Source organism: Balearica regulorum, chromosome 12 (genome assembly GCF_011004875.1).
Source record: "Balearica regulorum gibbericeps isolate bBalReg1 chromosome 12, bBalReg1.pri, whole genome shotgun sequence".
In the NCBI taxonomy this organism is placed as follows: Eukaryota; Metazoa; Chordata; class Aves; order Gruiformes; family Gruidae; genus Balearica; species Balearica regulorum.
In genome coordinates, this window is record NC_046195.1 from 21,339,155 (window position 1) to 21,577,059 (window position 237,905).

Here is a 237,905-nt window from a genome sequence, read left to right on the forward strand (position 1 = left end):
ACACGCACGGATCTGAAGCTGGAGCACCTGCCTAGCAAGGAAGAAAGGTGTTTCTAGGCATTGATCTTTTTCTGCTCTCGGGCAAAGGACATAAAGCACAGAAATACAGTATCAGTTAGAGCGGTCAGTGCTGGAACTGCCAAAGAAACTCATTTTTGACTCTTCTACCCAGTACCAAGCCACCTTAGCACCAAGTTACTTGGTACTACATCAGCTCTTGGTGAATGTGTGTCTCCGAGAGATTTAATTTACCACTTAAGCAAATTTATGAGTAACTGTAGAGTCTTTTCTTCTAGGCGTGTCACATTTGTTGACAGATTAGAGCACTGTACAGTACAAAAACTTACAGTAGTAGTGGTAAGAAATTCTCAGCTATGTCAGAAAACAGAAGAAATCTGCTTAATGGAGAACTTCTCAGAGTACAGGCCTTTTCATCTTCTGCTGGATTCAGACAATGAGAAATTAATCTTCCAAAGCAGCACAGACTTTACCAAACTTCTTTACAGATCTCAGCAGTAGAGGCAGGATTGTATTGTCACTCTGTTCAGAGAAGTCAAATACATGGAACTCCTTTTATCTTCTAAATTTTGTCATACGATTAGCACAGGAATGCCATCGTTACACTGCACATGTGCAATAGCCAGACTGGCTTTGCGGCTCCAAATGGTGTGGTTCTGACGTCCTCCAGTGTTATGTGGCAGGCTTATTTTCTGACAAATCAGTACTTCATAGGTGTGTGGAAGCAAGTTGATGTTAAGGCAGTGTTCATCTTAAATCCCAATGGGGAAGATTTTTTCAGTAGTAAAGTGACTTTTGTTTACTGCAATTTTAACTTCTTACGTACGTTGGTGTTTTTCTCCCCAAGATAATCCATACGAAAGAGGAACTGTTCCGTCCATGGGGTGGGGTCGCAGCCCTGCTGCCGAATAGTTCAGGACTTGTGTGCTTAACCTTAACTGTTCATAAAGTACAGTCCCCATATTCAACATTGATTTTTTTTTTTAATTTAATTTATACATCATACTTTTTCAGCCATGCATTCTTGCTTTTGTATGCCAAAATGTCATGGAGAGCTTCTGAAAAATAAAAATTTTGTTACATTTTTAAGTTTGCTAAAATGCCGTGATTACAAAAAACCTGGAGAACCCTGAAGTCATCACGATGTAAGTCAGAACTTCTAAGCAATGTACCCACCTAAAACCATCATCATGCTAATATGTGAAATGTACGTGACCAAATCTGGCCATTCCTAGTAGCCACAGCAGCGCTTTATCAAAAGCAGCTTGGGCATTTCATTTTCATACTCGTGGTACTATTTATAATTCACAGTTTTGTAACTGTAATCCTCAGCTTCCATTTTTAATTCAGGCATTTACTTTGGGAAAAATTTAGCAGCCCTTAGTACCCCAGCCGAGGCTTACGTTTTAATTATAAATACAGTAGTTTCCACATCGGGATGCGTTAATGATTGCATAGGAGGGAGATAAAGAAACTGCTCCACAGAACATCGTTTCCACGAGGGGGTTTCTCTTCGGAGAAACGATGTCGCCGGCTGGAAACTGCTGTTTTAATTAATCAAACAACAACAAAAACACCATCAAAACCCCCAAAAACTTGAAGATAAAGCCATCAACTGCATGAACCGGAGAGCGGCGGTGGCCGGCCCGAGCAGCATCGGTACCCGGAGGGGAGCGACCGCCCCCGCCCCGCGACGTGCGAACCCCGCAGGTGCGGGCAAAGCACAGTGAGGGCAGGGCTTCGGGACGGCTTCGCTCAGCCCCGCTGCGCATGCGCCTACCCACGGCGCTTGCGTACGGGGCGGCCCGGAGTGGTGCGCGCAGGCGCAGTCCCGAAGAAGGACACATTTTGAGCCTGGGCAATTTTCCCTGTCGGGAGCTGCCGGGAGGGAGCTCGGCGCTGCTCTGCCGGGGGAGGCCGGCGCTGGGCGGGAGGGGCGGCGCGGCGCGGCGCGGCGCAGGCCGGGCTCTGCCGGCGGCACGGGCACCTGCCTGCTGAGGAGGCTGCCTGCAGCCCGCGGGGGCACCGGCGGCGAGGGGAGCTCCCAACTTTGCTCCGCCGCAGGAAGTCCCTCGAACCTGGCCGAAGTGGGGCCGGGGCTTCTCCGTCCGGTACCCTCTGCGCCGTCTGGGGGCAAAAATGCCGAAGAAGAAGCCCGGGCCGATTCAACTCAACCCCGCTCCGGATGGCTCCGCCGTCAACGGCACCAGCTCTGCAGAGTGAGTGAAGCCGGTTGGGGGGTGGCCGAGGCTCCGGCGGGGCTGCTCGCATTCCGCAGCGGCCGCCGTCCCGCGTCCCTGAGGTGACGGGCGCGGCCGCCCCCGCTGCAGCCTTCCCGCCGCCCGGAGCGGTGCGGTGGGCTTCTGCAGACCGGCCTCCGCCGCTGCGAGCGGGGCAAAGAGCGTGTCCGAGGCGGTGAAGTGGCACCAGCGCTGCTGGGTTACTTTCTCCTTAAGCCGTCTTGCTTTAAACCGGTGCCGCCTGCTTTCCAGAAAAATCAAAATTATTGATTCCTGGGGGGGGGTGTGTGTGTGTGTGTGTGTGTGGCCCCTCTGTGGGAGCTGCTAAGAGTCTCCTCAACGGAATAAATGGATGGTTTCTTCGGCAGTAAATAAACTTCTGACAGATATGCGAGGTAAATAAGCTGGGGAAAAAATAGAGGAAAACTTGTATAACTGTTGTAGCCAATAATGGTATCTGCTAAATTCTTAGATTATATAATTATCTAGCAAGTGCCGAATTTTACACTTCCAGTAGCATATTTTGTAAATATGTGCGTGGGAGAAGTTATATTGAAAATCCCAGATTTGTAGAAAAGGTGTTTTGATTTTTATTTTTTTTTCCTCCTTGGCTTTAAACCAAACTAACGTTAGCTTTGGTAAATCTTTTTCAGTAATGAGCATGTAATGCCAGGCACGTCAGTGAGTGTGTTTGGTGAAAATGCTTCTCAGCTTTCCTGTGTGTAATTAAACATTAAACTGTATCAATGTGTGGAAGGTAGGTCTAAGGTAATCATGGATATGCTTGGGGAAAAAAAAAAGGCCTGAACATTGGATTATTGCATGTTGCTTCTGAAGTTTCTGAGCTTATGGATCTGGGTGAGTGTGGTGGCTTCAGTTACACGGGTACAGTGCCAGCACCCTAAAGTATTGAAGTGCTATAAAAGGATTTTCTTTGCAGTTAACAGGTCTGTGTTTACCACTTAATTTTTAGATTAAGGTGATGGGCTAGCTCTTAACTGAGCCTTGAAACAAAGATGGATCTTGAAAGAACAGATTCCTGTCCCTGTATGGTCAGTTCAGTCTTCTTTCGGATATGTAAACCGAACTCTGATACAATTGTGTACCACCCTGACAGAGGGTCACGACGCAGAATTGCAGTGAGATCTACAAACCTTGGGCTTTCAAGTGTTCTGCATGTATCATGGTTGCCACATTTTCTGACAGGCTTAGATCTCATTTAACCACCCAAACATCTCAAAAAAAAAAAAATCATCTAGCAGCTCTAACTGTGACATTTCTAGTAAACTCTTTTGATGGTTAACTGAGAGATGAGCTGCTTAAATACTACTCTTTGGTGGGAGTTACTGGTTATATCTAAACATTATGTTCTGAATATTATGCAGGACTTGTTCTGGATTGATGGGGGGAAAAATATTATTTTTATGTTTGTCTGTATAGCACTTGCCAGTTGATTTTCTTCAAGGTATTTGGGGATATGTTGATTATGTTGATTTAGTCTTCAGGGATCCCTACTGTGTATGAGTCTTGTTTTATAGAATAAATCTTATATACCTAACACTTGCTGGATTTAGTACCTGAAATTAATAAACAAACATGCAATATATATTTCTTCACTCAAGAAATACCATTAATTTTAAATTACTCTTACATGTCTGATACCCATTTACTTGGAAACCTTTGGAGACTCATGGGAATCTCAAGTCTTGTTTACAATGATGAACTATGTTGCTACATTTTCTGTTTTGTATGTTGATTTGTTTGTTATGTGTGTCTCTTAGACTTCTGCTCTTTGTCATACATAAGACCTTATATCCAGCTTTTGCCAGGCTTAGAGATGTTTTGAGTATTTTTAAAAGAAGTAGCTTAGTGAAAGTAAATCCAGCAACCTGTTGTCTTATAAACAGCCAGAATTAATTAATTGTGGAAATATCCCCTCATCCTGCTAATATTAAATCCTCATTGTGAAAGATTTCAAATGACAAAGAATAGTTGCATCAGAATTTGGAAATGTTTTTTAGAATTAAATTGAAAATGCTTGGGTTTTTTTGTGGGTTTTTTCTTCATCTGTAAGATGGTTTCTTTTTTCTCTCTCCTACTCTTTCCTTTTTTTCCCCACTTGGTTACTGCTTGAAATAAAGAGTAGAGGTGTTTGTCAGCCTGTATACATTGTCAAGCGTTTCAAGTATGGTATGCATCTGTGGACTACCATATTAACACTTTCTAAAGCTCTGTTCCTGTTCTAATGGAATTTTGGCTATGTGAGTCTCCAGTTACTCATCTGCTTCCACCATATACAAACCTGTCACTTTGCAAATGATCTTGGATGCTTCCCTGTTCTTTTTCAGAGAAGAGAACCTTTCAAGAGAAAGAATGAAAAGAGCTCAAATTACTTGGCTAAGTAGCATGAAGATTCAGAGCGAGGCAATATGATTGCTATCTGTAAATGCATGAAGGACCTAAACATCCAGAAGGAAGGAAGTTACTTGGGCCCAAAGAGAATGTTGGCACAAAAATCAAACGGATATGGTTTGCCCATCAGTAGTTGTATGTTGGAATTCAGAAACTTTCTAGCTGTCAGAGGTGGAAGGTTCTGTAACATATTCTGATGGGTATTTGACCCCCAGAATCTCTTGCTAACTTTAAAGTATTGAAGCTTAATACTTTTAGGAATGAGTACATGTGATACTTTGACTTCCTGGCAGAAAGGAAGGAGAAAGGGAGGAAATGAAAGAAGAAGGGGCTGGATGATTCAGGATGTCCTGCTTTCTGTTCGTGTCCTGTCATCTGTCTTCATCCTTATTTGGCCATGGGAACTCATTGCCTAGAATAAGAAAAAGCTTACAGCATGAGGTGTAGGGCTTTAAGAAGTATGCATATGAGGCCTGGCTCTCACTTGGATGACTCTTCTTTCTTTCTTTTTCTTTCTTTTTTTTCTTTTCCCTGGCAAGGTAGCATAAAGGAGAGTTAGGGTACTTGCAATTTAAATACATGTATACAGAATATTTTATTGAAAATTTCACAATTTTTTTTCTCTGACAGCAGTTTTTGTTATTTGTAGCTTGTTATTTGTAGCGATTACTTTAATTATTTGTACAGGACATTGTGGTTCTCTCTGGGGCCTTCCAAATCCCTAGCTACCCTGCTGGACAATAGAGAAAACTTAATAAAAGATTTTTCTTACGCTGCGAGCTTCACTTCTGTTTTTGACACTTCCTGCTGAGAAGCAGTTGCACAGGGAGAGTCGAACCTGTGCTGCTGTTCTTGAGCTCTGTGTTTCAGATCATCAGAATGAAACCAAGATGACATTGGCCAACGGCAGGTTTAATTTCACTCTGGTACTTTTGGAGCTGCACTGTTACACCTATGTGGAGATTTTGCAGAGAAAACAGGTGGAAAAACCCAAACAAACCTGAAAGAAAATTAATGAAAGTAATGCTTCATTTTTGATTGAATGTGCTGGGATAGTTTACTGTCTTAATAGCTATGAGAAACAAGAACAGAATCTCCACTTTGTTTCTTTCAAACTTCTTACTCCCCGTCCCTTGGAATATCTGACAGTTGTTACCTGATTTCTATGTTTCTTTAAATCCAGACTAGACCCAGAACATAAAGTGGAAGTTCTGCAAAGAAGCAGGAGTATAGGTTTCAAGATAATGCTGCTTTCTGTATTACAATATTTTTTTGTTCATGTTATTCTTTAATTGCATCTTTAAAAAAAAAAAAGGAGTAGGCAGAGGGTAGGGTCATATTTATGAGAAAGTTAATGTGATAGAAAATGCCAGTGGAGACAAGGTACAACTAGTTTTTAGCTTGCTGTGGGTAGTCCAGTGAATGCCAGGTAAGGGCATGTATGATGGTATGTACAAACCATGCTGAAACAGAAGTTTCACTGTCTTGTCTCAAATAGAATTTTATATGTTTAGGTATTTGCTTTAGGTTTTTTCTGGGTGAAAACATAATGTTAAATGGCCACCTAACTGTTCTCTCACATGGCAGAACAGAATTAGGGTACCTTACTGTTTCCCAACTTTGGTCTCTGGTTTCTTTGACACGTTAAGTCTTGTAACGGCTCATCGCTGAATCCCTAAACAGCTGATGCTATTAATATATTATAGGCATGTCAAATTCTTACTGTGTTTTAACTGCTTTGGCTTCTTAAAATTGATATTCAATGAGATCCAAATAAATGCTTGATCATTTTCTTAATTCGAAACAAATATGTGACATGATTAAGTTACTTATAGTGCTTTTGACTGAGAGAGTATAAAAATGCAAGAGTTTTATAGTTACAGCATTGTAATGTAATTTTTAAAAAAATCAGTACACTTTCTGGTATTCCTCAAAACCTATAGTCTGTAAGTTAGACTGCATAATGAATTTTGAAGTGTCCACTGATCTTGGGAAAGTGCATTAAAAGTTCAGTTAAAATGCCCATGTCCAGAAGTATGCATATAGAAAAAAAATTGATTAAACCTGTGTCTTGAGATTCTTGTCCTGGTTTTGGTTGGGATAGAGTTAATACTTTTTCTAGTAGCTGGCATAGTGCTGTGTTTAGGACTTAGTATGAGAATAATGTTGATAACTCTCTGATGTTTTCAGTTGTTGCTAGGTAGTTGTAGTGCCTTCACTAAGTCAAGGACTTTTCGGCTTCTTGGGCTCTGCCAGGTGCAGAAGAACCTGGGAGAGCACAGCCAGGACAGCTGACCCAGACAGGCGAAGGGATATTCTCTGCCGTATATAATGGGGAAGCTATCCAGGGTGGAAACAGACTGGACATCAGGGAGGGTTTCTGCAGGAGGGAGCAATTGCATTTGTGCATCACTTGTTTATTATTATTGTATTAGTAATACGTATTATTCTTCTCTTCTTTTGTTATCCTATTAAACCAGTTGGGGTTAAACCATTGCAATTCTAAATTATGTTTAATGAGATAAAATGTTTTGGAATATAATGTAGACTGTATTCACAGCCTATTTTATAGTGCTTACTTTAAAAAGTGAAATAAATAGTCGATACAATGTATTTTGTCATAGAGCACAACGATCCAGTGAGCCACCAAATGAGCATTATAAATATTTTTTTTAGTTTGTCTTTCATGTAAGATTACTGCTGCAGTTAAGGATGTATGTTAATGTTTCACTGCTTAAAACTTCCAATTACAGAAGAGGCACTTTAGGATTACTTTTTGTGTACATCAGTTATATTTGGATAGGTCTACAAAGTGTGTTGTACAAACAACTGTGGTGTTTGAACATTGAAAAGTGGTTGGGATTGAAATGTCTTTTTTTCATCTGTTCTAAAGAATTCCGAAATACATAAACTGCATTTGTGTTTTAGCAACAACTGGTATCTCCCAAATCAAACCTAAGTATGATCTCTGCTCCGGGAGGACATGGCTAAGCAAATCGCAGATTTGACATAGCAAGGTGTAACACGATATAAAATGAGCAGAGTAAGATTATATTCTTGGTGAGGAGGACTAAGAACAGTATGAAAGAACGCTTCTGTTTGTGTTTAATTAGATAAAAATGTAAACAAAAAAGTAGAATATGGGGTTTGCATCTTTCTTTAACGTGCTGTAAAGAAGTAAGTCTTCGAGAGGACTTTAGGAAGATACTGTCTGTAGGTCTTTACCACCTTAGTAACTGTATTTCTTCAAAGGACGTGGCTTGAAAGAAGGTCCAAAGGCAACTGTGAGTGAAAACAGGCCATCAGGAATGGGGCTGCTGTTACTGGTGGTGCTTACACCCATGATAAACAGGTTTGGGCTTTCTGGTTTGTAAGTCTTAACTGTATAGTACATACATGCCTTAGAACCCTTCAAACCAAAGAGTGATTTCATAGTAATGGATGACTGGCAAATTCCAGTCATAGGCTCAGAATTGCAGTCTTAATTTGTCAGCTTTTTCTTGTTGCTTCTTGCTGTTTATTCTGTTTAAATTGCATTAAGGAAGCCCCTGAATAGCTAGCATGACCTCAGAGTGCAGCTGCTTGTATTTGATAGTCAAAGAACAATTTTGGAATTATGCAAAACTGATTTGAACTTCAATTTGTATTGCAATTTGCAAAATAAATAGTTGCTTACTTACCAGGCACCTTGCGATATTCATGTTTTTCAATATCGTTCTCAAGGGAACTTCAGTTTGGGCTTTGTAGGAGTAGAAAGGCAGGTTGTCTCCCATCATCTCTAGTGTGGTGGGTTTTGGTTTGGGCTTTTTGGCCTTCAAGTTTGCATTGTAAAATGGAGTGGGACGAGGGGAGCGGCAGAACCAGTGGGCTGTGTCCCAGTAGAGCTTGTTCCAAGAGGATTTGTTCTTGGAGTAATTGTTTTTTGTCAGTTTTCTCGGATGTGAGTTTAGATGAAATGGAAGGAAGATTTTTCATGGAGTTGTTAATTTTAATGCTTTCTGGGTCACTTCTGCCTTTTGGTTTTGAGGGATTTTTTTTCTTTGATTTTAAAACCAAAAAGTCTCTGAGGAGGGGCAGCCCATCTATGGAATTTCTTCAACTCAGAGGAGCTTTGTGTGTGTGTGGTGGTCTGGAAGATTAAGTCCTGGAATTTTAACTGCTCTGGCTGGATTGCAGTTGCATTGAATGTGTATGTGGAATTACTCTAAACTTGTTTCTGAATTTTCTTCTTAAATATTTACTTTTTTTTTTTCATCTCCTACTAATGAAGGATTAACCAAGCTTACAAATACACATAGTATGACAGAATGCATTTTAGGCAGGCAATAAGAAATGCTAGATAATTCCAAGAAAGCTGTGAGCCTTTTATTACTCATTAAATCTTCCAAATTTAGATTAAAACATACTCATAGCATTCTCTTTAAATGTGCACAAGCCTGTGCATAGTCCTTCATTGAATTAGAAATAGCATTTTAATAATACTTCAGAAGCTAATAGAACACCTGATCTGTTAACATAGCAGAATGTAAGAGCCTGCATCACCTTACTTTTTATATTATTTCTGGATGTGTGTGCTGAAAAAGTGTACACCTAAGTAAGTGTACACAACTAATACAGAAATCAACACAAGTGGCAAATTGACCTATGCTGTTCTTACTTCATAGGCAGCTTTTAGCTTACAATTATGGATATATGAAATATTTCAAGACACTTAATACTGAGGTAACAGTAAATAGCAAACCTTGTTATGTATTTACACCCATATTTAAGAGTAATGACAGTCATAGAGGCATCCTTTAGTTATTATGAAGTTGTCTTTGTTCAAAAAGTATAAATAAGTTTTGGAAAGTTAAATAAAAACTGGGTGTAAAAATAAATGTTGTGTTCCAGTGAGATGAAAGGTAAGGAAAGTGCGGGCTGTAAATGTGGATCCAGCCACTTTTCCTTTTCTGTCCCATAAAGCACCAATTCTGTAGATGGTTACACAGTGATTTCACAATTAGGCATGTGCAAGAACCTGCTCCTTCTTCAGAAGTCCTCTCCTTGCTGTGCCCGCATCATCCTGATGCTTCTTTTCTTCTCCCAGCTCTTAGAGAGATGTGTATGTGATCTGACTGAGAACTTACCCACCAAAGAAGCCTACATTAGTTTTCTAGGAGAGCTATCCTCTTGCGCTTACAGCAGCGTTGACGTAGCCGCGTGGTGAACTTAATCGCAGAAATAATCTGGCTGAAAATGTGCAGGGTTTTTAGTTAACTTTTAAATGGATCTGTTATCTGAATTGGTTACTTCAGAATGAATGGCTAGGGGCAGAATGAGGCAGAGCCACCTCCTTTGGCAAGAGTCCAGGCTTTTGCAGGATTAAGTGACAGTATACTTGGAGCCTAAGAGATACTATTGAGATATATTAAAATTCAGTAATTACAACAATTTCTGAGTAGCACATCTTTTAATTGAATAGTCTCAAGTCTCTGCCTCAAGAGGATCAGATTACCTGTGAGACCTTCCAGTGTTATCTAGTAGCTGAAGATTTTTTAAAAAAAAACAAGGATTGAAAGGGACTAAGTAAACCCAGTAAACAGTTATTTTATTTGGCATAACAATGCTACTGTTGTTAATCTGGGCAAAGGGTCTTTGCTTTAGCACGGGCTTAAACAAAACATGAAAATTGTGAGGAGTTTACATGAGACAGAAAATACATCAGGAATACTCAATATTTGAGTGGATATTGACTAAATATTTCAATGTATACAGGAGGAAAGTCCTGAAATGAACTGAGGAAGGAGTTTTCTTACGTATGGTAAGCCTAGATGTTCCCTTTAAATTATTAAGTTTTAAATTTTCCAGTAAAAAAGCTTCCTCCTGCCCCTCCCCTTTCTTGCCCATGTTACGCTTTTTACAGCTGCATTTGTTCTCCCATCATTGCCCTGGGGATTGACTGGGCTTTATAAAGTGTACAGATTCCACTGCCAAAACACAAAAATGTCTCTGAGGTAGCAGTCTTAGTTGGCAACATCAGTTTCTAGCTTGCTGATTTTTGGGGGAGCGGGTTCTTCCAAATATTTTTTTAAATTTTTTTTTTAGAGGAAGGAATGGAATGTTTTTTCTCTAGAAGACTTACTAACATGTTGCTAGAAACTAGCAATCGGATGATTTCTGATTTGATACATGTTCAATATTACTTAGACAAAATCTTGATTGTACTTTGGAATGAATATGCAAGGCTTTCTGCCAGTTACTGCCCACAGGAATTGAACAACCGGGAAAGACTAATTCACTGCTCAGTATCTCTTTGCAAACATCTGTTGAGAAGCTGTTGTCATCCTGAGTCTTGTCTGAGCAAAAGGAAAGTGAATTCCTGCAAAACTTTTACCTACTCACAGCTGAGGACATGGTCTTTCACCTGGATTGAGTGGCCTCGCCAGCAGAAGGAAGTATACAGTGGTGTCTGTGACTCGGTGACACATGCAAAAGGAATAAGGATGGAAGCAGATTATTTTACTTTACAGGCCGAGAACTAGGACAGAGATATTCCAGCAGTGTGTGATCTTTGGATGAACAAGTATCTTAAAAATCTACGTACAGGTTTTTAAGACAAACTGTTGAAACTTCCTGGCAACTCTTCTTTCTTTCAGTGGTTTCTACAACTCAGCATTGTTCTGTGCTTTTCTAGAACGTCTTTCAATGTGGTGGGAAGATGAGTCAGCAGATTTATTGCAGCAAATAAAACAATCACAGAATGCATTTTTTGGGGGGGGGGGGGGAACACTCTGTCTGGATAGGGGGTGTGTGTGTGTATTTACATGTATTTCTATATACATGTACAGTCTATAGATATATTAAGTAAAAATTACTACTTTCTTCCACTAAATGGCTCTACTGGCAAATGTTCTGTGTTATGCAATCCATCCATTTCAAATATAAGGCAAAGATCTAAACCTTCCATCCATGATTCTCTCTGAATCCTGGTTATGGGTTGGGTTTTTTTTTGTTTTCATCTGCACATTCTGGCAATTTTCTTTCCCAGTCCCTGGTGTGTTAACTGCAGCTTTTGAAGAAGTTTGTGCTTCTATGCCTTGCTCAGCTCTTGCACAGACGCTGTCTCAATTCTAGTCCTGGCTTTTTCATGGGCCTTGTAAATGGATACTGTAACTTCATCTTTTTTATTATTGTAGTGTCTCTCAGTCTGTGTATCTACCACATAAGGGAGTCATGAAGATACTGTTACCATTACTATTGCACATACTTCTCCCTTGTTTTTATCATTAAATTTAACTCAAAGTTCAGAGAAATAATACAATGGAAAGGCAGGACTTGTGTAAATACATGTGTCAGCTGATGATCAGAATTTTATAACTTCTATTTATCCTCTGTGTTGTGTGTGAACCTACTACATAGGTTCCTTTTTCTGTCCATAATTAATTGTGTTAATTGCCCTCTGGCTCTTTTGTTCTGGGTGTGTGTAGTGCTGGCTAGGAAGAATCAGTGGTAGGTGCAGATACATTTATGAAAGGGAGATTGGGAACTGGAGATTTGATTCTTGAATTTCTTAATTTGAGATGGCAGAGTTTATTTGTGGCAAACTTTGAATTCAGTGCTACAGTAAGTCCCGAGGAAGTCTTTTAACTGAGAAAAAAACCCCAAAACCAAACCAGTTGTATTGTTTAGCCGCAGAGCTCACTACGTGAAAGGAGTGCCTTAGCCTTGCCACTGGATAAAGGGCTGAAACTCCAAGTGGTGGCTGGGAACAGCTGCAAAAAATCTGGTAGGAAGAGGCAGCCAGGGCATGAATCTGCACTCTGTCCATTTGTGCCACTGCTTGCATCTGTGGCTTTACTCTCTTTGGTGAACTGTCTTCAATTTAAACTTGGCGTGTTTTGGCTTATTTAAGAAAAAATAGTCCGAAATGTTTAACGGGATAGTGGTTAGGCTAAAGCAAAAGAGGGAGGAAGCTTAAAGCAAAGATTCCTACCCAACAGCTCAGCCTAAAGGAGTTTTTTGAAGTTAAGCTGTCCCATTGATTGGAGACTCAACAGGAGACTTGAAGTCATATCACATCTTTTCTTTAAAATGCGTGCCTTTCAGCTTTAGAAAAATTAGAATTCTTACATTGAATTAGTCTAGCTGGATACTTTTTTGCACAGAACAATACTTTTCTAATAGTTTTGTTTTACATACCTTTTAGTAAGAAATAGATTTTAATCAAATTGTCTGCCTCTTATTCTTACCGTTTTTTGTTTTTTTTCTTTCTGGCAGTATTAAACCTCAAAATATGCCCTGCTGTGTCTGTTGCATTGTGGAGGTGGAATGGTATTTTCAGATGTTAAAATTCATGCTAGAAATGAGCAGGTGTATTGGGTAATCATATATCCCACCTAAAGGTAAGGGTGATTTAGGAAGGACCTCTAACATGTTGCAAGAATTGAAAATAAGGAGGAATTGAAAAAAAAGTGTATTTTTTCTAAAACATGACTCTTGCACTTATAGTGAGTTGGGATCTTTGTGAGTTGTTTTAACTGCAGATTTTGAGGCTGCACTGGAGTTAGCCCAGACATAGACACACCTGTGCTGTAAGCTATGAGACTACTGTAATTACTTTTATCTTCCATGTTATTCTGTGAACTGTTCTTTGTTAAAGGAAAAGTTAAATAAAAATTTGTCTTATTGCCCAAGTTTGGCACAGTCATGCAAAATAGTAGTCTGTCTTTTCAAAACTGCAGAATGTCTTCATGTTCTTAATACTTTATTTCAGCTCACTGATTGAGGCTGTTCATGGAAATGATGTAGTGAACTGCCTACTTTCTTCTCTAAATTGACAGTTGTGTAGGCTTGAGGAAAGCATTACTGTCACTGTTCTGGAAAACAACCCCCAAGCCTGTATCCTCATGTGACAGTAGATCTGAAAGTGAATGTACTTTTTTATGCTTTCACTCATACTAATTGTTCAGCTTGCAAAACTGATAGTAATAACTTTGAACAACTATTTGACAAATTACTGTTAAAGACTGTCAGACTTTTTTCCTCTACCACAGTTTTTTCTTCTCTCCCTAAAGTAGACTTCAGGGTTGAGTACAGCTTTAATGTAGCCTTTAAGGTTGAGTATATTATTTGATTTGAGTATATGAATTACAATAAATTCTCAAGGATTTGCAGTATTATTAGTATGAACTAAGAGTAAGGATTTCTTTCTGGTTTTATTATGACATTATGTATTAGCAGCATTTCTCTTCTCATTACTGGCTCAAAGAGAGCAAGTACCCTCCAAAATGCCTAATGCATCTCTTCCAGGAGTGCTTTCTTCACTACTGGGGTGGCTGCCCCCAAAAGCATGAGCTGCTAAGTCTCTTCTTGCCTTCTGCCCTTTTTATATAGGGTGAGGGCACTCTGAAGAATCTGTTCTTCCTCCCCGCCCAATCTGTGCGGAGGAAATCAGAGCAAGGAAATACAGGGTTGCTCAGTATCCCCTAACTCACTAATATGCACCTGCAGTGCCCATTTGTGTGTGATATGCTCATGTTTACAGCAGTAATAGATCATGGGGGTTTTGACCTTTAAAAAGAAAGTTAGGTTGGAAAAAAAATTAGAACAAAACCCCACAACCAAGCCTTAAGGGAACATACTATGATAGTCTCAAAGTGATCTGGTAACCTGGTGAAGTGATGGTATTTGCAACCCATCTTGTCTGTTCAGGAGTTTGTGGATGAGACCATGTGCATCTCTGGGAAGCAGAGAACAAAACATCTAGTCCAGCAGTAACTAGAGGTGTTGCTGTCCACTTTTTTCTAAGAATCTGTTTTCGGCCGTTGTTGGGAGGTGGGATACTGGGATAGGTGAGACAATTTAAAGCCTTTAGCTGAGCTTCCATACAGTTGAGGTGTCATTGAGGCGGAAATGCTCCCACTATCCCATGCTATCAATCTCCTAAGAAAACCTTTTTTGCCAGTCCTCCACAAACTGGCTGCAGAAGGGGTGGATGTGGGTTCTCCCAAGATGTTAGATTGCAGGTGTCTTCTGGCCTCTAAAATGAGGACTTTTGCAAAGTGTAAATGGGCAGGAGTAGAGGTGAATTTTCTCTGTGTGCATCAGAGGGTCATTGGTGTTTAGGGGGTTTGGGTGTGTTTGTCTGTGTTTGGTAAGAGACTGCACTCTAAGTTCTGTTCTGCATTCTTTTTAAATTTCTGAGGTTGCAGAAGTGCTTTTGTAACTAGAAGGACACTGCACTGTCAGCATACTTCCTTGGGTACAAGAAGGAAGAAATGATGTTGATTTAATAGCAAGGATCCTACCTTACTGAGTGTGGGCAGAGATAATTCCCCCTCTTGAGCACCTTATACCTGATGCTGCACTTGGAGAGGAAAATCAAACAACCCTCCCCCCCAAAAAAAACCTTGTACTGAATGCATATTTTAACTTTCCATATGGTCTGGAAGAGAGAGATCTTGTGATAATTGTATCTGAAGTCCAGCAGTTAAGACATACACTTTTTTACAGTGGTACTGTCTGCTAGCTATACAGCATGTTTATCCATTTCTGCTAACTGATGAAGAATGTATTTATTGATAGTGTTCTGTGAAGTTACACTGTGTCTTTAACAAAAGGAGCAAACAGCACTGACCTCCCTGCAGCTCCATTCAGATGATCACATTACGAAAGCTGGATTCTTTCCCTAGTGCAGTATGTTTAGTATGTGCTTGGCTTTAAAACTGATAGCAATAAATTAAATGATAACCTGTTGCTTTAGAGTAGTGCTTGGAACAGTGAAGCACTGAGGTGGTTTGATTTCCTGCTTTGATGGAACCCTGGCAAAGGCATAGCGCTTTGACAGTGAAAAAACAACTCCAAGACTGCAGCAGGTAATGGTGATGAATTTTAATAGGAATCTTTGTCTCTGAATAAAAGTTTTATGTAAGATTAAGTAACTACTAGTGCTCCTTCTGGAGGCAGACGTTAGCACGCTAGCATGCTGCTACTTTTAGCTACCAAAGCTTCTTTAGCATGGTGTCCTAGTGATGAACTGACTTAAGTATTCCCTCTCCTCTATTTGTAAGTGTTGGTTTAGTTTCATTTGTAAAACTTCATATGCAATGATTTCTTTATCCACCTGTTTCTGTATGTGCTCTGCACTGCAACATGGCTGCGATGCTTTTATGTGATGAGGGTCCAGATAACAGTCATAGTTACTGGTCAGGGTAGTATTCTTACAGTAGTTAGCTATCGAAGTCCTGCCTCCTAGAAGTACTGAGAGTAGATTACCACCAACAATTTTAGTGACACAAATACCCTTTTTTAAAAAACGTCTCTACGTTTGAAATTGGTTAGTATTTAGTGCTTCAAGCAAAAGACCAGGATGAAAAAATAATTCAGTTCTGTCCTGTTGTCTGTCATTCAGTTATCATAAAACTAACTGGAGATGTTACTTAATCCTGAATAGTAATTCTGACAATGCGTTGTTTGGGTTAATATCTTTCACAAAAAGTCTTCAGATTAATTTACAGTTAGATAATTGGTTCTGAAAAACTCAATTGAGATCTGTCAGCTTTGTTGTTGTCATTGTCTTCCATGTCACTGCAAGTCATGAAGGTTTTACTGTAAGAGCTTAGAACGTTCTGGTGATTTTGCTGGTGGCCGCATTCTAGATAGAGGGAGAAACCTGCTGTGCTGAGATTTGAGATCAATACTTTTCCATCTGAGAGCTCTTGGAGTCTTCCTACTAGTGTTTGAGCAAGGACCCCAACAATAATTTATACTTTCAAGCACGGAAATGCCTGTATTTTAAATGAATGCCAAGTTTGAGATGAAATGAGCAATGTAAAATATAATTTTAAAAAAAGCCTTATACAGATGTATATTAGACTAACACAGATGTGATAAATGCTATCCTAGCAATTTTTTTGTTACTAAAGCATCAGCATGACAGTGTTTTGTTTGATCACACTAGCATTTTGTCTGCTCCAAGTCATGTGCTCAAGCATTTCTGTTTTGTCTCCAAACCCAGAAAACCCCTTCTGCTTGAGAGAGAAAAAATGAATAGCTGTTTTCTTCAAAACAGTAAGAAAAGCCATGTTACATCCTGTTTCTGTGTCTAGTTTCTTTATTTTTCCAAATGAGCAGCTCTGCTTTTTTCAGTAATCCCTAAAATCACAGTAAGTTCCTTTTCAAAACTTGTAAATAAAGATAAAGATTACTTCTTGCTGTGGCTTACTGGACCAGATATTTCAAAAGAAACTGAAATTTCCTGTTAAGATCAGATTTTTTGTCGGGATTTTGTTTCCATTTTCGCATGAAGTCCGTATGCAGACTTTACAGTCTGTGTTGCTTGCTGAGCTCCTCTGAAAATCTGACCCTCTATGTCAAAAGGGTATTCAACATTAAAATATTATGTTTAGGAGTTTGATATATTTGTTTTTCAGAGATGTTTAAGTTAATTCAACAAAACTCTTACTGTTATTTGGATGTTCCTTCAAATTCTTTTGTACACTCTAAATTGTTTTGGCTTCTTTTGAAAGAGAGATCCGGGTAGTGGATGCTGAGCTCATGTGGTCCTGACTTCTTTAAAGCAGTGATACAGAATAAGGGATCTGTCTCTGCAAAAGTCACATCCAACAAAACTGTCTTGATATTTGTAGGCCTTATATTCTGGTCAGTCATGATTTTGATATAAGCATAGGGTAAAAGGCACTATGAAAAAGTTTTTTAATGACAAAATATGAACTATAAAGTTGCTCTGCTTCTAATATAAAGAAATATTTGAAGGATCCTATTTTGGTAAGCGGCCCCAAAAATACTATTTCTACTAGTTCTGTAGGGTTTTGTAGAATAAAAAATAACCCGTACTTCCTAAAAATACCGATGTTTAACATACTGCTCAATAAAAAAAAAGGCAAAAAAACCCCCCAAAACCAAACTGATTTTATGTATCTGTCAAGATGGAGAGCTTGCTGCTGTTCAAGCCCACTGCAAGAGCAAACCACCTGAGCAAGCAGAGTGTTCCCTGCCTGGCCAGGCAGGCTGACGTGCAGAGTGTATCAGTGTCGTCTGTACTGGCAGGGTTTGTCAGTGTAGGTATGAGTTCTGTCTTCTCACAGCAGTTACCTTCTAGGGTAAAATCCAGAGGTTGTGTCCAGCATTCACTGTTCTGCAGTTTATTGTAGGAAAGTAAGAGGTGCTTAGGTTTGCTCCGATTTTTATCTTGCATTCGTATTGTAAGAAGAGCTAGTTCAGCTGCAGTCTAGAAAAGACATGTTACTTTGACTTCAGGCTGGGTTTTGTTTCCTTTACTGGGCACACTTGAGGGGCAAAAAAAATTCCAGTGATTAATTTGCTTTCTGGTTTACATTTTAGAAATTAGATTTCCGCACGGGGAAATTTCTCATTGTGGATACTCTAGGATGTTTGCTGTATGATTGTATTCCAGTATGGTTACACTGGTATAAAGCATGGTACGAGGACAGAAATAAGAGTATGTTTCTCTGTGTAGGATAGGCAGAAAATGAAGTATCTGCACCAGAATGAAATTTTTGTATCAAGATAAGAGACACTTATGGTAGTATAACTGCAGTAGAATAAGTACATAGGAATTTTCTATGTAAGACTGTTCTGGTTTTGAGCAGCATTGCCAAATTACGTTTACCCAGGGTGAGTGTTCTGTGAAACTTGCTCACAAGTGTTGCCTGGTAATCTTATGCTTGGGCTGTTAAAATGTCAAAATAACAGACTGAACAGAACTCACCTTTCCATCGAAGATCTCATTCCATTTCCTGTATTTAACTCTTCTAAGAATTATTGCTTCTGCAGTTAGCTTAGCAATTCCATCCTGTCTAATGTGCTTAAACTGATAAATGAAGTAGGAGTGTGTCATCACGTAAACTTTCAGAGTGATTGTGTAGTAAGGAGGAGCTGTGAATATTTATATTTTTGTTTGCCTCGATTAAACCTTACATATAGTCAAACCAAGATGATTATCCTGCCATGAAGTGCAGGCTCTCTATTGAATGAGTAGAGGGTTTCATCTTAGAATTCTATCTTTCCGTTGAGTCTGGGGATTGTTTGTTGCTTCTTGGAGAATCAACCTTGTATCTTCTCAACTAACTGACCAGCACCATGCTGGGCATTCGGAGAATGTCTTTGTACAGCATCTTTTGAAAGTGGGTATTTTAGAAGTGATTAATAGTTTTCTTGATTATTGGTGAGATCTAATCTTTTTTTTTAAATGAGAAGTGGTTTAGGCTCTGAAGTAGATCCAGTTCCTCAAACTTTTCATCCTAGCACCACTGTATTCCCTGGGAACATTGCATTAGATTTCGCTAAGCAAAACAGATATTTGCTGTTAAATATTTACTCTTGCAGCAAGTTACTATTGCAGTTGGAAGTGGGAAATTTTAAATGAGCTTTTAAGTTGTCATGTTATTGGAACTGAAGTGTTTTCATGGGATCTGAAGTTAAGCTATTAAAAAAGAATCTTCCTGGGAAACTGAACTTCTGCCTGTAGTCCCAAATTTAACCACTATTTAAAGTTTTGTATTTCTATTTTGTATTGTTTAATGATGTTAAACCTAGGTTTCTATTAGATGTGCCCCTTAAGTAAGAGAAAAAGTAAGCTTAAAATCTTTGGTCTGTTTCTTTGCCCCAGTTAAACTAAAAAATAAAAAGGCTTTTGTTTCCAGTGGCCATGTTTTTAATGCACGTTTGGTTGCACTTGCTAAGTCTACTGAGATCTAAATAAGAAGCTTCTGAATTAATTATTAGTTACATAGTTATGTGAAAATCAGTAGATAAAACATGTAGACAAACTCCATAGGAAATTACAACACAATCCTTGAAAATGCGAAACTAAAAATAGCATTGTGCTGCAATTCATGAGATCTTTGATCATAAATGCTGAGTCATTAAGCCACTCCTGTAGGTAGTGCAACTTAAATGCATGAATTTGGACAGAACCTCAAAGATGGGGAAACTGGGTATCATCTGTTTGTGTTTACGTCATTATTTTATCTGGAACAAAATACTGTGTACTTAATCAGTTCTACTAATATATGTCTTGTGGGGATAACTGTACAAGTTGGGTCCTTTTAGATAATGTATGTAGGTGCAAGAATGTAGTGCGTTTAATCTCTGACCACAACAGTCTACTGCTTTCCTCTTGCAACACTGCTGGGTAAGCTCAAACAGCTTAATAATAATAATAATAATCTATTCTTTCTCTGTCATGCAGGACAAATTTGGAAGCACTTCAGAAGAAGCTGGAAGAACTAGAGTTGGATGAACAGCAACGAAAGCGCCTTGAAGCTTTCCTTACCCAGAAACAAAAAGTTGGAGAGCTGAAGGATGATGACTTTGAGAAGATCAGTGAGCTGGGAGCAGGAAATGGTGGTGTGGTCTTCAAAGTATCTCACAAGCCTTCTGGTCTCATAATGGCAAGAAAGGTGAGTGCCTCAAAAATAGGAACTTAAGGGTGATTTTTATTAAGGAGGTTGTTTCTGATGAAAGACAGTGACTTTATTTAGAGAAGTAAGTGGTGTTGGCACAAAAAAGAGACTAATGCCAGTTTTCAGAGAAGTTGATGTCTTTCAAAAAGAAAGAAAGGTTGCATGTGCTTATCCTAAACTTCCCAGTTTTTCAGAAAGTGTCCCATGTGTTAGCAGTGATAGTCATTCATTCCCCCTTTTTTCATGTTTTGCTTTGCCCATTTTGACAAATACGATCTTTTCAGCTGGGTATATATCTTTCAAAGAAAATGTAGTGGACTTACTAGTGAGTAAAAGACCTAAAAGAAGGTACTGAAAGGTATAAATGAGGAAAAAGTGACAATATCCTGTATTCTGGGCCATAAGCTTAGAGGCATGGAAAAGATATCACCTGTCCTAAGATCTTCCTTCACAGCTGCCTCTGAGTGACACTGGAAAAAATGAGAACTCAAACTCAGAAGGAGGGAATGCGTTGGAGTACAGTGACATCTCCTGTTTTATAGTTTAATCACAGGGTGCAGGTGGCTTCTGTGCAGAAGGGTACTTGTCCTTCTGGCGAGAGTATTTATCAATGATTCAGCTTTATGCTTTACAACCGATAGCAGTTGTGACCTTGGTTGTAAGAGAACTGAGGGGGTTTTTTTAACTGAAATAGCTCAATGTTTTCATTTTGGTTTATGTGAGGAGCTTTCACTTTCTCAATGTCCCTGGGAACCAAATACAGTGAGGGAAATGTCTCTCTGATACTGCCTGATTATTTCTGTTTGGGTTTTTCATGCCTCTTTCCTCCAGGAGGGAAGTTCTTTGCACGAGTGGCACTTGTTACAAGGCAGTGTGTCAGGACATATGCTGTTGTACTGCAGTAGGTGAGATGGCAGAGAGGCTACTGAGGTTCATGGGAAACATAACCTAACCTTTGAGAAGGATAAAGCACAGGTTATGCTCAAATCCCATATCCCCTCCACTGAAAATTTCCATTTTTTTAAATTGAGAAGTTGAAAGACTTCAGGTATTTCTTTTTTTTAGCAAGAGCATGCTGTCACCTTAAGCAAAACTAAAGGAAAATGTGCATGTGCTAACTTTAATAAATAAACCATAGTCAGTACACTGACTGGAGAGAAGCAAAGAAAAAATGCCCACTTCTGAGGTGTGAGAATGACAAAATAGACAAATCACTGAGGTTTACTTGAACTAAATCAATTTAATTGATTTTTTTTTTACCTACAGTGGCTTTCACAGGAAACTTTACCCCAATTCATTAATATTGGATGCAGCTGAGATGTTTGCAATTTTTCTTTTGTATATTGACTAAAATTTCCATAGTGTCTCTCAGTCTTCTCTTTCACAAAAGAAATACACTTCTTGTATTGTATGAGATAAACAGACTAGTGGAACAAAGTATTTTATGTAATCTCCTATTTAGATTTGGTGTGGAGAGGTTTTAATTTGAAGTTCAGCTCATTCCTTCCATTAATGCTTTACAAACACCTGTGCAGATATTTTTCAGCAGCTGCTTCTGAGTCAGGATGTCTTTGACACATTTGCTTAGGGCATTTGTTCATGGCTTTTCTTCAACATAAAGAGCTTCAGTTTCTGAACTATGCATAAAAAAAACCAGATAAGTGAAGAAAATGTGCTGGAACAAAGTTTCTGATAGGGAAGTATTTTGTGAAGAGACAGAAATCCCACCTTTTCAAGGGCGCTGATGTTCTAACTTTCTCATGCTGTACTGTAGTGTTTTCCTTTTGCCACTATGAAAATAAGGATGGATTATTTTACAAGTAAGTCATAGAGTAATTCTGGTTGGAAGGGGCCTCAGCAGGTCGTGTAGTCCAACCGCCTTCTCAAAGCAGTCAGTTACAAGATCAGAGCAGGCTACTCAGGGCCTTATCCAGCTAGGTATTGAAAACCTCTCTGAACAACCTGTTCCTTCTGAATGGCGCTTTGCCACTAAGGAAATAATAAGAGTGGATTCTTTTACAGTTAATTCACCTAGAGATCAAGCCAGCTATTCGAAACCAGATCATTCGTGAGCTGCAAGTTCTACATGAGTGCAACTCTCCATACATAGTGGGCTTTTATGGAGCTTTTTACAGTGATGGAGAAATCAGCATTTGCATGGAACATATGGTAAGTACATATAAATCTGAGTACATATTAATCTGACTTGGTTTGAAGTTATTAACAGACCATTAATGCAAAACCTGCGTGTCAACGAGAGTTAAGTTAAAGTGGACGTTTCTGCACGAATAAAGAATCAAATACTGTGTTTTGGATTTACTCTGTAACTCTGAGGCTGGGATTGATATGATCCGTTTTATCCCCTTCTCTAGTACCTGCTCTTCTGTACAAGTCTAAGGTGTACAAACGTAGCTTCCCGATTGCTTCCCTTTTATCTGTGGTCCTTTTTGTTTTGTTCTATTTAAAAATATTTACCTGTTACTTAGATGCTTGTTCTCATTTGGGTTTAGTTTTGGTTTTATGCAGAATGGACCAGATCACTCGGAAACTACAGCTGTGTAGCCCTTAGTAGCTGTGATAATGAGAATCTAGTTTATTCTTCTCTAGATGAAGCCATATTTTTGTCTCTTTTTAAAAATTTTACAGAAAATGCAAACGTAAAGAATAGTGCACAGGAAGTGAACAAGCCCAGAAGAATATTATACAACTTTTTTAATGCCAAAAATATTTTTAACCGTGTTTTATTTTAATAGAAAAGTACACATTCTTCCCGACATCTGTTTGCCTTTCTCTAACCATATGGAGCCATGCACTAAAAGTAAATTTTCTGTAATTAAAAGTAAAATTTTTTGCCTCGCTTAATAGAGGATGTTTTTAACAATATGAAATACAATAAATCTGAAAACTTTCTTATTTTTTTCCCTGGAAACTTGTTTCTTTGGAGAGAAACCTTATTTTTTCTGGAAAGTACATGTGATTGTTTTAATGCTTCTCTGGTCTTCTGTTACGGAAATTTTTGGAAGAAATCGATGGTTGCTTAGGAACAAGTGATCATGATCCAGTTTTTAAGCATGTGCTAGCTGAATAGAAGGTGTGCATACCCCAAAATATAAATGACAATTGGGAATTAAAGGAGTTAGTTTCTCAAAATTGAAAACAATGAAAAATAGATGTTAAAAATTACTGTCTGAGCATTGTTTCAGAATACACTATTAAATGTCTTAAATGTCACAAATGTGCACATCTAGCATTGTGTATGTTAACACATGCCAAAAGAGAGATGGTAGTGGTACATAATTACATGTAGAAATAAAAAGCCTAAAGAATCTCAATTTATTTACCAATGTGAAAATTAACAGGAGTGATCAGGGTTTGCAAGTTCCTAAGCAGGCACTGATATATCTGACAGTAGACCTCTCTTCAGTTTAAGAGAAGGCAGTATGAAATCTGGTGTTTCAGTGCTGAATCTGGTCTAAGTCAGACTGGATACAAGATGTTACATGTAGTACAATTGATCAGTAAGATATGAAATAGAAAGATTTATTTAAATTGTAGTCTTAAGGAAGCCATTAAGCTTAAGTAAGCCATTGGCTTAATGCAGATCATCAGGTGGAAGTTTTCGGTCTCCTTTTGGATAAAATATTAGATGAGAATCTCCTTTGTCTTTTTTGTACATAAATTTCTTTCCATTACTGCCACTCAAAATTCTTATTTTTAGCAGTGAGTTACAAAACATAAGTATGAATATGAACAAAAAGTTGGAGGTGGAAAAGGCATGGAACGTGAAGATTTGACTGTTTGATATTTTTAGGTACAAAAATTCAAAATCAGTGCATAACTTTGCTTAGCAGCAGGTATTTAATGGGCAAAAGGATGAAGTTTGCTCCTGAAAGACACTGAAGGTTGCAGCCAACGCTAGGCAGCTGAATTGTGTTCAGCCTCTTCCAGGATTGGAGCTAGTCCTTGGGGGGGGAAATGCTGTTGTGTTTCTGTATGAAATCTTTGTTAATATACTGGTGTCTCAGCAGAGACAGCTGTCCAGAAATGCAGACTGGTTACACAGGAGATATATATAGACATTTGTTTATGTTGGTGTATTTTTAATCATGTGGTGTATGTAGGTGTGGTTTTTTACGAAAATACATGATCAAATAAGTATTTATGTACCTTCCTTCTCATAAGAGTTTTAGATTTTAGACCTCAAATAATAAAACTTTGCATTCTAGCTTTTTACTTGTGTAAATGGTGATGAAACCCATCCAAAGGATGGGTTAAGGCAGAAGGTAATTACCTTCTCAAGTTGGATTTTTGTCTTGACTTCTGGGAGATATCAAATGCAGATCTGGACGACAGGATATTGGTTTCTAATTTGAGATATAATCAAAGAAGAAATTAGAAAGTTATTTATTCTCTATTTTAGAGAATCTAGAACTTATGCACAAGCCTATTGTTAAATCAGTTGCTAAAAATAAACAGCATTTTCTAAGTTTCCTTCTCAAAAGCTCTTAGCAACAGTGGAATATATTTGACTTTGAGGTTGTGTGTGTGTGCATTCGATTTAACCTAACAAGGTTAAACCATGACAATTAGCAAGACTATTACTTACCATGGAACTTTAAAACATTTCTTCCTATTTTGGTTCTTTAAGACCCATGCCAAATCAACTTGGAAGTTGACAGTGACCCCGGATATGCTAGCTTCCTCTGTGTAGGATCTCATGTGGGGGATGAGGGGAACAGGGATCTGGGTTTAATTATGATCATGGGGTGCCACTAGCACACATTATATTCAGGAAGAGAATTCTGTCGTCTTTCCAACATGGTGAATTTTCATCCCCGAAATCAGCATCCCAAAATCTCCTATATTGCTTCAATCCTTCCTCATTCTGTCTTTGGAGGGGGAGAGAGTATCAGGGGATGGCTGTGAGGAGAAAACAAACATGTTACTGTGTTGATCTGAAAGTTACAGAAATCTGTAAAATTCCTAATACTTTGTTGACGGCTATTTGTGGCTGGTACTTCCTTAACAAGAGCCAAACCATGGAAACGCTAGTAAGGAAGATCATTGTGTGAAGTGTTTATTTGAGTGGATGTTGTTACTGGCCTAATAAAACTGAGTAATTCCTACAGAGAAATGATTTATTTTTTCAGATATGCACCATGACAATGTTAAATGAAACATGAAAAGCAATATTTTTTTTCTCACCAAATTTAGGCTTCAGACTACAGTCCTGTTTAAAACGTTTTAGAGTAATTTGATTAAAGCTTGACTATTCAAACATTTGTTATTAGGATGGCGGCTCCTTGGATCAAGTACTGAAAAAGGCTGGAAGAATTCCAGAGCAGATACTGGGCAAAGTTAGCATTGCGGTAAGCGTGTTCATAGCTCGCAAAGGCTGGAAGTGGGTACATTTGTGTCTGTGTGGTAATGCCAGATGCAGGAAGCTACCACTTCAGGACTGAAGGATGTGGGAGGGAGAAATATTACCAGGTTTTTAAGTCTGTTTTCTTTTAAAAAGCAGCCTTGAACATGTCATTATTTGGTAGCTGAGAGTATTGGGATGAGTAACACATTCTATTGTTTGCTTTGATTTTTCTGCTTTTGTATCAGCTGATGCTTCTGGTTAAGAACAGAATTAACACTTCATTAAAAAAATGTTGAATGTTACTGTTTCATATCTATTGTGCAACAAGCTCTGTATGCAAAACGTCCAGTAAGGGGTTGGTTGACTCTGGCTTTCTAGTCTGAGCTGGAGGTAAAATTAAAACAAAATATTGATTTGCAGTGATTACAGTTTGGGATTTCTGTGTTGCATTCAGTTGGAATTCTTGTACAGACAAAGCATGCAATTATCTCTTCTGTTTCATAAATTAATTTTTCCTTGTCTTTAGGTAATAAAAGGACTCACATATCTGAGAGAAAAGCATAAAATAATGCACAGAGGTGAGAAAATTTTACATTGTATCTTTGAGTATAATTTTTATTCAAGTTAAAACAAATGCTTTTCTGTGACTGGTTCTTTATGGTTCAATATGACTAGTTCAGAGGGTTTTTCTTGGGTAGTGTAAGGCAAACTTTTTAAAATCCAAATCCCTTAATATGGCTATCATATATCTTCAACTTCTGCTCTCTTACTGCAGTTTATCTGGGTTTATAATCCCTGCTTAAACCAGGTATGCTTGTATTACATGCGCACACAGAATTTCTGTGTTTGAAACCCCTTGCTGTCAGAGTGACTTGGCCAGTTGGGAGTATGTGCTAGAGCTGGGAATCTAACTCGAGACCAGAAGCACTCCCTTTGCAGTGAAGGTAGGAATATGTTGAAGGACCCGAGTGATTCAATCTCTGTTTTCCTTAAATACCAAATAAGTCTTCCTGCATTTTATGGGAAGAGAAGAACACTTTTTCAACACAAAGTACATGATAAACTTTTAGGTACATTCAGACACGTAGAGGCTGCAGTCTTGGGCAGTGCTATGCTCAAAGACGCTCTCACATTTCTGTCTGCGGCAGTGGCCCATGGGCCAAGTTAACCATTGCCTAGTGTAGCTGCAGCGAAGATAGTGCCCACAACTATACCAGACAGGGAATATCTTCGAAATGTCAGCACTTGAAATGAGGCAACATGCATGGAGGTGAGATCTTAATGTAGTTTCTATTCCTGTACTCAACAGAGAAAGAGAAGGCAAAGAGAGTTAAGATACCTATGAATGGAGTTTTGTAATGGTATAATTAACTCTATGAAGAAAACTCTATTAAAAAGCATTGTCCCACTGCATCTATTTCTTCATTGTAACTGCTAGTCTTTTGATAGTAACAGATCTATTAAGCGTGACAACAAAATCTTTGGAGAGATTCACAATTAAAACCTCTGATGTAAAATTAATTTGACAGTTCAACACTCATTATTGCTATTAAAACTTTTAAAAGAAAGTAGCTATTTCTACCAGGTCTCTTACATTCACATGCTATTCATAGACATCTATCATACAAAATTGCATCTCTTTTATACTTTAACTATTTTAAAAACACGGTGAAGCTATGTAAAATGAGTGCTGCTCTACACCCCTGGGGCTTTTAGTTACTTTACTGTAAAATAAGTGTCCTGCATTGGTTTCTTTAAGCTTATAGTTGCCCTTTTTATAATCCAGCTCTTTCATAAATCTGTTGCATTTTCGATTAAACAAAAATGACACTTGATCTGGTAAAGTAATAAATTCCATTATTCCTGATGTGAGTGTAAATAGAAGACTGGAGATGGAGCATTTCATGGTTTTGTTTGAATGGCACTATTCATTGCAGTGATCATGCAATATGTAAAAACTATGCCAACTGTTTGGTGAGTTTTGTACCATATGAGATCAATCTTCAGAATATAAAAATATCTTCATCAGACACTAATATATGACTGAGTTTACACTTGTTGGCCAGCCAAAAAGTAATTAACAATCCTAGTTTATGCAATCTGTGGTAGGATCACCTTACACATCAAGTAGACTGTTTATTACATGTTTCTGTTTTGGTTTTTTTCTTAATCAAATACAGCTCTCTTCTGGAGAAAGGAGTCTGGAGTTAGACTCTGTAAAGATTTCTGATGGTGCACTATTTGCACCCTTTGTGCACTATTTGTAGACTGCCATATGTAAGTTAGACCTCGTGTAAGCTGGCACGCTAGTCTGAGCTGTTACAGCTTATCTTCCTTGGGGAGGGCCTGGGTTCAGCTTCCTGCGTGTCAGATTTATGAGCAAGATGCTGTCCTGCAGTGTGAAGTTCTCTTCTGGAGGTTGGCTGATGCTCAGCGGTATACTGGCTGTACTGTTGTGTGGTACTCTGTGATTAAGGAGGGACTGGCATGTGGGAAAAATTTAATACGTGAAAAGTATGTAGAGTGGTGTTGGTAGGGTTTAGTGTTGTCAGAACATGCTTAGATAATGCATGTCTGTTAAATATGGCTTCAAAATGCAAGAATACCACTGTAAATGTACTGACTTCTCTGCTCTTTGATGTATTAGATGCTTGGCCTTTCTGTAATGAAAAAAAAAAAGCTTCTTACGTTATAATTTTATTTTCTTTCTTAGGCTTTTTTAATTTCTTGTGTGTTAAGAACTCTTGGAGTGATATGGCCCTGGGTTAAGGATGCCTCCTAGTGAAGCCAAAATGAAGCCAGGTCTGTAGTGTAAGAATGGCAATATGTTAAACTGGGAAAACCCTTGTAGTGCAGGTGAAGCTTTTTCTGGCAAAGTTACACTTTTCCAGTCTTCTTTTTTGAATCCCAGGTGAAATAAATAGCACTAGTAAAAGCACATTTCTCTTGATATAACTGGGTCAGCATTATTGTGGTGACACGGCTATAGTAACTGGAGGTTTTTGTGGTTTGCTTTCTCTAGCCCCTATAGTTTGCCCTCAGTGATTACCTAGCACAGTGCTCACATAGTGTGACCAAGATCTGACACGTACTGTTGGTTCTCACTCGTCCTGTCCCTGGGAAAATTGTGTGTAATTGATGGGCTTGGTTTAGTAATTTCTGCTGGTTTTGTGTTGTGGTGAGACTGAAAAATGAATAGATGTCCGCACTAAACATAAGTACATAGCAACATAAGGCCAAAAAATTTGTTCTTGAATCTAAACAGAGCAGGGCTTGTGACAACTCATTTTCAGGGAGGAATTTATTCCATTACTGTGTTTTATTACTTGTGCACTGCAATAGCAGCAACAGTTTGTAATATTGACCTGGCCATTGCCAGGAAAAGTAGAAGTGTGATGCTATAAAACATCATCTAATGTAAATGCAAAATGTAAGCTTAGATCTTTTTATTTAAAAAAGTAGCTGTTTCACATCAAAACAGCTATATTGCCTACTCAGCAAATAAACAGCCCATTCTCAGTAATTTTCCTTGGGGTTCGGTGGTTGGTTTTTTATGCAGTATAAGGCTACAAACTAAGACAAGGGGTGGGGAGAAATCTGTGTATGAGATCCCTCCTTTGACACTCATAGGCATCCAGCTTGTTTTTTTTGTTTCTTGGCTAGTCTTACCCATTAATGTATATTTTATAAATCAGGTATTCATATCACTGTTTTTGTTGCACTGCATATAAATCTGGGGAAGAAAAATCAGTTTAAATCAAGTTGCCAGGAGTTTCAGGTAATGCTTTATTTGTCTAGCTTTCAGTGTTTTAATGAACTGTTCAATAGACTAAGTGCATACAGAACAGTTTAAAACCTCCTATTTTTCTTGGCTATGCAACCTCATCAAACTACTAGTTTTTTAAGATAAGAGATTGAGTACTTGCTTTGGGTAGAGAGTGTTGAAGGTCTGTGTGTTGGTACAGTTTGATAGCAGTTGAGGATGGTTACTGCAACTGAGGCTTCGGCATTATTGTGGGGCAGTAAAACAAAGGACTTAAAACATCACCACAGGGCAAAAATTCACAGGAGTGTCTTTCAGGGTAAAGATACTAGAAGATGTTTGTTTTTCCATAATGATTGGTAGAAGTTAGCACGTGGCATTCTGAATGCAAGAGGCTGCTGTTAGATGAACAATAATGTTGACCTGAAAGAAAGGAATAAAAAATAAATCAGCAAAACTTGTCAGTGATGTATTTACTCAGATTGATCGAGAAGTAATGACAGACAAAGGGCTGCAAAATCTAAATGGAGCATGGTAGCTGCTCAACGTGAGGTTTAACTGCTTCCATGCACAGATGTATCCTGGACTAACTGTGACCTCTGGGGAAAAGTATTTGCTTGTCGTTACAGACACCTCAAGAAGTCATTAGGGCTTATTAAGGAAGGAATGGAAAAATACAGTCTTTTTTTATAGACTGTTACCTACCTCATCTGGAATGCCATGCTTTGTTTTGGTCCTCTCTGAAAAGACATGATAGAAATTGCAAAACTTCTGAAAGACAAACTGGTAGGATACAAAGCAGGCACAGAAAAGGAAGGGGCAAGGAGTGTGACTATGGTAGATTTTTTTTTAATATCTCCTATTCTGTTAAATAAAGATATTTATAACAGGGAATAGTATAGAAAATGCTTCTTCTATGATCCTGTTTACCTTTGTGTTAATACAAGAAGACACTAAATGACAAGGAAAGAAATGTCCTGTAACTAATTACAAAGCATATTATTGCAGGTTGTGAAGACACACAAACGTTTTCAAGGGTTTTTGCTGTGTTTTATTTCTGGATGAATAAAAATCCTTTAATCAGAACATAAATTTTAGTTCTTTCTGAGCACAGTCTGGAGTGTAATTCTCTCTGGAAGGTCTCTTGCATAGGGAGTACTCTGTAAGATTTCTGAACTCCAGTTGTAGCCAGCAGCCCCAGAGTAGGAGGTGCGACACAGCAGGGATGCTGTCAACGCTCAATTCCAGTGTGTTACTTTCTAGATTATTCTTATGAGAACCTGCCCCTGGAAATTGAAATTGATTGGAAGATACCAATAATATGCTGCAAGACAAATATGTTCTGAAGTGTCTGCATACTTGTTAACTTCTGTACAGAATAAACTCTTGCCTGATGGTGTTATGATAATGTCCAAGGCCACCTTTCTTTCAGAATGAACTAGGTTTGTGCCTGTGGGGGAGAGCAGGGCTCAGGCAGGGACGCATACCTCTTGCAGAGATTACAAGACATCCCGTAAATCCTGGAAACTTCTCTATATTAACTAGCTCCCTTTTCAGTGTCATGTATCTATCCCTCTGGACTGGCTAATGACTTCTCTGGAATTGCACAGTTCTGTTTCTGGGTTTTCTGGGATGATATATGAAATGATCTTTCACTTTCTTTAAAACTTAAATGCTTCACTAATGTAGCACACTTGATCTTCCTTTCAAGATTTGTCCATTTCTTGCAAGTTACGGCGTACATTTTGAAGGATGCCTTAGCATTCCTGTTCCATTTAGCAATACAGATCTCTGGTTTCCAGAGAAACTGCTTCAGTGCTCAGATGCTCTGGAGTTAAAATAGCATAGCGTGCTACATTTAGAGGGGTGGAAAGACAGCAGCCTTCCAAACATCGCACTCCGATCACGCTAGGTGCCTTGCAAGAAAAATGAATATGCTCAGGGAAAGGCAAGCTTTATATAAAATGCCAGTGAGGAGTAATGGCTTGCTGGGCTGCCATAAGAAAGGTACGATGGGGTATTACCAGCTAGAGAAACACTGAAGGTAAAAGTTAAGTCTTCAAAAGACCAGGTGGATTCTAGAGCATGTAAGATGCTTATAAAGAGAATGTTGTCTGGTTCACTGACAGTGAAATGCTAATGTTGTTTTTTGCCATTTAATTAGGATCATGAAGTATTCATGAGCTGTAGAGATAAGCGAGGATTTATGTCTTTGTTCTGAATTGAACTAGTAGATGTGCATAGATAAGCAGTACAAGCCTAAAGGCCGTATCTATAATTTGTTCAGGCTCTGCTGTGCTTCCAACATATTTTGCAAACATTGCTTTTTCCACCTTGCTTTTACGCAGAACTTTAGGTGAAGATTCCTGTGTAGCTGGGAATCTCTAATCTCTGCTGCCTGCTTCACTGCACCACCATCTGCTTCGTTTGGTGGTCTTCTGTTCGTTTGGGTTTGTTGTTTTTTTTCCCTGCTGGAGTTTTAAACTGATACCAGGTCAAGCTCCCAGACTGAATTCTTCCCTTTCATTGTGAACTGTACTTGTGGTGAAGTCTCTACAAGTAGTCAAAACTTGGACAAAGGAGGTAGAACTAGCAGAAGATTCAGCTGTCTGCCCAGAAAGCCTCTAAAATCTCTTTACTGAAGCCCTGCTCCGAGTTAACCAGTGTCTAACCTTCTGCCTGGTACACAGCTCCACAAACTGCCCAGTACTTCTGCTGTTCTTACAGAAGGAAAGGCTATTGAGAGCAGCAATGTTTATAAACCAGTTACTTCTCTAGGGATGGGGAATTAAAAGTAGTACACACAAAATACATGCCCATATCCTTCCCACTCCATGAGGAGGAAGACTACCTGGCAAAAGCAGCTGGGATTTTCTTTGCAGTGGAAGGATGTACATAGGCACAATTTCCTCTGTGCTAAGACCAGGGAATAGTTTGTATTAGATCACTGTGTGGATTTTCCACAGGCTGATGCTTGCTCCAAGCAAAGCGGACAAGCTGTAGGCTTGCTGTCGTGTAGCTGAGCCTAGAAGAACTTGTGTATACACAAATCATCTCAAAATGCTATTTCCAGTGTGCCTGGACAGTTTCAGTTACCTGGAAAGGTGATATCAGCATCCAGAAAATCTAGCCACAATTTCAAAAACTTTTTTTGAGCTGCGTTTTGCTCTTTAAAAGAGGGCTGGGGGAAGAAACAGCTAAAATACAGTTTTGTCTTAATTTCCAATCTCCATGGATCTTGTTCAGTGGGGCATAACCTCCAGCATGGAGATCTTTTTCCAGTGATGAGGAGGTACTTTAGTATCACCTTTCTGGTGACATCTCGTTGACATCACAAACTAAGGTCAGTTCCTCAGTCACTGAAAGGAAAGCTACCTGGAATATATTTGTGAATATATTTAAAAGTGAAAAGCAAATGAAAATATGCTACAGACTATAGACTTCTGGATCTGCTCTTGAATCTAAAGTGAAATTCTGATAAGCTGAGCTGATCTTTCTTCAAAACCAATTTATAGTACCCTTTTTTCTGGAGCATTACTTGCAAATGTGAGCTGTTGATTACTTATCTCAATAATGCGTTAGTAATGACCAGCTAAGCAGCAAGATATATTTAAAAAAAATCTTCTTACAGCTATAAAAGAAATACTGAACAATTGTTCTCTGTACCTTTGCATTCATAAATAGCTGTTATTAGTTGCTTAGCTACCAGTGACCCTTATTAAATTTCCATTTAGGAAAAGTGAGGAATTCAAAATCATAAGGGGGTTCTGTCACAAGTAAACAATCTCAAAGCATTTTAAATGCAGCTTTTCAATAATAGGATTTTTTTTCCAGAACTTTTAAAAAAACCCTGACAACAACAAACAAAAGCAAGACCACCCCAAGAACTGTTTTGCTATAGGATGATTTATGCTTACCTACATACAGAGGTGCGAAGTTAGATGATGGTGTGGCTGCCCTAGTTCATTGACCTTTGTAAAATAAATATGTAGGGCCTCTTTATTGATTATTTCTAGGCAAAAGAAGGTAATTATATTTGAAAGCATAACTCTTCTTTATCTCAAATGTTAGTTATTGCAAGGAGGATGCAGATACCCAAACTTCATATTTGAAAGCCAAGAAACAGGGTGAAATTGAAACTTAAAACTAACAGCCTTTTTGCACTTGTAGCTTAAAAAAATTCTTTTTCTTTATCTGTATTTAAATAAGGAGCCTGTGAAATGGGCCTGGGTAGGGAACCAAATCTCTTTTCTGTGTATTCCCAGAGAAGGGATAGAACTGTGTTGTAGTTAGAAGGGAAACAAAAGGATGTATGTGGTAATTCTCACCTTTCATGTTACTTTCATTGTCGAATTTCCCATTTTATCTATTATAAATATAAATCATCCATTCATTTTTTTCCAGATGTTAAACCATCTAACATTTTGGTAAACTCTAGAGGTGAAATCAAGCTTTGTGATTTTGGTGTCAGTGGACAACTGATAGATTCTATGGCAAACTCGTTTGTTGGCACACGCTCCTACATGTCTGTAAGTACAGATTTTATAGCTTTGAGTTTACGTTATAGTAGAGTTATCACAATTCCAGTAATCAAACAAGAAACCAACTATTGCTGTTACTACCGCTGTTTATAGTTTAGCGCTTCCTGCATTCCAGGAATATTCCAGTATCCTTTCAGATTGTGTGTGGAGAAGTAACTGTTGCTAGAAAAGCCAAACAACATGGAGTATTTTATAACATGACAAGAGACGCAATTGCATCTACATCGCAGAATCCAATCGGTTAACACATTTGGGTTTTGTGTACGTGCGTCTTCAGGAAAAAAACAACAGTATTAATAGTTTGCTTTCCTTATTAAGTGTAGTTCTCTTTCCACTCCAGCATTTTGTTGCAGTCACACAGGCAAGCTGCTGCCTCGCTAGTGATTCTGTTGTGACTGCTCCCAGGAACCCAGCACAGCTGCAGCAACAAGAGAAATCATGGGAGTGGCTGGTGTGGAAAAGGCCACAGCAGCTAATCTGAGACTATTTACAGTGTGTTCTTTACTCCCATGTATGAGGAATACCTTGAAACTGGCTCTTCAGAGGAACTCTTTGCATTACGTGAAAGTCACAGTTGATGAAAATAACAGATCTCTTTATTCTAATGTACTCACCTTGTTCAGCATACAACCAATTAACTTGTACAATCAGAGTGTTCGGAGATTCTGCTGTAGGATTGAAACTGTGTGGGCTTAAACTTACAGGAAAAAAGCATAATAATGCTGCTTCTGCTTAGCATTGGACCTGCATTTCAGTGTGGAAGACAGTGTTCTCTTTTTTTTTTTGTCATTTAATATTGGTAACATACTTGAAATAAAACTGTGATTTATGTTCCCACATAGATCTAGGGGCTGTTGCTAATTAGCAAAAAAATTCACAGCTGCATCTCTTCTGAGCCCTTGACATACTACTGGTTTTTCCTTTTCCTTTAGTAGAAGGAATGAGACCTCAGTGCTACTGGCCTTCAGTTTTCCTCAATGTATTGTTTCTACCAGACTGAGATTTAGCTTTACTCTGTCGCCGTATGTCACAGACGAAGCCATGGTGGTGGTTTTATTTATTCTTTTTGATAGTGTCCAAAGTACCTTTTCTTGCAGTATCTTCCTTAGAATACTTTTTCAAGTAACACCTAGAGAATTGTTACATGCCAAACAATGTCCTGTTCTGCCAAATGAAGGTGTGTACAATCAACAATGCTTAACTTGAATGTATTTTCTAGATCTTAATTGTTTTTGTATAACTACTACTGTGTGCATTGCCTGCTTTTTCTCATCCACTCACTTCTTCCTTTACACAAATCTACTGTGTATCTTCTGTGTTTGGGGCACTTTTATCCATTGTCCAGCAATTGCGTAGTTTATCCAGATGGCTTTGGAACTAGCTGAGGTGGGACACTTGAGAAATCTCAGTAAATGTGTCGAAACTAATTTAATAAAACTACCGCCCATTATGGCAGAGGGAAGAAACTTTACAGTAACACTGCATTCTTATATTCTAGGAGAATAAGGTTCAAATTACATAAATTTTTTCCAGAATACCCATATAGTCAGGCAAGAATCTGCACTATTTTTGTAATACATGAGTTTGATTTTAAAAAGAAAACAGAAAAGCAAAGCAAACATTTTCTTTGAGAAGTCTTAGTAAAAACTGATCCAAGGATGATGGAGATTCATGTATTAAAAATTGCGGAAACTATCTTCAGCGTTTAACATGGTACTGATAAATCAAGTACAAAAACTAAGCCAAAGGAGTTAGTTAAGGACTAATCTTACATTTTAGCTCTTTAAGCAGAAACAGAAGATGGGTACACTGAGCAGAACTGAGGATCTTTGGAGCAATGTAATTGGGATGTCTAGATATGGTTTTAATCATGATTCAACTGACAAAAATCCCATAGCTAAGTATCCTTCCAGTGTTCAAGTCTCCTAAAAATAATATAAAATATATTTTTAGCTGAGTCTCTTACCTTTGTACATTTTTGTAATGCTTATGTTACCATGTGTATATAATCTATCCAGAATTTGTGTTTGTGTTTGTCCTTTTCTAGTTTGTTTTTTTCCTGAGAAAAATTTCAACCTATTTCATTTTTGCCTGTCAGGCCGTAACATGCAAGTGGTGAAGCTGGCAGAACATGCCTGTCTTCCTATCTTGTATATATTTTTCAATCATTATATCTCCAGGAAAGGTCTGTGCCCTGCATAATACTTTATCATGTGATTTGTATGTTATGTTTTATTATCATTTCAGTGGATTATAGAGCTCAACAGTTTATTTAGAAATGATGTGAATATGGATCTAAACCTGCAGTCTGCATGTATATAAGAAATGCATTTCTGCTATAGGGAGCTATCAGAATAGTATCAGCTGAGAAGTGTCACAGATGACAAGATTATCACTCGAGCACCAAGTCACTTCTGGAGCCACAGAGAATCAATAAAATCCCCTTTCCTCTCTTTGCCAAAGCAGAAAACTAAGAACAGCTGCTCAGGGAAAGGAGGTGAATCTTTAGTTGCCCATGCTAGTTTTGCTTTCTTGTTCTTTAATTATCCCATCATTTTTAATAGTTGCAACATTTAGATGTTATGCTGAAGTAGTAAACCAGCAACATAATAGCATCATCTTTAAGAAGTCTCAAAGTTATTTGCAGTGGTGGTATGCAATGGTTGTGGAACTTCTGGACCTCCAGGTGATATTTTTAAAGAAAAGGTCAATAAGTCGCTCATTGGAACATGTCATACTAATAAGTTGGGGTTTCATCCCTCATTTTATCCAGGCTATTGCAGAATGCAATTTTTTTCTTTCTTGTTACAATACTGTCTCCCCTCTCTCTCTTTTTTTTGTAGCCGGAAAGACTGCAGGGAACTCATTATTCAGTGCAATCAGATATTTGGAGTATGGGGTTGTCACTGGTAGAAATGGCTATTGGCAGATACCCGATTCCTCCTCCCGACTCCAAGGAGCTTGAATTAATGTTTGGCTGCCCAGTAGAGGGAGATTCTCCAGTCACCGAGACCTCGCCCAGGCAAAGAACACCTGGTCGACCAGTGAGCTGTAAGTTATGGCAATCTCTTAAATTCTTTTCTAAGATCCTTTTCTGTCAGCTTAATGTTCTTCCTTACCTGATATTGATCTGCATAGTTTGGCTTTAAACTTTCAAAAAACCACGATTGCATTGCGCACCTTGCTCAGTCTCACTGCGAGGAGGTATCTGAGTTTGAGAATCAGAGAACTAGAGATCCTTTTGTTATAACTGAGCTATTCATGAGCACCATCAAAGATCCCGGTTTGTTGTTATGGTTCACCTCTCTGATGCAGTGCCGATCAAAGTACAGTAGGAAGATTCCCAGTGAAGTCCATAGTTTGGATCAGACCTGAAAACAGTGTCTCTTTGCATGAAAGTATTATTCTGTTGCTGTTCCACTTTTTCATATAAATCTACCTGGTGCCAGCAAGTCCACTACATAAGAACAGAGTATATGACTGTTAGCTTCTTAAATACTTCTGCCATGGGAGGAGAGTAACACTGTATTCTTCCACTTCTACGATTTCTTCTTAGCCTATGGACCAGACAGCAGACCCCCAATGGCAATCTTTGAACTTCTTGATTACATCGTCAACGAGGTAATCAACTATTTGCACATGTACTAATACAATTGTAAATGTTTAAAAGCATTCCAGAATTTGAGGAGGTGGGGGGTTAGCATTAGGATAAGCCAGGTCTTCTGATCTTTTATTGCTGCAGTATGAGACAAGTGTGTTGGCTTGATTTTAAATTGTTCCTGGGAAAACTTTCAATTCATTTCTTTTCATCCTTTAAGTAGGTTTATGGGTTTTCCAGACTGGATCATGTAACCTGTTAGGACAGTTAATAGCAAACAGTATGATCAAGCATATATAAAACTGGGGGTTTTCTTTGTTTTAGTCCTATGAACAATCTCATTTATAATACTGTATCTTTCAAATAGCTGAGCTATGAGGCTAGTTTAATAGAGATTGGTATTTTACAATTGATAGTCTGCTTCCAGTGTCTTCACAAGGACTACTGAAACTCGCATCACTCCACTGCTTGTGTCCTTCCAAACAAAAAAAAGCTTGTTAGCTGTTGTTGTAACAGCTGGATAACATAATTGTTGCAGGTGAATGAAGGATAAGAAGTGCCTGGCACACCTATTTAAAAAGCACAGTTGGTGCCTAGGTCCCTGCAAAGACTAACATTGTTCATGCTGCCGTACATGTGCTAATAAACCGTTGCAGTTCCTCGCCTGCATGCACAATTCTCCTCTCACATTACAAACCTATTTTGCATATTCTATAATACTTTAGTATGACAGCACTAACTCTTGGAATAGAGTTAGCGTTGGGTTACTCAGGATACTGTGGTGCTGCTCTTGTAGCATCCCTGAGGAGGTCAGTTTAAACTGAAAAGCTGCAGTAGTTGAGAATTTGGCAAGACTTATCTTCTGTCACCTCTGCTGCAGCGCAAGCAATCTTCAGCGTGAGCTGCTACATCCAACAAAGTCTGTACACCAGTGAATTACTGAGTGCAGGCCATGTCTCAACCCTGTGCGTACCCGTAACCCAAGTGTAAGTGCTTGCAAGACCCATGGTGCAAGAATAAAAACTTAACCCTGATCCTATAGCAAATGTTGTGGAGAACAAGACAATAATATGCAGGCTTATATAGTAAGCCTCTTCTTTCTTTAGCAGAATTCTTCTTGAATTCAGATCCTGAACAAACTCATTCCCTGGGACAGAATATTTAGATGAAAATATTTATGGAACTAATCTTCCCTTCCCCAAACTGGAGATTAGCCGTAGGGAGAATAACACAATGCTAATTCCTGCCAGCTGCTCTGAGTGTTTAATGACTGTTCAAGGCTGTGTTAACCCATTTCAGGTGTGTGTATGGGGGGGAAAAAAGGCAAAAATCCACAAACACCCCATACCATAGAAACTCTGGTCTGATTTATTACTGAAACCCCTCAAATCCAGTAGCTGTGAGAGTAATAACCAAAACTAGTCAGTAATAAACTCAGCATCTTTACTTTTATATATCATATGACAGCACACCCTTTATTCATATGCGTGGAAGCTGAAGGCTGCCTGCCTGACATTTGCTTCAGAGCTCAGCTTTGCAAGAAGGCCTGGGCAGTGCCAGGGCTGTGTTACTTGGCTTTACAGCTTTACCCAGGTGGAGGACACGGAATTGGTAGATCTCTGGGTAGATTGTGTGTCATCATGTATTAGTTATGCTAAATGACTGCTGATTATTTTTTTTTTTTTAAGCCACCTCCAAAACTGCCCAACGGTGTTTTTGGTTCTGAATTTCAAGATTTTGTTAACAAATGGTGAGTATTTTCTTTATGGCTGAGTTGCAAAGGGAGGCATTTGGGATCAGCCCTGCTGTTTTACTGTATCAATGACTTGGCAATCGGAGTCCCTGCTTGGAGGTCATGGCAAATGTAAAGTAATTTCAGTTAGCATAATCCTCTTTCCCCAACTGTTAATGTGCCTAAAGCTCATTTTACGGGCACCAGCTCAACAGCGTGTGCATCCATAGAACCCCAAAGCTGAGAGATGTTCCCCTTTTTAAGATATGATCTCTGCTTCTGTGTGCAACTTGATTAGTAATTTTTCAGTGTTGAAGACACCAGAGTACTTTGGACTTTGGACCAGAGTACCATGGACTTTGATCATACAACACACTTTTAAAGGAGGATCCTCCTTTAAATGGGTAACCTTCACAGCATTCCCAGTGACTGTTCCATATGATGCAGAAGTCTTGCGGGCTCCAGATGCTTTTTTTTTTTTCTTTCCCAGTGCTTCATTGAACTACCATCTTCACCACACTAGTCATTTTCCCATCTATTTACTCTTCCAATTGCACTTCAGTGATACCTGCACTGAACCAGTATATTCAGTGCTAAGGAAGGCAGTTCACTGCAGTTTGGAAAGTTAGTTTGTGTATTAAAAGCTGCATATGTTTATTTACTCTTTCTAGGAGGAAGAGCAGTACCACAATAGCTGTACTTGATACTGAGCTTGAAAAGACTTTGGTAAAAAACTTAAGGGATAAAGCAGCTCATACTGTTGAGTTTTTGTTTAAATGGGAATTTGATCTCTCCAGCTTGGTTATAGACACTCACTCCTGCCCCCACCAAACAGTATCAGACAACTGAGGATTTCATACCGAAAACTCTACCTGTGAAACCTGCAGGAGGGAATTCCTTCTAGACCCAGCTGTGTGTGTGAGAGGCACTATGTTACCTAATGCTTTTATCTGGAGTGATATCTTTTTGTGACCAAAGCACTGTACTAACATGCTATAACTTGACCTTTATTTTAAAAGATAAGCGTGTAACTTGTGTAACACTTTCTGTTTTCCTAGTTTAATTAAAAATCCTGCTGAGAGAGCTGATTTGAAGCAGCTGATGGTAAGTGAAAGTTCTTAACTTGAACTAAGAGTGCTCTTCCATGCAGGTTGGGTTCCTCAGCTGACCTGAGACCAGGATCGGAGCATATGGCCAAGTGTGTAGTTTGTGGCCTCGGGCACAAGCAGCTCAAACCTAGTGAGGGAGGGCTGTTTTTCTGATCCAGAGATCAAGGGGCCTCAGGCTTTCACATGCTCCTAGAACAGGGAATGTCAAGGAGACCCAGACTGGTGGGTTTTGGAGTCTGCTGTGTGATAATGACATGAGTAGATGACTTAAGGCTATTAAATTAATTAGCAAAACAATTCTATCTCTTTTTTTTGAGTTTATAAAGTATATAGATGTTTACTTTTAAGAGGACGAAAGAACAAAATTCCACACACCTTATGGACTACTTAAATACACTTTTATCTGTGGTGAAACATAAAATTTGTCTCTTACCAGCTTTGTCTTGCAAAATCTGTAGAACTACTAGACACAAACAGATCTTGCATTATTTTCTGCTTGAAATGACCGTATCAGTTTCAGTGGATCATTTCATGGCCTTAAGTGTAACGTTAGGACTTAAACTCCATTTTCTGCAGTACTGGGCACTTCTCCCTGCCCTGATCCTGCTGTACAGTAAGGGTGCAAAATGCAATCACCCTCTTACAAAAAGCCTTTCTGTGCACAGGCAGACATTTTCTAGAGTATTATCTCAAGGGGCTGAGTCACATCCTTATCGTGTACTGCGGTGTAAGTGTTGTGCAGTAGGCACTGTGGAGGCAGTATTCCTCTGGAATGCTTTGCATTGTGTACATTTCGGGTGCTGGTTATTTCAGTAATCCTGCAGAAAAGCTCTCCTGGTCACTTCCTGTTGTTTGCCAAATATTATAGCTACTTGAATACTGAAAATAAACTGGATTTATTGTAGTTGATGATGTTAAAAAGTATTAGAGACCAAGTGCTTGAATAACAATATTCTTCTCTGCTCAGATTCATGCTTTCATTAAGAGATCTGAAGCGGAGGAGGTGGATTTTGCGGGGTGGCTTTGTTCAACCATAGGCCTTAACCAACCGAGTACACCCACGCATGCTGCTGGAGTCTGAATACAGAAGAGCAAATCTCGTACTGTACATCTGTTAACAACAATGCTATTTTGGTCCTATTTCCTCAGCTTGTACCTGTTCAAACATGTATTTCACCTCTTAAGGAAGAATGTCTTTATAGCATGTGCCAAATGGTTTTAAATTTTGTCATAAACTAATTGGTATTGTATTGGATTACATTCGTTTACTGACCAAAACATTAAGATGTTTAAGTTACAGTGCTTGCTGGTTTTAAGTGATTCTGGATATTCTTTCTTAATGAAAATATCACTGGGGGCATTTGCCCCCAGCTTGTTTGAACTTTATCAAGATTCTTTGTAAATCGTTGGTACTTCAATCATGCTTACCTAATCTCCCATGCAACCAGGGTTAGGGATGCTCCAAAACTGTATCTGTCGAGCATGCTTTCGCTGCTGCCAAACTGTATCTGAAAGTTAGGCCTAATGGCTCTGATTTTGCTGTTGTTTAGAGATCTCTTTCCAGGTAAAGAAGGCAAGAGCTCTGCATTTCTTGGAATGTACAGGGCAATATTCTAATTGTAGACTTGTTCATATTTCTATATTTATTTTTAAAACATATCATACTTGGATTTAGTGATATCTGTCTTTCTAATTGATTTTTAAAAGTTAGTTCTTGGAAGTGTCCTACAGAATCAAGACAAAGATCCATGCAATTTGCTTTCTTTTAACCTAAAAAATCATGACAGCTGTGTTTAGTGTCTAAAGTGTATGAAGATCCTCTATTGTTTTATTCTCTCAGATGTTTAGCAATGAATTCTCTTAATAAATATATTATCAAGTAACTTCTTGAAGCTTTTTTTAAAACTCAGGCTTAACCAAAGCCTTAATCTGTGCCACAGAACAGGGAGAGGTGGGTACAGCTATGTGTTCTCAGAACAAAGTCTTGCTTTCTGAACAGCTGCACTATAAAAAGTTTAGCTCTTTGAAATGATGCTTGAGACACGGAAATGGCTGAAGTTCCTTCCCAAAAGGAATTCAAATCATTCTAGACATGAACTTCCACTTGGCTGACAGGGTAGAGTATCAGAGAGGGACAGAGTAGCCCTCTTCCACCCATCGGCAGAAGGAAATGACTTGCTGACATATCCAGGGCTTCCCTCAGCTTGAATGTGAGGGTTGTAGGTAATGAGGAGGCTGTGCAGAGTTTCAACTAAAATCTGTCCTGAGCTTTTTATGTGAATTATACACAATAAAACCACTGTAGTACTTCTTACTGTTTGGTAAAAGAAATATGCAGCATGTGAACAGCAACTTTTTAGAGATTTAAATTCCATTTTACTTGTTTGCTCCACAAACAGCAATAACTTAAACACTGCAAGCACAGTTCTGTGTACTAGGGCACCAGGAAAAGTACTTTATTGCAACATCCAAGAGAGCTGATCTGTTTTATCCAAAGCAAGGGACTCACAAAAGGCAGCAGGATGTACATCCATGAAAACTACTCTGATCACACTGGTGACAAACAACATTTTTCAACAGCCAAAATTACCTGTTGGAGCTGACACATGCAAAGAAAGGAGAGGCTGGCTCCAGCGCTCTGTACAGACCAGCTCTTCACACATGTACTCTCAAAGAATTATTTGCCACTTCAAGCTATAGCTTTTTTGACTTGGACTTCTGGGGTTTTATTACCTGTCAGTCTTGGGAAAGCTCTTCTGCACTCATGTTCTAAGCTCCTTCACTAAGACATCTAGGAGTCTCTAACACTAGTATCTTTAGTACAGGATGAAGCTACATTCCAAGGTTGTGTCTACTGCTACGAACCCAGCAGGAGCCAAATAATCAACCTCTCCTCAAATGGGCAGGGACTTACTGGAGGTTGAATCATGTTCTGAGCACCCCCAGGACACTTTACCAAGTTCCTTTCCTGCTCTTAATCATGAACTTCACAAGACTATTTATTCTGTTTTCTCTGAGTGATGCTAGAGAGCACAACAGCACTGTTAATACTAGTTGTGCAATGAACAACCCTGGATATAACTATTTTCCTTTTAAGACAGCTGATAAAGTGACAGTGACAAAGCTGACAAACTTACTTTTATTGTCTGTTTTGAATCAGCTTAACAGAGTTTATGTTTCTGTGCTTTAAAACAAGTCTTTAACAATAACCAGCTGCACCACATGGTGTCTGTACTCCCCAAGGAGAAAGAACATACTGTCGCTGGTAAGAGCAGCACTAGCTTGTTACTGTACCATTAGAGGAACTGTGGAGGGGACTTCACATCACTTTCTGGTTTATAACCAAGTTCTTAAACTCCTCATACTCCTCCTTGAAGCTCACTTGAAAGCAGAAGGTGGACTTGCATTGATTTGAAGTTACTGTCAGGGTTAAAAAAAAAAAAACAAAAAACCCCACTAATTTAAAAATATTAAGTCACAGGGATCAATTCTTACTGTACAATTTGTGGACAAATAAAAGGCTCAGTGGCTGCTACTCTGAAAGAACGTGAAGTATAAAATACTGTGCTGCCACAGACTGACAGTACTTTAGAAGAGCACCAGGAGGTACAAAGGGAGGCCAGCTCGTTCCCATGCCCAGGATTAGGCTGATGGTGCGGTCCCTGCTCCTCCCCATGTACCAACACCTACATCTCTTATCACATTTACAGGGAGCGTACATCCAGGTTTCCATGTAACTGAGATCACAACAATCCTGGACACATCTTTTCTCACTGTACATCTTAAAATTCCCAGCTTAAGCAGATGAGGTTGTAATATAATCATTGGTTCAGCAACCAGCCTCCAGGCCTGGTTTTATTTATTTGTCAGCATCAGGAAATAAGAACAGATGAATTATTGCTTTTAATGTACATGTTAAATTAGACTGACTTGATTAATGACTTCTCCCATCCACCTATAAAGATGTAATAAGCTACGTGGTAGGTTTTAAATACGGAACAGATTATGCTACATATTTCTGCAGCAAATTTTCATTCTTTTAACATCTGAGTCAAGATGTGCCAAGGTTGTGACATTCATGTGTTCTGGTGGAACTTCCCTAGACTAGACTCCAGGAGTCTTGCCTATCATATAGTTCATGGACAAAATGAAAATCAATTGCTGAATTTTATATGAATGAAGAAGAAATTCCTGAGTCTGTATTAAAAACCATGTCTGATTTTTTTCTCTCAAGAATCAGATTCTTCCTCCTCTTCCTCCTCCTCCTCTTCATGATCTTGAAGACTTAGGTGTAATTCAGTTTGATTGATTGCAGCCTCGTTGTCCATCTGCCCAAGAGTCTGTCACAATAAAAAAGTTTAATTTTCAAGACCAGCAGCAACACCAAAATACTTCTCAAATCACCATTAAAACTGCACAGTCACAAGTTCTTTCAGAAATCTGGTACTAGAACTGTTGGCTGTAAGAGCCCGTCCCAGTGACGAGCACCAGTTCTCGACAGAAGAGTTTCAACTAGTTCAGGCTGACCATACGTTCCGTGAAACGTTCCGAAGACCGCTGTACCGCCCTCCCCTCCGATCAGCTGGCTATACCAGCACGGCCAGTTAAGTATTAGACACAATGCTTAATGAACGGCAACCTGAAGCTACGCGAATGTAAAGCAAGTATTTCCCAACCGCCCTGGAAACAACACGCTGCTTTCAGGGATGGGAAGAGGGAAACCCTTGAAGCACAAACCAGCAACAAACCAGAGGGATTTCACAGCTGAGCTTTTTGCTTAAGGAGCAGCATAAACAAGGTTGACATTAAGAACTCCAGGTGAAAACCATGCACAGAAGCGCGTACAAGCCCCTCAAAGCAATACAGCGCTCCTCTGCCCTCCCCTCCCGGTCACTCCTGCCGGCTCACCCCATCCCAGGGGAAGCCCGCTCCCCTCTTTTCACCAGCCGAGGCCTTCCCTTACTTTGTGCGTCTCCTCCGCAGCAGGTGCCGCAGAGACCGTTCGGTTCTCCTCCCTGGCCCTGATCATAGACTGCAGCGCCAGCTCTTCCACCTGCCCACAAGGGAACACAGAAGCCTTTGCAGTAGTTATTTCTTGGACTCCATCATACAGAAATTAAGTATTTTTGAATAATCGGCAACAGGAACATCAAAGCTTTTAAAACTTGTTTCCTGACTCCTGAGGTTCAATTCCCGCCGGACACGGTCCGTGTGCGGGGACTCAAAGGCCGCACCCACCCCCCCGAGCCGCGGCCTGGCGGCAGGTTGCCGCTCGCTCACAACTCCGGAGCGTTACGTGCATTAAATCAAACCCAACCCAAATAAAAAGGCGAAGGGGAGAGGGGGAGGAAGGCCTGGCCCTGCCACCGCCCACGGCCGCTCTCCCCCCTGCTCCGTCACGCCGAGCCGCGCCCGCCTCCCAACCCCGGGGGCCGCGCCGCGGAGGGACCGGGCCGGGCCGTGCCGGGCCAGCAGCGACCGCCGCCCGCTGAGGCCCCCGCGCTCGCCCCCTCAGCGGGCCCCGGCGGCCCCGGCCCGGTGCCCGCTGACCTTGAGGCGGGTGAGCTGGTCGTGCAGCGCCGCCTTCACGCGCAGCAGCGTCTCCTCCTCCTTGCGCAGCTCCTGCAGCCGGCTCAGCATCCTCCGCAGGGCCCCGCCGCGCGCGCGGGGAGCCGGGAGCCACAGCGCCCCCTGGCGGCGCGGGGGGGGGGGGGAATGGAGCCCCGCCCCCGCCTGACGTCACGCCGCCGCCATTTGCACGTTTCCGGGCGGCAGCTGCCACCGCGCGGCCACTTCTCGTCATGGCCCCACGCGGGGCCGGTTTAAACCGGGAAAAGGTGCAGCCAGCAAAGGCCACCGCTACTTTTTACTCTTCTTTAGAGTTTCCATTTCAAAACCCGCCCACAACTGCGTGTCAGAACCCCCCCCCCCCATCAGACACCTCCGACAGCACGTCTCTGTTCCAACGCCATTTATTAACTGTCAATCCACAGTACAGTTTTCTGAGCCCACGTGGATGACATGCTGCAGGGCGCTTATGCTTCAGCCTTGGCCTTGGCAGGGGTCTTGGCTGCGGTCTCTGCCTTGGGCTCAGCCGGGACCTTGGCCGCGAGCTTGGCCTTGGCCTTCTTCTCTTCCTTGAGTTTGTGCTACAAAAGACAAAAGGCTCATCAGTACGTCATCTGGAGGACTGCACCCCATTTCATCTATTACCCGCTCCCACGCTCGCTCACGTTTTGTGCGTGGCGCAGAATGGTGTTGCGTCGCATCGTTTTGGCGTACGGGTTCAACTTGATCATGATTCTCAGATTCTTCAGAGGATTCTTCTTCAGGACTCTACGGCGAATCTTCTTCCTGCAAAGAACCAACGTGTATCACGATCTCATTTCACAAGTCAAGTTCTGCTCAATTTTCCCAGAAATTGTATTCGGGGAACCCTAATTCCTAGTATTTACACCCAGAAGCTAAAAGGAGCCCAGCCTGATCTGACATCCCAACGCAGAGATTTCTGATGTCGCTGCAAAGCCTCGCACTCAGCCACGGCTACAGAGACTGCGCTTTGCAGTCATCAGATAAAAATTCTTACTTCGGAGCACGCAGCGCCTTCTGGATTTCCTGGCTTCTCATGATTCTTCCAATGTCCGTATTGGTCATCTTATGCATCGGCAGGCTGCGAAACAAACGGTTGTTGTGTCAGTCGGACGATAAAACCGTGGCCCATTCAACAAAAACAGGCTTTAAGGAAAAGGACTGACCAGCACCCGCCGCCCACCTCCCAAGCCCCTTTTCACCCCGTTGGTGCTTACTTGTAGTCGCTCTTCAGCGTGGCAGCTTTGCGCCAGGTGCCATACAGATCATCCAGCTTGCGGAAGGCGCTTTCCGTCCAAATGCAGAAACGCCCAACGTGGCCACCGGGAGCGAGTCGGAGCAGGTTCAGCTTGTTCACATCAAGAAGAGTAATTCCTGTGCAAAAATGGACAGACCGATCCCCTTAATCTGGGATTAAAATCAAGACTAAGATATAAACAGATGAGAAAGAAAGTATGCAGAAACAGACGTGGGCTTAGTAGCTTTTACACTACAAACTTACAGCCACCTACGTATGAAAATACTTTACATTTTTAAAAATCATCAGCCTTTTCCCAGCAAACCAACTTAACAGCCCCATTTTTAACCGCTCCAAACGCAGTTTGTGGTTGGTGACAGCCACAAAACGTCATAAACATCCTCAACGTCACCAAAACGGATTCTTAGAAAGAACGTATTAGCTACTTCAGCAAGTCAGAACTTCCACACAATCATGTGTTTCAGAAACACGGACCAATGAAGTGGAATCTCATCATTCTAGGCAGTCTCCCAATAAAGAGTAAGGTTGCTCCAAGTTACGTTACCTGGGATATTCCGGAAAGCTCTAATGATACCATTGTCCTCGTTGTAGATGATGCAGGGTCCCCTGCGCTGGATGCGACGGCGATTCCTCATTTTACCCTTTCCGGCCCGCATACGCTGGGAGGCATAAACCTATATAAAAATAAAACTCGTGAATAATATTCAAAATAATCCAAACACCACTAGTAAGATGCAACAAAACTGCTTTAGTCAGAACTTCACAATCATCACTGCTTATCTGAAACACGGACCAGTGAGAAGTTCATCATTCTTAAGAGTCAAGAAAAAAATCTCCCACACCTATTAATGTTAAGCAACGCTGGAATGAAGACAAATAAGAGTAAAAGCGACACAGCACGAAATTTACTTTGCTTAAACTCTTCAGTTTCTTGTAGTGTAAGGGATTTCTAGCGGCATCAAATCAGAGCAAAACTACTTGGAATTCCTACTGCAACAGCAGCAGAGTCAAATCACCTGGGCTTTGCTCTTAAGGACATACCTGCAGCAACTCACCTTTTTGATGTCATTCCAAGCTTTAAGCTTCTTCAGAAGGAGAACAGCTTCCTTGGTTTTCTTGTAACTCTCAACTTTGTCCTCAACAACCAGAGGAAGTTCTGGAATCTCCTCGATGCGGTGGCCTAGAGAGGATTTTACAAGACACTAAGTTACCCACTGATTGTGGCTGAACACGGTTCTCAAGGTTATTGCCTTGTGTATTCAGAAATGACACAAAATGATAAACAGTGGAACTTAAATTCATCAATCTAATATTCAGGCATCGTAACTACAGGAGGGAAGCTGGAGCGGAGTCTTGCAGCTCTGGCTCAGACAGCACTTTCTGTACCTGAGTAAATATTAAGCAAATCTTTGGCTGCCATGAACAGAAATCAAACTGAACTGCTCTGTGATTCAAACCCCAGTTTCAGTTTCCATAAACCGCGTGGACAAGATTCACATCAGCAACGCACACAAAGGCACTCCAGCATCCCCCAACTTCTGACACGCGTAACTGCAAAGCACCTTCCCGAGCTGCACGTGAGAGAAACAGCCCTCCTGCTGAGGAGTGGACCGACTGCCTCTTGAACTCTTTTAAAGAGAATGTAGTTACCCACAATAAACATTTTGAGTGATCACATAGGAACTGATATGGCTCAGGCAAAACTACAGGCAAACTCTTCCAGACAGAATTCCCACCTTTGGACATGACCAGCGCTGGAAGAGCAGATGCTGCCAGAGCGGAACAGATGGCGTAACGCTTCTGAGTCGTATTCACTCTACGGTGCCAGCGCCGCCAAGTCTTGGTTGGGGCAAACATGCGGCCTCCACGACACATCTATGCATTGACTGTTAAGAACAACCTTTTTGAAGCTTCTTTTTCTAGTGCGACTCTTTAATCCTTGCTCAGTGTTAACTGTTCGTCAACCATCTGTACCAGTACACTGACAGCAGGCAACTGTCACTGAGCACAGAGTAAGACGCAAATTACGACATCATGGCAAGACTGTACGCATCGCAAGACTCAACACATCCACCACTTTTGCAGTGGTGGTGGGAATCAACGAAAGCTTCTGTTCATTAAAGCAAGTCTGAATTTGCATACAGAAGGTTCTAATCACAACTTTCTCAAACTCAGTGGTCCAGATAACTGTAGGTAGCTACTACCTCAAGAAGATTCCATTCCATGTTTAGATACTTCAAATAATATTTTTTCTGCTTGATGAGTTCAGCGTTACACTTGATGCAAGCAGCAGCAATGAAAGGATACATTTCCAAAGGCACCCTGGCCAGAGCGGTGAGTTCCACCACCTCGTACTCGAGGAATACGAGCAACAGCTCTCCCAGTACCCCAAGATTCGGCACTGGTCTGATGACCTGGAACAGAAAGATTTTAATTCAGAGTGTGTGACAACACTGCAACTTTCATAACCTTGCCGCTAGGCAGAATTCAGGACCACTAGTCAGAGCTTCCGCTGTCAGCACGTGTTTCAGAAACACGGACCAATGAAGTGGAATCTCATCATTTCAGCAAAAGAAGTCCTGATCAGGTAAATTAACTCCTACCATATTAAAGATCAGCTTAGGTCAGAATCAAGAGCGTTAACACACTGATCTCTAAGCTTGAACCTCAAGTTGGAGGTATGAATTGGCACTGCTGTTCCTATGGGAACAGGGTTACAATGCTTACGTGAAACGTCATCAGAAATATGGGAAAACGCATGTTCCTGGCACAAACTTCCTGGGAAGCAGAAGCTACCTGCACCCAGTAGCTTCTGAAGCAACTCTAACAAATGCCTGTTTGCAGAGGCTTCTTCTTGGTAAATGCCTCGGCTAAGTCTCCTTTGGTCAACACGAGCAGGGCTTATAGAGGGTGGGTTTTCATCACTTTTCTGCCTGGTAACTGTCAGACATTTTGTGTTCCTCTTGCAAAGGATGTAGATTCCACTTGAGGACCTAGGCACCACAGTGCTTTCAGAAATATACATTCCAAATAAGACACCAGAGTACTCCAACACTTTTACAACACCTTGCTGTTCTTCAGAATAATAGAAAAGTTGTGTTTCGTACAATTTAAAATCAGATTGTTAATAACCAGAACAGTCACCTTGCCTCCTATATAGAATCCCACTCAACAGTGCTTCCCTTAGTTCTAAATTTGTTTCAATTTTAGCCCACCTATAGTAAAATCCAAGGCTAATGCAAATATTTCTGTTCATTTTGTGGTCTTGCCATACCTGCAAGTTCACTGACAGCATAGGGCTGCCTGTTGTTCTTGCGCAAATTGGTGTGAACGAAGTTCACAACGTCAGGGCGAATGGGAGCCTTGAACACAGCAGGCAAGGTGACATTTTTGCCTGATGCTTCTCCCTTCTCGGAGTAGACGGATATTAACGGTCGAGCGCAAGCCTGAAAGAGGGGGGAAAAAAAATCTTAAACACATGTAAATTAAATTGCTAGCATTCAAATCCATCAAATATTGCTCAGAATGAAGTGGTCTTCAGTTCAACAGTGCCAGCACTCTGACAGCAGGCAACTGTCACTGAACACTGGATAAGACGCAAATTACATCATCATAGCAACAATTTTCACTTAACACAGTGCTCCATGGCACAATCTGCATTCAGAAAACTATTCCTGAGGTTTGAAATTCAACAGATTTCCAAGTAATCTGAGTAAAATTAATCTAGAATTGAATCTCTGAGCCCTTTAGTAACACCTTCTAAGCTACTTCCCATCTACTACTAAAAAAGCCTATCTAAAACCCACCTGTGTTTACTCAGTTTACCAAAGGCTTGTTATTTAGATTATGTTTAACAGTTGAAGTGCTGTAACCAACTTCTCTAATTCAATACAAAGACCCACAATGACTACAAGCAAGCAAACTGCGTCAGAAGGAATTTTTTGTGAAGTCTGGGCCCTCTGAACAATCCCTGGTGCCTCAAAATCTGTGAGGTGAAAATTTCAACTGCTAGTAGCACCAGCTTCCTTTCAAAAAAGGGAATAAAAATGTCAAATACTAGCTTGCCGGTCTGAAGAGCACCATTTAAAAACGAATCTTTCAGCATTAGACTGCATTTGTCATTAAATTAATAGCTCATAGCAATAATACAGGCAAAGTATCCTCCTTCCCTTTCCCATCCACAATTCATTTCAGAGGTATTAAAAACACAACAAAACCCAAAACTAGCCAGCTAACAGCAATGAAAGTACTATGCGTGTACCTAACGCTGGTTACTAGCAAAGCACTCACTCCTGGAGTAACTGCAGAGACACCAGCGCAAGCACGGAACAAACTGGATCAGGGTGAAGGAACCAGATCACAACCTGAACTGTATTAGCAAGAAAAGTTGTTCATTTGCAACCTGGCTCCAGACCAAGCCCTTTTAGAGCCTGGTTCATAATAACAACAACAAAGTTAAAAAAAAGTATTAAAAACTGAGTGTTACAGAAACTGTCCTTTTAGTTCTACTTGGGTTCAAAAGCTTCCGTGTGGCTTTGCTATGTTTTAGAGAAATATGACAAAAAAAAAATTGAATAAGCCCTGCCAGAACGCGAGGCGGGCCCCATCTCCCACACTGCCGGAGGAAACGGTGCCTTCCAGCAGACCAAGCCAAGCTCTCGGCCCCCTTTGCGGCCCGCCCCGGCCCCTCTTCAGCCCGCCCGCCCGCCCGGCCGGCCTCCCCACACGGGCTCCACGCGGCAGGCCGACGGCTGACGGCTCCAAAATGGCGGCCAGCCGGCCGCCCCACGCCTCCTGCCCGCGAGCTGCCCGGGGCACGGCTCTGTCCGCCAGACCTGGCTCCCACCAGCCTCGATTCACTACCAGCCCCGATCACCGGCGGCCCCGGCCCCTCCCGGCCCGCCGCGCTGCCGCAGCCCGCTCCTCACCATGGTGGCGGCGGCGGAGCGTCTCGTGCTACCGCCCGTCTCCGCCGCAGCCCCGACCGGAAAAGGAAGGACTTGTTACTCTTTCTTCACTATGAGCGATGTCCTTCCGCATTCTGCCCGCCGCCTTCTGCCACACCGGCCGGCCGGCTGCTGACCCCAGCCTCGACCCGAGCCTCCTTCGCGTACGCCAGGACCCACGGTACCGAGCCTTCTCCCTCCGGGTGCCTCCGTTGCTCCCGGTCGCCTCTGAAACCGGGGGACTCTTTTTCTGGCGGAGGTATTCAGCGAGACGAGTCATGAAGTCCCACAGAAATTATAAACTTTTTGAGGCATTATTTTTTTTTTTTTCATGGGGAAGCGTGCGGCGAGAATAAATCTGAATAACACCCGCTATTGGGGAGGAAAAAAATTTTATTTTTTTTGCCTTCATCGGGCACACCGCCCCGGATGTAGTGCCGGGGGGGGCGGGCGAGGCGCGCGGTTCGGTTGTGGCGGGCGGCGATGGCAGCGGAGCGGCGGCGGCGGGCGGCAGCCGAGCTGTACGGCCGCCTCCTCCGGTGAGTCACGGCCCTCCGCGGGCGCAGGGAACACCTGTATGCCTTGAGGGACCGCTCCGCTGAGGGAGGCGGCTCGGTCGGGGCGGCTGGCTGGGCCGGGGGTACCGGGTGGGGCCGTAGTTTGCGGGGAGGCTGCTGAGGCTCTGATCGTAGACCGTGTTGGTTTAGTTTATGCAGTTAGACTTACTGTTTAATGAGTAATGCGGGGGGGGGGGGGGGGGGGGGGAAGAAAAAGAACCAACTTATATACCTTGACGTTTTCTTTCAGAATATATGAAGAAGGGAGAGAAAGTATCCCTGAACATCCGTATCTCTTTGAGGTAAATACATATGAAAATACGTCTGTGTAACCTGAGTCTGTATGTTTAAAACATGCAGCCATTGATCAACAGCTGAGATAGGTGCGGGGATATCACGTAAAAAGGAAAGTTTACCTCAGCAAAACCTTTTTAGATCTGCCCCTGCCTCAGGACAGAGATGACGACCTGTGTACCAGAGAGCTGCCCTCCCGGGGCCAGCATCAGCCTTCACCTCCCTGCTCATTCCTGCCTCCCCCCTGCATTTTTTTTGCACCTGTTAACCGTTAATTTGTTTAAAAATGATTGTAAGGATCAAGTACGTGTGAGAGTGTTATGGGGTGGAGGTCATACGAAGTGCGGAAGGTGGGTGGCTGCTGGGGAGAGAGGAAAGAAAAGACCTGCTCCAGCAGCCGCCCTCCTCGGCAGCTGCGTACCTGCACTCAGTGTTTTCCGCCTTCAAACTTGCAAGTTCTGATGGCAGGCTTTTTATCTAAGTACTTTTACGGGGAATGGGGTATCCGTATGAAAATAGCAATTGCTTTTAATGGCTTTTGGAATATAGGGATGGCTGGAAAATGTAATCCTGTTTAGTTATATTAATCTTGGGGTCTATATGTTTGATAATCATTTGAAAATAAAATCAAGTCATTATTGAAAAATACAGTAATCTGAAAAGCCAACTAGATGTGAAGAATTAAGCAGTACTTCACTGTGTATGCAAAAGCCTAAATAGGGATTGATATACCTTTGTTCTCAAAAACACTTTTCCTACAGGAAAGATGGGGAGGGACTATTTGTCAGGGAGTATAGTGACAGGACAAGGGGTAATGGGTTTAAGCTAAAAGAGGGTAGATTTTTACATTAGATGTGGGAAAGAAATTCTTTCCTGTTAGAGTGCTGAGGCCCTGGCACAGGTTGCCCAGAGAAGCTGTGGCTGCCCCTGGATCCCTGGCAGTGTTCAAGGCCAGGCTGGATGGGGCTTTGGGCAACCTGGGCTAGTGGAGGGTGTCCCTGCCCATGGCAGGGGGCTTGAAACTAGATGATCTTTGAGGTCCCTTCCAACCCAAACCATTCTATGATTCTGTAACAGGCTTGAGTTACTTAATGTCTCCATGAGAATGTCATGAGACATTTGGAGAAGTGATCAACTGATATTTAATGTTGCTTTAAGTGAGTATTCTCCATCTGAACGATATCTGGTAACTGCAGTTGCTACTTGACAACAGTGATCCCTCATACCTCAGATTATCTGAAGTTTTGTTCATCAAACCAAACTTCAGTTTCTCATAGAATCCACCTGTTAGAGATTAAATTTTCTGTGTTGGCTGCTTGAAAGTTGTTGCATATTCACAGTTGATTTGATTCCACCTATGGCATGCAGTATCTGTTCTCCTGCAGTAAGAAAGAGATTCATGAATGGTTGCAATAGGGTTGGAAAACAGTTTGTGGAATTAGTTAGTTTTGCAATTTCTGGTATAAATGTTGCATTTCAGCAATTTTTTTATATGTAGTGTATTAAAACCTTTTTTTTTTTCTTTTTTTCAGACTGATGTAGAGATTTGTTTGATTGGTGGTAGTTGCAAAAGTCCCATTGAAAGATTTTGGAATGGAAGCGATATGATATATATTTTGCAGAAAGCAGTAAGTGTGTATGTTAGTTGTTAACTTTTTAAATGTAATCTAGACTTTTGAATTCCCATCAAGAATTTTCACATACCTTGCATTTTTTGACTTACCTGTTTGTTTCTTTAAAGCGACACAATGAAGAAAGTGACCCAATGGAAGAATCAAAAACAGATGATGCTTTTTATGCCTCTGAGCTTTTACCACAGGAGAGTTCTGGACCAGTGGCACTTTCTGTCCGAAGAGCAAAGTAAGTGTCAAAGGTCTGCCTCCCCTTTTGATGGAATTTTCTTTTGCAGTTTTGTCTCTCTTCCTAATATTCAGAACCCGTATTATTTTTAATTCCCCAAAATTAAATTACTCATTAGTTTAGTGAAGGGATATGACCCTTTTTCATCCTGCAAAATGGCCTTCCCTGACTACAAGTATTCCTAACACAGTGTAGCTAAAGTCAGGGTACTGGAAGAGCACTTGTGAGCTGTCCCAGTAGGTTAATGGGACTGGCTGTAGGTGAGCAAAGAAAGCTTACTAAGACTTCAATGCTTGTTTTTGTAAAGTTTCTGTTAAAAAAATATAAAAATCTGATTGGGGTCTTTGGCTGTTATTAAATACCACGGCATGGTGCCAAACCGTGGTGACTAGTTTGCTTAACTAACTTACCCTTTTAACATGCTTAAAATGTAAAATTCAATTATGATTTCAGAATTAAAATATTATCTAAATTAAAATATTATATTAAATATGTTCTCAGTAATGATATCTTCCTCCTTTGTGACTTCATTGTTCTACCTGTAAAAGGAGGATTATAACGCTTTGCTGTTTTCGTAAAATGATTTGGTGTCTGCTAATGAAGCATGGTGGGTAGGAGTTAAGTTTTATGTAAGGGATAGATTTAGCTATACTTGCTGGCATCTTTTTTTTTTTCCTCTTTTCACATTTCTAGGCAGTTGATTTCCTTATATGCAATGGTACAAAATCCAAACATGACCCACTTGAAGATAAATGAACTGGTTGCGCTTCCTCCCCTCTGGATAAGGTGTGATGGCTCCGATCCTGAACATACTTGTTGGCTTGGAGCTGAGCCTCTCAAAGCTGGAAACAAAATCACAGGCATCAATTTTTATATGGTTACACGTGATGGTAAGCTTATAATGTTACACATAAAATTAAATGAGGAAGGCTTAAAAATGTGGGAATATTGATGTAGTGATGCTGTCTTTGTCCTTGTGTGATGTTGGCTTGGTACTGCTCTATATTCCTCATTTTAAAAAACAAGAGGGGAAAAAAAAAAGAGGAGAGAAAAGAAAAGATGCTTTTAACCCATGCCATGTGGGAGAAATAACTTTTTAATGTACTTAGTGCAACAGTAGCTGTGCAGACCTACCTTCACTCAGGTGCAATAACTTAGAAAATTTAAATTGCTACCATTGAACTTCTTAAGCAAGCACCAACTCTGACTAAACATTGATAATGAATCAATAGGTCAAGTGCAAGAAGAATGCCTGCTTTCTAAAGGGCAGCACAAGTCGTACTTGAGCAAATGGAGTATTTGAGAATTAATTTTAAGTGCCAAATTTGAATTGTGCCAAATGCTTTTTTTGATTCTTACTTTTTTCATTTCCTAGGTCCTACAGCTGACAAAACCTATTTTGCAAACCTGGAAGAGCTCAAAATGGCACATAAAATGAAACATCATTCATCTATTGTAGGTTTTTATGGTCTGTCATGTTTCCAATCTAAGTTTAAAACCTCTGGTTTTGGATTTATGATACTGGTTTTGGGAAGCTTTACAGATTCTATTTAGAAACTCACTTTAGTATGATTCTATAGTATAATAGCCTCTTCTGAAGTAACATTTGAGCTCCTTATGTTGTAATGCATTTGTCAGATATTAGCCCTTTTTTTGTGTGTGTGAAATGCTTTTAAAATTATTTTGCGTGCATACAGAACAATCAATGTTGTGGTTTGTTTTGTTTTTAAAAATCTGTTTGTTCTAGGTGATGACAAAAGGATTTGCTCAGTATGAACTTATTAGAGCTGCTGCAATAGAGGACACAATTGTGGAATCTGAAAGCAATATATATGTTGATATTACATGGAATACTGTAGATAAGATTCTGGAAACACCTCCACTAATTTCAGCTGCCACACTGGTAAGTCAAGAAAGAAGCAAACAAAGTCAAGCTCTTTCCACAGCTCACATTGAGTAGTGTAAAGGATAGAAAATAAGTTTGACATCTGTGTTTATTGTTCTTTATATAAGCAACACAAGGTGCTCATAATCTGAATTATAAATTATCCTAATATGCATTTCGCTAATGAAAATTTTAGGGTGCTTGATTTCTAAAGTTTGAAACTGACTTAAACTTCCGGAACTTTCAGAATATTACACTGGAGTCTGGGGATCCCAGAAGTCCTGTATATCAGCTGTATAGAGAACTGCAGTTTCTCCTTGTAAGTATAAATGAGAAATTCCAATTTCAGATTTACATGGAATGGTGATTTTATGTGTTAATCATTTCCTTTATTTAAAACTTCATCAGAAGTTTCAAAGATAACTTTAAGCTTTTAGTTTAGAATAAACTTTGAGTTCAATTTAGAGGACAACTCATGAACACTAAAGCCAAGAAATTCAAGAAGTTTCTAAATTCTTGGTTAGCTGTACAGAGAGGTGTATGATTCTTGGAGAAGCTAACTACAATTTTAAGTATGACACATGCAGAACCTTAAACAAGAACTGATATGCGTTGTTTTGGTTTTGATGCTGCCTTTAGGCTTTGGCCGAAGGTTTGAAGACAGGCGTGACTGAGTGGCCTGAGCCATTAGAGTCTGAATCGGCTGTTGAACTGGTCCAGGAATTTCTGACTGGTAATTGCTCCTTGTTACACGGGGAGAGAGGGATGTCACGTTTTGCAGAAATAAAAGGGAATTCCACATACAATTTTTAAAGTATTAAAATCAGAGATGTTAATTTCTATGCTATAACAACTTGCACAAAGTAGTTAAATAGGTTAGTCTGTACATCCCTCATTTTTCTTTGTCCTAATACCTTGTACAAAAGTAATAATTATTTCTTTATAAAATGACATGATTATGTTTAAAAAGCAATTGAGAGAGTTCTGGATGTGTCTTCCAAGTTACCTGATGTGCATGTGAACTTCTGAACGTGCTAAGTGTCCCTTTGGTGGTGGAAAGCAGTACTTTGACAACATCTTAAAAAGGAGCATCCAAAATTACTGATTGCTTTTGAAACCTGTCGTGAATAGTATGTGTCTTGTCAGAAGTTTAAGAAATTAGAAAACAAAGCTAAAAAAAAAATCAGATGTGGGAATGAACCAAGAGATTTTTCCAATGCAACTGTAAATTTTTCACGAATGAGTCTGTAGATAAAACTTCGAGGAACAGACAAAAACTGACAAATACATGTGGAAGAAAACTAGAGACACTTGTTAGATCATCTGCTACTCCTTCCTACTTCATCACTGAAACTTAACAAGTTAATGCTTAGATAACAACATAGTAAATGTATATGGGGAAAACGTATAGCTTATGAGAAAAAATATTAAGAAATTACTTTTTTAGTCTATGTGCTTACCTAGTAAAAACAATTTTAAAACGGATAAATTTTGTCTATTAGCCATCCAGTCAGTGTATTTGTTAATTATGCTGTGCCCAGGGATTTATAGAATTGGTTTGATTGTATTTTTTTCCATAGCAGTGAAATTTATGTTTCTCTTCTACTAGATTTAAAGAAGAAGCTGGATGGATATTGTATATCTGGAAACAAGAATGAAACAGAGGTATATGCAATTTCCTACCAATTACCCTGTCATCTTGTTTGCCTTATAACTGTGGTTATTCCAAATTTTGGCTATGTCTTGTATATATGTAAATACATTAGGCGTAAAGATGTAAAGAAAGATTTCTTGCTTTCTGTTTCTGCTATGTAAAAAGAATGGAAGACGACCTTACAGGCAAAACTGGGAATTCCATAGCTATCCTCTAATAGAAAGTCCAGTCATTTTTACCTTCAGAAAACTTCCCTGTTTGGTTTTTTTTATTCTAAGTGGTCTGCTAGTTTACCAGTGTCTATTATATGTATTTTTTTTATAACTTTAGTGACGTGGAGCTATTTTGATTTGCTTCTTTCCCTTCCTTTTTTCACTATTGCTTGCAAATTGAACTGTATTATATCAACTGCAATAACACTCCCTTGTCTTAACCATTGTCGGTTATCTCCTAAAGCTATCAGTCTCATGATGTTGTAGTTTCTTTCAGGAACTCTGACCTTGCATTCTATCCGTTGCATTCTATCACTAATTTGCTTTTCTTGCCTAATTTAATTATTTGGGGCCAATTTAATAGCATCAGTTGGATATCTGTCCCGTTTATCTAGAGGTTTATGATATTCTAAAGCAATGAACAAATTCAAATTCTAAAAATGTCTTCAGTTATTTTAAGATATTTTTTCCCCATTTCAGCCTACAAGGAAAGGTTTGGGTCTTTTTCCATTTGCGAGGGAAGTGCACTTTTTTCATAACCTAAAAATATAATGATTTCTGTATCAGCTAAACCAGAAATATTTAGGCTAACAGGAAAAGAGTTCTTTGTTTCGAGAATATATGTACGTATTAATTTCGGCCTCCCAGGGCTCTGCTAGATGTACATACAGTTATTTAAGAATCTCTGAGTTCAGTGTAGTATGGGTTGTACTCTGAGTTAGTGCTTGCTGGATTGTGTTCCTCCCGTTTACCAGCACTCCGTGCATTGTGCCATTATAAGGCAAAAAGGACCATTTTGAGCTAAGCAACTGTTTTTTACTAGCCAATCCGTTTGCGCTTTACTTGGCTAGGATCAAAAGTCTTTCTGATAGTAGGCTTCCCTTGCTGGTCCAAAGCTAGCAATTACCCAGTGTAATAATTGTAGAAAGAATTAGTCTCACTTAAATAAAACTATGCTTCCAAATGACTATGCACTAGTAGTTTCTATGCAGTAGTTTTCCCTGGAAAAGTGGAAAAAATTAGTGATGCCCCCAATTTTGATTTCTGGAGAAAATTTGAATTCATAAGGTCTTTGAATCTTAGGCATGGCTTTTTACTTAAACTCTTTCAGAAAATCAAATGTGACACTGCTGCAGTGGACAGTTCAATAAAATCAATCTTCAGTGAGCGAGGAGACCTGGATTTTGCTGAGCAATTATGGTGCAAAATGAGAAGTAAGTGTATTGTGGGGTTTTTTACCCCATCTGTTTTCCATTATTACTTCTGTTCTCTGTATCTACTATAATGTATTGTTTTCTCAGTGAAATTAATACAAGTTTTTATGTGAGATTTAAGGACTAATCAGCTGTTCAGAAAATTGTTATTACCAGGCTTTTTCTAAAAGAGCTATTTTTAGGTATGTTAGATGATATGCTTTCTTACAACATATAAAGGTAGACCGACATCTAGCAGGAGATACTACATTTCATTTGATTGTAAAAGGTACTAAACAATCGGTAGTACTCAGCTGCTCTAAAACTGAAAACTCTATACTTTTTGTCTTCCTAGATCTGAAGGAAATTTTAAGTTGATAAAGCTGTGCACAAACTTTATCATTCTTGTAATACCACTTTCAGTCCTTCAGTAAAATACATTTTTATTTATCTATGACTATTTTTCCAGATTACTAATTAACTTTTGTTAAGCTGTTCTAGAGATTATAACAGCTCCTTTCTGTTTAAGGGATGGAGTGTGTAACTTTTAAATTCCTTTAATTTCTATTAGTGCAACCACTGTTGTGTTTGAATTGAAAGCAGATAGCTAAAATGTACTGATGACTGCGCTGTGTCCTGCTAAAGGGCAGCGTCAGCTACACAATGTGTGGAGGTTTGTTTCTTGCTTAGGAAGCAGTTGGTTGAATAAATAGAGACTGATAGTTCATATTCTAGATAGATGCTGTTTAGTTAAATTTATAAAATGTGTTGAGTTGCAATGTGTGTGGAGAGAGTGTAGCTGAAATGTATTATATGACAATCTGCTTCTGCCGTGTGCTGTTCTCCAACAGTGGTATGCAGCTCAGTGGTCTTTTGATCATTGTTTCTTTAGAGTAACCCTTTTTAAAGTCATGATAGGACAACTTAGCAAAAAGCAGTGCGATCTGTCATTTCAGCTATTGCTCTTTAAATGAGGGGAGTCATTCTTGCAAGTATGTGCTGGCCTATTGTTACTGACTTCACAGCAAGAGAACAAGCCTGGATTGATAAATAAAATATTGCATCTTTTTTAATTAAGGTGTCAGTTCCTATCAGGAGTTGATAAAGTGTTTCACTCTGATCCTAAAATCCTTGGAACACGGTGAGATACAGCCATGGGTATGTATTTGTATTTCACAATAAATTTTACAATTATGAGTTGTTTGAAGTAGAATATAGTTCTTGTCACTTAACTGCTCCTCATTTCTGCATTGTGTTGTTTTAAAATTACTTTCACATGTCACAGTTTGCCTCTGTTTCCATGGTATTGTACTTCTAAACAATGTTTATGATGTTTTGTACAGCTATATCACAAGAAAACTTTTCTAATTTTTAGATTCATCAAGGGAGTAGCAGTTTGCTAAGTAGATTGATTCAACAGTCTTATCATGGAAAGATAGAGGTTGTTTCCCTCAGTGGCATCACTCCAATTCAAATGCTCTTGGAGATTGGTTTGGATAAGATGAAGAAGGATTATGTCAGTTTTTTCATAGGTAAGCCTAATATCTGTTAACACAATTAGAAATTCAAGAGAAAAGGTACTCTATGCAGGAAATAACAATGTTTTTGGTAACCTTGATCTCACTTCTGCTCCCATCTGCTGAAGTGCTGTTTCCAGCCTCCTTCATAATTATGTGTGGTTTCAAAATGTAAAAAATGATTTTGTTTCAAAATAACTATTATTTACGTAACTGTGTATTTCTTTTTCAATTTGAAAAAACCTTTAGGTGGAACTACAAGTAAAATAAATACCAGATTTATATAACTGTGAACTGTTTTGTTTTCTTATCTGTTTGCTGTAGGTGAAAAAATAAGACCCTCATGCTCTTTCTGTCTTTTTCCTTTATGGTCTATATGGGCTAAAAGGAAAAGCAAGGGTATTTACATGTAATAGCTGCGTAATCTGTAGTATTTAGAAAGATATTTTTGATTACTTTAAAATATGTATTATACTGGAAACAAAAGCGGAAAGATTTTTGTAAAGTACATTTTTTCTTGAAAACATTGTGGCTCTATTTTCAGTATTACAACATTTATTTTTTTTTTCTTCTGAATCTGTGGGAGGGGTTTGTGGTTTACCATTGTTGTTACTCACTTCCTTTTCCTTCACTACTTCGTTTCTTGATTTCTTTTTTTCTTTGTCATGCTGTTTTCATTCTTTGTTTCATTTGCTTTTTTATTTTCACTATTTGTAAACCTATATGTCCCAAGGAGGGCAGTTGTCTAAAAGTATGTCGTAGGCTTCTTCATTGTGCAGCCTTGGTGGTAAATAAGATGATGCCTCTACAATGACACTGTACAGGGTTTCTCTTGTTTTGAAGGAGCAGTCATGTCAATAAATAACATCATAGTCCTAGTGACTTTGTGCTTTTCTTTGGTAGAATTCCCTGTTTGATTAGCTGAATGTTGCTTACATTTCATCTGATAATATGTAGTAAATCTAATTTATTTTTTCTACCCTGTTCTTTTTACAGGCCAGGAACTTGCAACATTAACCTACTTGGTGAGATGCTTTGTTTGTTTGTTTTTTTACTCTGAAAGAAGTATAAAGTAGAGCGCACTTAGCTGATTGTGGGATGCAAGTCATATCATTCCTATGAGCTGAGAAACTGAATTGCAAATCATAAGGATGGACCACTATACTGCAGAAATGTCATTACATTGTTATCTTATTCATATATTATTTCCTAGATATCTGATATGGGTCATGGTCAGGCAGGACAGTGAACCTTTGTTCATATTTTGATAGCATGGAACTTTGTTCTGACTCTGCTGGGTCATCCTTAAAGTTTTGGCTTCTTAAAAGAAGTGGGAAAATTGTTTTAGTATATTGAGGATGTGTTGTGTGTCTGTAGACATTGAGTATCTAGTTAAGAGCAGAAGCTGTTTGCTGTTCCAGGATTACTTCATTTCCACATCCGTAGATCTACAAGAACAAGTTCATCGTGTTCAAAAGCTTCACCATATGCTGGAAATAATGGTCAGCTGTACAGTCTTACTTCAGTTTAAACATGAGAACCTCTTCCCTTTGACACAGTAATTATTTCATTTTTACTTGCTTTTTAAATGACAATAATAAGTAGATTCTCTTCAACCATTGTAAAGAAACTCTCTTTAAAAAAAAAAAAGCAACCCTCCTTAATGTTGATGATTATGAGACTACAGAAGTAGCAGTTGGATATTCCTGTTAAATTTTGCTTTGTGACTAAAATTGGAAAACAAATGAATCATAAAATCTGCAAATATAGTTAATTTTGCACAAACTTTATGTGGTGTTGCACAAGCATTTCTCCAAAGAAAGTTACTAACTAGTTGATTCTTATTGTAGAATTTGCATGAAGTATTATAAGGAAAACCCTCTAAATGAGAAGCATGTGTTTCAACTGCCAATCAGACCAGTGCTTGTCAAGAAGTTCTATCAAAAGTAAGAGAAACTTCAGTCTTTGCAGCATTAAAATTCAGATGTGACTGAACACCTGACTGAATTTTGACATTTCTTGATTATTCTATCAGCGATCACCCAGAAATATGGAAGGTGGAAATAAGTAGTGGGCATGGACAGAAGGAGGTTAAAACAACATGGCAAGTTAGTACTAATTCTCCAGTTGAACACATGACATCAAACAGCACAGGTAGGAAATATTTGTGGCGACATGAAATAAAGTACACATTTCAAATTCAGGTTTTTTACTGGGTTCAGTGGAGCTGAACTTTTTCTTATATCTTCAGCAAAAGCGAAACGATGTTTTGCCTTTTATTAAAAGGGTGAGACTATTTCTAGAATGAATTTATAGATTTTCACAAAATGATGACTTTCTGCCTTCTCACCTTTGCTGAGTTATGTTTTTAGAGTTAAAATGACAGAATAGTTCCAAATATGACATGATTATTAAATATTCTACACAATATCGTGTAACTTATTTCTAAAATTTTTGCCAGTGTATCTGAAAATGGGTTTGAAGAGAGATTTACCTGTTATTGAATGCTGGCCTCTAGTTAGAGAAGCGAGTGCTAAGGAGAGAAGACATGCCTTGTTGCAATCATACGTAGAACAAGTGAAAAAGCATGAGAATGGGGAAGAATTAGGCATATAAATGGGTATAGAAATTGCTGTTTTGGAGTGAGGTTTGAAACAGGGTAATGCTTTGGTAAAGCTTTCCTGTCATTCTCAATTTTTGTCGTGAAATGCTCCTTTTAGTAAAACTGAAGTTTTGAAACCAGTTCTTGAAGCTGCTGCAGGAACTAATCGCTACAATATCTCTTTCTAAGAATAGTGGCTGATCACATCTTTTTCTTTTGTCTATGCAGGTCTCTTTTCCGATTCCACAGTTAATGGAAGCAGTGAAGAAAGAATGTATTTTATTACAATGGCTAAGTGCAGTCAGGTGCATTTTGCATAAGTGCATGTTACTCTACAGGCAGGCACTTGAAAGGTACAGTAACGGGGAAAGTTCAGTGCTATCTGTGTCCCAACAGTATATTTAGAAACACTCTGTGATTTGAAGAACAGTGCGTCTTACTGAGTTACTTGCTTTGGTATGCCTGAAGTGTGACATACACAGCCACAATTCATCTGTACGCATCTACTTTGTTTACAAAGGTTGTGCAATTACAAATGGACAGTATAATTATTTTGAAAAAAGTAGTAGGTATTTTTGTCCGTATATTTACAAACATTCAATAAAGTTCTGCGCTTTGGGGTTTTAAATTTTATTTTTATTCATTAAGAATGCAATCAGACATTGGTCAAAGTGTGAATTATCTTAACCCAACAAACCAAGCAATATTGTCATGTTTTGCTGGTGTCAAGTGACATTTCATCATCCAGATGTATTTGGAAAGCTGTTCATCCAGGGCATTCTGACCTTCTGACAGTTTGATTTTCGTTGTCCCTGTGTTTATATTTTGAAGTATTCTTGGATATACTTCTCTCTCCTCTTCAAATTCATTTTCTTCCCTCAATGCAAAGTGAATTATTTTAACAGTGTTGTGTTAGATACTTTTGCATAATTTTCTGAAAAAAATGTTTAGTATAATTGGCTGGACATAATCATTTAAATACGCTGGGATGAATGTTGCATATGTTCTTACGTTGATTAGATAGTGTATGTAACATTTTGGTAGTGTAATTTTAAACTATACTACAATAGTAGAGTATATGCTGATTAACACATATACTAATTGAGATGGAAACATTTTGCATAAAAGAAACTATTAACTATTCATAAGAATAAGGAAAACCCCAATATTCATGCTTTTTAAAAACTATACATTTCTATCATTTCTGGTTTCTCCTCTTATTTCTTATCCCCTTCCTAATATTGCATTTTAATAACTATCAGTTTAATAGTTAGCCTTTGAAGAGAAGCCAAGATCAAGGTCCTTTTTTGGATTTATGTACTGCTACTCTGCATTCAGTATATGCACATACAGTGTTGAAAATATAACTCAAGCTACATAGGAAACTTGTTTGTTGCTTTGCTTTAGAGGAATAATTTCAAGCGCAACAGAAGGACAAATACAGCCAGATGGCCATATTCTGGAATAAATTTTTTATAATCATGTACTTAACTTTTTCCTACCTGCAGTAGAAGTGAATTTGAGCTGGAATATTGTATTCTGGAAGTGCTTGGATTACTTATAATACACATTTCTGTGTGTATTATATTATAAAGTCATATGAAGTAAACCTAGTTCCTTGTAAACAAAACTAGAGAGGTAAGAGTCCTTGGTTTAAATCTGACTCAGCAGTTGTCATCTTTGATTAATCACTTCAAATAATTCTTCTCCATGCCTAAATAGTAAGGTATATATCATCCTAACTTTTAGATATGCATAACAAGTTAATGTTTAAGCAGCGCTCTTGGAATATTTAAATCCTTTTCTATTTTAAAATTATGTGTCTGCCTCTTTTCAAATAGCAGTTACATGCTAATTAAAAGTCTGTTGATGAACAGACCGAAATCAGAATTTGCAAACAGCTTTTAATTACTTGAAACTTTACTGGCAAGATTTGAATCACTTTAATCTTAGCTAACTATTTTTCTGGTGAACAAAATGAATAGTAGTTTCCAAAATAAGAAACGTAAAATCTGCTACTTAAAATTAGTAGAAAGTAATGCAGAAAGAAAATGATTAAAAATAAATAAATTAAAATATGTTTGGGGAATCGAATAGAAAAAAACTGTAAAAGCACTAGGTGGATAGGTAATGTAATATTTCTTTACAGTGGTATAAAAAGAGGCATCGGTGGTAAACTTTAACCATTATAATAAACCAGTTGCATTTTATTGATTATGCAAAATGAAGATGTGTGTAAGCATGCAATTTTAACTATGGTTTCGAAGGTAGAATATTAGTAGGACAATACTGAGGAGTATGCAGAGTGTGAAAACTGTAGGAAGAACAATCTCTGCCACCATTTCCATGTGAGAAATCAGGGAATCTAAAATTTGAGAAATGAGTAATACGTAAGAAATGTAATCTTCTGGAGTATACTAGTTGTTAACAGAGTTAACATAGATTAAGGATTTTTTGAACACTTATGGCTAAAATTATTTTGTTAAATTTTGACATTGGCATAAACAGCAAACACAACAAAAAAAATTTGTAAGTCTGCAAAAGCTGGAGCAAATCCATGACAGTTTTCCCTCTCTTTTTTTTTCCTAAGATAAATTTTTGAAGATATGCTCAAAGGGCTGCAAAAATTGTGCTTACTATGAATTTAGCTTCAGTGCATTAGCAGTATTCCGTTCCTTTGATTTTTATTCACCCCACCCCAGGGTAGAAAAGAATATTGTCAAAGAAAAATCCTTGGGAAGCACTTTATATGATTGTTTTGTAGCTCTTTGAAAAATTAAATGGGTTTTGTATTGTAGAATTTTGCTCCACAGATAAGCCTCAAAGAGTTCAGTGAACACTGTTAATTCACATAGCCTTAACTGTTGAGTTGTGTGTTCTAAGTAAGATAAACTTAGGATGACTGCTTTGACGTTTTCTACCATGTGGAATTTATCTTATCCTTCTTATGAGACTTTATAATACTTATGTCATCTTTCTTAAAAGTCTCAGAAGACCATTGTGGTAGACTGTTCTTCTAGTTCAGGAATCATGAAAGATCCTGAATTGCATTGGAAAGGTCTTAAGTGAGGTGGATTAGCCTGGCACTGTGGAAACTGCTGGCAAAGTCTGCTGTATATTTGTATTCTTCAGCAGCTGCTGTAAGTTGTGCTGCTGTTAGCTTTGTTACCAGGAGTGTGAAGGAGCAGAAACGTGGCTTAACGCTACCTTAGGCTAGTGCTTAGCTCAAGTTTTAATAGTTTCATTGTATGTAGAAGTCAAACATTGTAGAGGTTTTCTGTCTGCGTGGTTGTCTTGATTTGTCTGGTTTTGGTTTATGTTTGAAAAAGCATTTAGCACTTTTATTATTTTAAGGATAACACTGTCATCCTTAGCCTTAATTTTAAATAGTAACTCTTACAGTGTATTCCATTAACATCCAAAGTTGATCAGTTTAGCTGCCATGATCTTAGTTGGAGGTAGTAATTAAAGATATTTTTCTTTAGAGGCTTGTTGTATTTGAAAGCTGTTGTGCTTTCAGGGAGAAAATTCCTTTTAGGACCAGCTAATAGTAGTATTCACAGAGAAATTTAAAATCTGGAAGTTACATAATATGTTTTTATAAAACAAAGCAGAAGATACATAATTACCTGTAGCAAGGAGTTGGTGTGTGGTCGAGCAAGTGTCCATGGCCTTCTGATACCAATTTTGCACCTGAGAAAGTTGACATACAGCAGTTCTATTAGACTGTAATATTTTCTCAGTCACAGCAGCTGCTTCTGTCCCTGAATGTTTGTCCACTACAATTGACTTGAAACTAGTTTATTCTATCAACACATGATTTTCTGAAAGTGTCTGTGTATCTTTGTGGGTTTCATTGCAATATATTTCTTACAGTTAATTGTTTAATAAAATTTTTAAAAGCACACAATGTATTCCATATTATTTTCCAATAAGGTAGCACGTATGTGTAATTTTGTGCCTAGAAATCTGACAGAGCACTAGTAACTTAGTATTTAGAATTTTTGTTCACATCAGTAAGTCCAATTAGAGTTCATGAAATGCTTTAGAAACAGTAGTTGAGGTTGTTTGCACTTTCTCTGTTTCTGGAGGCCTGTGTATTTAACACACCCTTAATTTACAGAACCAAAATGTCAAATTTCATGTACTGTATTCATGCAAGTTGTTTCATGAAATTCAAAGTGGTATTTGCCCATATATTGAAGAAAAAAGAATAAAATTAGCAATTGACATCACCTCTCTTGGATTTGGGAATCCATTCGCACTGATAATCTTTTTATAATAGTCAGCAGATGCCTTTGGGTATCGTGGCTTGTTCTTGTTTTTAAAATCAATGTGATAAAATCCAAATCTTTCGGAGAAGCCTTTGTTCCATTCAAATTTATCCAGCAGTGACCAGGCAGTGTAACCTTTCACATTAACGCCATCGTTTAGAGCTGTAAACAGAATACAAATTATTCTGTTAAACTTGTTGCCTATGTTTGTCATCCTTAAAATATGGTTCTCTAGGTGTTTTGTTTTACACCAAAAAGAGATGGGGAGGGGGAAGGAGGACAGAAAAATGAGAAAGCATGAAGCAATTTAGATTCTTAGAAAATGTTATCTTTAGCTTAGAGATACAAGAGGTCTATAAGAATGGCAATTAGGTGCAATTTCTCCTTTCTAACAGTGGAAACTGATGATCTATTACAGTGTTAAATCTCATGTTGGTTATCGTTATTTATTAGCATCAGTATGTTTGGCTAGGTTGTAATTTTTGAGAAAATCTATTATTCTAGTTTGCTGTCCGTTTTGATCTGTGAATATTTATTTCTCTATGATGCAAATTACAGGAGTAAAAAATAATCAGAAGGTGAAAACGCTCAAAAAGCTCATGCACTAAAAAAATGTTTTTGAAGTTACCTTTCAGTATTTCATTAATATATCCTTTCAGATACTCTATCCGCCATTCATCACACAGTTGAGTACACTGTACCTTTTCAGAAACTCCATTCTCTGTCACATAAATGAGAGGGTTCCCATATTGTGTCTGCAAAGATATGTTTAGACTGGTTCATATAAACAGCATCATCTTATTTTGACAGAACATTAGATTGTTAGTGAAATGCATTAAAAGCAATTTTCTAGATTTACTTACAGTTACCTTTAGTAAGAAAAAAGTGTAAGTAGGAATTTAAGTTAACTACGGGTTTTATTTTAAAATTATTGAATTCTATAGTTTTCTGAACTGAAATTAAGGTGGTTTTTTTTGGCAAAGAAACTTCCCAGTGTGACAAGACAAATAGCTAGGTGAAAGTGTTGAAAATCTATGACAGGGTAAGTGCAGCTTCTTCATGTAACCAGACATTTTGTTCACTTCCTTTTAAATATTTACTCTGTAGTCACCTTAATGAAGTTGAGTAATCTTCTGAATCCCCAAGGCACAGAGTATAACCATTTAGGTCCTGGAGCTGGCCATTTTGGGTCCACCAGTTCAGCCAAGTCACGGTCAGTGTGGTAACCAGACACTTGTAGAAAGGGAAAGCTCTTCTGTAGAACATAACGAGTAGTAAAATGACCTATTCCCAGGAAATCCGATGTGCCTTTAATATAGGTTTTCTCTTGCACTGAGAAAGTTGGTAATCTTGATGTGCCCAAGCCCTGCTGGGTGCTCTTCCTACCTATCAAAATAATTATAGGAAATGTAACTTCTGAGGAGCACAGAAACTTGTTTTCTTTACCTCACCAACAATAAATATGGTTTTCCTGAACTTAGTGTATAGGACAGTTTAGCTGATTGCCTTTTTTTAAGATTAAATAATCTTTCATCCTTTTGGCTTGGAGAAGTAAGTTGGGTACAATACATAGAGAAGACAGTGAATTAAAGTGGTGGGGGTTTTTTTCCCAACAGAATGCTTGGAAACATAACATGACAAGAACAGAAGTGCTTTGCTGCTGGGTAGATTGCTTATCTTCTTCGTTCTGTGAAAAAAAAAAAAAAAAGATAGTGGAACCCTGTAGAAATGCAGTTTTAGTGATGAAAAACTGCTGGTTCTTTGTCCTTAGGTGGAAAATCCAGAAAAATATTTAACGATCTTGATTAGGCCAGTAAAAATGGGCTATGACTGAGAAGTGAGGTAGTTGCTTCCTTTCCAGTTTGGAGCACGCAGATGTGCAACTGTTTGGCTCAACAGCAGCACAGCTTCGTAGTTCTAGTATGTCCCCCAGACTGCTCGGGAGCCATGGCTAGCCCACGGGCCAGTTGTTGCTTAGCCTTGTCTCACCGTGTCCTCGTTCTTGACTGAATGACACGTTGGTCAGGGGCCATTCCACTGTAATATGCTGTGTGTAATTTATTCCTGTTATAGTTGGTTACTGGGGCTTACCTATGTAATTCTTCATAATTTCTGGATAGTCTCCTCTGTAAATTGGATTTGCAAACCATCCCAGATGAAACTGTATGTATCTTTCAGCGGCATCTCTATCTGTTTGGCTGTGTGGATCAACAGGTTCACCCCAGCCACTAGTTAGGGAAATTCCAACCATACCTTAAAACACAAAGTGACAATTCTGCAGTTTATGCATAATCCTTAAGCCCTTAATATAAATAGAAGCATAATTACAGAATGAATCCTTATTACCTTGCTGCTCATTACGCCATGTGTTATTGTAAGAGTGCCATACCTTCGCATGAGCCTGTAAGTTACAAATAAATCATATCCACATTTAAATCTATTATGCCATACTCAGTATAGAAAGCTAGAGAAGACCAAGAGCAGTTTTTGCACTAAGGTGTGTCTGAAAATATCACATAATTTCTTTTATGTATATTGTGGAAACTTTCATTTCATACAAGATGTCAAAAAAAGCATTTAACCAAGATTCCTTCCCTAAATTCCAGGAGGTCCCCATGAAGGTAACACACAACATTCAGTACAGTGTTCTGTCCAGCCTCTCAGGTCTTTGGATGTCTTTGCCTAATTTATTCAGGCAAGTGAAAGTTTATTTTTACAAGATCTAGCTTTACTGAAGTCACTTGCAAAATTCAAGTTCATTTCAACAGGTCAGGATTTTACTCCTCGTTTCCAGAGTAACCTGCATATTTTCTTAGTCAGCCAGTTTGAAACACGTAGTAAAAGAGCCACTTAAATTACAAGGCAAAACTTAAGTTGTTGCAACAAAGTGTTGCATCAAGCACCTAGCATATCATGCTACAGCTGACTATGCTTTGGTGGTTTAAAGTCAGGTGATAATTTTGATGTGCTAGTTGGAAATGACATCATTGCAAAACTATTTCTGTTTAAAGAGCAGAATCAAAACAACCTTGCTAAAAATTCTTATTTTACACCTAATTTAAAGCACGATTTTAGTTTTACTTTAATTATATGGTGCGCTGCTTTGTATGCTCCACATCCACCAAGCTTCAGTCCTGGCGCGTGTTCCCCTGTTTCATAACCCTTTTCAGCAACTGCCTGTAAATACATAGAATTAGTGATTTTCTGAACAGCAGAGCTAATGAATTTGCTACCATCCTATGGACTTAGATCCTGTGCTCTTCTGTGCGCTCCCTCTCTCTCAGTCTCTCTATTTTCTCTGGTCCCCTTTTTCCTTCAACTCCCCTCAGTTCCCATCTACTACCCCGTGCTTGGTTGATAATATGTTGTGGCTTGTTGGAAACACTGTGTTGGGGACTAGTGGTAATGGACTGACTCACCAGCTTGCTCTTCCCTGATGAGGTGCATGAAGGGCGAGTTATGACTGCCTCTCTGATTTCTGTGCCTCTGTCTTCTCCAGCTGATGATTTTTCACAGCTTCACTAAAATTTCATGTCTTGAAACTCTGCCCTCGTGCAAAATTTGGCCCCTGAGATGCTTTGGGCACAAAGATTAACGGCAGAAGTTTCTCTCCCTGCAATTTTTATCCTACGTTCCTGTAGTGTTACTTTCACAGAATTTTGGGAACAGAACTGTGTAATAGGAGTGATTGGAAGGGAAGCGTTGATAACTTACCCAAGGATTACTAAAAGTAATCCAGTGTTTCACACGATCGCCAAACTTCTCAAAACACAGATTTGCATAATCATGAAAATAATTTATCATGCTTATATTTTGCCAGCCACCATACTTTTCTTGAAGAACCTTCATAAATAAGAATTTCAAGAATCAATAATGTTATTTAAAGTTCAGCTGTCTACTAACAAAGACTTGTATTTATATTTTAGTAGCTCAGAGGAGATTTTTTTTAAAACTGCAATATATATAAAATGCAAATGAATAGAAATAATTATAAGCACATTTAAAAGCATGTAGGGACCTTTAAACATTTTTCTAAAGTACTTACAAATAAATTTCCTATCAGAAGCTTTTGTATTAGACATTTCACTAATTTATTTGTTGTCTAACCTGTGGGAGATCCCAGTGGTAGAGGCTCACAATAGGGATAATATCATTTTCCAGAAGACTATTAATTGTGTCATTGTAGAACTGTATTCCCTTCTCATTCAATTGCTCTGCTGATGAAACACAGACAAGAAATTACCTTGACTGTTTTTCAAATAACGGAACAATAGAAATCTAAAAATTATAACCAAGGAATTTTAAATTGCAGCGATGGGTGAACTGTAATGGGTGTGTAATAGCTGAACTCTTCTGCATACAAAGAAACAAATCTATTTAACAGTAATGTTAAACAACTATGGTATACTCACAGAAAAATTACTTGCCTACTAATACTGGTAATAATACAGTGAAATTGTTATGCTTACTTTTGATGCCAGTGGGCATAATCCGAGGCCATGAGATAGAGAATAGATAGTGATTAACTTTTAGCTCCTTCAGTAACTGAATGTCATCCTGTGAAAAGAAAACCCAATTAAGATATCTCCAGTCTGAGCAGAATAACTCTTCAGTTATTCATCTGTCTTAAATAGCACTAAATGCAGAAAATCTATAGATGAGTTGCACAAAAGCTTCCATTAGTTATTTTCTGTATTTGCTTTGAGATGTTGACTCTTTCTTACTTGCATACTTCCTTTTTCACCATTTTTTTTCTTGACTCCGCAAAGAAGTCTTAAAATGTGTTACCAGCCACGGAAACTGAATGGATTCCCCATCAAATAGAGGATGGAAAAATGAGGTATTCTGCAACACAGTTATATTTATGTCAGAATTTGTAATGTGCATGTTTTAAAAGATAATCTGAGACTGTAAATCTTGACATCAAACATTTCAGCTTAGGTACAAAACAATGATCATACAGGCTTTCATTTACTGTCTCATACTGGAGTTAGCACAAAAAATAAGTTCAGTATAAATACATGTTCTTTTTATAAGAAATCATACATCTTTGATATTAAATGAAATTAGAAATTGATGGTATATGAGCCAATGCAAAGAGAATTCTGATGATGAAAGCAAATAGAGGAAGAGTACTTTATATTAAAGAGGACCGTGTAACTGAACACAGAAAGCAAGTTTTAGAAAGTATCACAAAATACAAGCCTACAGTAGTGAGTAAATGTTGAATACTGTTGTTTATGCCTGAATCCTCTGAAAAACAGGTCCTGTAATCATCATGTCAAATCTCTTCTGATGCAAGAGCCCAGTGAGCCTCAGCGTTCCAAACTCCTTGGGTTTTTATTAAGATGTTCTTTCAAGCTTTTACTTGTTTGAGAGAGATCAAATGAAATCTCTCCTGCATTTCCCAATTTTTGGATAGAAAGGCATCATTAATTTCTTTCCTTTCGGTTCTTGCTGAGACCTCTGGTTCTCCTTTGGATTTCATATATGTGGAAAAACTTCAGTGGAATATAACTTCTGTCAAATTAGTTGGAATTCCAATTACTTAATATTGGCTTATCACAACCATTTGTCTCCCTCTTGCTGTCTGTCTGCCTTTCCTCCAGGATGGTAATTCTAAAATTGCTTTTGATTGTTTCAAGCTTGGAAACATATTGCTAATGGAGCAGCATTGATTATTTATTTGTTTTCCATTCAAAAAAATGGAAAACATTCCAACTGACTTTTAGAACATCTGATAGTTTTATTATTCTTAAATACATATAGAAAACCCTTAAAGCTGCTCAAACACAAAAAGATGTTATTCAAAGCTCAAATGCATTCTTGGTTGTCATAACTAAGCATTTTGACTGCCCACAAAATTTGGAGTATTTCTTTGGACACAAAAATCCTGATAATAATAAAAATACTGTGGTATTACTGGTTCTATGAGATTATCAGGAAAGAAGATTTTACTGAACTAATTGAAATACCAGCATTTGGCTATCGAAGTTGAATGTGACTGTAGAGCAACCAGAGCATTTCATCTTTGCTATTACTTCAAAATGGGAAATCGGTATCATGAAACGGCTCCAGAACGTTTCTAGAGGGATATTTCTAGACATTTCTAGAGGGATAGTTCCTCTTAACAGTACCTTAACTTTGTAGTAGCCGTCACATGCTGAATCTCCTGTTTCATTTCTAAATACTTTCCCTTGCTTGTGAGTAAAAGCATCCCAGATACTTGGTCCTTTCCCATCCTTGTCCCAGGCCCCTTCAGTCTGGTATGCAGAACTTCCAACACCCCATAAAAAACCTAAAGGTAAAAAGAAGTGAGTTATGATTTAAACATTTGCCTGCAAAACTGGTCTTCGTACTAAATTTTCCTATGAGAAAGTAATTGATACTCATTCACAGCTGCATAGCTTGGTGTGAAATGTGCATGGTTGCACGCCTGCTGAGCAAGCCGCCAATGTTTTCTGTGTGAAATTGTATCAGTGCATAAAAAGGGACTTCTTGTTTGAACATGTGGTAGACTAAAGGTGTCCTTTTCTGATGTACTGAAAAAGGAATCTCATATATTAAACCTTGTTGCTATTATTTTACAGTGATGAGGTAGTGCATTGATAGCATGGCAGAAGTGTCTTACTGTAAGAAAAAATTAGGTTTCCACATAATTTCTGCCTGCTAGTTTTCCTGGGTTTTTTTAGTGATTTCAAGTTTAGCTGTTGTTATGTAAAATATATAGAAAGATTCTGGATTATTTTCCCAGTATTATGCAAAAGGATATAATTAATCCATTTCATAAGCCACTTAAAAACTTGAGCCTGAAAACAAATCAGTACCTACATCTTTTTAGTTTTGATTTTGGTTGAATGAAATGTGTGAGTGCGTATAAATATATGTCGAAGAAAGGACAAGGTTTCATAAAGCAGTACTGAAGAGTGAATTAGATAATACTAAAGAGCTTGAAACAAACCCAATGCAATTATTTCACTCATGTCCATTTCTTAAGTTACCTGCATACCAAAGGATGTTTTTAGTTTATAATTCTTCATTAGTTGTAGATAATTTATGAAAAAGAAGAAGAGTTCTCAGGTGTGATTTGTTATACTGTGCATCTTATTCAATCACAGATAGGAAAGGGAGATCTGGATATGCAATATTAATCTATTTACTCTGAGTTTGGTGTTTTAAGTGACTATACGAAGCACAGGGTTATGTGACTCCCTGTGTTTCCAGGGCTAGGTGCAGAAGATGACATTAGTATGCATTCTGCCAAAGCCTGAATTTTTGTTTCTGCCATTTCCCTGGAAGGACAAGGAAAACCTTTTGGTAGCTTTCTTGTTTATAAAATCCACAATCAACTGTAGTTCAAAAGTACCAGCTGGAAAAGTGCCATAATAGAAAGAGCCTGGATTATTCTTTGTCCACTGGAAATCCTCGGCAGTATTCAGCCGTATTATCGGCACAAGCATATACCATATTCTCAAAATGTAAATCTTCATTGCTGTTAATTTCATCACTGCAAAGGGTTCTCTGCAAATTCCCACCTGATAAAATAGAAGAGCATTGTCAGGTATTGCTGCTCTACAAAGTAGGCTTAGGTTGATCAAAAGGGAAAAGCTTGGTTTTTCTGCTGAACGGGTACAATTTTCATTGAAGGCTAAAAGCAGTGCTTGGGCTAAGTGGAAGATGCTGTCAAGCTTCTGGCAGGGTTATGAAAATGAGAGAAGAATGAAGTGCAAAATTATAACTATTAGAAGTGTTCCGTGCATATTTTCCATAATGTTATTTACCTTTACTATGTTCTAAAAGTCTCTTTGTTGGTAGCTATTCTGCTCTGGATTTCAAACTGTCCCACCAGTGTCAGTAACTAAAACCCTGCAAACAGTGATTGGTGAGTGGGAGCAAGAAATAAAAGTGATTATGCTGCTAGCATCTTGCCACCTAAATATGTAGTAGAAACAAACCTTATGAAAGGTGAAAAGGAAAATTAATACTTGCAGTTGCAGTTTTAATAATTGCAGCTTTTATCTTGATGATGGCCCTTTTATCCAGTTCCAGCATCAACTTAAAATGCTACTATGTATGCACTATATTTTTAACTGCTAAATCAGATTAAACTGTTGGTGTTTTTAAAACCAATTTTCACCATTTTAAATAAAGTTTCGGAAGGGCTTTGTAGAACAGCACTATTTTCCCCAAATGTACACAGTTCCCAAAGGAGCTGTTTTACATTCCCGAGTCTCTTTTGGTGAATTTGAAGATCGGATTAGAAAGTAAGGAAAAGCAGAACAAATACCTTATTAAAATAATCATATATATATGTACCCGAGCAGGGAAATGAAGGTCTGAAAATACCACGTCCTTGCTGGCCTGTACAAAACTGGCCTTGCTGCAGCCTTTCTGCAACACGCAAGAAGGGAACTGCATTTTACACAGTATCTCTTCTCGTCAGCTCCTCTTGCACAGCCTTGGGGCGAGTGACAGGATGAGCGTGGAAAAGCCACCTGCAGAACCAGGTGACCTGTGGTAAGCCCGCTGTGTGCTACTTCCCCTTCTCTGTTAGGAAACATCAGTGATGGGAGAGACTAGCTAAACAGAACTAAGCAACAGTTTATTTCTGACCTGATTTTTACCACCATTTTGTAGCATTGGTCTCCCTCATGTAAAAATTCAGGACGTGAGCCAAATTCCCTATCTCCTAATTAACGCAGGAACTGCGCAGCTGTTTTGGGAAAATGTATCTACTTCAAAGGCCTTTAGCCTCGGATTAAAAGAATCTTCACCTCTGCATTTCTAATGTGAACATTTAGATTGCAAGGAGAAAAAAAACCTAGACTACAACCATTTAAAAAATCACAGGGTCTAAATACTCTATAAGTATTTTTATTTTGAATAGAAAAGGTTGCAAATACATGTGATTTTAATTTAGACATTGACAGTCAAATCTAGCTCTTCAGCCTAGTCAAGAAGTTAGTTTAAATTTCATGTTACCCTTCATATTCTCATTAGTAATGATTCACAGTCACATGAAAAGAAGCAAGAACACACGTGTTCTGTGAGGTATACATTTGACTTCTGTAGTTGAGGCATTTATCCTATAGGAATAGGAGCATATGCTTTTGCAGGGGTGCTGATATTTCTGTTCCAAAGTTAGAGCATAGCTTTCATAACATTTAGGGTGTTTATTATTGTTTTAGACATTTGTAACGATGTGATTTGTATTTTGAGTAACTTATTTGGAGCTAAGAATAACAGTTGAATCAAAATCAGTGTATTTTTTTTCACACTTTGGCCTGATAAATGCATTAAAAATAACGTCAGTACTTCAAGAATTGCTCCAGTACACATACTTTTACAAATGCAGTAGAAGAAACATCTATTCAAATAGTGCAAAAAGGTTTATCAACTTTAGACCGTAAGGCTGGCACTATCAAACACCCTATTGACTCTCTTGTTCTCTAGCAGCTATATTACCTTCTACCCTGATTATAGATTGAGTTACTTTAATTTTCCCCCATTTCCAGCTTACCTGGTGTTCTTCTCAGTGGCTGTGTCCCAACTGGGAGATTCCTCTGAACTGCCAGAAATTTAGGAGGGCATTCAGAATAAATTTACTTTCACGGAATAATTGCAGGGAATTAATCCAACTGTTACAAAAACTCGGGAGAAACATCTAGTTGAAAACAGCGTTTTGTTCACTTACAGCCAAAACAAAAAAGAACAATCCTTTTGTATTCATAGTCCATGCTGCAGGAAAAGGTTTAGCTTAACCATACGAATCTTTTAGCAATGAGGTATTTTCCTTTGTAAGCAAAATTAGCTTTGCAAGTGATCTATACATTCATACATAATTGCACTTGCTCTTGAATAGGATATTTGTAGACCATTTTCTCTTGGTGTCTGCAGCGTAGATGGTATTTGGCAGGGAGATCTCACTGGGAGATTTTGTGAGGCCAAGGGTTTTGTTTTTACATGGCATAATTTTGAATCAGATCTTCAGAAGGCAGTTTGGAAGAATAATATGTGCTTTTTTTCCTCTTATTTCTAGAGGAATTCCTTACAGTGATGTCTTTGTGAAAAAAAAAAAAAACCCCAGCTCTCCCACTCTTGGAGGTCAGCTGTTCAGCTTGAGCTGTAGCTGTTCATTCTATTAGTTCTGTGCGTTATCATTCAGTCCCCCCTCATAGCTAGTGTATTGAAAAGACTAGGAAATGAGCACACCCGTTGCTAGGGCTTGCTGGGCTGAAAACATGTGGGTTCAGACATTGCCGCTCACCTGGCTTTCAGGAATGAAAAGCCTTTCTCTGCTGAGCGAAGGGGGTGAGCCTTGTGTTGTGGGTTGACCTTGGCTGGACACCAGGTGCCCACCAACCTGCTCTATCACTCCCCTCCTCAGCAGGATGGGGAGGGGAGAACAATAAGATGGGAAAAATCTCATGGGTCAAGATAAAGGTAGTTTAATAAAGCAAAAGGCCACGCCCAGAAGCAAGGGAAAACCCAAAGATTTATTCTCTACTTGTTATCAGCAGGTGATGTCCGGCCCCTTCCCAGGAAGCAGGGCTTCAGTGCATGTAGGGGTTGCTCCGGAAGACAGGTGTTGTAAATAATGAATGTCCCCTCCTCCTCTTCCTCCTTTCTCTTAGCTTTCATTGCTGAGCAGAGGTCATATGGAACGGAACATCCCTTTGGTCAGTCTGGGTCAGCTGTCCTGGCTCGGTCCCTTCCCAAAATCTTGCCTACCCTCAGGCTACTGGTGAGGGGGGGGAAATGTTGGAGAGACAGCCCTGATGTGCACCAGCGCTGCTCAGGAATGGCCAAAACACCGGTGTGTTACCAACACCTTGCTGCTACAGATCCACAGCACGGCACTGAGGGCTGCTGTGGGGAAATGAACTCCATCTCAGCCAGACCCAATACATCTCTCAAGAGCAGCAGTGAAGATGACTGTTGCTCCTGTGCGAGAGACCTGAGGTAGGCAAAGACGCTGCAGAGGGAGGCTCTGGACAGCGTTGATGCAAAATGATGGAACAATGAACCTTTCACCCTAAAGGAAAGGGGTCTTTAAGGAAACGGAGTCTTGTAGGGGAAGCAGAAAACACACCAGCTCTGTTGGCTCTAGGCAGTTGAGCGATTTTTCTCCCTGCTGCAGTGCACCCACATAGCTGCCCGATACTTGGGCTTTCTGTGGGTGGGTCACTCATGACTGTGGAAACTGCTATCCAACGCCTTTGAAGCTATACAGCCAGCAAGCAAATTTATTTAGCTACCTGTGTTTGCCTTTTTTTTTTTTTTTAAGAGCAGTACTGAGGCCCTCTCGTGGTCAATTTCATAAAAGAACATTAACATTAAAAATGTTGCCTGGTAGTGTAAAATAAGTAACAACATTGTAGTTCATATACTGCCTCTGATCTCAGAAGCGAAAAAGTGCGTGAAACTATAGAAGGACTATTGTCAGGAGCTCCTTGTCCATTCATGCAGGTCTCTTGGTACGCTTGCTTGACTTCCTGCTCATCAGGCTGGACCATTTTCAAGCATGGAAGAGGTGATCCTTGAAAATCAACCAGCTCATGAGCTTTGTGATTTATGATGCACATAAAGGGCAGTATTGATACATAGGTCAGCAGATGATTCTGCAGATGAGTTTGGTGCTTGAGGCCCGTTTTTAAGTACTTGCTATACATTTGGCATGCTTTATCTCCTGCGGAAGGTGGGTGGGGCAGCGTACAAGAGTCACTGCAGTGCTGTATGATGCCAGAGTTGTTTGTGATGATTAAGGGTGTGCATTAGTCATTCCTCATTAAATCACAATTGCACCTAAAAAACACACCCAAAACAAAGGCTTAGGCGTGCCAGGAGACTGTGACTGTTCCGAGAACTGACAGTGGAAGCAGACAAAGACAGATCACCTCTCTTTACGGATGAGAAACTGAGGCCCAGGGAGACTGGACAGAAGTCGCACGGGGAGTTTGTATCAAGCTAGGAGCTGAACTCGGGTCTCTTGGCTCTCTGCCCAGTGCCGTACGTACAAGCCAGTCTGCTGCTTTAGGGACGAGCTCATGCATCACTGAAGTCATTTGGTGAATTGTCACTCACTTCAGTGGTCAGAAGGAGCAAGCCCTTGGTGTGCATGAAAACATGATTCTTTCAAACTACATTTAACATGGGCTGCTAGAAACATGGTGCTGTTCCACTCTGTAACTTGTGCTTACATGGGTTTTCTTCTTTTAACACAATCATTTTCTGTGATGTTGTTTCCCAGTTTCCTGCATAAAAGCCCAACTTAAAAAAAAAAAGTCATGAGATATTTACATTGGTACAGCTTGGTCATTTTTTCCTCTTGTTTCATCTTGGAAAGGTTTTTAAAATGTGCCAGAAACACATCAAGGCTGTTAAATTTTTTATTTTGTTTTACTGGTAAAAAGAATGTTTAAAAAATGTACTCAGTAGAGTCCATCCAAAATTGGCCAATGACTGCAGTAAAATAACCTAGAAAGCAGGTTATGCACGTGGCTTACTGTGGTGCGTTGTGAGTCAGGGGAGAGTCACTACTGACCCTCAGTTTACGGTTTATCTGCTGTTCACTTGTCTACAGCCTGGAGTGGATCTTCATCTATAAATGATTTATAGATATTTACGCATTGTCTTGCTGCTGAATACTATGTGACCATAGCACAAAAACTTTGGCACAAACCCCACTACCTTAAATGAATTGATATTTATTCTCCCACTTTATTTTCTATCTATGCTACACCATGTTGCAAACCCTCTTATCTGCAGATAGACAACCAGAGATGGAGTCACCCCTAATAGCAGATACCATAAAACTGGTATTTATTTGATTTTTGCTTTTAGTACTTATGTTTTGCCTAGGCTGGTGAAAAAGTAGAAGCTGTCTTTCCTAACTCCCTGACTGCTGTTCAGACAACTAGACCAAATCATCCTCATACAATTATAACCTATCTCCCCAGCTTCCTAATTCTTCATTCTCCCAACTTGTACTCCCCTTCCAACCTTGAATAGGCCTTTTCTGTCCCAGAGAGAAAAATCCTTTCATATTATACAGTGACCAGAAAAACACGTAATTTTTCCAGTGTGTGGTCTACTGCAACTACCCTGAGATATTGGAGATTTTTCAAAATCAAAACAAAACCCACTTACAATTGTTCTTGGAACAAGAACACTTGTATAACTGTACTTGTATTTTCCTGTGTTACAAAATGACTTTCATTGCATTATGTTAGCTGTTTTTGGAAACTTTTTGTCTAACATTCAACTGTAATTATGGCCTAGACTTGTTTTTCAGAGAAAAATAGAAAATTGGAAGTAATTGAAGTGAGGATGCCTTGCTTTACAATCAGTCATGTTGCTTTGGCTTGAAGCAGTTGGGGGAATATAGTTGTTAATAGAGATGATGTTTGGAACTGTTTCTTATGACCAGTGAATTCTAAAGGCAGAAAGGAGTGTTTGGAAATGTGGGAGATGCATTTTATTGCCTATAAAAAGAGATCAAGGACACTGAACACTCATTCTGCTCTAAAAAGCCTGGTTTTAAATTTGCATATATACACCAGGGTTGCCCAGCAATTTTAGAATAAAGATTGCCAACTTTTCCATGCTTAGAGCCATTTTTATTTCTTACATAGATGCTTTTAGCCAGACTGATGTGGTCATGTTTGCACAGCTCTGCCCTTTACCCAACAAACTCTGGCGGACCTGACCTTTTTATATCCCTTTTCCCCAGCTCTTTATGCCATCAACTGACCTGGTCTGCTGACAAGCCTGCCTTCCCTTGGACCACCAGGAGCCTCAACACCCCTTCCAGGGCATCTGGGATACAATGCACCCATAACATTGGCTGCCACCATTAGCAGAATTTTACTATGCAACTGCTTGATACCCAGTTGGACAGAGGTAGCTCTGCTGGCCTCCTGCCCCGTGGGGGATACCAGTCTTCTTTATCCTGGGAAATCTGTGGGCAGCTTCTGAAGACAGTCTCCATGGGGACAAAGCCTCCAGATGTCTGGAAGATCTTGTGCTTGAACTGTGATCCCTGAGATGAGATCAAGACAGGTAACTCTGAAACTTACACCATATTTACTTAGCAGTTATGAAAGCTAGTGCTACCATATTTTATGGCAATTGAGCACACTGAATAGCTGTTATTACTAACCACTGGTTTTACTGGGGTAATTTTGAGAATCTGCCATCCCTGTTTTGCAAAGAAAGATTGTAAAGATTGGCAAGGATAGGCTAAATCTGCAGAATCTATTCTAGTTGTACTAAAAGCTCAAATTTTAAAGGTCTCATTTTTAAATAAGGTCCTCAACTGTATATTCTTAATAATGCTTCTTGGTGCATGTACTTGGTGCAGAACCTTCCCCCTTTTGTGGAACGCTGTTCTCTCAAATGGTCAAAACTCATGAAACTTTGCACTGATACAGTCAAAGGTGTGTATTGGATTTTGAATGCCCAAGCTCAGTGGATTGTTGAAAATCCCAACTGTGATATATAATAAATGACAGATGTTATAGATACTCCTGGGTGCAATGAAGAAGGTCACAGAAGTTTGCTTCTAAAAATCAATTTTAATTTATCTTTTCCTGCTGACAGCTTCATGCTAAGAGTTGGCCTCCATTTGATGTGAACACTGAGAAGCTGCTGCAGGCTACCACTGATTGGAATTTACTTGTATTAGTCTAATTGCATGCTCTACCATCATCTGTTTGCAATCACAAAGAGGAAGCTTCTGAAGCTTGGGAATGAGGGAAAATGAAGTGTCTTGACAACTACAAAACACCGAGAATGCTTTTGGAGGTTTTCCCATCACCATTTGTGAGTATGAACAAAAAGGCACTGCTATTTTTTTTTCCATGTCCATTTTTACCCTGCACCCATAACATAAATACATATAACAACGAGGAGTAGTGATAATTAATTAAGGTCCCCAAGCACTGTAAGCTGATAATGAGTAAGAGTTCATGAATTGTTTTGGAAGAGGTTGAATTAGTTCATTATTGAATTAGTTGAATTAGCTCATTAGTAAAATCATACAATTATTGTCTCTATGGATATTCAACTGAGCTTATGAAACACATTCAGTGCTTCTGGCTGTCCAATTTAACTGCCAGTTTTAAAACACACCCCTTGAACATTTTATCTTTAATGCCACCCTAGAAGGTATGACATTAGTCCTTTTCACACGCAGCAGGCAGACACAAATTGTAAGGAAGCAGACAGATAAAGAACCTTCATAACTAAAGACACTGAGACCAGGTTTGCTTCTGTTCAGGTCTAGAGGTTTAGGCTGGAGGGAAAAGATGAGCACCTTGCAGAACTTTTAGCTGTGCTCCACCAAGAGGCAGCATTGCCCAGCACTGGAGGAGCTTGGGGAGGGTGGGGAGTGCCAGGCTGACCCTGGGCTTGCTCCTCAGTCCCTTCAGCTGTGAAATGGTTGCAATGCTGATCGCCACCCACTCCACAGACCACTTTGAAAAATGCTAGTGAAAAGTGCTGCACAGGGTACCAGCAAGTTGGAAATCTGTTGCTTATGGGTGAACTACTAATCCTAGTTCAGCAGTAGGGATCTCTTTCTGCCTGGCCAGTACAAGTGGAGAAGAGCAGCAAAGAATAGGAAAGGTACTTTGCAGCCCCAGGATAGCTGTCAGTGGGACTGGAGTGTCAGATCTGTGAGGGAAAGGAGGGCTTTACTCACGTGAGCACAGCCTGAGAGAACTGCTGTCTAAACTGCTAGGCTCCTTATTTCCTAGGTAAACTTTTAAACTTCATGGAGAAAGAGTGAAGATGAACAAGGATAATCTCAATTCTTGTACAGCTGGGGTGAGCTCCTATAATGACAATTGTTTGGTGGCATGGTCTGATACTTCTTGTAGTTTATTAAAACTAACTTGCACAGAAAAAGCAATGGCTTTTACTTTTGCCTTTTCAGTGATAAATTTCAGAGATGAGGCCTTACATTAGCAAGTTCTACTCAAGCAGAATACCATGTGATGCTGATGGAGATTTAATGTATTCTTGAAGTGAAATATCTGCCCCAATGCTTTGCTGTATCGCAGTCCCCTTGTTGTTTTGGGGACTGGTCCAAAGCTGACTAAGTCAGTAGAAAGTCTAGCTAATTACAGCATGGCTTAGATGGGGTTCTGAGAGCCTTTGTCACTTGTGATGTGAAGGGTTAACATTTCAGGAGCCTTTTTTTCAATTTTAGGTAGTAGAAAAGGGAATAGTGGAAATAATTCATTGAAACATTGCTATGAATCAGAAAATGCATTTTTTATTTTTTTTTAAAACAACCCCGAGCTGAGATTAGATCCAGAAAAGCATGAGGAGGTGTAACTAGAAGCTTTATGAGATTCTCATCTTAAACTTGACCAGATGTTGGCACTAAGATGGTTATACTCTATAATTTGTACCTTGTTGTCATGGTTGTTCTGAAGGCATGTAGATGAAGCACCACTGACTTCTATTTCCCAGTGTGTGAGTGAGCCTGTATTCATTTCTTTGACAGGCATTTTTGCATGGAGAGCAGCTCAGTGAATTCAGATGAGAGCATCAGATGGATAGTGGGTAGTCTCTCAATCCGGCTGAGGAAGGTAGGTCCTTCTAAACTGGGTTAAAGGCTGATACCAGGCCTGTGAGTTTCTATGGATTCTGAGTTTAAGTGCTAATATCTGCAAAAATGGAAACTCAGTGAGCTTTCAGTCCAGCACGCTGAGCATGTCCACTTTCAGAGAGAAAGCATAATTCATAGAATCATAGATTAGTTTAGGTTGGAAAAGACCTAAGATCATTTTAAGATCGAGTCCAACCATTAACCTAGCACTGCCAAGTCCACCACTAAATCATATCCCTAAGCACCACATCTACATGTCTTTTAAATCCCTCCAGGGATGGTGACTCAACCACTTCCCTGGGCAGCCTGTTCCAGTGCTTGACAACCCTTTTGGTGAAGAAATCTTTCCTAATATCCAATCTAAACCTCCCTTGACACTACTTGAGGCCATTTCCTCTTGTCCTATCACTTGTTTCTTGGGAGAAGAGACCAACCCCCACCTGGCTCCACCCTCCTTTCAGGTAGTTGTAGAGAGCAATAAGGTCTCCCCTCAGCCTCCTTTTCTCCAGACTAAACCACCCCAGTTCCCTCAGCCGCTCCTCATCGGACTTGTGCTCCAGACCATTCCCCACTCCGTTGCCCTTCTCTGGACACACTCCAGCACCTCAATGTCCTTCTTGTAGTGAGTGTCCCAAAGCTGAACCCAGCACTCGAGGTGCGGCCTCACCAGTGCCGAGTGCAGGAAGGGACATTTTTTTCCCCTGCTGTATTTACACCACACTTAGTTAATTAAGTGAAGTCCATGTCTGCAATGGAAGATCCCTGGTGCTATTACATCTGATTTGTATTGAGCTGTAGTACTAATACTACTAAAGAACAATGGTGGGAGCATGGACTTACAATCTAGGCAGTAGCATTAAATTCTATCTGCATAAATCAGAGGTCTTGCCTTAAACTGGGAGGTGTTATGGGGCGTAACTTACATTGTGAATTAAGCATGTCCTTGTAAATCCAGAGCAAAGATACACTGGACAGTAGTAGTTCCAGTTAGGGAGGATTTGTTTGGTTTTCTTAAACTTTGTAAACTTTAAAATAGCTTTGAATTAAAGAAAAAAGTCATTCTAACTAACAAAGCTGTCTTGATCCAACACAGGTTGTAGCAGTGCCACTGTTTCAGGTAGCTGCATCCTAGGATAATGTGGTATTTTTAAAGATGCTGCTAAGTGTTTGTTAACTTTCTTTTTACTACATCAAATCAAAAAATAATCTTAGTTCCAGTCATTGCTGAAGTACTCGAATTTGAAATAATCCAAGCTGTTTTAACACATTCTAAAAAAAGACCTATATTCTTTACAATGAATCTTTCAGTTATGTCAAAAATACAAATTCCAAAATATATTTCTAATAATAATAATAACAATGCTAAAGCCTCCAGACATGCCAAATTTCCAGTCTTGTGGATATAAACTGTAAGCATTGTGCATTTTTCTTTTAGATATCAGATCCTCTTCTCTGGAGAGAGTATCATTGAGGAGCAGTTTGAAATAAGCAATATGGACCAGAAGAATGTAAAGAGACCCTGACTGCTGTCAGAACAGTAAGTCTTTTTTTTTTTTTTTTTTTTTTTGGCAAATATTTCTAACATAAGCATTTTTCTTTAAGACTATAATGTCAAGCAGTATGACATAGGGAATCATAAATGGATTTCTCTGAGAGATTGTGCAGGTAGGATTGCAGGCTCACATAAACTTGAAAATTGTATTTCTCAACTGGGTTTTTATGTCTCAGAAGAAGAGTTACTTGATTTGTAGCTTAAATCCAAATCAAAAGGGTGGATGTAAATTGTCTTGCTTGTGAGAAGAATGATTACGTAGTCTCTGAATTAAAGTTTATTTAAAACTTTGTTGATGGTTGATTAACTGCTGAAAAAGAACTTTAGCACTGTTGTGTTCAAACAAAAATCCTACAAACATAAAGTTGTTTCAGGGTTTTTGCAATAAGTTACGACTCCTTTTTTGGTTATAGGTGTATATACATAATCATATGCATGTATACTTCTAAATAAGGGCAGGCAAACAGAAGTAGGGAGTATTTTTTTTTTTCTTTTACATTGCAAATTTCTATGTGAATCTTCCAAAAGCAAGTGAGCTAGGAATGATTTCATTCCAGCCTTACTTTGCTACGTTGCTTAGCTCCTTGCTTGTCATTTGCCCAGGGGTCTTAGAAGGAAACCAGAGAAAACAAGGTTTGCAAATGCTATGGATGACCCTGAAAGAAAACATATGGTTTCTCAAACACAGAAGTCATGGTAGTGGGAGTTTTGGAGCGCTCTCTCAGAGAAATGGAGTTTTGTTACCATCGGTTTGCTAAAACCAAGAATACATTATACACTATATTGCATTCAGATGATCTCATACCAATCAAAACAATCTTGTGGGACTTCTGATTCTGATTAAGCACTTGGGCCGAAGGGACCATGCTACCATCCTACCTCATTGGCAGGGGTTTTGTCATGAGACATTTGTTATGTTTTTGAAGCAAATATTTCTGTGATAAGTGTTATATTAAAACCCACAAGGATATGAATAATCCTGTTTTCAGTGAAGAGTTTAAACTGCATGCTATAAATAAAACCAAGGCCACACATTGACTCAAAAAGGTAAAAAAAAGAAATACTGAATAGCTCTGTTCATCCTGCCCACTAAATGGGGTGAGGCCATGGGGAAAAATATCTTTTTATTGTATCACACAAGAGAAGTGAATTAGGACTGCAGAAGGCAACCTTAATTCTGATGTTTCCAGCTCTTGAATACTTGACTTTTCAACCTTAACAGAGGCAGGTGGAAAGGTGGTTATTTTTTTCTTTGTCATCATGCAGCTAAATTCCACTTGAAAGTACTTGGTGTTTTAAAATTTATTCTGCTAGTACTTTCCATCTACTTAGTCTCAGCTGCTGGTTTTTAAACTGGACTAGGAATGACAATTTCTCCCTTAAAAGGATTATTTTCTTCATTGTGAAGCGAGGCTCTTAGCTGCCATCTTCATTTCTTTCTGGTCATAAAACTCCAGCCATCAGACAAAGATCAGCAAGTCTCCTAAAATGAATAGGCGCCCCAAGGAAAACTGAATAGCCTCCAAAGCAATTGTACCGAAGTGACATCAGCGCTCAGATATTTTCATCTTGGCTATTCCAACAACATTCAGTCAATAATGGGCAGTAGAGCCAGTACACACTGACTCTCTTTATTGCTCCCCCACTGGGAACATGTCTCTTTGTAAGAGACCCGCAGAAAGTGTTAGGTCCAAAAACTAAACAACTTTGTTCCATATCGAAGGATTTGCCTTCAAAGTCCGTGCAGTGCAGTGTTGTCCTTCAGCCAGAGCTCGCTTAGTGAGTAATGCCATGCTGAAATTCAGTCTTGTGATCCTGTTAAGTTCCCTCTCATCATTAAGTTCTCTGACTGCTGGGCATCAGCCTGGACATCAGCCTTTATGGATCTTAGATACCTTTTAAGTATTGTATGGCCAACTACCACTTGCAAATCACTCCTGACATTGGTACTGACCCATTCTGAGAAGCTGCAAAACTCATTACATCTGTTGTATTCAGTTTCCTGGTATGGGATATCATGATGGCAATGCTGATCTCCACTTTAGAGTGCTGTAAGGGCTAGAGATTAAAAATGACTTTTAGCATCTAAGTATTTTATCTCTTAAGTGTTACTGGTAATTCTCTAAGATCATTCATTTCTTTGTCACCACCTAAAGGAATTCTAGCATGATAATCCCTACTTTACAAATTGAAAGTGGATGAACTGGGCTGGACAAGAAAGTGTTTTGGTCTTCCTTAGGAACAGAGGAATACATTGACATACTTGAGCTGGGATATTTTAACTGTCCTCTCCCGGATTGTGCCTTTTGGGGAGAAAATAATTTTCCCCAACCTTCCCCCATCTCCTTGCTAATGTCTTTCCATGTAGAAATAATATTTGGAATCTGAGATTGTGCCTTCTGAAGTGGTTTCCATCTTGCTGTCCTCCTAAGAGAACTTTAACCTTTTTTGAATGATCATGTTCAGCTACATATAATTTCAAATCCATAAAAAAACAAGTGCCCCTGTATTTGTGTACCCTGCAGCAAAATGTACCTTTAAGGAGAAAACATTGCTTCACTGTGACTATCTGAATTTATTGGCTATTAGAAGTCTTATAGTGTGTGGCTCACATTTTAGAACTCTGATTTCAAGCTTAATGTGGTCAGGAAATATAAAAATACATTTATTTATGTCATCTACTAAAAATCTCAACCTATGTTACTGCTAGTCCAACCAAATCAGTGTTTATGTTGGAGATGAATGATTGGTTTGTAGCTGCCTGTGTTTCTAGCCAGGCTGAATGGAATGATTCTGCAGCAAACTGTGTGTGTATTTTTTTTTAATTTTTTTTAAACTTCTTTTTATTTACTGCATGTGGCAGCTATTTCCTTCCTCCCAGAACCCACTGCCCAGTTCTCAAGGTCAGTGCAGCTGTCTGACTCCTATCAAGCTGTGTACCTGGAGTGATGTGATTTATTGAATTGTTCAAGGTCATCAAAATTCAGGCAAATATTTCATTCCTACTGATACCTGTTCACTGTTGCAAGCTTGGATTTGATTTGCTTTTCCAAGTCTTTGGAGTTTGCACATCAGCAGCTCCTTTGGCTGATATTTGCACAAGCTTTGCATGTTATTTATCTGCAGGAAAATATCTTCAACCATAATTTCTCCTCATACATTTGATAACCAGAAGTTCACACAAGATGTGAGATCCCATTCTCTCCCTCCGGTAAGAGCTGGTAAAGGCAAAGCTGCCAGAATAGCTGCCAAAGGAGAAGAAATACCATCAGGCTTGAGACATTTTCCTAAACGATGCACAGACTTTTTAGAGTGTGATGTTCAGTGGTCCTGAACAGCCACATGTCGGTGAAATGATCCACTATAAGGTGCTTTCCACCTTGAAAATTAATTTCTTAAGTATTTTCCCAAAGAGGTGGATGAATCTGTATTATTTCTGTATTCAGCACTGCAGGGGCTGGGAGGAGTTCACTGCTCTTACACAATGCAGAGCACAGGAAAGAGCCACTTTGAATCTGAGCAGGCAGTGAGTCTGCCTGCACCAACAAACCTCGTTGCTTTTTGTTCTCAAGCACTGTGTATTTTTTTTCCTGCCTGTTCAGTTCAATCCATATTAATTTCTGTCGCAATGGCAAGCTACTTTCTAGTGCTTACAACATTTTGTTACCTATGTGATGTGCGCCGAGCCATACGTCACCAAGCTGACAGAAGCCGCTTCTGCCAAGAAGCAGGAAAAGGTATCTCCATACCTGTTGTGTTCCACCAGCTTTCCTGAGCAATCCAGCAATTAATTATGAAAACTTTTAGACTAAATTCACTTAAAACGCATCCACCCACCCCTTCTGCCCCTTCTTTTATGACTTAAATGAAAGATTAATTTTTATAGCACATTTTACAGGGGTCACAGGCAGCATACATATATTGGAGAACACACTGTCCCTAGTAGGCTCTCCAGGACAGGAGGGCAGTAACTAGTAACTCCAGCAGTCCCTTCTAACCTTAACCATTCTGTAAGCTCCCAGTTTTATCAGTCATGCTTGACAGATTTACATGCAAGGATAAGAAGGTGCTGTTCATCATCAGAGATTCATCCAAAGAAAAAAAGGCTTGGAAACAGATGAGCTTTGCACTTTCAGATTCTGCTCTAAATTGAAGGATGAGGAGAAAAATTATTCAGTGAATATAAATAAAGGTAGAGAAAGACAATGGGAAGGGACTCAGAGGATCTCTGAGAAGCCTCTTGGAAAGAAAATTAGGGGTTTTGAGTCTTTTATCACCAGAGGTAATATCTAATATCAGATCAAATGTTATAGGAAGAAAAAAGTCATCTTGTATAAAACACTTAAACAACTGACTTGCAATCTTTTTTTGAACTGCAGATGCCTAAAACTTTCCAGTGGAGAGCACTACATCTCTGTAGCAAATTGTAGCCTTCTGATAATAGGCTTTTCTGTCTCAGTCGTGTTGTACAGATTCTTCACAAGTAGCCCCAGACTCCAGCTGATTCTGTGAACCACAGGCTGGGAAGAAATGTCTTGCATGGTAAAGACCACATAGGCTTTTTTGCAACAGGCACATAGAACTCTTGTATCATTTTTCCAAGTGAAAGGTCCCTTGATAAACATTTTGCAGGAGGACATTTCTCTGTTGATCTAAAGTGACATATTTGATTAAAAAGTGTCAGATGGGCTGCAGCAGCATCCCTTCTGTTAACCTTCTTTCACTTGAGCTTTATTTTTGTTTTTAGTACACTTGGACTGGTCCTGGGATGAAATAATACACACAGCAATCTCAGCTGACCTTTTAGGTACCGTAAGAACCAGGTCTGACTCCCCTGAGCCATGAATGCAGAGTTTTTTTGATGTAATTTCCTGGAACAGGTACAACTAAGACGCTTTCATTGCTGAGACCCGCTCTGCAATGGGCAAGCCCTCTTGGCACCAGCACACTTAACCTTTTTGTTCAGCAAATTTCCCATCTTGTGTAGGTGGACAATGAATACTAATATGATGCAAATGATTTCCTTTTAAATGTGAAGACTCCCTGATTAAAAACACACTGTCCAGGAACTCTGGGTCTGTTCTATTCCCATTGAACAGAACACCCTTGTTGCCTTTGACTTTAGTGATTGCAGGATCAAACCCTTAGTTTCAAATATGTTGCAAGTAAATTTTTTTCCCCTCTGAAGCTGAGGGTGAATTACCAACTCGGTAAAGGAGCTGTAAAGAATACAGAGCAAAAAAGCCAGGAAGATCTGGGGGAAAAAATCAGAGAAGGAAAAAAAAGCATTAAATGTCTTGCTTGAGAGTCCAGAAGTTTGTCAGAAAATCAGAAGCTGAGGTTGGTGGAAGGTATCGTGGGACTTCTTTTGATGTAAACAGGAGGAGAGTTGATGAAAAGCTAAATTACTGTGCCTGGGAGAATGCTGGAACTTCCATGACATCTTAGTTTTGATAAACTCTGAAATGCGGACTGGACCATGCAGCTACCTTCCTAGCTACTGGGGAAGTTATACCTTGGGGTTTTTCACCCAGTGAGGAAATAATGTTTTAAGGATCTTTCTTTGAGTTTCCATGTCTTATCTACATTGCTTCCCCCATCATATATAAAGACTCTTAAAACAATGTTAATAGATGTTACGGAACTGAAAGTAATATGGATGTACAGAGTTGGATAGTTCTTTCATGAGGCTATTTTTAATTTGTATTAGCACTAGTTTAGTTTAAAAAATCATATCTATCTATCTGTCTATCTATCAGATATCAGAGCTCTGCTCATACTGCAGTTTTGGTATACTGTTCTCCTAGTTTGTATTGAAAGAAAAATATTCTGAAATTATGGGAGAGCATTGGTTATATTTAATAAATATTTTCTAATTAAGATGTTCTCATAAGTGCCATCGCCCAGCAAACCACCCTATTACTCTAGTGGGACCATAGATGTGAGTAGAGCTACCAGCCCATGCAGTCCTGTAGGCAGAGTTGGGGTCCGAGTGATTTAAAGGAGCTGCTTTGTTTGCTGCAGGAATTCAGCCATCTCTGGGGCAGAACATCCAGTTGTTGTAACAGTATGTATCAATCCACAGATTAGTAGCCAAGTCTTGTGTATTCTCAGTTCCTCATGCCAGCCCCTAATGGCATATCATGAAAAAAAATAAAAACCGAAACAATTTAGATAGGCCTTGTTTATGGGTGTGCTGGAAAGAAAACCAGCCAGCAATGATGCCCACCAAGCAATTCCACGTAGAAAAACATGACAGTGCTGTAGTACAAGGCTTTAACACCAACAGAAAGGGAGGGTCTCTTGTTCTGAATGGGCTGTCTCTGGAGTATCCACTTTATGAAAGTTCTTTGACTTCTACAAGGATTTCTGTATAGGTTAGCTGTAAAGTAGCCTAGGTCTCCTGGGCTCCTTTGCCTTGTCCTGCCACAGAAATCTCATCTAACAGCACTGGTTTGGGAAAGGAGCCATAAAGGAAAAAAAGAACAGGCTCCTTTTGTAGCTAATAACTTCCTTTAATTGGTAATTAAGCTGCCTGCTACTTATAAATGTCAATAAAGGTCAAAATATTTAGAAGCAAAATCATTTTAGTGGCTTCCCATTTCTCATTGCATAAGCTGCCTGCTCAGACCACACACATGCACATTTGAAGACGGTTAAGATTTCAGAGACCTTGTCTTCCCACCAAATTCTTATATAAAGCGGCCCAGAAGGGGACAGAGCAGCTTTAGTCAATAGGAGGGAGGATGTGAACCGAGTCTACTGGGTGAGCATTCCTCACATTTTGGAATACCACCGCAGGCGCTGGGGCTGAATCAGACAAGGGGCTGGCCAGATGGTGCACTCATTTACTCTTTAATTCAGGGAAAGGGGGTTGCATCTCATCCATGTGCAAAATGACTCAAGAAAAAACTGCCTGGTAACAGATTAAATACCAATTGCAGCTTGAAAATGAGAATTAGTATAAATCCTGTTGTTTCTACTGAGCAGAGAAAAATACAGAGGGTTGGTTTTGCTTGCAGTCCCTGAGTTAACATGTATGAATACTTATTTTCACTGCGTGAATTTGCTGATTTTGTGAGCAGATTCTTCCCACTGAAATTAATCAGTTTACAAGGGGGCAAGTGAGGGGACATTTGGCTTTGAAGAGTGCAGAGAATGTATTCCCAGAGGGATCTTTGATCTTTTTATGGTGTTTTGTTTTTTAAAGTGTGTTTGTCTTTCAGGGGCTTGGTGTTTTGGAAATTAGAGCAATAGAGACTAGACATTTACATTACACTTTTAGAATATGGCCTCCTTTTGATACTTTCCCAAAACATCTTCAAGAAGCTCAGAGTCTAATTTACCATTCCATGAGCTTGCCATATAGGACGGGATGGGAGTGTGTGGGTTTGTGTTTGCATGTACGAATACATGTATATGTGAAAATAAACCTTACACCGATGTGAGGCCCGTCTAATTCCTGCCTCTTGCTATGCTGCATCCAGGACCATACATCGGTGCCTCCCTCTCTCCATGACCTCTAGTGCTGGTTGACATGAGACTTGTGTTCAGAGAAGCCCAGTCAGAAAATGTGTTCCTCAGCAGTTGTAAAGGTTAGTTGTCCCTTTCACAACACATGTCCCAGTATGGGATCTCCTGCGATTCTGTGTGCCAAATGTGTCGCACATAACACGGTCATCACCAGAGGGGAAGCAGAAGTATGAGTAGCTTGGAGAAAGAGTTGTTCCAGTCCCTACAAAGATTACAGATCTCTGTTTTTTAGAAGAAAATAAGACATTTGAGGTCCTCTTCCATATTTCAGTCCTTAGTGGCCAAGGACTCCATAAGGATTTTCCTTTTGCCTCCCTCTGGCTAGTGGGAGGACCACTCAATGATGCTTTGTTGAATATGGAGGTGGAGATGAAGTGACCAGGTAGCTTGTCAGGTAGAGCTGGGAATGGGAACCCGACAATCCTCTGGTCTTGCCTTCCTGCCAGACTGAATTGGGGATATTGGTGAGGGTGCAACATGCACCCATCTCAAGTTTAGTCTTGGTAGCATCAGACTGGATAGGTGGGAGACTGACCTGAAAATGATCTGAAAGGGATGATGTCCTGTTGGCATATTCGTCCTGCCTGGGAACTGCACATTCAATCCACCCACCCCAACTAGGCAGAGCTGTAATTAGAAGCAAAGATTCCATGCAATCTTGTGTGTAAATAATAATGCTAGCCAAGTTGAATCTTTATGTTTTCTTGGGGCAGATATGCTTACTGGCAGCACTGCCTGATCCGTGTTATTGGTTAACTAATAAAGCATTGCTGGTTTTACATATAAATGTGCTTATGCCATAAAAACTTCAAAACAGGGAAACACGAGGCAGTCATGCTATATGTGAATCTTGCTTTCTTGTTTGCTCTCTGTTAGTCGCAGATGTTTTCTGCAAAGATTTTAAGGAAGTGACTGTGAAGAGCAACATTACATATCCAAGTGCTAGCTTTCAGAAGTAAAAAATGCACTCCAAAGTCTTGAGATTTTGTTAAAGACCATAAGCTTATAGCAGATAAGTACACTTTCAAAATTTGTTGTTTGCCTTGTGGTTTTGAGCCATTAGACTGTTTCTACCTATTTTCTTCCAAACTTTTATTCTGTAATTGTGATGGTGAGAAGCTTCTTATTAAAAAGTCTGAAAACAGAGCAATCTGATAATCAATTGCATGACTTCAGAAGCTGCTCATTTGCTACTAATAACATATAATTATCCCAGAAGAGCAATATAACTATTTGACCATCTACCAGAAAAATAATATTTTGATATTAAAGACACAAACATGAATTAAATAGTATTTTGAGACTTTTATTTGACTGATACTTCATGTATCATTTATATAGCTTTTCCACAGCAGGTCTGGATCCCAAGGTCTCATGATGCAGTGTAGAGAGTCCTCTAAAAATATTTTTTCTTCTTTTCTCCCACCCCTTTCTGGAGGTCTAGTTTACAGTGTGGTCCCATCAGCACAAATGAAGGGGTGCTGAGCTTCAGCAGTGGAGTTAACAGTGCTTCCATCACCCCCCAAAAATGCCTCCTGTAACTACGCTGATGGGACTCGGAGGCCTCAACTAGCTGTTCTTCAGTTCATATTGCTTCATCTTTCATAAATTCACTCATAATTCGGCTGGCGGTGGTATTGTGTACGTGTCCATCTTGTTAACAGCCAAATATAAATAAATGAAGATAAACACTCAAGTAATTTAAACTTTCATTTTCATCGTACAATTTCTGTAATATGATTAGGGTTTGTACTGATCCTTCCGATAAAACTCTTCCACAGTAACAGCGCAGCTCTGCACCAAGCAGCCAGTGAGTGCCAGGCTACGAGACGCTACCAGGCAGTATTTCTGTCTGCGCCTCTCTGTCTGCCCCAATCCATCCCAGTGTCCCACATCGTTTCAGCTAATAGAATTTGCAGATTATTGGAGGAGGAATAGAGGAATGGGAAGGGTGACTTATTTCTTATATCATGATACTGTGGATTTTCAGTGGGACTGAAGGAAAAAGCAAAAGGAGGGAAAGAAAAGGAATGCAGGCAAGATTAAACCCCAAAATAATTTAAAAAAAAAGAGGACAACAGAAAATAATTCCTAAGTGTAATTCTGGTACTCATTATTATTGCTTAGAAATCTATATATTTTCCTGGGATATATGTAAGAAGCAGTGAATGAGTGGGGAGGAAGGTATGTACAAACCTCCCATATCTACTATATTTGTTTCTCCTTTGTCTGGGCCTTCCCGGATGGAAATCTGCCCTGTGTGTACCATTGGCACAGAGTATTTAGCCCGTCATCCCCTGGGCACGCACTGTACAACTGATCTGCATCAGACATCTACGCATAGGCTGAAGAGTTCATCTGGGGATGCCAGTGGTCATTTGTGCCGAGTAGTTGCTGTAACCAGGCTGTTGGGTGTTTGGAAGTCCCTGGCAATTGGCTAGAGCTTTCAAATTCTGTCCAGACAAAATCTGCAGCCACAAAGGAGGAGGCCTCCGTGTTTTTCAAGACCTGTGGCAGCCACACACCTACCAACGTCATGTCAGGATTGCTGCCTAGTGACATGCAGACATCACAGCGGCTGTTGTAGTGTTCATAAATATGCGTTCAAAGTAGTACTTTTTTCTACTCACTGCATCTACTCAATGCCTGTGCATCTTCGATCTGTACCAGGGCAGTGGAGGATAACAAAAAAGCAGTTAGAAGAGATGAAGGTGGGAATCTCCTTCAGATCTCATCAGTGCTACTTAGCATCATACTTGTTATCTGTCCTTCTCTACTAAGTAGTTTAGACAGACGCCCCAGAAGAGCTGGGATGCTCCAGGCTGCCCGCCTGGGCACCCAGTAGTGGTAGCATGAGTTAGCTTCTTCATTTGCCTGAGCCCTTCTCTCTGTCTTGCTGCAAGTTTTTGTTTAGCCAAGGCTGTGGCGGGCGGTGTGGAAACACTTGTGATCACTCATTAGGAATTCTTTCCACAGTTCCTTTCTCTTCTAATTCACATAAATAGTAAATCATTGCTGTCAATTATGTAACCCTGCACATCAGCAGTGCAGCTTAGCTCTCACATAACACTGAGCAGTGACAGCTACAGTCAACCAACAAATGGTGCCGCACATTTTCCTATACGGTTTCCCAGCACTGAGCATATGATTTAGATTCCTTAGCCTGTAAAGTACTCCACTGGGTGTCCTTTAATATTGCATTATATTACTCATGATGCATAGTCGATTCCATTGCTTCCATTTACTTTAGCAATGATAAATGTCAGAAACTCTATGAGAAGTTTATAAATTTTAAGTGCTTTGCAGGCAACAGTTACCCAGAGAAATTTTCAAACTGTTTGTTACTGGTGAAGTGTAAGGATCGTGGAAAAATTGTTTCCAGAATCTTGGTTAATGAGTTTCAAAATAGAGTAAAATGCATGAATTCTTTATGACTAAGAAGTATGTTAGTGTCAGAATTTTTTCTTCTGTAGTAGTCATCAATTCTGCACAATTAAGATTTAAAAATGGTTACAAGAATTTAGCAAAAAAACCCCTAACACAAGAAACTTGCAACTCAGCTTTTCTCACTGTAATGTTCTCATGATGAAACGTAAAGTTCCTAAAAACTTTCTGTCCAACCACAGGAGCTAGCAGTGCTGCACTCGTGGGGTTTGAGCATCCCAGCCCAGCTGATGTGTGTGTATGGAAAGTAACTGTTGAGGCAGTTGGAGTGAAACCATGCTTTGGTCAGGCTGGTATTAATACAAGTCTGCGTCATCCCCGTTATTTGTATTCGTAGTATCACAGTGTGGAGCGAGTTGGAGGCTGTGCATTGTGGTCTGGCAGCGCTTTCTTCACCGGGAATGATTTGGCCAGCCTGTGCATTACTGGTCCCTCTGGCTATTTGTTGGCCATGGATTAGCCACGCTGTAGGATGTAAACAGGTCTCCTGGCCTGCTGTCTCTGCTGCCGAAAGTGGTAAACAGCAGCTAGTAAAGCAGGAGGACAAAGCAAATTGGGAAGGAGTTGAAACTTTACAGGATACTGTTCTCTCCATTTCCTACAAACAGTGAGGTAAAACATTCAGTGAAAGGAATACTTGGCTTTACTACACAGAAATGCTAAACCTTTGGGGATGGAATATACTCTGCCCAGAGATGTTCATTCTTATTTAATCATCGCAGGAGGGCCCGCTCACGTCCTGCCTGCCTCAAAGAGCTCACAGTCTATATGAAATTAGTCCTGAGGAAGCAGGGTTTGTCCAAGCCCACACAGTGCTTGTTGGAAGGGTTCAACATCTACACTCAGGCAAGTAATCAAGGCGGTTGTGTTCATCTTTCACAGCAGCTTTATTGCCTTTGAACTGAACTACTAGTGTGGGGTTAATTAATTTATCAGTTGCTCTGAAGTGCCAGACGCAATTCCACCTTCTCTGGGAACTGTGGAGAGCTTCTGAATATTGCTTTCTGAAGGTCCAGCAGCTACATCCTCTTTGCAGAGGTAACTTAAGCTGTCTACACCCCTGTTGAGACAGCCTAGCTTGAATGATAGCAGTCAAACAGCAAAACATTGCTGCAGCAGCACAGGTTGATTGAATTAGTGACTGACGAGCTTTGCGAGCTGGTTCTCCTGACCCTTCCTGCTCCCATGAACGAGTTGCTTTAAGGTAACAAAGCCACTCTAAAGGACCCCCGAGGTGTAGGAATGGGTGGCATGAGTTATAACCTAGCTACTGCTAGAGCAAAGATGATTCCTGTGAAGTCTAAAAGTGTATCATCTCCATAAATGCAAAACTTTTAACGGGATCGCGGGCAGTTCAGAGGAGCAAGCCAAGCGGCGGGGTCTCTCCGATCTTCTTTTGGAGAAAAGCCCTTGCGTTAGACGAGGCTGTGGTTTGACAGACGTTCTCCACCGCGGTGCCTGCATGGCGATGATGTGCCCACGTCTGCGGTGATCTGCAGCGGGGGAAGATGCCCCGGCAACGCCGGTCCCTCTCGGTGCGAGGAGCCGGCAGCGGCCGCACGATGGCAGCGTGGGACCGGCGGTGCGGCCGGGGGCAGCCGCTGCCTTCCCGGGGCGGCCGGGGGAAGCGGCCGCGGCAGAACACAAGCCGCCGCTGTGCAAGATAATCTTTAGCCTTGTGTTCTTCTACTGCAAGGTCAGGGTTACTTTAAATTAGACTTTGACATTTTACTTTCCTGTGTTTTGTGGTTTCTTGTTTCCCTTCCCCCACAGTCCAACCTTTGTGGGGGTGGTGGAAGAGGTGGAAGCCCAAGCAGTAAAATATGACCTAACAAGAATGTAACAGTTTGCAGGGACTCATTTACTGCAAGACATATTCAGAGCGATTGCAAGCTGGTAGGAATCCATGCAGACACTGTATGAGGTTCAAAAGTAAATATGCACCGAGAGTACGGGCTGCATTTGTCCCAGCCTCCAAAGCTGTGTTGGTGAAAGCGTGTGAATGGTAGGCAGCGTGGAAGATCTTTGAAAGTCTACAGCAAAAATAATGTGTAACTGCTAATATCAGATCCATATGGCATCTGGTATAACTGCACAAAAATATTCATCTAGATTTTCTATTCCTTGCAGACTATGCTTAGATGATATACATTGCCCCTATTGTGCATTGTAGGGGATGGTCTCTTTCATATTGCAGTGTCTTATGGCTTTCATTTGTTCACAGACCTCCCACTAAGTGACTGCTGATTGAAAACCTTTTTACTTTCTTGCCAGGTTTAGCAAAAAGGGCTTGGTGTACTTAGTGCCTTTGATCTATCTAGGATGAACATTTTCATTGAAAGAGGTAGATGAGTCATTCTAAATTTGACATGGAGCTATCTTGGAATACCTCTGGGTTTGCCTTTTCGAGCTCTTTTATATTTTTTTGCATGCGGCTATAAATATTTTGCTTTGCGAGAAGCATGAACCTCTTTTTTGGAAATGAAAGAGCCCTATTCCAAATAGGAAAAACACACTTAGCTAAGGTTTGTGCAGTGCATATTTAGTGGTAGAAGGTGCTGTGTTGGCCCTGCCTTGCTTTTCAATACAATATCCTGCAGTGTGAAATGAATGGCTGTATTTAGAGGTATCTGGAAGTGATGACTGATGTTTGGAGAAGTTACAAGGCTTTTCCTTTTCCACATGAACTCTCCAACCTGGCATTTCCACAGCAATGAAATACTTCTGGGGCTGAGATCATCTGATTATTATTTCCTGTGTCATGTGCTGAATTTATTATTTTGTTGAATATTACAAATATATTCTTAAGTTGCCAGAGTTTTGGGTTCTTCGGCAAAGTTCACTGGCATAACAAGGATATTGGACTTGCAAAAATAACTTTTTCTCCTCGGGGATTATTTAGTTGTGATTAGTGAATGAAAGAGGGAGGGGGAAATTCAGTAAAAACGCTATTCTGATGTTCTGCCAGCATATTATATAGTCAGTTCAGAAAAAAATGAAATTTGTATTTTTGTACTAAAAACTGTTAAAAGCCAGGAATTTGGACATTTTATTTGCTTTAGTGTCCTTTTTGGTTTTTTTTTCCTCTTCTTTGGAAAAAGTGAACATATTTGTGTTAATCTAGGATTATTTCTGGTCACAGCAGAATCACAGTGTTGTTACTGGGAGTTGCACAGGCCAATAATGGGTTCATTGCCTCAGAAATATTTTCATGGAGATGTTTTATATTTTTTTATACCTCAAAAAACCAAAACAGAACAGACTAAAATCTAGTAAATGCTCTTAATATAATCATCAGTGTCCCTGTTGACATTAAAATGTTTGTGCACTCCTTGCAAGACCAGTAAGTATAAAATAAGGATATCAGAAATAGTTACAGTCTTCTCATATCTAAATGTCATTGATTAAAACTGGATATAATTCTCTGCAAAACTGACTCAAACCCACGTAGGTCTCTTGAACTGTCTCGTACGTTGCTCTGAGCAAGGCCTGTTCAGGGCTCTTCTTTAGCTTACAAATGAGGGGTGGGAGAAGAGATAATGTTTAAAAAAAAAAAAGATCTTGGCATCTGGATTCTTGTGATATATCTGTTTGTAACGCTGACCGTACTTCTTCCGCACTTGTTTTGGAATATTGCATGGTATGCAGGTCTTGATTAAGGGATATTTTGTCCTTTGGCTTTTTCTACACATGATTACACAGTAGCTATCCGTTCCCAACATCTGTGTTTATTAAAACCTTTCCAATAAATCTGTGCAGAAAGGAACTGTCCACATTTCCTCCGAGTTCTGAAAAAGATACTTTTTTTTCTTTGTGATGAATTGGTTAAAGATTATCCAGCTGAGATGTTTGTTTTTTAGCTAGATCGTCAGCATTACTACTCATTGCCGCAAAAGTTAATTAAAAATGGGGATTGAGTGGACAGGCAATGCCTCCAAGTCTTTCTAGGACACTGAGTACACCCTTCTGACTGAAATGCCATTAAACAGGGAAGAGTTAGTACAGCCAACATTTGTGTTTACACCTTAACTCAGCTGCCTGGAGGTGGCAAAATCCAGCAAGGGCTGCACTAGGGGTGTTCCAACCAGGGCCAATTTCCGATGAGAAAATCTAAGGAGCTACTTAGAGAATAAGCTCTTTTGCCTGTTGCGTCACAGCCCCTGGTGCAGCACGCTCTTGCCGTGCTAGGTGAGTGGTAGTGGCCGGTGCATGCTTCCACACTTCCCACCCGCTAAGAAGAAATGTACTGGCACCAGCGATCGGCATTGGATTTTGTGAGGTTTTGCATACTATGTAAGACGGGGCCATTCTCAAGCAGATTTTTGGCTGTGTGATTCTAGTCACATGAGATTGAATGCCTCCGATTGTGGTTCTGGAACCAAAGTCCCACCAACTATCTCAGTGTTTTGGAGGGACCTTGTGAGAAGATCTTCAGTGGTATATGAACCAGAGACAGCAGCTATATGCAGCTGCATTTTCTTGGCTGGGCAACTTCATTCTTATGCTGAGCATGTCTTCCAGCACAGCTTCACCAATGAGGTAGTAGGCTGGCAATCAAATCCTTGCAGGTGATGCTGATCTGGGCAGAACTGTCCATTAGTATTATATAGGTACAACCTGAAAATGTTAAAAGAGCTGATCAGCTTTTATCAGGGGGCTTCTTGGAAACCCTTATGTGGATGACTTAAATTTTGGGTAGCTCACCCTATTGTGGATGCTCTTAAGGTCCAGCAATTATGAAGGCAACCTGAATAAGTATGTGGATTTTGAAACACTTTGCAAGATCAGCTTTTGATCAATAAGATAACACCATCTTTAACTCTTGTGGTGCTTCTGTAATATGGTCTGTGGCACGTTTATTATAGACTAAATTCTCAACTTGATAGGTTGCACCTTTCATCAGAACTGTATGTCTTCTATGCAAGATTTGAGGAAACAGAGGCTGGTGCCCTCCAGACTTCCAGATTCAAGACTTATCCACTGTTTTTCTTTGAAAATCTTCCAGTAACATTGGCAACAGGGCCAGCATTCATTTATGTTGGGATTGGGAGTGTTGAACAGGTGTGAAGACATGAGGTTTCTGAGGTGGCTTTTCTTTTGCTCTCTGCGTCTGTGCTGAGAGTGTCTTGGCCAGATGCAAGGATGTGACTTTTAGTGCCGAGGAACTGGGACTGGTTTTGGAGACAAGAGTTACTTGACCTGAAAAGCCGCACAAAGCCTTATGAATCAGGAACTGGTCACCAGGCAATTAAGCTGAGTCAGATGCTGTTAGATCATAAGCCATGATTCTCTGGGGCTGAAAGCACTGTACCTCCAGTTTTTCCAGCTCACCAATGAAGGAAAGAGACAAAATCGAAACTACAGACTTAAACATGTTCATATATGTTGTCCATACGTCCATTACGTGGTATTGTGACATCACAGGTCTGCCCCTGTGTAGCCTTAAAAGATATGATCATTTGTATTCAGAAAAATAGCAGTGGCCACTGAAAAGTGGCAATTTATTGCCAGTGAGGGCAGACAATGTTATTGTTCTGAGAACGGTGTGCTGTTCTTAGGTACCACTCAAGCACTACTACAATAGTTATGTTAGTAACTTCTTATCATTCAACCAGTACAACCAAGATTCTAGTAAAGCTTCAGTTCAGATGTTCAAAGTGCAGAAGAACTGAGAGGCTTTTTGGTGGAGTCAGGAGAGAATGGACTTTGATACGTGACTGTGAGTGAAAGAATAGTCTTGGGGTTACGGCACTGAACTATGTCTCGAGAGATCAAGATTCACTTTCTGGTTCTTGGGCAAAGGATTTATTCTCTCTGGCAGTCACTTCCCCAAAATAAAAATGTAGCATTTTGTTTCTAATACCAAGGAGAACCAGTTTGCATGAAACTGAAGAAATGTCTTGCTTTTCTCCATGATGTGAAAATCAGGCTATTGAGGGCAGTATATCGTAATCGTCAAGTTCCTAAAGCTCCCGTTTTCCTGAAATAAGTAGTCCTGAAGTGCAAGTTTCCTGGGTATTGACAAACATTTTGCTCAGTTTCTCCTCCAAAGTCTAAGGAAGTCAGTGGAAAAAAGGCTCAGGCCCTGTTTTGAGGGGGTAGGTTAGAGATGTTATCTATTAACTCTCTTTAAGCTCCATTGCAGGGATTTTTATAACATTGTTTTTCCTTTCTTCTCATTTGTATTTTACATACAAGTCCTGGTATTTTGGTTTAGCCCACAAACAACATGAAGCTGCTTTGAATGCCTTAATTTTTCCTGCCTACTGCAAACCAGACTTTTCCCCAGCATCAATTATCCTGAAGGGAACTGCGTATGTAAAACCACACCAAAAAGTTTGAAGCCCATATAAATGTATTTTCATTTCTTATAAAAGACCGCGTTCCTCTGTGTGTGTTGTCTTTGGGTCACCTTGTTTTTCACAATTGCTGATGACTAAGTTGGGGCAGAGGTTCTGTCCATTAGACCATATTCTTCCTTATGGTGGTCACTCTGGCAAACAGTAGGAGATTTAGCGGTTGCCACTGAGGAGAAAAGAGCTGTCTAGAGCTTGTGTAGAGCTTCTCATTTTTATTCATGCCATGGAAACCCAATCTAGAGCTGAGGTTATGACAAACTATTCGCATGCAGCCCTCTCTTCTGATGACCAGTGCGCTAATGCTTGGTTTTTAGGGAGAAATTTTTTCCAAGAACAGATTTTGTTTAGAGTAATAAAAGTGTTTGTCTGACGTGTCTGGGCAGATGTAGCTGGGATGGCTGACAGGGACACCAGTTTCTGTCCCAGTGGCAGGGACAGCTATGGAAGGCACTCCTTAATTGCCCCAGTTTACAGCCCAGACTTTTAACCTGAACTGCCACTCATTTCAGTTTGTTATTACACAAGGTTGTAAAATGGGATGGGTACAACCCATCAGCTATCTCTGCCAGTGCCTGGCAGCAGAGCTTGAGGTACCTCAGGTGGCAATATCTGCAATGATGAGTTAGCACTTTACAGGACAAACTTTCCTTTATTTGCCAAAGCTCCCTCTGAAAGAAGCAACCACAACAGTGTGGCAGCACAAACCGAGACACTAAATGGTATTTTGACCTCTCTGTTATGGACCCATGCTGTAGTGTCAATTTTTATTTCTTATTCTTTGTTTCTTACTAAGCTGCTGGCTGCAGGAAGCAGGGAAAATATAGTCAGGAAGAAGTTCAGTCCACACATGCTCTGATGTTTGCATTTTCTCCCCCAAAGCATTTGCTACTGGGAGTCACTGGAGACAGGATGCTGTTCTGTATGGACGTCTGATCTGATGCAGGTTGACTGTTTTCCTGGGTTTAAATACCATAGTACTGGATTTTGGCAAGATCTCCTAGGGCCTATATGAAGATAACAAATCAAAATGTCTCCCCCAAGGAGCAAACAATTTAAGCATAAGACAAGAAAGACACGGGAACAGAGACAGTCTGGGGAGTATTAAGAACAAGTTTAAAATTTCCAGCTATTAATGAGAAAAGGTCTTTCATTTTTCATCCAGCTCTGGGGAGGACATCTGAAGAGTTTGGATTTCAGTTTCACGGTCTGGGAAGCCATGCTGGCAGGATTGTTGTTTATCTCTCCTGAGAAACAGCATGTTTCAAGTTGATTCTCTATCGAATAAAGGTTTTAAAAAAATATTTTGTTTGCTGCTTTCTCAGCTGTGCACAGCATTTGTCTTCATCCTTTGCTGGTATAATATTATAATAGTTTCTTGTAAGTGCTGAGGCTTTACTGCTGACAGCTGCAGAGAAATGATGCTGTCATGAATCATGCTTGCAAACACAGTTCTGTGATGTGACCAGTTCTCAGCCCCCATAATTAACAGCCAATTACTTCCTCTCAGAGAAGCCAAAACTCGAACAGATGAAAGAAATAGTGTTGTGGGAGCAGATGCGTTGTATCAGTTCCTGTGTTCTTTACAAACACACACAATACTGCGGACCAAACTGAGCATTCGTTTACATCGATAGGCAGCTCAGAAGAGTGGAAGTTCCTAATACCAAGCCTGGGTTTGGCCATCTGTGCTCAAAGTGCATGAGGAGAGGCAAAGGGAGGAGGGAGGAAAGGTTTGTTACAACTTCAAGACGATATGGTTGCAATAATAGGAGGTCACCACTTTAGATTTTTTTGGCTATTCCCTCGAGGTAACACTCCATCTTTATTAATGGGTGTGTGTGCACATGCATAAGCACATGCATGAGAGAGCTGTGTACTCCAGATGCCAAAAACCCAAACCAGAATGTTTACAGTCCCTAGGCTGCAGCCCTGCCTGCTCTTTTGTTTAACCAGGAGACCCAAAGCTGAGCCTTTTCCATCTGCAGTTTGTGTGGCAGAAACCAATGTGGTTTAGAAGACAGAGCTGGGGAATGGGAGCCAGGAACTCCTGACCAGAGCCTGCAATTAGTAATTTACTGATTTTTTTCCTCTCTTTATAGATTATTTTTTAACAGAATTTCATTTTTGTTTGTTCATTCATAAATACTACGCAGGAATAATTTCCTGGGAATCGATTAGAGCTCATAAGATGTTCTTAAACTTTTTGCTTCCTATTTCTTTCATCATTGGGTATTTGCAGTACTTGAATGGGCAACTAAACTGAATGATGATGATCTTGTTTCCTGAATGGCTGACTGGGAATTTGTAAGTAGGAAGAGTTAAATCAGGATTTGAAAAGACTCTTTGCTTTCAATGTTTCATTATCAAATCTCCACATAGTCCCTGGTTTTGTCAACGTTCATTAATATCATGAGATGTACGCAGAAATAATAAGTATTGAAAAATAACTAGAGGTTTCTCTTTTATTTGCTTTATCATAGCTGGTGTAAAGTGGTGGTGGTGCTGCCAATCTCTCTTCCACAAATATGTGATATAGAATTTTAATTTAAAAAAAAAAAAAAGATCCCCAAACTATAAGAATAAACTTGGAGGTTTGATTCCACAACCTGAGGTTTTAAAAGCGTGTACCTTTTTGTGAAATGTGCATTACACGGTAAAAGTTGTCAGCAGAGATGCGAAAACGTGAGTATTTCAGACTTCTGCTTCTCTCTATTGAACAAAATAATGACTTGAATGGAAACCTGCTGACCTGGGTCAAAAAGCACGGTGAATGCTGTTGAAGTAAATCTGCATGTGCCATGAAATGAGCATTCTTAGTCTTGCAATATTTTTTTTAGCTCTGGATCTCTTCAAAACTGCTACTGACTGTCTGGCTTTCGAGCAAGCTCCTTTTCTGCCTCTGCTTCTTCTATAAAATGTGTTCAGAACATTTACAGGGAGGCTGTAGGAGTTAGTATTTCTATAATTCTCTAAACATTTGAAAATGTAAAATATTTGCAGATGTAGTGCCATATGTAACTACATAGAAAATTTTTCTTCCTTGTATACTAAATTTCTGAATAGTAAGAGTCTCTTGGCTGGCTGCTTCTCAGCTGTGAGACTTTTAAAGATCTCTTTTTGGGGAATGAGTCATACAGACTGTGCTCCCAAGCCACAGCTTTACCACCTCCCACCCTGTTTTGTTACTGCTTTCAGATCAATAGCGGTGCGAAGTGAGAGTCTGTCCGTGTCTGTATACTAGCAAGCATCCTGTCTTCAGCTGGTGCTGTGATTCATGCTCTGGGATCAACAGCAGTTCAAAATGGATTAAGGAACAGTCTCTCTTGCCCTTCAACCTTTTGTAATTTTGTACCAATGCTTTCCCCTGCAGTTGCAAAATACCTGTGTGTATCTGAAAGGCACGTGAAAGCATTGCCCACCTGTTAACCCTGTCAGCCTGACCACAACGGAGTTTCATAATGTGTCATTTGTGTTATTTTCCTCAATACTTTCCTAAGGCTGATTCGTTCCCTCCTCCTCTCCCCACCACCCCTCCTCCACAGGATTCTAGAAGTTTTATGGAGTTTAACATGGCCTCTCACCCTTTGTAGTTGCATAATGCTAATGCAATAAATAACAGATCATCAAAATTATCAAAGTGGATTTATGGAGCATATGGCATTCAAATTCAGTCTTTCTGGTCAGCAGAAATCCCCCATGTCTAATGAAAAAATAGAATGCTTTTCAAAGAGAGAAATGCTTTGGAGGAATGCACGAGCTTGAGAAAAACCAAAAATTCACTTCTCCAGTTAATGTGCCTGTAAGGAGCATAATTGCCTTAACTTCCGATCTCTGCAGGGCTCTAGAGAAACCCGCCGTCAGGCATACGCTCCTGGGGCGCTTCCAAGTGCCATCCCAAACCACTTCCTTTCTGTTTAATATTTTGCTAGTGTGCTTCCTTCCCATTTATCTCCATCTTCTCTGCCACTGACAGCCCAGAAGAGAAAATACTTTAGACTGCTAACAGTGACTGGGAGGTGACGTTGGGTGGCAGAGCTGGGTCTCTTGACCTGGCGCGGGAGGGATGTGACCAAGACTGATCATTTCTCCCCATCCCCGGCATGGGAAGAGAAGAGGTTATCAGCCCTTGGTCTTCATATTTTGTGTGTCTGTTGATTTTTGTTTTACATAAACAGCTTTGTCAGTCTTCAGTGAGAACTGGCTCTTTCAAGCTCATTTCTGAGAATCTTGTACCTGCAAAAGTCCCAGTGATTGCCCTGGGGCCTCCTCTCACAGCACTGCTGGCAAAAGGGGCTCATAAAGCAGAATTGCTGCTTTAAAACTTCTACATCCTTGGTCTTTTTAAAATTATTGTAATTAGTCTATTTTAGGACAAGCTGTCCAATGACATCCTGGTCATTTAAAAAAAAAATCAACAGGAAATTCTGAATATGAGTCATGCCTTTGTCTTAGTGTTTTTCAAGGATTTTTGGAATTTATTAAAAAAAGAAAAAGCAGAAATCCTTGACGTTGACAGAAACAATGACAGAAAGTAACTGGCCAACAACTGTTAATTTGTGATCACAGGTCTTTTATCTTAATGTCTTAAGACAAAGAATAATTCTGAATCACACAAAAAATACCCATGGCCTTTAACAAAAAAACTTGTATCAAAATAGCATTTAAAATTTATTGTAGTAAACTTTATCATTTTCATTGTCCTCTTCATGCCTTTCATCAAGAAGCAACGGAAATGATACACGAGGATGGAGACGAAATCATACAACCTATAAGCAGGTTGTCCTGAAAGACCTGAAGTCCTTTCCCAGGACTTTTTGGGAAAGTCCTTGTTCTCAGGAAAGTCATCATCCGTTTGCTATGTGAGATAAGACTAAATGTTCATCCTCAAATTATGGACTTTTAGCTGATGAAATAAATTTCAAATAAAAATGAAGCTGGATTCAGACCAGTATTGAACAATGCAGAAGCACTGTTATCAACACCACCAGCCCTGAGAAACCAAGTCAGACTCTGACATTGCAGCACTCTTTTAAGAATAACAACTTAAAAGGGAAAATAATCTTGGGTTTTGTCAGTTGTGATTTCTGGCATTGAAATCTTGCATCCTCACCATGTTTTTAAGTTTTTCTTTGCAACTTTGAGAACTAGATTTTTCTTTTCTTTTTAATAAAGTAAATGCTGAGGTTATTATGAAACTGAAGGCAACATCAAATACAACAACACTGTTGGCGTAACCGTGAGTGCAGGGAACAGTACAGCAGCATGCTACCTGTTAAAACTCCTAACTGCGCTCAGCGTATGGCAGGGTAATTCCTCTCCAGCCTCAGAAACAGGCTTCTTTGAAGCAAGGGCTAGAAGCACTATCTGGCCAGAGATGAACAAAGGGTTAACTCCTGCTTTCTCTCCCTCCCTTTGCCTGGGTGCCTGGAGGAGGCTGAGGAGAAGAGATAGGTTGTGATTGCAGAGGCAAAAGAGTGCACTGGTGTTACTGGGCTGATCTGGGGGTATGTGTGAGCACAAACTGCAGGCTGCCCAGTGGTGCTGGGGGGGGTAAGGCTTTGCAAGCCCCCCCGCAGGCTGCAAGGCCACGCTTGTACGTCTGGTTAAGCCATGGTGCTCTGCCTCTTCCTCCTGCTCCTTGGGCAGCGCAGGAGAGAGCAGATCCTGGAGCGGGCACCCCGGGGAAGCATCCCCCAGTGTCCTGGGAAAACCTGTGAGCACAGGGGAGCTGCACAGCGAAAGGGGAGCAGGGCAGAGGGACGGGTGAGGAGGCACCGCTGCGGGTCACCCACGGACAACTAAAGCACAGCAAGTGGGCATGACTGGTGGATTCACTTCACAAAATCACACTTCTGATCTGAAGGAAAAATGCTCCTACAGATACAACTAGAGTTACCTTATTATGGATGTTACCCCTGAGGAGAGGATCTGGCTTCATCAGTTTGCTGTTCTCATTTATAAAATGCCACCTGATAGCTGCTAAGAGATAGTAAGGAAGCAGTTCAGCGGTTGTTGGGGAGAAGGTAGCCCTTGTCCTTCTCTTGGAAAGAGGAGGCTCAGGTGCTGGGCCCTGAAGTGCAGGTGGAGGTGGCCGTACCTGTGCCAGGGGCCAAGTACCAGCAGATGGTGCTCAAGAACATGAAATGTTCTCCCAAGGTTTTGAGGGCTGTTGAGCTTTTGAGGTTTTGCACTCCAAATGGCTGCTAGCTTACAGCACCGTCACTCAGCAGCTTTGTCATCTTCCCCTCCAAAGGAATGCAGATGCAGACTTGGCCATTCTGGACGCATCCTGCACTATTTTGCATCAAGGATTTAAGAAAACAAACCACATGTGGATTGGACAAAGGTCCAAGTCAGAGTGCTGAGGCAGGACAGCAGTCCACAACCGGTGTTTAAACAGAATATGAGGAATCATTCTTCTCCTGGTTGCCACCATAAGTGGCCATACATGTGCAGAGCTGCAGGGCACGCAGCAGAGCTACTGACACTTTTCTTCCAAAACATGCAGATTACATTTAATTTTGTATCATTCCTACCACTTCATTTATGGCACAAAACACTCTGATGTGGGATGAGGGAGTCTGTTCAAGGTAATAGTGGGAAAATATGTTTGATCAGGTCTTGTTGCAGTTGCTTTGCAAATGGGCATGTTTTTTCTTTAAAACCCTACTGTATACTTGAAAAAGGAATCCTATGCCCCAAGTCAAGTGAATTAATGTTTTGTAAAGGGAGGGTGTAATCATTTATTAGCATTGTGCTGGACAAAGTTCTTTGTCTTTGGAGATTTGGCCAAGTGCCCAGATTCAGGCAGCCTCTGACTTTTGCTTTAGTCTCCGAGATAAACTCTCAATGAAACAACACTGGAGTTGCACCAGCTGACATGGATCCAGGGAGCAAACCCTGTCAGGAGGAACAGTTTGGAGCAATGCCAAGCCCGGCAGAGGTGGCAGAACTTTTTTATAGATGTTTGGGGTATTTGTGGGATGAGGGGAAGAAGGGATCTGTTTGCGAGTCCAGGTTCTGGTCAGGTTTTATTTAATTGAATTTGATTTGCTCATCTCTATGACCAGATCTTATTAAAAGAAGGGTCAGTTTCTTTCATCTGTCTTTTTTTTTCTTTTTCTTCTTCTTTTTTTTTTTTTTCCCCCTATGGAGTATTGAATTTACTACCATCTAAATAACAAAACGTCCCTGGCTGCTTTTCAGCATTTGGTTGCATATTCTGTTTGCTACGGACACGTATTCTACGGCTGACTTAGGCTTTGTTTGAAAAACACCGCCAACTTCAAGGGTAAACCCTTTCCAGCATGAATGCAGTTAATTTAGTATGAATGTCACTTTGAACATTTTCCCAACGTAATCTCTGTAAAGGTTAATCATAAAGTGAAAGAATGTGCTCTGGATTATGACACAATGCCTGACAAATATTTTCAGCAGGCCACCGCTAAAGAAACACAGGTGTGGTCTTGCTCTTAATGTGTCTGAAATAGTGTTGTATCTTTGGAGAAACAAAGATAAATTGAGAGCTTAACCCATTGGCTTCTTGGCATTTAAAAAAAAATTATTTAGCTTCCACTTGTTCTGTTTTTGCTCATCCATAATTCCCTGGGGGAGATCGTGTTTCAGAGAGATGAAATACTCTTGATGTCTTTATGAAAAATGCAAACAATGTGTTATTTTTAATGATGCGTTAGACTTTCTGTTCCGTTGAATTCAGCAGGATGCTCGGAAGCCCAGTATTTACATAGTAAGCTTTAAACTGTTTGGACTTGAAAACAAACAGTTTAAGGAGATTAAATAACTTATTGAAATATGTTAATAATTTCTGGGATTAATCCTGAAGTTTTTTATTGAGACAAATCTATAATTCAGTATTCTTGTTTAAAAGTAAGCTGAAAGAAAAGGAGTTTGATTCAGATTTGTTTCAGTGCCAAAGAGGACACATGTATCTGCTTCTAGTAAATGGAGACATCTTGGTTTTTTCTTTTTTAAAGTGCCACCTTGTTTTTTTTGATTTAACTTGTCGTTTCCTTCTTCAGTCTCAGAACCTAGAATTAATAGATTTTGTTTTGTTTTGTTTGTTTCCTGAGATAGGATTGTATAGAGGGAAATGGGGTGTTTTATGGAAACATAGGAAATCTTTCCAGCTCCTGTCCTGGTCATGAACGCAGCTTCTACTAAATTATGTAATGGTACTGTCTGCTTTAGTAGTCTCTCTTGCGTTCTCAGAGTAATTGCATTTCAGGAGCTGATAGCCTAGTGTGGCAAAGCTGCCAGGCTGAGAAGTCTGCGTAGCTCTGATAATGCTTCTTGCACAAGTCATTAGAGAGATGAAAGCAAGCTCAGTCCAAGGTGTAAATAGGTGTCTCATACAGCAGCTTGTTTACTCGTGCAAACAAGTTTTGCTTTATCCTTTTAATTATCACTTGAGGATGTTCTCAACCCAAGCGTGTTCCTACCCTTTCCTTGAACTCTCCAGTCAGGCAAGGGCAGGAGGGACAGAAGGGAGCAAGAAGGGCTCCCTCCGTCCTCTCACCCATCTCGCTCCCTCTGATGACCCAAATGCTGATGTGACCTGTGAGGGAGGAGGCTTGATGGGGGAAATCATAACCCTGGGCCGGGGTGGGGGGGGAGTTGCCTCTTGGTTTTCCTCCAAGGAAATTACTGTTTGCATTTATGAAGCAAAATGCTAGAAAAAAGCACTCAGTATTTTGAAGTTTGGTCCCTTCACTGCATTTCTGAAAGCAAATGTGTCAGACAACGCTGTCTGCAGAAAGTTAGGGTCTTCTAACCCTTTGGTCAATCAATCTTCTATTAGAGGCCTAATTTTCCCAGGCTCTTCAATTTTTATCCTTTCCATGTCTCTGTGAGGTGATCCTGTTGCCCCCATTTCACAGGTATGAAAGTAAGCCACAAAAAAGATGGAGGCTTGCCCCGTGTCTCATAGCAAGTCTGTGGCAGGGCAAGAACTGAAATTCAGGTTGCTAAAGTCCTAGGTTACAGCACAGACCTCCAGCCCTCCTTCCCCTGATTGCGTTGGGAGGTCTCTGACTAACGGAACATGCACACAAAATCCACACAGGAATGCAGGTTTTAATGCCATCGTTTAGTCCATTGGCTTTCACCGAGGAATCCCTTCACTGAGACACGCAGTCTGGGCTTGACATGAAAAACTGATTGAAGTATTTGAAAAAAAATAGAACAGTACTTTCCAGTTTCCTCAAATATCATTTCCATTTTCCAGTGTTTGAAATCTGGTCAAATTAGAATTCAGCCTTTTGGAAGTCTGAGGGGGAAAACCCCTTCCTACAGATATTCATTCAAGTCATGCTGTAAACTGGCCGTTATGATATTTCATTTGTCAGCATGTTCTACAATCACTTGTTTTGGTTCCCTTGGGCAGACTGCCTTTCAAATCAATATTAATTATGTACCACTAGACAGTAGCTAATCTGAAAGAAAGAACAGGTTTCATTTAACAGATGACTGATGGTTACTAGCTTCCCCATGAGAGTGGGTTTTGGTTTTTGTTCTGGTTTCTTTTTTTTTTTTTCCTTTTGAGAAATGTCCGATCATAATATTAGAGCAGTGATTGGTTTTTGCTTTGTCTAATAATAATAAAAAAGTATCACCTTGTTTTGCATAAATCTAACACTGAATTCAGAGTTGCTGGTATCCTCATAATTGAGGTTCTGTAGGATCCATCAGCACAGAAATTCGGCTCCAGCACCTTCAGAGAGCTCACCCCTGGGTAACATTTTTATTCTTTCTGGCAACTGTCCAGCGAACAACAGAGGAACCTGACGAAAGTGCCTTTGAAATGTGTGTTTATTGCATTGTCATCATGCCAGAACTAGCTGTTCATATGAAATTTGTAAAAAAACTGCTCCTCATAATCATCTGAGTTTCTGGAGAGTGATCTGTAATAACCATGAGCTAGATGCTCTGCTGGGATGTCTGAGGCTGACAGGTAATTTGTGTTAGGGTTAGATGTGTGTCCGCTTCCTTTCTTCACTGGGAGTGTTAACTGAAAGATAGCCGTTTTATAGATGATGTAGTAGCAAGACTGTCAGTAATCAGTGAAATTGAGGATGTTGGATATGCATTTGTTATCGTAAATTAGTTACGGAGGGAACAAGAATCAAATTAATACAGCTGTTAACATGAAAATGCTCATTGAATTGGAAGAGAGGGTTGGGAAGTTTCTCAGAAGATCATCCAGTCCCTTCCCTGGATCACCTATACCAACGTCACTCTTGACAATTGTTCATCCAAGCCATTCTCAAACCTCCCGTGATTGCAGCTCACGGCCTCCTCCGCTGAACCACGTAAGGCTTTTACCAAGTGTCTGAAGGGCTCCAGCAGCTCCTTGGCAGCCGGCAGAGCTGTGATTTGCTGACTGCAGGCAGGAGTTCCTTTTTTCTGTAGGAACTGAGATATGCAGGTTTGGAAGTAAAACATGCTGTATGGACTTGCAGTATGCCATATCATTAACAGGCAGATTTATATATATTTTTTTTTATAGTTTAGCCCTGAAACTGTAGAACCAAAAAAAAAATGAGAAGCCTAACTAGTGCTTGTGAAAAAGGGTTCAAGAAAAAAAATACAGAGCAATAAGGTATTTCTGTCTATGCTGCTCGTTGGTACCTCAAATCCATTGCATGCCCTGCAGTGGGTGCAGTGTCCTTGCAGCCTTGTCTCCGTGCAGTTGGAAGTGCTGATATTTAGAATTTTTCTAACGTGAGTTGTTCCTGGATTTGCAAAGACTAAAGCATCACTTGATCTGGGGAGACCGTCACTGATACCGCATGTTGCTGCATCTGTGGCTGCCACTTTAGCCCTGCCCTCTTGCTGTCCCTAAAAGCTGGAATGGATGTGAATTTTGGTCCTCCTTTTTGTAGATTACAATATCTATTAATCAACATTCTTGGGTCTTCCTTCATCGCCGTAGCTCACTTGAGCCCCTTAACTAGAAGAAAACTCTGTCAACTCTCCATGTAAACTGAGACATCACTGCTGTGAATAGTGCTGGAATTTTATTTATTAAGTAAAGACTCTTGGATTGCTAGCTTGTGCTTTGGAATGGCAGCCGCGAAATACTACCCTCGCCTGCCCGTCCCTAGAGAAAGGAAGCCTGTAGTATAGCAGGCAGTGCAGGGTCAGGGGTCAATCTCATGATATAGGTGGCTCAACCACCTTTTTTTTAAAAAAAAAAACAAACCAAACTTAAATAATTTCTGTGTTAGTTGAAGGCATGGCAGAAACTCACTTTATTTTGGGGGGAGTTCTTCAGGTAGTAAACTGTAAATACTTTGAAAATCATAATGCTCATGACTGCAGTGTGAACAAAGTTTTAGAGCACTTGTGTTGCCATCTATGTCGATGGGAACAAGTGTTCTCACTGAGAGAGTGGCATTTTCATTATCGTATATATTTCTTTGAAAATTGGGGGGGAAACAAAACAATGCAGCAAACACTGTGAACACCATCAAGGAATGCTTATCTTTTAATTCTCAGTGCATTAGGAAATATCCCTGGGGAAGCTGTGGGAGGGAGACTTTAAAGTCTCCAGACATTTAGATTAGGGAATTTAAGAATTTAGGGAAGTCTGAAATAAAAATAAAAAAAAAAGTTGAAATGGGCATCATGTGCTTCTTGTAAGTAGGCATATCTAAACATGCTTGCAAGTTACTTAGTGTATATAAAAAAACCTTTAAAATTAATCTTTGTTATCATTTTGCGGTCCACTTTCTCATATCTTATGGTCCTTAGTTGAAAAACATACACAATTAGGAGCACAAGTGACTTCCTTTTTTGAAAGGGCTGTTGTAAAAATAAAGAAAAGTTACGCGCTTCCACTGGTACAAGCACAGAAATAAGTACAATTGAAACATAAAAGCAATAAACAAACATTCACAAGTTTAGTCTTCTATTATTTTTTGTTGTTGTTGTTAAAAAAAGTTTAAAACAAACTAGGCAACAGTCCAGGAAATGATTCTTAATGTTTTAAATATATTGTTTTAAATTTAGGTGATCCTTCACTTTATTAAGCGGGTGGGGGGATAAGAAACATTGTTGTAGGTTACCTGTTTACAAACTCTGCCTGCTGTTATTCCAGAAATAACTGAATGGCACAATTCACACAAGCACTATCAGAAAACAGATCATCTAAATCAAAGCTTAAAGCTGAAATTCTTGTTTACCATTTTAACTTCACCTCATTTACTGTGTTTCTATTCAGATAAAGATGTAAATAAGATACAAAAAAGAAATTGTTACAGGCCGGATGTGAACCGAGATGCATAGACCTTTTCCAATACAATACTTCGTGTCCTGGTTTTGACCTGTGCTTGTCCAAAAGACTGCCTGTATTTGCAGGCACAGTCACTTAAACTCCCTTGTTGTGTTGCGTACAATTTATGTTTGGCTCTTCACGGTGGTTGTATATCTTCACAATGTCTGAAGGTGAGCTACCTACACAACTGGTGGTTGCTATAGGGTGATCTTAGAACTGATGGCTTTAAGGTACCTGGCTCAACCTTCTGCTGAATTGTGGATTTGGTTGGCTTGGGTTAATAAAGTTGGATTGCCAATATCGCTGTCCTCCTGAGTTGGAAGCATTTTCTTGCGTTCTGCTGCCTGTTTATATCCATCTCTTTTTGTGTTCCAAATGCAGGCTTTGCAGTCAGAACAGTCCTTTTGTAAAGCACATTTTCAGTGCCCGGTTTATGACTAGAGGTACTATGTATCATTGTAATGAGTCCCAAGCCTCACAGATTTGAATTTGTTTGAGGATCTAGGTCTATGAGAACCCAAATAGCGAGACGTTATAGTCATTGAGGGTGTCAGTCAGTAACATAAAAGTACATGTGACACTTGGGTTTCTCCACAGCCTTCCGCACACCCCATGGTTTGATTTGTGCACTTACTCATAGGCCATGCATCTGCAGACTTTGCAGGATATTTGCATTCTTTACATGTTGAAGCTCTGGCTTTTTCCTTGAATTCGTCCATTAGAAAAACATTTTACATTCCTCTGACATCTGCAGTCTAATATATTATATATAAATCTGGATTTATTGGAAATGTCTTTCCTTATTTATCAAGTTCTTTTGGAACATTTATCGGAGAAGATACATTTGGCATGACAGGCTGTGATGCAGTACAACTGTGTTTTATCTAGCACTGTTTTCAAGAGTGTGGATTCTCTAGAGAAGGACGGTTGTCTCCAGTTAAGGTTTACTGTCTGTTGGGCACAGCTCAGTACAAGCCTGCAAACCCTCTGAGATGGAGGCACAGTGGTGAGTCCATAATACACAAGGCCACAATTTTCTCCCTCTCTGGGAGAATTTTTAATCTGGGCCAGCACTTCATTTTGGGGTTTGGCTCAGTCGTGGAAGTGGAGCTGCTCTCTAATTTCTGAATGTTAGATGTTGACCCGGTTATTGGATGTTTACTGTGTGGACATGTTGCTTTAGTTTAATAGGAGGCTGTCAATAAAAACAAGCAGCAAGGAAACAATGTCTCAGGGTGAACCACCCAAATGCCTGGTGCTGTTATGGGACAATGGTAGGACCAGTGGCTTGGAGAAGTCTGGCTCAACCTCAGACTGCATTTGTAGAGCTGGTGTGGGTAAGCAGGAATTCAAAGAACAAAGGAAGTCTGGCTAGATTATGAGGGACTCCCTTTCTCCAGAAATTTGGAACTGTTTAAGAGAGCTAGGTTAACACAGGTGTCAATTTGAATGTTTTGAAGAAACCAGTACATCCTAGTTTATGATAAAGGGGTGCTAGGACACACAAGTAAAGTAGACTGCTGTTTAGTTTGTTTGGGATTCTTTCCTCTTTAAAGAAAGCCTGTCTCATAACCTGGTTATAACTGATTGAAAACCAAAGGCTGTGTCTTGGAATGAAGGATTGCTCTTCTAGTCACCAGGTGAAAATGGGAAGAATTGTAGGTACTTCTGGTGTACCTTTGGAGGAAATAGGGTTTGCATGCAGAGCACAGGACTTCAGAATATGGTCTGATGCTAGGAAAATCATGTAATTACCAAAGAAAAGGTTCCAGAAAAGAGATGGAATATGAATGGAATAACTATGCAGCTAGTACAAAAGTGAACTGAAATCAGCCAAGCAGTGACTGAGGCCTGGTAGAACGAGGAACAATTTTTTCCTAAACTCACACTTCACACTGTTACAACAAACTTCCCAGTACTGACTCTGTAATTTGGATCTACTTTTTGACACTTTGGAAATCCCACTGACTTCAGTGGAATTTCTTCAGGTGTTTCTTAAGCATATGCTTAAATTTTCAGATTGTGGCCCATGGTACTCAGCCTTTGAGTGTTCTTTAAGTTATACCCTCTAAATTAATTTTCTTTTAGCTGTGTCTCGGTGTAGCAAAGGATTTTAACAGAATGAGACAAATTTGATGTCATCTGTAGAGTACAGTCTCTTGAGACAGGCTCATGCTTCATCCTATGGCTTTATTACTCTGTTGTGGCATGATACGTGGCCCATGTGACAGATCATAATTGTAAGGTCTTTGTTGTACAAACCAGCACTTACCAATAAGTCTTTTGTACCAGTTTCTTAAACCCTTAATTTAACACAGCACAGAACCCAAGCTCTGAAAGAAGCATGCAGATGAGGTGTCTAATATCTAACGAGATCTTACTCAAGTAGCTCTTCCCAGACATTATTAGTTGTTTTTTTCATAGGTACGTGCTGCTGGAACCGTTTAACCTGTTCCACTGAATGCTGCTGCATTTTTTTGTTTTAGAAATTAATTCCTAGCAGTTCCATGCTGAACCTGCAGTATTGAGATAGTTGATGTAACCTGATGTGAGAGAGGAATCACCTTGTTCGTGTCCAGTCCACCTCTAGGTATCTTTTTCCTTCATGGGTCACCACCATCTAAGTGTGTGAGTTAAAAATAGGTGCTGCAGAGCCTGTTCCAGCCAAGGAAGCCTTCTGCTGTGAGTATATAGTATCTGAGTGGCATGGGAACCCAAAAGACATTGATGTATGGTTTTCCTAAAAGCTGCCCAATAGAGCTGAAAAGCTTGGTACAGGGCCCTTTGGCAACTGTTTAGGTGGGAGCATGATTTACCCCCTTGCAGTGATACTAAAGCTGTAACCTATATCTACAAATTAAAGTCAAGGATTTATGAACCTTGGAATATTTTACCCATGTCTCTGAACTGCCAAGTGTAACTATTCTGGGCTGCAACCCAAAACATAGTTTACTGAAATTCCACTGCTTTAATGATGACTTTTTTTTTCCTATAGAAAACAATATGAAACATTCTGCCATCCAAACATAATTACATTCTGCATCTGGAATTTGTTGATGTTTCCTTTTGCTGCTCATATAGATTCAATTCAATGAAATAGTTAGGGAATGCCATCCTATCCTAAATCTTGGTTACTGTTGGTTGTTATAGCTCTTGCATTACAAAAGAGAACTGCTGGATGGTGAATTCCAGCAGCCACTGTGTGGAACACTGTCCTGTCCTTTCTCTGAAGAAGATTTGCAGAAGTAGGTCACTCAGGCTGAAATACGGAACCATTTGGGTGTACATCGCTCAAGACGGTCCACGTCCTGTGTGCATAGGTAGCGAGCTTCCTGCGGCTCTCAGTCAACAGAGATTCTGGGATCAGAATGGAAAAGGCACTTAGATCTGCTCTTGACAGAGGTAGGAGCGTGGATCTCTTCCAAAATGTTTGGTGGTGCAGTGGATATTGAAAGAGCAGGAAGATGCTACAGCCTCTTGCTTGCCAGTGCCTTTAGAAGAAGCCTAAGCCTTCCCAGCTCCCCTTTCTGCCCAGTATGTAAATGGGCTTTGACCCAGGGCTAAGAAAAGAGCTTGTTCTCCATGAGGATTAGTGTTCAGTCTTCAGAGGTGAGCTGCTGCTTGTTCTTTGTTTCCAGATTTAAACATATGGTAGTGTGTATCGTGCGTTCTTTCATCCCACGATGATCTATGGCAACTGGGGAGGGTTAAAAGCAGGCACGGCTGTCAGGGACAGAGGCACCAAAGCCTTCAACACATCAAGAGTTGTGTTGTGAAAAGCTCTCTCGAGGCAATGGCAGGCTTTCAGGTAACCACAAAATGAGCTCTGAAGCCAGCCTTTAGACGAGGGCAGGGGTAATCCACAAACATGGCCCTGGTGGAGTACACAGACAATCTAATTTTCTCTGGTTCCTGCTATGGTGGGCAGAGCAAGTGGATGTTTTCCAGATGTTTGGAGAGATGTATTTCTGAAATCGTGTTGTAGGAAAACAAACTACCACATGAAAGGGCGCCAGTGCCAGGAAAGCGAAGGAGAATGGCATGCATTAACAGTGTTTAATCCTTCCCTTTTTCTGTTCTTGTACTCTGAGAAGTGGAAGCTTGTGCTGATCAGGAAAGCTGCTCTGTACTAAACCTGTAGCTTTACATGTTATCTTCTGGTGAATTTTCATCAGATGGATTTAAGCAGGTTGTGCACAAGCACTCCTAATACAGCCCCTAGGCATCTCCACTGTTGGGGGTGCCACAGAAATAGCTGAATTGGGAGTATGTATGTGTTTTACTTCTATTTTCGTTAGCCTCACCCCAGAGCATCTCCAGCAGAAGTCTCCCATGATGAGGATGGTACTGAAGCAGTGCACGAAGTGGAAGATCATTAGACAGCCACAATTACAAGTCTGATGACTGAATCTTTGAGCAGCAGTTGTGTTTAAACAGGAGAAAAAACAAGGAAGCAAAAGTGATTTGATGCAATTCCATGGAAAGAGGCATTTTCACTGCTTGCATAAATTTCAGCAGACCTAAGCTTCCTCCAGCTCTAAAGGACTCTACAGCCTATCTACAGTAGAAATTAAACTGGCCTTTGAGTCAGATTTTCTGTGGATCCTATGTGAAGGGCATTTTCTCTGGAACACATGAAACCAATGTGGTCATCAGCTGAAAATGAGCAGCTCCGTGAGAGTCAGAAAACCCAGGCTGTTTCCTGCTTTTTGCCTGTGCAGTTCAGTGGTTTCGGGGGGTTTCCGTGTGTGTGTGTCTTTCAGCATTTTACAATGAAGATCCCTTTCAATCAGGGCTTTTCTGAAAGTAATTTGGCAAAGTTCAGCTACGTGCTTCTTGCCTGAGAGCTCAAGTTCTGAACGCGCGTGCTTAGCTCTGTCTGTCATCAGCAACCACTTTAACCTGAGGTGAGGATAGAGGCTCTGAATTCCCCCCCAGGCTATATTTGTTAAAGCAAGATGGTGAAAGGTGAAGGAGGCAGATTACAATGCATGGAATGAAACCCAAAGAAATAAATGCACCTTAAACTTTTGCTGTGCTTTTATGAAACCTAGAGAGTCGACTTCATAATTACCTGCTTGGAGAGATATGTTGATACGCTGGCCTTTACTTCCAGTTAGTGGAAGTTTAACCAGAGCTACCTGTCCAGGAGCAATCTCTTCAAGGAAGCACGGCAGGACTCACAGAAGCAATTCTAGAAAATACAACCTATTTTCATAGGGCAGTACTAGTCTGTTATCCCCATCAACTGCCCCTATTCTGGCAGCCCCTGCACTGGGTTATTGCACCTTCCTTCTCACAGCTGCCATGCTTTGCGGGATAGCACCATCCCTTTGATCCACTGGTGTTGAGGCATCTGTAATCTCATCCCAGCTCAGCTGAGGGGAGACCACTAAGCTTGGAATGCTTCTTAACCTCTGTCACTGTGACTTGCAGTTAGGGCATCATTACATGTACAGCTTTGCTTGTAAATCTGTCTGGTAAGGTCTGGAAGATGGGCCAAGGACTTGATGAGCAGCCTAATAGACCTGGTAACCTGTTCACCAGCATCAGCAACCTACACAACAGGACAAACGATCAGCCCCATGTAGACACATTCAACTCTCTACGCAATCATATCTTGCTCTCTGAGAACACTCCTACGTCGTCTTTCTAGTGACACCCTCGTAGTTCATGAGCGTTAAACAAATGCCAGAACATCGCCCTGGCTGGAGAGGAAGGGTATTCGGGGGAACATGAAGCCCAAGTCCAGGGTAAGAACTGAGAGAGCCTGGTCCCTGCAGTCACAGCTCACAACATCCTCTCATCTTCTCTGTGAATTTATAAACAACCATTTAAAAACACAGTAACATTTTTGTGTGGTTTGTGTTTCTCCCATCCTGTTGGAAGGCTGTGCCAGAATCTTTCTGCACCTTTTTCTAATTTCTAGCAGAAATTTATTAATGGCTGGCTTCTATCCACTGCTTGTTGTGCAAATGTTTTCCTTCAGATTAGATGGCTCTTCTTCCTGCTGTTTGCCCTTCTGATTTATTTACAGAGAGCCCTCTGTACCTCCTCACAGCCTCACTTCTGCTGCATCTTAAAAGGTGCATCTATGCAGTGCCCAAGGGAGCGGTGCAGAGATTTCTGCGCTACTGATTCCAGGTGATGTGGAACAGGCTTTGTGTGGGCTTTGCAGCCAGGCCCAAAAACCTGTCCATGCCGTGGTGCTTCGTAGCTTGGGTCCATGTCCGGAAGGATTACAGGTGTGTTCATCTCAGACGTATCCAGCTTGAGTGAATGGAAGATGAAAATGTTGAAGTTGTATCCTGAATCGCCTCCTCCTGCCATATTACCTCTTTGATTTGGCCGGGGTGTCTCAAAGCTTTGAAGCAAGTGATCACCAGCCCCCTGCTGCCTTTCTGAGACTGCGGCTGTTTAGCGATTTGAAGCAGTCATAGAGGATCATATTGAAATTGTTCATTCAGCTCGTAGACTTCAGCAAGCTAGCAACTACTTGGTGTGATGTAAAACGTGGAAGTTATTAAAGTGAAATAACATATCTTTCCATTCTGAAATTTACTAACCATATGGGAAGTTTCCAGGAATAACTCATACATATCAATTTAGTGCTTGCCAGGAAGACTGTTTCAGAAGTTTGTAGGACAGTACAGCAGTTACCCTGTCCTGTCTCACATGGAAAGATTTTCCCTGTGTCCTTTACAAGCACTTGACACTGAGAACAGCGTGCTCACAGCAGCAATTACATGTTAATGTAGGTTAATAGAAGTTCATGTGTCTGAGTCTTGAAATGCTTAGCTCTCCTTTTCTGTGTTGCTTGACAGCTTTATTACTGCAAATACTAGGAGAAGCCAGTTCAATATGCTGAACACTATCAAAAGATTTTTCTTTATGGTCTTAAGAGGGCTAATCTGTAATTCCTGGCTGTTCAATCTTTGAAAACTATAATGTTACAGACAGAGATTTTTTTCTCTTTCTTTTTTTTAAACACATGGTTTATTTTTAAATAAAGGCATTCTGAGACAGAACGGGGTCATTGTTAACTCTTTTTTCCCCCTAAGCTCTTTTAGGGAAACTGCAGATGGTAACGTGACCTTGCATCGAAGCGCTCCATTGGAATGCACATTTCAATTGCCATTTTGAGAACAAACTGTCCGTGGCCTCAAAGGGATGCCTGATGCAGCATCAAGCTGCAAGTGATGAGTCAGGCTGTGTGAACAATAAAACACCCTTCCCTGGTGCACAGGAGTTTTCGAGGATTCCCAGTAGCAAAGAAGAGCTGCAGGAAAGTCTGACACGCCAGACCCACTGTCTCACTGTCTTTGATCTGGCCTGAGCTATAGCAAGGACTAGACCTGCATGTTATTTGTCTTTTGCCTTCATCTGCGAAGCTTGAAACCTGTTTTTGAAAATGATGCTGTCATTACAAAAAGCTCGCAAGATCGGGCAACTGCTGTAGGAATCAATCCACGTTAGATGTAACAACTCATTGTATGCACACAAGCTTTTTTAAATGTAAGGTATATTTGCTCTTGCTGCAATATTGGGACTATTCATCCTTGTTTTATGGCTGCAGCTATATCCATATCGAAACATAAATATTTAGTATATGTTATCAATTACCTGCAGCACTATTCTGCTCTTGAACTGTATCATGAATCTCGGCATCGCTTTTTTATGCTTTTACAGCTCTACTCAGATTTCATCCCTAGAAGAAGAACAAAGAGTGTATGTTATGTATAACTGCAAAAATATCTAAGCAGAATAGGAAAACCATTTAACTGAGTGCAACTGGGATGTATAAAGAAGCTAGAGCTGTAAATGTATTTCTAGGTAACCAAGTTTCTGTTAACAGACACTGGAAATTTTTTGGAGATCACTGTGAACAACTTGGTTCTGGGCTGTCTGGAAAAACCTGACTTGAAAGTTCTGTGTTCTCACCATCTGAAAATTTTAAAATCCTTCAAGGTACCAAGCTGAGCACCTGGTAATTGAAACATTTGAAATGAAGCAGTTTCTGTAAAAAAGTAGGGTTTAGTTTTACAAAATGGCTGCACTGATCTCAGAGCGGCTGCTCTGAGCATGGGATAAGCTGGAGAAATGAAATGTTGCAAAACTGACTGTAAATTTTTATGCCTAATCTAGTTTCAAGGAATATTTTAGATTATTGTAATATCAATGGGGAAAAAATGCATTTCTGCATTATACAAAGTACATATGGAGTCCAGCTCATAGGCAGAGAAGGAGGAACTGTTTGAGCCAGGAATTATATAGAAACTTTTTCTGAATTTCTGTTCAGACACAGTTAAAAGCCACTGTAAGGCAGTGGCTCCCGCTGGGAGCTTAATGCTCTGGAGAGGGGGGCAGTGGGAGGAAGATGGTGGGGAGAATATACTGTTCTACTAGTGCTTTGTTTCTGTAGACCAAAAAAGTACATGACCTTAAGTATTTGAACTGGGCAGTTTCTACATCTTTTGCAAATTACAGAACTGAAAGTATCAAATCCTTTGTGTATACATCTCTTTTTAGATTCGGTGAACTGAAGAGCTCTTTACAGAGAGGTGCTGAGTGCATCGTCTCCTTCCAAATCCAGGGTCTGCATGGGTCTCAGCTATATTCCAAATCCATCATAGCCTTGGAATACATTTCCATCTTTTAAAAATAAGTCTCTCAACTTCTTGTTTTCTTCCTCTTCCAAAAGCGCAGGCATCAGTACTTACTGAGATCAGGGTTGTAGCCAAATAAATAGTCTTTCTGTACCACGAGCAAGCCGTGCTTTTGAGATATGATGTTCCTAGAAATGGTAGCAGACTTTTCAAAATTAAAAACCTCTGGTCATTTTCTTTTTATTTATGCTCCTCTGTTAACAAATGCCTTGTTTGATTACTTATAAATGTTGTGTTTCTGGAACGAAAATAGAATACCGGCTTTTAACTCTGGCTTATTAATTCTGTATGCCTTATTATTTGAGCTTATGAGAAGGCTGAGAGGGTTGGTTTTTTGGTTTTTTTTTTTTTTTCTTGTTTTTTTACAAAGAGTGGATTGTTTTAAAATCATTGTAAAGCCAAATGTTTAAATACTGACCATTTTAACTTATTTCCACTGCTCTGCAGTAATTCGTAGAAAGCTTGAATCTTTTTCTATGACTTCTTAAAAAGTCCTTAGTTGATGGAAAAGTTTTATGTCGAAATCTTGGCTAACTATTAGAACAGTGTACAAGACCCTGGTGGAAATATCTTGCATTCTGGGATTTCACTGACTTGTGGTGTCGCTTTTTAGCTAGACTGACTTTTCTGATAATGAAATGAAAAAGAAAGCTGTAGCCAATTTACTTGCTGTGAAGCTATGCAGAAGTAGGATTCAGGATTTGGGTATATTTTGGTTAACAGCTGTTTTACATGGCTAATACAAAGGACATGAGGAAGGGGGATAGATGTCAAGCATTTGTATAGAATGGTCTGAAAAGTGCCTTAGATCTGAATATTTCTCTGAATTTGGGCAAAAATGTAAACCTCCACCTGAAGTTCATGGCTGGCATTTTCTATAAATACAGCAGGTTCTGTCCATGCTTAGCATGTGAGCAATTATAATGTTGTTGGTTAAATGGGATCCTAATCTGGTACCTAAATTTTCTCTTGACCAAAAAATTCCTCTTCTATGGATCTAGAGTTATCTAAAAGGAGCTTTCATCTGTCACAAGGGCCAGGTCTAACATTCTTTTTAACTTACCTTTTTTTGAACCGTACTAAGGAGTAAAATCAGATTTTCCATAAAGCGAAGTCTAGTTCTTCGTCAATGCTATGTTCTGCTTTTGCATGCCTGCAAATATTTTTGAGGTGGAGTTTTTTCTGAGAGGGGATTTGCATGATCAGCTGTAAGAAAAACACAGGTATTTGCATTCCTCTTCTGCTTCCAGATCTTCAACTTGTCCTAGGAGGTTGTGGGGTTTTTAAGTATGTATTTTTATAGTTATTTGAAAAACCCGAAACAAGGAATGAATTACAAGTATGTGGGATAAGACTGGTAATTTTTTCTGTGTTCTGAAAAGAGTTAGAAACCTTTGAAAAATTTTGTCCAAAGCTTTTAATTGGTATTTTAAAAGTTTATCACTACTTTACTGATAATTAGTGTCTAAATTTGTCAGCTCATATGGCGTAGCTGCAGCTTCTTAGATCAGAAATACGTTCTGTTTTCTATCCAGCTGGTTTCCTGTAAAGTGCTGAATTATTCTAGCTTTTATGGGTCATTGTTAAAAATGGCAGGAAGGGTCATTGTTAAAAATGTTTTCAGAACTTTGATAACCAGTTTATCAACTGATTCACATGTTTAATCAGTTCATAGGTTTTCCTTTTCAGTGCATGGGAATTTCTTTGTTTATCTTAACTGAGTAACTGTTTCTACAGTGGAAAGAACTGTAGTTGACTGATAATCGTTTCAAATATGTGGAGTTTGCTCTTGTGATGCAAGTTATATGGCCAGATCCTGCACTCTTACTCATAAGTCTGTATTCATAGGGAATAGTCCACCGGAATAAAGTGCATGTGAATGAAACCCCAAACGGTCCGGTATTCTGGGGAATATGGAGCATGGTGCTGTAGTTATTAGGCAGTTTATCATAAGGCTTTTAAAGGCATTTGGGTATTTAAAAAAGATGAACAGGTGCTTTTGAGAATTTTCCTGAGTGATTAAGTGCCAAACGTCCACGCTTCTTCCAATACATTGTCAAAAATTTCTTAGCAGGGCACTTTCTCACTGAAAATGCTGATATGTCAAAAGGTGTGTGTTTAGCACGAAACATCTCCAAGAACTGAGATCCCCTGCCTCTCTGGTGAACTGTTGTAGGGCTGCACCCCCTTCTGAAGAAGTTTTTCCTAATGTCCAATCTGAACCTACCAAGATGCAGTTTTTGATATTGCCCCTTGTTCTATCATGTGTCTCAAACAAGAAGCTGGGCTCTTTTGTCACTATAATTTCCCTTCAAGTAAAGGAATTCAGTATAGGCTACGTCCTTGCATGCTACTATTAGATAACCTACTACTAGATCACCATCTTTTCATCAGACCAAGCAGGCCAGGGCCCAGTGTGCACTTTGCCTTACTTGCTGAGAGCACGCTGTTGGCTCGTATTCAGCTTGAAGATAGGGGGGTTTTTCTGCCATTGCCATTGTAACAAGGCCAGTCTGCTCCTGTGTTTATAAACAAACTTTAGGCCAAGCAGAACTATAAACTTTATTTTGCTTTTTTGGAAATCAATTCAATGATGTTGTTTGCTTTCTATGTAAAAAGCAACTTGGCACGAAATAATACACAATAATAAAGTTGCAAAATTTGAGTTTACATAACATTTATCTGCCTTGAAATTGCAGAGCCCTGCAACACTCAGTTGGGTTTGTAAGAGAACCATACTCATACAATCACAGCAGCTTCTTGGAATTGGTATCATATTTGCACATGTGAGAAAGAGTTAGCAGCTTGTTTTATGTGATCTGGTTTTGTTCTAGATATGTTCATTTCAGTTGCTGCATGAAGGAAATGCGTTTAGACGAACACAAGTCAGAAGTAAAAACCCAAGTTATGCCTCGGACTGAGGAAGGCACAGACATATTAGGAGAAAGTCAGCCCAGCTTGACGGTCCTGGTTTCATACATTGTGGCTCACATCTCAACTATAAAGGTATTTCTAACTCCTTCCTATGAATTGTGCAGAGGTGGAATGGACTATATTCTGTCCTGTTGAGAGAGCACTGGAGACTGTTGATGGAGAGTCATGGTTGGAAAGTGCAACTGGGCCTGGTCATGTACCATGAAAAATGTCTATGTGGAGCCTGCTATTTCAGGTTTGGATTAAGCCAGGGCAGGACTGTAGTACCACCTGAAATGATCCACTGCTTCGTCAGCTGCTGTGACAGAGAATGAACAGGGAGGAGGCTGCAGGGATTTATTTTTAACCAAAAAGCAGGAGGTGATGGAGGGAAGCAATGGAATCTTGTGGATGTGAGTGAGAAGAAAGCAGAAGATTGGGTTAAGCCGCTTGTAAAACTTGCTTGAGTCAGCCACTGTTTCCTAGGGAGCATGAATTCAGTGTTTTATCTGATAAAGCAAAACTGCCTGAGACTTGAGCAGGTGCTAGCCTTTGAGAAACATCGCTCTGTATTTGCCTGTGGCTATTTAACTGTGGGTATTGAAAAACAGTGATAGCAGTCCTGCTTATGGTGTTTGAATATTTACCTGTTTCAAAAATATGTTACCAAAAAAGATGCTTATTTTAAAAATACTGCTATGAAATACAGTGAAGATAAGTGGAGTGTGGCATTTGAAACTTGAGGATTTTTGCTGTCAATTTTCTGTTCTATTCTACTAAAAAGCTCCTCTTTGTTCGAGAGTCAGAAGCAAGAAAGATCTTCCAATTTGTTGCCGAAGCTTTCTGAAGTTTAAAACCAATTCATTAGGTACAACGTAAGTGTAGATGGTAGGCAATTATTAGGATTTCAACAGCAAATAATGCAGCCCATGAAACATTAGACTTATTTCCTTCTTGTTTAAAACATTGTAATGCGTTTCGCCCCAGCTAAATGTGCTCTTGAGCTTTTATGTCAAAGTGAATCATGATCTAATGCTCATCAGATTAAATCTAAATGTTGCAGTATTTCCTTTCTAATTCTGGCTCTTCCCACTATGATAATATTATTTGTCTAGTCAGTTATGTGCAAGTGTGAATGAGAAGATGTAATTTTTATATGTATGCAAACACGCATGGAAGTATTGCCCAAGGAAATCGCGCTCCGGTTGTGCTCAGCAGAGCTTGCCTTTAACCGCCGGCTGTCCTTTTTCAGACGCATAAAGAAAAATCTAAGTTGATAATTAGGTAAAAAGCATAATAAGATCCATGTCTATAAGGCCAGCGTGGCCCAAAAGACTTTTATTTGTGTGAATTTCTGCTACAAATGTTAAAGATCCCGGCTACTTAATTGGTTGCTAAGCTACACCCGGAGAACATTTGGGTTAATGACCGCCGGGCCCAAAGCCGCCTGCTCAGCCGAGCGGGCCCTGAGTGGAAGAGACAGGCCTGGCCGGGCTGTCAGGAGCCGGCCGACACTGGCGGCCACCTGCGCGGCGGGGTTATTAGAACATTTCATGTCAAAGTGTTTGTGGCGTTGGAGCAAACAGGCCCAATTAACGGGCCTGAAAGCCCCTCTCCAGCCAGCCATCACTAACACTCCAGATAAAATTTGACATCTTCCCCCCCACCGCTCCCCCTGCCCCAAACTCCAATTAATTTAAATGGTTTTACTGAGGGACCATGGCACTGCTGAAAAGGCAGAGGACTTTGCTGGGGTAATCAGCTTAAATACTGGTCCGTTTCCTGCCCTTGCTGCTCCAAACTTCCCATTTGGGAGACATAAATACTGTTTTTATTTTTAAATCTTTTTTATCTCCAATTTCCTCCAGTTTTTCTGATGTGCCTTGTACACGACTCCATTTCAAAGGGCAGGATGGTAAAGCCTGTAAACTGGATTCAGACGGGAACTTTTAAGTTCAGCGTTGATTGCCTTTATTGGGAGGAAAGGGTAATGAGGAGTTTCACATGGAAAAGGTACATCTTCTCTGACAGTCAGAAACTGGTGAAAATTAGGAAGAAAGCCACAGTTTCATTTATTTTTATACTTCTTAAACACTCTTGCCTAAACAAGCACTTTGCATCGCCCACCGTAGCAGCAGATCAATGATTTTTGAAGTTAAAAAAAGGGAATAGCTCGTTGCGTACATTTTTCTAAGTATATGCATCTGAAGACACGCCAAAGTCTGCGTCAGTTGTAAGATAAGCCTTGAAATGCCGATATTACAGGACCATGTATGGACAGAAGTTATTACAGAAGCATCTGTGAATTCAGTATGAATATATAGTTCAGCCTCTGCCAGTATTGAATTCTTCACTGTCATTACTCAAGGGAATTGCCATCAAGTGGAAGAGTGCTTTGCAGGGTCAGGGTCTTTACTCAGGTGAAAGACTTGAGTGTGTTTAATTTTAGGAGTGTGAGTAATCTGTGGAAACATTCCTGTGTTTCAAATTACGTGTGTACACAATTTTGTTCCTGTATTCACCAAGCATTTTTTGTCCATCATACTCCCCTTCTTAAACTGATGGGGAAATTCTGTTTTCTAGCAGGAGACCTTGGGATCAAAGAAATGTTCTGCTTTTGAGAGTGTTTGTTTCTTTTAAATGACCAGTATTTCTCTAACCTAACATTCTCTCTTTTTCTTAACGTGCAGTAGCGATTGGCCTAGAAGACAAACTGCCTTCCAGCCATGGCTGGAGCAGCGTGCTTGGGAAGCAGGTACGTGGTGACCTCCATAGATGGCAACAGCAGCAAAACCACAGTTGGACCTGCAGTGATACAGCACAACAAAAGTGAATATATCATCCTCTTCCCAGCTGACATGCTGTTCTCAGAAATTCCCTCCTCACCATTTTAGGGATCTAAAACTGTCGCATGTTTTTATACTGCAGGCTCTAAGTGACAGTATGTGGTATTCAGAAAATTATTCTTGGACACTGCGCAGATTTTTAGAGGCAGGTACGTGTCAATGTTAGGAGAGGTTCATCCTCTCCTTTAAAGCTCAAGCTAGGAACCATGTGGCTGGTTTGGGATTTGCATGCTTACACGTGACGCTTGCAGGTGTACATGTGCATCCCCACGCAGTGTGTGTTTGGCAGGATCTAACTGAAATCTAAGAAATGTTCGGAAGCTACTCTGATGTGAAGGAGAAGTGGTCTGTAGGAAAATCAAGCTTTTTATCCCACCATTGTAGCAGATCAGTCTCTGTTTCAAAAGGAAGGGGCTGGGTGGTGTTGCTATTAATCATATTAGTTGTTTGGAAATGGCATTGGTTTCCACATCCAGGGTTTTCCTAGGGGCTTTGTAATCACAGCGCCTGGACTCAGCTCAGGTCCTGCAAGGGCACTAAAATAAATTGACAGACATTTGCAAGACTATTGCATATAGCACTTCCAAAACTAAGCTTAGGTAGCTAAATGGCACTCGAGCTTTCTTAACCATTAACATGTTAACAGTAATGGTTAAAATGTGATTTTCTCTGGAGGAGAAGACACTGTATTCTTCACCTCACATCAGCAAAGCCAGTATTCGCTTCCATCTATCCCGACCAGAAATGGATAATACCTTTTCCTGACTGGATTTAATGGCAAAGACACACTCTGTTCCCAGGTTTTTGATAATTGCACAATTACTTTTTTTTATATTTTATTGATGTCAGTTTACACATTTGTTAGCATTTCTTTTTTGTAGTGTTATCCTACTGTGCTGCTGTTTCTCCAGAGCTGTTTTTCTAATGATGAATCATGAACGTTAACGTTATATATGTATAATGCTTTATATATATACATATTTATTTATATAAAAATCTGGGTGATGGCAGGGAGAGACTTATTCTGTCTGCTCCATCTTTTGTTTTGATCTAGTTGCTATAGAAATACTAAGATCAATTTTGACAGAATAAAATACTACAAATTACATTGTCGGATTACCTCATTACAGAGGGCTGGCACTTTGGATTGCAACATTACTGAAATGAAAAGCGTGAATGCTACAGGAATTTCTGCTCTATGGAAAAATGTTATTTTTGGATTCTTCAGGAAGACATCCATATAAAACCACAGGTTCCCTGGTGAGTGACTGGTCCCTGAGACCGGCAGAACTTTCGTCTTAATTTTTGGTTGTGGTAGGTGACATCATATTTGGCCATACATTTACTTTAAGCTGCAACTGGCATCTCACTGACAAAGGCCTTCGTGTTTTTTCTGTTAAACACTTAGGCAACTGATTTCTTACAGCGAGACTGATGGAATGAGCCTTTTTTCTTCCTTTTTTGGTGTCATCTACTACCTATGTGCCTTTGTATTGATATAACTAACATTGTTTTAGTGATTTGCCCTCCTGGATCGAATAGGAAGCATTGCACTATGCCTCACAGTCTCAACAACTGCCCTTTAGTTCATGAGCAGTGAAGGGCACACTTTTAGAACAAGCAGCTTTGGGATGTGGTCTCACTTGCCATGGGAGGTCTCTGTGCTGCATGGGGATACCGTGAAATCTCAAGTGATTGGGTTTCTTTTTCATGCTGATGTAACTTACACATGCAGATATGGGCCTTGCTTGAAGAAGTTTTGCCGTTTGAGTCTGGGAAGTGTCTTGTGTTCTAACTACCGGTGGGACTTTATTGCTGTGTTAGTAAAAGACACGTTTACTACTAGTTTTATTTAGGAAACCATTTATATGTTGGTATTATTTGTATACAGGGAGACAATCTGTGTGATTTGGCAAACAGTTTAGTCATTCTGTTTTTCTTCTAGTCAAGAATATTACTCTTGCTATATCTAATCTAAAGTTATAGATTGCAGCAGAGGTACAAATCCAAAACAAACATTTTAAAGAATTTGAATGGAGTAGAGCCTCAATTTCCATTTCAGTACTCTCTCTGTTGTCCAATTTGTTAAACTCAAGTGGTCCCATGTGCGAGTAACATGACTGCCAGAAGCGCTCTCCAGCCATCTGCTTTTTTGGTAAGTCTTTGATTATTTCTTTGTCCATTTTTCTATCCAGAATTAGAACTGGCAATTCAATTGGTTGATTAATATTGTATTTTTTATAATTTAACATTTCCAGCTTATGGCTAAGAAATGGCAGCAAGGTAATAAAAAGCATAAGAAATAAACTTTCCTACTGAAGTCCAACTGTCCTATGGCGGAGCTTTTTTACCACATTGTTTCAGCCTTTGAAGAGTAGCAAGAGAATTGAATAGGAAAAGTTTTATTGTTTGTGGGTAATGTCAAACTGGAAGTAAGAGACACAGCAGTCTGCATTAACTTGATGAGCTGTCTTGGAAATGTGACAAACTGCCAGGTACTGGTAGAGGCATTCGCAACAGAGCTGAACTTAGAACCTAGCACTGCATTTAAATCTGAACCAAACCTCGCAGTACAGGAACAAGAGTTAATGAACCAGAAAGCTGGTTCAAAACCCTGCGGGAGAGGCTCTGATCTGTGTCCTACAGCTGGATGGGGCATGAGTCCAGATTGTCTCAACTCAAGCTTAACTAGAGGTCCTGGGATTCTTCACCAAGAAGGGCTGAAGCCTGGTCCTGTGCTGGTATCTAGAGACAGAAGAGGGAGTAAGGGCTGGAGTGGACACTGTGAGATGCTGTGGTACACCTAGGTATACCAGCCTCTGGCTGGCTATTCCTCCTGGGTCAGGTTATCGGAAGGAACCACTCGATCTTTTAGAGGCTGTGGTTCATTTCGGCTGACTTGCAGAATTTAAGACATTGGTGGTGAAGGGAAAGGTGGCTTTAAAGGAGGCAGCCTAGAGGACTCCTGAGTTTCAGTGCACGTTGTGGGCAGAGTCCTACTATGTTTGTACAACTTCAGTTCACAAGTGGCATCAGTTGACAGAAACAAAAAGGTTTTAGACAGTGATGAAATTCTGCTGGAGAAATGAATGCTGTAAGACGAGCAGAGGGTAAATGAGAACTCTAGATCATTGCCCTTGTATTTGCTGCATTTAACTACCCAATGCATGGCGTGGTGGTTTTGGATCTCACCTGCTTGGTCTGTTCGAGATAGAACCCAGAGAAGATAGTAATGGATGTGCCCTGTAATGCAGCCTTGGCCAGGGAAATTGCATGATAAAGAAAAACTTATTATTCAATTGTTTGGTGGGGTGTTTAAATAAATTTCATCAGAATTTTGGTCTGATCAGCAGCATCTTGTGAAAGTGCAACAGGTTTCCAGGATAACGATTGAAATCTCATGTGCCACGCGCAGAGGTTCAGCATTTCCAGCAGCCACTTTGAACTGCAGTGCTGGCAGGGGGTAAGAAAGAGAAGGGCTCTTTCTTTGGTGTGGGCTCACATCGTAAAATGTGCCATATTCAGACGTTAGTGTTGGGCAAAAAGGCCAGTCCCCTAACACCAACCTCTCAGTCCACATGCTCATCCTTGTCATTTCTCTTACTGTGTAGACAAAGGGAAAATGTTTATTTCAGATCATAAAGGGCTCTGGAAACTTAACTCCCTTTGCATTTCAAGAAATGCCCTCTGATTGTGTAGGAGACATTGGTTTTCACAGCAGTATTATGTAGAAAATTAGAAGTTAACAAAACTCTGGTGGTTTCAGGGATGCTGCCGAGGTTGGGATGCGCTGATTTGGTATATCTGGCTGGTCTGTATCTCTTGGTTTCCAGACTGCTAATGGCTAGCAGTGCTCAGAGCTGTCAGAATGGAGAAAAGGCAGGCGCTGTTTCTGAATACACAAATGCTCAACACATAAAAAATATTTTTGTTTTAAATTATAATAAGGGAAGAGGGGGTTGGGGGGGTGGAGGGAAGAGGAAAAAGGAGTAATTTAGCAAGTGGGGATGTGGTGGGAGCCAGCCAGGCTGGGGTTTGCTAATATCTGAACTGGGCTGTTGAAAAATGTTCTAAATCTGTTGGAAGGTCCTGAAAGCTCAACTCTGCCCAGTTTAAGTTAGTGGTGACAGGATTGGGCCCTCTATTACTTTTTTATGTGGTGTTATAAATTACTTTCCCATATTTCCAAAGATATTAATGCATCTTTTCAAAGCACGTTGCGAAATCATTGTATGTGTTACTTAAACTACTTATCCATATGTACAATAGGTTAATACAATATATGGGCTTTTTCCTTTTGTTTTGCTTTTGCAAAAAACTGGCAAACTAAAAATCTTTCCTCCTCTCCCCACTTTGTTTTTTTCCAGGTAAAATGATGGCAGATGTACTCAGCTCAGTTTCATATAACATATTGCTTACTGGAAGAACGAATTTAGCTCTCTGCCCTTTTACTGTAAACTTGGCTTTGTTTTTTTATGTATTTGTAATTTCCTTTAAACCATTTATAAACAGGTTAGAAATACTGTTTCATGCCATCTGACTCTATTAATAAATCAGAGCTCTTTATATGGGTTCTTTAGGAATCTGTCAAGTAGGAACAAACTGTATGGTAAACAAACATCTCCAAACTCTTCCTGCTGCACAAATACTTACTGCATTGTTTGGTTATTCCTTAGAGCATTCTGCCTTTACTTAGAGTGCTATAGTCAGGGATTTAACTGCTAATTGTTATTTCCAGGAAGAATATTTTATTTTATTCCTTTAGGGTACAAAAAGAAGTCATTTTTGCACCCGCATTCGTGTTCCATTAAAAAAATTAAAACTGTCATTGGAAAACTGTGAGAGTTGGGTTTTTGATGACAGAGGCAGAGGGCTGCTGGCTAGTTTGCCTGCTTGCTTCAATTGTATAGCAGAGCCAAGAGAGTGATTCACTGTCACTGGACTTGATGACCTCCAGAGGTCCCTTTACACCTAAATTATTTGTGATCCCACGAACTTGGAAGGTTCCCCTTGCTTTCTTCCTTGTGTCTGACTGCACACCCCCACCGAGTCCCTCGTGCTGTTCTGGCACTTGTACTGTCTGAGCAGATTGAACTCACTACACCTGCAGAAAACTAACCTGGGGGAAAAAAAGCGAGGCTTTTCTGTTCAGTTAGCAGGTCGAGTGTGCTCAGTGAAGGTCCAGTAAATACTGAAACCAGCATAAAGGAGGGGCAGGACTGTGTGATGGGGAGTGCTGTTGGAAAAGGGAAGGTTGTGGGACAGAGCTTTTGGCAACATTGAGCTGTTAGACCAGCTCCGCTGTGTTACTGTACTTACCTCCAAATGCCTTTGGTTATATCAGTGTCACTTCACATGTCTCACTGTTCCTGTGCAGGCATGTATGGAGACAGTCCTTTTCCAGGTCGTGGTCTCCTCCTTGATTTCATTATTCAGTTTTGATGTGAACGTACCCATATATGATCTTGTTATCACAACAGAAAATGTGAACTTCACTAGATTGGCTCGACCTGGCACAAGGAAGTGAGCAGCCGTGCAGGGTGCTGTTCTGCGGTTTCAGTGGTGAAGTTGGTTTAAGAAGTATGTGGCTACTCATTTCCATTCTCGGGAACACCGCAATTTGCTGCTTCCTCAGGCTGCAGCTTATCCCCTCTCTCTCATCAGCGCTGGTGCTCATGTGACCCCACGAGCTGATTAACTTCTTCCCTCCTGGTTACTTTTCAACCAATTTAGTGAGTTAAATCAGTTCACTGCTGGGTCAGACAAGTACTGGAGCCAGCAGCACCAGAGGGAAGGATGAGACCATGGCTGAGGTGGCAACGGGGTGCTAGTTCAGCCTCTCTGGTTTAACTGCACCATCAGGTGTTTCACTGCCACTACTTGTGGGACTGTCATGTAAATCGCTATATGCTCTCTGCTAACAGTAACTCCCTGCTCTCTTTTGATTACTGGTTTTAAACTGAGAAATTGATCTCATTTGCAGTGCACTCATTTACATCATTGCATCGATGATAAATTGTAGTGCAAAGGCAGCTGAGGGCTGGGAATTTCGGAAAGCAATGTGTTTTAGGACTCTGCTGCTGAAATGATCTGGTCTGCCTCTGCATTTGGCAGTGATGATACTGCTTCTTTCTGTGTCTGTAAGAATACAAGAGAGGATTTTTCTAAACCATTGCCCCTAGGCTTGATCATTCTCCAGCGGCTACAAATGAAAAATTACCCACAGCATCAAGAAGATGAAAATTTGATCAATGCTAGTCCTGGCTGAAAACAGGCCCATAATGTGCTGTCTTTCCAGAGATGGACTGACTCTTATAACCTAAGCTGATAGAATAACCTAGAGAGTTTTTTGCTGTATGGGTGGTAAGAAAGGGCAAGTGGAGAAATAATGAAAAACATGAATTTTCAGTGTGGAGGGGCAGACCTTGGGAGGATTTGTGTGTACAAGTTACAGACCTTTAGCTCAGATTGTGAATTACTTTTCATTTTGGTGAGCAGTTGCTCACATGAGTACTCAATTAATTCCAGTGGGATGTCTCATGAGGGTAGCCACTTACCAGTAGAATTTAGTTGCTCACTATGTAGAGTGCACATTTTCTACCTTGTTTCTGAATGTGGTGGTTTACTGGCAACTTGCAAAGTAGACTTCTAAGGAAAAAATAAAGTTTACTACTGCAAATGTTCTACAGAAATTCTGGTTTCTGATACTTTTTGCATGTATATTCAGAAATTAAATATGAATCAAGAGACACCTAACATCATTTTTGAGCCGTATTGTTGTTGATAATAATATATTTTCTGAATTCTAGCTTTGCCCATTGAGAGGTAAGGTGGATTTCAGGCAGATAGTTGGCTGTTCCCTGTCCTACACCTCATGCTGTCTTTGCATTCTGATGTAAACAACTGTCAGATCCCCACCCAGGAAAGCTGCAGTTATTATTTGTGTATCAGTTGGTAAAAAGCTCTTTGGGCTCCAGTAGGATGAGAGCTGTAGAAAGAAAGAAGCAAGAAATCATTGATAAACTTATTTCTGTGGGCACTGACAAACTTTGTGATTCACTCTGCAAGATAAATACATTGGGTTAAAGGTTTAAAATGTGCTGTTAATAGGTGAGAGCAAGGGATGATGGTGGTATTTAAGGCCTTAATGTTTGGGATTTTTATCTGTGTTTGCTTTGGGCTCATAAGCAACAGATAACTTTTTAAAAAAGGAAAAAAAATGACTTAATATTTTAATTTATGCATAATTCTGGATATCTCCTTGGACAGAAAGATGGAAAGTTCCTGAATACTGTTGCAACATATGACTGCCTTGTGATAACACTGCAGTGCAGGTTGGTGTCACCAAAGAAGTGATCTCCAAGAAATGAAGGGGTTTGACAGCACAGCAATGAACATGGTTTTAGTGCTTTCTTCCCTCTACATGTAAAATTCAGGCACCCACTTTTCTACTCGGTTACGTGCTGATCAGTGATAACCTTTTCATGAACTGTCCTGGGTCTTATACTTTCACCTGTTAAAATAAATGACATTTATTAAAACCCCAGTAACAATAACACCAAACCCACATTGTTTTAGGGCATAAATCTACCACTTCAATTGCATGAGCCTGTCAGTGAATTTCTGACACCAAGTTATGTTATTTAATGAGTGCTATTAGGTAGTTCTGTCACTTAATAGGATTGAGGGTTGGAAATGCCATGTAATATCACTTCACTGGAGAAAAAATCAACAAACAGCCCTCACTAAAAACCTCACGTCCCCTTTGATGTCAGTAAGACCTGCTGTCACTTCAGAAAGGAACCCGCCGGGGCTGTTTTCACAGGGCTACAGCTGCCATTTTAGGAGAGGCAACAGTTATTCTTGGCAATTTTACATTAGGGGCATCCAAAAAAAAAAAAAATTCTCCCACCATCTGACCAAGAGCGAAGAAACAAGAATTGTGGCAAAAGGCCTTTTGCAGGCTTATGTCCTTAAAACATCATCTAGTTCAAGGAAGCAGGAATATAGACTCTGCACATCAGAAAAATGCTAATGGCCATACTGTCATGTGTTGTCATGTATACTAGAGTATCGCCTAAAATCCCTGGTTATGTTCTGGGCTACCTTATGTACCATACAATTAATGAGAGTTGGTTTTTGTCCTGAAGACTTTTTGGTGGTTGTGCAGCCATCTGTGTCTGCAGGTGTCCATCTGGCTGCTGAGACTGCATCTTTACAGGAAGGAGTGTCAATGTGTTGTGGAAAAAAGTGTCAACAGCCAGGAAAAAGAAGGATGGAGACTGGTAGCAGAAGTTTGTTTCAGGTATTAGTTTGCAGGCTTATGTCACTGGGCAGCTTAAACCCACCAGAGCTTAATCTCTTGGTGTTTTCCCCTGTAAGGAAAAAGTCTCTTTTCTGCTGAGAAAATTCCCCACATCACTGGGACAACAAACCTCAACTACAAGTACGACTGAAGAGTGCAGAAAGAGGAAATACACTCCACTTGTGGTCGTTGATGAACACTCTGGGACTGAGCATGGTTGGCAACACTGTTCTGTTTTGATCCAGAAAGTCAAATTCTCACTTTGATGCCGATGTCCAAAGCATAGCAAAGCAGCTAATTTCCCTCTGCAGCAGCTGAGCAAATTAAGTGGGGTTCAAACCAGAAAAGTTAGATCCCCTTGGAAAATTCAATGGAAAAAGGTTTTACCTTTCCCATTAGTTTCACTTTTAAGTCCCCGTGAAGGTTCTGGGGGCAGTAAACACGCTTGCTGTCAGTACCATCGTGAGGAGTCCCACGTCTTCAGATTCTTTCCTTAACACGAGCTGGGTCTGCCCCTGAACTATGCAGAAGTCTTTTCTTTAAATTCAAGTCATACTTTTTGTGATCAAGGTTACAGAGTATTATGGCTGTATGAGATTCCTCTGACACTCTGTCCTGTGTTGTCTGAGCATATGTAGAAGACAAACTAGCAGATCAATCCCAGAAAAGGAGTGGGCAGCGGCCACGACTGTTTTGCTGGACTGTACATGTTTACAGGCTGTGCACTGGTGACTGGTGCGGAGGATGAGTCTGTGTTCCTTAAACGTTGAACTTCCCATGGGTACAGCACTGTTAAGGTAGATAGGATGCAATCAGTACCTTCTGGCGCCTGTGCGCAATGGCAAATAAACTCCCAAATCATTTGGAATAAAGGGAGCTATAACATTATGTCCAAATCAGTTGTACTGGTTTGCTTCTGCTAAATCTGCCAAAGTAGTGGGTAAAATGAAAAATTCTGGATAAATGGTGAAATATGTGTAATAAAATACCGATTAAAGACATCAGAACCTTTTAAAAACATTGCTATTGACAGCTGGCTAGGTAGACTGCACGTGAGCGTATTGTAAGTGCCATGCGTGTGTACCTAAAGACAAGGTAAATTCCAGAAGTGAAATACGGCTCCCCCAAAGTCCTTGACAGAAGTCTTTCTCACTTCGAAGCACTCAGGATTTCATCACGTATCCCACTGAGCCCATTTCAGGCTAGATATGATATATACAGTGGGAACGAAAAAGCCATGTGCAATGTGTTCAGTTTTTATAAAGAGATCTGTAAGCTCAGTAGTAGATGTTCTTCAGTCCTAAGACATACTTACGGGGTTAAGATACACACAACTTTTTCCTGTTACAAATCAGATTTGTCATTACTTGAATAAGTGCTGATAGACACCTAGGGAGAAGTTATATCCTCAACATAACCTGATGAAATAATACCAATGACAATGCTTAAAGAGTGAATTAGGCTGCAATATCCTTATTTCTTCCCTTATGACAACTGTTTTCCAAAGTCTGTGGCAGATTTTGGCAACAAAACTGGATCTAGGGATTGAGGGTCTTTCCAAGACCGGACTTTTTGCATTTCATTTTAGATGCTTCAGTTTTAAAGATCTTCAGGTGCATTTTTTACTCGAATTGTTGTGTGGCTGTTAATTATTATGTGTCCGAGTCACAGTGTTTCCAAGCGGGATTTGTGACTTGAGAAGAAAGTGAGTTATGCAAAAAATGGCTTTGGCTTTATCAAGAGGATTGAAAACTGTGTGCTCTATTGCAGTTGAAGTCACTCAAGCTGTATAAAAATTGTCCTGTGGGTCAAAATGATATATGCACGTAGAGGAGGAAAGTGAAGTCCCAGAGTTTGAATCCTTAGTATAAAGTTTTTATTAAGTGCAGATCTTTTTTTGGACCTTGACAGTGGGATCTAAATAGAAAATGCCCAGCTAACCTTAGTGAAGTCTTGCTGGGATAGGTCATTTTTGGAGTAATGCAAACATGACCTGGTTTTTTTTTTTGGTTGACAAACTTTTTCTGTTCAGAAAGTTGCATAGGTCCCTGGTTTAAAACAGACCACGTTTTTAGGGATTTTCTGTGGAAAGAAGTGCAGTGTCTAATCTCAGTATGCAATTGTTGCAGCGTAATGCACAAGTAACTCCACTAAGGGGATATCCAGATTAAACATACACCTATTCCCTTTGATTTATCTCATTTATTTCTGAATTCATGGACCCCTGAAATCTTAAGAGCAAACAGTTTCCCATTGGTTAGATGCTTAGACACAGAATAAGGTGCAGAAATAAGCAAAGGGTGATGTTTTGCATTTGTCTCAGAACAAGGCTGCCCAGCTGGACTGACAGAGTTATTACTGCATCATGTCACCTAACTGTGCTTACCCAAAAACTGCCAGCATAAAACTTTCTGCTTCCTTAGGCAGTGGCCATTAATATTTTGACACTTGTTTTAGTTCTTTCATGTGAGGGACCATTTAGTGTGTCCAGTAAAACAAAAACATTGCCATGCACGACCTCAGCCTGACAGGATCACCTTGATAAAACCATGCTTAATACGATTTCAGTTATAAAATACCTTTTAATAAGGAGCTGAGATTTAAGCATCCTTTGTTAAGTGTCATCCTTGTACATCAGAGACTTTGAACGCTGTGTCAGTGCCCGCACAGCGTGTGCGTACGGCTGTGTCCAAGGCAGTCTCACTGCCTGGGCAGAGATGGTCTGTGTGGGAAAGGCACGAGGGGGAGCCGTCCGTCAGTGAGCCTGTGCCCATGCCTGGACATTGCCAAGGCTTTATTCCATACCTTGTTCTGAAAAACAATTTGTGAGATTTAAATGGGATTTTAAAAAGTGTGGCATGAGCTGATGTAGCAGAGGGGACCAATGGGAATTTGGGAGAAGGGAATGTAGGCAGATTCTCTCTCTTAAGCGGATAACCAAAAGCCGTAGAACCAAGCACTCCTGAACACTAACAATTATTTTCTTTTGAATCCCCGAATTTCCCATGTTAGGCCATTTCTCTTTTGAAGTCTTCTGTTTCTTAAAAAGATGTAGTGCTTTGGAAAAGTAGTAAAATGCCCAGAGTGTAAAATACACTTCTGCTCCCTCTGTCCCGTTGGTGCTTCCAGGAAAGCTCAGTTGTCACATATTGCACCAAGAAGAATATCCATACCTCAACAGGGTCCATCTGCTGTCTTCAGTGAAACTAGGATGGTTTCACAAGCAATGGAATAGATGTAGTTTGTGATGGTGTGCCGAGAAGAAGTTCACAACAGCAAGTGAGGAAGCTGTTGTATGGTCGCTTCATCCCGAAATAAGTGTCTGCTGTCAGCAAAAGGGAAATCTCATCCCACTCTCTTCTAGCCCCAGGCACTTGTTCCTGCTGCCTCCCTTGCTCCAGCATTAGTCTTCAGGGCAATAACCTGGATCAGAAAACTGATCCAGCTAAAAACTAGCCAGACTATTAAAAAATAAATAAATAAAAATTAATCATCGACTTGGACTTAGGCCAGGCTGAAGTGCCTCAGCAACTTGCAGCTTGTAAGAGTAAAAGTCAGGACAGAACTGTTGAAATTTGCCCATAAAGATCTAGGAGGGAGCCATGCTAAGAAATAAATCATGGGAAGTTCAAAATTCTTTCCCGAAAAGAATCTACTCCCTCCATCCTTTGCCAGGATGAACGTCTGAAGTCTGTGCGTGCAGCCACTCACCGGTGCAGCTTCTTCTATGCAGGGCTTCTCCCTGCTTCAGTGCATTAGCATTTTTTTCCATGGGCACAGGCTAGGAGAGACAGGTTTCTTCACATTCTACCGTATCTGCATGAGAACAGCCTTCAGGAGGAACGCCGAGACACCACAGACTTCATATGTAACAGCTTTGGTGTGGGAACCGTGATCAACTGCTCTTTAAGGTTTTGGCTGGCTTCCCAGTTTTCTGGTGGTTCAGTTCTTGGGATGTCCTCGCACAGAAGTTGGAGGTGGTTTATGGCTCATGTGTTGGGAAACAGCATTCGTGTAAATGGTTTTTCCTAGATAACCGGGAAATACGGAGTCTTCTGAGATTTTTGGGTGGAAAGACTTTAGATATTTATTTTTCCTTTTGAAGCAACAAGGCAATGCTCCCACTACTTGTGTCCTAAGTAGGAAGCATTTATGCTTTGGAAGACTTTTGTTTCATACATTCTGTATAAAAGAAATAAAAAAAATGAATTTGAACTTCCATCTCCTCCCAAACATCCCTGACCGAGCATATTAATGATCTGTTTTGTGATGTATGACTGATCTTTTTAGTTTGGCTGTAAGACTGAGGTTCTGGCTACTAAAAATGCAGTGCTGCTTCCAGATGCTGATGTGCAGTATTGATGACTGGTAGTGAGAGACCCTGAGCAGAGGAGAACTTTTCGTAAGACCAGAGCTGCTAGCGTGAGACTCCTGGGTCCATTCCAGACAGCCTGCGTGATATTTCCTCTGGAGTTTCAATCGGATTAGATATTCATCTTCTCTTCCTGTTCCAAACTGTTGTTTAGTGTTGATGTGTCCTCTTAAACCGTTGCCAAGTTCCAGCGCAGTGGTGGTAAAGCCAGTCCTACATCTATGCTGGGATTTTTGAACTTTTGGAGAAGTTTAACCCTTTGTCTCCATTGAAATCAGCAGGACGTATGCACCTAAATCTCTTAAATGGCTTTGAGAATTCCAGTTCTGCAGCAAGCGAAAGCCCAGGCTCAGAAGCCCGCGGCAGCTCTGAACCCGCTTCCAGCCTGTTCCCCTCCGCAAGGTGCAGAGTGAGCATTTGTAACCTCTTTGGGAATGCCTGCAGGAAGCAAACTTACTCCAGTGTTTGTGAGGTAGTTCAAAGTGAGATGCAAGAAATAAAAATCTGCATCGCTGCTTTTGCTGCAGGGCGGATGAGGAGGGGGGTCTCTCCCAGCCCCTGTGCACAGCCCGGTGTGGAGTGGGGAGCTGCCTCCTCCCTGCCCGGGGGCAGACACACACCGACCTGCACCCATGCAGGGGCTGCCAGTGCTGCGGGGGTTAGCACAGTCTCTCTTTCTCTGAACAAATTAAATCTTGGTGATACCTGTGATTTCGTCTGCTAGAGAGAGTAACCGGAGCCCGCCCTTGGTTCCCTTGCAGTCTGGAGCTTTGCCTACCCTTCAACTTTTCCGGGTTGTTGGCTGACCTTTACACCAGAATAGCTGTTCCAGCTCTTCTTTTGGCTCCCTTTTGAAGGGAGCATGGCTGGAGCAAAATGACTGGTACACTGGTCAATGAGTGAAAAGTGCTGCGGAAAAATTGTAACGCCGTAGTATTTGAAGATAAAGCAAGCAAAAGAACACGCGGCTGGGTGTCCTGGATCCGACCAGATGTCTGTCTAGTCCAGCTGTCTGTGTCTGAAAGGAACTGAAGGCACGCGCAGACTTGCTGCTTTTGCAAAGTACATAAATTCTCAGTTCCCAGAGACAATCCTATGGCAAACATTCTGAATATTTAGCACATTCTGGATATTGTTCAGATATTCTTGAGAAGGTCAGTTATATCAGCCAGACTGCGCCTCTGCAAGCCAAATATCCTTTATCCTAAATACAGCTAGGAAAAGGTTAGGCATGTGACACAGCTCTGGTTATTCCAACGTTTTTGTTACTTGCAGTCTTTGTGAACTGTTCTTCTGACTGCCACAAGGTATTTCCCCAAGACTTTGGGCCCATCTGAACAGGTTAGGGACAAATTTAGAAAGTACTAAGGCAAAAATCCAAATACTCTATTAAGAAAAATTAATATTAAAAGTTACAATGCAAAATTATTTAACTTATATGCTTCTGATAAGTCACCATATACATGATTTGGTATATAATGACAGAATATAAACCTAGGGCATATGGGATGGGGGTTAATTTTTCTCTGGAAATGTAAGTGGCAAAAATGTTTCATAAATGGCTATTGTTTTCTAAAAGCACCAGGTTTCTTGCCCTGTTTTTTTTTTTTTTTTAAATCCTTGGAGATACAATGTATATACACACCACACTTGGTTATCCACATAGATTTCATTTATTTGTGTTTGCCTGCTTAGTGCAAACTCATTACTTGCCAGTAAAGTCCTCTGTTGACACAAAAAGACACTGGGGAAATATAAATTTTTTTACAATAAAGTCTTGTATTCATATGAAATGTTTTTCATTGGTAAAACAAAATAAAGAACTCAGAAACACTAGCATGCAGAAATTCACAGCTTCTTATGCAGTACATGTGCCATAGCACAGGGGACCATATAGCCACATAACGAGGAACCTAATTTTTATACATTTTAAAATGTAATGACAGGACAGATGGCTCGATGACTTTGAAAAACTTTTAAAATTCATTGTCTGAGAGTGCAAGGATGAATAACTCTGATAAGCTGTGAAATATATTTACCTTTAGAACAATATGTTTGTTCCTTTAAGTTCAAGCCTTTGATTCATTGAAAGGGCTCTGCTGATTTCTAGGGCAGGGAGTTAGGAGTCAAAATGGAATTCAGACTTTAAACTTGGTAAAGGACCTGTATCTACAAAAGAATTTTGCAATAAAAAAACCCCCTGAAAATGCAAACAAACATGAAAAACCCTCCCCCAAATCCTAAACCCTTTGCATGGAAGAGATGGCAACTTTCACTGTAGTTGTTATCGTGACATTTTAATTCCAAATAGGACTGCAACCTTCGGTTACTGGTGCTTGGGAAGCACCAAAGTGGATATATTCTGTGGGGAAAAAAAAGAAATCTGTGCTAATGTACCTCTGTTGTCAGTGTGTAAAATGCTAGTTGTGAATAAAGCCGCTTTGCTCCCTTTTTTCCCAGCCTTAGAAAGACTAGGCTCTTCTGCTTGTTTCTGCAAGGCCATGTGAAGAAACTATCATGGAGAAACATATGTGAGTGAGTTTCACACAGCATCAGATCCAGGGTCATTTTCTTCTCTGGCAGGTCTGCGATTTGGGACCAGCTTTGAAGAAATCCTGTCTTCTGCATGTGAGCATAAGTTGCAAAGGGAAGCATTTCGTCAGGAGACAGAGGCATTTTTTCCACTGGCGTAAATTAAAGCATAAATTTAAGCAGCCTCAAGGTGCAGCCGTGTGCTTAGTAACACCTCAGAAAGGCTCAGTGACCATAAACTCACAGGAAAACTGAGTTTGGAAAGATCTCTGTAGGCCTCAAGTTGAACCATCTGCTCAGAGCTAACTTCCAAACTAGATGAAGTCGTGCAGGGTATTGCTAACTGAGTTTTGAAAAGCCAGAGTTGGAGATTGTTTTATAACCTCCCTGGTCCTTGTTCCAGCGCTGAGCACTGTCATTGATTTCCTGTGCTGTTGCCTCCTGTCCTTTTGCTGAGCACCTCTGAGAACCGTCTGGTTCCATCACCTCTCTCAACCTCTCAGGCAGGTGAAGAGTGTCATCTCATCCATCTCTTCCTCAGGCTGAACAAGCCCTCAGCTTCTCCTTGTCAGCCCCAACCATCTTAGTGGCCCTCTGATAGAATCTTTCAAGTTCATTGATGTGCAAATATATCACGTTATATTCCAGAGGGCCCAAATCTGGCCATAGCGTTGGAGTTTCGGCCTCGTGAGTTCTGAGTAGGGGAATAATGGCAATTCTTCATGCATGTGGTCATCCTCTCAATGTCTGTGTGCTTGCCTTGATTTTGTTTCCTTCTGCCACAGCCAGTATAAAAGCCATGCTGTTACTGCTCGATGGCTGCTACAGATGATTGTCTCAGCTGGGCTGCAGGGACTCTACTTGAGGGTTCTTTTGATCTGCAGATTGAAGTGCTGTGTTAATGTCACATGCATGGGGTAAGTCAGAGAGCTCCTGCGTACGCGGAGAGCTCAGGGTGATTATGGTTTGTTGTGAGGCAGGAGAGTCCCGTAACCTTGGTGGGAGTTAAGTCAACACACCACGGCGAGAGCAGTCCCCTTGCGGGCAGAGCTGTACTGACTTGAGCATTCACTTTTGCAGGCTGTGAATGAGAGTTGAAAAAAATGCCATTCGGAAGGAAGTCCTCTCCATCTCAGAGGATTTTTTGAGCTGTTGGACTATTGTCATTTGTATATGAGCTGTGCCTAGCCTGAAGATGCAGCAATAATTCAGCTGCTGCCTCAAGAGCTTTGAATCACTCCGGCAAATTAAAAAATATAAAAGAAAAGAGATTGGTCTTTCCCTCCCTCTTCTTTTCTTCTGAGCCTGTGGCTGATAGCTTAAATGATTCTTCCTGTCCTTGAACATCCTTTTCCAATTCTCCTCAGAGCCAGGATAAATGCTGTACTTTTAGCATCATTGGGTAATGTAACACAGATTCTGGCAGCAAATAAATAATCATTTCATTTCAAATCCCTTTTTTGCATGTGAACCAGGTATTTCAACTCAGATGGGAGTACTGGAGTGCTGAGGAGGATGCGAGGAGTATTTGATGACCGATGCCCAAGTTCATAGCTCCTTTCCCCTGACTGAGGCTCTGCCTCTAATGCAGTTCAGTTAGGAGGATCTGCATGTAACATAGTGCACGCACTGTTCTGGAGCCAAGCATGCTACTCACTGCTAAATTTACAGACAAGAAAGGCACTGCATGCCAAAATTACATAAATTCCGCTGGTTTCCTATAGACTAAACCTCATATTCACTAGGTGTGATTACCTCATGCTCACCTCTGCACCTGGGGAGTATACAAGGCCAACAAGCAGACAGGCTGAGCCAGGATAAAGCTTCCGGGTTCCTGAAATCACTTTGCTTATACAGTGAAATAGCGTATGCGCCGTGCGCGAGTTCAGAGCGGGGGCACGCGTGGTGATTTGAGGTCTGCGTTTGTTTATTGTGCAGGTCAGCTTCTCTAGCACTGACCAAAATGAGGTCTGTCTGCTGAAAGGGACCAAGGTGTGCTCCACGACGGCGTTCTGAGCAAAGGGGTGAGAGCCTTGCGTGTGTCCCAGCTTCTCCAGGACAAACACACACAGCAGAAACCTCCTGTTTTGCTACCATGACTCTGTTACACGCTGCTGTGGTGGTGCACAAGCTCTGTGTCCTGCTCACATCTCCATCTGCACATGGGGAGTCCTCTTCAGAGGAGGAGATGAGACATGAGGTTTTCTTCAATGAAGGGTGGCAGGTGCTGGTAGAGAATAATGACCGAGTCAGGCAAACCTCAGTAGTTACAAGAAGGGCCTTTTCAGCCAAACAGGGTTTTTCACAGTCATTTTTTGTTTATGTTAAAATTTGTTTTGCAAATGAAAGCTTGATACATTTCTTTTAAAATCAAAATAACTTTTCAAGAAAAGCGAGAACCCATTTACCTTCCACTAAATAAAACTCATTGTCTTCCTCAGCTGTCCTGAGATCTTAAAGGCAAAGGCGTGACTACTCTTTATATGGAACAGAAAGATGATCTGTAACAAGGACCACTATGTTTTCATTTTTATATGCTCCATTTTTGCAAGGTATTTTGAGCTGAGTGATGTCAGAGACACCAGAAATCAGGTTAGGCTACAAGACTTGCTGTCTTCAGGGGAAGTGCTGCAAGGCTGTCTTGGAAAGCAACAGAAAACCCTGAGTGTATCGATAGGGCCCTAAATCCAGGTGGCATGTGTCTCCGGAGCCTTGCAGCTTGCCCAGCCGCTCTCTGGTGGTGACTGGAGGATGCACGGTCTGTCCACACTCATGACACCAGTTCCCTAATGCTCTGTACCTTTGGAAGCTGGTTTCCCAAGGAAAAGTTGTTTTTCATGGTCTCATTTGTTTGCCTGTGTATCTGTCTCGCTGCCTCTTAAATGCTGAAGCTGTTCACCAAAGAGAATTTAACTCCTTCCAAGTTTTGTGATACAAAGAAGCTGCCCTGATGAGGGAGACGCCACAAATGTTTTGGCTATGACGTGGTCTCACACCTTGCTAGACACCCGAGAATCCCCGTGTGAGTGAGGCATTGTAATGTCTTGACCACAAGCTGTGTCATAAAGCAAAACCCATTCAGGTTTCCCTAATTCCAGTGTTCGTGAACTACTGGTTTTACTTTCACCCGTCTGCCTTCCCGGTTATTGCTCCTAAACATTTTTGCCACACCTTCCTTCTCTATACTCTTTTCAATCCTTCCTGGAATTATATCTAAGTCATTAATTAAATCACTTAATGGGAGCATCAAGATAGTTACAGGATATAACGAGTGATCCTATTACTGTGACCGTTGTCCTGCCTTCCCTGGTCCCCACCCACTTCTTTCATTTTTGCTCCTTTGGCCTGTTCTATCACGTCTCCATGGAAGATTACCATTTCAAGGCAAAGACTTTGCCATTGTTTTCTGAGAACCACCCAGGATAGCTCAAGTAATAATAACTATTATTAATAGCGTGGTAGAGGGTGGAATTTGGCTGCCGGATCCGGGCTTTTATGCTGAGATATGTTGCTATGCTTCGGTGTGTACTTGCCCTTGGAAAACACGGAGCAGATGGACTTTGCCTCAGTTTTTAATGTTCCTGATCCTGAAAATATTTTTGAGTCAACGTAGCTTGAAAACCTCATTTGAAATGAACTGCTCCTATCTCCATTGCAGGCGTGTTTGTCCCTAACTGGATCTCTACTCAAGCCAGTGTTTGGATGAGCAGCACTACTGGAATTCCTGGCCCAAGAACTCCTAAATGATGATTGTTCAGAACAAGTGTATTTTCTTGCTGACAAACTGCTTGAAGATAAATGAGAATGAGGGAGACTGTATGAGTTGAGACATATGGGTGCAGAGGTGTGTGTATGTACCACTGTTCCTCAACCTCAAGTCTTGCCTACCCTGGCAAGCAAGAATTTTTTTTACATAATTGACTTAATTAGCCCAATCGAACTAGGGATTGCGCAATAAACTGACTATACAAGCTTTCTTCTAGAAGAATGAAACTGTATACGTTAACTTGGTTAACAGCTTTTCTTTAGTCACATGCCAAACACTTGACTTGGTTTGTATCGTGACTTCATAAAGAAATGACATCATTGATACAACAATAATGAATCATTTCTATGTAAATCAGTGGACCTTCTACCTGGATCATTTTAATGATTGCCCTCCAGCTCAGTTTTTCTTTCAAACAGCATCTTCACATCCAGTAATTACTATTCATTCACTTAGTTCTGATTGTTTTGAACTTGATAAAGGCAGCAAAAAGGGCAGAACTCTTCAGAAGCTTCAGGATCCAAACAAATCAATTACTGTATTGCCTTTTATCAGGTTCTTGCAGCTTTGTTTAATGTTTATCATTTTAATGTTGGTTTTTTCCTGAGTTTTTGAGGTCTGGAATACAAAGCATTCTTTTATCGTTGTTACCATTTTGCAATACCCAAAATATTTTATGCTTTCTGTAGAAAAGCAACATTTCTCACAGTTCAAGTCATCTCTTTGTTAAAATATGAGGTTTGCAGTATCATCTGAAGTCAGATGAAATTTCACTGGAGCTAGTACATCCATTGGGGAAGGTTTCCTGTCGACTGGGACTAGAACTGAGTCTTTCGACCTCTTTTCCTGACTATGCCTTTAAGTCACTGTCTGGCTCTTGTAATTTAATTAACTTTTTAGCACTTGCCTGCAAAACAAGGATGATTATTTTATCCTCACAAAGGAGTGTTAAGAAGTTTAATTAAACTGTGCCTTTAAAGTACTTTCCTTAATACACTACAGAAGATTAGTGTGTTAATGTATATCACATGCATTACATATAAGTAGCTTTATACATTAAAAACATTAAGTGAATGTATACTTTGGAAAAGGCCTTTGTGTGCATCTCCACTCCCGGCAGTATTTTACTTCAACTCATTTCTTTGAGTCAGAAACTTAAATGTAGTAATTAATATCCATTTCTGCCTGAAAGCCAAAGCTCCACAATTAGCAGTAATGTGCAGGTGATAATGAAGCTTGTTTATATCCTATGTCTAGCAGCTGATAATATGGACAATCTGAGCTGCCTGGTCATAGCTGATATTTTAGGGAAGGGCAGTGAGGAAGCTAAGATTGTTTAAAAAAAAAAGGTGATGTAGTCATGCAGGAATGCAGTCATCTGAAAAGTACCTATGATAGATGGGGAAAAAATGCTTCATTCTTCCATAACTAGGTCTCTCTAGGTTCCCCATGATCAACATAACACATGTCAAAAACTGAGTTTACGTGGACCAAGACTTGGCAGGTTTTATGGCTGAAGCATCAGCCATCTAGTGATGTGAAGAGCTGGCAAGGTGCTCAGGCTAGCAAGGCAGCCCACACTTAGGTGATAATTTATGGCTACCTGTAATCTCCTTTAAATAGAAACCATTCATATTCTCACTAGGGAAGCTAGAAATGACCAGACAACGTGAGTTCAGCCAAACCAAGACTTCATATAACTTTACAAAAGACAAACGCTCTGGTACTGACATTAACAATGGTATGGACTCTTAGAAAGTGTTCGCTTTTAGGTTTTATTTATTTTAGTATTGTTTGCTTGTGTAGTTTCAGAAACTGGCAGTTTGTATGAGCTGAAATCGAGTTTTAACTCTTGGACTTTGATTCTGTTTATTTAAAGCACAAAAAAGACTCAGGACCTGCCCAAGTCAATGCAATGCCGTGCAGTGTTGTTTGTGCACTCCCAACGGGTGACTTGCTGATAATTCCAAATGTGTGTGCTACTGGAATTATTAGTCACTGATGCTATCTATCACTGCTGCAGAATTCATGCAGACACTCTCCTTGCCCCACCCTGTGGTTTGGCATTGCTCTGCCCTTCCCTGGTGTGCTTCTGCCTCTGTCTGGGAGGTGAAGCGGGTGTTGGCAGGGTAGGCAAGGGCCACATCCACAGGCCAGGGATGCTTTTCCCTCTCCGCAGCACAGATCAGAGCTGGCATGTGCAGGAGGTGGCCAATCTTGGGAAGATCTTGTGCTTTGTAAAAAAAATCCGGTAAACTTAACCAAGAGCGGGGTTGATTCTGCTACTGGGACTGTACATGTATGAAGTCTTCCAGGAACAGATCGGAGGCCTTCTGTGAGAGCAGATAAGATCACCAGGGAACAGGCTGTCAGCAAGGAGTAAGAGAGAGTTCTCCATTCACAGGTCCTTAGTCTCCTTGTTCAAAGATTTAATATTCCCATAGCTGATGGTGTAAAGAATTCAAATGTTATTGCCTGCCTCTAGTCACACACCAAAGTTAACGGATCCAGGTTGAGAATCTCAGTTTAAGTCTACCTTTTCCTCGAACCTGATTTATTCATGTGCTGAGATCAAGGATTTCACAGGAAATTCTCTTAATTCTGCGGGTGCTGATGTCTAATTTTGGTCTGAGCTATTCTCTGCTCTGCCTGTCGGTCTGTATGTGCTGTTTATCTTTGCACATGTGCATAGTTATGCCTTATTATTTATGAATGTTCTTCATTACCCTCCTGAAGAGAGTGCAGCACTGCGAGGGGATGGGGACTGTTTAGTTCTTATACCCAGTAATACAACACAGCCTTAAGGTATCACTGAAACTCAGATCATTAATTCCATTAAGTTTAACCAGTGAGGAAAACTTTATTTTTTCACAATTCTTTGTGGTTTATTAAGGTCTCTTTTGTGGACCAGCAGGTTCAAGTCTTCTCTTCTCTCTCTCCATTTTTTTTAAAGTTTTCTTCTTTTGTAACTGTTAAGCAATTCCACCTGGAGATGTGAAAACTTCACAGGCTATAAAGCTTACATCCTGCAAATCTCCCCATCCAATATTAAAAACATCTAAAGGAGGGGAGGCACCACTGAAATACTTTGACTTATGTTTAGGAATGAACACAGGGATTGGATTTGTTCAAGAAAATGGTCTCTGTGGTTTTAGGACTGGTCCAATGAATGAATCTGAATGCAATGGAAGTATGGAAGATACCTTCTGCAGGTAGTGGGGTGAAACGACTTCTTTAAAACTGTTAGTAGAATTAAAGCCATGTCAAAAAGATCTTAAAAGCAGAAGGGACAATGGCAGCTGCCACTGCCTTTTGTTAATTGTGGAAGTCCTTCTCTCCCACTGATGACCTTTGAAAAGATGCTTTTCCTTGCAAAAGGGAAACATCTGTTTCTCATATAAGTTAATACTTAACTGAACATGCACAGTAGAAATAACTTATAAAAAATAGGATAGAGGCAAAGACTGGTTTATGCATCCATAGTGGAAACAAGGTGACGCTTTCAAATCAAGTAGAATAATGTTGATCTTGGGTTTAAAAATATCACATAAGAAGCATGGGATCGTTTGTGTGTGTGCATGTATACCTATATATGTAATTAGGAACTGTTTCTAATAGGTTATGCTTTTGGAAATGCTAGTCTTCGCATTATTAGTCTAATCCTTGTATTTATTTAGACGCTTGAGAGGGTACCCATGTTACATTGAGTTTAGTACTTGTTTCTTGTTAACTTGCAGAAAAATGTTCTATTTACACTTCCAAACTCTTTTGTACTGCGCCTGCTGTCATACCACCCGTACAGTGTGCTGCTCCTGTGGTTGTTTATTAATACAAAGAGTGAATGCTAAAGCAAATTACTATCTGAAGCAAATCTACAGAATATCCTAGTCCATATAGCAGGCTTATATATCTGCTTGATGAGCAATGAAAACTGAAGTTTGATATTATATGAGCATTGTCAGAGGAGTGAAAAAGAGCGAGTGCATAGTTATTTTATTGAAATACCATTATGTCTTTGCTTAAATGCAGGCAGCAGTATGCAGAGTTTTGTGGTTCTTTATGCCTTAAAGGAAAACCTTGTAACTTGTTTTCCTTCATGTTGCCATAACACTTTGTATCTTAGCAATAAATATTGGGCAAATTTAGTGTTATCACAAGAAATTTGTGCTCCAGAGATTTACTATTCTAGTCCCACAGTACCTTTAAACCCCACATCAGTAGTAGGACAGCAATTCCTGGCCTGTGTTAGGACCAATTTACCTCATTTCCTCTGCTTCAGCAAAGTGAGATTGAAGAGGTTAGAAAAATAACAAACATAAAAACAGGAGGAAAGCTATTGCGAACCTCTGTATGTAACGCTCCCAGAGTCACCCTTCAGAACAAGCCCAAAGGGTTCTGCTCGGCAGAGGTGAGGGGAAATCATCCTTCTTTTGTAGTGCTAAGCTGGACCCTGTTTAAATCCATGCTTGTCACTGGTGGCACGTCTCATCTGGGTGTCTTTAACATGAAATAAAATACTGCTGTGTTCAGGACCAAAAAAAAAAAGTGGAATATGCACTCATCTGTGTCCCTCACTTGTGCCAAAGAATTTTTCATTCCCACCTCAGCTCTAATTTGAAATGTGTTAAATAAAAATCTCCAGGAGGGTATCCAGAATAGATAGGCATGTTTAGGTCAGCATACTACTTGGCTTTGCCGTGGACCTCATCTCTAATTACTAAAGAAATAGTGAGTTAGTGAGTTGAAATACACAGCGACTGTGACTTAAATCATTTCCATTCTGGATACTGGCCTGAAATAAAGAGGGCTTTTCATTAGCATGGCACAGATTTAGTGTCGTGGGACATAGAGTTTGTACTTCGGAGGAAGTGCGGTCAATGGGCCATTAAGTTTTGAAACAGGAGGCAGGCATCTTCTAATCTCAGTGCTGTTGACAATAAATATTGGGGAATAGCTTAATATAGATTCATGATAGCCATGCCAAAGTCATTCAAGTAAACTCAGACTTGTAATACTATGAATGTGCATGCACTGCATTCACATAATGGAGGGATCGTTTGCAGGTCCCAAAGGAAATCTTTCCTTTCAGCCCTGGAAGATGAGAAACCGACTGGGAAATCTAACCCAGTGTATAGATTGAATGGCAATTACTCGTATTGTGGAGATTTGCTTTTCCCCTGTTGAAAATAAAATGTTAAAATTAGAAAACAGTTCCTGAATTTTGGCAGTTTCCCATTTAGAAACAAGTAAACAAACAAACCTCCAAACCAATATTAACACCTTCTGAAACCCTCCAGGATACATGTATAAGGGGAAGCCTTAATAGCTGAGGGAAAGCGGCAAGAGCCGAGGTGATGCAGCACAGGGGTCCGTGGAAGCAGGGCTGCGTGGTGTTAGGAGGGACAGGAGATGGCTCGATTTAAGGTAGCAGGCTCTATGAATCACTCTGGAGTGCTTTGGGTTGTCACTTTTTTAAGGGGTTGTAATGTCTAAGCACCCTGTAGCTTGTCTCTGTGCATCAGGGTGGTGGTCGACTGAAGAAGCCCGGTAGCCTCCTCCTGCCTGTCTCTTTGGGTGTGCATCCTGGCTAAGGTAAGCCACACAAAATGTAAGAGAACTGCTCATTTAAGCAGACATGTATATTCCGCAGGATTAGGATGCTCAGATTTACAGAGGACATTTGGGTGTCCAGGTCTGAGGGATAATCTTTGAAAGCCTTAGCCTTCACAGCTGAAAACCCCCAGATTTCATTTTATATTTTTAACCCGTAGTGGGGAAAATTTTCAGGTGTACCCACCCAACGTTTGCTTGCAAACTCTTCAGCTGTCCCATCCCTAAAGCCCACAAGGCCAGCTCAGGTCTTCTGTGGTAGCTACCGGGCTGTTCTGTGCCACGTGAACATTCACTGCGGCGCAAGGTTTCATTCAGTACACTGTTTCTTCCTCATTAGTTGCAGCATATTGAGATAAACCCTAATCTAGAGATGAAATGATTAATTTGCCATGAATTTTGAGCTTTTAATCAGATTTTTATCTGAATGTTTCAATAAGATGAGTGTTTTTTCCCAATGTCTCCAGTCAAAAGGGTGTGTGTTTACTGTCATTTAAAGGTGCAAGTTGGTAGCTCAGGATTGTTTTGTAGAATAAATATATTTTCAAAAATAAAATAAATTAATAACGATACCTAGGCTGCACAGCTAAAATCTGAATTTTTGATATTTGTATGTGCTTGATAGGCTCTAGCCATCTGTTCAAGGCTAAGACCAGCCTCTGTCTTCATGAAACTTGTTGCTTTGTTCACTGTGCATTTTACCACTTCTTCAACAAAAAAGCTTCTGTGGACAACAGTTTGCCTCACAAGGCTCCTGGAGGCAGACCATCCACTGAGCAGGTCCTATGGAAAAAGAGCATGTTATCCTGTAATTAGACTGTGTCATAATGTACACACTCAGAGAGGTCAAACAAAGGTTGAGCAGGCAAACGCAACCTTATTTCCTTGGTTTTGACTTTGCAGCCTTAATATATACTTTTTTTCTCAGTTTCTATATGCATCTGCATCAGGCAGGTTCTCCTTTTCCATGCTACCCGAGCACTGGCTCCAGTGTTAGTGCTGGTCCCCAGCCTTGGACTGGAAAAGCCATACACATTTGCTGCTCCAACATGTGAGAGCTACTGGGAAATGGAGCATGGTCTGGGAGAAAGGAGTCATTGAAGATTTTAGCTATTAAAGTGCCACTATCTCTGCAATGCAGATAGATGCACTTTGTTCACTACATTTGAGCAGACTTATTTAAGACCTGGAGAAAGTGTGCGCCTCCCGCAAGAACCTGCCTATCTCATCCCCAGGCAAATATCAGGTTCCTATAATGAAGCATGGAGGTGCGAACCCTTCTCAAAGGAAATGTGGTGACCATTTTGACATAAAGACAAATCAATTTTTTTTCCTATACTCCTTTTCAGAGACAATTTGGGTTTACATTACTGTGAACAATTCAACTAGAAGCAGACACTTGCTTGGAAGATCACAACCCAAAAGTTGAAAATAATCAAGTAATAATTAATTGGAAATAGCATCTTAGTGGGTGCATGGATTAACTTGGAAAAAGTTTGATCTAGTAATTATATGAAAATGCTGAATGGAATTGAAATGGGCTCTTGTCCACTATTGACTGAGACTTTCACGACAGCACAGTATTTGCCAAAAGAACAGATAAGGAAAAAAAAAGCAGCAACAACAGCTGGTAGTACTTGGAAGTGAATGCTAAACTTTCTCTGACTTGAAGGAACTAAAAATGCTATTTTATGGGCTGTTCATCCAGCCTTCACCTTGTAGAAATCACAGCCTGTCTCAAAGGCCGGATCCTCACCGAACCCGTCCCTCGCAGCCATCTGCAGCACGTGGTCCGACCAGCAGCGATGTGTCGGCTCCAGGGTGTCCTGCTGCTCCCCCGGCTGCACTGCTCGTTACTCTGTAAGCAGCACTGCAAGGGGAGCATAAAGCTTTATATACATATATATATATACACACACACATATGGGTATGTGTGGAGATATATATGGTTATAAAAAGAAAAAAGAAAGCTACAGCTTGATCAATTTATGATTTTTTCTACTGGTTATTTAACTCTCAAAGAATGCAAAACTGCTATTCGTTAAATTACATTAAAGTCTGGTTTTCTTCAGGCCTGGTTTTGCCTGGCAGCCGTCCCTCACGCAGGTAGGCCCCATGGGAGGAATGTGCTCGCTACATGGACGTCTGGGAGAAGCAGCCAGCCGCGCTGCTTGAGTATTGAATCCTTGGGTTTTATTTTAAACCCTCTTAAGTGGATGAAATTTTCTGACAAACTTAAGCCAAATGAGGAAAGAGAGTACTGTATACAGGCTGAGCTTATCTGTGATCCGGTGGGCTTGCAGAAACTGTGTATAGCTCCGGTGGGAGCTTGGGGTACAGCTTGGGCTGTGGGTTGGTGAGCACAAGAGCATCCCTCCAGCTGCTCTACGCTTGAGAACCTGAGCGCCCTGAGTTCATCCAGCCGTTCAAGAAGCTTCTGGCTTACTGCACACAGTAGCAAATGAAGGCAGTAAATAGCTTTTCTCTGGACCTGTTTCATGCAGTGTGCTCAGAAATGTGATGGCCTGGGGGAGGTTGGCACGTCTGATTTGGAGGCATTCACTGCTTTAGTCCAAGCCTTGTATGTTTGTGGCTGGGCTACTTTAGGCCTCGTACGGCGGAGTTGCTCTCTGCTTCCAGCACAGCGCAGGGATTTGAGGCCAATGTTTACCAGATGCTGGGTGAACAAAAGTTACGGTAAAAATCAAGTCCTACAGTGTTGGAAGAATTATTTTATGGGGTTGGAAAAATACCATGGCTACCTCAGCATACCACTAGCAGGAGTTTTTATTTCTGGCCAATAAGTAAGCCTGAAGAGAGAGGGGAAGAGTGCCTACGATGCCAACAGGGTACCACCTGTGTTAGCAGCATTGCTATCCGTTTCTGGGATGAGTTTACCAGGAGGAATTAGGAGACTATAGCATCCCCTCTGCCTCTGAACTATTGAAGTGTGTGCCCAGATAAAATGGCTGGAAAGCAGCTGTGGGAATGGTTCACCTCTTCGGTGACCATCCTTCCTGTCGCAGTTACAACCAGCCTGGCGTCTGCAGCAATGGTAGTTTCTAGTACCTGTGCTATACACTCTAGCTACCTTCTTCATGCTGCAAAGTATGTCAAGATTATGTTTTATACACGTGAGCTTCTCAGATTGTGCCACACTGTTGAAGAATTTTGAAAATAGAGCTGTAAGGCATTAGCTGTGCAGCTGTTCTAACAAAGTCTCCTGGACTTTGCCCATTTAAAAAAGTTTTTACTGAGGAAAACACTGATGCTAATGGGAATTAAAAAACTGAAGTCAGGAGAGTTTGTCTAAGTAAGGGCTAAGTTGGAGGGAAGAGCCAAAATTTGCAAGCAAAAATTTTGCTTGGCTACAGCAGCATATAACAGTATCATGTGGGGATGTGGCACCTGGAATCCTGTCCTAAGAGAAAAATACATAGCATTGGCTCTCCCAGGCAGGCCTGCAGAATTACTTTGATAGTGGAAGGCACCACACAGCACATGGAGCATGGGAGAGCTGCTGCTCAGTTCCAGCTTCGAGTTTTGGAAGTGGATTCACATTAGGAATGTTTCACGCTCAGGAGTCGATCATAGGATTTTGGTTTGGTACTGGCTGAAAAGAGGAGGTAAATATTTTTGAGGCAGCTCTGGAACTAGAAAACAAGACAAAAATGAAGGTTCATGGCTGTTTAAACTTCTCATGTGTACCCATTTTCAGTCTTGTGTCTGTGAGCGAAGGTTGCTGGTGCTGAAGGCTGTGGACTGTGGCAGGGTAGGAGCTCCTCTGGCTGCATGTGCCCTACCAAATACTAGGAGAGATTTAGCAGATTAGGCTCTGCGCAAGCAGCCTTGGTGGGACAGCTGTAAATCTGCACCCTTCTCACGTGCTAGTGGGTAAGCTGATGCTACCCTTTGTGGGATTCTGCAGGTTGTGTGATGTTACCTGCATGGGCCATGGGCTGGAAGTGGGGCTGTGGTCAAGGAGAGATATCCACTCCATGGAGGGCAGAGAGCTGTACTTTCTTTCCCCTTCCAGAAACTCGGGAGCCACTTGCATCTGCCTGGCAGGAGGGTGAGCACTGTCTGGTGTCCTTGCTCCCAAAGTTGGAGGCAAGAGTGTTATGTGTGCCATGATGAGGAGCCTGGAGAAAGGCGGCAGCCTCTTTTGCATCTCCTACCTTCCAGAGTGTCCATACCTGGCACATGAGCTGAGAAAAGATAAATTTGGGGAACATCTTTGGCAGAACTGGCCAGGGAGACAACTTACAGTGCCTGGCTGAGAGCTGCCTGGGGGCTGCCTGCTGATCTTTCAGGTTTTGGACCAACAAATTCACCTTCAAAATCTGAAAATTGAGAGTGTGTTCCAACCCAGGGTGTTTCCATGCTTCTATGGAAAATAGTTTTGTGCTCACAGTATCGATATGTTTGGAGCTCTGCACAAAGAGTTAAGTTATTGTATATTTTAGTTTTTTAATTGACTCCATATCTGCTGGCAGCAGAATAGAGATTGATCTGGTTTTTTCCTTTGCTTTATTTAGGAAAATACAGCACATAGTGTTTACTCTGCCTCCATACAGCATTACTTTGTAGGGTGAAAGTGAGGGCGAGACCACAGTGAAGAATTCCCTCATTGTCAATTTTAAAGGCTTCATAATAAATGGTAGGCTTTTTTGGATGGGAATCAGAAATGTTTTCATGACAGTGTTTTGCTTAACTTTTTGTATTCAGATGGGATTTTATAAACTCTTTTACATTTGCTGTTTTGATCATCTAAACATCTCCTTCTGGGCACCAACTACGTGATCAAATTACTGGAGTGATACTGTACCTCACATTTATTAAGAGAGGATTTGAAAGATCAAATTGGTGAGTGTAAGCTAAAATTTATCTTTAGTGGCAACAGGCATCATTCTCCTTGGCAATAGCATCCAGACTGCCTTGCAGTGGGAGAGGATGAGGAATTCTGCATGGTGAGAGGCAGAACTGTCTCTACATTGGAGTTACTACAGCATTGTATCTAACCTCAGAAGGAGATGAAAAGGAATGGATGCTCAGAATTGATCTATTCCACATATACCAGCTAAACTATCTACTGAAGTTGATTTGCATTGGGCCAGGCCAAAAACATAAAGAAGTGGCACTTAGCTCCTTGTGACTTTCCCTTTTGAATTGAATTTCTGTGATTGTGAAGCTGGGTTCCTTCAGGATCCTCCACAACAGTATTATATTGATTATTTTTTTTCCATATTCCCCTAGGCTTGAGACAATATCGGTTTATTGGTTTCTTCACAACTACAGATTTGCCAGCAGTCATGCAATCCTATTAAGGGTTACTCTGGGTTTCTTCTGAAAACTGTCCAGGCCCTTTGTTTGTTTTTCCTCTTGCCTTTTTTTTTTTTTTTTTTTGGTAGCGCTTTGTTCTTGGACGTCTCCATGCCTATTGCAGCCTTCCCTGTGAACATTGTATTCAAACAACTTCTGCAGTATTGCTCATAAAATGTCCTTTGGCGCAGGTCTGTCTCACTCCACACGGTACCGCTGCTCAGTACTTGCCTGCTGAAGAATGTCCTGAGGAGTGAAAAGCTTTGAGTGGAGGAACCACTTTGGAAGGTGTTTGTATTTTCCTCAACTGTAATAGCACAAAGCAAGAGGGTGTGATCTTTGTGATTGATGAGCAGCTGAGGTATTGATGCCTTTTTCCATACAGTCAGTACTGAGTTCATGCATCTCCTAAAATGACCACTTGTTGTAATGCATATTTCTTTCACTTCTTTTTAAATGGCAAAACTTCCTTTGAAAAAGAAACCTTCTTACCCTTAATGCTATGCAAACCACCCACAGAGCCTCTGGGTACAATCTGAGGATTGCTGGGGTCCGTTTGTTTATTTTCACCGGGATCACTAACAGTCGCAGTACTATTTTGCTTGCGCTGCTGAAAGATGTCCTGGAGATCTGTTTTATCATCTTAGCGCCATAAACGGCTTTCATTCTTTCAGTCCTCTTGCAGAATATCACATGAGTGGCAGGATGTGTCCTGCGTAGGGGAATTTTTAATAGGCAGAACTTCACTCAGGAGGTAAACACTGTCATGCTCCCAGTTCTGTGGTGGACTGAGCTCATCATCCATTTATTGCATTTAATCATTAGCTTGGACTACACATTTGTGAAGACCATTTTCGCTATTTCTCCATGTGCCTGGTGGTTTGGAAGTTCTGCTTCACTGCTGCATTTTCACTTTAAGCTGTGTGGACTGGTGCAGGCAAATCTTTAGTTGTCAAAGCACTTACTAGATCCGTTTCAGGGAACTTCCATGATCACAGTGTGTTTGTGTCAACCTGCTGATCGTTATCCTCCAAATTCCTATGGTTTTGTGGCAGAAGAATCCCATGGGGTTATCCAGCTACTAAAGAACCCAAAGGATATGTTTCATAATGCAAATGCTTAAGGGTCTTTCCCCCCATTTCCCCTTCCTCATGGCTATGGTTTTGGGGTTTCCTTTCCTTCTGAAGAAGCTTTGGGGAAGAGGGTGGTCAGTAGTAATGCAAGTCACCAAAGTTTTTATTGTTTATGCTTCCTTTGCTATTAGATAGGATTCTTTGCTTTCTATCTTTTCCTCACCCCATGAGATATGTTTTTCTCTTCTCAGTGAATAAGAGTGTTTTCCCTTCCCTGGCATAGAAATAATATACTCAAACATACTTCAGTACAGGAAATCCTATATCCAGCGTGGGGAGGAAAGGCCTTAATCAGTAAAAATTCCATTGTGTTTATATCAATCCTGACCCTCGGTGTCGTTTGGACAAAGCTTTTTAGTCTGGGCCCCAGGCACTGGTTGGTGCTGCCAGTTCACAGCTATGTCACTGGAAGTCCACAGGGCCCATAGGTGCCAGATTTCTGCTCTGTAAATTGTTCTTTGTGGAGATCGCCTGGCCTTTCTATGGGAGGGGCTGAGATAAGGGGCAAGTACGCAGGGAGCTCCTCTTAATTGCAGGCTTTTCCCTTCTTTGGAGAATAGGTTATTCCCCCAGTATTTCCTGAGAATGAAGGGCTTTCAGAGGAGAAAAGAGGAGAATTTAGGTGAATTTGCGATCTATTTCACAATCCCTATCCCTATTTCCTAGCTCATGCTACAAGCTGGCTGCATCATGATCTAAGAGTGACGTCCTGGCCTAGAGGGAAACAGCCCGGTGAGATACTGGTCCTTTCTGAGGTCTCAAAGGGGTGAGAAGTTTCTGCTGTGTGCCAAGAGGAAAGCTCCCTGGTGCGGCCCAGAGCGCTTAAATCAGGAGGAAAATTTCCAACCTGCCTGGCCCATTAGTGAAAGCTTTAAATAGAGGATTGACTGTCCGAAGAAAGAGCCCTGCACAAATAAACATTCCAGCAGCACCCTTCCTTCGGCTTTCAATGTGTTTTTTATCAGGCTTTGAATTAAACCACTGTCCAATTATTTGAAGGCATGATTTTCAGGAGTCATCCAAAATATAATTAATGGCAACTCAACGCATTCTCTGGGAGTGGAAGGAGAGAGTGTCTCTGCTTTATCTTAAAGAGGCAGCTCTGTGTAATCACTTGTGGGTGTCCGAGCAGCACATGTGTCACAAGCTGCTGGGCAGAGCATCCCGGCTGGGCAGGCAGGCCAGCCTGGGCAGGGGCCCTGGGTCCTGCGTCTGGCCCCTCTGGCTCTCTGCGAGATGGGAAGGGTGACTGAGGGACATAACTGAGGTGCAGAATGAGTGCTGGCTGCACACTGTCTCCCAGCCTGATGGTGGCGATTGGGGTTGGAGCAAATCCCTGTGGTGTCTGTGGGCAGTGAGCAGAGGCCTCTGCCTTATTTTCCCCTCCTTTCTCCTTCCAGCACTCTTTCTTCAGAGCAGCAGCTCCCCAGGGCTCCGTTCTGGCTGCAGGAAAAGCAGGCTCAGCCTAGCACAGCACGCTGCTCTTCATTGTGCTCCCTCCTTCCCTGGCTGCTGCCCGTTCCTCTTCCCCGACCCTGCCGTGGCTCTGGCTGCAATACTTTCTGCAAGCTACTTATATTGCTGCTTTTCGCTAGAGAGAAGGCTGGGGTGGTCTCGTTTGGATTGTCCCGTTGCTCACCCCAGGATCTGCCAGTAGCTTTTATTTGGGAGGCAGCTGTGTCCCTTTCCTGCGTGTTCGAGGCATTCCCACACATGGCATCAGAGGACACTCTTTCTTTGTTTAACATTTTCATCTTGTAGGTAACAAATGAAAATAAGTCATCTCATCAGCACTTCTCTGAATGTTTAATTAAAGCTGTGCATTTACGACAGGAAATGAGAGCCAATATTTGACCTCTGAAATGTTTATACAATTGATATATAGCTTTTTTCTTACCTCATCTCATGTTTGTGTATAAGATACTATGTCAGTACATTCCCAACACGATGCAACGCTTCGTTCTATGATAGGCATTTAAAATAACAAACTATTTTTTTAATAGTCAGGGGTATCTGCTGTAATTCTTGGACTGGGAAATGGGCTGGCCGGAATCTTTTAGATGCAGATGGCAATAGTTCAGGTACTAGTATTAATGTTATTTTTTGCCAAATAACCAAATTAACATTGAGTAGTTTGGCTTGATGCTGAAAAATTCACTTTTGGAAGTGAATTAGGGTGGGTTTTTTCCTTCCAACTCCTGGCACTAGTTGCAAAGGCCTCAACATTGGAAGAAATAGATTTGGATGGTCTTCAAAGAACACTGCTGTGGTTCTGCCGTTTTTAACTTTTTACCTTGCTGTTCTTTCTCCCCACCTCTTCCCTGGGGAATTGAAGGTAAATGATTGATACTGTGTCTCTCCTGCTCACTTTCTTTTTTTAAATCTCTTTTGGCTAGACTTCTCCAATGTAGAAATATTTACCAAAAGGAGAATCGCAAGGGCGGGGGAATGGAGAGAAAAAAGGGAATTGAGAAATAAAACATAAACATTCAGCAGTCCAGGATGGTGACTTTGTTGGGGAAAGAGGCCGAATTGTTTGTAGAACCTAATGAGATTTAGGATTAGATTTCCTGTATCAGTGGGCAGCCGCTGGGGAAAAGTAAATTCACTGCACTTAATGTACTTTGCAAGAGAGGCATTTATCTTACGTTGTTTGCAAATGGCTGTACCTAAGGGGTCCCAGCCCTGGTAGGTGCCCGCCCCCAAAGAAATTCTAGTCTAAAACAGACAAAGAAGAAAAAAGACTAGTAAAGGAAATAGGAGCATGGAGAAAGGCGGACACTTGCCCGGACCTGCCTGGGAGATACTGGGAAACAGAGCTGAGATGGCCGTTCCTGTAGTGCAGCGAGCCCAGCACTTGCAACCCTGCTTTTGCAAAGAAGGCAAAGAAAATGATGACCAGGCATGAAGTGGCACGATGCAAAGTATAGCTAAATGCTGGAAAGCGTTTATGGATGGGGTAAAATAGATGGATGAAATTTTGTTCTGTTTTGTGCTAACTTTTCCATTAGTCTAAGAGCCAAATATTTAGTCTGATTTACAGTTGTGTAGGTCCAATTTTATGTGCCAAAAAGACTGAACATAATGGGAATTTGTTCAGTGCCTGGAAGGTGACTGTGCAGGTACACAATTAAATTTTGCGCCTTTTTTTTTTTTTTTTTTCACTTGACAGGTGTCCATTTTTCAGCTCAGATGAAGTATCCAGATTTCTAGCTGTTCTCCTAGAGCTTTCTTGTTAAGGACCAAAGCATTTGGGTCCACGAACTAACAGGACATCTCACCTAGTCCAGTGTTCACTTGAAATTGTTTTGTACCACATCATGACTCTGGGTAGATTCAGTCCCCAAGAAAAAAATCTTTTCCTAGCCAGACATCTTCAATGCTTACATTTGGTCTGAGCTTTGGGTGAAATTTTTTGCATTGTTTCCTGTTTTCATGGTTTGTATTGATTGTTAGGTTCAGAGAATCTTCTAGAAATGAATTCACAGGATAGAAGTTGGGTTTGTAAGAGGAGGATATGCATCCTCGTAGGTCTGGGGAACCACTGAAGGCCGTGACCCATAGTCTGGCCTTCTCCCCCTCTGAAATCCAGCCAAGATGCCTCTGCATGATGCTGCTGCTGAGACGCTGCCTTAGAGGAGGTGTGGGGGGGCTGCACCTACACAAACTTCCACGCCAAGTTGAGTTTCTCAGGAGATTCCCTGCGAGGCTGAGCAAGGACAATACCCTACAGGAACTCTAAGTTGTAATTCTTCAAAACTAGGCTGCATTTTTTTCCATCCAGGCATATGGCTTTGGGGGCTTACTTGAGGCAGCCTGACCTAGCAGGCTGAGCACTGCTGCGGAAACCAGGTAGCTGTGAATCCTGATTCCCTCAGCGGCTCCTTCAAAGACTGTAGACAAATCACGAGTCACTCTGACTTGTTTTTTTTGTAGTTATACCAATATCTGTATTTTTTCCTTTTCTCCTTCTAAGCCACATATCACACTCTTGCGTCTTGGCATCAACGAAGGTTCTGTTTTTCACATCAACATATGAGAAAAATCTTGCCAGATCAACTCTGGCAGCTGTCAGCAGCCTAAGGTGCAGGAAATTCTTCCTTTCAGGAGATCTGGCTCAATGAAATGTCTTCTCTGACGTTAAGGTAGATTTGCAGAAGATCCAGTATGAGGGGGGCAGAACTTGTAAGACTCTGCTTATTCTTCAGCTGAAGGTATGACTTTTTGCTAAGTGCATAGTTGAAGGGTTTAGACCTCTGGCTGGGGAGAGAAGATAGGAGGGTGACTGATGTGTGATTCCTAGGGTGAAAGTTTCTTCCTCTCTGCCTCTGCCTGGGTCTTTTGGTCAGCCTCTATCAGAGGAAACTCCCATGCTTTCACTTGGAAGAGTAAGTGGAGCCATGTCTCTTTTTCCATACGCAACAACTGGAGTCAGCTGGTTTGGAAAAGGCACTACCCTGCATCGGCCCATGGGCTAAGGAGGCATGTATTCATCCTCCATCCAGGAGGTAAAAGGAGCTCTGAGAGCGGTGGTGTGCATCTAAGGCACAGCTTCTTCTGGGGCAAAGGAATGATACACACTTAACACAGGCCTTGCTAAGAAAAGGCACACATTTCAATCCTCAGCAAAGTTGTGCCAGGCCGTTGTAATTCCATTGTACTAAAAATGTCCTTAATGTCTTGTTTGTTTTTTTTTTAAGCTAACCTCTGTTTCCCTTTGTGATACAGATGCCTTTTCAAACAATCCTCCCCGCCCCGCCAAAAGAAAATTCTCCCTGAGACTTAATAACATTTTTTAATATATACGCATAAAACCAATTTCCTTCCCCAACCATTCGTGTGGTTTTTCAAATCATTAAGGGAGTTTCCTCATTCTGTGATGTCAAGAGTCACCCAGATCAAAGCCTTTACTGATATTACAATTAAGCACTCTGCACCATTAAATTCACTTTCCACACTGTAATTTTTATAATAGGTCGGGAAGGAGCTTCATGGTTTGATTTCATTCCAGCCATGGCGCCAGATTCTGATTTCTCATTAGCTCTTACACCATGGTTTGTGAAATACTGAAGTTAACAAGGAGTCTGAATTAATATTGGACTGGCATCTGTCCAGCTGAATTGTGTTCAGTGGACTTGCATGCATATGAGATGACAGGGAAATGATATGTTACGGTCAAGAGAATAGGATTCAAGATAAGAACGAGGTAATCCCTTTTGCTTCCCCCAAAATACGTTCCTGGGTAAACCAAGGTTGAGCATAGCAGATTCAAGCAGTTGCTTCAGTTCTTCATCTTTGTATTGAAAGTATAACAGAGAGAAACTCAACTTGAGGGAAGAGAAAGGCCAAACTGAAAATGGATCTTGCAGCAAAGGCAGAGAAGGAAAAGGAAAGATGGACATCTTTCTTCTTTGAGTGATAACGGGGTAGTTTTCCATTGCCTTCTTTGCAGGTGTCTGGAGGGAGTGCTAAGTACTCTCGAAATAGAAGGGTCACTGGGCCACCTTAGATTTAAAAAAAAAAAAAAAGTAGGTGTTTGCTTTTCTTTCTATATGTGGGGAGGAATGCAAGGGAAAAAGCACACGTGTGTGCATGCATGTGCACACCGTTCCAGTTGCTGCTAATGGAAATTGCATGAGTGCAAGCATCTGGATTCTGAGTTCATTGGTGCTGTTGCGAACCTGCAAGGATGTGGAGTTTTGCTGACAACTGATACCAGCCTCACCGAGAATCAGTGTCCGGCCCTCTGAGAGGAGAATATATTGCTGGAGAGTTCGTAATCTGGAATGTTAGCCTGCATGACTTTCTCTGCATAGTGCAATAACTAACACTGGGTGGGTGTTTCTTGAACACTATTCAAGCAAATGTCAGAAAAACTGATCCAAAGAGAGCGTTTTCAGGCAAATATTTGGAGATACATAAGCTACACTTCTGCCTCGAGCCATAGAGACAGAGCACTGCAGTCCTGCCAGCTCTGAGGCACTCGGGTGGGAGTCATGCTGTGTAATTTGTAACAGATGATGTTTATTACCTGAGTTTCTATGCAGAGTCAGATTTGGGAGGAAAGGAGGGAAAAACTTGACCAAGTTGGGAGCCAGTGAGAAGTTTATACAAACTTGTCCTAAACCTGCAGCACATGCTGCCACCTAATCTAATACACTCTACTGAGCCAGGACAAGGACTTGGTTCTGCACCAACCAGATTTACTGCCTGAGCACTTTGGGTTACAGCTCCAAGCTTTGCACTGGGCTACGAATCCTGCATGCATTTTTTAAAAAAATGTGTCGTCTAATATGTTTTTCCTGGAAGATCCCTCCAAGAGCATCTCCATTCCAGATACAATTTCAAACCACGTCCAGACAGCTTTAAGGTCAGCTACTGAGTTGGGGTCAGGATAGATGATGGCTGTGACAGAGCATCACTCCAGTACGTGTCATGTCTTTCCCAACCCTGTTCTGACAGACCTGTCTCTTAGCAGCCAGGGGATTAAAGGGCTGTGCTGGGATACAGATGGAGCTGCAGCGACTGGAATGGTCCTACCAGCAGCCTGCTAATGTGCCCTTTGTGTTGTCGCAGAGGGGACAGAGCAGCCGTCTTTCAGTTCTGCAGATTTTTTGGACTGCGGTGAGGTGTCGCAATGAAAACACAGTGACATCCCCCAAAGACTCAGACTTTGGGGAACCATCTGTCTCCCCTCGTGGGCCACGCCTGGCCTCTGCACACCTGGTCCATGAGACAAGGATCTGGGGGCTCAGCACAGAGCTGAGATTCATTTCCATGGTGGGCAGAACCAGGCCCCAGGTCCATACATGTCTACTTTGGCATTGGAAATCTGGTCTCTACTTTGAAGGAGTTTGAAGGCACCTCTGCTGCTAGGAGCTTTGGGCACTCCAATTCATGATATTGCAAAGAAAATCAGGTTTCTTTTTACACATCCTGAGTTCACAAACCAAAAAAGGAGATATAGCCATACCTTAGATGAGTTACCTTTGGCAGACATAACATGGATAATAGTCTTAATTCAGTTTTGGTGATACTCTTGAAGACTTAATAATCCAAGCCTAATTTAGTGTGAGCAGCTACTGAGCACAAGACACAGCTTGTCAGTAGATCCAAGTCATGCTGACCGGCTGCATCGGGCACGTAGGATCCGGGTGTGAGTAACAGCTACCGCTCTGCCCGAGGAGCACTCAGCCTCCAGGTGCTGTGGTGGGGGAATGTGAGGCAGGGGGCAAGGGAACACATCTCATGGAGGATGCACAGGCCTGTACACGTGGCCACAAATTTCTGCTTTCCTTTACAGACCTCTCATTTGAGAAAGAAGAGAACACGTTGAGTACCTATACAGCATTGTGAACTCCACGGTAAACCCACAGTACTGCTGAAACACGTCACTTCGTGCAGCACTTTCTCAGGGGTTGCTCAGACAGGGCTTCCTGCCTCCTCCTTTGTTTTCCTTGTCCCTAAAGTGCGGGACTCCTCCAAGCACGTGCTGGGGCTCTATTTCTGAGCAAAGAGCAAGTCTTCAAAGCAAGAGCCTGGCAATAAATTATCTTTCTAGTGTCCAAATTTCTGTGTGGCCAGAGGCCAAATGCCAAGGCGTGGCATTGCTAGTTTTGCTCTTCAGCAGCAGCAAATTTTTGTCAAATGCTACGGAGAAATCTCAGCACGTTCATTCCGAGATAATCTTCCTGGGGCAGAAAACAGAAGTGGTGTTTCTTTGAGCTGTCTAGGAAGAAGAGGGTTTTGCTGCAATACCTCTGCGTCAGGCTTCACTGCTGCTCTTTGCTTTTTCTTGGGGCTCATTTGGCATCTGGCTTAGATTAGAGGCGTCTCAGTTGTGTGGTTTAACGCAGCAAATGGGGACCGGAGATGCAGTAGGCACAGGACAGAGCCTGTCATTAAGCCACCTCTATACACCCGTTACTGATTGCTCTCGGTAGTGCAGCCACCCCCCAGGATCAGTCCTCAGTCGCGCTTTGGGAGGTGGGGTGATGTTGGAGGGAACGTGTCCCTGTTTCCCCTACTGAGTTTCAGGCTTGGGTCTGAGAGTTTTGGAGGGGGTTGCTGTGCCTCAGGAATGAGCTCAAGAAGCTGAAGCAAGGGTGGATCAGGCTGTTACATTTGTGGTACCTATCAGGAACTGTAATACATCGCAGGCCTGATAGCAACACACTAGCACTTTCAAACAAAAAAGTCTTTTTTTCCTGTCCTTTAACAGAAATCCCCTGGAAACTGCAGAACAGCCTTCTATCTTTTTTTTTCCCCCCCCTGCACATTCCTGCAAAAAAGTAGGATGAAACTCCCTCTGTTTTAGGCAAAATATTTTGCAATTTTCCAATGACCTTGCCAATAAGAAAATTATTACCCATATATCATGGGAAATGCCTGCTTTCTCACAAGACTGTAATGTTAAACTATCACCAGTAAAAGACTGCTGGCTGCAAGTTTGGCAGGAACACGAAGATCTTCTGGTATGGTACATTACATGAACTATTGACTTGAGAATGCCAAAAACTTCACCCCATTTTAAATAAGCTCCATTTTTTAAAATAAATCAGCATATGAATTGAATGTGTTTATTCCAGAAAATAAGAGTATCAGCCTCTGTACCGAGTTTACATCATTGCCATTTTTATAAGAGGAATCAGTCTTGAGTTAACGGTTGGATTGCTTAATCGTCTCATCAACCAGTGTTGTTGAATTCTGCAGTCCAAGGGACGGTGCAGTGACCATTTTGCAACTAAGTGTTAATATTGTCTTGACTAAAAGTGTCCCTTTCCCTGGCTAGTTAATGGTATGTGCGTGCCAGGAGCTATTCATTATGGATCAAGAATGGTTTTGTGGTTAAAGTACTGGACTGTGTTGTGGGAGATCTGAGTTCAGTCTCAGATTCTTCTTCAATTTCCCTGTGTGACTATGAGCAAGTCGTTTAATCTTTCACTGCCTCAATTCTCTTTTGGTAAAATGGGAATAATCCTATTTCCTTTCTTCCACCCTTCACTTTTACAGTATTTGTTTTCACTGTTGCCTGTTCATCACATCTGTAGGACATAGAAAACAGGCCAGTGAGGGGAGTGTTAAAACATAAACCCGTGAATAATAATTTAGTGTTTCACTTAATTTTTCATATTCCTATTTTAAATTGAGGAAGATAACAAAAGCTTGATGGAAGTGCTGTCTGTTTATATGCAATGACCTACTTGTCCCAGAAAGCAGTATCATCGCCAAGAAATTGAAACAAGATCTTGTGAAGTGCCATTGCAAATAAATCTGCTCAGCTTCCCTTCTGTCAAGGCATCTCACGCTAGGGAAGGCCACTGGGACTCATTCATTGTATAATGGATATAGTTGATTCTTTAAAAGGGCTGTTTTCCCAAAGATTAAAGCAATTATGAGCAAAGCGGTTTGAAAAGAAAAAAAAAAAAACAACAAAAATCCCACCCTAAACCAAACAGTGTGAATGATAATCAGGAATGGTTTAAGAAAACTTCAGCAGATGCTGTAAAAGTCACAGTTCTGCAACTGTGGAAAAGGACTTTGTCAGTGTGACCCAAACACCCCCTTCCCCTTCTTCAGCCCAGCATAAAAGGGAAATGAAAGCTACTGTGCGAATATACACATGAAGACATGCACTCGTATATATATCTGAATGAAAATAAAAGGAAAATAGGGGACTGATAATGAGGCTAGAAATTACTGCTATTTATGAAATAAAGATTGCTGATGGAGGAAAATGAGGAAAATCATTAAAAGTTGTTGATGGGGGCAGTAGAACTGGCCACAGCAACACAGAAAAGGCAGGACAATTCCCTAATTAGCTGTTTCTATATTAAAAAAAAAAAAAGTTACATGATATTTTTAGATGTTACAGGAGTACTGAAATGGTTTCTATTCCTGCACTCAAGATGTTGAACAGCAACTGCTACAGCTCGAGCACTTACATCCGGAAGCTCTGCAAGGTTAGCTGATGAGGTGCTGGAGCCAACATTGACAATTAAATAATCTTCAAGTATCGGGTGGGTCCCAGACACTCAGGAGGTAACGCCAATGTTTGGTCAGCATTTACAAAGGGTAAGTAGGATGAGATCATCATCAGTGCCATATTTAGCTGGATATTAATTCAATATAAAATCATGTGTACTTATAAGTGACATATTCAGTAAGTGTTGTAGGACAGAAGCAGAATTAGTGTTGATCAACAGGATTTTTAAGAAAGTAGATAGTGTCAAAGAAATTTGATACTGCTTCTCATGAGTTTGTTGAAAGTAATTTTTCCAAAATGTGATTTCTGCAAGGTGTAAGATTTCATCTAAAGCTGTGTTTTGTTTATGAAGTCTAAATTTTAAAAAATCAAGGTAATACTTACTAAATATGACAAAATCTGGTTAACTGATATTTCTCAGACAAGTCCTTGAAAATGGAGAAACATTATCCAGTACTAAGGGTTTCTGGGAGAATGTCTCAAAAAGCAGGTTTTTTACTGCTGCTATTCCCTACCTGCTTCTATTCAGTATCTTAATTTTGTCATACAGAAAAAATGTTGGTAGCATCTGGTACTGTTAACTGCCAAAGTTAGTGGTTAATAAAATAATAATAATGAAAATTGAACAGTCCCACAAGATGATAAATTTTAATCATCTCAGATGAGTTAAATAATGTAGGTCACATGTGCGCCTTTATTTCAGTAAACAGTTCCAAGTGACGAAGCAATAACTACCATTTACACAGTGATTTTGGGGAGGTAATATAACTTTCGTGTGAACACCAGTGGGTATATGGAGATTAGGTTTTCACCACCGATATCGTAGAGACTCATGGTGAAATACTGGTTTCATTTTTGATTAGTGATGACAAAAAAACCTGACAAACTGATGTGAGTTCAGAAATGAGTTATAAGAATAGATTTTGTTCTGGGAAACCTTGGAGTGAGGAATCAAGAAGGTTGAGGCTATTTAATTTCTCAGAGAGATTGTGTGAGAGCGACCTGACTTGGTGGATGTTAGGCACATTGTTTACTAGGAAGAAGAAGAAAAGATCTAGAGACTAGAAACTGAATCTCTTCCGTCTAGCAATACAGTGCTTTTTATTTTGTTTTGTATTTCTTAATCCCTGAAGATAGGTAACCATTGAAACATCTTACATAGATAGGGGGTTGATTCTCTGCTGTTAAAGTGCACTGCTTAAAGTTCAACTTCTGGCTTGAGGAAATTCCTAATTCCTGTGCAGTTACAGAGCTAGAGGTTGTGTTCTTCATTTTCCAATTGCTTGAGGAAATTCTAATTTTTGCATATGGGGAAGGTCACGGTAGATTATCACAATGATTCCTTTCACCTTAAAATCTATTAGTCAGCGTGGTGGCCTGTGTGCTGTGTCAAGAGACATTGTAAGTATTTGTAGGCATCAAATGCTGTGCAAGAACAACAACAAAAATCCCCTGTGAACTTCCTCTGTGAACGCTCATCCCCACCAACCTCCCTAGACGTGACCCGTGGAGTTAACTGAGTAGGAGTCTGCCCTTCCCCAAGTGCAAACTTTTTCCTGCAGCTCAGGAATCACAGTCAAAACACGATGGGACTCTGAGGAAGATGCATTGTCTTGATTTCACCAGGACACTTAGGAGGTGACAGCATTAACGCTGTGAGCTGACTATACAGCATAAGACATTTCCCTGCCCAGCCTGGTTAGGAAAGTTAAACCACAGTATCATACCTCTGCCGTGGTGACTGTGCCGGGAGTGCTTCTTCCTTCCGTGCCCGGTGCCTGGATTTATAACTTAGGCAGTGGCTGAAGAAGCGAGACTTTTCGTTCCCATGCCATGATGCAAGAAGTCACACCTGGGCTCTAGCGACAGCCTGCGGAGTGCAAACAAGGCTTCCTCCTCAAACCTGCAGTCCTTAGGTGCCTGCCCCGCATCACCCACATGCCGCCCTTCCCATCCCTTCGGGACTGAATCAGCCATCGGGCTCAGTGTGTTATTTCTTACTTTTTCTCATTCTCTCCACATCTGAAAGCTGATGGGTACCTGTGGGTCATAGCCTCAGGTAAGGAGTGAAATGGCTGCTCGTGCACCCCTCTGTCCCGAGTCCCTTCAGGCATTCAACAGCCTTGATCTTCCCAGGGCTGAGTGGACGAGGCTGACCTTCACTCATCGGCCGAGCCGATGTTTCCCTCCTATTTGGGTGGCTCAACGCTGACTGCTATTTAGGTGCTTGTAAGTAGAAGGATTACTTCACTACAGCTCTTCCAAGTGAAGAGTGACACAGGCAAACAATTTTCAAGCAAAAGTATTTCTAGCTAGGAGTTTAACTTTTATTAACCAGCTCTTCTTTGCCCCCAATTCAGTCCCCAGAAATACCAGAGAATAAGGGAATAGTAACTTGTGAGCTTGCACGGTCTCCTTGTGAGTGTAATTGGCATTTTAATGAAGATACTGACACTTGAAAGATGCTATTAACCATTCTAAAATTGTAACTTGATAGACAGCACAGCTTCATACAAAAGATGAACTAAACTTCAGTTAATACTAAAGCAGATCTAGTTCTTGTCTGGAAAATGAATTAAAATCAAAATAACATCATCGCTCAGTTCAAGGAAAAAAATTAGCTCAGGAGAGAAGTAACAGACAGTCCCCTGTGCTTGCATGTGTTCACCTGGACATCAGTTCAATTTGACAATTTGGTTTGCATAAATAATTTCTTAATGTTCATTCATCTTTCTTTCTTTTATTTAAGTATATGGATTCTGAATCCCATATCTATGCATGGCAGAGTTGGGTTCCTGCCTTAAATTCCTGCCACAAACAAGTGGATACTCCCTTTAGAAGTATAACAGCATCAAATGCATTTTCTTGAAAGCAAGATCCAGTTCCCTGATAGTGTGGGGATATAAAATGACTCTTAACCTGAAGAACCTGTGCCTCTTGCACGTGACCTTGTTAGTTCTTTTTCAAAAGACAGCAGAGAACTTATAATTAGCTTTTGCAAAATGTTTTGAAGAAGCAAAGTCTTTCATACTGTCTGAATGCTTTAGAGGCACAGCAGTGAAACTAAGGAACTCATGTGATGGACCTGCAAAGCAAATCTGAGTGTATGTTTATAAAGGAACTCATTACAGCAGCCTGGAGTGATTTAACTCTTAAATTGTATTTATATGGTTACTTTAATTTGGCGTATGTTTGCTGTATTGCTGAAACGGGTGGTTCCGTCCGCCCAGCTACTGCCTGCTGTTGCTGTTCATCCCTGTTCCTCTCTCTTGTGCTGACATTACCATTTTATCGGTTCAGTTATTTTTCAGCTGGATCAGTTCCCTGATCTGGATCACAACTCAGCCGCAGAACTGTAGTGCTGGCACGGGGCAGATAGCACAAGCAAGCAGTCATGGAGGAGGACACTGTGCCAGCAGTGACTTATGCCGGATTTAATGACCCTATAATTGCATCGTGGTGTTTTCTACAGCTCTTCTCCACCCCTGCGTAAAAGTTGAAAATAGGATGGAAGACGGAAGTTAGAGACCAAAAAGGTTGTCTGCAGAATTTAGTCTGGGTACTATATTTACAGTCCCCAGTGATAAATGATGTTTGGTGCATAGAGATAAGTACTGGTATACTATGGCCAGGTTAGGGTTGGGGCAGCCCAAATCACGCTAGAAGAATTTTGCTCTCTTTTGTACTTTTGCTCCTGCCTGCTGAATTTGAAAAAGAAATAATTGACATGGAAGTTTTATCTTGAGGTCTCCTCACCACTCTCCAAATCCTAGCTGCAGCCAGGTTACCTGCTGTTACCTTTCTGTGCTGGCATCTGTTCCTCGTGTACCCTCTGCCATTTGAGGACTCCCAGAGTAGAGTGCAGTCATATTTTACACCTTCATGCAGAAACCATCAAAAAAAAAAAAAAAAAAAAAAAAAAAAGCCTTAAATTGTACATCAGTTGATAATTCATCAACCTCAGTTGGAAGCTTGCTTTTATCTTGCTTCCGTATGCAGAGCACCCACATCTCAAAGAAAGATGCTTTGTGCTTGTGTGTGCAAAAGTTGTATGTTTGCATTTTGGTGGATTTAATTTATTCTCATTCCAATTACAGCTGGGTGTGAATGTGTGCAAATGAACACTCAGCACACAGGCACTTGCTTATTTTTTGTTACATACAAACATGAGCTACCTGAAAAGGAGGTGGTTATTTTTCTGCAAAGTCAAGTGCTTGGATGTTCAGAAATGTCACAGTTAACCTACAGCTGACCCCTTGGCACATGTATTGTGTTATCTGTCTTTAATGACAGGTTGCTAGGGGGTTTTATTCCTTTGTTTTAACTCTGTTCCTCTGAAGTTGCTGAACCATTTGGTTAGGGAAAAAAAAGGTACATAGAATGGAAAGCTTCAGCAGAAATGGTTAAAGTTTGGCAGGGTTACAGGCAATAGTAGGAAGGGTTTCTTTTCGGCAAACTTCAACAATCTTGATAAAAAGAAGGGTTGCAACCTGTGTGTGAGCTAATAGCTCCTACACAATTGTTCATACCCAAATAAAAGCAAGGTTGAGACCACTATTTATTCAATAAACAGGATACATTTGATTAACCAGAGAAACAACTTGGCAGTACCATGATTTATGTAAAAAGTTATTGAAAGTACAGCTAAATTTAAATTAAAAAGAACACATCATCACCACGTTTAATATTTTTCTGTAGCCTAGTTTTGAAAACCATTAGTAGTAATAAACTTTCCTCCCATAAAAGTTCTGCCATTTTAATTTCCAATTAGAACTTGCAAAAGATATATACGTGGCAGTAAAAGTAAAGAAATTAAGTCTCAGACCATGCTGCAGCCTGACACAATGATGCCCCAATGCTCATAAATCAGTTTCTGTTTGTTGTGAACCTCTTAAATCCACACTGGTAAGAGGTGTAGAGGTATTTGTCTCCCATGAAAACATTCTCCCACACCCTTTGTAATTAAAAGTAATCTTAAATTTCATCTAGTTCCATGAGAAAGAGCTTTCATACAGTAATTTGAGTTGGACTCCAGAACGATGGAATGTGAGTTGAAAGCTTAATGAATTTACTCTATAAATCTTTTTCTCTGTTTTTCTTGTCAGTTATATCAGGGCATTACACATATTTTTCCTTACATTGCTAGCTGGGGAATTTTTTTAAGAGAACCTCAGTGCATGTTTTTCTGTGGAACTGCGTCTGCTGAAGTTCATTTTATTAATACTGTAGCATGATTGCTGCTTTTTGGGATCAGAGTTGAATGCCATTCTTCTAATGAAACAAGACTGGGAAAGCTCTTCTTGGTTAAGTGATTTCATGAGTGTTGTTTTAGTTTATTGGCTCTGTAGCATGATAGCACAACAGAGCTTTGGTTATGCTTTCAGCGGTATTATTTATGCAGTGGGATTTACTGAACGCAGGCCTTGAGCTTCTAGAAAAAGCTTAAGAATGGAAACCTGCTAAGAAGGAGTTGCTGTATATTCTTATTTTTTGTAGTTCCACTGCTGCTGGAAATCATGACCTGAACTCCACTGTGCTAATAGGTGAGAAAAGGTCTTCTGTTCAGGACAAAATGCACACTGAGCTATGAGCAGGGCTTCTTTACTGCTCAGACTTGCCACGTCCTTTTCTTTAAGGTCTTCATTACTGCTATTTCACGTTGCCATCGCACGTATTTCCTTCCAGGTGCACTGGAATTAGTATTAAAATGAATAAAGGAACAACGGGAATGATGACAGAATGGAGTGGGGAAGGGGAGCAGAGGGGTGAGGACAAGGAGAAGGTGGGAAAGATTGCCAAAGGAGTTTGGCAATTAAGACTTTGGAGTGACCTCACCATTCTCCCACGCAGAACAATTTTCTGAAACTAGACAGATTTATAAGGATTATGGGAAAGTTTATTTTGCGCTACCTACTGCATTTTGTTATATGTATATATATAAACAGAACTGAGGTTTCCTTAAACATTTTTACAAAATGTAGTTCAGCAGTGTCCAGAAAGGTTAAAAAAAATCACTGAGGAATTTGTGTAAATAAAATAAAACGTTAAAAGAAAGGGAGATTAGCAGGGAAAGCTGAGGTAGTTACTGATTTAGAGAGTGAAGGAGGGAGTGCTCTTCCCTGTTACCCCAAGCAGTGTTACAGGGAAGAGATGCAAGTTCAGATCCCCTCTGTGGGAGAGCAGGAAAGTGACTCAAGGACAGATCAGAGATTTTTGGTTACCAGAGCCTGTCCCTTTTCTGGTGGTATCTGCAGGCATGTGAAGCGAAGGTAAAAATCCACCTTTCTGATCTGGCAGCAGCATGAACCGTTTGTACCAGCGCAGGTACCAAATATTAAGTTAAAGAGAGAAGCTGAGGTTGAGCTTTCCATAACCTCAGATGCTTCTTGGGTTTTTTTAGGATCAAAATATGAAACATTAACTAATACTACATTAAATTCCTACATGCTGCTGGCTAACACAAATAGAAATGCTTCTTTTATGTTGACAGCTTACAGGACTCACTATGCGCTTTGCATTTTTTAATAATAAAAAATGATTGTAAATGTTCAAAATGAAATGTCAAAACACACAATCATAAAGGGCAATTGTGTGTTTAAACAGAGAGACTCCCTGTTTTGTCTTGGCCTTTTGTGCCAGTGCTCTTGCTCCTTTAGCTTTGTTGCTCTGAAGGAGGTGCAGCATGGATTGACATCATTATTTTCTTCGTTCATCTTTCAGTGTGGAAGACTGCAGTCTGTCACCTGTCAGCGCTGTCTTTATTATTTTGGAGAAGCCCAGGGGAAAAAAAAGTGCCTTGGGGTGTTTCCATATCGGTGGATGTTGCAGTGTGGTCTCTGTAGCCAAAAAAATGTTGAAATATCTCAGGTTTTTCTTACCGCTACTTTCCATATTTCATCTACAGCAACCTGTCTTTCAGATGGTACACAACCATCAGCATGTATTTTTCTTTCTTAGCAGACACTGGCCGCATGAGCTCTCTGTGCTGCAGATCCCGGCCATGCCTCTGCCTGACTTCACAGCTTCAGTCTAGGACTTGTGATGGCACTATTGCATTGGTGACGGCTTTTCTTCAGGTTTAGACTTCTGCAGAGTTGCCCCTCACAAAGAAACCCCAGCTCCTGGGCTAGGCAAGCGCTAGAAAGTGGGCTCTTGGGGACAGACCTGCTTTGGCAGGAAGTTCTTTGAGCTGTTTTTTCCATATCTAATCTATCACTGTGATCTTAATCTGGTTTTGTGGTAGCTCAGATTGTTATCACTGGGAAAACTGGGATGTACTTTTGGTTTACAGGCAGGAACTTTACCAAATCACTGGTTCTTTTGAACCTTCAGACCACTGAGATGGAAAGATGGAATTGGGTCAAAACACAGCCATTGAGATCAGCAGCCAGGAGATCAGCTTCTCCATGCAGAAGTGACTGTCGCCAATACTCTATTTTCCCACACGTTTTACCCTGTCAGGCTAACTTCTCCTCCATTTTCATCCAAAAAGGGTGGCAAACTGCCTTTAGGTACTGGTGAGACTGGGCAGTCCATTTCACAGGTTACAGTGAAGTCCAACGCAGATGGCCAGCAGTTCGGTCTGTCAGGGCACCCATAAATAACTTCAATAGCACTGAGTCCAAATTCAGTATTTAGGTTTCTTGGGGGGGGGGGGGGGGGAATTAAAAAAAAAAAGGCAAATTGTGATGATTAGTGTAGCTGTCACATGGAAAGCAATGGGTATAAAGGCCTCTTCATTTTTGACAGGTGCATTGTGCATTCTGGGCTCCCAGCCAAGACATATTGTCATCAAATGTTAATAAAACCTGCAAATAATATACAAAGTATTAAATTGTGCTTATTCTTAGAGTAATTTGAGATGTAAATTTATCAAACCGTGCTATACCTTAAGGTTCCTTAAAATGAAGAAAATCAGAAATATGAAGCAGATAAAAAGATTGAGACAACAAAGGGCATTCAGTGAGCCATCCCCCTGTTTTAGGAGAATTAGGCATTTAAAACCTCTCAGTATTTTTGTTCAGAAGTTGTTCTGATGTAAACAATTAAACCCACAAGTACAGGGAAGCAGGCTGGGATGAGAACATAAGAAATTTCCCTACAGCTGCACACTTAAGAAAATATAATTTTTCAGTCTTCTGCATGTGGCTGTGCCCTTACTCATAAGGACTGAGGCTGCAGTGCCCTACCCCCAGTCATTTATGTCTGCACCTGAGAAAAGCACGTGTATTTTAAGAAGAAACTCGGTTTTTAGGCGGGAGGGCTTTCTGCAGCTGTCCATGTTGTGCATTTGGCCGCTCACCCTGTTTACTGCCGAGATCCTTCCTGGCAGCTCTGGAGCAGCGCTTTGGTATCCTCCTAACGCTCCTGTTTGAAAATGAGATCCATGGTGTCATGAATGTTTGTGTCTGAGCAAGGACGTTCAGAAAGCTACTGAATCTTTTGACTTTTGGTACACTTAGTAATAGGAGACTCCCCTTTAGTAAGTATTATATATTCTTTAAATTTAATGCCCTTTAAGTTAAATGCACTTAAGAAATATTCGATATTAAATAGAGTAGAAAAATGTAATCCAGAGTATAAAGATGCTATAGAAGCAGGCTGCCTACCACAGGAGTCCTCTATACCTGATTCTCATACGTGGTTACTGTGCTAGGAAAACATTATGAATCCTGAATAGCAAATGTCAGCATAAAGAGAGCACCTCCGAGCTGCTCAGTGCCCCATTTAGCCTCTTTAACACTCGGGCTTTCCTTCCCATCCTGCTTTACAGTGATCTAAAAGAGGTGAAGCTGTTCCCTGACTCCAGAGTCCTGGCTGCTCTCTGCGGCAGACGGAGCTGATTCAGAAATGTGTCAAACACAGGACTCATCTTCCGTTTTAGTCTAGGGCAGGAGATCTTTGCTGAGAGGATGGATTCAGGAGATCTTTGCAGAGAGGATGGATTCACAGGATGCAAAAAGCCAACTATCAAATGCAAATGGGGCAACTCTGGGTTATCCATATTAGGATGAGGAAGATGATGGTGCATTGCACCCACCCTGGGATGCTGATATACCTCAATACCCTGGCTAACAGGTTGCACAGATCTACCAACGTATGTGGCTTGAAGGTGTGGCCACAAATGTTAAGCCCCAAACACAGCTGTGTCCAAGGCAGAGAATGTCCCATCAGCATGTTTCTCAAGCTGGATCCACACCGCGTGGGATTCCCACATCCCAGAGGGGAGCTGCAGGGGAAGAGTGAGTCAGCAGAGCCTACAGAAGTTACAACATCCTGCTGTCCTCCTGCATCAGGAGCGCTTACCCTGTGGTTTGGGAGGTAGGAAGGGCTTGTCGGTGTGAGCCTGGCCTTACTTCACTGACACCAGGCTTTCCTGGGGAGGCTGGGAGGTGCAGAGCCTCAGAAGCAGCACTGTTCTGTACCTCTGAGACACCTTCCTCTTCCTCCTACAGCTCGCTCTGGTGCCAGGGGCTGGGCACACCTCTGCCCGCTGCAGTGGCTCCCCGGCAGTAAAGCTGCGTTGGGATAGTTCTGAGCTTAGGCCTGGAAACACAGCGGGTGAGCAAGGAGCAGGAGCTGGCTAATAAAACGATGAAGCTTTGGGGACTGCCTTGCATTATGCAGTGGAGGGAGGTTTTCCATATGTTTCCAGCACTTGCTGCTGCCTCCCACAGGGCTGTGTCCCCATAAACACGCACCCAGTGCCGAGGTCTGTATTGCTCTTCCCAAGCCTCCCAGCACAGGGATTTTTCAATCATATTTTCTTTCCCTTGCAGAGTCCTTCCCAGGTCTTTGCTTAAAGCCTACCCAGAAAGGATTTTCCTTGAAATACCTTTCTGGAATAAGCTTCTTTCCCACACATACCAGTGGGATGAATGGATGGATGGATGGATGGATGGATACTACAGAAGAGTGTAACTGTGTGTAAATGCAGGTGAGAACAAAACTCTCACACTGAAGCTCTGCAGCGAGGCTAACAGATCTCTAATGGCTCATTTGTTTTCTCTAGTGGGTTTTGGAGAGTGGAGTTCTTGTCCTGTTTATATCAAGCAGGGCAATAAAGAGGGGTTGGCAAAGACCTGCACCCAGATCCTGCCTCTGCTGGGCTGCAGCCATTGACCGCCTCTCCACCTTCCCTGCTCTGCTAGCATCTACTGCCACTTTAAACACAGGGCAGCTCTCCCCCAGCCTTGTCTGTACTTCTCAAGAATGTAATTGCTTTACTGTCTATTCCCTTAGCAAAGCAGAAATATAGCAACCCAAACTCTTCCTCCTCAAGAATGTGTCTTGCCAATGGCCTTTGTCAGGGCCACGTTGTTATCAGTATAATGCCTGATGTTTACTTTTCAATGCCAGTAAATAAATCTCAGTCCTGCTTGACCCTTCGCTCTCCAGCCTCCCCCAAGTTGAAAAGAAAAATGCTGTTCTGGATACAATCAACCAGTTTGGTTCAAGTCCTGCTTTTCAGGATCTGAGTCTGAAACTGGTGGTCTCTCAGTCTCTTAATACCATTAAAGCTCAGATTTCAAAGATGTGTGCCTTGGAGCTTTTGGGTTTGATTTAAAGATAAGCCACTCAAGCTATGTTGATCAAGGGAGTGTCTTTATGTGAATTTTCCTTTTCAAATAAATCCAGGCCAAGATTTATCGGATCCTTCTAAAGGCATGTGTTACTGGAAGACATTCCTGCCTGCTTCCAGCTCTTCTTTTTAATTCCTTTAAGGAAGGATCCTGAACTGGCCCTTTGCTTTCTCACAGCATCAGAAGCTCTGAACTGGATTGCAGTAAAACAATGACATGCCCTCATATGCTGGGGGCTTTGTGTGATTTGTGAAGCCTCCGTGACCATTCCTCACTTTTTCTACTTCTTTTTTTCTTCATTAAAATTTATGAGAGTCTTTCTACATCCAGCAAAGCAGTGAAAATAGCCAGGAAAGTGAGAAGTGGTGGTAATTAAGGGCTTGTCACCTACCAGCCTAATGGGAATCAGTGGAGCTGGCTCAGCAAAATGCCACGGGCAATGGTCCTCCTCCACCTGCAGATATAAAGGTGTCACCTCTGAGCACCCCCAAGCCATCTCAAACTGAACTGGTTTGAGCAGCACTAGGGTTGAAAAATTTTGCAGGAATGATCTGATTGCATTAAACGTTTCAGACATGTACTTTCAGGTTTCTGTGACATGTACTGTCTACACTTCCTAATTATTTTTACTCTTCTCCCCAAATTTCTACAAAATCAAATTCAGGCCTTTCAGAATAGGAGCAGATTCTGTTATTTCGGTAGAAATGATGCTTAAATGTAAATGTTTTGTAGATTGTCTTCATATTTGTAAAAGAAATCCCAGGTACAGCGGGGAACAAGGGGCAGTGGAAGGAGCTCTGACTAACTGCTGGGTCTCAAGGTAGAGATGTTATTGCTGGGCTGTTGTCATATGGATAGGCCTGAATCTGTTTCCTTTTCTCATTGTTCACCCTAGACTTTTTTCTTCTTTTTACTTGTTTTTGTGCTTGGTTGGTTTTATGCTGCTGGTTTGCATTCTTTCGTATTTAAAACACTTCATAAATCCATGTAAGGGTCATTTCCTTTGCAGAGAAGTCCAAGTGTTATATATTTAGTATATATTTAATAGTTACGAATTAGAAAAACAAAACACCACCTTATGCTTTTTTTCTCTCACTTTGCATATTGGCCAAAAGAACTGGTCCAAACCCCAGACACAGGTGGTTTGGGCTGAATTGTGGGGATTTGCAGGACAGCTGGTGTCCACACCGATGACCTGCAGCTCCTCTGCAGCGCAGGGACTTCTGGAAGAGGCAGAGCGGTGAGGGCCAGGTCTTCCCAAGTGGAGTCACCAGCTCTCCGTTACCCCTTTTCCAGCTGTGCTGAATCTCCAGCATGGTTATCCTGACAGTTGTTCAGACATCCCTGATCTTTTATAGCAGGGCAGAGTGTATGAGGCAAATCTTACCTTAAAAACCAGAAGAGCAGAAGCTGCAGCATCTGCCTAGGACAAACCAAATCATCGGGGCCTCTTTTCTCCACAAATACCCTCTGAAGCACAAAAGCAAGTACCGTTTCTCTCCCTATCCCATTATGGTTTCAGATGTTATGTCTGTTGATTAAAACCGTCCCATTTGGTTTTTATCTTTTCCTGCCTTTTGTGCTCACTTTGGTTTAGCTCTGCCTCTACAGAAGTCCTGCCGATAGGAATCCCACCCAAAATCAGTTTGCACGGCTGTAGCTGGTAAAAAAAAAAAAAAAAATTAAAAAAAAAATCTAATTTAGCATTTTAAATGTTTGAAAGGTGTGCAGAGTCCTAAAGCCAGCTGGAGGTGTGGGGAGGGAGAAGCAGCGTCTCCATTCAGGAGGGCAAGGCAAGAGGCCGGGGTCTGGGGGAGGGTGGGTGTGTGTGAAAGCAGCCTGGAGAGATCATGTAACCTGAGCTCGGGCCGTTTATGTAGTTTAATGCAGCACTTCTTTTCTGTAACTGCTAAAATGAGTCCAGCACATGGCATGTGTGTACTCTGGTGTACTGACTACCTCCATAAGAAAGTGTGTTCCCTGCTAGATAATACCAAAGCTGTGATTCCTGAACGTCTGTTAAAAAGAATAACGTGTTTCTGGTCAGCAGGGACAATTTTACCCCCTCCCAATTTGAATCCTTCCTGGCACTGACATATGTGTGTGTATAAATATGTTAGTGTGTGGGTTAGTGTATCAGGACCATTGCTGGCCCTGCGTGCCCATGTGGTGGGTGCACGTCGGGTCAGTGACATGGGTCAGTGGTGCTGCACAGGGGCTACGTGGAGCCCCCCTGGGCACATGTGATATGTTCTCTGCCTCTAGCAGGCTTTTTGCCGTTCTCCCCTACTCCCTTGCCTGGCTATCAGGGGGTGAGATGAGGTGGTTAGTGACAGCCCGTGCAGCACCTTTCTCCTTGTCTGGTTGACATTTGCATATGGAGGAGCTAGAGAAAGATGAATGCTTTTGCACTGCCATAATCTGTCATCAGTGGTGCTTCCAGCAGGCACACAGGGGAGGAGGAGATATCTCCTGATGCTCCATCCCTGCTTGAGCAAAGCACAGCTCTTCTCTCCCAGGCACCTTGCACTGGTAACTGCTATTTACCAATCAGTGCTCCTGGAGCCTGCGAAGTCAGGGAGCAGGGGTTTGTCTTCTCTGAGCCTTCCCACTGGCCCTTAGCCAACACCCTGGGTCCCGCTTCAAAATTAGTGACGTTATGTCAGCACCTTCTGCGCAGTCCTCTGCGTACCCCTGACTCCAGGCCTGGATTCCCATTTGTTACCAGGACCTGTCCTCTGGGCTCATGCAGAGTAGTAAATGGACGTCAGCTCAAGATCTCATCGACTCTGATGACAAATTGCCCCTCTGCATGCTATGCTGGAATCTCACCCCTATATCTTTCCTAGCAGCAGGGTGCTGGATCTCTCTGTGGCCTTTAGGAGGAGGCTCAGGCTGGCTGAACAGTGTTGCTGATGGCTACGCCGTTTGTTGAATAATCCTAACACTATGCGCAGGAAATGCACATTTTTCTTCTACACTTGTGAAGCGAATACGGTGCTGCAGGAAGGTGTCAGACCTGCTGGGCATGTACAGATCAGAGTGAAGGGGACTGCGTGTCTGGGCCTGGGGTACGGGAGGGATGTGTCAATCACTCTGTGGCCTCCCTGGCGAGAAAGGATGATAATTGCTTCCCTTGAGGACCAGATGTGTGTGCATGGCAGAGTCCAGGCTTCTTATGATCTTTGTGACCTGTGAGAAGCTTTTGGGTCTTTCCTTCCACAGGAAATCACGGTCAGAAAAATGAAGAAACAGTCTGGTGGGGCCTCAGGCTCTCACCAATATTCCCTTTCAGAGCATAGAGAGCAGTTTTGCCCTTAACCAGGCTGCCATTGCTTCTAACCAAAGCCAAGTAGCAGAGTAAAGGGAGGAAACATGGAAGTACCTAGAGAAAATGCCACAATTTGTTACCTTCCAGTGGAAAATATTTAAAAATTAAACCATAAATACTTAATTTCTGTAGCAGTGGAGATGGCTTCTGGCTATGCTTGCAGTACCACTGCTTCTGAGGAGTTGACTTTGCTCTTAAATGTTTTGTCCAGAGCAAACTTAGCCTTCAGGCCCAGGGGTGGAGAACGGTGAGGTCTAGAAAGGTATTTGGTAAAAATAATGCCTTGTTTTGGGTGCACTGAAAGGCTGAGATGGGGAACAAAATCGACAGAGGGTGGTGGCTCCCCACTTGCTCACCAGCCTGCTGCCTTTCTCACAGCCCTCTCTGACACAACACCTTCCATCACAGACTGCTGTGCTGTGTGACCGTGCATGGGCAAATCCTGCACTATGTGTTAGGCCAGTAACAGAACCGCAGGGTGTTTCATGGAGGGGAACAAAGGATTTTATCCGTCCTGGAGAAGAAACACTTCTGTGCAATGGCTGCATGTCCGACTGCACGGTCACTCAGCTGAGCTGCTCGGGCTGCACACTGGAGCTTTGCATGGAAAACCTCCTGAGGAAGTGAAAGAGTAGGATGGCGCAGGTCCGGCCCTGTTCGTCTCAGCTCTGAGCCCTGTTGCAGTCCCTGATCCTTCCAAGGGAAACCAATTTCACTGGGAATACCTGAGGAGGCCTTCCCTGCACACACAGAGCAGATGCATTCCAGGACAGCTAAAGGAGAGACATGAAAGGACTTCTGTCTTTGGGAGTCTAAAGAGATTTCAGTTACAACTAGGCAATAAGGGGCACTCAGATGTTCCCAGAAGGAGTCCCCTCTCCCTGAAGCTCCCATCAGAGGAAATGCTGCTTTGTGCCTCTTGCCGAAGCTGCGGGAGCATGGGAAGGGGTTGCAGGGCAGTGAGAGCAACGTGGGCAGTCATCTTCTCCTCGGGGCCAGGGAAGGACAGCGATACATGGGGTGATACAGACTTTCCCAGCCCTAAACCCCAGATAAACATCCAGCTTGATCTCATCCCCTTTCCCTTCCATCTGCTTCCAGCCCCTAGACCTTCACCCAGACCCAAATTAGATACTGTTTGCTAGAATGATATCTGATTTCAGTATAACATTTCTGAGCAATAGTGAGGCTACCTTTCATGAGAAATTGTTCCAGTATGTCATTACCCTCACAGCTAGAAGATTACATCTTAATTTAAGGTCGAATATGTCTAGTTGCAAGTTCCAGTCATTAGATCTCATTAAGCAAGGTTGAAAAGTCCCCCACTATCAGATCCCTTTTTGAAGTTCCTCTGTGTAGTAATAAAATTGTCTCTTAACTTTTGGGAGACAGTCTTTGGAGAGAGGCCTAAACATAGCACTGAGCATAATAAAAAGAAGTTTAAATTGGCAGAGAAACCAAAAAAAAAAAAACCACCCAACCCCAAAGCCCATCCCTTCCCTTCCCTCCAAGAACTTTAAGGAACTGAATTAAAAATGAAAGCTGGGAAATTTCAGGTTTGTGGTTGCATCCACCCACCTCGGCTGTCTGTGCTGCAGCTGCAAGAGATACCGAGAGGTCGCCCAAGAAGTGGTTTTTAAATTTACCAAATAAAAAGTGCAGCATTCTTATCTCGCATGCAATGTGCACTGACTTATGGTGGGGAGAGCAGCTTTGGAGCATTTCCTTGGTTTTGTGGGTTTAAGCTAGATCGCTAATGTTAATTTAAAATAGATCTTTGTGGTTTAATAGTTCTCCATTTGCGGTGTGGTTATCTGAAGAACACAATTCTGTCTCTTCAGGAAGACAGAGAATGGGAAAACAAAGACTGTTCTGAAAATACTGTATTGAAAGAGCTGCTGCCTTCTCAGACAACAAGCGGAGCTCGAGACCCACTGCGCCGCGGGTTTAACACTCCCGTGATCCTTCACAGCCAGACTAGGGGTTCTTCGCTCCAGCCCCTTGGTTGGATTCCAGCTCAGATAATTACCCTCTGCCCACTTACGTTTCTTCCTGCAGTTTCAACTGAATGTTATTTTTTGCTTCTGCCTTTGAAAAGAAACCGATAGTTAGCATAATTGGCACAGAGGTGGCAGCGGTGGTAGCGAAAGCGATCTGTGTATCTACTACAAGGTATTATTTAATATAATTAACTGGAGCATGGATCTGCTGCCTCCCTCTATGGATTCAGCTCCCAGCTCAGACCCAGGCTCTGCGCTCCTCATTTTAAAGCTGGTTCTTCAGGTACTGTAGCAGTTTTCGACTGCACAGGTCTGGTCCTGTATTCTGCTAAGCAGCCTCAACTCCCATTGAAACGAACGAGAACTGAGATAGTTCAGCATCTCCCAGAAGGAAGGATTTGAATGTGAAATGAGTTGAGGAAATGGTTTTTGGATCAGCATTTGGTTCGTGACTCTGGGGTTAAGGGCTTACAATAATTCTGCTATGAACAGGCTTAGAGTTTAGCTACCTTAGAGCTAAATGTCTGAAAAACATGCCTGACAGCAGGAATCAAAGCCTTCATCAAAGTCTGTCTGTCTAAGGACTTGACTGCAAGTGGAAGTTGTCTGAAATAACCTCTCAATAACGGGTCTCGTGCAGTCCCTTCTAGCACGGACGGTAACTCCAAACCGAGCCACACTCGACCAGCAGCAGCACTTCTATTCACTCATGCTTATTTCCAGAATAAGGCCCCATCTGGCTAATTAGACTGTTTTGGTTTTGGTTTCTCTTTCCATCTTGCCTGGTGTGCCAGTGCCGCTGTGGCTGTATTTCACCTGCTGTTAGTAACAGAATGGCCAGAGCAACAAAGTCCTGCTAGTATTTATACAAATGATGCTAAATCTTCAGAAAGATGGTTTTAGTTTTCATCATTTCCTCTTAATAACTTAGACTGTCTGAATTAGTTAAAACCCCTGGTATATCAAAGGCTGGAGAGTGGCTGTTTCTAAATTGATTTGTCTATCTGGAGCAAAATCTTAATGTAACATTATTGCTAAACCAGTGGAATGTTCCTCCTAATGACCAGGCTCACATAAGAGTCAATGAGAGTGATATGAGCGATGGCATTAATATTCCAACTTGAACAGCGAGCTAAAAATATGCAGCCCAGCATCGGCAGTATTGCTAGCAGAGAGCGATCATCAAGAGATGCCACCCACAGATCTGTATAGGGTGAGCAAACCCCAGAGGGGGAGGAGGTTCTGTTTTGATATACATCCAAGAGTTGCTCTAGAAACAAGGCTAATAACAGTCTTCTGGGGATGAGCTTTTACTTGTGGTGTCTTTGGTTCTCCCTGGCATTTCACGCAGAACCAGGAAATGGAGAAAGGTGCACCAAACATCAAAAAGCTTTCGACTAGGCATTTTTGCCTAATATCCTAAGGAAATGAGTCTTGTATGATCACACTGCCTCCGGGGTGTATGTGTGTGTCTAATAGCTTTTGAATTCGCTGGCCAATTTCAACCAAATTTAGCAAAAGGGTGAAGATCTCAAAGAGGGATATGTTCCTACAAGTTTGGGAAAAACAGGTGGCAGGGGAATGAATGGGAGAGCCCCTGTTAGCAGCGTGCTGAGGGAGGAGGCCAAGCAGCTCAGCTTTTATTAAACATCAGAGATTCACATGGGGAAAAGGGGGTGGAGAAAGATTGGGAGTCAGACAAGTGGAAAATGAGCCTTTGTTAGTTTTGCTTATCATGGATACACATGCTGAAATCCCAGAATCGACGAGTTACTTATATTTGCCTCATCGTGCACTTTCCAGATGACGGGAGCTCTGTGGACTTGGGTCACAGGACTTCTGTTTTGGTCAACACCTCTGTGGAAGGAGGTTGGCTGCTTTGAGGGGTCTGCCCTCCCTGTGGGGAGCCTACCAATGCCCACACTCCTGCTCCAGGCCCTCCTCGACTAATCGTAGAGGACATAGGGACAGCAGAGACCTGTTTTGTCTTTCTGGAGAAGGGGAGGGGAGCACCGTGATGCCCAAAGTACTTCCAGTCATTAGAGGTATTAAACCTGACTCTGTGCCCTCACCAAACGTCAATGCCCAGAGTTGCGCTCTTTTCTTCTGCTGTTCCAAACGACGGTTGTATCCTGCCTCACTTCCCAACCTGAAAACCTGTATTTGCTGTTGTATGCTGCTAAAGAACTGCTGATCACCCGGAGATTTGGTGGTTATTTAGTAGGGACTAGTCCCTTATCTGTAGAGTTTCACAGAAGGATGGCAAGGGTTAAACAATGATTGTTAATGCACTACTGTATCAGTCCATACTATTATTGTTATTGTTCAGAGCAGTCTCCTCCATCCTTAAGCTGGGCAAGAATGAATTTCATATGAGATTCCCCAAGTAACCTTCTGGGACAGCAAAGCTAGTTGTCAAAGGCTGTAAGTAGTAAGATCAATTTTTAGTCCTTGCTATGCTGCCTCCAGGGAGGTGCAGCCCTTTAATGGTAGGAGAGCATATAGAATTTTATAGGCCCCAAAGGCTTTTTGAATGATATTTATAGAGACTGAACTCTTTGAGCACAAAAGTTTGATTCTAATGTTCTGACTGGCTGTATTGCTAATAAAGCTTTATATGCAGAATTTAGCAGGGACACCTAAGCTAACACTCTTCCTGCAGGGAAAATCCTCTGGAACCTTTACGGACCTTCACAAGTTTGCTTAGTCTTCCAGCTTCAGTACATCCTGCTGGACTAAAATTGAGGGGTACTTGCTGCTGGGATTTACCATCTGACAGAAAACGGTTATGGAAACTCTTTAGTACTGTCTGGGTGACTGCCTGCTCTCCAGCTTCCTCTGCTAAGTTTAGAGAGCAATTTATTTGGTAGATGGAGCCCACTGCCAGGTTCAAGCACGTCCCTTGCTGTTAATGTGAGGAGGGCAGCACTTGTGGCCACAGCGAGTATTTTATTCCATGCCGAGCCTGTAGAAGGACTGCGTGAGCCTGTTCCTGAGGACACTTTCCTCTTTTTCATGCATGGTTCCGGAGTATGGGAGTGCTGTGCTTTAAAACCTCCTGTTGCCTGTTGGGCTGTTCAGGTGCTGCTTGCTGCGGGCAACCCGGCAGCTCCGCAGCAGTGAGCCAGAACAGGGGCTGGTCAGCCATTTCTGCGTAGCAAACTGGGGTAAGAACCACGTCTGAACCTCCACCCAAACCAGCACCTACCCAGTGTGGAGTTGCAAAATGACCTGGTTTTGAGTGGCTATTTTTTTTAACTTTGGATTTTTGCAAGCTTGGGTGGCTTGGTTGGTTTTACATTCCCAGGTTGCTTCGCAGACCCGTTAGAGTGAGGCCGCGTGGACAGCGGAATCACCCAGCTAAGGCAGCCCGTACCTCCCATGGCAGGAAAAGGAGAGTGGGAGTGAGAGGAAGAGCTGCGGAGAGCAGAAGGATCGCTCACGCCAGCTTTGCCATAGCCACACTCAGCTGAGCACTTGGCAGCCCGCCGGGGCTGGCTTGGAGGGTATGTTTGCAATGGTGAGGAATGGACAGGAAATCCCGCTTTTAGCCATACCTGTTCTTGGAAGAACTCAGATATTTCCTGGTTGGCTCTGCATCCTCTTAGAGCAGAGATCTTTCACTCAGGCTCAGCATGAAATAAAATCATATAATTATAACATGTACCCATTCCCAGTCTGCTTGGTCGTGTTGGAGGAGCAGTTTCAGTCAATAGCGGTGCAATGCTTTGGTTAAAGGGCTTTGGACACCAAAGTGTAAAGCCCTAGGTTAAAAACATAATAGTGCTGGCAAAGTGACTAGCAAATGCAGTTTGCATTTTACTGGCTTGACTAATCCGGCTGCTCTCCTGAGAACTGCTTTAATGAGCTTCCCCGACTTACTGCTGCAATGGGTACATTTCAGAACCTGCCATTTCCTTAGAGGAAAAATTTGTCGCAGAATATTAGATTGACCCATTTTGATTCAACTTTCGTTAAGTCCTGTGCTGAAATCACAGATGTGCTTCAGCTGTAGAGCTCACTTCCCAGTGCCTCTGTGGATACGCACGGGGGCACATTGGGCTCCATTCATTTCTGTGGCAACCACTTCTTTTTTTTTTTTTTAAATGAGAAGTTAAATACTGAAAATGATGGTTGTGACATAGTGGGTGGGATTCCCTCAGGGAAAATGTAGTAGGCAGGTTGGATTTCTCCTCCGAGTCCTAACAGATATGGCATTCACACTTGTTAGTGTTTGAAAATTAGTAATGAATAATGTTAATGTGGCTGAACAATCCACTGTCAGTGTTGTTGGCCACATGCAAGGAAGGAGTTTTGAAAAGCACGGGTGGCTCAGAGCCTGCGGTCTCAAACCTTCAAGCTGCAAAACAGTTTGGCCTTGATATGCAAAGCACTTAGGTGCATAATTAATGCTAATCATCTTGTACAGTCACATTTATATCAATGAAACTACTCGCTAGCTTGAAGTTAAGTGTATACTTAAATTCTTCCCCGGATTAAGGAGTGATGTGCACGACCCTGGCGCTGATGCCTCATTGCCTTTAGTAGCTCGTGCTGTCAGACTCATCACATTTTATGATTATTGAGCCTGAGTAGTGTTAATTCACACAGGTGGGGTAAATCTCATTCCATTCAAGTAAAAATCCAGGATTTTACTTCACTCTAAAAAAAAAAAGATAACCAGGGAAACAGCAGTTGTTGGGGTATGCTTTTCTCAAGGATACCTGCAGTTGGCTGAGAAATAAAATAGCACGCCTCAAAGGAAAAAAAAATTCAAAGTTGTGTCTATTCTGCTCTCCACATTTGTAAAACAATTTCACGACTGTTTTCTGTTGAAAGTAGCGAACTTTGGAACTATGGAAAGTGTTGTGGGTAATTTTCATCTACTGGCCTCTTTTTTTTTTCTATTTTCAGCGAGCAAATAATTCTAATAAGGTAGACAAATGCAAAAAAAAAACCCAAGAAAAAAAGAAAAATAGTTATAGGAAATTATGAGGTGGGAGTTAGTGTAATAAAAACAATGTCATTTATTTTTATTAAATGCCTTTTTGATAAGAAAACTCTTTTTTGGGGGTGTTTCAGCTATCTGTAATAGGCCAGAGTAATCTCTCACCATACCGACTCATTTGAAAAAAATTCATACCTCTGTATAAAATAATTTATTCTCTCTCATCCGGGAAACAAGGGTGGAGCATGCAGAAAAAGAACATCTATAAATCATGTTTTTTATGCCAGATTAATGAGATACAAGTTATGAATCATGTATTAGGATGAGAAGGCTATGACTTCCATTATCACAACTGACCAATATTTTTGTTTTCATTAACTATTCTCAGTCCATTAACACATTTTAAATTAAAAAACTGTACATCTGAAAATATCACTCTCTGAGGTTTCTTTGAAATACTTGTTATAACAGGCATGTGAGGAGGAACTGAAAGGCTTAGCATGCGTCGCTTTTGTGTTAAGGTGTTGATGTTAGTAGAAGATTTAGTCTGTTGGGGTCTAGAGTGTTTCTTGGTTGAGAATGAGTGGTTGAGGGAAGGGTAAAGTAAGTAAATATTTCATCTCTTTCATTTTTCATACAGGCATGCTTGGAATCCTTCCTCATCAATAGAGGTTTTGCTGGATGTTGGCAATGTCCCTCAGGCAACGCACAAGATTAATACTACTCCCTATCTAATTACAGGTTTACTGACGGATATTACTAAGGCCCCAGCAATGCAAGTTCCTTACGTTGCACTTTTACCCCTGTCTAGAGCTTACAGAAAGAAAAAGAGGAAAAAAAGTAAGCGTAGTAAGGTATAAAGGCATGACTCAAATTCTATTTCTGCAGTAATGCATAGGAGCGAATATTTTGCTCCTAAAGCAGGACAGGTTCAGAGGTAACTTTTTTTTAAACAAACCGTTTAGGTTTGTGCGAGAACTAGATGTTTTGTAGCCTGGAGGTAATATTAGCAAGAAACAAAAGGAGTTTTCTTCGGCAGTTTGTGCTCAGTGGCAAATAACTTTTATCAGATAATGTCTGGTCAGGAATGCTTATAGGCAGAATTTTACCCCTTGCTCTAGATGGACCTTTTCTTATTTTGCTTAAGAACTGGAGAAAGAATTCAGGAATTAAACTTATTCGTAAACAAAACTAAACAGCCCCTTCCCCCATTTAGATATCAAAATTAGGGGAAGTAAAATCCCATCTCTGTTCAGATTTGTAGCCATGGCAGATTCTAGTGATTAAAGCATGAGCTTTAATGTGATTTTGAGCCATGGGACTCCCTGAATCCAAAAGGGAAAACAGAATACATGTATTTCTTATGATTTGACTTTTCCATCCTTAATTATTGTGATCACACTGTCTTTCTGATCTATTATCTCCTTTATTTCAAAGAGTCTATTCAGCCCCATGTACAGGCAGTTTTAATACTGCCATTGTTGTGGCGGCTTGTGAGTATTTCCCTTCTAGGTGCATGTTGGTTGGAAATTTAAAAACTTTCATTCAACTATCAAGTCCCTGTAGGTGGTTTTCTTTCTAGGAAACAGGGTTTTTTTTCTGACAACATGACATGAAACAGTGACTCAGGACTCCTTCCCACATTAAAAGGGTCCTAGAGGAACTTCTAATTGTTGCGGAAACACTGATTTAAGGTTCCAGGATAATTTCCATGGATTGGTTTCATGGAATTAATTTTCATTTTACATATTTTCTTGCATAATTAATTGGTTTGAGGCAATTAGTGGAATATACTGCTGTCTTTTCTAAGTAGTAGTGTGGTAATAGAAGTTTCAGCTTAGGACAGTGTTTTATTGAACATGGTTGTACTTCATGCAGAGTTGCACAAAGAAATGGTGTTGGTATGTTCAGGACAGCTGTGCTGTGGTAGAGTTAGAGGGATTCCCTGTCCTCAAGAGCTTTCACTGCAAATAGGCAGAACAGAAGATGAAAAACGTGTATTGTGAGCCACTGTCAACCGATTAAAGCTTAGCATTCAGCACCCAGCCCTGCAACGGCCACGTTGCATCCCAGTGCGGTGAGCAGGTCCATCCTTCACATCCTGAGCTCCTTTCCTGACCTGCAGCTTCTCGGGGGGTAGCGAGGGGGCAGCCCCCCACCACTCACCCCGGCAGGTACCGCAGGACTGCCAGACTTCCCGAACGTCTCATGTCTTCACAGCAAGGCTCGTCTGCACGGCCGCCTGGTGCAGGCAAGGGAAGGAGGCTCTGTGCGGGCTGTCATGAGGCAGAGAAGATCTGTACCCCCAGGGAGGTGTGCCAGGGCCAAGAAAGCAGCTGCTTTGGCCCCCTCTTCTGAGACCTTGAAGCGGGTTGCTACACATATTCCTGCTATGCTGGGAAGGGTCCCCAGGAGTCATGAAGCCCAGTGCTCCTCGCTGTGATGGGGACCCTGCCCAAGGACCTGCCAGCTCAGGGCTGGTCCTGGCTCTCCCGGCTCTGCCACTCCAACCACCATCTCCGAGGAGAGCTGGGAGCACAGCAAAGCTTTGCTCCACTGGACTTCTCACTTACTTTTTTCCTCCCTTTTATGCGTGTTGTCTTCTAATAATACCTTCTCTATGAATTCATTGCCTACAGCACAGACATTAGATAAATAAAGCTAGCGTGGGCCCAGAGCCAGACTGGATTGCATAAATATACTGAAATCTTGAGTAGTTAGGCTTTACTTGCTGAGACAGTTTAAGTACTGCTTGTTACTGATGCGGGGTTTCCTGACAACTGGAGGAGACTGAAACGGGAGGGCAGGAGGAGGGAGGGGGGCATGATGGATGGTGCGGTGCTGCTCAGGGGTGTTCCTGTTTGACTCCATGTCAGTCTTTTCAACAGCTAAGCGCTACGTTTCCTTCTCTCTGGTTACATCTGTGCTTCTCTGAGGTGCATGCAGAGTGACACTGAATTTTCAGTTTCTGAAAAAGTAGAGATGGAAGGTAACAGGAGGGAATTCACAGCCAGAAAGCTCTGTCCTCTCCTTTCCATGGGTAGCCATGCCAGTTCTTTTAGAGGCATATCAACAGCTGTAGGATTTAAACAGGGGACAAGGATGAAAGAGTGTGAAGGAAAGAATTAAACTGCCTGACACCACAGCCCATTAGCTGTCTGGGCTGAAGATGGGGAAACCTGTTTGTCTGGCTTTGGCTGCGTGAGGAGGAAGGTAAGGAGGTTCAGAGATGCCTCTTTTAGTAAAACCTGCACATGTCACAGGTCCCCATGGCACAACCCAGGGGCGAGGGGAAAGCTCTGCTCGCTGCAATGCATGTTGCTGCCTTCTTCTTCCCCTCCCGCCAAGGACTGCAGGTGAATTCTCTTCCCATTTTTTTCCAGTCACTTCACCAACTTGTGCATGATTGGGAAATACGAAAGATGTTGCTCCAGATTTTCCTGGGCTTTCCCTGAGTTAACGCCATGAGTATTTTTTTCATTTCAGATGTCATTAAAGTTACTATGTTCTCAGATGTTATTACGTTAATACATCATCCAGGCTCCAAGGCTTTTGATGATATATTTGTGTCTGACTTCAGAAACCCTGCTGCTCCAGCGACACATCAGTCAGCAACACACCACCAGTTTCAGACCAGATACTGGTGGGCTCGGTTACTGTGGGCCAGCCCTTCTTTTGATGTAAGCTGGCAAAGCTCCTTTGCGAGGCGATGGGGTGATTTACACCTGGTGAGGATGTGGCCCTCATGGTCCTTTGTGTTCTGAAACATGAGAACCTGATTCAAAAGAAAACAAACAAACCTGGCTACCTTGCGGCACTGGGCAGCCTGAAACCATTAGCCCGGTTTGCTGGGGCCACTGCTATTCTGGGCAGCTCACTTGTGCGCCTTGTTGCTCGCAGCTGAAACGCACGGCAAGGAACTCAGATCTGACTGGGTTCACTTGGCTTCAGGCTCTGTTTCAGCCTATTTTTGGCTCCTGTATATTTGGACGGAAAGCAGAGTTGTTTGGAAGGCCAGGTTGGATGGGGTTTTGAGCAGCCAGTCTAGTGGAGGGTGTCTCTGCCCATGGCAGGGGGTTGGAACTAGATGGGCTTTAAGGTCCCTTCCAACCCAAACCATTCCATGATTCTGTAATTCTGTGAATTGTGCTGAACGTAAGTGTCCTCCCCAGAAAGGATATTGATGAACTGGCACCTTTATAAGAGCTTTCTGCTGTGTTACTTGACTCTCTGCTGACTCCCTGCATTTCTGTAACAAGGCTCTCCGTTGCCAGTGGACCGTGGTTCTGTAAAACATTTTGAAATGCCAATAAATTCAGAGACACGGTTTGGAAGCTGTCAGCTGGAATTTGCTAGTTGAGTTTAAACAAGCTGGGCATATCTGCTTACTCCTATTTTATTTGCCTAGGTGTAGTGAGAGCAGTGCAGTTAGCGTGGCTTTGGGTTTTACTGGAAAAGTTTGGGGAAGGAGAATCTATAAGGAGCCATGCTAAGTTTGTCTCCCCATCCTGCCTACTAACACTTTCGAGTTGTTTTATGTCATGTTGCAGGTAGATTGTAGGTGGCCCTAAGGACTCTTCCATGTTGCTTGTTGGAAATATCATTCTTCAGATTCACACAAAAGTGACTATTTCACTCATTTTAGTTGTTGATCCGTTTCCAGCTGAAACATAAACCTGAGCTTGTGAGCTCTGGAGGGCATTAAGGATCTCCAACAGCTTTTTGCAAATGTAAGGGTATTAAACCCAAAAGCTTGGCTAAAATCCAAATGAAGGAATCTTATTCTGAAACCTTTAGGTTTCTCCTGTACGCATGGGAGTTTAAGATATTTTGCACTTCTTAGATCTCACGTGATTATAAGCAACTTGCCCAGGTCACACAGAGGAAATCTGCCGGGGATAGGACTTATATCTCAGCTTTCTGACTTCCAGGAGGGCTTCCAGGTTAAGAGATGTGCTGTGTGGGGAGCACATGAACGGGCTGAGATTCATAACAAGTAATTCCTAGAGCACCCATGAGCTCTGCGGTCCTCAGGGGAGCACCTACGGGAGTCTCCAGTGATGGAAGAGGTGTGCACCCATGCTCAGCCTCTGTTTCTTCCAAGGGGAAACAAAGAAACCCTGTCTTCTCTACCTGGTGGCCTGTTTTCATGGAATTGAAGAATTTAATATCTCTGAGGCTGCTGTTAACGTCACTGAGCTGGGTCATTGTAGAGTGTGAGCCTGGGAATGCAACCGGCTTAAATGGGAAACGCTGGCGCTGGGCACAGTGACAGAGGTGGCCTCCTGCTACGTCCACCACGTTGAGCAAGGGTCAGATCAGTGATCACAAGGGTCATTCCCAGCAACATTTGTGGTAAGCCAGTCCTGAAGAGCGTGTCTGTGGGGACACAGGCTGAGAGCAGCACATCTCTTCCTGGGGGAATGTCACCCACTCGCAGATATTGGGAGACACCGGTGGGACCTTCTTAAGAAGAGAGGCTGTGGCTGGGGTGCTGTGACATGCCATGGATTTTCACACTGGCATCTGGCTCCTTTTGTGTAAAGCAATGCATGGTTTGGCTAAGGACAAAATGCTTAGAGGCCTAAAATCAAGCAGCGCTGCCTCTGACACGTCTGTTCTGCCGATCCAAGCCATACCGCTGCTGTGTTTGAATCCGCAGGCTTTAATAAGCAGGCGCCTAGTGCGTTTCTTGGCCTTAGAGCAGGGAAGCAGATACATCTAGGAAAGATTGGCCAGAAAGCTCCCCTTGGTGTGGGAGTTTGTACGCAGTGTCAGAGAGCGTCCACGGGTACAGTGGTGTCTATGAGTTTCATACCTTTGCAGGCTTTGTTAGCAGCCCTGCTAATTGCTTTGATTTATAAGTGAGGGGCTAAGCAAAGCACCTAGCAGGAGAAGAAAAATAGATGAAAAACAGACCTTGATGAAGTGTCTCATGAACTAACAAGGCAGAAATTTCTGGCATTAACCCACCCCCCACATGTATATAAGGCTGGTTATAATGTCTTGGCAAATACACAATAAACAGACGATCAGAGCACACCTTGGAGCGGATTCAGGTTTGTGCTACTTGTGCTTTAAAGGGGTGTAATCCCACTGACATCAAGCTGGGACAGTGCAGCAGGGGATCAGGGCTCTGGCTCTTCTCCTCTACTTCACTGCATGTTGTGCCTTTTTCTTCCCATGCGCTGAGCTCTCAAAGAAAATAGAAAGAGGATCAACCTGAACCAGTGCAAAAAAGTAGCCCTTTTCAAGGGTAGCAGAGCTCAGGGAGGCAGAATTGATCATTGTGCAGGCAACAAGCATTGTCACATAAATCTTTGCTTCCAACTTAACTTCAGTCATTTGATAGAACAAATTCAACCTGCTCAAAACTGACCTGTTTGAGTTTTGCAGTGGCAAGGGTGGCTGGAGCTGACACCTAATGAAAGACACTGGGATTCTCTTTGGTTTTGCTAACAGAAAGGAAAAGAGAACAGCCACATATCATCCATCTGAAAAAGACTGTAATTACCACGCCCAGAAATTATTTTATATTTAATGAAATGTCTCTTTAGGCCGAACAAAGGAAATTTCAGAGAGGAGAGCACTGAAGGGCGGGACGGAGAACACAGGCAAGAACACAGTTCAATTACAGGGAATAAAATCCTCTCGACATTATGACGCAGTTTGTGGGAGATCTTATTAGAAACCTTGCCAGGCCAGAGTGATGTGTGCTTTTTTATACAGATATTCTGCATCTATTTATACTGACCCACTATCTATAGTTGGCCAAGAGGCATGAGGGACATGCAGCTCATTCCTGCATGCAAGTTTCAAAAGGGATCTGCTTTCTTCTACCAGTGAAATGCCAGATAAATTCTTGAAGCAGGGATGCTGCCAAGTCTGGGAACACCCTCTCCCACATCGGAAGGGAAAATGTCTCTGGATGAGTCGCTCTGGCAGTGGGGAGGAGGGTGTAAGTCGGGAGCAGTCAGTCCTTTGGGGTGTCCTCCTCCCCCTGGCACCCTGTGACTGCAGGGATGGGGTGCTGTTAGCCCAAGAGGGGGCACCCCATGAGTTGGATGGAGGGAGGAAAGATCTGCCTTCCCTTTGGCGGTGGCTGCAGAAGGTGGGCAGGAACCACAGGGTGCTGCAGGAGGTGGTACCCATGGTAGGGACTGCTGGCCTCGGTGCGTGATGGAGGTTTATTGCCCCCCATCACGGTGGGGGAGAAGCTTTACCCAACTGTAAGTGAAGCTCATAGTCTCTCAAGCCTCCTGGCTGTCCTGAGAACGAAGCCTTTTGGTTACTCTCCAAGCACTTGAAAGTCTGCGACCCATTTGGCACTGGGAAAACTATGAGCACCACACAACTGAGCCATTTAACGATGGACTGGGATGGCTTGCGAGGCAGTGAGGACTCTGCCATGTCAGCTACTGTGTCCCTGGGATTCACCTCCCACAGCATCACCTGGCTGTGCGGATACAGCCTTGCTGGTCTCTGCAGCTGGTGCCCAGCGGAGTTTGTACGATCGGGTTTGGCACAGCCCTTAAGGGCATGCACAGCTTTAGCGGTGGTGGGCCACTCAGCCGAGCTCTTCTTTTTAAACACTTGGTCAGAGTTTATCTCAGTTGAACAGGATGGTTATTAATTTCAGAGCAATGCCCCAAATCAGGATGATGGTATTTTTAGCAGTTTACATACTGTTTTTATACTGATTGCCTTTTGAAAAACGAGGCAGATGTGATGATTTTTCTTCCAGGGACAGACTTACTGGATTTAAAACTTTTTTCTTTCTTTTCTTTTTCTCCTTTTTCTTTTCCTTTCTTTTCTTTTTTTAATATTTTTTTATTTAAGTTCCTCTTCTGAAAAACAGTGCTGCTGGTATATCTTTTTATTGCTTGGATTAAATGAATACTATGCGCTGTAACATACAGTAAAGTCACGCCATGTAGGAAATAACAGTGGATTTAACCTCTAGCACTGCTATAAAAGCAGCCTTAGTAAAATCTGAGGTAAATAATGCAGCTGTGGAAATTACCTTTCTCGAGTTTATGCTGGTGGAAAAAAAATCTCCTGTAATTAAGTAAGACCCTTAGTCTTTGGTGTTAAGTTTCACAGGCAGGTTCAGGGACAGAACATGGGATCATTCTAAATGCCCGATGAAAGGGGCTTACGATTCGAACAGGCAGCAAAAACAAGAACACATCATTTCTGAGTCTGCCTGTGGCAGAGATCATCAGATCAGGTCATACCCAGCTGAGCAAGGAAAGAGCAAGAAAAGGGACAAATCTGGAACCCAGTTCCAACCCAGAGTAAGACGGCAGAGGCAAGGTCCTGGTGACCTACAGCCAGGCACAATGACATGCATGCGCATCCTTTGAGGAGGCGAATGCTGTAGAAATGCGGTGTTTGGTGGAGACGAGGCATCTCCTGGTGTTCCTGCAGGACCAGGTGACTCCTCCAGCACTCCCTTTCCAGTTGGCTCGCTCTTCACAGAGCCTGAGCTTCAGTTTGGGCTCCATATCTTGTTGAAGTAGGACAATCTGGTAGCCCTAGGGTTTGGACAAATATTCCGTGGTGCCTTGGGGATTGTTGCTAATACCGAAAGGCAGGTTGTGACGATAGAGAGACGCTGGGCTAAGCTCTGAGGCAAGAGCCCTTTACAGCTATTACAGCAGAAATGGCAGCTCTGGGGCTGTTTCATCAAAGCTCATCAATGTCAGCAGGAAAACAGGCAGCCCGTTGGAATACCAGCTACTTAAAGAGATTCAGAAGACTTCTGAAATGTATGGTTAAAACTGCAAAAGCTAAACTGCCACTACCCTCAGGCCAATTTGAGAAGCTCTTTGCTCTTAGGATTGTTGCATGCTGGCAATCACCCTAACATAATTAAGTAGTTTATTCTATCATGTTTTGATAAATTCCAACCTTCACCCGCTGGCTTACCCTGTGAAGGCTTGGTCCGTATGCTGTCTAGTGTTTGTGGTATACAGGGATTTGTTTCTGCTGTTCATTAATTCTTTCAAATTAAATGTACTTGGGAAGGAAAAATATTGATGGAAAAATAAATAGCAACTTTCTCACAGAAGGCTGCAGTGCTTTCTGCCTTGAATCCTGATTCACGCTAAGCCAAGTTTTTCTAGTCTTGTGAAATCATAGGTTTTCCTGCTACAAATTGATAAAACATACCTGTTTGCATTTTAAAACTGATATCCAGGTGCAGCACATTGCTGTGAGAAAAGCATAGCATGACCTCAGCTGGATTCAGCTTTGGTTTTGGTAATGTCTCTTTGGCATTTGTTAGCCAAAGCAAATGCAAATAACATGCTGGAATGATTAAAGTAGTCAGTCTTTGCCTTAGCTAATGTTTTGACTCTGCAAAGTAGGTATAACTTGCACTTGAGTCTCAGTCAAAAACAATTTCTAGCAGCAATTCTGGCGAGAAGAGCACCAAAAATGTGGGAACTGAATATCCCTTTGCTTACAGGCTGCAGAGTTAGTGGGAGCCAGGCCTTGGGGTGCAGACCTGGAGATGACCAAGGGGGATATTTACTCAACTGTAATTAACTTAATCAGCCACTGGGTATCAGTATTGTCTCACATCAATATATAAAAAAGGGTATTTTTGTGGAGCTGAACAACTTGACTGTTAAAGAGGCATCACTGAGGACTAAAGCCAGACCTGCTTCAAAGGTGTGTGAGTGTGACGGTCAGAGGGTGAATCGCCTTCAGCTTTTAGATACCTCTAAAATAAACCTGCCTTGTGAAGCACAGCTCCACAAAGCCTTGTGTCCGTGTAACCAAAGGGGAGGTGAGCAGCAGCGCAGGACCGGGGGCAGGATATTTGCCAGTGACCTGTCCAGGGGCTGGGGACCCTGGAAAGCTGGGCATGCTGCGGATTGGGATGAGCTCTACCTCTCAGGAAAAGAGCTGTGAAGTGGTTATGGACATGAACTCTGTAACTGGTGTCAGAAGGGATTTGCAGACATTAAGCCAAGGCATGGCCTGCGCCAGGGGCGTGAGGGAGCATGCGTGTTTACATAGGTGCCATACGATGTTGCAATGACCTTAGTGCTCCCTCCTGGCACGAGCACATGGAGGAAGAGGGAGATGTGACCATTTACCCGGCTGAATTCCTTTTGTGTGGTGCTGCTCTCCTTGCCTGCCCGCCAAAACAAGCAGTTGGGTTTGCGTTTAATGGGGTGCTCCAACCAGGATGCGCAAAAGGACCCCCCTGTTTGCAGGCTGAGCCCTCAGCCTGCTATGGGGTGGGCTTGGAGGCCATCGGCTTGGCGTGTGATGGACACACGGGACAAGAGCTGTTATCCCACATAGGAGAAGCCCACCCAAGCGAGGTGCATTGGCAGAGCGCTGTGTGCAAGGGCAGTCCCAGCACGTGCGTTTCATCAGCAGGCGACACTGGCAAAGGCTTGTGCAGGCTTTTCTCTTGGGCCCCTCGCCTTCTTTGCCAGGGATGGGACTCCAAAACTGGTGGGATTTCTGCCTGAGTTTCCATTCAGTTTTGGCTCCAGGTAACAGTTGCTTCCCTTTCTGCTGCCTTACAGGCTTGCTTCCCTTGCCAAAATGCTAATTTAGCCCTTCAGCTATGTTTAAAAATAAAAAATCCTCCACTTCTCAGGGTAATAAAAGGCCAAAAGGAATATAAAAAGTTCACCAGACTGGTCAGTTCACTCCCCGCTGTGTCTTCCTGGGGCGTTGCAGCAAAAACACAGGCACCAAATCCAAAGCAAACAGCTTCCTCCTCCATCTCCCCTGGAGCCGCTGGCTCCCAGCTGCAGCCCGTGCCGAGGTGCCCGGCTCCCTCCTCCATCTCCTGCTACTCTGCTCTGCCTTGGGCAGCGCCAGCATCTTTCCAGGCTGTAGTAGCATCTTCTGTACCTCTTCATCCAGACTCAGAGACTGCTTGTCCCACACCTGAATCATTCCTGTTCTTGCTTTCTCCTGTCCTATTTGGGCACAGACCCAGCAAAGAGACCCAGCAACAAGGATTTTTCCCCTCTAGTCTCTTCTGGAGTGAGATAATATATCCACATCCACGCTGTTCCTGCCATTCCAAGGCTACCCCACGGAAAGATCCCACTAGGCAGCAAGACTGAAGTCGTCTGCTTGACTTTATTTCTGGTTTAGTACCAGATGTGGCATCATTGGAAGCTGTAGAGGGGTTTATTTAAAAATACAAACAGGATTATGGCAATGCATTGGATTTCATAGAAGCTCCGTGAGATCAGTAAAACCTGTAGGATCACAAGATTTGTATTTATTCCTACTTAGTTAAGGTCTTATGTTGTAATACAGGAAACTCAGATGACTAGAGCAGAAAAAAGGTGATTTGAATGGTTGAAAGTTTCTGTGTTTGTTGATCTGGAGTGAGGTTAAGGTCTCATTTCAAGCCTATCTAGGAAAAATAAGAAGTACTCACCACCCAACTTCCCTGTTCTGATTTCTTTCTTTCTGTATTGAGAATAGCTGGCAAGGGATACAGATCTCCCCTCCGTATCGCTCTTTCTTTTTTGTTGTTGTGCCTTATGAGAATAGGGAAAAACCCTTCTGACATAGTAGAAATGAAAGAACATCCTGAGTGATTATCCTGTAGTCTGAGAAACCTCCCGGGAACATATCACTTAAGGCCTCTGAAACATTAACCAAGAGCAGGTGAACTTTTGTAACCATAACTATCCCCGAAGGCGCTGAGTTTTGAAAGGCAAAAGCATGAATGTTGAAAGTGGCACAGCTCTGCTCGTGGTTTCCCAGCCCTGCATGCTGGGTCCGTGAGTGACTCTGGATCTGCAAGACTTGGCAGTGTGGCAGCCTACGGGAATATGCTGTTTGATGGCCTGGTCTGAAATATTTCACGTGTACAGGACATTTTTGAGAGGTAGAAAAGCTTTTCTTCTTTTGTCGCAATAATGTCTCTGGGCTTGTTTCCTGACTTCAGTACTGGTCGTGACCTCAAGTATGGGAGATGCTCTGCTTTGAACTGTACTATGGATAGGGATTGGAATTCCTCAGCAAGATCCTTTTCTTCCTCAGGTTTTTCATTTTTCACTAAGTGCAGCTGTATCTCTCTGTAAAAGGTAAAGGTGCCACTTTGAAGCATCCACGGAGGGAGAGTGGTCCTGTTTGGATTACTTTCTGTGTTCGGGGCAGCGCCTGTTAAATTTTAGAGCTGTTCACTGTATGGAGAGCATGGTAATCTGTTTTCTTCGAAATTAAATGTCATTTCACAGAATTGATTAATCACTAAGAGATACAAGCTATGCAATGTATCAATGTGTAGCTTTAAAAGGCTGACTCAGCAAAACACGGTACACAGTCACCATCCCAGTCCTGGGATTAACCCATGCTCAGGTTTAAGCTGCAGTTCCTTGCTGTCAGCCCGCTATAGTCTGTAGGAATTTAGCAAAAACCATTTTATTGAATCAGGAGCAGGGAGGATCAAAAGCAGACCACCACACAGACGTCAAGGAGCTTGCCAGCTGGTGCTCAGTGTTTCGGCAGCATGAACCCAACATGATAGGAAGCAAAACTGGAATGGAATAAAATGCGCTGGGGACACGGAAAGAAGAAAGGGGTAATGTGAATCCCACGCTTGAGCAAAACGTGTGCAACTAAATGAAGTAAAACCCTGACTGTTATTCTGCAAAGATGTATTTTTAAATGTAACTAATGCTGAAGCATTGAGTTCAACCATTTTTCACTGCAACACATGCCTTTTCTCCCTTAATGCTTATCCTGTTCACATTGGTTTTGCTTTTTTTTTTTTTTTTCCATCAAATATCTTTTTCCTGAACAAGAAAGGCCATAATCATTTCAGGGTGCTTGCCACCTACCATCAGTGGTTATTTTGGGGATAGCTCAGCAAAGCTTTAAAATGTCTGAACTGCATTAAAATGAATTGTTGGCATTCCAGCCCAAACCTCAGGAGGCAGGAATCTGCCATGAGAGCATGGAGGGAAGCACTGTTATAATAAAGCATACATGTAATGAGGTTTGATGTGCTTGAAATTCAAAGTCTGGTCCACATTACGAAACATTCACTGGTTTAACTAAATCACTTTCAAATTGATCTAATTAAACTCCTAGACAGCCTCAGTGTAGACATCTTCATATTGGTTTTATCCATTCTTAAACCAGTTTAGCTAAGATGCGTTGGGAAAAAGATGTCCAGGAAATCCTCAGAGGAGGTTGCCATTGCAGATCTGAGCTGGGTTGCCATTTCAGATTTGTTCTCACATATCTTGCTTCTTTAGCTTCTTAAAAATCTCACGTTTATTCTTCTCGTAACTCTGAAGTCTCATTGACTTTGGACAGCAGTAAGTGGCCCTGAATCAGAGCGCACTGCTCTGTGGAGGAAGACAAGTATGGCCATCCTAGTAATGTCACGTGCAATAACTGGCGAACCAGGAGTGCAAATGAGATGCTGTGAAACGCCTATAGATTTTTATCTCCTTTTATAAACATGGGACTTGAAGTTGCCCTCAAGGCTGGACACTCAGTGTCCTAAGTTCCTGCACATGTTTCTGGTGGGGTTTCCAGGCTAGGATCCACGACAGAGTCAGCACCGGTGAAAAACTGCAGCTCCACGAGCAGCCCAGGACTGGTAAAGTGTACATACGGGAGCGGTTGTCTTCTGTGCTGCTCTGCAAGTAATATCAATATCTTACTGATCCATCTAGGGAGATGGTGTGCTCCCTAAGTGAAGTGCAGCAGTTCACATCTCAGTCCCAGGAGTCGCTGGTGGCCTTCGGAGAGGCAGCTCTCCCACTTGGCATAACGCGGTGGCAGCCTTCAAATTGCCACTGTGTTGTGGGACTGCACCAAGGGATGCAACTGAAAGAATCCCTTCTAGTGGGAAAGAGAGGCGCAGTGTTGAGCTCACTTGGTTTTTCTTTGCAGGAGAAGGAGTGATGATGCCAATTCTGAACTCAAGCATGGACTTTGCAGAGGTTAATGTACCCCTGGAGATTGTGGAACAAAACTGTCTGTCAAACAAAACTGGGTTTGGGGGCAGGGAGGCGGAATGCATAAAAGTACATTATATTCTGTTGACCATTAATTGTATAAATAAAACACCACTAAGAATGTTTTTATATGCCATTCTGTTTTCTTATAAAATATAGGGATTCCTGAAGCTGTGTAGAAATTCCACAGTAAACATAAAATCTGGCAAATTACATCCATTCCATGGAACATGGACAGATATTCGCAACTCTCTGTGGAGCAGCAGCATCATGCGAGCGGGAGAGGCTGCAGGTCTTTCCACAAATGACAGGGACAGAACAGCCGAATAGAAAACTCCTGCAACTCCAACCTCACATGGCCTTCCTGGGAAAAGGAGCTGCCATTCCCCAGAGGCTAGGGAATCCCTCCTGTCTTTCTAAGACAGCACAGGTGGTACTTTGTGAGGATTAGTGATTTGAACATGATATTCTGGTCTTAAAACCCTTCCAGAGGGCAGGAGCAGTTGCAGTTGTTTCTGCGTATTTAGTGTGCAGAAATCAGCGGTTTGTTCACAGTCATGATCTCCAGTATTGCTGGGTGCCCAGCAATTAGGAGGCATCAATATGGTTTTTTGGAAAACTTTTAGGGCACGTCTGAGTGATTCTGACAGCGGCTGCCTGCCTGTGGCTAATGAAAGGTTTTCACATTCCTTTCCATATGCTTTGAAATGCCGGAGGAAATGTCCCAGTGACTCAAATTATAGGTGTTACTTGGAAGGAACTGCTGCATTATTGTTGAACACCTGGAATTGGCAGCAGGCAGGCTGCACACTGGAAAAATAAGGAATTGGACACTTTTAGCTGCTCCTTCCTACCTCCAGTAACAGGTTGCTGGGCAGCCCTGCCTTGGGCTTTGTTCAGCTGAAATAGGTACAGAGGGGCTGCAAATGGTCACTGAGATGGATGAACCTTGTTCCATTGTCACCCTCTGGTCTGGTTCTGTCTCTCAAATCTTCCTGTTCCCTGCTAAAGCACAAGAGAATTTAGTTTCAGTGTCAAAGCATTCATTCCATGAAGCTAAGCCTTGGATGGATTTGGGTAGGTATCTTCACAGATATTACTGGATGTTCAGAGGATAAAGCATATCTGCATTCTATGGAGAAAGACAGCTGGGGATGTTCTGCAGTCCCCCTGCTATTTATTTAATTTATTTAACATCTTGACAGTAAAACTGTTGGAACTAGGTTTGCCAAAGATTCTTATTTTGCTTCCAACTCATCATCTCCTCCTCGACCTGTCTAAGAAAAGCATTCTTGGCATGGCAGAGGCAGCCCTTGATCCCACTGCTTTGCCTTTGAAGTTGGGTTCTCCAACATGATTGGTACATAGCCAGGAAAGAAAAAACAAAGTCTGGTACTGCCAGTTGGCTGCACATTCATTGCACAAAGGTGGTATTGAAGGAAAAACTTCCATTTCACAGAAGAAATAGTGGGAGGACAGTATTGTTGCTTCTGTTTACATTACCTGATGCAACACGGAAGCTGCATTCAAGATGAAGGCCCAGGTGTGCTCTGTGCAAACTCACATTGGCAGCCAGCTCCTGCACTAATGGATTTAATACAACAAACAAGTCCATACCACAGTCAGGGTTCTGCGTTTCTTAACACAAGGTGAGATCTACCATGAGCGTACCCTGGCAGTGTTGGCTTCATCATAGAAACTACCTGCATCTTGTTTCCTTAGTCTTAGTCAACCTGCTGAAAAAAATCCTCTAACACTGATAACATAGTTGGTACATGCCAACTTGTTAAATACATGTTGTTTGGAGCTGTTTGCTAACATATATATATATACACCTATAATTGCCTTATCTACATTGGTTTATACTGTTGGTGAATTAACATCATGTAAAAATAGTAATTGAAATGGTACCTCAGAAGTACCAGTGTGATCGTTCCAAAGTATGACAAAGTCCTAGTGAGCTGGGATCCAGAACCGCTTACCTTGGTGAGAGCTTTGAAACACCCCTCTGTGGTGCTGGCATTGATCTGTCTTGACCATGGCGTAGACATAACACTGGGTGAAACCCTAGCAGAGACACTCAAGAAGTACTGTAGGCAGGAAACAACCAGGGGAATGGATGAAAAATGGAAATTAAAATAAAGCAGGTCTTTCACGTAGAATCTCTTTGAGGTATTGATGACACTGGCTTAGCCTCGTGCCTGCAAGGAAATTGTGGAGAGGTAACAGGTGTTGGTTTGACTGGTGTCCTGCGGCTCTGTGGGTGCGTTGAGGGAGAGGGGTCGGGGTGTTTTCTCTTTCCATTCCGTGGTGCAGGAAGGATCTCTTCTGTCTAAGTGCCTTATACTGAGCGAGGTCATATCTACTGCTTGGAAACCACTCTTTAAGTGATCCAGTGTACCAGTTAGACTGGTACAAAGCTGTTTTCTAGATAAGGCTAAAAATTCCCAATGAAATTCCCAATGTTCAGTTAATACAATCTTAAACAACCCCTCTGCATTTGGTCTAAGACAAATTTTGGCGAGAGCATTTTCAGCCACAGGGCTCAAATACTAACAAGACCAAATGGCATCTTTTTTGTAATGGTGGCAGCCCTTTTGTTCTTCTGATTTATAACAAGGATTCCTATGGGCTTCTACAGTCTCCTCCAGAGAAGTCTGAAGCAGTGTGTGAGCCAGAGTGTGGTTAATCCTTGCTCAGTTCTTGACCGGAAGTATCAGAGTTCTACTCAAGCTTTGTTTTCTAAACATTACCTTTACTAACTGCTGCGCCGAAGTGGTTTGGTTGCAATATTAACAGGCTGCGAATCCTTGGTGTCCTAAAACTACCACTGAAAATTTGTCTTTTGGGGCTTATGATAAAGTCTTCTGGGATTTTTTTGGTCTTGATGGCCTTTTTTGTTTTTCTCTGGTTTGAGTAGGAGGCTCCAAAGTGATTAATCTAGTAGTACTTTTTTATTAAGGTGCATCTTCTGTGTGAGATGTCATAGCTGTGTATTTCATGCAAAGGCAGTATGTGGGTAAGTCAGCGGAAATATTATATCTAAACCACAGGCCTTGGGGCCCTGTATGTTGTCCTCAGTGTTTAGGAAGCACTTTGTAAGCATCAGCTGAATGTCAAGCTGGTCCTTCAATTGGTATAGCCAATTTTGGAGGAACAACTTACTTTTCTGCAAGCAAAAAGTACTGTGCCTATTCACACTGAGCTTGCAATACATACAAGTCTTTTTCTGTGACCACTCAAAAAATAGGGAAAAACTTCTCAAAAGTAGTTACTTGGGTTTGCCGGCCATAGAAGTCTGGAGCTAAGATGGACTCCAGCCTACCAGAGCTAGGGATGTAGAAGGTGGGATATGTGGATACCTCTGCCCGTTGTGTTTCACTGTTGGTTGCTGAGCTTGGCTGCTGACCCCCTACTTCCAGCAATGATTTGTCATCAGGCTCCTGAGAGCAGGGACCCCAGACAGTGCTGTCCTCAAACATTTTGCAATCTCCTCATTGTCTGTGATGCAACCCACCCATTGGGAAGCCGATAACCCTGCTGCTGTGGTTTATTCTCATCTCCTGGCATGGAGGTCTGTTCCTATGGTGGTGAAGCCCCGAGAAAGCATCCACTCTGCTTTCAGGGGGAGGAAGGCTGTCTCTGTATGAGGAGCGTGCTGCCAGCATCTTGAGTTTCAACCTTTTTTGTCGCCTTGTTGCACCATTACAGCTGTGCTCTATGGAAATCAGAGATCCATGCTTGAGAGAAATAGGGCTGCCCATGTGTCATGTCATTTAGCATGCTGAAGACTGCATGATAAAGGAGGTTCACAGGCACAGCAGTCTTCTGGTGCTTGAAAACCCATCTGGGTTAAATGCTGTTTGGATCTGTTGTGAATTCAGACTTCCAGCCCAAAATGAAAAATAAGACCTCGGGGAGAAGTGTCTGGGTGACATTTTGGATTGTGCTTATGAACTAGTGGGGGTAGAAAATCTGCTAAAGACCCGGGAGGCTTTAATAGCTTGGATGATGATTTACAGCTGGTTTATTCAATGATTTATAGACTGCTCCTTATCACAGAGGCAGGATACAAAAACTGAATTTAATAAAAGCGCACAATTCTCATTTCTTTCTCAGAAACTTATAGACGGAAAGGACATTCCACAGTAAACAGCAGTCTCTTCCCATCATCTAACCACCCCCCTCACACAAAGATTCAAGACTACAGAGCACAGCCAGCACTGCCTGGGCATATCTCTTCCCATATAATTTCCATAATACAGCCCTTTCCTCCGGCTGTAATGCAGACTCCCTAAATATACAGCCTGTTACCATAATGCTACATTCCTGCTCCCCCCGTCTGTGATAGGCACCTCAAAATAACACACAAAGACTTTACTCTCAAGAGTCCCAAAGGAAAGGATCGGGTTTTTCTGGCAGTGGGAGCTCCAGATCTTCATGCACGCTCCAGCTGGCTGGGGCAGACCAAGATGGGATCGTCTTCACGTGGGCTCCAAGAGTGCTGAGGAGCTGATGGGTGTTGATTCAGAGTCTGTATCCCTACAGGTAGCAATTGCATCAACAATCTTATAAATGGGTGAGGAAAGTGAGCTCTGGATCAGAGGAAGGACACAGCTGAGGTCACCCTGATCTCATGCTTTGCCTGCTAGGCCATGCTACTTCCTCACAGCTGACCAAACCCCTCCTTTGAAAACTTCATCCCTACCCTGGGAACCATCAGAGAAAGTCTGGAGTTTCCCAGTTGTGGCTACTGATGCTACCTCCAAGTACATGCTCAGCTTCTGTGCTCACGTCCCTCATGTATCTCCACTGGCATTGGTACCTAGCTCAACCTCAAGTCATGCAGGCATCAGCACCATCTGCTAATAGAAAAAAAATGCATTTCCACATGGTACTTCTCTGCTAGGAAGCCTAAAACACTGTGTAAACAGGAATTAAGCTTGGATCATCCCAGTGTAGTGAGTCATTTTCATTAACCCTGTTTTCAGAATAATACATTTGGGTTCAGAGATGTTAGATGACTTCTCCAAACAAAACCATGAGAGGGCCAGGAAGAGAACTCCAGGATCCTGATGCTCCCATCCCTGCTAGAAGCTGCCTTGGCCCCTTCTCCTGCTATGATACAATAGCTGCGCTGGTGGTAGCCAAGAGGAGATGGAGGAGTAATGCCATTCCTTTCCTAAATATCATTGTTGCTAAGTATTTCCCAAGTGCTCTAATCTTTCCAGCTATACTGTGATTCTTTGATTTCTCCTCCTGTCCTCAGTAATTGTTTTTTTGCAAGTAGAAATAGCCTGAGGCGGAACTGGAAAGCAAACAGGATCACACTGAATAAATCCATCTTCACAGTTCTTTTTTTGTATACGCCTTTATATCAGTTAGGTTCAAAGAAAGTATCTCCTTACTCCGCCTGGACTGTTTAGTATTTTTTATTAACAAAGTCCTCTTTTAGGCTGTAGCCCATTGAGGTTCATTAATCAACAATTGCCATGAAGTGAAAAATTCTCAAACTTCCAAAAATCTTTTTCTTGGAGTGAGTTAATACTAACAATGAAGTTTTCCTTGGCTAAATGTCCCCTGCTTTGATGTGTCTGGGTGAGAAACTAAAAGCCACAAAGGTGTTATAAACTGGGCACCGATCACAGATTTAGACAGGCTGGTATGTGCTTTTAACCAATAAATACATATAGTATAGCAAGAATTAGGGGCGGGTTTTGTGTGAGAGAGAATTTTTGGCATTTCAGTGATTTTCTTATCAGTTTTTCATTAGTGGAACTATTTTTTTTTTTTTTTAAAGAACAGCAAGTTCTTCTCAATGTCTTGAAAATGGCACTGAATCTGGTCACCCAAACCCCGTTCCTAGAGTAACATTAGTTTACGTTATTTCTGGCAGGAACGATAATACAGCTCTTCTTAATTTTGGGAGCAGGCTGTTATTGAAACATAAGCCTCTGCAGTTTTGAAAGCTTTTGAGTACCTCTGGAAGCCCTGGCGCGGTGAGCTGTATTGGCAACCGGGAGATGTGACCCTGTTCAAAGGTCCATTCCTGGGGCCAGACCTGGCAGGAGAATGTGCCGCTGCCCTTCATGGGGTGCAGAGCTGATGTACAGGGCTTTTTCACTGTTGTTACTTAGAGTAGGTAATTTTTTATAACAACACAGGCAGAGAAAAAGCTTGGGGGTTACTTTTGAGAGTGTAAAGTCCTTAAATCTGCTCAAGGTTGCCTCCCCAAATAAAGCCTTGCTCCTGAGACCAGTAAAATAAATAGGAAGACTCCCACGGCTTTCTATGGGCCAGTGAATGGGGACAAAGGACCTGAGAGCAGTCAAGCTGCTTAAGTGCTGTTTCAGGCTGGCCAGATCCATGCTCCGAAGGTCAGGAGGAGGCAGAGCATTCCACAAAACCAAGATTGCAGAAGTATGAGCACTGCCCCTCCAGTGCCTACAAACCACAGACTCCAGCAGTCCTCTGCCCTCCAACCGAAGAGAGTGAGAAGTTTTGTACTTCACCGACATGTTCCTCGGCTTTGCCTTGACTGCTGGAATTGTTCTGACAGCGTGAAGTTATTGCTTGCATCATCTTTCCATGGCAATATTGTTATTTTTTAACCTACTATAAAAAGCGAGCAGAAATAAGAGGCGCTGCTCTGTCCTGCATAAATAAGATGTAGTGTTTACCATTGATAATAGTTACCAGGGTGCTTCTTCCTCCAGTGAGTCTGAAGTGGATAAAATCATCCAGCTTTGTTTCTGTTTTTGTGTGCGTCTATTTTTGTTTCTTACATTTCAAATTACTGTATTTTTCTAACAGTTAAAGACTGCGTTTTGCACGCATAGCACATTCTATAAAACCCTTGGAAAAAAAATTGGCAGCGTGAATTCTCTCTCCAGTGGGGTTGGAAGGATTTTAAAGTCTCATGAAGGAAAGACCATGCCAGCTTTCTGCATACAAATTCTGAAATAAGTAGTGGTGATCAAATAGCTAATGTGCAAGTTTCGCATGCGCGCACACACACACACAGAGGGAGTACCAGCCGTCGGAGAAAAACAAGGCTTATGAACAAGAGCTTGTTTCTTATCTCACATCAGCTCATATTCAGACAGAGTAAATATTTCACTGCAGTAACAGGTCTAAAACTTGTAGGGTTACGTGAGCGAGGCCCATACGTTCAGCCTACGCTAAGGAGATGTGTAGGGTGCATCGGTGGGTTCTCCCTCCAGCTCTGCTGATTCTTTATTGCACGGAGGTGGGTGAATCTCCATGGGCCTGGTGATGTCCCCTTGGAGATCCACAGGAATCTCATGGGGAAACATAAGGAGCTTGCTCCTTTTAGTGTTTTGTGCTTTGTTAGGGCCAGTTTGGGGAAAAATAGGATAAAATGAATGGGAGTGCTGCCGACGTGTCCCATCGCTTGAAAACTTATTGCTGAGATGTAAGTAGCAGTCAGTTAATGATTTGTACCCATTTAATAATTTCAATTCAGTAATATTTAAAACAAATCTAATGGAAAATAGACAGGAGTTCTTCCATAGCTGGCAGGATTACTCCACCATTGTCCTTATTTTTGTATCATTTTAATGAGGCTGTTTTTCCACCCTGTTTCCACTCTGTTGGTTTGCTTTCCCTGAAGAGAGTAAACAACTCTGTGCAGGAAGGTGATCCGAGTTCCACTGTTAATAATTTGGGGCTTGAATAAGTGAGAAGTGCTGTTTACAGAGGAAAAAAATAGATAAATACAAAAATCAGAAGCTCTGTTTGGCATTGCAAACAAAAGTAGCCCAAAAATAAACAGGCCTAGCCTGCAGAAAAGAGGCTCTGAGGGGAAGTGGATGCCAACTGAAGAGGGAGATGTAAAGAGCGTTTCCTATTTGGTTTAGCAACTGCAGACTTTTGTCTCCAGTCTGCATGCATTTCCTCCAATGATTCATCATAAATGTGGATTTATAAATAAACTCCGCCTTGGCCTGGCACATTGATTGCAGGCTGGTTACTTAGGGGGGGAAAAAAAGTCATACTCCCCATTTTTGAATGATACCTGTGTGGCAATGTGTTTTTATAAAACTGTTTCCAGGCTGTTTATTTTATTTATGTTGAGGGATTGTGACTCTGAGAGATGGGACCTGTGGTTTTCTTATTTCATCTGAGTAACGATTCATTAAAGAGCTTATTTCAGCCAGCCCCGTGTTATGCTGTCCGTGTTGTACACGTCCAGGGACTTGGGTTTGGAAACCAGTCCCCAGCCTTGGCCTGAGACGGCGGGAGGCTGGGAGCGGCGAAGCCGGGTGTCTTTGGGGGCTGGAGAAAGGTGTCATTTAGAAGACTGTCTCTTTAGCGGTTTCCCCAGGAACGTGGGGTACGACAGTGGTTGTCAGGAAGGCAGAGCACGAGAGGCTGAGCAAACCCACAGTGGTTATCCCTATGCATTTTTGATGTTTGTTCAAAACAGCAGCCCAGGAAGATTCCCATAGCGATGTCCAAGAGAGACCCTAGTGCAAGGCTTCTTGTAGCAAAGCCAAGTTGCAAGTTATTTCTCCCTCCCTTGAACTCCGGCCTTGAACCTGGCCTTGCAGCCTTACCCGCATGGGAAGCTGCCACAAAATAGCCTGGAAAAGTTTTAACAGCCGTGCTGTAATTCCGTGGTTCATTAGCACTCCAGAAAGCCAGTGCAATTGCACTCGGGCTGTGCCCTTGATGGTTTGGGTCCGGATCCCTGCCAACCCAGCCCAGCTATCTACACCATAGACCCCTCAGACCTGGGGTCTACCATCTTCTCCCCCCAGAGCTCTGCACATCTCCTGCCCCAGAGACCCTTCCCGTCTCTGCTGCCTCCCCAGCCCCACAGCGGCTGTGCTGGTTGCTGACCAAGCTTGCTGGCATCAGTCCTGGAGGGCCACCAGCAACCCCAGCTTTCTTTCCCTGCCTTGCTCCTGTAATACTCTTATAGTACTCATCCTGTGGGATCGCTTTTGCAGACTGAGTACTGGGAGGGGGTCAGTTTGCACATAAGAAGTGTATCTGAAGAGCCTTTGTGGAGAGCAGCAAGGTTTGATGCAGCTGGGAGGAGACTACATCAGGTGGCTTAGGCTGAAGTAAGCTTGTGGTCAAGTCTTCATATAGGCACATACCCTCATGTGCTGTTTTCATGGGATTGGAGTTGGGTGTCACTTTTCCCAAGGAACGTGCCATTCTTTTATGCCAGGTGCTATACTGAATGCTTCACATTGAAGTGTGTTGTACTGCCAGATGTGTGAGTGGCATTCAGGAAACAGATCCCTAAAATTCTTCTGATGGTAATACCAGCATGGGCATCCTTCACACAAAGCTACGGCTTAGCCAGTTGCTATTTAAATATCTCTCCCTTGGAATGAAGATGGAGGAGCAGTTAAATAAATGTAAATAGTTTTTAAGAAAAAGAGCTAGTCAATAGTAAATGTTCTTAGCTCTTTTTTTACAGGTCTAATCCCGAGCATGTTCAGAGCACTCTTGAACTCTTCCTGACTTGTAGAGCCGTGGCAAAATCTGCAAACCAAAGGGCTGCTTTCTGTGCAGCCAGTGTAAAGGTGCAACACAGAGAAAACAAAGGCAAGGCAGTCTCAGACTCTGCATAGCACATGATTCTCTAATAAAAAATGCTTGGCCTCTTCTCAGGAATAACATGGCCATGCTTGTAGCTCCAAAAGAAGCCTTGAATGATATTAATACATTCATTAGAACAAGTTCAAAGAAAATCATCTTAATTAGCTTGCCTGGCTGAAACTGAGGTTCATTAATCTAAAGTAGATTAACCTGATGGTAATGCCATTAAAGCTGGCTGGGATATTAATGAAATATATGCAGTTGCAGAGAGCCCAAATGTCCTCCTGCCAGTCGCGGACTGATAAAACTGCCGGCGTTTTCTGCAGTTCAGGATGTTTTAAGGAAGACCTGCTTATTTTACAGCCGCCGCCCTAGTTCTGTAGCTCAGCCATGGCCTTGCTTTTGGGACACGTTAAAAGGGGGAGAGCATCCCACAGAGAAACTCAGGAAAACAACTCGCTTTAGCCTTTTGTGCAAAAAACTTGCTAGAGCAGAGCGTGCACGTGCATGTTTGGAACAGGTAGGGATTTGCCCATGCAGGGAGCATGCAGGCTTTTTATAAGGCAGACTGTAGCGCAGGACTTTTAGAAAATTTGACCTGCTTTTCAGATATATGTTGGTGCACAGTACACAGTAAGGATCTAAAAGCTTCCAGAAACCCAGTGAAGACCCAGAGGGCTTAAAATGGCCTTCTACTTCTCCCCAGGCTCCAGTATTCTTAATCTCAACTCTTTTTAGTCTTTGACACATCATTAAAGTGACAGTTCAAGAACAGCTCTGAGATCAAAGGCCTGCAGAGCTTCTATCATGTTGCAACGCTTTCGGCAACTCTTTCTCCAGGCCTGCCTCTTAACTCCCTCCCTCCAGCCAGGAGGTTGGATCGCTCTTGCTGAAGGCCAGCAGCAGCTGGCATCGCTGCCTACGTCCCATCCCGGCCCCTTGGTCTTCTCAGGGCTCTGCCTGTCTGCTGGGTCACTCCGGGTTTCGCTGGACCAAGGCTCAGCCCAGCCACTAAATATGGAGTATTCGCTAATTCAGGTGTATGTGCGCTACCGAAACAACTTCAGGTTTGGGCATGGCCGTATACAAATATATACAAATCCAAAATGCAAATAGGGAGGATTTGCAAAATCAGCTCTGATCTGGAGTGCCAAGAGAAGACATGGGATGGAGTATGAGATGGGGAAATGGGGAGATCAGGGAGATCTCCCAACTCTTCCCTTGGCATGTCGTGCCGCTGCAGGGAAACCTGTGTATCTGCGGGAGAGGCTCCCGGGTGTTGCCACGTGTACCTTCACCGTGTCTACACATTTCATGCTGTAATGTGCCCAGTGTCCAGCATGCGATACCGCCTGTGCCGAGCAAAGGAAGCCCAGGCATCCCTAATTTTCTGTATACATACCCCCCGCCTACCTAAGTGTTGAGTAAGTTTTGCAGCTTCATTGATATACAGTTGTAGAAAGCTTTGTGATCCAGAAGTGAAATGAAATATATATGCACACACTATTGTTCTTAGGACAAGATCTAAGGACATTCCTTCTGCAGCAGCGGCTCAGACGTGGATTTTCAGACACGGAGGACTGAGCTCTGCCAACCTCACCTCACTCCATTGCCTCTCCGTAATGCTGAATATTCGGTGACTAAGTGTCTTTCTCTTGTTGCACCGTAAAATGCTGGGCTGGCGCACAGCTTATTTACAAGGTAACACAGTGTGATGCATCATAAAGACACTTTTGAAGAATTTCTGTTATTAAAAACTGCCCATGGAAAGAATTAGGTCAGGTGTTTACAAGTCAAAGCTTTGGGCATAATTAGGTGGAAGGCAGCAACCTTAGAAAGGAGGGTTATTTTCCAGCCCTCCAAGAAGCATGTAGTAATGCGTATGTTAGCAGCAACCTCTCATCAGTGAGTTTCCCACCTCCTTACTGCAGAATCTCTTACAGCCATTGCTTTGGGGATGGGGAAGAAAGCAGGGCTTAGAAAAGTCTCCAAAAATGCAGAACCCCCTGAGCAAACCTGTTGATGCCCGGGCTTTCTATAAACAGCCGTCAAAGTCCTCTTAAGGGGGCTTCTTGTAAATACAAGCTCTAGCTTGCTACTGCTGCGCTGCGAGGGCGAATTCTATACTACCTTTGAGGGAAGAAAGTTGTTTTCTTTTTTTTTTTTCCCTGAAAAAAAAAAAAAGGCCACTTGTTCCTGGTGGCAGAGCGTGTGTGTGGAGAGGAGGGAGGGGACAGGGCGCTGGCTGTTTGTGCACTTCAAGCAGAGCGACCTCCTTGAACCCCACCATGCACAATGATGCTTTCCATGGAAAGTCTGGCAGTATTACCTTTGGCAAGGGCTGAGGGAATATTTTTGGAAGCTTTAAAATGCTCTGTGGAACATGCTTCATTTTTGTTCATATACAGTATCTTTATATTTATTCAATAAAAAAAGGTTTCTGTTTTGCTGCAATTGGCTGCCTGACCCTTCCCCTTCAGCTCTTCTCCAGCAGCGCCCAGGGTGTCGGAAAGGCTGATCCTCCTGGGACGAGAAAAAGATCAGGCCTAAACCATCAGCCCCTGCCATATTGTACTGGTTAAAACTCAGTTGCCCCCCTCTCCTAAAAGTTTGTTTAAAGTGGTAAGAATATAACCTGTTCAAAGTGAGACCTCCAAGGGCCTGGTTCCCATTTGCATTTAAGCCTTTGTGCGGTGCTGGAGCAGGGTAAAGGGGCCCTCTGTCCTAAATGGGAATCAGACCCCACATCTGCGTTTTTCAAAGTGTCCTTCCTTTCTGCGAGCAAAGCCAGGAAACGTCTCTTGAATGGGAAAGGGACAATTAAAAAAAAAAAAAAAAAAAAAAAGTTGCAAATCAAGGTTCGCAGGGCCTGATGGTGTATGGCGGATAAGTGTCCGGGCTGGCTCCCTGGGATCTCACCCCGGACCGCCCTGCAGAGAGGTTGAGGTGTAAAACAGAGGAGGCATTAAACCCAGTTTTAGCTTTGGGGTTGCATTTGGTAGCTGGAAAGAACAGGCTATGAGCAGGAATGTGGGAAGGCAAATAGATATTAGGGCATCCTAAGAGGAGTTTTCATAACTTTTTATTTTATTAGATTTAAGAAATAAACGCGGTCTGCTGGCTCTCCCTCCCTTGGGTCAGCTGTGATGGCCAAACCAGAGCGATGCCAGGAGGGGAAGGTACCCAGTGCCACCAGCCTGAGCACCCCGAAGCAGGCTGGGAACGGAGCAGGACACGTGGGGAGGCCATACGCCGGCCGGGCTCCGAGCTGGCTCACGCTGCTCTGCACCAGGGTTTTTTTTCCATGTGTTTTGGTGACAGCAGATGCAGGCAAAGACAGGACTCTTAGCAGTTGCTTTAGAATTAGCTCTTCTTTTATGTTTTAAGTATATTTGGCAGCGCTTTAGGAAGCAAGGGAAGCATTTGTGTCCCTGTGATACAGATAGCAACAGGACGGGATCGCAGAGCCGGCTGAGTCACCATCAGGGCCAGATGCAGAACCCGCTGTTCCTGGCTCCCGGGCCGGCGGGATGCATGTGCCTGCACGCTTTCCTTTTCCCGAGGGGTGGGAATTGAGCAAATTGCACCCTGTGCGACAGCCACAAACCCTCTGAGCTCAGAGGGGGGTCAGGAGGAGGCTCCTGCCTGCCGAGCCTGCCACCCATGTGCTTTCCAGCCACGCTCCTGGCTGAGACGGGCTGGAGCTGGGGCTGCCTGCCTTTCCCCGAGCCGCAGCACGCTTCGCGCCGCTCTGCCTGATTTGTCTAGACTGGGTGAGAACTTGGCCTCGTGCAAAGAGTTTACAACCTGGATGACGGGCGAGTCTGGTCTTGACTGTGGTTTGTAGCCGTACAAGCGAAGGAGACTGGCTGTCTCTTCTGCAGAGGCCTGTAATCTTCAGCAGGCGGGTAATCGCCCTTTGCAGATAATAGCACAAACAGATTTGCGAGGGGTGATCACCGGCGTACAGGTGACGTGGCTCTGCTGCTGTCCTTGGGGCGGCATCACAGGGTCTGTGGGCTAAAAAGCACCTTGGAATATCCACTCATCCATCCCCATCACAGGGCAGAACTTGAATCTGGCTGATGTGGCTCTGATATGTTCTTGCAAATATCCTGTGATGGAAATGATAATCCTTTTTATAATTGTTTAATATCTATCCTGAATCTTCCATGCTGTAGTTTTCCTTGTCCTGCCTATCCTGGACACGGAGGAGGGAGTACCCAAATAAGATGAGTACAAGCATCTCCTCTGTGCCTATGCCAGTATTGAGTTTGCAGGTTAAAATCACCAGAGTGATGTCTTCATAAAATTCAGTTATAATGGGAGAAATCTCTTCCGCTTCACCAAGTTTCAGCCCCAAAAGAATGTGTGAGGATGAGTTAAACCCCAGAGAACTGGGATCTCTAGTAAAAACAAACACGAACAGCCTCTTAGCTATTGCAACTCCACTATCAAAACCCCTTTTCAGAAAATGTTTAGTTAAAGATTTAGTTTGGAACAAACATTGTTAAAGCATGACCATCGGGCTGCTTATTGGAGCCAGATGTTGATTATAAAGACATTTGGGTCCATTCAGTGATTTTGCATGCCCTGATAGGCTGGGGTGAGCAGAAGGATTTGGAAAGCAGTGACTCAGATCCTCAACTTGCCCAAAAATGCACAACCCCACTGAAAGTGCCTCACCCTGTGCCATTACAGGGAGATATTCCATAGTGGCCAGCATCCTTTTTTGTCTTTCTTTTTAAGATTTATATATATTTTGTAGGAACGACTGGCCTCTCTCAAGTTGTCCCTCTTGATTTTTCTGTTAATCCTGCATACTTCTTGAATGGTCTTTCAGGAATACTTCTCCCTGAGGGCTGACGTTCTTAACAATTAAAAAATGAGTATCTGTTGACCTAATCCTGCAAGCTGCCTGGGTGTGACCATCCCACGTTAGCGAGTGGAATGGTGCCCTCAGAAGACGTCCAGAAATCTGACCCCTATTTCTAAACCAAAGGCCAGCAGAGCCAAGCATCCTGCAAGCTACGTGCCGGTTTGGCCAAATCCACGTGCTGAAAAAAATCAAAACCAACAAAAGCTTTGCAAAGCTGATTTTATTACTTCTTTTAGAACCGCTTCTTCCATTTTTACTTCTTGAACGCTGATTACTGGCTGCTTTGTGAATGGAAAGCCGGATGGAGATGCTCAGTGAGAGAACAACAAATGTGAGAGTGGGCCAAAAGTGTGCTTCATTTCCTCCAGACCAGGCTCACCTGTGCTTTTGGGGCCTGATCCTCGAGGGAAATGGGGTTTGGAGCATGTCAGGGCGCTGTGGGCTTGGCTGAGGTGTGGGCTGGGAAGTAGCCATGCAAGGCAAGCTCAAGGGGCTGCAAGCAGGCTGAAGACCCCCCAGGGATGTTGGACCTTCCCTGGGAACAGATCTTTGTCAGGGGGGCAGTGCTTGTGTGGAGGGGAGCAGCAGCCCCAGCAGCTGGGGACATGTGTGACACATGGAGGACCCTGGTGTTTTCAAGGCTGAAGGATCTGCATCCCTGGGGAGTCAGCCTGACCCTGGCAGGGCTGAGCTTTCCCAAGCTCCATCAGAGCTCTGCAGGTGAGGAGGTGGGTGCCAGCAGGAGGTGGAGGTACAACCAGGCTTCATTGGAGCTGGGCAACAGCTGGAGTTTATTGCAGGAAGGGTTCCGATGTGCAAAACCGTGGGGGTTTTTCCATCCTGGACTTTCTTGAGATTAGAAGAGGAGAGTAGAGTAAGGGGGGAAAAGTAGAGAATAGCAGGACAGATCCTCACAGCCTCTTCTCCTGCCCAAGTGGCCTAGCATTTGGGACTTGCACCCATTCACACTTGGAGCACATCTTCTGCAGACTGCCCTAAGACGCAAACCAAATGTGGCAATGGGGAAGAACTGTGGGATTTGCTTCAGAAATGTGCTCTGTAAGTAAAACACCATTGCAGGAGATCCCTGCTCTCCCTCCTCTCCTGCCTCGGAGGGCACAGGATGGACGCTGCTGCATCCCCAGAGCCAATAGTGACATGCTGCAGGTAGGTCTTGGGCTTAGTGTTGCTGGAAGGCACAAAAGCCTTTGTGGAAAACATCACGGGATGACCAGGGTGAAAAATTAACTCTGTAAGTAATGTGAAAAAGGAGTCTATGTTGTCACAAAACCATGAGTTTCCTTCTAGTAGCACATCAGCTATTGAAATGTTGCTTTCTCTCTTTTACATGTCCTCTTTGCCTATAGTCAGGAGTGTTTTACAGAGGTGTGTAGCTCCAACTCCTCCAGCAGACAGACGCTAGTGTCTACCCATGGTTGAATGACTGATGCTGTTACTGGAAGGCTTGGTTCCTTAGAGTTAAGCTTGACAACACAGCATGCCTAGACAACACGGCAAACTTTGCTCAGTGGGACAATTGTCCAAGGCTCATAAGACTTTCCACTGCCTTGAGATTCTGTGACGTGACTCAGAGTTGTAAACATTGGCACCAGCTGCTCTTCTCACTGAAACCATAAACCCATTAAGGGAAATTTGTTTTCTAAAAATAATCTGATCAATGAAAGGACTCTCTCAGCGTCCCCAGCCCCTCTTCCCCGCCTGCCCCGTAATGACTTCCTTCGTAAATACATTCGGTTAGAGGACGATGATGCCTCTTACCAGTCTCCCCATTGACCCACCTTCAGTCCTCCAAGTGAAGATATTTAAGGCTTAGTGTAGGGCCTTATTAAAAGATATTTAGGTCTTTGGAGTGTAGCAGGGAGAAAAGAAAGGCATGACTGTCACACAGTTCTTGTAGGGAGAGGCAAACATGGCCCTGGTGCATGGGAAGATTTACAGTTTCTGTGTCATATTTATAATATTGATGCCTATAGATGGTCAGCACTGTGCAGCTGGTGAAGCCAGCCTGGAGGTTTGGCAGGTGTTTTTTAATGAATCCTGTGGCATTACACGCCCTGGATCAACTCTGCTTTTCTTTTACTGTATCACAAAAGGGAGTCTCAAGTCATCCTTCATGATTTAAGGGAATCGAAGGATCATCTCCGTATTGTTTCAGATGTCAGCGCAATCTGGATGAAGGCGCGTTGAGCTGGGAGTCAGGCGGCTCTGTTTTCTAGTCCAGGCTCTTCACTTTGTACTCTGGTCCTCTGTCTGCTCTCTAGCTGTCAAGTAAGGATCAGGCTAATGCGAGGCCATCTGGCAGGCAAAGGCGGATTGGTTGGCTAATACTGTGGAATGCCAAATATTACTGTGTGCATGCTAGTAATTTTGGAAAGCCAGCAATAGTGAATCTATAATTTGCTCTTTGCTTAAGTAATACTCCACTCTGTTCATGCAGTGTTGCAGAAGGCTCTGTTCAGATACTGCTGTGATTGGATTGTGCAAGAATCTACTAGAAAAAAACAATACTGAATTCTGCATCAAGGTGCATGGCATGAACAGCTACAATTGAAGTTGGATGTGATTCTGAACATCCCTCAGCATGGACGCTGGTCTCAGATGCCTCCACCTTCATGACAGCTGATGGGGTGATGTTCTGGAAGGGGGGAGCTTTTCTGGTCTTGAAAGGCTGTGACTTTGTATGTCTGGTGTGAGCAGGAGCGGACTAGAACCCTCAATGTCCATGACGACTCTCATGGACCACCCAGCTCCACAGCCCTTCCCAGGCTTGCAGCTGTGCTCTTCCCAAAAAAACAGTATTACCAGTTCAATGACTAACCTTATTCCTGGAGTTCTGGGTCACAAATCTTATCACTTACCTTTCAAATGCATTGATATAATTTCAGAGTAATACATTTGTGGTCCAATCTGCTATAGATAGAAGGAAAGGGCAAGGTGCATTTGGCAGCAGCAGAGCTGGTTAGTTGTAGCAGTGTGTTTTGTGTTCAGTGGGAACCCACGTAAAGGTGACCTGCACTGCTGACCCACCACCCGCCTCAAGGGGTGACACTCGGAGATCCCCCTGTCTACTGGATGTCGGCTGGATACGGTCATGCTACTGCTTGTGCAACCCTGCTCTGTCTCAACAGCATCTTAGTGGTCCGTCACAGAGAAAAGCTAAGGAAAAAAATGGAAGACAAGCTGGTATAAGCCGTCTTTGTCTTCTTCCTTGCTCCTCCTAATGTCATTTCCTTTCTCTGAATCTGCCCCTAACTTCTGCTGAAGGATCAATACCCTTTTAAATAAATGGAAAGCGATCACCTTGAGCCAGAAGCCATGCAGTCATCTGTTGCTGGCTGCAAAGCAGTACCACGCCATCATTGTTTCCTCCATCATCAAGTATCATCCCACAAAGGTCACTTGGTGTTTCATTCAGAAAGTCCTGAATTTCATTACTTTTGGTGCTGACCATGTTATTTGCAAACTGCAAGTGTGAACCTGTGTAATCTTACCATTAAATAGAGATGTCGAAATAACACAGAGCAAAACTGCTGGCTGAGAGGACAGGTGCCAGCAATATATTTGTGACCACAATAGAAAGAAACCTATCACAGGATTAATTCCTGGTGCCGTGGGCTGATCTTTTCACGGGGAGGCTTGCGAGATGGCTCTCAGACTTCATTTGGCTTGGCACACACGTCTAGTAACTGGACAGATCTTCTCACCTTTTATCTGATCATGCTGCCCTGTACTTTGCTACTTGGGGGTTTATTATTTTAATAAACCTGCTCGGTTTTGCCTAAGGCTAGCTTTGAAGCAAGCTCTATCCCTGTAATTGGGGTCTGTGGTAGTTTGGGAGTTTTTTCGTGCTATGCTGTTGTTCAACAGACGCCTGCAGCTCGCTCATGTTATGCTGAAGACCTCAATTGAACCGAGGTGCAGTTTTCCTGCTTACCTCCAGTCCAGGAAGGTGAGCACACCTGGGGTGTCAATGCATGCTCCCGTGGGTCCCATCAGCTACCCATGGGTGCCGTCTCCCAGGCGAGCACCCTGGGACAGACAGGGAGTTGCCACATGGGTGCTGCCTTCTTCGAAGCGTGCCCGGCGTGACTGGGAGAGGTGGGAGGTTGGTAGGTAAGCGAGGGAGGCTGTCCAGGACAGGACGGGGTGGGGAGGAAGAGAGCTTCTATCATTGCAGCACGAAGGCTGTGCTCCCCCCATATCCTTCCCCACAGATAAAGGACTCATACTTTGGGGAAGGGGAACGGTGTCTGCAGCCAAGCAGGAAGGAAGGAAAGAGAGAATATGGAAAGAATAGGGGAGTTTCCAAGAGAGAGATGGGAAAGGAAGGGATGTCTTCAGCAGAGGAGAGGAGGAGCTGGAAGATACAAGGGTTTGGAGCGGGGTGGCCTTAAGGCAGTGGAGATAACCCAGCCTTGGGCATGAAGGGATGATGGGAGGAGCACAGGACCCCTGAAGCGGGTTGGGGGAGAGGCCCCAAAGCGGCATCAATGAGGTCCCCTCAAATCCCTGTTTATCTTCCTGGAAGTTTCCATTGAAAGCCCTGGCCAGGTCTCTCCACGCCATTCTTTTGCAGTAAGACAAGCACCGTGTGGGGGTGACCTTCACCATCCCCAAACCCATCCCTTGGGGGAGGCAGGGGGGCAAGGTGCACCCCAAAAGCCAGGCACCCACCCAGCCAGGAATGTGGGTGCAGTCCCGACACGTAAAGGGATTGTTTCCACATGAGTTTTACCACTGCTGTGGCACTGTCGCTGTCCTGATCCTAAGTCTCGCCAAAAATAATTAGTTTATTTTTAATGAGTGCTGAGATTCTTGCACAATCAAATCAAAGGGACTTTAAGATAAAGTTACTAAATTAAGAAACTAGGGCTTGTGATCGGTGGAGATCTTTGGAAAGCTGACATAAATGCATGCTGGGGGGTTAAAAACAGAAGAGAAATAAAAAATAACTAATATTTTTATTTTTTATTCTGCCGCTGCTGTTAGTAATAGCAGAAATTATAGCACGAGCATTTTAACTCCTGCTTTTTAACACATGCCATGGTTTGGGAACGGCCTGAAGAGTGATCTTTGAACTCCAGGAGCTGGCAGCGCTATCCGTGCCGGGACCAGGGTGGCTCCTGGCGAGGCAGCAGGCAGGGTGCAGCTCCCAGACCGTGCCTCTGCCTCTTGTTTGATGCTACTGCGAGATTTCAGTTGTGCTTTGCCGTGAACAGCCGCAGCCCTTTCTTTTCTAAACATGTGTGCTTTGAAAGGGAAAAGGTTGTTGCCAGCATGTCTGACTCCTTCGTCCTGACAACATCCGACCATCCATGTTATCAAGCCTTACTGGGACCTATCAAGAGACATAGTTAAACAAGCTCCTGTTTATCTGAGGGAAGCTGTATTAATTGCGCAGTGGGATAAAGAACTGGCCGGCACCAGGCAAATCTCTCACTGGCATGGGAAAGGGACAGCAGGCCTCCGCTTAACAATGGGCTGCAGCAAAAGAAAGTCGCTTAGTGCTGGAGGCTTTTTTTCTTTGCAGACTTCAGTATTTTTTTTAACAGCTCTTACTCCCGTGTTTTGTTTGCCCATTTTTAAAATAAGAAAACAGTAATGGCTCTGCTGGCTTTCGGCTGAGCGGTTCCCTTGGAAGCGCCGTCGCAGGAATTGCTGTCGCTGCGGGCTGGAGCTCAGGTGCTGTGACCCCTCCATCCTGTTCCCTGCGCCTGGCGTCTCCCGTTCGCCGACTGCCGCCGTTGGTGGCGACAGCCACGTCTCACCGTAATCCACCCCGGGATTGCTTTGGGCAGCAAGCTGCTGAGTTTCCAGCCAGCTGTCCTCAAAGGCTGTGGCACAGCGCTGCTCAGTGAGCCCCTGAGAAAGCGTGTTTGGGGCTTGCTCAATGCCGGAGGGGGCTCGAGGATGGTCCTGGGGGTTGGGTTTCCCATGGGGGTGCAGAACGGGCTGGGGAGCAGTGCTCGCTGTGGGCCGTGGGGACGGCTCCATGGTCCAAGGGGATCTTCTCAGCGGGGAGTCCTTGGAGAAGATGCTGGCTTTCCCAAGGGAACGATACCTGACAGCCCTGTTGTTACCGCTGTCTCAGAGCAAGTACAAAAGGAAACTTTGCAGCTAAAGGCCATCAAATAATCAAACAGTGAGGAGTGAATAAGAGCACTGCGTTCAGCGTGGTTTGTGGGCTCGTGCTGTTCATTGGGTACCTAGAAAACTGAGATGGAAATCTTTCCAAATCCCCTTGTTTTACAGGTTTAAACTTGAAAATCAATACTCAAAATATGTGGTTTGCTGGGTTTTTTTTTTAAAAAATAAACCCAACAAACCCTCACAGTTGCAGAAGCGTAACAGCACTGGGTGAGCTGCATGGGCAGTGCTGCCGCACGCCAGCCGTACCACGAGCTTGGAGCTATTGATTAATACTCACAACAAGCCTCTTGCAGATGGCCAAGAGGAATGGAAATGACCCGCCTCACCCAGCCAAAGGGAGAATTTCTCCCTGATGGGAGAAACTGGCTCAGTTTGAGCATGATTCGCTTATCAGATAAAGGAACTGCATTAGCCTGCAGAGCCCAACTGGGCTGCCCGTTGGGGAGGGAGAGAAGCCTCGGCCACGGAGGCAGGCGAGTGACCGCAACGGCACCGGAAAGCAGCACAGACCCTGGATCGTGTCTTCTTGTGAAGAACCAGGTTATCGTCGATTGCCAGCTTTTGTCTGACGATGCTTCGTTCAAAGCAAGATGTAAGAAAGGGGAAACTACCAAATGAATCACATCCCTTTTCTAATCTTATTTTCTCCTGGGGGTGGATTTGGGCATGCTCCAAAGCCACAGCCTAATTTAAATCAGGAGAAAGGTGGCTGTGAAGAGCAGAGAAGCAAGAAAGCTGGGAAAAACAGACAGAAATATTTGTCCTTCCATGAATGAATGTCTGTCCTGATGGGAAATGGCCACATCTGGTGATAGAAAACAGAGGTTTCTTCTAGACTCTAATCGCTTGCTTTTTATCTGGGATTCACGAGCCATTTTAAATACTGTGTTGTGATGTGACTGGAGGCTTAAGAGGGGGAATGGTTCCTGGCTTCCCCGCGTCTGCTGCCCTTCCTAGGGGATGCTGACAAATGTCTTGGGGAGATAGCGAGCAGCTTGCAGGAAGGAGCCTCTTCAAAGTCTTCTCTCCCTTATCTCCCCGCTGGAGTTGTTTTGACAGCGGCTAGTTAGAGACAGGAGCCCTTGCTGGGATGAAGTCAAGATTGCAAGAAAAAAAACAAACCCGAGAGACTGCATCGGCAGCACACGCTATAACTCTAATTTGGAGTGGGCAGATGGAGACTGTGTGATTGCTGCTAGGCCAGGGAAGCTCAGCCAGTCTAAATAGTACTGGAGGTAACATGAAAGGTCATGCCTGGTGTAGTTCAGCAGTTTTGTGCTGCTAACGCTCAAATTCGTGTTTCAGCTCTGAACGGGCTCCTAGGTTCGTGGTGGTTTTGTGATAGCGACAACAGCAGCCCCTTGCTTTGCCTCGTCCTGCTGGCTTGGTGAACGGCTCGGGAATCTCGTCTGGTTTCCTTGCTCCATGCCATTTGCAGACACATGTTAGCTAGCCCCCATGCGTGTCCCTGGCTTGCCTCTCTGCACCGTTGAGCTCCCTCAGAGGTCTCGCACTGGCTTCTTTCCCCACCTCCTCTGCCAAGTGCAATGTGCCTGACCCTTCCAGCTTGCTACTGAAGTCACTGACAGTAAGATCCCGCGGAGGGAGGCTGGCTCAGGGGCGGAGGGGGTCTGGGCTTTCGACAAGCTGCACAGCGCTCCCACACAGCCCATCAGTCCCGGGGACGATGCTCGGAGCACACAGCAGCCCATCGAGATGCCCCTCACTTGGCTGTGCCAAGGGCTTGCAGCCATGTAAACATGCCCCCAGATTCTTTCCAATCACATTTGCTGACCAAAGCCACGCTTGCGAGCAAAGCCAGTGCGTGCCAGTCCTAAAGAAATCCAGTTTTGATAAATGGTGGCCAAAAGAAGTTTGCGGTGATGGCTCTGCCGCTTCTCCCACCACCATCTCTGCCAGGTCTTCAACATGCAGGTGAAAGGCACTTTGGCAAAAAGGACCCGTGCCAGGCAGGAATGGGGCTTCATCCCGACGTGTTGTAACCACCTGGGCCCTGCCCCAACGCCCATCTGTCTAGTCATTTCCACATATCAGTGCAGTTAAAAAAATAAAACTGCGCCTCTCTTTTTAAAGCTTTTGGCAATATTTTTAGCCCCTCAAGCTATGTAAGCACAGCTCCATGACACAAAGAGATAAGCTAAGTATTTAGGAACACAGACGGGATCTGGGATGTGGCCCAGCTAGTCCTGTACCCTCTCTCTGACAGTAGCCGGCAGGAAATGAATAAGAAATTTTTGCAAAAATGGCTGGAAAGATGATAAACCTCTCTCCCCACATGCCGTCGTGGACTATTTCGCTGTGCGTCCCAGTGCAGCTCCCACCCCTTGCCTCTACGTAAGACAGCCGTCCTGGTTCCTACGGAGCTCTGAACCTACGCGAGAAGTCCTGCACTGTTACGGTGCACGCTGCAGGACTGCTGGAGGCAGCCGGTTCACCCGCCTTGCCAAGTCAGCTCAGCCCAGAGCGTTGGTAGGTGTGCAAGCCCCGGCCGTTTGTACCTTGGAAGCTACTGTGGCTCTCATAAGGCTGTTGCTCACTAAGCTCCGTCCAGAGAAGTTTCAAGTGCAAAACTATCAGTGGAAGTAAACTTGTTCCGTAGAGGTGGTTGAAGACCCTTTGTAATGGATAAAAAACCCGCCGTTCACAAAAAATTTTTTTACTTGGTCCCACAATGTCAGCCGATGGCGCTGAATTTGTTGTTCTTGCCGGAGTAGTTCGTATCTATTCGTACTTACATGCAAAAAACCCTGTCAGCTGCAATCACGGACAGCTCTCCCTCATGCCTCCTTTGGCCCAAGCTACTCTGCGTAAGAAATTCTTCAAATAATATCATTTCTACATTCTTCAGTAAGAGCTACATCCTGCGGGGCCTCTGGAGCCCCCCGTTTCAGAGCCCTCATCACCCGCTGCCTGGCAAACACCTCGCCTGGACTCTCTGCTTTGCTACGGAGGTGGTGGGATTGGGCAAAGCTGCTGAGGACTTTGATGGTCTGCTGAAAGCCCAGGCCTTCGGGTTCAATGCCTCTGGAGTGCCTTTTAGCAATTAGCGTGCATCAGAAAACCGAGCGTGCAAACAGAAGGTTTGCATTCAAAAAGGAAAAGGCTATTCAATTTTTGGCCTGTTTAAAGTAGCATTGGAGCATCCTTGATGTGTCTATAAATAACGAATTATTATTTAAGGGAACCTTTGCATTAGTGGTTACTATGGCAATGAATCATTCGGTCTCTGCTGGTGCCAGATTGAACATTATTGTCTAACGTTCATCCAAACAATATTCAGTCATGGTGCAGTTAGTTAAAGACTTAACAGATGTTCTAAAGTAAATTCTATTCAGAGCTGCGCGCCCTGGCAAAATGCCATTTTCTAGTATCTATGCTGAATATGTAAAGACTACTGAATTTTTCTATTTAAAAAAAAAAAAAGTTTGTTAATTGTCTGTACCAATCCTGTCTAATTAATTGCACATGGATCTGCCCTAATGTGCAGGGAGAACTGTAAGTGAATCCATTCTGCCACTATTTCCAAAAGTATAATAAGTGCATGTAAAAGCTGTAATCACTGGCTGTAATGGCTTCCTAGTTGCAGGCTGTTTTGTAGACTATGAAAATATGCTGTGTGGAAATAAACCATTTGTGCATTGGACTGAATTAAAACCAAATGCTTGAACTTCTAATTAAAATTTTTCTTCAAGTCGGGGAAAGGAAAGGCTTCATTACCACCAAAATGCTCTCCTTTTCTTCCTTTCTTTTCTTTTTTTTTTTTTTTTTCTTTCCATGTTGTTGTTCATAATTTACCTGCGTCCAATAGTTTTTGGTGAATCTTGCATTACTGCCCAAGCAGTCCCTGAAAGCCAGGTTAGCTTTCCAGGATACCTGCCCATGTGGTCCTCATTGGCTCTGCTTTCAAAGTTTACTGCAAACACATGGATTGCTGCCTACACATTCCAGATGCTAAGTAAGCTTCAGGAAAATGAGAGGGAAAAAAAAAAAAAAAAAAAAGAGGGAGAAGTGTGCGTGGGGTGGAGGGGGAATAAACAGAGTTAAAGAGAGATACCGTTCCTGGCAGAGACAAAGATGTGAACTTCCATCTTGCATAAATGGCAGCGCTGGAATCAGTCGGGTTTGTTATTTCTCCCTATCTTGTATGCCGTATAATAGAGGGCTTTTTTTGAACTTTAACATTTGGACTTCTTAACAGACTGTTCTTTAGTGTGGTTTGGGAAGGACAAAAGAAGACTTTTGTTGATTTGGCATAAATTATACAGTGGGTATTTTTGGCATAAATGTTGGAGTTTGATGCTTTTTGTTGGTTTGGCAAAATATACCTTGAAATCACAAAAATATGCTTCTAATTACAGAATGTATGTTGCAGTGATGTGGGACAGTGAAGTAAGGAACCTTTCAGTATTTATATTAACTGAATCAAAAAATTAACCTCTTCCTGTTGAATGTTTACAGCTGGAACCCAGTCAAAGAATCTGAGGCTGGAGCTAGTAATGCCTAATACGTTTCTGCCTCAACAGCAAAGATAAGTAATTCATTATTCAGATGCTAAGCATTCAGCAGGCCAGTCCCAGCAATTAGGGCTTAGACTTGCTCGAGAGGAGAACTGGCAGGTACCGTGGGCCCCAAATTTAAGCTGCGTGGTGATGTTTTATGAAACCCTACATGACTAGAAATCTTGCAGGGAAATAAAAGGGCGAAAATGCAAGGAAAATGGGTTCTTGTTTGGACTGAAACCTCCTCCTGCCACGTTTGTCACTCAAGCATTTCGGCAGCCTGCTCGAGTTTGACAGGCAGAAAGCAAAGCTGTTTTCACTGCCCAGGTAGAGCAGAAAGCAAACAAACAGCTTTCACAGTTCAAGCAAAGCCTGGTTTGGTCAAAGATCTTCTCAGTGCCCACGGTCCTTCAGCAATAAAAAGCAGGAAAAAAATATTTTACCAACTCGAACAGGACTCGGTTCTCCATCCAGCGTCGCCCAGCCCAGCTGGATGTCCCTCTGCGAGCTGTCCCACGCCGGTCCTCTCCTGCGCTCTTCGTCTGAGCAGGGTGGCAGAGCGCTGACTCTGCCTCGCCGTCCTCGATAAGGATCGTTCCGCAGAGGAGTCAATGACCCTAATTAACAGCGTATGTAATGTTTTGCCTGAAGAGCTTCCTGTGAGTGGCTCTCCCAACATGTCTGTCTTGTTCAGAGATGCTCTTTCTGGAATTACCATTAAATTGCAGTGCTGCGTAATTGCTCCAAACGGTTGTAAATCTCATTTAACCCTTCTCGCTGCGCAGGTTATGGAATGTGAGCGCCGCAGAGCATTTCCAAGCTATTGGATCTGAGTGCGCTCTTTATATAGCAAGAAAGAATTTTCTGTGGGCTTTTTTTAAATGTATATATATTTCTTCTCAAGGGCTTTTTATTAAGCCAGGCAGAAAGTACTGAGTAGAAGTGCAAGAACAACTAACTAATTTAGTGCACCCTAGACAACTCTGAAGGAGATTGCAAAGGTTTACTTGACAAAACAGGCACCAAACATGTCAACATTTGGGAACGTTACAGAGAGACTATTATGGTTTCAGGCCCTTCAAACACCCGCAGTAGGAAACTACCTCGCCCTGCAGCATATAGGCAGCAAAATGCAAAAACAATGGCTGTGAAACCCGCTCTGGCTGTATATGTGCAACCTCGACTTCAGCAAATCATATCAGCTCTCACGTCATAAAATATAGAAAGGAATAAATGCTTTCCCCTTCCCGTTTCTTTAGGAATGGTTATACAATTCCTGTGGTAAAATCTGCTTTGCTGTGCTGGTTGCTAAGATAATACGATCGTGTTTTGAACAGGGGGGGAAGCAGTCTTTTTATTACTGTATATAATGGCTTTTCCTGTTTCTTGGTCATTATAGTTATTCTTTTTCTTTTCTTTTTTTTTTTCCCACGTTTCTCAGTCCTTCTGAGAGACATCAAGAAAAGACTGAGTTTTCTAAGGTACTTGATGGCAGTAAGAATAGGAGTCTGTGGAAAATCAGTGGGATGCATGCAAGTAAATTATTGCCACTCTGGAAAATTTGTCCCCTCAAAACACCTGAGAAGTTGGTGATAGTGGTAATTTTTGTTATTCCCGCCCTTTTCTTAAAAAAAAAAGAGTGCCATAAGGAGCTATCATATGTGGGCCAAAAAATACCAGTTTTGCCCATGATATTCATGGGTGATGGTTCAGTCAGAGAGAGGTTGGGTTGTCCCAAAAACACTGGTTCCCCATTCTCAGGCAGCTTTTTGTGTGATGGTGAGCAGGGGATGGCGTCTCTCTGGGCGTCTCTTGCCTTACCAGCAACATGGAGATAAGGAAATTACAGGATACCGAAAGGACTTGATGAGTTGGAGTTTTAATGTGCTCTATATGGGGCAGGGACTATTTATTCCTAATAATCAACCAGCACCTTTTAAAAGTCTCAGTTCACTTTCCCCTTAAGGTTCTTCCTGTATATTCTTAATTTTTTCTCAAATTAATATGAGGAACAGTTTTGCGGGGACAGCAAAACGATGAAATGGAGAATGTGGCCAGCTGTCAGAGGACTGGGGAGCAGAGGTTTCCGAGGGGACCTCTGCTCAGCTACCATCAGCCAAGCCTTTGTCACACCAAGAACAGGCTGATCACCACTCCCTGTCCTGGTGCACGATGTGGCAGCCTGCTTTGCCGGTGTGGGATCTCTCCCGGCACACGATAGAAGCTCTCGTGCATGGGTAATGGGGTTCTTGTGTTTGACAGCTGAAATTTCAGGCTTTGGCTTCGTATAATTGCCATCAGTGCGAGCAATTGATGGCGACTCTCTGAGCCCCTTGTACACAAGAGAGGGACCTCAGCTTTCCACCGATTTCTCCACTTGGGATGATTTCTCACGGAGATCTGAAGAGAAAAACACTATACATTTCCCATTCTTTGAAGAGAGACCTTTAACTTCCGTGGATAAAATAATGTGTAAAACAATGTTTGGGAAAACTTCCAGGGGGCTCGTTTGGGCTTTACAAAGGAACCCTCCGCATTTGAATCCTGATGGGAAGATAAGATAATTCTCCAGCACTGTTTAGTTATCACATGTGGTATAAACAGCCATCCTCTCTTCATCTCCTGAGAATGCAGAGCTATTTGGGAAATAGTGTTGCGAACAATTAGAGTAACTGGAATAAACTCCACATTCCCCAGGAGATCATGGACTCTGTCCTCATCTCTGCTTGATGGCTGTCAGTAGGGCTTGTGGATCTGAAGGTTGCTATTCATCTCTTCAGGGCGATTTGCTGAGGTCTCTAGACGATTTCAGTCTTTTAAAGTAACCCAAACTTTAATTATATGAGCAGTCATTGCCATTAGATCTTTCCTTGATTTCTGCCTGTTTCCCAGAATAATTGTGAGTGCCGTTGCGGTGCTGAGACAAGAGCTGGGAGGTCTGCTGTAGCATGTCGGGATAATTCATCGCACGCCAGGACGGGCGAGAAGGAGCACTTAAGAGGGATGACGAACCCCACGCTTGCTGCTCAGCTCACAGCAGCGATATAGCCGCGACAGCCACCTCGGCAAAAGCAGCTTAAGCCTCTGCTTGGCTCAACACTTCCAGCGTGTGCTGTCCCAGAAGCTGCTGGTAGGCAGCATGACATGGATAACAGGAGGAGCAGGGACATGGCTGTGGATTCTCCTTCATGGGATTTGGCTTTTCTGCCCATGCAGCAGGGTTGGGAGGGGAGGGAGCGGTGCTGGTCTTCCAAGCTGTGGCATTTTGCTTTCCTGTAGCACCGAGCCTGGGACAAATCAGTCATCTCATTTCTTTGCATCACGGTTTGGATGGGATTTTAAAGGGAAAACCTTGCTCTGTGGAAGCAGGCTCAGTCAGCAGTAATGGTGATATGCCCTACCCTTTATCTAGAACTTTTTACTAATGAGTTTTAAAGTACTTCACAGAGAGGTCAGAGGTATTATCCTCATTTAACGAGAGGGGAACTATTATTCATTTTGCTCTTGACATTTCTCTCTTGTTGCTCTTTTGTTACCAAGCCCCTATAACAGCAGAGATCCCTTCCACTCAAATTTATCTGCAGGGAAGGATGCTGGAGCAGTGACAAAATGACAGTGTTGGTTGGAGACCTGTGACTGTAGCAGAGCAGTGGTTAAGTCAGCCAAAGGAATGTTTTGCCAGTTTGTCTCTGTTATTTTTTGTTTGTTTGTGTGTTCAGCAGAGCACTCTGTTATCTTCCGCCCGTCCTGACGCCATGCTTTTCCTGTTTAAAATTCCTACTTCTGATTTTCCCTTTGGGTTTTTTTTTTTTCTTTTTTGCTTCCCCAATTGTTCTAGTTTTATGTTCCCAGCACCAATCGCCAAACGATATCTAATGAAAGCATTTGAGGACATGAGGATTTGGTGCCTCTGCCTCCTTCTAGTATGTATTCCCTGTGCAATTCTTGTTTCACCTCTCTCACTTGCAAGACTGGCTGAATATTTCTCTGTCTCATTAACTGAATTTTACCTGATAATTCCTCTTTGTAAAGGAACCTCATAATGCAAACACACTGAGAGAAAACTGGTGTCAGAAATGATATCTTGCACTAGACAATAAAACTGGGGGGAGAAGCACAAGTTCTTTTCTCTGGTGCCTCATGCGACAGACACTTGTCACACCATGGGTACGGTGCAATGTGCTGCGTGGTGCTTGGCTCAGGGATGGGTTGTGTGTCAGACCGTGCCTTTGTGTGGGGATGGACCAACATGCTTCGAAGTTGTTAGGAGGCTCTTCTGACATAGGCTCTCTCAAAGTTAGGAGCAAACTTTTTTCAGGTATATCACTGCATGACTCTTGTTGCTGATGAGTGCATCGAATGGTTTTGAAGGTGCTTTCAAGCACGCTTTCAAACTCTGCCAGTGAAACACAGGAGGCATTGGGACTTGGTGCTATGCATGTATTGTACAGTTGGTCTTTTCAGGGCTAATCTTTGTGTCACTTTTTGTACGGAAAAGTAGAAACTCTGTAAAGGGCCAAAACATCCAAAAATGTCCAATGCTGAAGGCTTTGCAGAACCCTGAGACCATAAGAACATCATGTAGAAGGCACATGAGAGACATGGGCATGGCAGAGAGCTTCTGGGTTGGTGGCACACATTTCTTCAGAATAACTCACCCAAGCTGTGTACCAGAATACCGAGTCCTCCCTCCATCAGTGCTCGGGGACTGCAGCCTGCAGAGACTGGGCAAAAAGAGCCGGTTCCTGAGTTTCTAGGATGCTCTTCATCCTAGAAGACAGAGAAGGACTCTGGAGAAGCTGCTGTGATATTACAGCATTATGGATCTTCATTGCAGCCCAGCACGGGAAGGATGTTATTGCGTACGGAGTCTGCATGGATCATGCAGAGGGAAAGGATGGGCACTTTCAGTATTTTCTTAGTTGATAAATCTTGATTTTTTTTTAATAATAGGCTTGTGACTCATTTCACACATCATTTTTGTTTTAAAACAGAAAAATATCTTTAAAAGGAAATATTTGGTAAATGTATTTTCTCATATAGAAAGGTTGAATTTAGAGGGTTACTCAGAATCCGCAGTACCAACTGTGGACACAAAGTTATAGCACTCAGAGGTTTTGTAGAAATGCCTGGCTGTCAGAGGCAGCAATGGGGCACTTTTTATGTAGTTTTGATGATGCCTGTGACAAATTGGGGCTATTTTGTCAGGAACAGTATGACAGCATTACAAGATAGTGTGAAAGAATCAAAAAGTCAACTGTCTGCAAATGAGGCAAAGCAGAAGCAATATCGCTTTATTGAGGATTGAAATAACTGAGGTTCATCAAAAAAGACGAGTTACCGTGGTTTGGATCTCTGCTATGAATACCAGCAGGAATGCTAAGGAAGCAGTTCTGTGCCTCTCTCATACGCACACAAATACACTCAGTATTTTGTAAAGATGTTCTTTTGTCCCTCTCTGCATGGGAAAATGCGTTTTCCACCCCGACATAAATTACTGTGCAAACTGCAGCTTACAGTTCAGAAGTCTGCATTTTTAGTGGCGCACTGTGCGGATCATTTTGGCAACAGCTCTGAGCAAACACACAAGAAAAAAGCACTTTGGGTGAGCGGTGAAGAAGCAAACAACCTGAATTCACTGTAATGAACCTTTTTTTGAAGTCCCAAAGAACGTTTTCGTGGCAGGGACTATTTTAAAATACATTCTGGGAATACAGAGTTTGGAGAAACAAAAATTCCCCCAGCAAAACCCAAACCCAATGCCCTAGACAACAGCAGAAATCCAGAAGCTACTCGCGCTTGTTCCCAGATCATTAATTGATGCTGGGGAGTAACAACCTGAAGGAATCATGATCCCCTCACCCAGACAATCCCAGATTTTTCAGGCTCCCTTAAAGGATCCTGTTCCAGTATGGTCCCTGATTTGTGGCGTTAAGCTTTTTATAGTTTTGCTTATCCTAGCATTTAAGGTATTTTCAAACTTTCATACACTTTAATTTGTTACATTTGGAATGAGACGCTGCGTTTAGCACATAAAAAGGCTATTTTCCTTGGAGATGTGATGAACAGTTCAGTGAGGAGGAACTTCTGACCATGGCGACCTGCCATCCCACAGGTAGAGCAAAGCACAGCAATGCACGTGGCACAGCAGTCCCACCAAAAGTCTTACGTGGACAGAGAACTCCTGGGACCGTCGGCAGAGCTGAGCCCTTCACTGCCAAAAAGCTCCAATCTGCTCGGTCCCTGGGAGCCACCGGGCTGGGAAGCATTTCCAGCCGGGTTCAGGAGACCCCACCACTTAGCTTGGATCTCATCCATTCCTCACTGAGCTGCACAGAATGGAGGAGGAAGCCCAAAGATCTTCCTGGAGGATAAATGTAGCAAAAGATCAAGTTCAGAGCCCATTTCAGCAGGTGGATAGCTGACCTCAGCCAAGGACGGGTACCAACCAAACCAGCAATGCTCAGTAACGAGGGACAGTGCAGCTAAAATGGTAGAAAAGGAGTTGGGAACGATGCTTGGTATCCTGCACCCATCACCGTAGAATCTGGCACCCAGTGGCACAGGAATATGGAGTTGCAGAAAACTTAATAAACTTATTTTTTAAGTGTTTGACTTTCCCCTCTTTTTAA

The 237,905-nt window shown here is 41.9% G+C and overlaps 5 protein-coding genes, 1 long non-coding RNA gene and 5 other non-coding genes across 15 annotated transcripts; 3 read left to right on the forward strand and 8 right to left on the reverse strand.

Moving 5' to 3' along the window:
- Positions 1-1,811: 1,811 nt before the first annotated feature.
- Positions 1,812-42,086, forward strand: MAP2K1 (mitogen-activated protein kinase kinase 1). Of its 2 annotated transcripts, none has more exons than XM_075764005.1 (11): positions 1,812-2,237; positions 19,882-20,092; positions 22,118-22,264; positions 25,387-25,464; positions 25,987-26,038; positions 33,628-33,752; positions 36,608-36,815; positions 37,321-37,385; positions 39,051-39,112; positions 40,153-40,198; positions 41,171-42,086. In XM_075764005.1, exons 1-11 carry the CDS (start codon positions 2,158-2,160, stop codon positions 41,282-41,284), a joined length of 1,188 nt encoding a protein of 395 aa, XP_075620120.1. In that variant the 5' UTR covers positions 1,812-2,157; the 3' UTR covers positions 41,285-42,086. The 2 variants fall into 2 exon arrangements, with proteins under 2 accessions (XP_075620120.1, XP_075620121.1); XM_075764006.1 differs by lacking the exon at positions 1,812-2,237 and adding an exon at positions 19,572-19,627.
- A 1,238-nt stretch (positions 42,087-43,324) lies between these two features.
- On the reverse strand, positions 43,325-46,053 carry SNAPC5 (small nuclear RNA activating complex polypeptide 5). 2 transcript variants are annotated; one of them, XM_075764025.1, is made up of 3 exons: positions 45,754-46,053; positions 45,167-45,256; positions 43,325-44,543 (listed from the first exon to the last, which is right to left on the reverse strand). In XM_075764025.1, exons 1-3 carry the CDS (start codon positions 45,841-45,843, stop codon positions 44,433-44,435), a joined length of 291 nt encoding a protein of 96 aa, XP_075620140.1. In that variant the 5' UTR covers positions 45,844-46,053; the 3' UTR covers positions 43,325-44,432. The 2 variants fall into 2 exon arrangements, with proteins under 2 accessions (XP_075620140.1, XP_075620141.1); XM_075764026.1 differs by lacking the exon at positions 45,167-45,256.
- Positions 46,054-46,159: 106 nt separating this feature from the next.
- Positions 46,160-52,291, reverse strand: RPL4 (ribosomal protein L4). Its single transcript, XM_075764017.1, is given in 11 exon segments — positions 46,160-46,352; positions 46,437-46,557; positions 46,790-46,873; positions 47,010-47,166; positions 47,595-47,724; positions 48,106-48,230; positions 48,787-48,925; positions 49,358-49,464; positions 50,325-50,496; positions 51,979-52,029; positions 52,031-52,291. Coding segments are annotated over 11 exon segments (1,446 nt in total). The 5' UTR covers positions 52,277-52,291; the 3' UTR covers positions 46,160-46,238.
- LOC142603582 (small nucleolar RNA SNORD18) lies at positions 47,481-47,551 on the reverse strand. Its single transcript, XR_012837524.1, has one exon. It is a non-coding gene; the product is annotated as a small nucleolar RNA SNORD18 (small nucleolar RNA).
- LOC142603584 (small nucleolar RNA SNORD18) lies at positions 47,799-47,866 on the reverse strand. The gene has a single exon (XR_012837526.1). It is a non-coding gene; the product is annotated as a small nucleolar RNA SNORD18 (small nucleolar RNA).
- Positions 48,991-49,090, reverse strand: LOC142603585 (small nucleolar RNA SNORD16). The gene has a single exon (XR_012837527.1). It is a non-coding gene; the product is annotated as a small nucleolar RNA SNORD16 (small nucleolar RNA).
- Positions 49,547-49,618, reverse strand: LOC142603583 (small nucleolar RNA SNORD18). The gene has a single exon (XR_012837525.1). It is a non-coding gene; the product is annotated as a small nucleolar RNA SNORD18 (small nucleolar RNA).
- On the reverse strand, positions 50,568-50,668 carry LOC142603579 (small nucleolar RNA SNORD16). Its single transcript, XR_012837521.1, has one exon. It is a non-coding gene; the product is annotated as a small nucleolar RNA SNORD16 (small nucleolar RNA).
- ZWILCH (zwilch kinetochore protein) lies at positions 52,081-64,398 on the forward strand. Of its 3 annotated transcripts, none has more exons than XM_075764014.1 (18): positions 52,081-52,177; positions 52,804-52,855; positions 54,380-54,475; positions 54,589-54,707; positions 55,401-55,597; positions 56,083-56,162; positions 56,455-56,610; positions 56,840-56,911; positions 57,232-57,325; positions 58,202-58,257; positions 59,570-59,672; positions 60,730-60,809; positions 61,027-61,183; positions 62,165-62,193; positions 62,590-62,726; positions 63,019-63,114; positions 63,204-63,322; positions 63,999-64,398. In XM_075764014.1, the coding sequence occupies exons 3-18, from the start codon at positions 54,452-54,454 to the stop codon at positions 64,088-64,090; spliced, it is 1,611 nt and encodes a 536-aa protein (XP_075620129.1). In that variant the 5' UTR covers positions 52,081-52,177; positions 52,804-52,855; positions 54,380-54,451; the 3' UTR covers positions 64,091-64,398. The 3 variants fall into 3 exon arrangements, with proteins under 3 accessions (XP_075620129.1, XP_075620128.1, XP_075620130.1); XM_075764013.1 differs by lacking the exon at positions 52,081-52,177 and adding an exon at positions 52,234-52,255; XM_075764015.1 differs by lacking the exon at positions 52,081-52,177 and adding an exon at positions 52,348-52,535.
- Positions 64,399-66,019: 1,621 nt separating this feature from the next.
- Positions 66,020-75,534, reverse strand: LCTL (lactase like). Its single transcript, XM_075764873.1, has 13 exons — positions 75,411-75,534; positions 74,182-74,342; positions 72,514-72,601; positions 72,152-72,261; positions 71,759-71,887; positions 71,126-71,221; positions 70,391-70,445; positions 70,136-70,297; positions 69,156-69,430; positions 68,673-68,799; positions 68,007-68,206; positions 67,400-67,463; positions 66,020-66,135 (listed from the first exon to the last, which is right to left on the reverse strand). The coding sequence occupies exons 1-13, from the start codon at positions 75,532-75,534 to the stop codon at positions 66,020-66,022; spliced, it is 1,707 nt and encodes a 568-aa protein (XP_075620988.1).
- Positions 75,535-81,822: 6,288 nt separating this feature from the next.
- Positions 81,823-149,461, forward strand: LOC142603519 (uncharacterized). Its single transcript, XR_012837468.1, has 6 exons — positions 81,823-82,105; positions 82,646-82,867; positions 86,098-86,199; positions 130,115-130,179; positions 131,401-131,530; positions 149,138-149,461. It is a non-coding gene; the product is annotated as an uncharacterized LOC142603519 (long non-coding RNA).
- The last annotated feature ends 88,444 nt before the right edge of the window (positions 149,462-237,905 follow it).

What these genes read in the sequence shown, in the direction of transcription:
- LCTL (XM_075764873.1), bottom strand. Translation starts at nt 75,534, where the DNA reads ATGAAGATTTACATTTTGAGAATATGGTATATGCTTGTGCCGATAATA. An exon ending in TTATGGCACTTTTCCAGCTG is followed by an intron (nt 74,343 to 75,410) that starts GTACTTTTGAAC and finishes TTTTACCTTTAG; the next exon opens with GTTTTTTATGGGGTGTTGGA. An exon ending in AATTATGAAGAATTACATAG is followed by an intron (nt 69,431 to 70,135) that starts GTAAGCCCCAGT and finishes TTATTTTGATAG; the next exon opens with GTAGGAAGAGCACCCAGCAG.
- ZWILCH (XM_075764015.1), top strand. Translation starts at nt 52,480, where the DNA reads ATGGCAGCGGAGCGGCGGCGGCGGGCGGCAGCCGAGCTGTACGGCCGC. An exon ending in CTGTACGGCCGCCTCCTCCG is followed by an intron (nt 52,536 to 52,803) that starts GTGAGTCACGGC and finishes GTTTTCTTTCAG; the next exon opens with AATATATGAAGAAGGGAGAG. An exon ending in TTATATGGTTACACGTGATG is followed by an intron (nt 55,598 to 56,082) that starts GTAAGCTTATAA and finishes TTCATTTCCTAG; the next exon opens with GTCCTACAGCTGACAAAACC.
- SNAPC5 (XM_075764025.1), bottom strand. Translation starts at nt 45,843, where the DNA reads ATGCTGAGCCGGCTGCAGGAGCTGCGCAAGGAGGAGGAGACGCTGCTG. An exon ending in ACCAGCTCACCCGCCTCAAG is followed by an intron (nt 45,257 to 45,753) that starts GTCAGCGGGCAC and finishes CCTTGTGGGCAG; the next exon opens with GTGGAAGAGCTGGCGCTGCA. An exon ending in CTGCGGAGGAGACGCACAAA is followed by an intron (nt 44,544 to 45,166) that starts GTAAGGGAAGGC and finishes TTATTGTGACAG; the next exon opens with ACTCTTGGGCAGATGGACAA.
- MAP2K1 (XM_075764005.1), top strand. Translation starts at nt 2,158, where the DNA reads ATGCCGAAGAAGAAGCCCGGGCCGATTCAACTCAACCCCGCTCCGGAT. An exon ending in TGGGCAAAGTTAGCATTGCG is followed by an intron (nt 25,465 to 25,986) that starts GTAAGCGTGTTC and finishes CCTTGTCTTTAG; the next exon opens with GTAATAAAAGGACTCACATA. An exon ending in ACCTGGTCGACCAGTGAGCT is followed by an intron (nt 36,816 to 37,320) that starts GTAAGTTATGGC and finishes ATTTCTTCTTAG; the next exon opens with CCTATGGACCAGACAGCAGA.